This window comes from Protomyctophum bolini (genome assembly GCF_963924005.1).
Source record: "Protomyctophum bolini genome assembly, chromosome: 19".
NCBI classification, from domain to species: Eukaryota; Metazoa; Chordata; class Actinopteri; order Myctophiformes; family Myctophidae; genus Protomyctophum; species Protomyctophum bolini.
In genome coordinates this window covers 10607773-10855272 of record NC_137880.1, presented here as the reverse complement: position 1 = coordinate 10855272, position 247500 = coordinate 10607773, and the positions used below count along the sequence as shown (strand labels likewise).

At 43.3% G+C, this 247500-nt stretch overlaps 1 protein-coding gene across 4 annotated transcripts; it reads right to left on the bottom strand.

Moving 5' to 3' along the window:
• Positions 1-102068: 102068 nt before the first annotated feature.
• stxbp5a (syntaxin binding protein 5a (tomosyn)) lies at positions 102069-238034 on the bottom strand (the record flags this gene model as incomplete). Of its 4 annotated transcripts, none has more annotated exons than XM_080790842.1 (27): positions 102069-102110; positions 102438-102658; positions 105601-105712; positions 106612-106777; positions 107549-107912; positions 108841-109122; positions 110835-110885; positions 111829-111882; positions 114504-114566; positions 117556-117731; positions 120766-120891; positions 121230-121402; positions 125462-125682; positions 126107-126147; positions 128359-128426; positions 129405-129552; positions 129998-130070; positions 132613-132767; positions 133244-133314; positions 136217-136348; positions 144385-144468; positions 146054-146117; positions 162247-162381; positions 183176-183276; positions 183753-183834; positions 235722-235819; positions 237897-238034. In XM_080790842.1, the coding sequence occupies 27 exons, from the start codon at positions 238032-238034 to the stop codon at positions 102069-102071; spliced, it is 3441 nt and encodes a 1146-aa protein (XP_080646968.1). The 4 variants fall into 4 exon arrangements, with proteins under 4 accessions (XP_080646968.1, XP_080646969.1, XP_080646970.1 ...); XM_080790843.1 differs by having other exon boundaries at positions 117580-117731; XM_080790844.1 differs by having other exon boundaries at positions 108841-109080; positions 117580-117731.
• Positions 238035-247500: the final 9466 nt, after the last annotated feature.

Genomic DNA, 247500 nt, shown 5'->3' with positions numbered 1-247500 from the left:
CCGCTCACTCGCTCCCTCTATGTGCCGACTGGGGTACTGAACGGAAAGAGAGCACAGTGGGGCTGATGTAATAGGGTAATTGCAGTGCACGCTAAATTACTCGATAATTACTTGATCCTTTGTTGATTGGCATTTGTTATAATAGTGGGATGTGAGTATTCATTATTTATGTCTCGCCTGTGTTACCAATCAGTTGGGAGAATAAAAACAAATTCTAATGCCATGCCCTAGCTGCAAAGGTATAACCTAAAACCATAGTATGGTTGAATCATATCTTATACAATACGCTTTAATTGAATCAAAATGTAGTATTAATCATGCTCTCAACATATAACAACATGCATTTGTCAGTTTTCTCTTTTTTGTAAGTTCTTTCAGATCAAGCACTGCATGCAGAGACCAAACGGCATTCTCCCAGCCTATAACAGACAGTGGAACCCACAGGACACCATGCTTATGGCTCATGTAGGCTTGGCTGTATAGCTATGGAACACAAACACATAGGATGCGACTGGGACATGTAGTCTCTTGAATGAGACCCGTCCTCTCTGCCCAAACGCCGCGTCAGGCTCGTCAGCGCTGATGCATGCTTCGTAAAATGTGAGCCGACAGCTTGTTAGGGGTCAGTTTGGAACAATCACCGCTGCAGCCCCTGCTGCAAGTGATTTGCCTTGGCCCATTATGACGGTAGGGAACAACAAACACAGCAGTCAGGGGGGAGTGGAGAACAAGCATATCAAAACAGCCCCAAAAAACCACAGACACACATGCAAACATGCACGTCAACATGCAGTTGCCATAGAAGGGATGAAGATCTGTGATTCTTCATTCCCAGAAAAGATCAATATTATCGTAAGCAAAGTGGCATCAAATATTGGCATCAGCATATCCGGTCCACTCTTTGCAATGACAGCAAAAATGCCTTCTCCTTTCATAACGACAAATCAAATTTTATTTCAGTCAGTCAGCAGTCAGTTGCATGGACTCTAAAAGGCAAGTTTATACATACCAATGTATAAACTATCATTCACTGTCATTTACAGGTGATACAGCAGACCAAAAGTAGGCGTGTTTATTATGCAACTTTAGGCGTTTTGTTGGGACAAAATGGCATATGCTCACTTTAGAAGTCACTGTGTGACACTGAATACCAGCTTGTTATACCGACAGTTGTCCTGCTCGCTTATGTGGGATTAAAAAAAACCCTGCACACAGTCAGTCACACCCTCCCTGTGGTTGCAGGGGGACAGATATGTCATCAGCTCTGTTGCAGGAACAGGGGATTATGGGACGAGAGTGACAGATGGAACAGGAGAGCTGGTGCGTGCTACAGTGGGTGGGACTGGAGTGCACGGCAGGCAGTGCCAGGAATGCCATCATGTTTCTCCTATGCTGACGACGCCTCTGTCAGGGGCGGGCCCGGGCCTCACATGGAGGTACGGTCCTGCTGTTGGGTTGTTACAGAACGGCTCACCTGGTAGGCAGCGATCGGAACTGGATTAATCCTAATTCGTGCATTACTACTACTGTAGTAAGTATGTGTCCCTGCACTTGAATGAATAACAATGAGTTTCACTGTAAGGATAACTTTGGATGTCATCAACCCGACTCAAGTCAGCATGCTCAGACCATGCAATGGAGCCAGTATGGACTTTTCCTGCTGGTGCTTTGTGTGAAAATGTAAAGAATGATGCACATGCACCCTCTGTAGAATATATCTTTAGCATTACAGTTTCCTTCAAGATGTGATTGTTTGTTTGTGCAGAATAGATTTGCCTAAGACTTATGTCAGCTGTGTGCACATGCCCCACCACAATGTGTGGCTTAATATAGTGTTTTATTGCAAAAGAGTTAACATTATTACTTTGTTGCCACATAAACCAAGTAGTGTGTGCGACGATGTCATAAAGCAGTCCTGTTCCTCTGTACATTATGTGTATTGGTATTGCCCTGGAGGCAGGAGAGCCATTTGCCACATCAATAACCACCTCCATAACCTCCACTTAATAAAATCAGAAAGAGAGTGAGTATTAGTGCTGGTAAATATGGAGAGTGATGGAGTCTGCAGGCACTAGCGCTGGTGCTGCTGGTAAATATGTATGTACTTGCAATATATTCATGGGGAAGGACAGTGACTGAGGCAGGTTGAGGGAAGAAAATCTCCATTAGACACTGCCAGAAGGCATAGATAGAAAAACACAATGACAGTTCTACTGACAATGCTATGGTATGCTATTAGCTATCCTCACTCCGCTTGGCAGTGGGAGCTTTCTATTTAGTTCGTCTGATGATAAATATATTTAGTTTTCTTGCTCCAGATTTCAAGGTTAAAACCTTCCAAGACCTCAATTTTAAAACCCTTCGAAGCAGAGAATGGCTTTCCGTGCACCTATATGCGGCAGCACGGCGAAGGTCGTGGATGGTCGGTTTCTGGGTCGGGGTTTTCCTGGGTGCTATCTGTCAGCGTGTGAGAGAGCTGTGGGGTCTGGTACCAGCAATATAGCCGAGATGTATGCGTAAAAAAAGCCAAACCACGGATGATGGTTAAAATAGAACGAAGGCTGAGCAGTTTGTATGGTTCTGCTGCATGCAGGCAACCCCTAACCTCCAACCACACAATTTGGCTCTGTTTCTGTTGCTTTCAATTCAATTTATTAACCCATTCTGACCGGGCACCCATTTTGGTGTTGGCATCATGTTATGCTTTACCTATTGAAAAATAGCAGATCTACAAGCTCATATCGCGCCACCGAGTGGCGCGATACGAGCTTGTAGGTCTGCTATTTTTGAAAAATTCGAAGAACGACTGACATTTTTATAATCTGATCTCAGGTCAGAATGGGTTCATCAGACCAGTGTGTGTCCCGTGGAAACCTCGTATGAATCTGATCTCAGGTCAGAATGGGTTAAACACATATACCTATTCTGGGCATGTCAGAACAGGCGAGCATTTGGCAAAAATAGCCGTACTTTCAGTGAAAATAGCAGTGGCTGTTTGTGATTGCTGTTTTTGCTGAAGAGACTTAGTATGTGTGGAGGGGACCAGCTATACGAAACGCATGGGGGGTATACGAAGTATAGGGTTTAACCCATTCTGACCTGAGATCAGATTCATACGAGGTTTCCACTGGACACACACTGGTCTGATGAACCCATTCTGACCTGAGATCAGATTCTAAAAATGTCAGTTGCTCTTCGATTTTTCAAAAATAGCAGACCTACAAGCTCGTAGCGCGCCACTCGGTGGCGCGCTATGAGCTTGTAGATCTGCTATTTTTCAATAGCTAAAGCATAACATGATGCTGACACCAAAATGGGTGCCCGGTCAGAATGGGTTAAGTGGTTAAGATGTATTGACCCACCTGAACATTGTTTTAAATGTTACTCAATGCATGAATGCATTTATCGTTGGCCATACATACTGTTCACCCCTGAAATTGAGCCTAATCATAAAATTTGCCTCTATAATGTAGAGATACATCATTTAATATTAATATTTGGCATTAGCCGAGTTTACATTAGCGGCCTTGCAGACAGTAAATGTTTACAGCCATTATTATCACTTACAATCAATCTATAGTTCATGACACCTCAAATTAAATGTATGCTGCACTGCCATTATCTGTATTGCTCCGGTCCACCGAAAATTGCATCACTTCTCTCCACAATGGTTCACTCTCACTCTCTCTTTGGCTGACTCCCCTAGACTCTCCATCATATGCTGGCAGGCTTAAGAATTCAATTCACAGTGAAATCCTCAGTGTTAATTTTACCCAACTGTACAAACTGGACATTATTCTCACTCTCAGAGTTAAATTATAACAGAGGATTTGTCTGTGTTGGTTGGACAGGCAAAAAAAGGAGGAGCTGGTTGTACTCGCACCAAGATCTACACGTTCACAACGAAGCGCGCTGCAACACGTTGTTAGCTTATGAATCTGCTATTTTCGGTGCAAGAAGACACAATACGCAGCTAAATATAAATCAGGCTTACGGGAACATTTCCCATGAGCCAACCTGTCCTTTCTGCATATAAGGCTGGAAATACGGTTGTTGGTTTTTTCATCTTGGATACCTGATATTAATCTGGCAATGTCCCAGTGCTGCTGGCCTGCATGCGTTTATCATGGTGACAGAAAGGTCTCTAAAATGAATCCCAAATTCTGTATCCTAAAACACAGAGCAAAACACAGGGTAAAAACACATGGGAAATGAGGAAAAGAGGGAATTCAAATAGAGGTCGGTTTAAGAAACTGAGTTACGGAGAGTATAAGCGAAGAGGAATAAATTGAGTACTAAATCCACATATTTTACTGTCCAGGGATGCAATTAATGATAGTAATTCAACGTCTTATTTTTATACACCTGAAGAAAAGGCAGGACCTGTCCTTGGAGTTTGATGGCCTGAAACATGAAATGGATTTTTTCACAGCTTTCAGGCAGAATTGAATAGAGAGAGTGGGAGTGGGAGTAGGGCTTGATTTTCCTTTATGCTCTTTTAATTACACACAGCTGGCTGGGTTCCAGTCCCCTGAGGTAATGTGTGCACGCGCACACACACACACACACACACACACACACACGCGCACACAGACCAGTAGCCCGACCACTGGCAGCTCAATATCACTGAACATAAACACCTCAGAGACCAAGTGGCAGTGTGGGGTAACTGGCAGCGTGGGGTTAATGCAATGAATGGGTGCATGTCTAAGCACATGAGCCACAGGCACTTGTCAGTCACATCAACCGACAGAATCCATTTATAAGCAAGCCAACCTGTGGCAGTCAGTTCAGTTGTTGTTCATTCCCATCTTGTCTTTACGCAGACACAATTACAAAGGCGATGCCGTCGCTCAAACTGCAGGAAGAGACTTTTCCGAAGCTGCATTTAGCAGTGACTTTTTCGAGGCATTCAGTTCCAATCAGAAGCATGGACTATGGTGGACACGTGTCAAATCAGACAGGCGGGGCGAGGCGCAATTACTTTTGAGTGGAACAGACAGGCTGACAGGAGCGCAATTACTTCCAAATCACCATCAACTAGGAGTGCTAGATCGAGACCATAACATATAAAATATTTACACAAATGTAATCAAATGGGCCCAAAACTGAAAATATTACACAGTGTAGGAGCCCTGCAATGCTAGGAATAGTTTAAACAAAAAAAAGAAGAAAATCACCTGCATCCACCTATAGACTACCATACTTATTGACTGCATAGAACAGAGGCAGTGCCTGTTTGATAAATTCACAGTACAGTGCAATATTAGTTGAGTGCCTTTCTAGGATAGGAACAGGATGTTGAAAGAGGTCAAATTAGCAGCAGCAGTATACAATACTGACGGGGCTAATTAAAAATCACTCACACAATACAAATCAGCACTTAAACGTTCATTGTTATGCTTGTGCTGAGACGAATAAACTTGCATGGAAGGTTAATGAGCTGAAAACATTATTAGGTGAAGCGCAGGGAGGGAGTGCTTTCAAAACGTGTTCAACCTTCCAAGTAATACCAATTTTCCTTCAACTGGGTCATGATGTCATTAACCATTAATAACTGACACTGTGTTGTTGTTGTTTTAACCCATTTAGGCATCTGTCATTTTGGATTTCAGCCACTTTAACCATTATTTTATATTTTGGCTATTCAAAAATAGAACATATATAAGCTCATATCACACACTTTTTGCCACGCTATGAGCTTGTAAAAAAAAAAAGACAATTTGTGCAAATCTTTGAATATAGAATTTAAATATTTGAATATTTTTAAGCGAACATTGTCAACTCAAATCTGCGGGTCCCTGGAACCAAATGTTTGACCATCAAAAGAAACCAAGCCTGCACAGTAAAATCCTCGTATTGTTAAATGTAACTCTATACTGAAGAGTGAACAAATCAAAGGAAATGGACCGGTAACTGAGAATGGTGCGGAAATGGAACCAAATGGACCTGTAACGGTCGATTTGGTAATGTAATATGGGGAAAGGGCTGCAGTTGCTGTCACTGGCAGTGTTTTAACCAATTAAATCCTATACTTCGTTGACAGGGGATCCCCCAGGAGTCCGTATGGGTCCTCTAGGAGGTTGTATGGCCCCTCCTATGTCCCTCTAAACCAAACCTTTTCACTAAATTTAACCAATCTGCAAGCCCAACACCCCTACGTACTGTATACGTGATGTGAGCTTGCAGATCTCCAATTTTTGTGCTGAATGTTCACCTACTTTCACTGAATGTTTGCCTATTATAACATGCCTTGAACGGGGTTCATGTGGTTAATAAGACCTATCTAACCTGTGGCCTGTGTTTGCGGTGCAGATGAGTGTTGAAGAGCTTGGGTGACCCCGGGGGCACGGATGTGCCAGAAGAATCTCTCTTTATTCCCGTCTGCTCCGCTGAGTTGCCATCTCAGGGATCTTGCGTGCTGGCAATTAGCATGTGTGGGCGTGCGGCGTGCGCCAACCAACCACATCTGCAAAAGGGGATTATATGTACCGTATATATGCAAATCTACAACACATGGCTGCTGGAAAATGGAGATATGCAACTTTAAGTATTTATATTCGAAAAATGAACGTGCACTGTGCCCCGTTTCTCTTTTGTATTACGGAAAGTGTTGGAGGCATTTGAGCCCAAACAAACAGTAATTACTTTCACGCTGCAGTCGTTTTCCGCAAACAAATCAACCTTGACACTGCCTTCACACATTCTCGCTCTGAATCACTGTTTCATTCTCTCGCTGTCTGTCACGCATACATATGCACACTGTATTACCATTGTCCACTTACAGTTTATACTGTAGGTGTTGATTCAACCACTTTCAACCTGGCATCCCTTCCCTTCCCCATTTTCGCCATGTCATTATTCCGTAGAGTGTAGGTGTAAATAAACGTCAAAAATAGCAGATCAACAAGCTCACAATGTGTTGCTATGTGGCGGGTTGTGAGCTCGTACAGGTCTGCTATTTTGGAAAATGTTTGATTAGGGCTCAGGTGGTTAAAGACTGAGATATTCAGTTGAGTCAAACTGAATAAGTGATATGCAGTTTGCTAATCTGCCAGCTGATGAAATATGGATGCCTGTGCTCCGCTCCTCTCCTCTCCATCCCCTGTTCTCCTCGGCTGCCTTTAATTACAGATGGAGGGATAATCCAGAGGGGTCTAGGTCAGGGCAAGAGGCAGACTTAGGCATCGCTGACAGGAGGTATTGAGTGAAGACAATCCGAGCCAGTCACATCACCTGGTGATCTATGACCAGCTTCAGAGCACAATGGCACCCCGAGGTATTGGGCTTTGCTGCCCAGACCTGCCGACTAACTGACAGATGAGCCTGGAATAGAGCACTTTGGAGATCCATTAGAGACCGTTTCATTGTTAAGGACAGATGAATCGCACCAGGTCTGTAATCAAATCAATAAAGGCAATGTGGGACAGGGTCTTGAACAAAGGTATGACATGTATGTATTAGAAGTGAAATAATAGCCAATAGGGGTGGGCAAAAAAATAGATTCAGGGATATCGATGATCGTGATTTTTAATGCCACAATATTAAAATTGAAATATTTTATTTTGAATTATTAATTAGAATGAATTCGATTTTTTTTAGAACATTCTTTAAAATGTTCTAGTATATGATTTAACTTTTCATGGTATATATTGTTTAGAATTGTTTTAAAATCGGGAAAAAATGAATCATCCCACACCTAATAGCCAACACACAATACCTGTCCTTTTCACCTGGTTTATTTATTTTATTTATGATATGAACAAACAACGGACGTGTTTCGACCTGATAGGCCTTCCTCAGCGTTGTCCCACAACGATAATAATTTCAGTTTTCCAGTCCATTTTGGTGTGTGTGTGTCTGTGCGACTGTGTGAGTGTGCGACTGTGCGTGTGCGACTGTGTGAGTGTGCGACTGTGCGTGTGTACCATCCCCAGACAGTGTACGTTAGCGTATCTGTGTGCTGAAGGGAGGGCTTGATAAATGAACCATCATGTGACTTCGGAGAACATTTTGTAACAATCCTCCCAGCGAGTCAGTGGTGCAGAAAGCCCAATTAATAAAGATTAGCCCTCTTTTTTCACAGACCCCTTTCCTTCTTAATTAAAACAAGGTGATTTGAGAAGAATTAATCATTGTAGGATTCTGAAAGAAGCTGCTATCTTTAGAACCCCACCACCACCCCTGCAAATTTATAAAATAATTTGAAAATGGTCTCGGACTAAATAATGACTATTGTTCTTTTTAAGGGATAGCCATCAATTGTCAGATGATAACACTTTCATTGACTAGATTCTTATTGAGAGAAATTGATTTTCTCTCAATTATTTTCTCTTAAATGTATTATTTTAGGTTTGTGGTCAATGTACTGTAACTGTAGGATTAATTAAATACAAGAGAGGAATAGTGGGCGGAATGTCTCAAAACAGCTTACCGGTGTCTATACAGCTAAGAGGAAACACTAAGCATAAAGAGAAAAATGTGTGACCAAAGCTTACTTATACTCCATTGCACAACAGTGTCACTTGCCGAAAGTCAGTTATTTTGGCCAAATGACATCACACCATCGTACTGCAGAGTATAATTGGCTTAACGCTTATAGGCTGAGTGTCCACCATTCGACAGCATGCTCTTTCTCCCTCCTGCGAACTGCAGACAAAAGATCCATTAGACACAGCCACAGCCACGGAGGCACACAGCAATAAATCTGGACTCAAACGGAAGGAGAAAATGTCTATGATGGCTATAAGCCCAGGTTTGTTATACGTGTTATTTTAATGAACAGGCCCCGGAGCATTTGACCTTGTAGAACACCACGTCTTTGCAATGATAAGACACCTTAGTTGGTGAGAAATCTATTAGAGACATGCACAGATACACGCTCCGCAGCAAGGTGTGTCTTGACCAAAAGATGACTGTTGGATAATTTGTGTACTAGTAGAGACAGCCTGCTGTTGCTACTACTGTCAATCTCATTTTAGAATATTTCAATCTGCACATCACTAAACACTTCCATTACATGAAATGCTATAGTAAAAGTTGTCAGAGGGTATGAATGGATTATCCAACCCAATGGCTGTATTAATTTCAGGCGTGCGGCAAAAATGAAAAGAAATCGAACAGACAACTACATTTTAAGGGTCATTATGGGTGACAATGGGTATGCATGAGGATTCTAAAGACATTTCCGAACATGCCAGGGGAATAATGACAGAATATAGCTTAGGCAAAGACCTAAATGATTTCGACACACTGCCAACATTTAACTTTACAAGTAAAACCAAATGTGCGTGCCGTGCACACACCTCTTATTCAGTAAACATACACGCACACGCGAGCACACACACGCACGGTGAAGCGCGCACGCACACACACGCACACGCATGCACACACACCGTTTTCTCAACTTCTACTCTACAAACTCTACTAGAACTTTTTATTGAAATAAGGCATTTCGATCCACACACGCAATCTTCCTCATGTCTTTGTCAAGCAATTATATAAGACTTAGGAACTTATGAAAATAAAACAAACACGATTGAATACAAAATCAAATATCAGTCACAGATTATACTACCAGAGATAAAAAAATATATATTCAGAGACTCCAGTATATCTGACATTATTAAATACTTTAAAAAGGTGAATCATCTCCCCCCCCCGCCCCCTCTCTCTCTCTCTCTTTCACCATCTCTCCTCATCATGTATGGTGATAGACTTTCTATCACCATAGACTCCATCCAGAACACTAAGATCCGCCACAGCAGGTTTACTTGACACAAAAAGGAAAAAGAAACCACTAGAGAAAATAGGAGAGGCCGCATTCGCCTTCTATGCACCAAAACTATGGAACACAATTCCTCAGAAAATCAGAGAGGCTCCAACTCCATCAACATCTTTAAACAAAAATTAAAAACACAGCTCTTTAGATTGGCCTTCTCAATCCTCCCATAGCACTTCCCCGGTACCGTGCTTATTCTCTCCAATGCCTTAGACTTAAATTAATAAATGTTATTTTCATGATCTTATACTGTATGTATGTCTTTTTTGTAACTCTATGCCTGACCTTTTATTCCCCTATTATGTTGATTATGTGCATACCGGTACTATGTGGATTGTGTCTGATATGTTATGACCTAACTGTAAAGTACCTGATTTCTGTCCTGCCTGTGAAGCACTTTGAACTGCAACTCTGTATGAAAGGTGCTATATAAATAACGTTTATTATTATTATTATTATCATCGTGACGTGCACAGGAGATCGTGGACATTTTATGTGAGGTTCATTAGGAATGCATGAAGAAATTGCAGTTTGCATCAAGGTCAAAAGAAGAAATAGAATATTTAAATTGGCTGCAAACTGCATCCAAGGAGAAGACCACGTGATGAAATAAAATAAGTAATCAACTGAAGTACAGGCGTGCAATGTAAGAGTCAACAGGGGCTGTTATGATTGGATTATTAGGCAATAGGCATCTAGGTCAGATGTAGTATAGGATTCTATAGAACTGTGGTATGTTAGAGCAAAATGTCCACCATGAATACTGGTATGGTATATCACAGCAAGGGGGAACAGGCATAATGTAACGGTCAATAGTAGGCTACTGTATGTGAAACTATATAGTACAGTCCTCCTAACCTCGCCGTCACCAGGCTTTCCACCTCGGAGAAAAGCCTGGCCTGTGTTCCTAAATCGCCTGTGTGATCCGGTCTAGGCTTGCTTTAAACCGGATGGTAAAATCTAGCCGTTGCTTTGTTTTGGTCACTACGAGTTGGAATAAAAGATGGATATACCAAACCAACTATTCCCAAGAAGTACTTGAAGAAACCTGTCGGATCCATACGCCGCATCAAGCCTTTTATTGGGCAGGCCCTAAAATGAAGATGCCCTTGATCACGGGTCATTTTGGGTTTTGGTTGATCCGGCCTGACGACTACAAACCATGCATACCACAACTTCGCAAGTTATCATCCAGTCCCGACAGGATGGTAAACCTGAAAATGGTATGCCTCCCAGGCTAGTGCAGTCCCAGTCTCCTTACAGCCAGGGGGCCACCACTTCCCCTCACAGCAGATAACACAAGTCAGACTTCACGTTTAATATCCAATTTTATACCTAAGTAAGCTCCCTCAAACGTGCCGTATGATATGCTGTAGCTCCAGACAGTGGCGGAAACTCCGTGGGTTCAGAGGCGCGACTGAACCCCCTGGCATTTTGGCAAAGGCGAGACTGAACCCACTGGCATTTTGGCAAAATATATCAGTATGCAGTATATGCACCCACTGTCCACTGAAGTTTCCCTTCCCCAGTGGTCATGTTGTCATGCACGTAGTCACATACCTTTAGGGGGTTGGGGGCGCTTGGGCAAGATAGGTGTTGGGCCGCCGCCCATGGGCAATCAAATGCTAATAAGGTGGCTTTTGTTCTGCTACCAGGTAGAGAGTACAAATGTCGCATACAGTACAGTACAGGATTCATTTCTATTTGACTACGATGATGAAGCCACCTCCAGCCAAGAAGAGATTTGTTCAATCCATACTACAATTTGGCGCCGCCGCTGCCGCCTCCAAGACCATTAGTCATTAACAAACTGTAAATAAAGTACCAACCGAAAAAACAAAACTCGTTTTTTTTCCACCGCTGGGGGGGGGGGGGGGGGGGGGGGAAGGGGGCGTGGCTGCATGAACCCCCTGCCGTTATAAGAACTTTCCGCCTCTGGCTCCAGAAGACTGCACGCACGCACGCGCACACACACACACACACACACACAGTCACAGTCACGGTCTGAACTTCCAAATGCTTTCATGAAGCATGGGAGCCTGTCTTTGGTGTCCAGGCTGAGAGATGCTGTTGGATTGATCCCAGTAGGGCGCTGGTAGGCAGGCATACTGTATACTTGGTTTAAGCACCATCTCTGGACTGACTAGAAGCTGTGTCTGAGATGTTATTTTATTTATTTATCCGTTTTATTTATTTATCTATCTCAGATGGTGTTAATAAAGTTCTGAAAGTTCACAGTGTGTTGAAGTTGATGTGCTGAAGCTTAATAGAGCGTCGCAGTCCCGCCCTCGACGAGAGGCCCGGAAAATAATTCCCCGTTCATTTTCCCCATAGACTTTTCAAAAAGTATTTATATAACGTTTACGTCGCGGACAAAGCCAACTCGGCTCGTGATAAATCATGACAATAAACACAATGTTTTGGGCTGATCAAATAATTAGAAGAAAAAAAGGGCAGGGTACACTTTTTGTTTTGTTTTTCTTCTTACAAATTATGTGATCGGCCCAAAGCGTCTATTGCCATGATTTGTCACGAGCCGAATCGACTTTGTCCGCAGCGTAAATGTCTTTAAATAAATACTTTTTGAAAAGTCTATGGGGAAAATGAATGGGGGATTCTCTTCCGGGGATCTCGTCGCCACTCTATGGCCCAAATCTATTTCAAATGTAAAATGATGCTAAAAGCACTCACTCTCAGGGGTCATCTGGCGGTTGGTGGACATTTTGGTCAAAATATTTTTTTTGCCACGGACACACAAAATGAATGGACAATATTACCAGAAACAAGAATGACCATAAAAGGCTTGTGTTCAAATGGAACCAAATGGTCCATTTGATTCGATTTGTACACTCAGAGTTATACAATTTGCATTTGACTGTCCTAGTGGACTCCTAATAGTACCATAGTCGTAAATCAGTGTCATAGGACTACATATTCTGAAGAAAACCTGGACACTTAATTGTCATTGCAGCAATTGGGTGTGATCAAAATAAGAACATTTATAATGGTGTGCAAAAAAAGAAAATCTAAAATTTGAAACATTTGTCAGTTTAAGGACATTATTGGAGACCCCTGCCTAAATGCAACTCCTATTCCTCCTCTACACATTAACACTGAGGCTTCTTCTGTGTACATCTGTCAGAACTTCCGAGAAACAGCAGTGGGGTCAGCCAATATAACGTGTTGTTTACTAACATACAGTATATACCGGCATGCGACATCTCTCCATCTCTACAGCTGTAATGGTCCATCCGAGACGCCATGTCTCACAGTTGATTGACAGTGGAATTATCCAGAACTTCCACTGACAAAGTAGTGAGGGGTCAAATGTCTGAGCTCCTTTTCTCTGCAGGGCCTCCAACACCCTCAAACCAATTGCAGACTAATATCCAATGACATGCAGAAGAGTTAACAGACTGGCATAATATCCCAATCTATAAGTGGAACATATCCATCATTATAATAATATTCCTATTTAAATGCATGAACAAAATGCTTTGCTGCAGGGGCGCGGCGCCGCACGCATTCACAGAAGCGATTGGAATCGATGTTAACCCATTCTGACCTGAGATCAGATTCACACGAGGTTTCCACTGGACACACACTGGTCTGATGAACCCATTCTGACCTGAGATCAGATTCTAAAAATGTCAGTCGTTCTATGATTTAAAAAAAATAGCAGACCTACAAGCTCGTAGCGCGCCACTCGGTGGCGCGCTATGAGCTTGTAGATCTGCTATTTTTCAATAGCTAAAGCATAACATGATGCTGACACGAAAATGGGTTCCCGTTCAGAATGGGTTAAGATATTCTCCCTTGTTATGGTCAAATGTAAACTATTGTGCAGCCCACGGAGGAGACAAGGTATCTCGCTGCTGAATAAAGCTTAATCTAAAAAGGCATTTTCCTCTCTGTGCGGATAGCGCAAAGTTAAGCGGCGGCTCCAAATGAATTCTCTTCAAATATGTACAGCATACACCCCATATCTAATCCATATAGCCAAGGTCACTTGCTGAAGGCAACACATTTCGCATTGGCAGATAAGAAAACTCATTTTCCTTTTCTAGACTATACGGAAATGCCCCGACAAGAGAGACAGACAAACAAACAATCCCATAGCACAGCTGTGCTCTGGCTTTCCGTTAGCTTTTTCCTCCTCCCTCTTAAAAAGTTACAAAATAAACAATATTGGTCCCAGTCCACATGAAACATTGAACCCTCAGCATTTCACATCCCCGCAAGTCTGTTTCAAGTTTAAGTCCTCCTCCCAACCTGCTGGGATTGCTTCAACTGCTTCTGCAGCTGTGTTTGTGTGAGATGCTTTGGCTTCGTGCTGCGCCCAGTGGACTTTGGGGCTTGTGAGGACTATCAGAAAAGATTGTGTAACTGCACAACAGCGTTAACAAATAAATGTCAATTTGTTTGCAAGATAGAACGATATTAGATGCCTGAATATAGTGGATATGCTGCATGAATTTGCATGAAGTCGTGCTTGTTGAAAGCAGCATTATGTGAACACGGTACTCCTAAAACAGTAGATGTTTTGTTAAGCAGCTATGCCGTGCCATTAGTCCGACTTGTACATTACTAACCCTGTCTGTGAAGTTGCCCGAGGGTCAAGGCTCCAAAAACAGTCGGCGATGCTTTTGGTGGATTTTATTTCTCCAAAACTCCAGCTCCAGTGCAGATATTCACGTAAACATATCAAACTGGCCAAAAGTACCAAATAAAGAACTCAAAAATACTTAACGCACGACTTAGGACAAAGGAAAAATAACCAAACTGCACTAGGCTATGCCCATGACATGGGCCCTAGCAGCTCTCTCACTGGGCTGTCAGCATGATGGCTGCCCGAGCATAACTGAATAGCTCTGCCTGCAGTCTCCCCTTTATAGGGGAGGATCCTACCACCCACAGACAAGCAATTAAACATACCCAGCTTGTCTACAAGCTCACATATATCAGCTGAATCTGAATAAGTAACCCACTACAATGCATAGATGTTCTATTTTAGATTAATCATCATTATGGGGTTACATTCATTTCCCACGATAATAGAAATACTTTGATAATTGGCATTGTGAAACACCCCTACTCCTCAACAGTACTTGGCACCTTCCCCCCCTTCTTAACCTGAATGGCTGAGCCCTGCTCTGGTTCAGCAGCTCAGATTCAGATAGAAGAGTGCCAGCACTGGAGAGGCCATACAAACACTGAGCATTTCATTTGTACATCCTTATGACACCTGAATAAATTGTAAATGCATACATCAACAGTATTGACATTAATGATAGGACCCGTCTACCCCACTACCCACAGTCTGCGTGCGTGCAATGTCCTTAATCAGTGTGTGTGTGTGTGTGTGTGTATACAGTAGGCCACGGGCTGCCCCGTGACACTGTCCATAACCCTAACCGCACACAAAGCCACGTAGTCGGAGTTATGGGCAGTCCCCATTATGGGTTTATAGGCTGTACTTGACTGGGGTACTTAAGGGTCTAGGTGACTTCCTTTTGTCCCGAATGTCGTCACGGAAAACATCCAATCTACAAGCTCACAAACCCTTTTCAGAACAAATGTGATGAGTCATGAGTCATTCCTTAGTCTCACAGCCAGTGTAACGCCAATAGCTTGCTAGAGTCTTGCTGTGCTCCAGCACTAAATAGGAATGATCAATATTCAATCGGGATTCTTCACAGCCCCATTGGTTTGCCTTACCCGTCGTTGAAAAGGTCTACCTCACAATTTACACTGTACAAAAAAGCACAAAACTGGACTGCATGGATTATATCTTCAACCAGACATGCCAAACGGGAACAGGAAGTGGAGACCAAGAACTCAGATCAAGTAAAACGGAAGATCCACCTGCATTATGATGGAGCTCATCATAAACAATCAAATTGAATGCAATGGCCTATGATTCAGCAATAATACAAATATATATATATATATATATATATATATATAATATTAATATATATAACAGAATTGTGTCATTCTGATGGGGTAGGTTGAATCCTACTGTCTCTATTCTTGGCATGTCATAATACTGTATGTAAACATTGGCCAAAAATAGCCAATCTACATTCTACAAGCTCACGACAAGTTGTGACACATTGTGACACGTTATTAGCTTGTAGCTCAGTGAAGATTTTGTAGAACAATTTGGCGTAGGGGGGGGGGGGGGGAGGGGGGATCAAACTTGTGTGAAGTGAGGGGCGCCAACTATATTTAAATGACGTGCCCTAAACACACATTAAAGTCCATAGACTTGGCTGGCAAACAATTTACGTCAAAACTGCTCTAAACAAACATTGTAAATCCTCAAAGGATACACTTGGCTGGAAAACGATTTAAGTGCTCTAAGCAAACATAAATACCATGCCTGCCATGCGTAATCTTTAAAAGCCATGCCATGCATTGGAGGGGCTAGTGCCCCTCAAAAAGGAGAGAGCCAGGTACAGAGCCCTGAGGGACCCCAGTCAACAAAGTATAGGCCTATTAGGGCTTTAAGTAGTGGCGAAGGCAGCTCTTCATGTGTCCTATAATTTCTCTCAGTGATGGACAAAGATTCTACAAGATGGACGTTCAAGAGCAAGATACGGTAGGGATATAAAGCTGGCAAGCCACTATCAGGACTGACACGTGACATGAGCAAACCATTCCCTGAAGACGTGAATCTATACATCTACAGCAAACAGCCAGCTTCATGCCGAGGTGGGTAAAATATGCAGGATCACACTGAAGCAAATCCCTCGTCTCCTGAGGCCAGATTAGAGGAGGGAAAGGATGTACCCTGCATGTTTTTATGCATTCATGTTGGTCTTGTTGTTGGTAAAGCTTCATGAGCTGCATTCTATGTACAAGATGTGCTGTAATAAAGTCTATCATTGTTATGTAGATTCCATGAATGTGCTTGTTATTACCAAGTACAGTAGAGTATGAATTGTTCTAGGAATACACAAATGAATTACAGGCACTTTTATTCTATAGCTATATAGGCCATCTTTCGCTTTTACCTGTTTTTTTATTGTCTCCACCAGGCCGAAGGCATGGGGAGAGAGTATGTTTAGCCCTCCGTCCGTGTGTCCGCAGGATTGGCCCGTTTTGAACAAAAAACCTCAAAGCATGAACGCAGTGCGCAATTTACAGTTTTCACACACTTTCCTACTATAGGCTGAGGAATAAATCCCACCCTGTTATAGCGCCACCAACAGGTGGATTTTTGCAAAAGACATTTATGGAACAAAATGCCTCAAATCATCCAATTGCCATCAAAGGCGTAAGAATAAATGTTTGGAGACGGTGATGCCAGTGGTGAGCGATACCTAGAAAGGGGTGCTGCGTGGAGCACATACTATCTCTGCCAGGCCAGGTGGTCTACCCAGGGCTGTGTAAGTCATGGGTTGCTGCACGGGGGAATAGGCTGTGATATTTCTAACCCTGATCTACTCCAACTTCTCACTTTTTATGAGTTTACAAAAAAAGAGGTGGACTTTAAGAGAGTAAATAGCTGCTGATTATTTAATGAGCATAGGCTTTAAATTGATGGGCCATTCATCTAATGCCCGTCAATACCATAGTCCCTGTTGAATCGCCCAAGTCATAAAATCTTGTTGAAATGCAGACCCACTCCACAAGTCAAGGCCAAGGTTTAAAAAGACAAAAAATAAGCACCATATCAATTGGGCCCACAGAGAAAGAGGCTTATGAAAATATTGAAATACTAAATACTAAATTCAAGGTTGAGTTCAGGTCTAAAGCTGGCCTTGGAAAAGGAAAGAAAAAGTCATTTACATGCAAATGATACTGCTGGAATCCGTTGTAATGGTCTTCTGGACCGCTGGTTGGAATGGAAATGACACACATGCACGCCGTTACACCATGGAAGTGTGCTGCTGAGGAATGGCAGGAGGAAATAGAGATGGAATAAAAATCACACTCGTGTGAAGTGAGGGGGCATGAATGCATGCAGTGTTATTATTGTATAAACACTACATTTATATTGGCCACATGCCGTCTCACATCGTCAATGCTTGTTTAACTGCTGCCCATAGACATAGCCTGCCATTCCATTTTTGTTTAGAGTGCTCTAAACTGCCATAGGACGTTATGTAATTTCAAAAGCCAATAGCGTTGGTGGGGCTAGCGCCTCTCAAAAGCAGAGGATTCAGAGAAGTTTCAGGAACAGCACAGATCGTCCGTTCCTTGCTTATCAACATTTCATATTCAACCATAATGCACTTATAAAGACGGGGTGAAATGGTTAATTTCAGCCCGTCAGTTTTAGTTTCAGCCTCAAACGCCAGTTCTGAACACTGTGAACCAATCAGAGTGTTGGCGCGTCGCATCCCTTCAGGCTATGGGACGTAGCTTCATCTCATGCACACATGCACGGACTTGCAGAGTGTTTGTTTACAAAGTGACAGAGAGACGTGCAGCAAAGCTCATGGCTTAGGTCTAACCTATAATGTTCTCACATATTTTAGCGTGATATAAATAAATAAATAGAATCCCAAACTTTTGAATTACTACACACCCATACTGTACCGATTCAAACCACTGTTGGTTCCAGTAGTGAAGCTAATCATTGCTGATCATACGCAAGCCCCCAAAATACCCAATTTACAAACAAAATTACCATACTTGCAGCTAAATGGATCCATCATAATTCGAAAGGATTTGATGCACCGGTAATTTGGGGATTACCAATAATACTAGGACCTGGTTGTCTTTCGTTTGCCGTGCGAGGTAGAAGCCATAATAAAGAGAAACGAGGAGATCATCATGTCACACTCATTACATTGTCATGTAAATACAGGCTGTATGAAATTAATCACCAGATATTACTCTGTGTGTGTGTGTGTGTGTGTGTGTGTGTGTGTGTGTGTGTGTGTGTGTGTGTGTGTGTGTGTGTGTGTGTGTGTGTGTGTGTGTGTGTGTGTTATTAAAAGAGAAAGAAAATGTATTGAAATAATAATTTACCACAACTCTTACTCTCAATAGGTCTTATGGGGCTTAATAAGATGTAAACTAGTTACAGCTTCATTGATCAACTACAGCGTCTGCTCATCATCGTTTTTTTTTTAAAGTAATCATCGAGAACAAATGGGAAATTCTGGGAATTCAAGCACATGCAAAAGGGGTATCATTTGTCACATCTATGAACCTACTACTTAGATGAAGCAAACAAAATGTGTACCAATGGAAGCAGCTTTTATATGAGCTCACCTGCGCTGCAACAGAGCTCGCGGTGTGTGAGCTATTGATTTCTCAATCGATTTTTGTCGAGGCACTGTTCAACTTTCTCATTATATTCTGAGCCCGGTGCTTCCTGCATGACTTGTATCGGTGTGTGTGTGTGCATCGCTCTCTTCTGCTCTGTCTCTCTGCCTCTCCCTGGTGGGGTGGTTAGTTAAGGGCGTGTGTGTGTGTGTGTGTGTGTGTGTGTGTGTGTGTGTGTGTGTGTGTGTGTGTGTGTGTGTGTGTGTGTGGTTGGTAGGGGTCCTACATGGAGAGTGTGCCAGCACTGGGTTAGGAGTGTAGTAACACCAGTGGGAGTGCAAGGCCATTTCTAATGAGCTGCTATGGGTGTTTGGGATTATCTTCTGGCAAATGGGAAGCTCAACAGAAGGCAGGGACCCAAACATTCTCTCAGAAAAGCATTCACACCACATTAGAATTGCTTTGTGTTCATTTACTATTTTCTGTGGGTGGATCTGTATTGTGTTATATTTTATATTTCAATGCAGTTTTAAATGCACAGTACATTTACGGTGATCATAAATAAGTTGAATGCAACAAAAAAAAAGAGACGCTAACTGTTACCACGGATACGGGAATGTCGCTCTGACGTCACCGCAGTGACGTCAGAGCGATATTGCCGTAACTGCTCAGCCACAAGAGACAGCGACATTCTCAGGTCCAACACCGACCAATCACTCCTCGTCAAGAATCCTGCCACCAGGACGCGGCTCCCCAGAGCATTATGACAAATAAGAATACGCGACCTGTGACACGGCTGACTGGAAATCGAAGGAGATCGAAAGACGTGAACCGCTCCGCAGACCCCGTAGCCACACGGAGTGAACCCAATGGCTTCACTGGGGGGCAGTGTTACCACGAAACCGGGAAGGTTGCTCTGATGTCACTGCACTGACGTCAGAGCGACATTGCCAAGACTATAAACTAACGGGCCTAGAATAGAATAAATCAGATTAAGATTAAGAAGACATTGGTGACGATTACTACTTACTAGTTTACTCCGCCACTATTCATCTATTTCTCAAGGAACTGCCATTCTGACCGTGCTCTTAACCACGAGCAGTTTCTCGGCCCCATACAGTCCATATAGTAACCTCGGTTACACAAACCTTAAAATGCTTCATGGCAATATAATCATAACACATTGTAAAGCATGTTTATGACTTATTAGTCCAAGTATGGATGCGTTCATGCGTCCATGGGTATAGCTCACTCGATAAGAGCAGTTCGTTCACGAGCAAGGCAGCATATAATAGGCCTACCTGTATGATGAGATGACCAGTTTGGGTACTATGGGAGCTGATGGTAGGTGTCGCTCTCCAATCTCCAGCCCGTCTCCCCTCAGCAGTCCATCTCCCCCAGGGTCCTAGTACATTGGAGGATGGAGAGGATAAACACCCTGGTTCTTAACCCATTCTGACCTGAGATCAGATTCATACGAGGTTTCCACTGGACAAACACTGGTCTGATGAACCCATTCTGACCTGAGATCAGATTCTAAAAATGTCAGTCGTTCTTCGATTTTTCAAAAAATAGCAGACCTACAAGCTCGTAGCGCGCCACTCGGTGGCGCGCTATGAGCTTGTAGATCTGCTATTTTTCAATAGCTAAAGCATAACATGATGCCAACACCAAAACGGGTTCCCGGTCAGAATGGGTTAATGGCCGATACCGATAATGATGAACCAGAATATTTTACGCACTTTCTCCCTGGCATCTCTGCCTTTATAGCCAGGCAAAATGTGTCACATTTTTCATAAATAGCAGATCTACAAGCCGACAGTTTTTTTTGTAGAATTGTAAAGTGGGATTTACATGGTTATAATTGACCACAAGAAGAGTGCATCTGTCGGTTTATCTAATAGTGTAACTGGTCCCGTTCATCATCCGTGTCATTCATTATCATCATCATCATCATTACCACCATTTTCACTTCAACACAAAAACAGACACTGCTTCATCCTCTGCTTCCATCACTGTGTTCTTGACCTGGACACAGCTGAAAAGGTTTTAGAAAGTGACCGGCAGCGCAGTGGTGCCTGGTGGCCAGTTAGTGAACTGTAAATAATAGGTACAGTCCACAGGTAGTTTGGAAAACTGACACAACAGGCCATCATTATGAACATTGCCATAATTAAGTCCAGCACACACCAGGTGCGCAGCGACGCGGCAACGCCTGGAAAATAGAACGGTGGCGTATCGGAGCGTCAGGCGAGGCGTGAACGCGCGTCGGACGCCGCCGGTGTGGGATAGGTTCATTGAAAATAACGGAGGCGGCTGTTCGCAGACGGTGTGTAAAGTGTCTTATACTCCTTTTTTCCACTTGTGAAAGGGGGAAAAATATTTAAAATAATTAATAAATATAATGTAACTGGCTATTTTGCTTTATTATATTGCCTCAAACGTGATAGAAAAAAATAACGGGAAAAGGGGAATTCACCGACGACCCGGGAAACAGCACTCTAATGAACACAATTGGTCGTGTTCACAGGTGGGAACCAAATCTACAAGCTTTCAGAGGTAACAATGGATCCCCGCCCCAAGCGCCCCCACAATCACACGTGGTTTGACTCATCACACTTTTCTCTGAAGACAAATAAAACGTGTTCAGAAAAGTGAACTCGATTTGACTTGACTTTAACACCCTTGAGTTTTCTTCAAGTGACAACAGTCGATCTTCAAATTCGAACGAAGCAAAATGGCATATTGACATACGGTAGCACACTGGAGACGGGACCAAAATGTTGAGCGAAAGATAAGTGATGTAACCTAGATTCTGTTATGATAGGACATGAATGGCAAAGGCAGGAAGTACGTTTCCGGCTGAATAATAGTCAGAGGGTACAGTATGTGCATCACAGAAGGTACAGAAGGGTATGCTTCCTCCAGGTATAATTCGCCTTGGCTTTCAACACACCACAGGCTTCATTTCAGCACATCAATAGAGAAGTGCTTCCGAGACGTCAAACCTCCTATTGATAACTGATGCTGGTTAGAAGATTAAATCCTCTGCATACAGTTTGATAACACGATGGATTGAAGGATGTGTTGTATTGCCGTCTACATTCATTTGTGTAAAAGGTACCTTGCACATCCGCCACAGCCTGATATTGAATTTCATGTTCGGAAGGTAAAGGGGAAAGCGGGTAAGATGAAAAATGAAAAGCGTATGGATAAAAAGTGCAAACATGGCGCCGCGGCATTAGTCTGACCTGTTCATTGTTCTGAAGTACCAATTGGTCCGATGGCACGCATTATTACTAAGCCAGGCTTAGTTATCATGGGTGCCATCAGACCAATAAGGTAAGCCTAACCGTAACCTCACAGAAAACTATGCCTTAACCTAACCTCACACTAATCTAACATTTAATAATAATAATATTTATATATCTGAGAATTATATGGTGCTTAAATGGTGCATTTATAATAGCACATTTTATCAAAAGCGCTTTACATACTGTGCATTACATTCACCCAGTCACACACATTCATACACCGATGGTGGAGGAAACCATGCAAGGCACCCACCTGCACAGTCGGAGCAATTGGGGGTTTGAGGGGGCCAGCCCAGGGGAGAGGACGGAAAAAAGAAAAGAAAAAAAAAAACTATTGAGAAGTCAGACCAATGGGCAGCTCCAAGGATTGATATGGTTGGACAGTATGGGTGCGTACCGCGTAGCGTTAGTCTGACATCCCAATATTCCGACATTACTAACCCTATACGCCAAATACAAAAATGTAACCAAATGTACCCTTACAGGTCCATTACATTTGTAGTATAGTCTCAGAGTGAAATCAACACAGAGGATTCGTGTGTACTGGCTACCGCTCACACGGCACGCTCTTTTTTATATTCATGTGATCTCTACCCAGGGGGATTTCTCAGATCATGAGGGAGACATGGGATACATGTACTGTATAGGTGTCTGTGTGTTCAGTGGACTGACCCTTCAACTCTGGGCGTGCGTGTCCATCACTTTGCCACAGACTGGAAATTCACAAATCCCGTTACCATGATACCCTAGTGCAGTGGTTGTGGTTCTCAAACTTTTCAAGTCGAAACCCAAAGAGAGAATAGACGTTTGCCCAGGACCCAAACTAGTGAAAATAGCAGATCAACATGCACACAAGCGAGGTGGTAGATCGGCCATTTTCACCAATCATTTGTTTTTATTTTATGAATTAAAATGATACTGTTAAACCCTATTAAACCACTGATCAACATCACCTCAGGGAGGGAGAAACATTTTACAATGAGTCACTGTATAAGTTCGGCAATATCAAAGGTTGGGAATGGGATATACAAACAGAATTGTTATGACAACTTCTCATGACAGTCTCCTTTTTCCCCTGCGGCTGTCAGTCCGAAACATGAAAAAAAAAAGTAAATTAACTACTGCATTCATCTGTAAATAGCCATGCCAAGCTCACATTGCTTCTTGCACTAATGTGCATATAGATAAGTGAACTTGATATGTGTATATCTTACTTCACCGACCCTGCATTCGATTATAATTTTGCAAATTCCCCATTTTCCACTCCAGTTTATCTTCATTATTATTCTTGTTTAACATGGCACAACATTTCACTGCTTGATACCTCTATTGACAACTATTTTTTACGTGCCCTCTGCTGTTTGCATTACGATTCAAATTGTGATTTAATCGTGATTTGAATTGTCACCAGTTTGAATCGATTTTAACCAATTTACGATATGTCTTTACATGCCTATAGTACCGTACCCTGCTGGGATGATGTTTCCTATTTCGTTTTCTGTTTGTCTGTGTGTGTGTGTGTGTGTGTGTGTGTGTGTGTGTGTGTGTGTGTGTGTGTGTGTGTGTGTGTGTACAGTATACAGTACAGTACATAACTGTGTGTGTCCTGAATCTTTCACAGAGTGATACAAAGGCTAGTACGAGGAAGGCAACCTTCATTAGCAAACAGCGACGACTGGTACATAGAGATATATATACGTACATTCAATCATTAAAGAGGTTCAGTAGAGTGATAATGTGCAACGTTATCTCGCTAAGAGGGTATTACCATCACAACATGTCCTGTAGTTAATTATCGATTAGCTTTGCAGAGATAAGTATCACTCGGAGAGCAAAGCAAGTTAATTCTCACCCAGGATTGGCCATTTTCAACCTGTAATGTCACTCAGAAGAGTTTCAGTTAGACTGTGATGTGTATGATGGTCACTTGTGGTCACATGTGTTGGTTACTTGTTCACATTTGCTTTTGTTTGACCACAAATACTAAGAATGTTATTTAGATGTCACAATTAGGGATGTCCCGATCACGTTTTTTTGCTCCAGATCCGATTCAGATCATTTGATTTTGAGACATACCGATCTTTCCCGATCCTATCTTTATTAACCCATTCTGGGCGGGAACCCCTTTGTGTTTTAAGCATTATGTTCTACTTTAGCTATTGAAAAATAGCAGATCTACAACACAGAGTGCCGCGCTATATACGAGCTTGTAGATCTGCTTTTTTTTTTTTCGTGAAAATGTGGCGCAATCTTTGAATATATATTCTTTCAGAGCGAACGTTTTTAACTCAAACATTGCTTCTGGGTGGGTCACTGGAACAACATATTTTCAGATGGCGGCCAATTACATATATTTTTTGGGGTCCTTGACATGAAGTAGTTTGAGAACCACTGATATAGAAACATGAGTCAGAATTGAACTGTCAGAATTCAGAAAACATTTGTAGAATCGTCGTCAGGTCAGATCAGTGGCCTATTCACATTGGCCTATTATAGCACCACCAGGGGGCATTTTTTCTAGTTCGGCCTGCAATGGAACACTTTCATGATTAAACAAGTTCTGTGGCCCTCGTCTTTTAGACTGTTGGTAGTGTTCAGTAGGGACGCTAGGAGGTGGAGTAAACTGCCTTCTGCAGTGGCTGTCTGTCTGTTCTTGACAGTTTCAGCGAACTACCTGAACTCCTAAATCTCAGTGACAAGCCATCCTTCCAGTGTGTTACTGTGAGAGGAATGAAACATCATATCAGAGTAACATGGTGTGTCAATAGTGGGTCCATGGGGCGTGGGTGTCGGAGCCATAAATAGGCCATAAATTAATGCCCTAGTGTATACTTTGTCCTACAAACATTTACACCTCCACCTAGGTCAGGGGTTCTCAAACTGGGGGTTGCGACCCTTCGGGGGGTCCCGAAATTATTTTGGGGGGGTCCCCAGATTATTAAAAAAAAAAAAAAATACAAAAATACAAATCTTGCAACTGAATAGAAATTGAGAGCATGCATAAACTTTCCATAATGATTATATCTGGCTTCAGTAAATTTATATGATGTATTTTCTCTATTATTAAGGTTATAGCGGTCAATTTGTATTGGTGGTGGGGAGGGGGTCGTGAGACAAAGACATTTCCGTGGTCCCCAGCCAAAAACTTTGAGAACCCCTGACCTACGTAGGTAACCCAAACCCAGAACACAAAAACGGCCTTTCCCCTCCTTGCCTGCCTCCAACCCTCTCTGTCTTTCTCCACTATACTCAGATGTCATTCACGCATTCATTACATCATCCAGGCTTGACTACTGCAGCAGTATCCTTCATGGCATCCACTCTAACACCCTTAATAGCCTCCAAAAGCAGCTGCTTGCTTTCTCACAGCACACACAGCTTCATGGCGGGTATTTTCTGCTACTGCTCCATCTCTGTGGAACACACTCCCTTACCACATCGCCTGAGACCTGCACGCTCCCATCTCTCAAAACTGCCCTCGAGACCACCATTTCAAAATTGACCTGGTACTACCCCCCCCCATGCAGTTTTTACTTTTATATGCTATTTATGTATTTAATTTCATTATTATTTTACCTAATAAAGAACAAGAGCTAAATAAATGTTATATCCACATTTGCTGTTGTTGCTGCTGTTGTTGTAACTCTGACATCATTTCAACGTCTCTGTCGGGAGAAAGAGACAACAGTATAATAAATCTTTAAAGCTGCAAATTATATAGAACAGAGAAAACTCCATATCTCTGTCCGCCCTCGTCAATATTTCTCCTCAGTAGGTTGACAAATCAATCTGAAAATGCACATTACCTCATTAAATCTACTTCAACCTTATGAGGCAGTCTAAATCAGGGCAGAAATATTGTACACAATTTAAGGCTTTTTCTAAAAGAAAATCCGGCATTATAGGAAAGAGAGCTTTTGGTGTGTATAATGCTGGCATCTGTGATGCATGAACAGCATGATTTTGACAAATGAAAATGAAAAAAGGAAAACAAAATGAAAACCAAGCTATGAGGACTAAAACTATAACACTAAATATATTGACAATTTCACCAACAAATAAAAACTATACTAATGACTAGTTAGGGAGGGACTAGTGGAGAGGAGTAATCCAGTAAAAGACATTTTAGACTTGGTTGCATGCTTAACGTAGCAGATCTACAACCTAAAAAATGTCGACTAAATCAACATAGATTTAGTCAACTAAAATCTTATGATATTTATAACATACAAAGGGCATCAAGTCATCATAAGCCAGAGCGTAAACGACGGATTACTCAGTGGCACGCAACTCAGAACAACGTTGTGCACTAGTCTGCCACAGCTCTTTAACCCATTTAGGCCTGACGTCGACATTTTCTGAAATACCTCGTGTTTCTGTATCAGTGGTGCTCAATATTTCATGTCAAGGACCCCAAAAATGATGTGTAATTGGCCTCCGCCCCCATCTGAAAATATGTTGTTCGTTGTGAAAGAATATATATTCAAAGATTTGCGCCACATTTTCACGATCTTTCAAAAATAGCAGACCTAGATGTGCTATTTTTCAATAGCTTAAAACTCCAAAAGGGGTTCCCGCGCCAAAACGGGTTAACTTCCTGGGGCATTCCCTGGTGGATAAATAAGGTAAAAAAAAGAGTAAAGAGTTACAACACATGGTGGAAGGCTGAACTCCCCTGACGTGTGTGAGCTCCGCTGTCACAACAGAAGTAATATGGCATGACTGCAGATGTGAACAAACAGCCACCACAGGGAAAAGGCCTGTATTTCTAAGCACCAAACTAGAGTGAGATTTAGCACTTTTCGAGGTCAAACCAACAAAACAGTGTCTGAATTAGGCATTATCATGATGATGATATAGGAACTCCATTCAAAACGATTAAAACATATAAAACATTGCACAGGTTTCTTTCTGTAGCACAGTAGCCTATACACAAGAGGCGTACCAAACGTTTTCTAACAAGCATGCAGCACAGTGCTCATGTTAACACCCATATCGAGTACACTCATGGCTATACTGCAAACCACATGGGGCATGGTGAATTTCAAGTCACACGGCTGCATACACTACAGTATATCGCACACTACATGGATGTCTCTCAGGCCTTTTTCTCTGCCTCCCCTCAGGAGGACGTACTGTACTCTGGTCTGGATGGACTGCCTTTCAGACAAACCTCTGGGTATACCCTGACTATTGAGTGGACAGTCGTACATCAACAGCTGACACCGAAGTCGAATGTGAACTATTGGAATCCGTGGACTGTTCTCTGGAGAGTTAAGGCCTGTCTGTCTGTCCCACTCCCACACACATCGTTATAGGCAAAACTCAGCCAAGCTTAACAAGTAAGACACTTATACTGTCGAGAAAAAGGAAAGCAATGGAGAAAGGCAAAAATAAATGAGCAGTTGACAGAAAGAGAGACAGAGAGAACATTTGGGAGTGGGATAAAAAAAGAAACTGTATAGAGAAACACGAGCAGGGGGGGAACAACAGGCCAAGATAGAAACAAAAGCAGCCGCTCTAGAGTCGATGGTGCTCCTAAACCAGACTGGTGTGATGTTGCCACAGGGTCACCAAAATTCTGCAGTTCATGCTAAAATCTGATTAGATTTGGACACGTTTTAACACTTCCTCCATGGAGCATGCATGAATGAATAGTAGCGGGAGGCTCACATGAGCACCTGCTTGAAGCATTATGTGAAATGAGATCGCCTAAAAACAGGCCCAGGGTATAACATATATAGTAATGTTGTGCTATATATTCATTTGGATGAACAGCCATGAAAGGCTCTTTGATAACCTCAAATAACTAATTTAGAAATGTAACTGTCTTTTTTATTTTGACTGCTCAAGCCTAGAATAGGTTTAGTCACTCAAGTCACCGCAATCTCTGGATTACCTCAATTGTTCTCATTTAGATATAGCCTCGAGCAGAGTACAGGCTAATTTGCTGGCATGTCGAAATTAATGAAAAAGATAATTTGCTACAATGAATAGCGCGTCGCACGCAACACACACACACACACACACACACACACACACACACACACACACACACACACACACACACACACACACACACACACACACACACACACACACACACACACACACACACACACACACACACACACACACACACACACACACACACACACACACACAGAGAGAAAGTGAAAATAGCTTATCAGTGGTGAATGTAAAACTGGGTTAGATCCATCTACTGTGTCCATCTACTGTCAGATTATTTGGGATCTGAGACAGCTGAGATTCTACCAAGAAGAGCTCTCAATCATTAAAACGTGACATTCATATGATATGATACGAACTGAGACCTACAGTATGTCTGCACATTAAATATTGATACAAACTTTTCAGCATAGAGTGATACTCACACTGCTGTGCAGCTTTAAGACATTCATTTCATGTCATCATTCATTCAACTATTATATCGAGCTTCTAATTTCTCATCCAACAATGACAACATATAATACAACGTACCGTACGTAATATTAATGTATTCGGTTTTGTGGTAGGTGTGCAATATACACACAATGGAATCACGATGTCTGATGGTTTTCCAGACGAAACCTTGGGTTTAGGAGGGCCGTCTTCCAGACATGCTACTAGCCCATTGATTATACCATCCGTTTAACGTTTACCTCCATAATCACTCTCTCTGGTCAAAAGGGATCAGCCGGGCAGAGCGTCCCATCAGTAGCCAACCCAAATCTATCATTCATCAAGGGCCTTCGGGAGATAAACAAACGAATAGACCGGATAATTGAAAGCATTTCTCACTAGTAGACGGGGATGGGCCGGTTCAAATTAGAACCGTTCATTAAAAGGACCACTTCACCCCTTAACGGTGTTTTGGAGACAATAAACACTCTCCTGGGGGGGTTTTATGTGGGTAGTATGAGTTTTTAGACATTTTAGCATTTCAATGTGACTGTGATGTCACAGACACTGGTCTCACTTCCTTCCTGGACTACATGTTAGTACATCTCAGTATAAGACAGCCCTCCCCCTCTCCGCAAGGTGGGGTGTGAGTGCACCAACGCATTATGGTCATTGTGGTAATCCAGCAATCCAGTCAAACCCTATAGTCCAACACACAGACCTTATGTGTCTGGCCATAGAGTGCAAATTTCAAATTGTGCTACTGTAATCTCCAAAAATACTATTAGCATTGAGTGACTGGAGTTTCTTCCAGTGGTGAAATGTCCCTTTAAAATAACTCTCCCAATTCACAACTCGTAACCCATTAAACCCACGTCCCCGTCACTGCTGACCGCTACGGTTTGGTTCTACAGAGGGTGTAGACAACCATGTGTCTCCTCTGATACACGGGACGTCGCCAGCCGCTTCTTTTCACGGCCCATTTGTGCTCATTTCAGAGCCCGACTGAGCCACATGCATACTGTGGAGGATTCATCCTGCGTCACCCTTACAACTTGTATTACTATGGAACACAGTCGCACAATAGATCCCTATTTCCTTGCAGCCATATTTTATTGTGCAACATTGCACGACATTTAAGCAGAAAGTCGAAGTTAAAGATGAAGATAAAAGCAATTACTCGTGAGGGAAATTGATGCAGGAGTCCGCAGACGGCCTCTCCTCCACCCTCTGTGTCGTTGCATCTGTTGCTGTCTGAGAGACAGCTGTTCCTATGGGGAGAGGCAGCATGCTTGCTCATGGCCTCCCCTTCACCCTCCCTCACCCTCCCTGCAACCTACAACCTTCCTCCATTCTTCCTTCAAAACCTCTCTTTAACCATCCATGCACCTCCTTGCCCCTTTTAGTCTCTTCCCTCGAGTCCTAGCATCAGTTCAAACAGTTCGGTTTTGCCCATCCAGTACTTTTATTTGTACCTGGCTCATAATCATTTACCAGTTCCTCACAAGAATGGGTTGTCTTTTGTCAGAGCTAAGTGAGGGTGGCACTGTCTGTTGGTGTCAGCAATACACGACTGCTTGAGTATGTTGACAGGGGGGGGCGCTGGTGACAACTGGGAAAGGGATTCTGGCAATTGGTACAACACAACTGAACAACTGAGTGTTTACAATGTTGTTGTTTTTTGGACATTGAAACATAATCCAGTCAGCTATCAAAAAACAGACGGTGTACATTTCCCAAAAGGAAATGAATGCATTGCATTCAGTCTGACCAAGAATAGAGAAAAGAATATCCCCACCGGTGACATAAAAAAATAACTAGGTGGATATGAAAAGCAGATGGATAGATTGATGATACAGTAGGCTCGTGGTTTACCGTACTATACTGTATGATCCTAGATTACTGAGGCACCTTATGTTTACCTCGCTCTGGATTAAGCTAAATGCCTAAATTGTAAATTGTAGATTTCCACCCCCATACCCCCCAGCAAATCGAATTAATCCTTATTCTGCATGCATATGTCAACAACATTGCAGTGACGAACGATCTGGTAGACAGTTTCGTCCTACAGAATGGCAACATGTCAACTGCTATCCAGCAGACTGGGATGTGCACACAGACAAGACAGTGGAATACATGGCTATCTGTTTTCAAGGTCAGCTGACTCGCTGGTGGTCACTGTGGCTTACATGCATCGTCGAGCAAAGCCCAAGTCAAACAGTGTTTAGAAGCGTGGCCATCTGGAGTTGACCTTTAGTAAATAGGATTGTGCCACATAGAATATATAGGTTTTATTTTTACAATGCACCAGGAGGGCGCCGTTTTCTGAGCTGAATAAAATGGACGTTAGTACGTCAAAGTACGAAAGAAAGAAAGATTCTTGCTAGAACGTTAAAGTTCTAATCTGATATTAACATACTGTAGATCACTGGTTCCCACACAGTGGGTCTGGACCTATTTGTGGGCCACAGAATTTCTTTGGGTCACAAATAGAGAAAAAATCTAATTTTTCTTTTACTACTACTTTCTATTTAAATAATATATATTTCAAAAGATTCTTTTTTAAATATTTCTTTACATAAATAAGTAGTGAAAATAGCTGAACTACAAGCTTGTTGTGTGCTTGTAGAGTGTTTGTTCAGTAACGCGGGTCTCCCCATCTCTCCAAAATACGTACATTTTCAGGCTGGGATCAGGACAGAGAACGCCACAAAGATTTATCAGCTGAAATTGCCTAGTGTTCGAGTTCCAATTTTGTCTGCAAAATGTATTTCGTATTTGTTTCATCACTTCACTTCTAATTTCACTAACCTGTAACTTGAGACTTCTCTCTCCTAGTTGGATTAAAACACAACATAAAAATATCACTTGCACCACCTTCATTTTTAAAACGTTTTCAAATGTTTTTTCTATTTCTTTCTCTTCAAAACAGCCGATCAAAGGAGATATCGGTTTCTCAATTCGTCATATGATGAAGTATACCAGGGGTGGGCAACTGGCGGCCCGGGGGCCACATGCGGCCCCCACCTTCACCTAATGTGGCTCTCAGGTTAATGTCAGAATACTGATATAATATTGGTTTCAGTTGTTTACAATTCCACAACATTGCAAACATGACCCGCTTTAATTACTTCAGTCTAAATTAGTAGCTCAATGCTCAACACATAAAACACATTAAAGGGATTTGAAATTACATTAAAAAGTTAATTTTCAGGATTCCAATTTGAATATAGCAAAAATAGATCTACAAGCTCAAAAAAAAAGCTCTACAAGTTTGTAGATCGGCTATTTTTGCTACGACGGTAATATAAGGCCCTAGGGAGTGAGTGTGGAAATATAGTGGCCCTCTCCATCGTCAAAGTTGCCCACCCCTGAAGTATACTGTAGGGCTTAATATGTTAAAACAAATACAAATGCACATATGAACCTATATCAACCTCTGTTGCCAAATCTCTCTTCACCACTTGCCTCATGTACAGTAAGGGGACTCAGGTACTGTAGCAACACAAAGAGCAGATTTCCTTCAGCCCAAGGATCGGCGGGGTAAGTCGCTCAGGGTGATGCTCAGCCTTTTGTCGTCGGCACACTAGATTCACGTCCTTAATTCTGTCTTTGTTAACAGCCCGGCTCTGCCTCCAAGCCTCAGTTATTCCAGGCAGAGATGTAATCCTAAAATGAACTCTATATCACCTCCACCACTGCTAGAGGGAAGCGCGAAGAGCCAGGGTGAGGTTAACAGCCTCGGGAATCAGGCCTGTCTTCCTATCAGCAAGAACATGCACGCATGCACGCAAGCACACAGTATAACTATAGATCTCTTTGGGACTGTGCTGAAGAGGCCAGATAGAGAGAGAGACAGAGACACACAGATGGAGAGACAGACATAGGCAAGTCAAAAGAGCCGAACTGAGAAGAGGAGAGAGAGATCGTAACAGGAAGAAAAAACAGAGAGAGAGAGAGCGAGAGCATATCAGAGACAGAGGGAGAGAGGGATCTATATATACTTTTATTATGAAGAAGTGCAGAGCCGCCGATTACATCCCAACTACAGAAATAGAGATGTAATGCAAAAATGAACAAGGACAGTCAATTCATAAGCCACCACAACCGTAGATGGAAAATGCGCATGTGGGGAAACGCACGTTGTAAAAGCCTCAAGAGATGAACATAACACACTTGAGAAAGCAGGAATAGGCACTTTCTACATGCTGGCAAACATACTGTACCAGAGAGTATACGGCTGAGATCCGGTACAGGTGAGCAGCTCGCAACACGCAATTTGCATATGTCTGCTCTGATGCGCGGAATAGAACACACGCTGCAGAAATGCAAAAGATATTTTACGAGGGAGCTAGTTAGCGGAGTCGAACGCAAGAGCAGCCCATATGCCTGAGTGGCGGCGGAGGAAGGTATAATAAGACAAGTATTTATGAGGTGCAGCGGTGTCACTGACATCTACATAACCTTATTCATGGGAACCATGATGGAATCTCAGTTATCCTCCGCTCCAATCACACAGGTGAGGAGAGAAAGGTCAGGTGATGTGGAATGATGATGGAAGGAAGGTATAGTTATAAAAAAGAAAGAATGAGAGTGCAGCAACATGGAGAGATTTTAAAAAGGAGAGACATGGTGACGGACAGACATTTGGGAAGAATAGAGGAAGAACGTGCAAACGGGGCAAAGACATGCAAAATGAGAGACGTAACTGTAGAGGGGTAGAGACTATATAGACTATGCGAGAGTGAGAGAGAGAGGGAAAGAAAGAGCCATCACATACAGTAGGAAAGAGGGAGAGCATTTCAATAAACCAGTGCGCGTCGATTCGGCACGGCCACATATGCCACTTGTGCCTCACACTCTGCATACCAATGATCCAGACACGGCATAGCTGGAATACACAATCTATACAGACAGCAGGAGCGAGCGCATTAAATATTCCTCCACAATGCAGTGGAGAGCGAGCGCTGGGAGGACCAAGGAGAGGCCGGCTAAATAAGTCCCTTTCGCCTTCATTTCCTTGGCTTTTTCCATTTAGAATTATCTTGATGCTCTTTTACCCACCGTGGGATGGGGGTTGAGTAAAAAGGAGGAAGAAGAAACTTTTTCTATAACATGCCTCGTAACTCACTCCCTATGCATTCTGTCTTTGTTGTTAATGTTTATACTGTATACTGTACAGTATCTACTGCACTTAAGCCTCATTATACTTTGTTGTACCATGAGTAGTGAAACTAGCAGTTCCATGGCTCACAACGCATCACGTCATATGCTATTTTTACTATTTTATAGCCCATGTTTTTAGAATTTTTGAATTCCTACACACTAGAATTATGTAAGAACAGCGCGCCCTCCCATTTGTTCTCCCTCTCAACCCAAATGCTTCAAGTGCCCTTAAGCTGCTCGGAGGGGTCCATGTTATCCTTCCCTCTCGATGACATAATTCCGTACACCTGTTGATACATGGCTATCTTTATAATCTCTTTACCTGGTTAACAGTGTACAGGACCACAGGAGGTTGTCCTGGGTCCGTGACAACGACAGATGGCGTCCTACTCTGCCTGGGCACAACGTCAGGGCAGGGGACACCGGGTGGGCTGCAACGATGCCAAGGACACCCCACTGTGTGTGACGTAGGCCTTGGAGGCAGGCCATCTTGTGATTTAAGCCCCATTATAGTCTTCAGACAGACAAAATAGATGTTTACTGGGTAACAAGATAGGTGGGCACTAGGGACATCTGAGCCCACCTATCCTGGCTATTTTAAATTGGCTATTTTGTCCAAAATTGTTAAAGTAAAGTAAAGTAAGTAAAGTATAGTATACATGAGTAGAATATGCTTAAACATATTAAGGTCTAATATTTCTACAACTGCTACAAATTGCTAAAAACCATCAAAAAGTCATGTTGGGGTATAAACAGGAAGTTGCAGGATACAATTAAATCTGATAATCATGTACAGTACATGTTCACATCATGAATACTTTACATTACTTATATTGAAGTACCCAGATGTCCCAAATGTGATAACATTTGTAAAAATAGCCAGTAAACACCAAGGAGTGTTTTTCGTTCAAAACAAATGCTTGCAATGGAGTCAGAATCACGAAAACCCCCTAGTTTGACAAGTCGCATGCTATTGAAAGCAGAATGACATTTTGAAACCATTATAATATTATAGTATAAGCCGGTCAAAACAAATTATAGTTTGTTAATGGTACAAATGGGTGCCTTGTCCCAACTCAGTTCCATCTGGAGATCAAAGCAATGCAGCCTTAAAACCAAGATGCTCCTATACAACAACAAGGTCAAGTCTGTTCTGCTGTACGGTTCAGAGACCTGGCGAGTAGTTAAAACAGACGTGAGGAAAATTGAAGTGTTCCACAAACGATGCCTCCGGCGAATATGCCAGATATTTTGGCCAAATAAAATCTCCAATAATGAACTGTATATAAACAAACAGGAAGCCAGAGCATCACCAAGGAGATTACACGCCGACGCCTGAGATGGCTAGGTGCCGAGAATGAAGCAGGACCACGTCACAAAGGTGGCCTTAAGGTGGACACCACCAGGCAAGAGAAAACCTGGGAGGCCCAAAACCACCTGGCGCAGAACTGTGACGCAGGAGCTGGAACAGATGAACCTCTCCTGGGGAGAGGCGCAACATGCTGCCAGGGATCGGCTCATGCCTTATGCCCCATAGGGGACGAAAAAAATGGTACCATCATCACCCATTTTAGCATTTTTCAATATGTTCCACCACTGGAATTTCTTAGGAATGTTGTTACTAACAAAAAAAAAGGTTGAAAGCGTTTCCGTTGCAATTTGTTTGAGGTTAACCCCCAGGCTATAATACTAATCCTGTATCCGTTTACTGTGGTAGTTGTGAGAGTTATAAAAAGACAGTGATAACCTCCCATTGCACGACCTTGCTTTACGGGGTGTGGCAGCCACCCAAACACAGAGGAAACCGCCCATCCCCACACCCCCACCAGGGTTCCATCAGCATGGCAGAAACCCTGCCGCCATGAGACCAAGGTCAGGAGAAGTCAACCGTTGCTCAGAAACCACAACATGGAAATACTGCAATTATCAGAGCGGTGTATAACAACTTTGCATAATGCTTTTAAAAGTATAACCACAAATATACTCTTATGCCATACTTATTTTGTCTCCGCCAGGACAAAGGAGTGGCCGAGACAATGATTTTGCCCCTGTCCGTCCATGTGTGTGTGTCCGTCTGTCCATCTGTGTACAGCTAATCTCTGGGAACGTTGATACAATTAGTCAGGTAAATAAAAGGTTGGACAAAATTTAATTTTGTTTCTCAACTGATTCTGACAGGACATTAGGTCTACTAGCCAGGATAACAAATCTACCCTAATCTGCCTTAATCCAAGATGGCCCTATTGATAACCTATTATAAGGCAATATTTTATAAATTTCATTATGCTTTAAGTAGCATGTGACATGTGACAGGGGTTATTTAAGATTCTGAATCCATTCCAAGCATTAGTTTTGCATGAAAAACACTCCTTGGTCTAAATTTGGCCATAGCCGTCATCATAAATGTGATGAGGTCAGCACATTTGGGTGGCTATGGCCGAATTTATCCCAAGGGACGTCAAGTCTATTATGCTTTTAAATGCCATTTGTCTTTTGATGTCCAATGTAAAGCACTTTGCATTTCACTTTGTGTATGCGTGCATGAGACATACCATATAAATAAACATGCCTTGCCTTTATTAATAATATTAAAAAGACTATCAACTAGGTGCTCACTGTGTGCCAGTAGTACTACTCTTAGGTTTAGTGCTGACATGTTCTGTTCCATCTTGCACAAGTCAAGTCAGCACTGCTTATTCCCCCTTCCATTGTTCACCTCCCCGCTCACCGTTACCTGGCCATTATAGCCCAGGGCCAATAATAAGTGCATTAAAGCTAATAATAGAGTATTGATCACAATGAATCAGCCTGCTCTATGCCAACGTCAGCGACTGTCCTGCTGAGCCAAGAGGTTGAATGGAATTATATGCCCATCATTCTACAGTGCAGCAGCAAGGAAGAGCCCCAGCCATTACTTTGTGTCTAAATGATGAATAGCTCCAAAATGGAGGGGAGTGAGCATCACAGTGGCCGGCGGACGTGGTGGAAACAGGCAGCGGCCAAGCCGGCCACCCTGTCCCTGTGCCCTGCCCTGCCCTGACTGAGGTTTCCTTTGTCAAATGTGGGCCTTTGAGACCATCACAGTGATTAAGAACAGATTTAACAGATATTTTTTATAGAGGGACAGACAGTAGGCTGACAGGAAATGGGGGAGAGAGATGGAGGAGTGACATGCAGTAAAGGCCGTCGGGATCGGGAGTCGAACCCGCGGCACACTGCCAGACTCGGACTAACGGCTAAAGTGCCTGGACCGCTGAGCCACGGCCCAGGCAACACTTAGGCTGGCAGAATCTTAAAAGGGAAACTAGGTAACATTCTGATTCGCCGGAATGAGATTATGCATGATGATGTACAATGATTCAATGTTCACTTCACACGGTGTGATTTAAATTGATTGATTGGGCCATAAACGTTTCTAACTTGTTCTGTGCTCCCTCTAATCGATTAAAGCATCAAAGACATGTTTGATGCCTGTCAGAGAGAGGAGTGGGAGGGGAGGGGGTGTTCACATACACTTGCCTAGTATCCCTTTAAAGATGAGGGAAGTGATGACTGTCATTTAAAATAAACAGCAGAACATTGTGGACAGCTCCTCTAGGTCAGAATGAGTGGAACACAGAAATACTGAAAGGTGGACTAGAAATCACAGAAAGTATAGTCTGATGATGGAGAGAAAAGATGGAGAGAAAAGAATTAAAGTGCCCTGGCTTATTTTCACCCAGGTTCAGGAGCACGCAGTGACAGAACAGGAAATTGACATGCAATATGCAATTCTAACAACATCTTCAGTCCTTGGGAATTGCAGGATCCTTGAATGATACAAAAAGCATTGCATTGAGTCTGACAAGAATAAATGTTGCTTATAGCCAAGCTGGAAAAATGAAAAGCAAGGCTGGAGCCAAAGTATTTCATTTGGGACTCGTGTAGCAAAACCACAACAGAAGAAAGTGTTTCCACCATCATCACACAGACAGGAAAAGCAAATAATGGTTCCAATTATCTGAATTATACACAAAACGAATGTTTCTATAACGTGCATGTTTCCCCACCCATTTCCATGTTCGCAGCATGCCAAGGTGTGGTACAGTTCACAATGGTGTGTTGGCTAGAGGAATGTTTATATACTGTAACAATGTGATGAAGACTCCCCCCCAAAAAGATACTTTCTTTCAACAAAAAAAAGCATGTCCTTGACGAATTCTGTGACTCCTGCATATTAAAATTCCTTATACACAGTACAATCCTCCTGTGTGCATTTATCCATTTGTAACTGCGAGAGAATACAAATGTAGCCGGATTTTGCACACCCTCAGAGTAGTGTGTACAGTATGTGTACAGTAGATCAGCCCTTGACACTCCAGCAAAGTAAACTCACAGGCATTCAGCCCTACAGGAGTGTATACATTATGTATGTACAATATTGTACACAGGCACACGCTGTCGCATGAATATGAGCACCTTCGGTGAGGGGCGGCCTATGACGTTCATGACGTCATATTGAATATAGTTAAGTTGCCTAAACTGAAATAAAAACAAAGTATATATATATATACACATTTGTGTCAGTGTGTATTATCGGACTTCAAAGCATGAACAGCATACAGCACAGTAGAAAAATTCACAAAAGCAGCTTGATTAAACAATTATTTTACTTTGTCTTTAAATGACTGTATGGTATAAATGGGAGGCAGCATAGGCTATACAATGATGCAATCGCAACTCTCAGCGCTCTCAGCGCAAACAACACAGGTCAACGTGACATGACAGGTCAAGTACCTGCAGTGATTATGAGCTGCTGCCAACTAGTGGTAAGTGGACGTACAGGATGAGGCTGAATAATTGACAAGGCTGCGATGCAATGCAATATTACTACTACTACTACTAATAATAAATAAATAAAATCTTAATCGGGAGACCCCTGGAGATTCGAGGCCCTTTTCAATTGAAACGTACATATGGCCGCCACTGCCCTCGGTTCAACATGGGGTGATTTCTATTCTCTTCACTGCAGTCATTTTAGCAGCTGATCCTTCCCCTGCTACACACTGTACACAGTAACATCTTGTGTTAATTTAACTCTGAGAGTGTAATGGAACCAAATAGACCCTGTGTGCTGCTAATTGAAATTCAATTCATGTTGTTTTCTCTATTTTTTTTAGATGATCCCAGGCCAAGCTATGTCCTCCTAGGTCCCTGCATGCTGAGGTCAGCAGCTCATCTATCCTAGAGCAGCAGTATCCAAGTCACACAGCAACAACCCCTGACTGAGCAACTTGTAAATAAACAGCCGCAGTCTTGTTGTCTTGTGTGCCCCTGCTAAAACACACAGACTCCTGAACGCACGAGAGGGAGAATGCAGAGAAGAGGGGCAATTACAAAGAAACTCCGCAGTCAGTTCAGCTAGTGCCAAACCAGCTGTGGAGTGATTTTGCTTGCCTGGGCACATTCCTCGGTTGACCCAACCTATTATTATTAGAAGTGCAAGTGTGTGTGTGTGTGTGTGTGTGTGTGTGTGTGTGTGTGTGTGTGTGTGTGTGTGTGTGTGTGTGTGTGTGTGTGTGTGTGTGTGTGTGTGTGTGTGTGTGTGTGTGTGTGTGTGTGTAGTGTATGCTTGCGTGGTGAATAAAACATTGTAACTATGTGGAGGAACAGGACCTCTTAGCCACGATATAACCCACTGCACAGTACATAACTCCCTCAGCTGCCACGCATGGCTACGTTTTAAATAGAAGATCGATCCTCAGCCTCATGTGGTGATGATTTCTACAGGCGCAATAACTCAATACAATTGTAAAATGATTAGAACATGGCTCTCCAAAATCCTGCCTTGAGCCTCGAGCTCACCAGAGGAATGAAAAACTGAACAGAATGAGACTTCTTAGATGACAGACAGACATGCTGTACAGAATATGGATAGTTTTTACAATACAGTATACTGATATGATCTCCTCCCCCTTGAAAATAACCATGGATTAAACACATTTCCATAAATGCTGACCCCTTCTATACATTGATATCTGCTGCTCTTACATTGTGACTGCGAACCACTTACGCTGAATATACTTTGTTGTACAGCCAATCCCAGAATAGAGGGTATGCGTGTGGCATCATCGTCATACCCGGAAGTTATGCGGGAACGCCTAGTACTGACTGGCAAAAACCTACTTTCTGGCCTTGACAGCCCATACATCCAAACAGAAAAGTCCTGCATTAAACAACGTTAAACTCACTTTGCCACTCACTTTATGCATGCGCATACCCTCTATAGGAAAGCAAGCGTTTGTGTGTGTGTAAACTACGCCGGATGTCGTAGAGTTCACCATAGCAGAGGCCCAGGTTTCAAGCCAATTGTGCCACTAATGTATTCTGCAATAACCGCCATCAGAGTGAAAATTGCCTATTAAAATAATCCTATTATGAGCACTAATGTTGCATCTTTTTAAAATATTGCTGCAAGGTTAATATTAATGGGACCATACAAAGCTTCATATTTGAAAACAAAGTTAACTAAGTAAGGAACAACATGTGTACTTGAATCTGTAGTGACAATTGCATCTGCACTATAGTGACTCCTACCGGTTGCTCATCGGGTGAACCTTGTTACTGTCAGCTGGCAACTTTATGAGTTTGAAAGGAGTCGTCTACACTAGCTCAGGTCAACAGCGGGGGATGGCATGCAGTGAGTCCCAGAGTGTGGCGCACACGGGGGAAAAGGTAAAAGCATAGGCCTACTTTCAAAAACGGAAACTACAGAGTGGCAGAAATTTTCAGTTTTCTCCAGTTTTCTTGAAATGCTATCATCAGGTTGAAAGGATTGAAGTGAAAATATGAAACTCACCAAGCTGGAGTTAAGATTTAGCCACCTCCCTGAAGAATGTGTGTTTCTGTAATTCTAGGTAATGCTGGACACCAAGTATTATAATTTTCGATAAATGGATGCAGTATGACCTTGGATAAAAAAGTAGTATTTCTCAACAGAGAAATGTAGGCATAACATGTCAATGTGCGCGCGCGCGCGCGCACACACACACACACACACACACACACACACACACACACACACACTCACTCCAGGCGGGGAAGTGACGGAGCAGAGACGACCGACTGCTCCCCGATTAGAGCAACGATGGCCGTCAGCTCCAGAGACTTCGCCCCCACCCTGAGTCTTGCCCTAATCATGGGTTCCTCATCCCATTCCACGCATTCATCTAATTTTGTTTCAATAAATTGTCAAACATAAGTAGTGGTGTGGTCTGATACTATAGTGAGAGGTCATACATTTATGGATGAAATCCCAACACACACAGTTTGTGGACAACAGCGATGCCACACACCTATAGCCATGCGTTTCACTCCTCTCTGTATTTACCACTCAGGAGACAAATGGTCTCCTGGCGCCGTGGCACTTTAATAAGCCTTAGGGGCTCCGTAGGAAACGCATTTATCAGCACAGTATTATTTTTTGAATACTCCTCACCCAAGGGCAACAGTGGGGCAGAGAAAGCTTTCTGCATTCCTAATGGAATATTCCATTATTGAGACAGGGCAACCCACGCTGGGAGGTTTCTAAGAAGTGCGCACAAAGAGGTACGCGCAGTGCTCAAATCATCACACTTAAAAAAACACCAATGAGGTTAAATGGAACAGGGCAGCAGCGCCGGCGTTGTTGGCACACAGATAAATTAGGTAGAAATAATACATTCAGGAGGACAGGACAGCCGCATGCACATATAAAAAGAATGTCTTAATACCCTGTGTTGTGGTAAATAATTAAGGACGTTGGAATGCATATTTTTTCTCTTTTTTTTTGCAACTGAATGGCTGGAAAATGGAAATGAAGAATTTACAATAGTACAAAGTTCATGCATAAACTTTCCTTAATGATTATATCTGGTTTCAGTATTCATTTATGATATATCTTCTCTAATATTAAGGTTATTTTTGCAGTCAGTTTGTATTGGGGGTTGGGAGGGAGGGGGGGTCGCAAGACATGGCCAAAGCATTTCCGGGGGTCTCCAGCCAAAAACGTTCAGAACCCCTGTCTTAGAGTATCTTAAAGTCCCAGTAGTATATGAATTCCATCTATTATACACTCTAGGGGGAGAGACATGCAAGACATGACGGGAGTCGGATTCAAAACTTGCGTTCTGGCGACTCACAAGGTTCACGTGGCACCTGCTGAACCACCGGGTACCCTGGGTAATTATGTCTCGTAACAGGAAAAGCTCTGGAGCGTCAAATCTCCTGCTGGATCGGAGTGGAGTTATCCCTGTGGAGTTTAACAAACCCCTTTTATGACTGACTGCCATGATTGATTACCACATGACGCCATTCACATGATGCTTGCAGTGCAATAGTAACACGGACCCCACTATCCATCAGGTTCCTACTATAGTTACAGTAAGTGCACTCCTGGGCAGGGAGAATTCAGAATTCTATTTTTGACAGACATACAAAATGAGCCCACAATATTACTACCAGAAACGCTTAAAGAGCTAGCCCTGAATGACCATAACAGGTCTGAGTCAGACGGGTCCATTTTGTTCCATTAGTACAGAGTTAAGAGGGTCTTTGCAAATGAAACATTTGAGAACCACTAGAACTACAGTAGTTGGACTCATAATAGATAGATAGTGTCATAGTAAATAAGTGTGTACATATTCTGTAGACAACCTGGAGACTGATTGGTATGATGGCCAAAATAGGAATATTATAAAACCTGAAGACTTGACATTGGTATGAGGGTCAAAATAGTTATATTATAATGGTGTGTTAAAAATAAAATCAAACATTTGCCATGGACACAACCTGGTCTTTGCCACGGACACATTATGTCCGTGTATGGACATATTGATGACCACTGCTGCTGATTAACTTAAAGGATCATACCAGCAACCTGGCATGTTTATATTGCCTACGATTGGAAGATGTCACTACATACTGTAACTGTGACTTTATAGTTGACATTGCTACTGACCATTTCCCAACACGTATGCCGTATGGCATGAAAATCAACTTGCAGAAACTTGCTTTAAAGATAGATAATCAAACCCAGTGAACTTTATGGAGCCTTTATTTGTTGTAAAAGTTACATTATTGTTGCATATGAATGCATTTTTATTAATTTGTCGCTATAATAGTCACAGGAGAAAGACAGGCGAAAGTATTTTCTGGTTATCCGGTGAGCGCGAAGGGAACATTGGCGTTTTCTAGAGCAAGGATTGGCCTTATTTTAGGTTGGAAGCATTAACGCTGATTGAAGATGGGAGCCAAAACCGGACGTGAGTCATAGTGGAATAGCCTGAAAACACCCGGCACCCAAGCACCACCACTTTTGTCCACCGGGTAGGCTACGGCATTGTTCTTCACAATGTAATTGTAAAGACTACAAAAGAGCGCAGTCGTCAGAGAGACAACCTGCGGATGATGGATGGATGATTTGGAGAGACGCCGAGCCTCGCGGCTGAAACGTGCCACCACCACCACCACCACATTGGCGCCATGGTTAAAGGTGCTGCCCAGAGTGGACAGATGAGGCCACAGCTGTCCATTTAAGAGCCACTTAAATTCTCCCCCTGATTAATGCATCTCATCAGCCGTGATGCATGCATTTAGATCTACAGGGCTTGTGGCCAGTGACTGAAATGGAGATGTATATGTGCATATGCACCCACGCACACAAATCATCAGATCAATTAATTAGTCCTCCACAGCTCATCTATTTCCCTCCCTGATTCGGTCTACATTTCCTGCTTCCATACAGTGAGTGAGTGAGCAGGCCTGTCATTGCTATGATGTGTGTATATGACCTGAGTCTTTGACAGCCATTTCATCAGTCGGATCAATTAGCCCTATACATTTGTACCCATTTATCTCCACAGGGAAAAGTCCAACGCAATTGGAGAGGAACGTGGGACGGGCGTCTGACATCTTCTGAATGCTATAGCTGACAGCTTCTAGAGGAACAGATGGCACCTTGCTTTCTTTGGGACTTAATGCTGTTAACTGGAATGGAAAAGACTGGCAGACTAACCACAGTCAAAACAATGCCATTGCCTGTGCAGTAATTAAGATCCTGCGGGCCGTGCTTTATCTTCATTCAGATTACCTGTCCTCTGTGATTTCTCACAGTTGGAGCTTTGGCTCAATGGTGGGCTGGCTGCTGCCTCCCCTCCATTATCTAATCACACTAATTGATTTAGCATTGGGATCTCCATGTACTGTGTGCATAGGCACATTTTGGACTTGGTTAATTTCAGCTCTAGCTAATGTAACTGTCATTGACATGCCACGTTAAAAGCCAAACACAGAGTAGCAGCACCTGTTGCGCCTCCTTTGACTTTGGTTATTTCTGAGCAATTTACATGTTCTTTTTACTCTCAAATTGCTTGAATAAGCCACTGATATAAGGGCTGCCAGTGAAATAGAAACAATAAATTGAGTTTAGATTTCATAAGTGTCAATAAATGCTCCAGCCAGGAGAATAGGGTTGTGTAATCGTAATGGCAATACAATTACGTGAGCCAATATTCAAAAGGTGCATTGAGTAATATCCATGTTTCTTTTTGGCATATAATGCTTGATTTAGGAGTGTAGGGAGTAGAGACATAAAACAGAGGACGGAGAGACGGGAGACAATTAAGTGAGATGGGAGTAGGATTTGAACTTGGCCGGTCCTCTCGAGTTGCGACACACGAGGGGCACATGCCTTCTTGGGAGCACTGGGGAGAAAACCCCAAGTAACCCCTGACAGTGTCACAGTTGTTCTTTCTACATGTCATTAAAACACATCTCTGTTGAGAGATTCCAAGAGAAAATATGAAGCTATGCTATAATTGCTGTAAAGAATTTGGAGGTCCTCTTAATCTGCGTTCTGAATGTGCTATAGGTGTGGGAGAAGACTCTGCTTTCTTGGTAGGGTATACTTATTTCTTTGTGAGACACGAAACAATGTGGAAGATCTTCTGAGCTACATTGAGCTCAGAGTATTGACTGACTTCCAGTGGCGTGCACAGACATTTAGAGGGGCAGGTGATCAAGTGAAAAAAGGGGCACCTTGTGCAGCACGTGGATTGTCTTAATAGTGTGATATTCATAGATTTTGGGGCCTAAATAATATATTAGAAGCTTTGTATCAAGAATTGACCAATGTCACCATGGTCCACATACTGTACAGTGTACACTGTAAAAGAAAAGGGCACATTTGTCCAGAGGGAAAAGCGCAGGGGGGTGCTTTAGCACCCCCTAGTGTCTCTGTGCACGCCACTGCTGACTTCTGCAAGACATCAACAATGTCAGCACAGTTGACGAGAATAGAGGACCTCACTATTTTGCTCATCTTCAATTTGCAATGTTACAAACCACAACCCTAGTCCAAAGTCTTGGCGTATCCATGGATCAGAGCTGAATATCAACATTACTTGTCTCAGCAGTATTTGGAAAAAACTTGCATTGGATTATAATTAAGACTCAGACTCCCTAAAAAAAACCATCAGACTAGTATCCATCTAGACGGGTGCATATCTTTGGTCCGACGTATTAACAGTCTGACGTGCAATAGTCCGACACCCGACCCCAAACCCTAACCGCACGCGGAAGCCACGGGCGAGTCTTAACCGGCCATGTATGTTGGACTATTGGCATGTCAGACGAATGTATGCCCGGCATCTAGACAACGCGTGTTTTATTGACCAACTACAGTACGTAACTATGCATTCTCAGCAGCACTCACTGTCCTATAATACAACTCTTCGCCTGGCAGCAGCCCGCTGGCATTGCGGGCTCGGCTCTAGCGGACCAGCCGAGCAGCCTGGGGAGAGTGTAATTGTTGACCGCCAGCTGGATTAAGGGGGTTAAACAATTAGCAGTAAGAGGATGGGTCAGACCGCGGAGTCAATCCAAATCCGTGGCGGTGCCGAGGCTGCTAATCCACTGCCGGGTCACAACCTATACGGATGCACCGGGAGGTCACCGAGGTCTGTGGAGATGGATGGGGCCGGAGGGAGAGAGAGTGGTGTGGGGGGCATAGGAATTGTGACATGGGAATAAATGTTCCAATTTAATAATTTACTAGTACAGACTACACTTATATATATATATAGTATTTCACGTATCTTGGTGTGGTGTTGAGTATTGGTGGTGAGGAAGAAATTACATTTTATGTTATTATAATTGATTATGTAACCTAATTTTCTGTAGGTACTACATTATGTTGTTCATTTTATGATAACAAAAATCCAGCTCTGTGCCCTACGATGTATTTTATATATATTAGGCCTGATACTGCAGCTATTGTTTATGGTACAGCTTGTCCTTGTAACGGCTCCTTGTGCTCTTAGCAGAATGACACAGGCCTGCACGTACAGTACTTAACCCATTCTGAACGGGAACCCATTTTGGTGTCGGCATCATGTTATGCTTTAGCTATTGAAAAATAGCAGATCTACAAGCTCATAGCGCGCCACCGAGTGGCGCGCTACGAGCTTGTAGGTCTGCTATTTTAGAAAAATCGAAGAACGACAGACATTTTTTTAAATCTGATCTCAGGTCAGAATGGGTTCATCAGACCAGTGTGTGTCCAGTGGAAACCTCGTATGAATCTGATCTCAGGTCAGAATGGGTTAAGTATCATAGGGCACAGAGATGGACAATCATGAGATGAACAACATAATGTACTGAAAATAAGGTTATATAATCATATGTAATACATAAATGTCATTTCTTCCTCAGTGGTGGAGGTGTGGTCCACTGCATAATAGTACTGAATATCATCTGTATTCAGGGGTCATCAATATGTCCGTCTGATTTTCTGTTTTACACACCATTGTAATGTTCTTAAATCCTATTACTGAATGTCAACTTTTCTTCAGAATAATGTATGGCAGTGATTTACTATGACACTATGGTACATTAGGAGTCCACTAGGACAGTTGTTCTCTAACATTTTATTTTCAAGGACCCCCATAACTCTGAGAGCGTACAAATGGAACGGCTCCATTTGGTTCCATTTCTACACTCTCAGAGTTACAGACCTGTTCAGGGCTATCTATTCATGTGTTTAATATTATCAATCGCTCATTTTGTATGTCCGAGGCAAAAATATAATTTTAATAAAAAATGTCCACCACAAGCCTGTCTGTATTTGCTTGGAATAGGACAGAGAAAAGCTCGAAATGTAGATGATACTGAATATAGTCTGTATTTGCTTGAAAAGGGGACAGAGAGAAGATCTAGAGACTGAATGGAGATGAATTGCCTACAACAAAGGGGAACACAAAACTAATTTCACAGTGTGCTGGACTGCATTATAGTACGGTCTAAATATGATCAGATACTCAGAAGGTTGTTGTTGAGAGAAGGCTATGTGCATAATTTGTCTCTGAAAGTGTTTGGCAGAGCAAAATGACAAAACAATAAAGCATGCTGAAAAATTAACGACAGGTAGGCCTATATCAATGTCTTGCTTGTTTTCGTCTGCGTTGTTTGTGCCTACAATTATGGCGCTGCTGCCATACTTCAAACAGAGGCGAGTAACACTACACGGTTTATGGGGCCTGGACCGAACATCAAACCGATGAAATACACAAGTAAACATAAGCACACACACAACACTGCACACGCCATTAACATAAAGAGAAGCACGGGTCTTGTTAGTGACAGTGGTGATAATTCAAAGACACGCCGTGTACTTCCCTCAGAAGTCCGGCTGTGCTCCGTTGCCTTCATGATGAAAGGCAGTGGTGGGAAAAGTACTCAAATGTTTTACGCAAGTAAAAGTATCAATAGTTCCATTTAAAAATGTGAAATGTATAACCAATATAAACCTGTATAATCTTTTGAAATTAGCAGATCTAGAAGCTAGATCAGCTATTTTCAAATGGCCGAAATGTATATGGGGCTGAAGTGGCTAATGTATGTTTTATTGTTTTGTAATAATAATCAAAATCTATAAAGTAACTAGTAACGATAAGTTTCTAAATAAATGTAGTGGAGTAAAAGTACAATACAGGATCCACCGGATGTTTTCACCGGCACACGACCGGTCACTAGACCAGAAATCGCACAGGCTGGGCCAGGCTACGAGTCATTTTGTTACACTATATATTTTATAACTGAGACAAGCAGTAGGTTACAGTTAAGTTACAACTATGGAACTACAGTTTGGTATTACTAACTTCATGACAGGAATATAAACCACATCCATTAAAATACAATATATTCAATTATACATTCAAACACACACTGCTGTGCGTCTGTGGCAAGCCCAAACAATAATGTGTGTGTGTGTGTGTGTGTGTGTGTGTGTGTGTGTGTGTGTGTGTGTGTGTGTGTGTGTGTGTGTGTGTGTGAGCGCGCGCTCGCGTGCGTGTGTGTGTTTGTTAGAGAATAGATGGCCACATTTTCAGGATACTATAACCTCAAAGAGATGATTATATTTTGGGTCGAAAAGGTCAAGATTACAATAGAGGTCAAGGTCAAATAACTCAGAACAGATGGTCGGATTTACATGAAGCTTGAGTGGAATGATCAGCGGACTGCCCTGAAGAGGTGCTTATGTTTTGGGTCAAAAGGTCAAATGTTAAGGTCACAATTGAGAGACATGGAAGAAGATATCTCTGCTGTCAGGAAGAAACCAACCCAACTCCAAAATGTTTAATTTTTCAGGAAATGAAATGAAGATGATGTACGATGATAATAGCCACATTAAATTTGGTGTTGTGACTTTATATACAGTATTGTCAATTATTTGTATGAGAGGTGGTGGAGTTGTTTTAGCAGACAGTTTGAGGGATAATGGCTAATCTGCTATTCATTCGACTAGCTTGCATGAAACATTCGAGCAAATTGTGAAATGCATTCCAACTACTTTTGTTTTCGGGTATGCCAGTTTTGGCTTTATGATGACCTTTTGAAGATGCACCACAAATATTTAATGAACCGTTACCCCTTCATGTCTTATCTTTTAATTCCACTCGCCTATCTTGCCTTCCAGCACACAGTACCCTTGAGCCTCAGAGGGGAAGACATGAATTGAGAAGTTATCAGTGAAACGAAGAACAGGGCATCAGAAGGGTTTCACCTTAAATTGTGCATAAAAAATACTTTTCCCTTGAAAGACGGAAGCGACCCATCAAATTATATACCGAGCATATTCACACAGAAAGACTGGCTAAAACTCCACAAATTCACTAGACAGAATGGTACAACTGTTTGTCCCTAAATCAAAACAGGTTTAGGGTGAGCAAAAGATGCCCCAGCGAGATATTACAGTTCCCTGGGCCTGCATAGAACTGGACCACCTCTCTTCGATTCAGAAACATGCTACTGACCGTTCTATAAATCCAGTGTCTACTGTATTTGCAGCCCTAAATGTTCCAGCCAAGTACCTATAAGCCCTTGGCTCAGTGCGAATAGTGGGCAGTCTGCTGTCAGATTAAGGATCATTTACTCCCAACAGGGTATTCAATTACCCATGATTAAAAGCCCTTTTGGTGTTCTGTTGCAAAACGAAGTGGGATCTGTCCTGATTAGCTAGAGCCCTGAGAGCGAAAAACAAATAAAAAAGAAACAAGATATTAGAACATTCATCTGCATTCACAGACAGGCCTGGGTCACTGCCTCAAGGAGTGTTTGCACATTTTGAATTCACTGTGAAATCCATGTTAAGTATAAACATGGCGCTAAATCAATTTTCCACAGTAAAGATGAATGGTCATTTATCTTTTCAGGACAGCACAGGAATTTAATAGCGAGTAGTATACCTTCTAATCTAGACAAACTGAAGTCACTGCAGTGACTGCACGCAGGCTGCCAAACAGAGGACCCAGGAGTAAAGCAGGATACAGCTGCTAGCTACTATTAGAGGACACAGTTTTGATCTGATTTGTCACTCAGAAAAAGCAGAAGCACCAATCATCCCCGGAGTCTGTTTCTGTTTCAGCGTGTTTGTGTTTGTGTGTGTGTGCGTGTGTGTGTGTGTGTGTGAGTGTGTGTGTCAGTGTCCATGTGTGTCTCTCTTCTTCAATGAAGGTTACTCTAATTCTATATTCTATACATAGTACATACACACAAGCATGACGCACGCACGCACGCACGCACAAACAATCGAATGCTCTCTAAAGCCCATTGTAGTGAAAGAAAGAAAAATAGAATAACAAATAATACCCACTATAGTAATTAGGACACAGCATGTTCTTAATTGGAATAGTATCTCCTCCCAATCTTAGTATACATTCTTTTACAGAGGGAAAGATTTACTTTCCCTTTAGGCCCGGTCAGATTTCAATTAGATTTTTTTGCCCCCAATTACATGAATGACTTCTCCAAACAGAGCTCTCAGATCCACTGATTCACAGAGCGACTATGGTCCCATACAGTATTCACTACCCTCACAAAAAACAGGCAGTAATCTTGGTCTCTAAACTACCTCCCCCTGGCCAGCCGGGGTGCCTGATGGAGGGGAAAGGAACTGGTTGGAATAACGTGTTCCTTCCACGCACTACGTCCAACTGGGGAAACTCCCCCCTGTCAGGTGACAAAGAAGCGGTTTGGACTCCGCCCCAGCAGGTTACACTATTGACTATTGTAATGGTCTTCTCTCAGGTCTTCCAAAATAGCTACAGTATCACACTATATTATTATTATGAGCTACAGTACAACTCATTCAGCATCCAGCATCTAGAGTCTGTCATATGATACAGTGATATATGTTGCTTTTATGAAAAGATTGAGGTCAACCTGACCCGGACAGATTTAATAATAGTTCTCAGAGTTACAACAAAACATGGCGAGGCAGCATTTAGTTATTATGCCACAACTAAACTTCAGAGGATCTGAGACTTCTGCCAACTCTGATCTAGTTTTAAATCCAGGCTAAACACTAAAAATATCAGCCTGCCTATACTACTGATTAATAATACAGTATACAGTGCTGTTTCTTTTTATGGATATTAGTGAATGTTAAGGGGTGAATTGTTTATTCCGCACCGTTATAAATAACCACAGTATTACATACAATATAGAGACTAGTACACAGGGACGTGCTGGGCCTCTAATTCAGCCTGGGAAATGGAGTTGGAGAGGCCCCTCGGCCGCTCGCCGAAATAATATTTGCCCTCCTGTGACGCGGACCCAAATACTAACGATGAACGGTGACAGTGATCTTTTGGCCTCTAATTCAGCCTGCGAATGGCGCACCGCCGACTTATACAGGCCTATATGATTTTTTTTAAATATATATCTTAATTTGTTTAGTTTTTTAAACGCCCTTAAACGCCCAGGCTGGTTTGGCATGGACTGGACCGGCCGTTCAGGAGTTGTCCCAGATCTTCCAATGGTCAGCACCATCCCTGCCAGTACATGTATACTTATTCACCTACAGTAGGTTTATACCGTACGTCTGTCCGACCGACCGACTCAAAACAACACCTTGTGAACACTTCTGTTTTTGAAAAAACAAGCCTTACATTTTTATTTCCACAGTAGTGTAATTTTTCTCTTTGGTCTCTTTGTCTGGTGTGTGTGCCATACAGATGGAGTCAGACAGCATGGCATCTGGTACCCCCCCCCTCCCTCCCAGTGGTGGAGGGGATTGTACTTGAGTACAACTTTGAGGTATTTGTACTTTACTTGAATATTTCCAATTTTCTATACTTCTACCTCACTGCATCTCAGATCCAAATATTGTACTTGTACTCCACTACATTTATTTGAAGACATAATTTACTAGCTACTTTTTAGATTTAGCTTATTATTACAAAACATGCATTAACCACTTCAGTCCTATATGTGACCAGATTTGACTGAGAGCCTGCCATTGCGCAAATTCCAGCTTTTCAAAATGAGTTAATAGCACAGGCAGACTCTTCACATACTAGAGCATGTCTGAAATAAATATCAGAGCTGAAAAATGTAAATATGAAATAAATGCTTAAACATGTACGTAGCTAGGTCTAATGTTAGAGACCACAGAAGTGAACCTTTCAAGACTGTTTTCTCAACTCGCTGTTTTCTGTAAGACATTACTCTATAAGCCATATCTCCAAAACTGGTGGGTCAAACTGAACAACCAATATGTCAATTTGAAGCTATGATTCCCTGCTTTCACAAAAAATCCAACAGCAGTCCCTCAGTCACATTTGGTCCTATATACATTTCGGCCATTTGAAAGTGGCCGATATACAAGCTCAAAATGTAGATCGGCTACATTCGGCCACCGAGAGGAAGCATTGCATCTGGCCGATCGTAGGTACCGCAGCTCTTGCTTTTCCAGCTTTTGCTACTTAATTTTGATACCAATGCTTTTGTACTCTTACTCACGTACATTTCGAACAGAGCATTTCTATGTGGCAGTATTGATACTTTTACTTAAGTAAAACATTTGCGTAAATTTTCCACCACTGCTCCTCCCCAGTAAAAGCTGCATGCAGAGACAAGCATGAGGATGCAGAGAGAGAGAGAGAGAGACAGTAGGACTGAGACATGGCTGTAAGCGTGTCGGGAGTCTCTCCACTTGATCTCTCTGTGTGTATGACACCTCTGCTGTCTCTTCCTGCAGCATGGGGGCCCTGTGTACAGGCGCTCCCTAAACGCATTTGCATTTATGCACGCCACTATACTGCTCCTGTCACCCTCAAGGGTGCATGCGTATTTGTTTGTGTCTGTGTGTGTGTGTGTGTGTCTCAGTCCCTTGTGTGGAAACATACATATTTTCATACATCCATCCTTGAAGGCTCTGCTGGGTGGGACCTGGCTTGTCATGTTATGTTTTCCTCGCCAGTAACCCCCGGTCCAGCTTTGGAACTAGGGGGAAAGACAGCCAGTCAGGCGGCACATATGGTCTGCAAGTGACACACACACTCAGACGCACGCACGCACACACACTCAGATGTGCGCACACACACACACACACACACACAGATGTGCTCGCACACACACACACACACACACACACACTCAGATGTGCTCGCACACACACACACTCAGATGTGCTCGCGTACACTCAGATGTGCTCACACACACACACACACACACACACACACACACACACACACACACACACACACACACACACACACACACACACACACACACACACACACACACACACACACACACACACACACACACACACACACACACAAAGAGAAATATTGCTTTAGCTCACTGTTCTGCATCTATGCTTGGCTCTGTGGGGGAGGATTTAAGTGGGCATGAATTAAAATGTCCATACAGGTGCACTGAAGAGAGAAATGGAATGTGCGAGCCGATGCACACGCACGCAAACATGCACCTCTACCGTCCTCACCTAAACCATTCTCTATGAAATGGACCTGCCAAGCTTATGCCAAGCTTGGCTGCATGAGTTAAGCCTCCATTTAGGCTGTGCTGTAGCTCTTATTCGCCTTCCAGATGCCCAGCCACCCCAGAGTTAGAGTGCCCCCTACTGTCGTGGACTTAACGCTTCCCTTGATCATTTCCCACGGTCCCGCGGGAGTGAAGTGGCTGTAATGATAATGTGCAATATGTGGAAGTGTTCTAAGCCTGAGTGGAGCCATATAATACGATGTGTAATTTTACTCGGAAACAAGATGTCTATCCCCTTTAAATTAAGACAAATGTTGAAAGGCAGTAGCGCTAAATCCATGTCGTAAATCAACATTAAAACCTGTATGGTTGTGGGGTTGTGTACCAATATAGCAGCATGCGTGATTGTGCCATGGGTTACATACTCGCCCCAACCCCCACCACCGTGGCATGCAACGTTTTTCTAATTACTCTGAGAAATGATGGCGTGCATCGCCATCGGAGTGTGTTGCTACCCACGCCACTGCCGACTGCCCAAACATACATCACCCTAATTGGCTCAAATGGCTCTAATATATGCCACCGTGTTGCTGCATGGATCAGCAATGTTGTCTTTTGAAAATCAATACGGGAACAACGTGTACACAGACAGGAGGGTGTTACGTTCGATAAGCGGTCCAAGGAATTTGTTATTTATTTTAGTGTTGATCTTTTTTATTATCCAGCAGTGACAAAATAAATAACTGCAATTGAAGTAACGTCAGGGCCTGGCATATAGCCTACAGTAAAGAAGGAGGGCTGAATGACAGAAAGTAGCCTATATGTGTGCATGATTTTGTGTGGGATGAAATATCTTTGTAATTAGAGATAGCCTGACACTAAACTACTAGCCTCCAGGGATGGAAGTATTGAGGGCTATTGATGCTATTAGCTAATGTCGTCTATGAAATGAATACTAGACAAATTTGAACCAATCAGTAAAACATAACATAAATGTATAAAGCAGGGGGGATGGCAGTGGCTCAAGGGGTAGAGTAGCCAATACCCAGCTCCTCCTGGCTTTGTGTTGACGTATCCTCGAGCAAGAAGACACTGAAATAACTGCTTTCCATGATGAGCAGGTTGGCGGCTTGCATGGTTGCCTCTGGCATCGGTGTGTGAATAATATCCACATTCACACATTATGTGAATGTGACTCTTTTGAAGGCATCCAAAAACAAGCGATGTTTGGAAGACAACGATCTTCTTCTTGTACCTGGAGAGCTACAGAGTGAGTGCGGTCGCTGTCGTTTGCCTTTGATCTCTGTGCGTTTTGGGACCAGCACCTGCCTTCAAAAGCTTTTTGGATGTGCGCGACTGCTTTTGATCCCGTTTGTGAATTTGTGAATGTAACACAAATTGAAAAGCGCTTTGGATAAAGACACTATAGAATTGCACGTGATTTACACAGTACATGGACTGATTTCTCCTAGACCTTTTAACCTGTATAGCACATCGGTTTCACCACTATTACCAGTCAACGCCACATCAATTTGTAATGTTCTTTTGGAGGCTTCAATAAAGACAATGTTTGGTGTTCACAGGTAAAACATACAGTACTTTAACACTGGAACTAGAATCAACACGACATACAGAACGTGTCAACATCTTCCCATTGAACAACATACTGTACAGTACAGTACATCGAATAGAATCCCGATTACAGTGAACTACACAGCATGGCCATTTGTTTTTTACAGATTTGCTGAGAAATGGCTGACTGAATGAACCTTCAACCGAATGTCCTTGATAAAGCACTACTAGGGGGCCTCCTCATCATCCCCCAGACGGATGTGTTCTCTATCTCTACAGTATATCTCAGATCTGAGATTAAAGCACACAGGAAGAAAAACCAACCATATTGCCCACCAGGAGACATAGATCACTGTCACTGGGGTGCAAACAGGAGGTGGTATCCCATTGGAGAGCTTTTGCGAATAAATATTCTCTCTTTTTCTTTATAGTCTCGCCCTCACTCTTTCCCCATCGCTCTCTCTCTCTCTCTTTCCCCATCACGCTCTCTCACACACTCTCTCTCTCTCTCTCCCCCTCATCCAGATGTCCTTTGATAAAGCAGCAGTACAGCAAATCTTGACTTGTTTCATTGGTCTTCATTTGGGCATAACATTTTTCAGGGAGCGATAAACATTGCTTCTCAGTGACCATCTCCTCTAATGGTATGAAGTCCCCGCTACATGTGACGATGCTGGAAGAAATAAATAAACAAACCCGTGACACGCATTTTTTCCAGTACGTTATCGGGCCATTACAGCTGTTGACGCTCAAACGGCTCGGCTGCCCCCCTCTCCTCTGTTGGACTGTGTGTGTGTTTGCTATGTTGTGCAACGCACAGAGCATGATGCACTCCATGCCTCCCGATTCCAGAAGAAAAGGGTACAATGGTGAGAGGCAAAATGCAAGAGCAAAGGAGGAAACAAAGAGAAAGTGATTTTTTTTAATACATCTATGTCGCTGCAGAGCATACTTGCTTTGAAATGTCTGTCATTTCAAAGACAAAATCGTGAAATGACAATACCATGTTGACAATATCATTGACATGACATTGTGCTTTTGGGGCAGCAGACGCTTATACACTGTCTTTTAATATATTATTACATCTATATTGCATTGTTTGCTCTTTGTTCTCTTTTAACCTGTGCAGCGCTTGACTTTGTCATGTTAAATGTGCTACAGTAATGTACTGTAAATAAAAGTGAGTCGAGTTGCGTATATCTGTATCCTTCCACATCCTGCATACATGTTTTGTTTATTTTCAGTTAGTGTTTTGGCACCGTCTCTGTATACTGTACGTCACAACGATGGAGGCTGGCCACTGGAGATACGGCTCTATAAATGAACACCATCACACTGGGATGGGAGGAGAGGAGATGTTTAAAGAGCATGGCGGTTCATGGGTTAAGAGAAGCGGTTTGGGGAGTCTGTGACAAACAGTATAGGCCTATACATACATACTATCCTGGTTTCCAGAGTCTGACAAAGTAACACAGTAACAGTACATCAATACATTCTACCATGATTCAATATACATTGATCGGTATATGTACGTACATTGTACGTACATATTTATATACGTACATTCAATACTTATGTACGTACATACAGTATCATACATATCGTGCATATCGGTATCACACATCATACATATGTACGTACATTCAATATACATTGATCGTTATATGTACGCACATTGCCAGTGTGTTGCCTATCAACAATATACCGGCGGTGGATATAGGCACAGTCTATGTACTGTACTGTACTGTACTGTACTGTACTGTACTGTACTGTACTGTACTGTACTGCAAAAAGGGAACTATGACCAAAATACAGTACAGTCTCATTGTTGAACTAACTGAGTATACAAATTGACCCAAATATTCCTATATTGAGCGGGACTTATAAATGAGGGGTGCGCTATCTAGCATGCTACAGTAGTTTCATGAATGAAAGACAGGTTTGATGTGAGTACAATATGAGAGTCATGCCGTGAGCGCAGACCCAGCTGGCAGAGGGGGGTATGCACTCTATTTCAACTCTCTGTCTGTCCGTCTATCCTCAGCCCACAGCCCCTTTCTGTCTGTCTGTCTGTCTGTCTGACTGTCTGGCTGTATCCTCAGCCCACAGCCCCTGTCTGTCTATTCTTGGACGATAGCATAAACACTTCTGTGTGTGGGACAGAGAGCGGGACATCGGCTATAAACAGTGGGGAAGGGAGTGTGCCGAGTGATCCGTGAACTGCTCCAGCCCAGGGACGCGACATTTGGCCCAAATATGAGCCCTCATGAGTTATGACCGTGTTGGGGACTATGGTGCTTATGGGTGTAGTCAAGACTCATCTCATCTCCTGCCTAATGATTTTTGGTTACAATTTCTACAAATGTAAAAGGTGTGTGTGTCTCTTTGCGCACGCTTGCACACGTGCGTGCGTGTGTGTGTGTGTGTGTGTGTGTGTGTGTGTGTGTATGTGTGCATGTGTGCGCCTGCCTGTGCATGTCTGTGAGCACCTGTGTTGCTCTGTTTGTGAAGATCATCATCAGGCACTTCTGTGTATTTATTACCTCGAGATTTTCTCAAGATAAAGTCAATGGCAAAACTGGGCAGCAAATAAATAACTGCCTCTAATAGCCAGCCATAAAAACAGGCCATAAAGTCGCCACCTCCTCTGTGGACTCCATGCATGGGAGTCTGCTCTAGTTACCAGTGCTGTGTGAGCTAAGCTCCATCTTTAATAGCTATAGTCAGTTTCAGTTTCTCCATGCTATAAGGAAGAGAAAAAAACAATCACACCCGTGTGAACTGAGCGGTACAACTATACATACTGTACTGTATTACTCATACTACTCATACTGTAATGTACTGCCTGTGCTGTACTGTACTATACTGTACTGTAAGCCCTCCTCTCTGGCCTGTGTGTGTGTCACTGCTCAACAGTGCCATCCAGTGGTGTTTCAGCAGTCTGTGCATGCATGCATGCATGCATTTTTGCCATTGACATGCATGCATGCATGCATGCATGCAAGGACACACACACATACAGTAGCTGCGTATTGGTGCGGAGGCACCGCTCAAAAACATCTCCAGACATCTCAGCACGCACATGCATTAGTGTGGTAACATATTTGTGCTCATTATTCTTTTTTAGATCATGGTTAATGTCCAAACTATCAGACATTGATGGGGTTCAAAATGTCAGAGGCGAGCCCCACCCGCTTTCTGTGTGGGCGGGGGAGTATGTAGCTCAACCTGGACGCAAAATAGGGCCCTAGTTCGTCCACAGTGCCCTAATATAGCTTTTGCCATTCGTAGTTCTGCCACTGAAAATAAGGTCGACCCACACATCTTAAGGATGTTGCTGTATTTACTGTGCGTAGCTGCCTGATAAGCGAGGAGAGCTTTTTACATATGTACATGGCCACAAGCTGTTTTATTTCCAGACAGACAACCAAGGATTTAAAATAAAATAACAGCTCTGTACAGTCACAAAGCCAAATGTTTAATTGGTTAGAGATCATTTCATAAGTCTGTGTAGACGTCGGTAGAGACTCCTGAATGACATACAACAAAAAAACTCTTTTGTTATTGGGTTTAGATAATATAGCATACAGTATATACTGTATGAGTATGACAGCCAAAATGTTTGCTATAGAGTTCAAATAATGTAAATGCGCCACTAAATATATTACACAACTGAAGATAGACTTGAGTCAAAGTAGACTGGTAGAATGGTTGTGGGGAAATAATGAAGAAACAAAAGAAAATGTATTCGTTTGACTTTGCAAGCTCTGGAATCCAGAGTGTGGATTGAAGCTGCATTTTTTATATCCCTCAATGAATCAAGCTGGAATGTAAACCCAGAGCCTGGCTCACCTCTAAACACAGAGCAGCGAGGGCTGGGAGAGTAACCTACAGTAACAACAATGACATGCCTCGTGGCTTGTGGTCAAGCTCTGCTCACTTTATACACAACACGAGACACAAGGAGCTTAAATACAAACAGCCATTTTATACTGTAAACATGGGATCCCTGCTGCATGTTATCTAGATGCGTTAGCGGTCTTATGTGGTCCTTTGTGCCGGGACAACACCGCCAGCCCATTTTAGGTAATGTCTAGCTCTTCCAAAACAATGTGCGAGCTGCAAGCGTCTTCCCTGGCTATCTTAAATCTTGTCCCCACACTGCACAAGCTTATGCTTTGGGCCACTGGTTCTCAAAAGGGGGTACGTGTGTACCCCTAGGGGTGCGCAGAGGTACTACAGTGGGTACGTGAGAGAAAGTGGGAAATGGAAACACGGTTTAAAGTAAAAAGAGCTCAGGATGGTCAAAAGAAATACTGCTTTTTTTAATATTATTATTATTTGTAATGTTCAATGTTCTTCAATGTGCAAGAATAGGAGGTATATGCAAGTACATCTGCTATTGTTGCCACTGTACTATGGCAAAGTAGGGCATTCATTCACCAAAACAAAATATTATATCAATATTATATCATAACACTATTTATTGTTATGTTTCTGCCCGACAGCAACGATATGCTAGATATAGTTTTCTCTTTTTCTAAGCAACATATATAGTATAGTCGGATAAAGGGGGTATACTTTGATGCCGAAATTAGGAGGTAGTGAAGACAAAAAAGTTTTAGTTTTTAGTTTAGTTTTTAGTTTTTGGGCCATGTCCCCTGACTATATACTGTAGCAGTGTTAGAACCACTGCTTTGGGCCATGTCCCCTGACTACATACTGTAGCAGTGTTAGAACCACTGCTTTGGGCCATGTCCCCTGACTATATATAGCAGTATTGTTGAAACTGCCGTGTCTTTAGATCTATATTTTAGCTGAACCTCTGATCTTTCACATCATAGTCTTGTGTTCAGAGTGAGCCAGAGCCGTGTAGTTTGTGTACTACTAATCTTTAAGAGATATGGGCTTGCGGAGGAGCTAAAAGCTTTGGACAAGGCACAGGCATGGGGAGGTCAGAAGAGGAGGTCAGAAGAGGAGGTCACGCGAGTAATGCTTTTAGGATGCGGGAGGAGAGGATAGACCCAAAAACCTGACCCCGGCCAACCTCGAACCCTTGCGATAGCAAAACGGACGCAAAAAGCAACACGAGGGAAACACAACCCCAAACGCATCAGACTTGAGTTTCTGCAGAGATCTTCAGGGGTCAAAGTCCACCATAACTTTCTCCTGCGGATACATTTATCCCTTAAACAACAAAGCGTGACCAGACAGACATTCAGAAACCAGCAAGAGAGACTAAGCACACAAACGGAAACGCTTGGTCACAACAAGCAAGCTTCAACACAAAATGCTGAATGATTCCGGAAATAAATAAATATATACCGGTATATATAAATAAAACTGAAAACTCCAAAAGCCCATGAAATCACAAATTCAGAGACTTAAATTAGAGGTTTAAAGGGAATTACAGTCATGAAAGGGACAGCCCCCAGGGTGAGCACCCAGTGACCCAGGGCGAAGGGGGTCTGAAATGACCATAAGGAGAGATTGCAACGGGTGAATGGGACAGTGGCAGAACCCCAGACACCGTGGCACCTCTGTCCCAAGCCCAGAACCAGGCCCAGAACCACCCACAAAGACAAAACAAACAACACACTAACCGAGCCACCCTAATATTACTGATCTTATATCTCCCTCTAGGACACATTCGGGCAACACTGACAAGCTGCTGAAAGATATAACTATACTGATCTGAGAGCACAACCATTTTATATACTTCAATAACAGATGTCCATACTTTGCACCCTGCGTTTTTCGCAAAAAATAGCAGATCTACAAGCTCACAACGTGTTGCAACACAGCACACTATATGAGGTTGTAGGTCTGCTATTTCTGCAGAATGTTTGCCTATTACACACTACATACTCAGAATAGGGACAATAGGGTTCATGGGGTTAAGACACCAAGTTAATAATGACGCATGAATCAATAAGCAAATTGACTCCAGTTTGGTTACAGTTACAAAGAAATGGCATATCACATAACCACTGGCCCCGGTTCAGTTCAGCACAAACACTCAGAAGCTGGAGTCAAGTTCACACTGTCAGCTGTCGTGAACTATCTAAACAGTAACACACCCACTCAGTCAGGTCGGGGTAGGAAAGCAAGCTAGTTGCCTAAACTGAACTTTTGGCATCTAGTGGTAATACGACTATTTGGCCAACAAAGTCAAACACATTGCTGGCATTGAGGAAATAATTCATTACTCCAGTTTGCACTTGAGGGGTACTTTGAATGGACATTTGAGAAAATTGCTTGATGTATTGGATCTATGAAGATAATTCAAAAACTAAATTAGGGGGAAAAAAGGCCAATTCTTCAAACTTGCGTTTTTGGTGATACAACGTATTCATGTGACAGCCGTGAAACGGAATATGGTGCAATTAGAAATGATCCACTTTACAAACTCCAGACTCCAGGAAACGTATTCATTCATTTTCCACCAGAACACCCGGTTATGCAAATCAACAAGAAAGAGCCTCTGCCTGTCCACATGTTAGTAGTTGGAGAGGAGAGAGAGAACGACTACAGAGAGAGAGAGAGAGGGGGGGGGGGGGGGGGGGGGGCAGTGGGAGAGCGACAGAGAGAGAGCGACTAATGGTGGTTAACCTCATCCGTGTTCTGTTGTATCCTAATTAAAACCCACAATCCATTCATTTGCTCCCATAAAGACTTGACTGGGAGCAACAGGCGGACGTCTGATTCAAATGAATGGAGGAATTAAACGGCGAAACAAAAGGCAGAGCAGTAGATAATTGCAGAGGAAGTGGAAGAGCTCTATTGGGAGTGACATAAGCAACGTAAACACATGAAGGCGCTTCCTGAATAGGACACAATGGATCCGAGTGGAGGAGTAAGTCAATGTGATTACAGTACAACGGGTCAAGCCAAGGCAACCGTATGGCTCCTTGCTCGTTTCTAGTGGGAGTGAATGGGAGTATACTGGGAGTGCTTGTTGCTAGCTCATGCTACATAAGCAAATAAGAGGAGTACGTTACGCCTGACTTATACTTCATTACACACCGTTGTCGTGCACTGTAATTATCCGATTTACAAGCTCAAAATGCAGTGCAGCGAAATGTGCTGCAAGCTTGTAGATCTGCTATTTTCGGACCTCAGAGCAGTTGCACCAGAGTGTGCTCTGTTTATTTGACCTTAACAGCGGCTGGCAGCTGCACTGTCCTCGGGCAATGTCGGCTGATTCTGAGCGTGTGCTTGTGTGTGCTGGGATAAGTCTGGCGTATACCCTCCGTCTGCTCTCCAGAATGTGAACTAATAGGGTATGTAATGTACTGGTTCCACTGGTGTGTGACCAGTGATGGTTGACCGAGTGGGAGCCTCTTAACATGAAACATGGATACTTACAGATGTTTCACTGAAGATGTTGGGAGTCCACTGGGACTCTATACCTTGTTGCTTCTATACTTCAGATGAGATCATATGACACTGTGATAATGAGATATCGCTTAACGATAGTTGACAGGGGTTGACACTAATGTCTCAGAGGCCCTTGCCCGCCGGGAACGTACAGGTCATGTTCTACTTGCCCAATTAAATGTCATGCCCACTTGCCCAAAAAGTAAATTGAAATACTGTTAAATTTAACACATTTTATACTATTGAATATGGGCTCACACTTGCCATTTTATATTTTTGAGGGCTGCAGTGCTAGCCACTCCTATGTCCAGCTTTGTGTGTTTGTGTGTACCCATTAGCGATGATTTGATTGGCTGAGCAATGGACGTATTGGGGATAAAAGGTGTGGACAGAAAAGGGATTGGCCAGAATGTGGTGATGTATGATGATAAGAGCGCCCCTCACTTCATACGGGTGTGATTCTTAAGTGTAGCAACAGTGAAAACAGCACATTATAGGTAAACAGTGCTCTTATAATACAGTTTACAGTGTTTAGACATTAGATATCTCGTGTTGTTTTTATAGACGGTTGCACCTTGTTACTGTGGAGACATTTGCCTAGCACAAAAGTGTGTGCGCTCACAAAGCCCCAAACAAGCCACCACTTCCAGTCTCATCTCCTACTGTGGAGGGAGGTGTGAGACAGGGCCCTCCTGCTGGGCGGAGGACATAATTTACACCTCCAGCGAGGGCTGAGCGAGGACCAGACCTGGGGTTAGCAAGACACTAACCATCCAAAAATGGCACCTCCTGTCAAGGGTGTTGGGACAACCCCCGAGGCGTCATGTTCCAAGGATACAGAAAAAACAGACAAGCAGAGGGGGTGTCCGAGAGGGACAAAATGAGAGGAACGGAATACCGTCTGAATGAATTGGAGGTGTGTATATATATAAATATTATACATATAGATTTTTTGTTGTTCTCGTCATTGAAGCCTACTTTATTAGTCAGAAATGTAAACAGCACGTGGTACTGACAGACATTAGGGAATAGACATAAGAAAAGAGCGTAATGTCTTGTAAAGAATAAAGCTAGCGGACAGTATATATGAAAAACGGAAGAGAGTAAAAGAGGAGAGACACTGAATTTCAAGCACAGGTCATTGCAGCCTGGGTGTCGTGGCAGCGTGACAGACACACAACACATACAGTAGCTGCATCAATGCTTCACTGGACTCGCCAAATGGCCAGACACAGGGTCACACAGCGCACGCACACTCACTGCAATATCTCCCCTATCCTTCACAGAGATTTGCCGTGTGAGGCACAAAGCATGTATCTCCAAGGCCATAATTATACAGTGGCGGCTGGCTGAGACATCTGGTCCCTCCCCTCTCCATCTTTCCCTCCACCTCAATTAGCCTTTCACCCAAAATACACACACACACACACACACACACACACACACACACACACACCCTTTTCTGACCAGCGCCATAAAGGGGATTTTAAAATGTGCTGTGTCGACACCCCATAATGTGCACCTTCATGTGCATGTGTACCACCTGTACATGTACATTATACAGTATCCTTCCACCTCAAAAGGCAACGCAGTATGTATACATGTACTGTCTGTTGTTGATGCATCAGGCCAGGATATTTGAAATCAAATCATGCAAATAATGTAGCCAGATGCAGATGGGGGGGAAATAATTGGTAAACTAAAGGAGGTGAAGAGGTATTGAAATGAGCTGTAGCAAAAATATACAATCTATAATCTTGCATACGTTCTTGAAATTTGTAAGATCAATATACTTTTCCAAGCTCAAAGCTAGCCTGAAAGATGGTAGATTGTTATAATTCATATCTTTTATATCAAATCCTACAATACATTTTAAAATGGTATGACAAGGACTGTGACACTGACTGAGACAAACTCAAAATTAGTCTCTTGAATCATTTCACAAGCAAAAAAATTATAATAAGAATAGGAAAGAAGAGCAAACTAAGAAGATGAATCAGAGGTTGGATGAAGAGCATGATGATCAAGTGTCAGAAACTCTAGTCTTGACATTCGACTTAATGTGGACTCTCCGTCACAGTTGTTCTACGGCCATATTATCGATATTCGGCGCTTGATTTGAGCTTAGATTGACTTTGTTATGATCTAGAAAGCAATTGAGATGATCCCAGGTCAGTATAATGAAATGGCCGACTTTCACTACCAGCTCAAACTAACCAAAACATCTAGGGTCATTTGGGGGACTTTTTTTTTAATACGTCTGGCATGGGCAACGGCCTCATCTTGTGGATGCCGGCAGTATGGCACTTAAACAGTTTTAACTCGAGAGATGCTTTGCATCACCCAACAAGTGATATGTAAAGCATCAGCGCATGCACTAAAAGGCTACTCTAATCCGGGTTAGTGATACAGTATCGTAAACCTGGTTGCACGTCTGATTGAAAAAACACATGCTACTAAAGAAATGGAATCGGTGTATGAATGTGACCCCAAATACAACCTAGACATGTATACATGTAGTTGCAGGTCCATGTGTATATTTATGTAGCACGTGTTTCTTACACCATGTAATGCAGCCGAGGAATGGCTATGTAACAGAAGAGTTGAGGGTCACTGAATCCCTCAGCGTACATACATATGACATGGTATACCAAGTTTTGTTCATCAATGTTAGTCTACATAACTTTTTTTTTTCTTTTCTTGATGTGGGAGAGCATATAGGCTGTACTCGGTAACGGTCTTGAGTTTCTCAGTTAAAGCCTACAGGCTTGGGTGTTGCTAAACTCATAAATCTTTACTGTGGTGTACGTGGTTTTGTACAGAGCATGCGGACGCCTGCTATAGCTGGCTACTAGCAGTCAGAGCTCAGCAGGTAGTTCACATTAATTCTTTAAGAGCTTCTGTTGGTGTCTTAAGTTGAAAGTTGTACATTGTGGCCTGGAAGGCATCGCAAAGTTATGCTCAATCTCCACTCTATTGTATTCTATCGATATTCCCCTTAGAATTCAACAAAAACAACAGTAATCCAAAATCATATGTAGCAGCAAACAAAACAATGATCACAGACCAGGCAGACACTTCAGGACAGGTACGTCAACTCTTTAAAGTAAACTACAAAGTAAAATATAATACAGATTTGTCGTTTGAGAGCGTCACATGTCCTGCCATTGGTAATTCAGTAGATTGTCAGTGCTTTGTCAGAACATCATCAGTGACAAAAGAGTCCTCTCCCTTTTCCCTTTACAACCTCTTTTGCCTTTTACCTCTCCTCTTCCCTGTCCTCTCTCATCGTGTAATTCTTTCTTGTGTCCTTGAATGCCAACTCTGGAAAATGTGGATGGTGAAGGGGAAAGTGCTGACTGAATGGGGAAACTGTGGGCTACATATCCACTGCCAAATACTAGTAGCTGGATGCAATAAGGAAATAGGGTGACATAGATGTAGAGGTGTGTCTGTATGTTCCAGCTCAGCACTTTAGGGGAAACGCGCGTTAAAGTTTGGGCGATGTATGCGATAGACTTGATAATGATAATGCATGATAATACATTTTGTGAGCACTGCTGGCACACAGTCATTTTATCTATCAATCATATGTGTATCATCCAGCAGGCTTGAGCAATTAGGAAATATCAACTCAAGAGTGTTTCTTTTCTTTCTACAGAATGGATGATACTGGACATACCGTAGGAAAAAAATACTATATATTTATTTTATTTAATAAACCTCTGAAGAAAAAAATAAGACTAGGTCCAAAAGCTAGTACACTACATGGCTGGAAGAGATGCTTTACATGGGGGGCAAGAGGAAGCAACAAAAATACGCAGGGAATCTGGAAAAAAACCACTAAAAGCTATGGAATAAAAACATTAAAAACATTAAAAAGAGTTAGGGAAAGCAATATTCCGGCACTCTGCCAAGGTGAGTGATGAAGTCATCCAGGATATTCCTCTATGTTATCCAGGAACAGCACCATTGCCGTACAATACATTTGGAATGAGCTGACTGTAACCTAGACATCTAAACATCTTCTGAGATTACAGAAACGGGCCCTGACGATACAGGGCCCGGGGGAAACTGCTGTTCTGTTCTATTCACTGCTGTGAATCTACAGTGGCACATTTAGGAAGGTAGATCATATTTCCCTCACATTTTGTCTGGTGCAAACCCTAAACACAATTTGTAGCGGGTGTAAAATTGGATCCAATTAGGGGCTTTCTTCACTTTGCATGCACAAAGTCAAGAAAGAAGAGGTTGTTCTTTCAAAAGGTAAGACTTACGTTGCTGTGTTTGATATTCAGTAGCTAAGTACTACCACAGAGGCTTGGATAGCGAGAGAGAGAGAGAGAGAGAGACAGAGAGAGAGAGAGAGAGAGAGAGAGAGAGAGAGAGACAGAGAGAGAGAGAGAGCGAGCTGTTTCCAGCTGTATTCAGATTTGAGCATTAGTGTAATGTTCTGTTCACACGGGCAACTACAAAGATACAGTCTACCATCCTTTTCAATGTCAGCCAGAGATGTGAAGCCACAAAGCAAATCCAACATTTGTTGCTGGCTGCTACAAAATATACAAAAGATACAAAGCTACAAATAAGCTGAACTCACTTCAATTTACGATACACACCGACAAATATGCTGTGAATCTTTCTATCTTTGCCCATGTGAACGCAATATTTGGGCCAACATGGCATTTATGTCCAGCTATGGTAGGCCTATTATGTGTGTGGGGATTATAGCCATAGTAAATTCCACTTTTGTTTGGTGTATACTGTAGTCTGGGACCAGGAGGAGGAGCTGCGGAGGGGGGAGGGGCACTTCAAGTGAGGTCACGCTGGCACAGAACAGTGCCACCAGCTGATTGTCAGCTGTACAGTCTGCGCAGTGCGTTTGGACTGGAGCAACCTTTAATTTTGAGACACATCACTCAACGTCACTCAATTGGACCTGACGATGCAGTTGCAGTCGGAGGCGGCCAGTTGAAAGTTCAAGTAAGGGCGCCCTGTCCTGGGGCGCCGCAACTGCGTTAAGCCGAGCCTGCCCCGGTATATGGCTAAGATGTCTTTCTTTCTTTCCTCTCACGCCAGCCTGGTGCAGAACAGTGCCATCAGCTTGTGTTTGGAGCAACTTTTAATGTGAGACATCACTCAACGTCACCCAATTGGATGTGACTATAGTTGCAGTTAGTCACGACAAGACAGCTTGGTCTGTAGAGAGGCCTCAAGCCATGGTTGTCTTCCGTCACCGTTTTCCTGGTCGTCTTTGATCTATAGTCGTCATTAACTCAGTCTGACCCGACTGACTTCAAACTTAGTATGTTCTAAATATTGCTGACGACCTGGGGAGTGGGGATGCTTTGTGCCGAGACATCAGCTTGACACAACACCAACACCATGCATCCGGAATCCGAACGTAAAGTACTAAAATGAAGTCAGTTAGTCAGAATTCCATTTTCAGGGCTATGTATATAGCTCTGTGTACTGTAGGCTACCACTGCAAATTAATTTCATTTTCATGTCACAGCCTTGGGGTTTTGTCACTAACTGAATCACTTCCAAAGTTTCCAGTGACATCCTGGGTGTCAGCAGAAACTTTACCAGGACACAGACATCACACCTGTCCTCAGAGCGATACAACACCCACGTTGCAAATGGAGAAAACAGCAGCATTAACACTGGTTACGTAACGGCACAGATCTATTATAGCATCTGATGTGCTAAAACCAATGCATTAAGATGTGTTCCTCTTCACACATCAGCTCAGAACTGACATGCGTGCACATTTGAATGATTTTACCAACTCTAAATTTATCTGAATACAGAGCGCTATCTAAAGTGACAACTACGTATGTCATATGTGCTCCAAAAACAAACAAAAAGTAACTTAAATATTTCACTGAGATCAAATCAGTATTCTAAAACGGCTATAGTCCCAATACTTGATTCTGATTGGCTGGTTACTGTCACATGACCGTTGTAAATTTCACCGATAACCCAAACCTTCAATCACTTTATATCATTCCCAGCTGATTCCGCAGCTCTGTAGCTGTACTGGGGAAGGGGAGCTCTTGATTGCCTTACAAACCCATGACGTGCGGGCGTCTAAGCAGTGAGCACCGCCCGGCTCATATGACTGTGAATGTGTGGCTCCAGGCAGCCCCGTAAAGACATCAAGCGCTATTCTCCCGTCACATAGCCTACTTGCCGAGCGAAGTGATGTGGCTCGCTGGGAGGGTAGAAGACCCTCCGCTGCGCGTCGGGTCTGCCTACGCCTCTCAGTAAAATACCTGGTAAGCTGAGACCTCTCATGGCTTATTGCTTTAACCCTTTTAGACCCAAGTTCGATTCTACAAATGTCTTCTAAATCATGACAGTTTTCTAAAAAAAAACTCATGTTTCTGTCAGTGGTTTACAAAATATTTCATGTCATGGACCCCCAGAATTATATGTAATTGGCCGCCGACCCCCATCTGAAAATATGTTGTTCCAAGGACCCCCCCAGAAGCAAAGATTTGAGTTAAAAACGTTCGCTCTGAAAGAATATATATTCAAAGATTTGCGCCACATTTTAACAATTTTTCAAAAGCTTGTAGATCTGCTATTTTTCGATAGCTAAATTAAAACATGTTTAAAACACCAACAGGGGTTCCTGTCCCGGTTTTAATTAACTGGTGATATGTTTAATCTCCATTTAGTTTTTTGCAAGTAGGACAAAGATTGTGGGAAGTCTCTCATGCAGCCAACAATTTGATTGTTTTTCTTTTTAGTTGAGGGGGTGGTGTGGTAATATCACTTACTGTTGCTGTGGGACAGAAACCTCTTGTCTTCATATTTTAAAGCAGCACAATGTAACTTGTAACTACCCCGGATTTTAACCCTGTTTCCTCCGCAAGGGCTGACATTTTTACCATTGAGCTAATAAAGCCTGCCTACTTGCTCGAGGGATAAATTGGCAAAAACAACATCTGGCAAAAACAACATCCAAAACAATGCATTGAATCAGCATCAGAGTGAAATTTGGGCTATTCTCCAACAAGCCATAATTGTATGTTGTGTGCATTCTAAGCGCAAGACAAAAATTGAATCAACCTGTTGAGAGAACAACAAATTGGAGTGATTAGACTACTTTTGGCATATTCTTTGTTGCATCTTGTTGAAATGTCTTCATTATCCTCATTGTCCAGAAGTAGGGATTATTGTTGCTCTAGCCAATTTGGGAGGGCCAGAAACAAAACACAAACATGTATGCCCACATAATGGAGGCTTAGACCTGTTTGACAGAGCCCTTCAATAGAAAATGTCTTCTCGATTTGAAATTGTGCCGTGTACTGTATACAGCACGTTGTTTTCAGTTATGCAGCTTCAAGTATAGCCTATTAGACTACTAGATAATAAGTATGTACATTAACACTGTTATGACATTGCTAAATGCAGCTGATAAAAAAAATATAACTAGTGCAAGAAAGATACCAAGTATGTTCCGACAAATATAAATGTCACTGTCAACTATTCCATTCAAATTTTGTACAGCTTATCCTTAGGGGTGTTTGTTGTGGCGTGTTCGATACACAGTAGTAATCGGCTTGCTATACACAACTCGAGTGTGTCCCAGTGCAGCCAAAATTCAATCAAAAACAGATTGAGGGAGATTCCTTTCGGGCTGTGGGTTTATTCCAGGACAAATCAATGTCAGAAGCTCCTAAAGAATGAAGTCCCTCTGGTTGAGAGTCATGATGCCAAACCAGGAACATCAACATTCCCCCCAAAAAACTCTCCGCCGTGCTCGAGGGGTGCAATTTGAAAGCGTTCATAGATATCAGACACAAGCTCCTCTCCAAATGCTACTGAAAACAAATGTCTGGGTTTGGCAGCGTGGCACACGCAAAATCTGCTGATGTTGAAAAGATGTTGTTGAATCCTGGCAGATAATGTTGTACCCAAGACTCCAAAGCCCACATCTCAATCTGTTGTTAAGACAGGGTGACCTGAAATGGCCAGAAGATATGTGACCACCCCTCGACCCCAGGGGTCAGTCGAGTTAGAATTGTAACCACTTAAACCCTATAAACGCAGCTGACCTGCAGTGCCCCTCAGGGGTCTGTACTAGGGCCCTGCTCCGTTATACACTAAATGTCTTTGCAGAAAAATAGCTGATCTGCAGGCTCACAATGTCTCATTGTAGGACATCTATTCTCGCCAAATATTCACCCCAGAGATATGGATGTAAGTATTCATGTAGTCAAATCATAATGCCAATCCGAGGAGTAGATAACTTAGTTAAATCATCATTGATCTCATCAATGGGAGTTGACAGGTGAGCAGTATTGATGGAAAGCGTGTGTGTAATTTATCCGAACAACATAATTCAAAGAGTTAGGAAGCAGAAAGGAAATGGCCGTTGAGGATGCCAAAATTGTGGCCACTTGGGAGGAAAGAGTTATATACATCAATGCGTAGCTGCCGTCCCTCTGGCTACCTGGTGGCTGTCTACTTTAAACAAAGCAAGCAGAGGCTTTTACCCAAATCTGAAACAGACGTTTCCGGGGACTGCTAATCCAATTAGAGTGATTTGTTTGGACTCGGATGGTTCCAAAGAAGATGTTTAAACAATGGCAAACGGCTATGGAGGATGTACAGTATATTGAAAAATAAAATTGGACCATTGTGAGGTCTTGCCTTGGACTTTTGACTCAACCCTTAATTATCTTCTCTGGTCAGGATTACTGTCACCATCGAAGACGATTAATATCGCTAACATGATGATTACAATGATGACACCACCGTTATATCTACCTCACGTCCCCCTCCAAAAGTCACTTTTAAAACTAATTAATTAAATTAATTTGCAAGATGACCTCCAGATAACCTTGATATGATCTGATATGATGAATTTAAGGCAGCAACCCTAATGGCCGTGCTTGCGGGTGTACATACAATCTTCACTGCAGGGGAAAAGATACAAACTAATAATACAATTAGACTGAGCCCTACCACACACCTGATCCAAATTGCATACACACTTCTTTCCCTTAATTACTTAAAATCCTCATTGATTCACACTGAGAATCCATCTGCACAAATTATAGCAGGTACAAACAAGCGGTAAGGAAGTCCAACTATCTCTCCCATGTGCCCCTGCATCACTGACAGATTCCATTTCCCCATCTCATAAATGTCTCCTAAATGGTCATGCAAATCAGGTTATGAATTAGCAGGAGGGATGATGATGATGTGCCATCCATCTGTGGAATTCCACATGTCTAATGCCACATCTGTAATTGACGATCACTGTCATTTTGTACATCGTTTCAAAATGGCCCCGCCGGCATAAATTAAGCAGTGCGCTGTTACCTAATTGCCTTGATTAGCATGAGCTCTGTGGCGAAAGCAAAGGCGGCAATCATCGCCAGAAATCTGTGCTTATTATAGTCACCCAGATGAGTATCAGTTTCATCAAAATGGCCCAAAAAATACCCTCCTATAGTCAGGGGAAAGGAGCTGAGAAAGAGACAGTTTGTTGATTTTTGCCAGAGTATGCTTCACCGGAGAAACAGTGTGTGTGTGTGTGTGTGTGTGTGTGTGTGTGTGTGTGTGTGTGCGTGCGTGCGTGCGTGCGTGCGTGCGTGCGTGCTAGCTGATACAGAGTTTGGGACATGTCTTTGCATCCATTCTATTGTCCAATCCCACCTGAAGGACAATTAAAAGAGGTGTTTTGATAGGAGCATTAAGTGCAGTTTATGAATCGGGTCATAAACAGCCGAGTGGGCTTCAGTAGCCCACTACAGCTTTACCCTGAGAAGCTTCTATCATTATTCATGTAGTTATTAAGCTGTACTCTTCACAAAGTGTGCCATGCCTATTATAATCAAGTTGCATACAAATAACTGCAGTTCAGTCAGACAACTCTTGGATTTAAATACATATTTTTTTTAGAGCACAAACCGAATATTTATTGAGCACAAATACGTATAATGGGATCAAAGCTCTCAGCACGAAGTGTACCAGTTTCTAAGAAATGTACTGTATGAGAGGAAGGGAAGGTTTCTCTGATTGAGTTCTTATACCTACGACTGGTAAAAAGCTGCTTAATTTATCCCATTCTTTCTTTTATCACGCCCCCACGTTCTCCCTTTCTGTGACTGTGATATAAAAGCAAAGTTTTCCGTCATGCTGGGGTTTTGTAGTTTCACAGCACAGTAGGCAGAATGCACTACAACAGTGAAAGAAACCAAAAAAATAAATAAATCCCCAACTGAAATCGTTTCAACTCCAGGGATCTAATGAATGTATTCAGAAACCTATTTCAAATTCAATGCCGCAATCAATCTTTTCAACTCTCATGAAATTGATAAAAAAAATATTTTAAATCCCATTCATAGTCTTCTGAGCATGGAAAGTAACTGGAGAGTTATTGTGGGCAATGGAAGGAAAAAAAGAAGGAGCAGTTCGTACTGTAGGTTACCACAGAGGCCTATCGGTAACGTGTGTTGAGGGCCCGGTCTGACCGCCGCTGCCACAGTAAGTCTCGCCATGCCACAGAGGGTGAGGCGTTTGACTGGCAGCATGGTGACTGCTAGCTGTGAGAAACGTGATTCAGCAGAAGAAAAACACATTGGTGTCTGTCTGGACCTCACGTCTGTAAACCAGTCAACCAGCAGACCACCATACACTTCCTTCCAATGCCCTGCTGCAATCCACCACAATGCGCAAAGTCTACAGAGCTCTAGATTGGCTCCCAACGAACAAACATTTTCCCTATACTGTCTCCTATCCATAATCAGGGTCCAGAGCTCTGCAGTGTTGATAGCTATGCTGTCACGCCGCAGTGAGACTACATACATACATAGGCGGTGCCTCTTTCCCCACGCTGCGCCATTGGCTTGGTTCCCACAGTGTCAGTTCACTTGCTACCAGTTCTGGGCGCCTGACACAGTGCCCAGAAAGTGGCTTCGGATGTTATCACATGATTAAATAGTCATCAGCCCTTAACAGCATGCAATGCAGCCAATATTTCCACATACTGACATGGTCAGCCATTGTCCGGTCGCGTTGTCCGACTATTTTCAGTGAAGTAATGCTTAATATGGGGCAGCTGTGGCTCAGGGGGTAGCAGGTCATCTAATGATCCGTGGGTCGGCGGTTCGAATCCCGGCTCCTCCTGTCCACATGTCGAAGTGTCCTTGGGCAAGACCCCCGCCTCCAATGAGCCGCTCGGTGTGAGCTCGCCACCATTGGTGTGTGAATGTAGGAAGTGAGGACGCTGGCGCTGACTGTTCGCCGCTTCACCTCCCAATGTATGAATGAATGGACCATTGTAAAGCGCTTTGAGCACTTGAAAAAGTGCTACAAAAATGCAATCCATTATTATTATTATTATTATTAATGCTTTTCCCTAAGCACATGCATCAAAGCTGGTCGATCTGATGCCATTTGGGGATATGGTGGGACAGATAAGTGATGCACTTTGTCAGTACTATACACAAACAGTGAAGGTTAGTAAATGTGTTTTGTGTGTCTGAAACTCAGGAGGATTCTTCAAATATAGAGAGGAGTGGTTGGGAAGATTAAATAAACAAGTTTCACATTACAGGTACACATTTACACAATACAGTATACTACAGTATATTTAAACAGTGGTTTTAAGGTTACGGGTTACGCATAATGTATTTTAAACTAGTGTATAAAAAAAACTGGCAGAAGTTGTTTATTTACATCAAACAAGGGTTAGGGTTAGGTAAAGGTAAAGAACCTAAAAGAATCCACATAATGTTACTCTGCGTGAGAAATCTAGTTACAAATCATAATTTGTATTTTGTAGCAGTCAATTTTGCTCTATTAAAGCAACAGAATGAGAGGAACGACAGACTATCTTGGCACTTGCTTTTACATCCTGAAGTGTGACCAATATGATGGGCTCTGGTATCTCAGAATAACCTAAACCCCAATTGAACTTGGGGGACTAATAGTCTGTCATACAATATTCATATATTACGTGTATAGCCTAGAGTTGAAGGCAATCTTTCAACACCATCTCTTCAATAAAGATCTACAAGTATGACAGAAATCTATACCCTTCATTGTCTGGGAAGTGACTAACTAGGACTGTGAATAATCGGTTGGGGGGAAAAGAAAAGCAGAGCCAGCAATATTACGGGTGGCCTACATGTCTGGGTCTGTATCTGAGCGTTCATTAATGCATAGATGTCCTGTGGCGGTGCACGCAGTGTGAATGTATGCTCCACCTCCTGTAATTGATTCTTTGTCTTTTCTTCGGAGAGGAATACAGACATCATGAAGTGCTGATAAGACACTAAAAGAAGCGCCCATGTGGATCGGGTAGATATTGCTGAGGAAGGGGGATGGTGCAGGTTGTCGCTTGCTGGGACGCAAGGCCTCTGAAACATTGACGAATTGCCCATTTAACCATTTTGGGTGGACAGGGGGTTGTTGCAGGCGGCCTAGCGTAGCTGGCTAATTAAGTGAAGACGGCAGATTAAGTGGCGTGGCTGGTGAAAGTGCTGATGGCGGGGAAGATGGTCAATGGGAGCGGGGGAAAAGGAAGATGACCGTGACGCCTGTCAAGATCACAGGTACTACACAGGTAAGAATCCATTTGGAACTCAAGAGAGATCAGTACAAATGGATATGTACAAATATACCTACAGTAAGTGGACCCATTCAGGTCCATTTGGTTACATTTGTATACTCTCAGTCATAATGTGGTAACCCATTAAGACCTGGAACGCGCATTTAACCACTTTAATCATTATTTTTAACTTTAGCTATTGAAAAATAACTGATATACAGCCTCATAGCAAGGCGCAGAGTGCTGTGCTAGCGAGCTTGTAGATCTGCTATTTTTGAAAAATGGTGAAAATGTGTAAAAAATCTTTATTCTTTCACAGCTGGGATCCCTGGCACAAAATATTTTGCCAAATATTGTACAGTACATGTAATTTTTGTGGTCCATCTTTGAGCACCACAGACATTAGAATTGAGAAGAAGATGTATGTGTTAAATCATGGGAAGTAAACTGTTAAATAGGAAAGTCACTGAAGTCTCTATGAAAAGCAGTGGAACGGTAGCAGGGAGGACACAACACAGCGAAGCAATTTGGTTCCATCTCTGTGGCCCCTGGCAGCCAATCAACACCACACTCCAATGGATATCCACACATACTGGATGGAAATGCTGACTAATCCTAAACGTCATTAAATGGTTGTGGTTTTAGTGGATTAACCATGATATCCCCGTTTCAGAGGCAGCATCAAGACATACTGTAGCAACTGATATGAAAAGGCTTTGGCCATTAACCATCCTTAGAATACAAGTGGTCTGGAATGGCTATGAATTGGCAACTTTAAACGAACCACAGGAGTATACACATGGCTAAACGGGAACATTAAATAATGTTACAGTATTACGCAGTAATCTGAATATGCCCTGAGCCTCTAGTATTGTAATCGAGCACTCCCCCAGACTACTCCAAATGTAGGACAAACACTGGACCAAATCTGTAAATCACCCTCCTCTATCCGTTACCATGGTAACTCCCCACTGCCTTAGACCCCTGCAGGCATTAACAGTATGATTACCAGAGGTAAATAAAAGCCCTGGTTCTCCTTTTTGGATAACACAGAAATGCACGGCAAGGAGGACACCGGTCTTGGGGAAAGGTCACCGCTACCATACGTACGTTTCACAAAGGGATCATTACGATACACCGCAGTGTGACAATAGCCACACAGCTGGTGAAACTATTTGTGCATCAAATCCAGCATGAATGATTCCATTAAACCGTGCAGTGTTATCACAGAAGAGCACGCCACAGCTCCCTGTCGTGGCGGACAACCATCTTTTGTGCTCAGCTGAAAACATGCGCCGGTCACTGTCCGACCGTAGCCTATTCCCAAAGTGTACATGCCTGTGTGTGTGTGTGTGTGTGTGTGTGTGTGTGTGTTATTCCCTCTTGATTCAATGCACACAGAGCCATGAAAGACTGGCAGGCATCATCCAGTAGCTGCAAACCTCAGCAGCAGGGCCAGAACAACATGTTTTGCTCACTGTGGGAAAGAGCCAACAAAAGACCCAGTGCTGCACGCACAGTCGCACACGCGTGCACACACACACGCAAAAAAAGTAAAGAAAAATGCCAGATGTAGCCACTGCGACCACAAATGCCCCATGCAAACTGCTAGCGTAGCTACTCAGCCGGCTATGCTCTGCGAGTCTCCGTCTCATCAGTACAGGTAATTTTTGAGGGGAACTAGGCCGCTAGCCCTTCCTATATACAGCTTTTTGTCACAACACGGGTCACATTTTCCATTGACAATGAAAGGAGAATTGACGTCATATGCGTCAGCTTTTCTAAACACAGTGCAACTGTTACATCATGAAAAGATTCGTTTTTTTAAACATTGTATGTAAATTCATGAAGAAGTAAATTAATTTTGTATTGGAAGATGTACGACGACCAGAGCGCCCCTCACTTCACACGGGTGTGATTTTTGTATTGGATGATGTCCGATGATAAGAGCAGCCTCTCACTTCACACGGGTGTGATTTTTTATGTTTTAATTAGGTGTACCATTACTACCATCATAATGCTCATTTGAAGCACAGGTAGATGGCTATATCAACCAATCAGATTGCTTTGTCAAAACTAGGGCTTGCAGTAAGTGGACTTTCTGTAGCTACAGTAGTAGCAGCCTAATCTGTCCCTGCTTATTCCCCAGAGAGATCTGACATGCAAGCTGTCAAATGTTCAGTCAGTGTGAAGACTCTAGCTGTTATGTGTGCTGTTCAAGAGTGTGTACTGTGTTGTTCTTTTTTCTGGGGATAGTTTCCAAGTTTTCTGCCATAGACTTACAATATAAAGATGGAGAAATTGTACTGGCAGCAGAAGCAGCCGGACACGGACACTGGCAGCAATATCAGATACAGTATATTCAGAGAGAGGCCTGACTAGATCTCAGTCAAAACCAAACCAATCACTGGAGAAACATCCCACAATTACGTGATTTGAGGAGGCGATTTAGCTAAATGCTTAAAGACTGTAGTTGAAGTTGATGCATTTCACCTTTGTACTATAGTTAACAAGTAGGAAATGCAGCACTTTGGGCAGTGTTATCAGTTTTTTCAGGTTTCGGGTTATTCCATGGGTGAAATAAGCTCTCTCTCTCCACCCCCCTTCCTTTCACTTTCTCCTTTTCTCCCTCTCTCTCTGATCGAGCTCTGGGTCTGACCTCACAACAAGCAACACAGACGGTCGCCTAACAACTTTACAGTTATGTAAATGTTTGTGTCGTCTATTGGTAACACATTCTGTGGTTTCCCATCAGCTGAGCCAGCGGGACCAAGTAGACGTTGAACTTAAGAGGCACCAGAATAGAGGCTTGCGGAACTCCTCCACATGCCATTTTTGTCCGCTAATAATGTGCAAGTACGATTCAAACCAGTTTAGTACTGTGCAGAAAGTCCCACCCAGCGGACGGGGCATACGTTAGTCTGACATACAAATAGTCCGACATACGTGGCCCGTGGTTCCGACATGTGTTGCCGGATAAGACAAATACTGTACATGGCCGGTTAAGACTCACCTGTGCCTTCCACATGCGGTTAGGGTTAGGTTAGGGTTGGGTGTCAGACAATTGCGTGTCGGACTGTTAGTACGTCAGACCAAAGATATGCACCCCCAGTGGACGACGTAGACGACTGAGCATCGCCTCGCATCACCAAGGTGCCACGCCAGGGAAGCCATGATAACCTCAACCTGGTAACGTTCGGTCCAGCATAATGTTGGATCTCTGTCTGGGAATGTCAAAAGCTGTTATATTTGTGATGCAGAATAGGGGTAATTTAAGTTAAGAAGGGAACTTAACTTCAGATGACCCTATAGACATGAGAATGAAATATATAAATAAGAGAACAGTTTGTAAGATGAGTGTCAAAGTTGAGGTGTTATTATTCATATGATTGAAAAATGTTGGTTTGCTTGTGCATCTTTTGGCTCTCCCTTAATGCAGTTCAATATACCGGTAGTAAAGACTGTTCCAGTAGAGAGAGGCCCTAACAGAGAAAACTGTTTGCCCAACCTTGCTACAGTACATGCATGTCTGAGCTGTACAACTCAGTCTACTCTCTACTCTGTTAGCTGTATCCTTTGCATTATGAACTGACTGAGTGGAGGAGGTGCAAGTCCATTTTAAAACCTTCAAACTGAGGCAAGGTGGCTTGAATTGAAATCAAATATGCTCCACCATTGCAGTTAATCTTTTAATTTCATTTAGACTTTTGGAAACATGGATAACTACAAATGTATGACAATGTAAAGTGTATCATATTTTCTTTTAAAATATATTATGCAAGTGTCTCATGAACTTAAGCAGAACAAAAATGTGACAATTTTGCTCATTAGAATCTAAAATGCCTTCCATGACATAAAAGATGAATCCATTAGAACCATTTCCACACAGTCTTTTATCTCACACTAATTAAACTAAGCTTATAAAAGTCAAAGAGACAAGACAAAACCCATCCCTGAAACTAAAAGGAAACCGCAATAGGGACAGAAAAGGAAAAAGCATACCATCAAAAGATACAGAAATATTGCAACATTATTGCAAATTAATGCTAATGCAAATTACTCATGGAAACGTCAACTTTTACAGTGTGGCGCTGTAGTCTACAAATGGATTATCAGTAAAGCCAACAAACAAGATGGATTGTTAGTACAGTCAACAAACTAACAGATGAGTAGAGTTACAAGCAAACTGTATCATCAATCAAATATGCCAGATTATCAGTAGTAAAAAGAAACAGTCAATAGACAAACTGGATTATAAATAGTCAACTAATGGGATAATATCAATAAAGCTAAAGCCAACAAACAAACTGGATTGTCAGTAGCGCTAGAGCCTGGATTATCAGTGCTAAAACAGAGGCTGCAAATGTTCCAGGTATAGGACCACTCAGGAGTCAGGACGACTCACAGTCTACTACTGCTTGACTTGCTTGATGTGTGTCCCGTTGGTATACAGTAAACCCCGGTAGATGACAGTGAGAAATAATGTTGTAAATGGTGTTGCTATAGCAAAATGTATTCTCCACTATCTATCCCCCCAGACAAAAAAGAACAAGATTTTCAAGGACCATACGACCAGTGTTCTGGTACAGTACATTTAGCTCCAAAGAAGCCAATTTATTCAATTCATTTCAGTATAGTATGAAGATCTACTTTCAGAGACTTAAAACGTGATTGAGATTGGAGTAGGGATGCACAATATAAACAGGTAGCATAATCGGAATCGGCCAAATCGAGCCTTAAAAATGCCACATCTAATATTTAATAAATAATCGGAGGTCGTATATCGGTCATAATTTCATAATCGTGCACCCCTAAATTGAACACATACAATTTCACTATGTTGTTATGTTCTGTCAAAGTTTCATTATCGTTGCATTTTAATGTAACTATTTAAACAAGATTTGATTTGAGAAATGTCTAAAACTAGCTGAATATAGTCCCTGGACAAAAGATGAACATTGACATTTTAATAACTTCACATCGTGGTCTTTTAAGAAGTGTAACGTCTGTTGTGCCACCATTTCAAAGTGCCCCAAATGTTTAGACATTTAGACATTTTAGTTTACTAAGATACCTTTTCAATCAGCTAGTTGTGGTTTAGGTGAAGCGCACAGCTGCAGAAGAGCCTTGACATGTCATTTCCAATCAGCTCTAATCACGGAGAGGGATGCTCCACACTAACAGCTGCACGCATGACCCTCAGAACATTGGCAGACTAACAACTCAAATCGATTTACACACCAAACACACTGCACATACACAAACAAGCTAACACTAACAAACATACTGTACACACGCATACACAAACACATTATCCTTCCGCACGTGGCACATGTATAACTCAATTAATCGCCCTAGGCAAGTCCTGTATAGAGAACCATTGTTGTTCTCTCTGTGTGTGTGTGTGTGTGTGTGTGTGTGTGTGTGTGTGTGTGTGTGTGTGTGCGTGTGTGTGTGTGTGTGAGAGAGATCATCTCCGCCAAACTAACAAGAGCAATTATCATCTTACATTTACTGGTTTGAATCGGTTTGAATCAATAGTACAATAAATAGATAATACTAATGAAACTATGAAAACCTGCAAAACCTATCATGTCATGCCACCATAATGGCCGTCAGTCCGTCACACTCCATATATGGCCGTATCCATTATATGAAGATCACGACACTGACCTTATTAAACCCTGGATAGCCGGGAATCGAACTCGGGCCTCCCGCGTGAAAGTCCAACATCTTAACCACTAGACCAAAGGGATATCCCTATGGACTGGGGGAGATATTAGACTTTTGAGGCTCTGAGCCACTCTGCTACACATACTGTACATGGAGAAGACTGGATCATCACCTAGATCTGCATGGAGCCGGCCAGCAACTCTAAATCTGACCTCAAACCCGTAGATCTCCATGACTTGTTCTGACATTCCATATGTTGATCCCTCCCCACCCGCCCTTCCTCTTCGATCAGTCAAAAGGGATCAGGTATACCTGTCCATTCAAACTCTAGACGGGCCTGACCCAAAGTTATTAGTGCAGCCGCGCGGCAATAGAGAGTATGCACATGCATCACTTTTCCACCGGGACACAACCCCCTCATCTAGACTGAGTGGCACAACTCATTTCACCCCTCTAACTATCTAAGTATTCGACAGTATCAAGATGTTGACATTGATTTTGTATTCATCCTTAGCACCCCAAATCACACCTTAGCATTAGTGTCTATAATGCTTATTTATCAGCGCTTATAAATATATACAGTACATGTTCATGAGAAGTTTATATCTTATAAGTGTGTTCATAATGTTATAAAAATGGGATGCATAGCAAGTGTTACACTCTCTATTCAACATTACTATAAGGCCAAGCCATCCCCCTGAGGGATTATATTTGAGTTATTAGAGTGATCAATTTCTGTCAGATCGTATTTGTAGGCTCACTAACCGGCAATAAAGAAACGAGCCATGAGGAGCCTCCACCAAGTGACTGCTGCCACATCAAACACTCCACCACCGGACACCAGATCAGCCCTATTGGTTTCCGTGCTCAAAAGTGGACATAACATATCGTGTGTCAGAATGGAGTGCCATTTTGGACGCAGTTCTAATCGTTTTATGGGGCCGCTTCAATGCTACGTTCTGAGAACTTTTTTTTATCTTTTAACAAATCGGGCCATGCTATCCCGTTCTTGCAATATAGGAAGACATTTAATTCAGGGACATTACAGTGAAGGCTGACTGTGGAGAGACATACGATCCCATTGCATCCCTACATGGAATATACCCCCATGGCAGGCCAGCTACTGTAGCTGAAATCAAAGAGCGAGGCATGCTCCTCCACATTCTAGCCCCGGGTTCCTGGAAATACCTGGTCATGTTAGCGAGTGTATACTAGGACACGGTTTTGATGTACACACTCACATACCAAAGGGGTGTGAGGGTGTGAGAGTGAGTGAGTGTGTGTGTGTGTGTGTGTGTGTGTGTGTGTGTGTGTGTGTGTGTGTGTGTGTGTGTGTGTGTGTGTGCACAACACGCACAACTGGAGTCAGCAATAAAATCTATACTGGGAATCAGTAAATCACTGCTTGGTGCACGCACTCATGCCTCATTGCACAAAAATCAAATTTCCCAGAGTGGCACCCCAAAGGGGACAGTGGTTTTAAAACCATTCTGGCCAATTACACAGATGAAATCCTGCTCTATATCGTGACCCCAGTCACAACTTCACTCCCCATATAACTTCCAGAGTATCCATCCTTCTCTTGTAACTACAGCCATTTCACTTTCAACTACTGTAATTCATCAATCCAACAGAATCAACAGTTTCAGACATCAGGCATTCATGTGTGGCTAAAAATGGAAATGCATAAATAAGCATTTCCAGTGCTACAAATATTGATTGAATTCATAGCTAATGGTAGAGATATGGAGCATAAGTAGCTGATAAAGTATGGATTTAATCTAGGGAGATTATGCGTAAATCTTTTACTTAAAATGCTCATTTTCCTATGCTTGTAAACAAGGGAAAGAGCCTTGTTTGTGACATTTGATTTGAGTTAATTTGATCTGAACATGAATGTATTAACGTGAATATGAATCTGTACCAGGATAACACAAATGTAGCTTTAGTACAGAGAAGGTTCACTATAGTCCACACACAGCTACCCATCTATCTGCCGCCGTTTTGTTTCAGTGGAGTTGAAACACAAAACAAAAGAAAAGTACGGTATATAAAATATAAAGTAGCGAAAACAATACCAACATAAACCAGTGTGTGTTCCAAATTCATACCATGGCATTTCATTTTGGTTCATTATTTGGGCTCTATTAGACTATTTTCTATTGGGTGCTATGGACTTTCTATTTTTAGCAGTTGTACTGCATGGCGTGCCAAGCCCCATGTAAAGTTCATCTTCTTTAGCCCAGCAGTCACTGTTCGCTGCCAAGTTGTTTTGGGCCAACCTTGCTTTCATTTCTCTGCTGGAGTCTATCTTAGTGCAATGTTTGGAATTTAATCCTGAGCCATTTTGAACACACATGCCACAGTATAGCCTCCAATTCGGTAGCATTCGTCATTCTCCGGTGCTTAGGGAAACTTCTCACGCGAGCATCAAGTAATGTACTGGTTACATTCATCTGACAATGAGGCCAATGTGGGAATGACTCTCCACACGGCCATGTACAAAAGGCACAATAGTGACTCTACACACAATCATATGCACACAATCACATACTATACAAAATTTGATTGGACGCTCCTAACATTGTCATTAGTTAGGAATGTACACGTTTTTACACTCTGTAAGTGTACATGTCATGTACTCGGGGCATGTGGGTTCAAATTTACACAACATCAAAACACTTTTATTTTACGCATCTTCGACCACATTAACTTCCCTATTCTGGGCATCTCATAATACACTAGGTGAATGTTCTGCAAAAATAGCCAAACATTTGGCAAACATTCAGAAAGAAATGTAGATCTATTTCGGTATTTGAACAAGTTCGTATTCACAGCTTAAACACAAAGAAATACATTTTCATTTTCTCATTGGAACATTTTGACGGTGGGGTTTTTCATAGAGTATAGGCTGGCTATCTTGTTAGTTTGGGGTCAAGGCTTCTGATAGTGAATAGGGAGCTGAGAGGCTCCATTATGGGAGAAGACAGGGGATGCTATATGGCACTGTTTGGAAGTTTAATGCTCCCGTTTCCATGAATAGCAGCACTTTGGATCCACAGCTCAGTGTGTGTTGTCCCCTATTTCTTCCCAGGTTTGTGCTGAGGTAAGCAGACAGGCTCTTTACTGTGCCATATCCACTGGGGAGGACGATTTAGTCTGCGTGAAGAGATCACACGCACAGGCGGCTGTGCACACATACAGTACACTCCCCTTGAACACAACAACCATTACTCCAGGGATGCTGTTTAGTGTAACAGATAGCTATTCATTACAAAAGGTGTTGGCATATTTGGGATTTGTGCGTGCACGTGGAAAAGCTAGGCTGTGTTCCTTATGGCAGGCAGCTGCATCTGGTCACCATCTCTCTTCTCAGAAGACCGACAGGAAATAACATTTTTGAGACTTTTATTGAGCACAGCCTCTGCTTGACAGACAACGGATTGCCGTGGCAACAAAGCACGGCCTCAGTTACTTTGCCGTATCACACATTCATCTAGTCCATATTTTAGATACTGTACGTCCCTCTGGACGACGACATCGATAACAACAGTTACAGTTTACAACAATAACGGCACAAATCTAAACGAGAGGCAGACGGCCACACCTATACAGTATACGGCTGTGACAGATTATGATTTGGTGTACTGTCCTCCATCTTTATGTATTAGTTGACTTACATGCATTTGATTTTGTAGTTGTGTCTGTCTTCCTGTCTCTCACCGACACTCTATATCAGGGGTTCTCAACCTTTTTGGCTGGGGACCCCCGAAAATGCTTTGGCCATCAGCAATTCAGCATGTCTCGCGAAAAAATAATGCATATAATCATTCATTATATCATGAATAGAGAATTGCATTGTGTAGTGACGTATAGTCATTTCTCATCCCCCTTTTCGTTCTGAATGTGAGCCTCATGATTGAGTTGCTAGGATGTTATATAATGATGGAATAGAGGCAATCAACAGACAAATACATTGTTTCCATGAGCCACTGTACACACTAGCAATCTCCATTTGTTAATTACTTTCGTGCCGACACACATTGCACATGATAAATCTATAGAGTCCATGGGTCTCGGTACGGCACAGAAAAAAGTCCAACAAATATGCAAATTAATAGCCTATGCCTCACTTGGGAGATGGCTTAATAAAAGCTTATGATTGACCTACATTTAACAGAAACTGTCACATGGTAAAATATAACCCTGAGGCAGTGCTCAATTCTCTTCAGTGACAGTCACCATTGAAATCCCCTCTCCCAATCACACAGTTGCCTAGGAAACACCAGCGGTTGCCAACAGTCATTTAAAAATTCCAAAATGAAACGCCTGGATCTCTGGAAATTCCAGAGGTGGAACATCTTCTGCCAAACACATGCACCAAAATACAGGACCACACGCGCACACAAACACACGCACGCGCGCGCACACACACACACACACACACACACACACACACACACACACACGCACACACACATAATCTGTTTTTCCACAACACCTTGCTTTCTGAAACCATACATTAAACAATTATCTTGCCTTATCCAAAATGACACAAAGGAAAATTGAATGAGGAAGCGGAGCTAAGCTGTGTACTTAGTGGTTTGTGTTTTATGGACTGTTCTTGCGTTCCCAACCATCCTCCATGTTTGCTCTCTCCTGTCTACATGAGCACTAGACTGAGCAGCCCAGTTTGTTCGTTTAGTTTTTATCACTGGGTCCACATTGCCGTTGTGGGAAGCCAAGGTAATTTACTGGCCAGACATGTTAATTATGAACTGGGCGCTATTCACCCAGATAAGAGAAGTCATATAAAGTCTTACAAATTCCTTTTTATGACTACTTCATATCAAGGGACAGCTGTCTGGTTGATTGTGGATAAGATATTATGTGACAGCAGCAGCTTTGGGAAAGCTGTCGTCACTTTCTAATATTTCTCACTTATGGCTATTAATTTTAAGAAAAACTGACTTGCAAGTGAAATCCATCCAGCACTCATGTCCAAAACGCATTTAGTACAAAAAGACAGTTGCATGGGGGTCATCATCAGATACAAATGTACATTGTACAAGGCAGGTGGATTGGTGTGAGGCGTGCAGGGAATGTGTTTGGTTTCTTTGGGGGGGATGGCCGGAGGGGTGCAGTAGGAGATGAGTCATTTGCAATTCAACAGCACGCTGTCTGTACTTGCTGTTCTTTTGTATGGTATTATTATTATTATTATCTTGTTGTCTTTTTGTAAAATAGTCAAAGAATATATATGAGAACATTTTTTGAAGAGTTCTTATGTCTGCCTGTAAATATTTTGTAATAATTATACAAATATTTAACAACAGCACACTGCAATTTTGGAGTCAATGAGGACAAGCATTCTCACACCGTCTACTGCCTGCATACTTGGACCAGATCTACTGGTATAAGCCATTTAGACCAGACATGGAAATTTAAAAAAAAGTCATTTTCACGATTTTTCAAAAATAGCAGACCTACAAGCTCATAGCGTGCCACCGAGTGGCGCGCTATGAACTTGTACATCTGCTATTTTTCAATAGCTAAAGTATAACATAATGCTTAGTTAAAACACCAAAAGGGGTTCCCGCCCAGAATGGGATAAAGTGCTATTCTAACACTGTCTACTGCCTGCATATTTGGACCAGGTCTACCAGTGTAAAGTGATGCTATTTCCGATACACCCAGATGGATGTCTCCTAAATCACACAAACCAACTTTGTTATGCTTGTCTGCTTCACTTTGGTATGAATCCCTCAAACATTATGTATTCAAATCCACACGTGAAAACGGGTAAACACTTTTATCCAACAAAGCTGCTGTGCGTCACGATTCACAGTGAATATTGAAGGCATAATATTCATACAGGTTTGTTCTTCATAAAGGTTTTACTGATTAAAAAAATAAAAAATAAAAGGACATTACAGAACAGTATGCAAACACACAGTGGCATCGTTTGCTGGTTTGTATGCCCATTTCGGGGGCCATTTGGTGCACAATGTGTTACTTTGATACGAGGCCGGGGAGATGTGTGGTAGAACACAAACATTACAAGGCAAATGCATGAAAAAAAGTGTTGCAATCCCCCCCCCCCCCCCACCTCTCTCGCTCTCTCTCATTAGCAGCACTATCCCTCTCCGTTTCTGGCATCCCCTACTGGTACTAATAAGTCATATACTCGTGCTCATGGCCACATAGCTAGACACGGACATTGCTGGTTGTAGGAGTGGTTGCGCCACTCAAAAAAGGAGGAAATGTGAGTGGAATTCTACAAATGTTCCCTCCAAACCACCTTGCTACGGAATGACAGGAGCGTCACCACAACAGTGCGAGGGGACAAGTCATGCTGCTGTGAGTCAGTGTTTACAGGGTTCTACCAAAGAAAAGCAACGGCTGCTCTAATTGACATTCTCCACGACCACGAAGACCACAGGTCACCCAAACAGCAAGTTACCGTCCAGATTTGGAACGGCCTGTCCTTCAAAGGACAGACGACGAAGATGAATGGCTTCCTTTTTCCCCCACTGCCATTCGGCTCTATGGCATTTTGGCAAAAGAGCATCTCAGAAAAAATGTTATTTTAACAGTTTTAACATCACAGCCTTCTTACGAAACTGCCTTTTTCCCCCCCCAACATACGAGGACAACCTGTAATTCAGCCATGCTATCAATATAACACACTAATTACAATGACAGTACTTACAGTCACCATGATGAAAATTCCCTTTCGAGTCTGTAATAATAATTGGCCAATTCCAGAGCGTTTGGATTGGATGCTTAGCCAATGAAAAAGTGAGTATAAACAGCCCTGGGCCATGCTCAAGAATTTAATTAGCACTAAAGGTACATATTGCACCATTATTGCAGCTTGCGCAAAGAAAAGGCATTTAAACTCCCCTATTGTTCCCTACTGAGACATAACAAGCATTTACAGTCTGGACCGATGATTGTACGTGTTTACATCTAGGAGAAAATGATAACCTCTCTTTCTCAGACAAGGGGCCTCGGAGGTCTCGCTAAGGATCATGGGTATTACCATTTATCGCTCCCGGCAGAACCCTTTAGGCTGAAGTTTAGGATTATGGGTCTCGCGAGAGCATTCGGCAAATATTTGCGAGGGGACTTGTACACTATACCCACACAAGCATGTTAAGTTCATATGTAGGACACAAAACATCAAACCCCAGTAAGGAAAAGGTTGATCCAATTTCGGACTTGTAAAATTGTGTATGCCGGTATGCTAGGCATTTGTCACTTCAGAGGCTTAAATAATGTGCTGTAGCCAGCCTATTATTATCATTGAGATAATTTTAAGCTTGTTTTTTCCTTGTAGGCTATATACGAGAAAACTAAAGAAAAACAAAACAACAAAAAGATGCTTGATGGATTTGTTATGATAACCAAGGCACAGGGAAGACATAGTCAAGCCATGTCGGAGTGAGATGTTCAAGGACAAACAAGCAAGGCAAATTAAATGCAGTGCAAACGGGGAGACATACCTTTGAAAATGGCTTCTCAACATTTTCCTGGCGTAGTTCATCTTGCATCCAGGGGACGTCAGCTGCCGTCGAATCAGAGCCACTCGTCTTCATGTAACTGCAAATACAAAAAAAGTGGAGTTGACATAATTTAGAAGGCCAAATGGCAAAATGGCCTCCGCTACCTGACGTGGTACAGGCATTGCCTCACCTTCTTTGACACAGCCTCTATGTGCATTCTCCAAGTTAGGTCATCAAGTGACATGAAGGTCAGTATGCAATCCTGCTGAGTTGTAGTGTTTAGGGCGAGGGTGGTATGGCGTAAATGCCCACTCTGACCTCTAGCGGTCTGGCAGTAAGGAATTCTAGTGTCCAGTCACGGACGGGAACCCCTTTTGGTGTTTTACCCCCTTCAGGACGGGAACCCCTTTTGGGGTTCTTGTTGCTACCGTATGTACAGTATTAGCAGCATAAGATTTTTGTAATTTTTGAATTAATATTTGAGAATTTCCAGAAAACTTAGTTCAGGAAGGTGTCAGTCCGTCTGCCTCAGTCCTAAATGGATTAAGGTTCAGCCCCAGGTCTGCCATCTTGCTAGCCAGTCTGGTGGGGTCTATGATGTGAAGCAAGTCAGGTAGAGATTCCCTCTGAAGTCTTTCCTTTAGTCATGGCTCACAGAATCAGACTGATTAATCCCCACTTCAGTGCCCATCCTAATTATACACACAGGACCTCAATTTGTGTTTATTACCGCCGTGGTATTTCAAAACTAGCGATTAGAGCAAATTGAAATCAGCCGCTCAAGCTGAGGCTTTGGAGGTCAGCCATCTTGGGCTCTCGGTCTGCATGTTAAAGAATTAGCCTCTTATGTGAGTGTTCATTCACTATCTATCAAAGGTCTAAAAGCAGTCATACTGTAACTGTAAATCATTAGCACCTCTTTGTTTTTTATGACAGTAATCCATATTCTGTGAAGGAGAGTGAACTGGGCCAAATTGTATGGTCGAAGAGAAACTAATGAAAACAAGGATGTGAATGTCTCTCGTCTCAAAGGCCGCTGCCGCGGCCTCTTTGCCAATTGCTGCATGGGATCCAATAACAAAGAGTCCAGCTTACAGAATCTCAATATCTAGCTTCTATGTGCACTCAGTGCCCAAAATGTATATCAAGGGCGGCTAATGGTGTGGCACATAGGCTACAGATACTACATAGGCAATAGGCATGCATGTAGGCACATGTTGTCACATTTTTGTCCTCAGTCAAAATAGCTAATGCTAATAGCATTACACATTCGAATAGAAGACAACCAACATTCTCATCCGCTGTGACCTCACCCGGCAGTCAGCCATGTCATTAGAGGCTCATCATCTTTCTAGACTACACCCTTCCATTTACAGTCCTATACATTTTAAGCAGTGTTTCTCAGCAGGGGGGTTTGGGGGGGGACACATTGTATTTGATATTTTTGAATGGGGTGGTGGGGTGTTCGTGGTGTGTACAATTCCTGTTGCACTTGACTGAGCTTCAGGCACGTACAGAGGGGGGCTTTTGCCTTAAAGTGCCCCCCCCCCCCCCAGCCTGCCCAACATCCGTGGCCTTTATCAATTTTATGGTAATGAAAATGTATTGCTTATTTTACTGTCCAATGACATGGGCTAAGATTGTGGAACATCTTGCTCCATTATAGCATATAAGACATTCCAAATTTCCAATGTACCATTTGTGTGAAATGGCACGAGGGACGCTCACAAAAAGACCACCCCAAAAATTTACATGTGCCCTTTTCTGGGGTTTGGGCACCTGCCCCCTCAGTGCTCTCTGCACAGCCCTGCTGAGCTTGGGAGGAGCGCTTCTTTAGGTTCCATCAGCGTCCTGCGTAGGCCTGCCTGTACAGTATGTGCAAGGCAACAAGGCATGCAAGCCAATGAGTTTATGTGCCTAGCAGTGCATGGTGGAACAAAATCAGTGCTCCCTCCCTGGATAATCGCTTACATACGTCCTTTCCCGTCTACCTCCAATTCTAAAGGGTGATCCTAATCAAAAGGGTGATTTATGCTTGGCTGCACACCGGTGTCACGCAACGAAAATTTACAAGATCATGAGTCATAATTACAACATAAATAAAAACATTAGGCTGCGTGTCCGATTTAGCCATTCCTGCATAAAAGTCTCTGCAAGAGACTGTACCGTATTTGTCAGTGCAAGCCTGTACTTAATTAATTAGCATACCTTAATTAACAACAAGAGTCTAAAAGCCTGTATCAGCCAAATGAGGTCATGCTGCTCTCAACACCCCCCAGGTACTGTAGTAGATTTGTTGATATCTTCTTGTTTGGGACCAAAGTGTGATATTTTGGGCCCTGCAGGGGATGAATACAAAATGAATATCAACATCATAATACTGTCCAATCTTTAGATAAGGGGGAAGAAATTATGACATGCAGTTGCTGCTGTCAAAATATGACAGTCATAAAACACGTTGTGTTTGAAATAGACACTTGTGCATTCTACGGTGTGATTTGGGGCCCTAAAGCCCAAACCACACCAAAGGGTCGGGTTGGGAGAAAGCCGTTTTTTAAGTAAAACACACCAATGCAACTCATTGAGTTGCAATGAGTTGCATTGGTGTGTTTTACCTTAAAACTGTTTTGTCCCAACCCGACCCTTTGGTGTTGCTTGGGCTTTAGGATCAACATCCTGATACTGTCCAGTCTTTAGATGGGGAGGGGGGTGAAATGATGACAGGCAGTTTCTGGTGTCAAAATATGACGAAAAAATCTGTGCTTTCTAAGGTGTGATTTGGGCCCTTAACATGAATACAAAATCAATTTCAACATCTTGATATAATGTCCAATAATTATAGGGAGGGGGTGAAATTATGACAGGCAGTTTCTGCTGTCAAAATGACTCCCCATGTTTTAAACAGACACTAGTGCTTTGCTTTCTCAGGTATGATTTGGGGCCATAAAGATACTTTCTAATACCGTCTTTAGATAAGGGTGAAATTATGACAGACAGTTTCTGCTGTCAAAATATGACTTAATATCAACATCTTAATACTGTCCAAAATGTTGACTTAACTTGGCACCCTGGCATCCATAAAGGTTGCCTATAGGTGCTCTAGGTCTAGGCTATTTATTTTCTTTGCACTGTGTGCCTAATGTTTGGCAAATGTGGCATTAAAAGTGAGAACACACAAACAATATGACTAGACAAATAATTAATTGTGCATACTGCGTAGTCTGCAGTTGGCCTGTCCAAGCATGACCATAATAAACCATAATATGCTACCAGACCAGAGATGCCTGGCTACTTTGTAGCCATAATAACATGGCTAGTCATTGTGTAGCCATGTAGCTATATCCCTAGTCAAAAAGTCCAATAGGATTCCGATAAGATTTTGGAACAAATCCTATTGGATATTTTCTTATAGGATTATAATCCTATAAAAAAAGTCCAATAGGATTTTTTTCTATGGGATTATTATCCTATAAGAAATTATCCAAGAAAGTATTGCCATTAATATAGTGGTTGCAACTGTATTCATTGATTGCCCGATTGAGTCCCGTTGTGGGAGTTCTGCTCTGGTTTTTGTCAATATTAAGTAGTTCCGGTCATTTTGTGGGGGGGCACTGGAGCCACGCAGTAAAAGTTAATTAATCCACAAAACTAACATCATTTGTATTGTTGACCTTTCTAAAATATTAGTTTGACTTTGACCCCTCTATCACATGGAACTATTTTTTGGGGCGTAGTGATACACAAAAAAACATAGTTCCGTGTGATAGAGGGGTAAACAATTTTGCACTAATATTTTAGAACAATAGAAATTATGTTGTGGATTAATTTACTTTTAATGTGGCCCCAGTGCCCCCCCCACAAAATGACCGGAACTTAATATTTCACAAAAACCAGAGCAGAACTCCCACCACGGGACTCAATCGGGCAATCAATGAATACAGTTGCAACCACTATATTAATGGCAAGTATTTCATACAGTTAAAAAAAATCTGAACTATCCCTTTAAAGTTCTTCTCTGTGAAACAACATTATAATGGTCAACAACACACTTGACTGTTTTTGACACTTTGACAGTCTTTCAGGATTTCTAAAACAAAATGTACACTCCAGAATTAGAAGAGGCCCAGTCCAGGGGCAAAGTCCTTTTTAGCTGACTCTCTTCAAGTGGCCATCCATCCAGACAGAGAGAGAGAACACTGACTCCTACATACATGCTACTCATAGATGGAGTTGTACACTCTTTTTACTGTGACAGGAAGTTTGCCTCCATCCTTCAATTTCAGAACAACACACTCCAAAAAGGTCAGTGTCTTTTTCAGTCCTTTAGGGTACTGGATTGTGAACACAAAATATATGCACAGTTTGGAGTCCCAGTGCCATTGAGATGTTCACATTCTCCTCTGTGATTACCTGGTCATCCATCGACAGCATGATGTGGTGACCCTCCCTGCAGCCTTTCAGCATCATCTTTGGTGTCGACATGTCAGTGCTGGTCTTAGCTTGACCCTGGGGAGAGGGAATACCATTAACCATCAGACAAACACACACCCTCTGGCTAGTCTCCTGCAGAGCCACTGTGTCAAAAACAGAAACAACCATATGATAATATAAAAACTAATGCAATAATACAATGTGCTTCAATTACATAGTGCTTCTCACACTAGTGAACGGTTCATGGCTCACCTCAACTTCAAACAGCAACTCTGGTTTCTCCTTGAATAGTGCAGGCAAGAGCAGAATTGCTGCTTCCGATTGGAGGCCTTAAAAAAAGAAAATACAAAGATTTATTATAATAATGTTATTTTCATAATCCTTTAAAATCACGAGAACAAATGTCAGTCAAGTAGTGAGTGAGTGAGTGATTCAGGGTGCTACTGCCATCCGTCAGTTTTTGTTACTTGAAAATCTGACCAAATTAGATTCTGGCAATTACCTTTTTTCTGCCATCGCAGCGAGCTTATTGAGGATTTGTCGGTCCACATCAATGTTGGCGATATCTCTCAGATCCCAAGCGAGCTTTAGAAGGCAAAGTAGAGGAAACTTGTATAAAATATAGTCATAACTCATGCAATTAAATGAGGAGACAATTGACACATTATTGTACTTACTATTTTGGATAGTCTGAGACATGGGAACTCAGAGAGCGTCTCTTCTGTGCTGTGGTTGGATAAATTTTGATTCGTGTCAACCTTTCTTGGGGAGCTCTAGGTCTGGATGGTCCTATTTCATGACTCTCAAATGTTCTTTAATGCTTTGGTCATCTTCTCCTGTAAAAATGTGTGTAAAAATGCATCCCATTAAACTTTCAGATGCTGTTTTTCTCCCAGTGTGGAAGAAGAAGATTTAGGGTGGATGTTTACCACGATCCCTTGCTCTTGAAATATACCTTGTTTTATGTTGTTAAGTATACAGTAGAGTACATGAATGGACCCCTACAATGACTGGTCAGTTATGATGATGTAACCTTTTCTCTCTCAAATATATAATATAGATACAGTGCAGTGCCGTGACAATTACTCAAGTTAGAATGGCATACGTAGTAGAAACGTATACATTGTTGTCTTACTGAGGTGGTTAAAAAGAGTCTGGATCAAGACTTCGTCGTTTTGTTTTACTTGCACTCAGGATCTCGACTGTCCATCCTCAGCACTGGCCGATATCTCAACTTGGTTGGCTGGCGTGATCACATGATGTTCTTGTAGCGGGCTCTCTGCAGAGGAATAATGAGAGGAAGAAAAGATAACTCAGAGAGATGACCAGCATAAATGGTGAACTACAATGAAATCATCAGTATAGCTAAATTAATTACTATTCTGGTAATCTTTATGTAAACACATTTTCATACCAATACATCACTTATATACAATACAACAAGTTATACATAACATAAAATTAAATAAATACATACTGGTAGATAAGTAGAGCAACTAACTTAACATTATATTACTCATGTTGGCTATTCAACATAATATCTGGTCTCAAGCCCAATTTTGCAGCAGTGATTCCCATAGGAGATTTGTGGTATTAATTCAAAATTAATCAGGACATTTCACAAAGTTTCAAGGAAAATAGCTATAGCCAATCTACAAACTCACAGCCTATTGCAATGCAATTGGCTTGCAATGCAATGTTGTGAGCTTGAGGATTGGCCATTTTGGAATAGCCAAAGTATAACATAGTGGTCTAACAGATTCTTTGCTATTTTACCTCCTGTACCCCGGCCCAGGCCCCACTTTGAGAACCTTTATGCCCTACTATAGTCTACTTGGCAGCCCATGGAGCCCCATTGTGAACCCGGACATGTTGAGTACACCAAGGTTTTATGTTAGAAATGTTGAGTATGGGTCCCCAGCATGGAGAAACTGCCAGATGCTAACTTGCATATGTTGAGCAATTTTCATAATTGGCATAATATATAGAAGGCAAAAAGAAATGTCATCATGCTTTATGTAGCACTTGCCCAAATGTGCTGATGGCTATGGCCGTTCTTAGCCCAAGGTGTGTATTGTGTGCAAACCTAATATGAAAACCCTTAAAGCATGATAAAATTTAGATTTTGTTTCCCTTAAAGGTTAATGGTATGGTCACATATTATGCCAATTATGAAAATTGCTCAACATATGCAAGTTAGCATCTGTCAGTTTCTACATGCTGGGGAGGAGTGGGACCCATACTCAACATTTCTAACATACAACTTTGGTGTACTCAATATGCCTGCAGGTTCATATTCTGGCAAGTGGACTAATAATATATCAAAATAGATTATCTACACCAACCGCCCTAAACAAGTCACTATGCGACCGTTGTGAGCTTGTCAATAGGGTATTTTCAATATTTGAACTTATAATTATACCCTAAAATAGCCGAACTATTAAGGTCACACATGTGTCGCGACGCCAGGGGTGACATGACAGTTGTAAATTAATAATGGGCCTGCCCTGATATCGTTGGGCAACTGCACCCGAAGATAGTTAAAGCCTGTGTTTTTCCCAAATGGAAGGCTTAAACAGCCATTTCCACCGTCTTCAAAGCAACCACACCAAAACACGGTACAAAATAGCCCCTCCGCCGCGGTTCCATGTGTTATGCAAACAAATAGCAAATTACCTAACTAAAGTTTCCCCAGTGACATAAAAAACGGACTTCTTTGCCATTTAATAAACAGTTAAACACTCACCTAAAAAAATGCTGAATAAACTGCTGAAAGTGGGAGTCCATCAGTCCAAGACGTGACGCAGTTTTTATTAATTTATTTCCCCTTCTGGAAAGTTCAAAGCTGGCGCTCAAAAACGAACAGATCTACAAGCTCACTCCGCGTTGCGACGCGACGAGTTGTTAGTTTGTAGATCTTAACATGAAACCGTGACGTAGTGTCAACCAATAACAAACAAAGAGGCAGTTTACGTCTTGCTTGAATCACGACAGTTTTCTGAGAAATTCTAGAACGAGGTGTGTGCGCGCGTGCGCGCGCGCGCGTATCACCCCCGTCTCCCATAAATTCCATAGTAACACCAGCGCCTGTGTGTGTGTGTGTGTGTGTGTGTGTGTGTGTGTGTGTGTGTGTGTGTGTGTGTGTGTGTGTGTGTGTGTGTCACTCCCATTGTAACAATAACCAATATTATATATATATACACACACACACACACACACACAATATAGGTATAATATAATTGAAGGTCACAATTATATTATTATTATATGATTATCGAAGGTTAACTATAGAATCGTACGTCACCCAAAATCCCCATACATGGGGAAAACCCACATTGTGCCCGTTTCGTGACATCATTATGACATAATCAGGGATTATTATAGTAAATGCGACCTGCTATGGAGATCCTGATGTCATCAATATTAGTATATGGATATGTCAGAACCTGTTCAGTACAGCCTCCTTCTGGCGTTGGCCCAATAATGTATTATTAAAATATTGTAAATCCAAGTGTAATTGCAAGGTGAGCTGGTGAGGTGAACTGAGGCGGCCATGCAAGTTCTTAATTAGTTTCTCAGCGGCCTGGCTCGGCAGCTGGGAGCACAGGTTGCAAAGCATGAGCCAATTAGCAGCCTCTTCTCTTCTTCCAATGGAAGTTCTTTGGTTCAATTCCTACGGCAGGGGTCGGAGGTGGAGAGGAGGGGGGGGCATGGATTGTGGAAACTTCATCCATCACATAAATTGCATAGGCCTACTTTTATTTTTATTTAAAAAGAATATTCTGAAGCAAATGCCATTTTGCAGGACCTATACAGGTTGAATTCATGCATCCTGCTGGAATAGGGCTCTAGCTTTACAGCTAGTGGCTCTTAAAGTGGGTTCTGGGGACCCACATGGGTCCTTGAGGGGGGTTCCAGGAGGTCCCCAGCAAAATATATATACCGGTATATCTATATATAGGCTAAGGCTATATACTGTACTGTATAGCATTAATTAATGCCCCATTATAATAGCATTAATGGGGGCCCTTTCAAATACTTTCAGATGGGGTCAGCAGAACCACGATTGTAACCACTGACTGTTCAAATGCTCTATGGAAAAACTAGCATTGTTGACCCAGTTCTGAACTAGTTAAGTGTCCTTTGCAGTGTGATGGTAGTTTGCCCAAATCATCTATCATCATCATGAGATGAGACGAGTCGATTCCTCGGTTGTCGTCTGTCTTTTTTATTTTCAGAATGTTTGCTCAGCCTCATTGTTTTTTCTCACCTTTCGCCACAGTCGCTGTCAGTTCCTGCAGTGCAGATATTGCTTCTTAGGTCATTACTATAGTCACCAAGGCAACAAGTGACTGTGACTCTGAATGTGTCACTTACGTAATTTGCTGAAAGGACAGCTGTTTGGTCTAAGTCACAGTTTCGTAATATAGGCCTATGGTTCGGGGTCCATCAGGGGTCCAAATGGACCATTGTGGGTCTGTAACTCTCTGTGTGTGTGTGTGTGTGTGTGTGTGTGTGTGTGTGTGTGTGTGTGTGTGTGTGTGTGTGTGTGTGTGTGTGTGTGTGTGTGTGTGTGTGTGCGCGCACGTGCGTGCATGTCTGTCTGTACAAATCATCAACAATATCAAATCAATTCACCCCCACACTAACCCAAGCAACCCCTCCAGTATCTCTCTCTCTCCCTTCCTCAATCTCCTTCTCCTCCCTGGCTTCCCCAGCTGATCGTTATCTTTGAGAGAAAACAGACAGTCACCCCAATCAAATTATGACTTCAATTTGGCTGATGGTTTTCTTTCTATAAACAAGGTCTCAACATAGTGTAAGGGCATAGCCTCTATTCATCTCACATAGTAAGATGAAATGTGCTTTAACCACTTAACCCCAGCAGTTTAAAAAACATTGCAGTGTTGCTATTTTCGCTATTTTTTTATCATTTTCTAAAAAACATAGCTTTTCAACATTTAGTTAAGTTTGATCATAACAAAGCGTTTCAATATTACCGGTAAGTTGAAAGTCAAAATACCTCACCACATGAAATAAATGCTGTTCTGTAATATATTCATTTATAGGTTGAATTCCACCCAGGAGACCATGCAGGCATGAGTCACTATGGATGAGGTCAGTGAATACAGGCTGATAAATAACACTCTTTATAAGGGTAGAATGCAAATCTTTCCTTTTTACAGGAAATTGGAGGTCAAATTGGAAGGTCACCCATCCTCCTTCCTTCTGTAATTGATCCGCACTATAAGTCGATACGGAAACATACAAATACAGAGTGAACTCGCTGAACCCAGAGTTAAATTGTATTTGACACCTATAATGAGATAGATACATAGAAAATGTTATATTCCAGTCTGTTTGTCCACTGTGATACAGTGAAAAGGAAGAATATTAAATTACTTCCAGTGGGATTATGGATACTGAAAAGAAATCCTGCAAACAGTATGTTATTTCCTTTTATTTATGCTTCTCAAGCTGTTGTGTTGCCTCTGGTAAAGCAAGTATTTTTGCTTTGCAGCATAGTTCAAGCTTGGTAAGGTAAACCAGAATAGTTCTTAGCTTGGCAAACCAGAAAACAATGAACCACTTGAACCCTAGAATCTGTACTATGGGGTGTAATAACATTTGCCAAAAAATTGCCGATCTACAAGCCCACAGCGCTATTTTCTGCAGAGAGCTGGTGTAGATGGTGGGGGAAATGAGTGGTCCGAGTACAGAGCCCACCTCAGTCAAGTTTAGTAAGTAGGTATATAGGGTTTGAGTGGTTAAGAAAACTTCAGCATCTCCAGACTAAAGGTGACCTTCAAGAACAGAATAACCTCTACTGACCACTCCATCACTGATAAAATGGCCTTAAAGGAACCCGAGAGCGCACTTACAAGACACTTAGTCCTGATCAATACAAGATTGTGTTGCTAAAGACTCTTAAGATGAAGGGTAATAATAGCGTAGACCTATAAACCACAACCTAACATAGCTAAGCCACAGCACCAAATCTCCAAATTTGCACTCAAAACCTGACATTGTTTGGGTACAATCATTTGTTCGTGATCTTGTGTGAGGCATCTATCCAGAAACGCCATTTTGTTCATTATATCAAAGGAAAGTTAGGTGACCCAGTATCATGATTTCTCCAGCAGCAGCCTCTTTGTTTCACCTCTTGGAGTATACTGGTAGTTTCTCATACATAAACAAATCAAAGCATCCATGTGCATTTCCTGCCATCTAGTGGCCAGCTGCCATAGTAGCTAGCTATTGAATAGCAACATTAATTTAATCCTCGTGAAAAATGAGAAATGGCCACCAAAGATATCAAATCACTTAAAATACAAATCCCACGAGAAAGTACATTTTCTACTTTTATTTTTCATTGCACAGTAATTTCTATCTACATAATTTCTAAATTTTTGTGGCAGCAGAGAAAGTCATAAACATCCATGTGAAATTTGCATAAAACTGTACAAGAAAATTGGCTACAATGAGAAAAATACTGCAACCCACTGATGACCGTTAAATCCAGGACAGAAGATGATGTATGATGGTAGACAGGACTCACTTATGTCGTTTACAAGTGTGTGGACCATTAGGTATAACACTGCATACTTAGGTGTATGTCAATGAGAAACATATCACAACACAAAGAAAGAACTGAAAAAACAAAATGAAACTCAAGTAAACAAGACATGGAGCTACAAACGGGTTCTTGGGGATGACCTCTGGCAAAAACAATCTGTAACCGATGTCCACACAACAATGTATACTAGACATAAGAAGACCAGATTTATTGGATTTATTGTAGCAACCAATAGAGCCACTGGAACAGTCAACGAAGGAAGATATATCTTTGACAGGGAGGGAAACAGATAACGACGGATTAGAGAAAAATGAGTGAAAAGGTGTGGAAGCATAATTATATTACAATTCAGAGGTCATCCACCAAAGCTTATGATCCCATTATCGTGATCTTTTCAACGTCACCGATGGGATTTGTTACAGATAATAGTCAACTGATACAAACGACTTTTGATGGGGAAAAAAATCTAGCTTTTGAGACAAACCACATAAAAACGTAAAAAATAAATAACTTAAGTTACTTAAATTAACAGAACAGAACATAAGGGATACCCCCTCCCACACACACACACACACACACACACACACACCCACACACACACTGTACACAGTACACACACAATGAAATACTGTTGTGGTTGAGCTGCAGTAGAATGGTGCAGTTGGTTAGACTGCCTAAGGTTTGTCCAAACGTCACATTATGAATACTACAGTATTGTGGCATACAACACATGACCAAGGCCCATTTCAAAACATGAAATGTCAGTCAAACTAGGATAGCTGAATGCCCCATTTATAATGCTTTGCATGATGGTGACGCTTGCCAACGACAAATTGATTTAAAAGCTAATGTGTCACATCGCCAGTAAACCAGCACTCGTCGGCAAGTGAGTCATGCGACGGACTATAAATTAAGCTCCAGAAGGAAATTATCTTGATATTTCCTACCTTGCCAAGTAATTAATGCACATTTTACAAAATATTGTGGTTGCCATGCCAACCCATAATATCTGATTTGATGCAGTGAAAGGTTTATTGATGACACAATTCAACAAAAAAAACGAAAGTAATTCTTTGGCGTCAGAAAAAATATGGCCACTGTCCTCTTGTGTTGCTCAAGCAACTTCAATGTTTACTTTCCAATTGGTCTTAGATTGTCAAACTATTTACCTATGTACAGAAGAACGGATACAAGCTTGGCAGACGCTGCAAGAGACAACACAGTTTCAGTTCTACTACCGAATCGATATGGGAAACTAAAAGGAGATACTAGTGAACAGCGAACGCTTCAGAAGTTCCTGACACTTAACACACACCACAGTGTCTCTTGTACATCAATAAATAAATTTCAACATCACACACACACACACACACAGTCACACACTCTCACACACGCTCACACACACACACACACACACACACACACACACACACACACACACACACACACACACACACACACACACACACACACACACGTACTCATACAGACAATTGTCAAGGGAAAACAAAAATATGCTCTGAAATGTATGCCTTAAAAGGACTGTACATCCATACAATTTACATAGAATCCTGCATATATGAACACACACAAATAGGTTTTCTACCCATGTGTATATAATCTCCACATCAATGTGCACTCCAGGATTTAAGTCCATTTGGAAACACCTGAAAAAGAAAAAAGCCAAAATATATGGCTGGACAATCAGTGTCAACTGAACACTGAGCTTGTCAGCATTTCGCACGCACACGCACACGCACACGCGCGCACACACACACACACACACACACACACACACACACACACACACACACACACACACACACACACACACACACAAAAGACACACTCTTGATGCTTATGGCATTTAGAGGGTGAGGGAGGCAGGTATAACATCATCTTATAGAAGTTGATAAATTAAAACCTCAGGTATCACAAGGAACTATTTGCGGCTTATCAGATCTTGACTTGAGATATCTGAGAGGTCAGATGTGGCCGTGGTGGTGATAAGTGCTCAATGATATATGCCTTTTAAATCCTTACCCTCCATTATAGATTCCAGCCCTTTTCATAAGGAGAAATGAACGTGAGGTTGTTTGACAAAAGCCACACAACTAAAACACATCTGCAACAAATAAATATATCAGTCACTTTCACAACGATAGAAAAATAAGAGATTTACCATTAATACATAGAGAGAGAGCTAAACCAAACCAGAAACAAATTGAGAAATGGTATTAAAATGGAAATCAAAACATGTATACTGTTGGTAATGATGGTCGTGATGTGAAAGTCTGTACGATACAGCAGACGGGGGAAAGTCTTAAGGTTGAGCGCGAACAGGAGATATCCAATGTACATCAAAATTACTTGCTCCCCCCCCCCCCCCCCCTCCCCCCCCTCGGTGACGCTCTGCATAGAGGAGGCGTCACTGTGACATCACTTCCTGTGGTTCTCCAAATAGTGCTTCCTTTGGCCCGCCAACCCCGAGTCTCCTTTTTTGAGCAGTCCCCTTTCTTTTGTACTTGTCGGTAGGAAGTGGATACAGTGTTGCTCATTTATATAGATTTATGTATGTATATATAGTTATGTATATAGATCTTTTTTTGTTTTTACATTTAAATATTCTTTTTTGTTAGTCGTCGCTTCTGAATCATTTGTTTCACTCTTTTTCTTTCTTTTTTTTTTTCAGCTGTGTTCGTCTGTTTGAATACCGGTGCCCCGATGCGTTCGGAGCAGAGGCAACAGCAAAAGACCGCTATCGGCGAATGAAAATGGACAAGCTTCTTGGTGCTCTGGCCAACCGCCTACGTCAGAGCAGAGGCTGAACAGACAAACCAACAGTCAGACGAGAACATTAAAAAAAACCCAACTAAAAAAACAAGAATAGGACACTGTTTGTTTGCTCCCTCAGAGGTTATCCTTCTGTCCAGGTCCGCTCCTCAGTTCCACCCAGAGACTGAGGTTGAGAACAGAATTCAACATTGTGCTAGTAAAGAGAATCCCAAGTGTCCCAGTGAAAAAGGGCTTTTGCGGGACGGACGATGAGATGGACTGAGAGAAGAAGGGGGAGCACATCAGGTCAGGTCCAAATGAGGTGGTGGTGAAGGCGACCTTTGCGTTCGTGGCACTGCGTCCCCCCACTCCTCCTCTCGGATCAGAACTGGTACCATTTTTTGTCTTTGCACTTCAGCATCATCTGGTGACACAGAGCAAAGTGTCGCAGAGCAACATGTCAATACTAAGCGGCACATTCTGTAATTGTAATAATTGTCAATTTCCTGCAGGGAAACCTCTTTAAATAATAATGATAATAATCATCATAATATATATTTATATAGCACATTTCAAATACAAAGTGCTGTACGGTTACCATACGGTAAGAGAAAACAATCAGGGAATCAATTTCTGTAATTATCTGGTGCACACACACACAGGGCTCAAAACGAGACATGGATATACTTCCCCCTAGTGGCTAAATGTAACAATTGCACATCCCAATCCCAGACGTTGTCCCCTTTCTTACGTCATGGGCGTGTTTGGAGAAGTTGTCTGCACTGTTCATCATGAGAGCCGTCCTCTCCTCCAGCTCGCCCAGCTTCTGGCCTCTCTCGTCCAGTGCTATCCGGGCCCGCGCCAGGTCCCCCATCACGCCAGAGGCTGCCCCCTTCATGCCCTCGAGGCCCTGGGGGCCTGGAATGTGCTGGGCTAGACTCCTGGACGCCTTGCCCGCAGCCGTCTCACCGACTGGGTCGAAGGAACGGAGGTATGCAGAGATCAGGAGAGGTGAACAGACCCCCAGTACAACATGCAGTGGTGGGGGGGGGAAAGTACTCACATTCTTTACTTAAGTAAAAGTATCAATACTGCAATGTAGAAATACCCTGTTACAAGTAAAAGTCCAGAATTCAAAGTTTACCTGAGTAAAAGTACAAAAGTATTTGTATCAAATTGCACTTAAAAAGTACCAAAAGTAGAAATGATTCATTATGGCAGAATGTTCCATTTCACAGCTCTTCAAACGTATCAAAATCATTTGAAAATAGCAACATTTGGCCGAAATGTAGAGTGTCGCAGTCCCGCCCCCCTGCGAGGGCACCAGGAAATAATTCCCCATTCATTTTCCCCATTGACCTTTAAAGCCTCGGACAAGCCAACTCGGCAGGTGACAACTCATGACAATAAACACATACGATGATTAGAAAGACGGAAAAAAGGGCAGGGTATAGAACACTTTTTTTTGTCGTTTTTCTTCTTTCAAAGAATTTCTTCGGCCCAATTTTTTTAAATTATTTCCTGGTGCCCTCGTCGTTGGTACAGGTGGGACTGGGACGCTCTACAGGGCTGAAGTGGTTACTGTATGATGTTCTGTAATAATAATCCAAATCTACAAAATAACTATAGTAACTAAAGCTGTCAAATAAATGTAGTGGAGTAAAAGTACAATATTTGGACCTAGTGATGTAGTGGAGTAGAAGTAAAAGTAGGGTTGTCCCGATCCCGTGATCGGAACTCGGGGGCCGATCACGTCGTTTTCAAATGATCGGAATCGGATCGGGAGCAAAGAAACGTGATCGGGACATCCCTAGTATCAATATCATATCCATATCATGATATTAGAATGGATAATATTCTCTTTAATAATAGTCATTTTTGGATATTGTACTATTGTGATATGGCATAAGTGTTCTATAAAAATCAGTATTGGCAGATACTTAAAATCAAATGATCGGAATCGGATCAGGAGCAAAAAAAACGTGATCAGGACATCAGGACAAGTAAAAGTAAAGGAAATTGGAAAAAACTCAAGTAAAGTACAATTATACAACAGGTCATTTCGAGGAAGCAATCTGATTGGTTGAAACAGCCTTCTAGCCGTGGTTCAAACGAGCGCCACTCGATCCACACCTAATCAAAACAAAGAATTCAGCTGCTCTGTTCTCCCAGACCGCAGCAAACTCGGTGGCTAGGCTAGCTAGTTTCTTGGGACATTTGTGGTCGTAGTGACTACATCTGTCATTAAAAAAAAATCAGCGATTTTCTTAGTTTTAAGGGTAACTGTTGTATAATTGCAATATTACACTCGAGGGGGTGGTTTAACGTCATTAATGCACACCTGCGATGCTGCAGTCCGCAGGGCGAGTTCCGAAAGCGACGCAGAAGTGCATTAATGACGTTAAACCACCCCCTCTCGTGTAATATTGCTTAAATCTATCTTATCGGTATCTATAAAGGCACCAAGTCTCTGTGTGTACGTACGTGTGTACGTACGTCTGTAATCCACGTAACTCGAGAACCGTTCGCCCCACCGACTTCAAATTCGATACACGCGTTCATCACCCACACAGGGAGTGCAGTGCCCGGTGTGTCGAGTCCGTCAGATAGCCGGTTGTCCAGAACCAGCACAAAAGCCTCTTCCCGGCTCTGGCCCTGATCACCCCTATATCTCCATATATGGAGCTGGCCTTTTCTGACATCTTAGTGATTGTTCTGACATCACAATGATGTTCTGACATCTGCAGAGAATCCATAATTGGGGCATGCCTGACAAAGCACTCCATATATGGGCATAAAAGGGACACAGACATAATAACTGGGTGGGGCATGCGTTTCCAACTTGATGGAGTGATTGATGAATGAATGCATAAACATATGGATGAAGGCTGGTGTGTGCTGGTTGCATGTTCCGTCTCCCGAAATCTGAACCAGATCTGCAATTTATTTGAATGATTGTTAAAGCACTTATTTAAATGGGTGAAATGATTAAGCCTCTAACGCCAAATAGGCAAGCTATATGCTTGTCATTGTCACTTGGAAATAAAATAGTTGTGCACGTCCATTTATGCCAAAATCAAAATGTTATATTATCACAGGGATTATTTATAGGCGTCTAATGTCACGCTGCGTGGTCAAAATCATCTCGCACATATATGTTTTAGCAAAGCCCATAAAGCACCGTTTGACTACTAAACTACATTGTAAACATGTTATATTGTTTTTACGCAATCCCCATTTTAATTGCTTGTACAGTTGGAAATATCCTACCAATTTCATATGACACATCGTTGATGTATGCCTTTCCAAAATATTTTTGTATGTATTATTTTGTAGTTTTATACCGGTAGTTATACATTTTTGGAGTGAATACATGTTTAGATGCCTGGAATCACGCTGGAATGATAAAATGCCGGACTTAGTCCTTCGATAAGCCCCACCCACTCCACTTTGCGATGGCAAGCTGTCCTTCTCACCCAATGAGATGCATGTTGGATTTCTCCATATAAATAATCGATCATTTCAGTAGCAAGAGCTTCAAAATATCTTCTAAATCTAGTCAACAAGGCCTGCACTGGACATAGAAATACGAGGAAATGAGGGAGTATTCAACTCAATCAACCGTTCGACAGGAGTTTTCATGTAATGTACAGTAAGACTACGGTGATTTGTATTATTGCCGTCGCCTGGGTGGGTCAGTCGTGTAACTTTCCCTACGTTAAGCTGTGTATGTGTTCAACAACACAGCCATGCAAAATAACATCTATGAGGCGTCGAAAGCTTGCCATCGTTAGCAACACTTTGCTAAACTATTTGGATTGGCACTGGACAATCGCTTTTGGGGTGGGGTTTAGCGAAGGGCTAATTGACCGTGTTTGTGTGATGTGAGTGAATGTCTGGTGTGTTGGACTGACATAGTTCCTCTCTGTCCAGTGACTGCGCTCCTCCTCCAAAGAAACCTTTGAAGAACCCTCTGTTGGGAGCCTCGGGCGTCTCCACAGGCGTGAACAGCTCACCCAGCATCTCCTGAAAGACAGGAACACGTTAAAACATTGCCCCGCCGGGACGTACTGTAACGTGTCATCATAACTGTGTGCGGGCCTTCGCGTTTTCCAGATCATAATTTAAAGATGGTGACTTTTGTACTTTTTCTGTTTTGTATATGTGTCTATGGAGTTAACATTACTCTAATAGACCCCAAGGTGTGGTTAGAATATTCAATTATGTCTTCCTGTGTATTTTTGGTTTCTTCCTAAAAACTGAAGCCTTTGAGTCAAAAGGCCCAATCGGAAATACACCATTTTTGTGACATCATAACCCTAACTGGGATGTCAGTCAATGGTAAGTCAAGCCCTTAAAGGGTTAGTTCAGATTTTTGGACTTGAAGCATAGGAAATACTTACCATTAATGTAATGGTTGCAAATGTATTAAAATTATTCCCTGAGTCCCGTGGTGGAAGCTCTGGTCTGGTTTGGTGAATATTAAGTAGTTCCGATCATGTTGGTGGTTGTCTGGGGGCCACTCATTAAAAGTAAATTAATCCACAAAACTAGCCACCGGAACTACTTAATATTGACCAAAACCAGACCAGAAGTTCCACCACGGGACTCAAGCAATCAATTAAAAGCTTTGCAACAACTACATTAATGGCAGGTATCTCACAGAGCTTTACTGTAAGTCCAAATTTCTGAACTAACCCCTCAATAAGGAGTTGTGCTTATTGTAATATCTATTCTGAATATCTTAAATCCTTGTAAATACTCCATATTAATAATTAACAAAACTAGATTGAAACTAAACATTTTAAACAATGAAAACTAAACTGAAACTCAATTGAAATAAAATGCATGAAATAGCATAAAATAGCATAAAATAAAATAAAATAAAATAGCATAAAATAAAATAAAATAACTATAATTCCAACCTGCAGGTTCTCACACGTCTCCTGGCTATACGTGATCCTCTGGACCTCGGTGGGGGAGGTGAGGTACATGGCCTGGCCCATGTTGGAGAAACAGAACGTCCTGGCTATCCGCATGTCTGTCAGCGGCAGGTAGTTCACATCCAGCAGCGGTCTGAGGCCAGGCAAACTGGACCAACGGACACAGAGAACGCTTCAGATGGTTTGTGTTGTGAAAATATTTCATATTTCTTCTAGATTATCATTATTTGTTTGTTGTTTGCTCCCCAATACTGATATCATTCATATACAGTAGAAAGGCAACATGTAGTTTGTGTTTGATGTCCTATCAAACAAAATGCAACCAAAATGTAGATATAGTTGGGAGAAATAAACTGAACTAAGGTTATACAAGCAGTATATTTGTGCGCACGCACTCACGCACAGACAAGGGTGTCCTTGTCCAACCAGACACCCAGATGGGAGACTGCACTCTGCCCTTGTCTGTCTCTCCTCCAGTTGGAAGAAGAATGAGACTGAAGGGTAGAATAATGCCATCCACCTCTCATGTATCCATCTCTAAACATAATTGATAATCAACCTGGTCGTGGGTGTGTGTGTGTGTGTGCTTTCTTATTTTTGTCTGACTTTGCCAAAAAGCCAGAACAAAAGGAGAGCTCTAATTGATTAAACAGTCTAATAATCCTCTTCCCGTCACAATAGTGGCCCACATTCATCTGTCTTTGCCAAAGTCTCAGACTTGCCACCTGGTGCCTCGTTAATATTGGCTTAATCTGGGAATTATTTTGTGATGGCACGCACGCACGCACGCGCGCACGCACGCACACTAGCGGTAGGCCAAACAGACAACAGCATAATGTGAATGCCACCCAAGACATCCATCTATTTGATCAACGCATTCAACGGTACATCGGCACAGGCGGCACAACCTCCGACTAACCTGAGAGTCATGATGTGGCCGTTGGCGCAGAAACACGCCAGGCAAACGCCGCTGCCCATGGTCACCACGTCGGCCCGCAGGATGAAGGAGCTCTCCGTGATGCTGTGCTTGTAGGCGCAGGTCTGCGAGGGCAGCGTCAGCACCTCGGCCTGCTTCTCCGAGCACACCACGGCGTACACGTGCTCGCTCAGGTCCTGGGACGTGGTGGGCGACACCGAGACGGGGCGCCGCTTGCGGCCGCGCTCCTCGCCGTCGGCCGAGACGTTGGGCTCGTACCAGGGCTCGGAGGCGGCGGGCAGGATGGCCCCCGAGGAGTCCAGGAAGGACATGCGCATGATGCTGCCCTTGAGCCGCACCAACATGCCTGTGTGTCGGGGTGAAAAACACCGAAAAGGGACACTCGTGAACACACGTATGTTCAATTAATCTGTTTCAACAAAGACCATTTTGACAGGTAAATGCAGTTCAGGGGTAATAATGTTAATTGTGGATGTGTTTCGTTTAGGTCAGTAGTTTTCATTTGAGCCAAGGACCACCGTTTGATGAGATTTAGTCGCTCAGACCCAAAACTAAAGAATATTTTGTTGTCGGATAAGACTTTGTCCACATTTCTATGCTGTATTGATGTTGGTACCATAGGACACACAACAGGCAAACGATCAAAATAACAATGATTTTACATTGTCTAATTGTGCTAGTGAAGTTAACTCTACAGGAGCTGACCAAGTCTCTTTGTGCTAGTGAAGTTAACTGAACAGGAGCAGACCAGGTCTCTTTGTGCTAGTGAAGTTAACTGCACAGTAACTGACCAGGTCTCTTTGTGCTAGTGAAGTTAACTGAACAGGAGCTGACCAAGTCTCTTTGTGCTAGTGTGAAGTTGAGCTGACCAGGTCTGCACACAGTAACACCTGTAAATCGCTCTGGATTAAGAGCGTCTGCTAAATGCCTAAATTCTTCACCTTCCCTCCCATTAGGCGAGTCAATCTAAGATAAAAAAGGGGTGTGACCCAAAAGAATAATGCTTGGAATGGGTTCAGAATCATGAAAGTCCCCTAGTTTGACACGTCACATGCTACTTAAAGCATAATATTAATAATATATAGGTTGTTAATGGTACCGCAACTTTCAACCCCTGAATTTACCATGATCCACTAATTATTTCATCGACAATTTTTTTATATGTTATTTGGATGACCCTAAAGGATCATAAAAAACATTGAACGACTACTATTGCAATTTCTTTTGGTTCAAACCTTAGATTGACTGGCCTACATCGGTCCCCCCAAACATACCACTGGGCACGGCGATGACAGGCTGCAGCTGCCTCTGTTCGCCAGCGGGGGGCAGCGTGATGGTCACGGCCAGCACCGTGCCCAGGGAGGTGCCCACGTACAGGCAGGGCGTCAGCGCGCCGTCCCCCTTGCGGGCGTAGGTGTCGCAGAAGTGGAAGGAGGTGATGGCCTCGCGCGACTCCTTGTCGATGCTGGTGACGCTGGAGGAGCGCGAGCGGCTGAACGAGTTGTCCCGGAGGTCTAGAGGGTTAGCGCCCCGCGGAGGACACACGGACAGGAGGACAGCACGGAGAGCACAAAGAGAGGTAAAGCACCTGCACGCAGCCAGAAGCCAGTGGCGCTGGAGAGGGCTGAGGGGCTGCAGCACCCCCTGGTGGTGGGGATGACTTTTTTTTTCTTTTTTTTTTTTCTTTTAAATATTTTCTTAAAAGTAGTAAAATACATATATATACACAAATATATCTATTACAACTAATGTATTTCACTTTGGGGAGTAAAGTAATGATAAATAACTATTTTTTAAACCAAATTAGACCAAACCAAAAGTTTGCGTGTACGTGCAAAGAACGCCCCAGAACATCAGGCCCCTTTGCTATATTCCAGCGCCCCTGCACAGGACAGACGTAGAGGATTTATACGTTTACACAATTGTGGAAAAACAACATTGATTACACAGATGAATGACAAAAATTCAAGACACAAATTCAAATAATATATGAAAAACATATAAAAACAATGAGCAGGTTAAGGGTTAATGGTCAATACACGTATACATACATTTGATGTGCCCTCAAGTGAGCAGCAACAATGAACAGACATTTCCAAAACTTCTACAAAATGGCCTAATGATACCAGCTGTGAAACAGCCATATTGTGTTTATGACCATATGTGGCTTAGTTAATATGGCACTGAAAATGGTGATGCAATGACTTTATCTCCTTACAAACAGAATAATCCCAAATAATGTTAGGTTCCAGTTGTTGGTAAATGTAAATACTTGGCATACTTATTTTTTTAAATCTGTTTGACAGATGGATGTGATGTATTCTGTTATTGTTGTCTGACTGTTAAAGCACTTTGTAACTTTGTTTAAAAAAGTGCTATATAAATAAAGTTTTATTATTATTATAAGCGCATGTGATATTAATTGTTATTTGGCAAATGGACAGGAAGACTTGGCAAACCAAGCACAGACAGGGAAATGTTTGTCACTTTGATTTTACAACCTTCAAGTTGTACTCTTGTGTAGCAGTGCCAACAGTAGGGTTTAAAATGCATTACAACAGCGTACCCAAAAAACCGTTCAATTTGTACAAAGTACAAATTGGAGAAAAAAAGTACAAAGAACTGTGAACCTCTTAATTTCACCCCTCAAAAACCTTCCTTTGAAGTTTCTTGAATCTTCGATACAAAAACAAAGCTAGATGTACTTTCAGTGGATCGAATTTAGAGGTCTTTATGTCTGTCACCTAAATGGAGAGAAATGTATACAGATTCTTTTTTTCTACTTTACACATTTTAAAAGAACCCAGAGCAAAGAGACGGAGGAAGACAGGGGCAGACAGCATGGAAGGCTCTGTGGTGAGATGAAGCGCAGGACAGTTTAGCTAGGCACCTAGAGTAGAACACCCCACTGTCAAAGAACAGACGTCCTTGAGATCAATTCAACGTACACTGGGAAACATTACATTGAATGCAGAGTCCCGATAAGATTCGATATTTCAGGTTGAGATAAGATTTGTTACATTTTGAAATGAAAACATTTTTTGACGTTAAATCGGCAGGGTGTCTTCAGTAGGCTCTACACTGTCGAGCTAAAGTAAGATTTCATTGTGGAACTTTCCAAAATGTCCAACAATTGTAAGGTTCATATCAACCTTTATATCATTAGACTGATGTAATGTGGTGAAGTCCAGTTGGGGTGAATAGAACAATTTCACACAATGTTTTTCTTTCTTTCCTTTTTTTTTGTAAACACGAAGTTAAGGCTTACCCAAGTCTGGCTTTAGCTCAGTAGGCAAACTTAATTTCCGTGACATCCTTGCTGGAAAAAAGAGAACACCCCTCTTTACAAACAGACATCTAATCTAATACAAGATGCCATGCAAAGCTAGCTAACTACCACTCGATAAGGGTTGTGCATGAAGAAGAGAAAAGTACAGAAAACAAACATGAAGCTTTGCAATACAGTAACTGGCTGGGGATCTGCTTCAACGACTACAGAGAAGCGAAAAGGCTTTACACAGACGGAGAGACACTGCGTAAAGACAACCCTGTAAATCACCGAGGCATGCTGTGACAGACAGAACAAAGGAGGTAAAGCACTGGCCGCATACGCACTGCCCTGGAAGAGAGGAGTGTGAGACGCATCAAACAGAATGGTCATTCAGGACTGGAGGACCCTCATGCCAGAGGAGCATGCACCATGAACGAGGAAACAGGGGGAACAGGGAACAGGAAGTAGGAAGCAGGAAGTGAGCAAGGATGGAAGTAGACAGTGGAAAAGACAGTCAAAGGCACTGTCAGGTTATTTCAAGTCGACCTTTAGTTAAAAAAAAATAAAGTTATTCAAATGTAGGCCTATTAATATTGATTTGCTTGTGACTGAAATGGCTAGAGCAACCTAGTTCCTCAACTCCAAGTAGAGGTAGACAAAACACTGGTGCGGTTCGACAAATGACTGAAACTCTCAGATTTGTGACATCATCATACAACGTACAGACTGTAGTGTAGACAGACAGAGCCAATCACGTGACTCACGGTGAAGGCAGGGGAACTCTTGCAGCAGGTCACAACAAATGTCACACTCAGGCACATTTATAATGTGACACTCGTGCTACATACATGTAGCATGCAGTGTGGGCCTAACTTTGTAAAAGTGTGCTTTGTGCTCGTGCATTTATTCTAGTCTATTTCTTCTCCCTACTTTGCTAACCATGAAACGGTGGACAGACAAGGTTCTCTACAACAGTTCTACAACACCTTACCTCCTCTACCACCTCCATTGTAGAACTGCTGTAGATTGCTGTTTGACATCAACACTTTTGAGGGTGGGGAAGTAAAGTAGATGTACCGTTAGAAACATCCTGGGGCTTGTACCACACTAGCAAGATTAATACCACGATTTACCATGACATTATTCAGAGTTAAACTACACACTGTGTTCTCTGGTTTTGTATACAGTAGGTTTAACGATAAATGACTTTTCTCGTAACCGCCGCGCTCTGACTTCTGGTGCGCTATCCTCTTGGATCAACATCACATAAACAAAGGTACTGCGTGTACCTGTAGTGAGTTTAAACTATTTTTATTTTCTATGTCAAAACAGTTGTTTTGTCTTTGCTGAAAATAACCGACAAGCTCACACCTACAAGCGACACGCTTGCAATATTTTGTGAGCTTGTGGTTCTGCTATGTTTGCCATTATGTTCGCCTAACTTTGCAGAATATTCACAGAATAGCGCTGCTAGGGTTCAAGTACAGTATTTGGTGACAATTTGTTAACCACTTTCAACCTGGCTTCAACCTCATTTGGACATGTACGTATAGGCGAAAACATTCTGAACTTTAAAAAATGTAAGTAAGTCGGTAAATAATCAGGTGTAAGTGATTAAAATGTAACCACTTAAACCTGATATACAACATACAGCAGAGTAGAAAAACAAACTAAGCCAAACTCTTTAATTCTGTGCTCTAATCACAGCAGTAACATTTAATTTCACACCCTTATGTTTAACATTAACATTTCTACATGTATGCTATGTTGTTCATCATTTTATTTTCATTTTTAACTTTTTTCTTTGCCTAACCCCCAGATCGGCGGGTGGGAGGGAGAATGGGAGGGTGGGCTGCTGGTCAAATGGATCACTCTTGGGTCACTCTGCCTAACCAAATGGGAGGGGATGTGTTTTTCCTGCCTGTCCTTTGTGATGTGAAAAAAAGTGTCACTGTCACAACTTCGTAACTCTCTTTATAACTCTATAACTTATAAACATATATTTAAAAAAAAATGTCTGGTGCCAATCATGCAGAGACACCAGAAAAGTCACCAGAAAACAAAACATTGTTTTCCTAGGGTACGCCCGCTTGCATGTGCCCCTCTCTTACCGCTTTGAGTTTTGTTTCTAGCAGTTTTAGATGTACTCTCAAACTTTTTTCATTGGGTAGAAGTAGTTTAGATGTCGGTACTGTAGATGTGGTAGAAACGGGAGAGAGGAGTCAAATGCAATTTGACACTTTCTTTGTCCGCTTGATGTTATCTTTTCCCCACCGATTCGTTATTTGATCGTCTGGTTACGCACGCCGGGTTCTGCCCCACAGGTACAACCACGCGGTTTTGCCCGTTCTGACAAGGCGCTTTCGAAAGCGTCTGCGCCTGCAGCGACGTGTCTCAGAGTGATCACCCCCTGGAGCTAGAGAGAGGCACACGCTGAGATCTCATCGGCTGCCTCTCCACTATGAAGAACGCAGACAAAAGTCTGGAGGCACCAGACACGGTCGCCTGGTTTTCTGTCTGAACTTCTCTCAAACGTTATATTTTATTTATATATACTCCCATGTTAATGCCGTTCTCTCAGTACGTGCCCTTTGTTGACACACTAACTTAGAGTCTTGGAATAATAAAGGAGCCAGTGGTCTTATTTAAAGTGCCTCAGTGCTGCAACACTCTGGTATTGGAAGGGTCAGACGTTCTGGTCATCATTTTGATGGCCAGAACTTATTTTGAACATACCCTGGTGATCACGTCGTCTGAGATGAAAGTTCCTTTTCTAGGAAATATACTAGACAATGTGCCACAGTGGAGCACACACAGCTATGAATGTCCAACTGATTAACAAGGTCCGCCGGCTTTTAGTCGAGTAACGCTTACTGTATACGAAAGTATAAGTTTGCCTTCAGGATGAAATACTAGACCACAGCTAATTCACATCTTGGCGAATCACAGAATGATACTTGGGAAATGTGTTACTTTGAATAGTGTGTAAATAATGTGTAAACTTATAGTTTGAAAGCTGGCATCATGACAGTGACTGCCGTTGAGTGAGTTTATGGCTAACATCTCCTATTCAGATAAAATGTATTGCATTCCATTCTATTGAACCACCCTGTAAGTTGGAAAAGGACTATAATGTTGCATTCCAACTGTTCCTACATCTTGAAGAGGAATACTAAAAAGAAATACTGCAAAAAAGTACAAGCCTACTAATAATACATCCTGTTCGAACAAACTCTCCTTTTAAGATCAAAATGTTATTAAATTGAAAAATATAATGCTGGTATAAAAATATATACCGTCTGTCTGTCTTAAATCAAGATAATATATATATTCACTGCGTGAAAAGAGGAGTTAACGGGCATTATGTAATATGTACACCTGTATACAGTAATATACAGGTGTGATGGTACAATGCGGGAGTTTACCAGAGTTTGTTGGAAAGTTTAACGGGAGTTTCCTGTAATATACACATCCGTAATTCCATGCTTTTGTACACAGTACACGTTTAACCACTTTAACCATTATTTTGACGTTTAGCTGTTGAAAAATAGCAGATCTACAAGCTCATAGCGTGGCACCGAGTGCCGCACTATGAGCTTGTAGATCTGCAATGTTTGGAAAATGGTGAAAATGTGTGCACATTTCCATCTCTGAAGGACAGGTTACCTGAGGTGGGGGACTTGCAGTGGTCCTCTGACGTGGCAGAGCCCTCGTTGATGTCACACAGACCTGGAAACACAGAACCAGTGGTGTAAAAAGTACTGAAATGTTTTACTGCAGATCTACAAGCTCACAACGCGTCACATCACACTCGTTGTGAGTTAAAGTACTTGAAACTGGAAATACTAAAGTAAAGTACAAATACCTCAAAATTGTACAGTAAAAAGTTACTTTCCACCAGTGCACAGAACACACAGGAGGGGAAGTCATTCTCAACGATAGAATGTTTGCGAGATTTGCATCTGGGCTTGAAAGCGTTCTTACTACATGTACAGGTAAGTAAGCAAGTGTCTAGCGCTGTCCTAAAACAGCAGCCACTGTATGCCTTTATCTGACTTTATGTGACTTCCGTGTGACATGCTTTAGGGAGGTACAGAATATAAGCTCTGAATCCTTGTTGTTCTTTGAGACAGACTGGGTTTCCGTTGACATGCAGGTGCAGTTGGCTCCTTACTCGAGTGAAATCTTTCATGCTTAGTAGATCAGTAGTTCAAACATTTTAACTTCAAGGATCCCCATCACTCTGAGTGTACGACGATATACACTCTCAGAGGTACAGCCCTGTATAAGAGGGGCCATTTGAAACCCCCTGAAGGAACCCAAAGGATCCCTGGCTGGACCTCACTTTGACAGGCACTGCAGTGGATGAGCGGACAGTATATCATCGTCGACCACATCATTTGACACACTTGGTTGCGCATCTTGCTGCACACCAGCGGCACGTTGCATGCAGATCGTCTATTGTCTGTGTTTAACATTGGCATGACTTGACTTTGACGCTATGCACGCAGCTACAGTAAGTTTATGTGTAAATCAGGCTAATACGCTAATTGAAACATCCATAGATTTCAAGCTGGCTGGAGAGACATGTTTCATATCTTCCTCAGTTTCTTGCTACTAGGCTATCAAAGCATAAACTAAAGCGAGACAGAAAAGACATAATCACTACGATTAACTGCTAATTACTGTACCAAGAATCAGATGCATTTATTTTGAAATGCCAGGTGGTTTGAGGATAGCAACTGGTAATAAGATTTGATGTCTGCTCCCTTTCATAAGCATGCATGCGTGTGTGTGTGTGTGTGTGTGTGTGTGTGTGTGTGTGTGTGTGTGTGTGTGTGTGTGTGTGTGTGTGTGTGCGTGCGTGCGTGCGTGCGTACGTGCGTGCGTGCGTGTGTGTGTGTGTGCGTGCGTGCGTGCATGTGTCTGCATGTGCATGTATGTGTGACATCGTCCTGTGATGCGGAAAGCCTCACAGCGGCCTCCGTCGGCAGAGCGTCACAGCTGGCCCGCTGATTACTGCTTATACCAACGGAACTCTGACAGGTGCCAGCCCACTGCTTACCAGTCAATGACACCAGATGCTGTGTGCGTGTGTGCGTCTGTGTGTGTGTGTGTGTGTGTGTGTGTGTGTGCCTGCCTGAGTGCCTTTTGCACACATGCATGACACATATCAACAAATAAATGCCTCTATCACAAACACACATCATCATCATCCATCAAGCCGCTGCTGAGGGACGAGAGTCACACATTCACGACGACGACACTGCGGCATCGTTGGAAAATTGTCGCCGGGCCCGCAGTGCCCAAATGAAACACAGGGTGGCAGTGTGTCCATACTAAGCACTGTAGCCTCGTGCCATCCGTCACTGTTACAGTGATGCTGCAGAGGCAGGGTGTGTAACAAAAGGGCTGGGTGTGTGTGTGTGTGTGTGTGTGTGTGTGTGTGTGTGTGTGTGTGTGTGTGTGTGTGTGTGTGTGTGTGTGTGTGTGTGTGTGTGTGTGTGTGTTCTGGCTATTCTCCACTACAATAACCACGTATTTCACACACACAGGGTTCTTCCGGTTTTGAAGGCTAATGGCTCGGTTTCAAAGAGTTTGGGGCCCCCTGCTCAGGAGGTGGTCCTAGCACTGTGCTCTCGGAAACCATGAGCTCCCAAATTGTACCTCATTTCAAACGTTAAATGGAGAGATGTAGAGAAAGACAGAGAGACAGAGAGAGAGAGAGAGAGAGAGAGAGAGAGAGAGAGAGAGAGAGAGAGAGAGAGAGAGAGAGACAGAGAGACAGAGAGACAGAGAGACAGAGAGAGAGAGAGAGAGAGACAGAGAGACAGAGAGACAGAGAGACAGAGAGACAGAGAGAGAGACAGACAGACAGACAGACAGACAGACAGACAGACAGACAGACAGACAGACAGACAGACAGACAGACAGACAGACAGACAGACAGACAGACAAATAGATGGAGATTGGGAGATAGAATGTGAGAGAGTAAGCGAGAAAGAGAATGACTAAATCCAGATCCCATGAAGAATTAGTGCGATTGGTGTTGTCAAATCTTCACTGGCAGTCAGGTGACCAACAGTATAAATACACAGCTGAGGCTATATGCAGAGCAATGCAGTTCCACTGTGGGCTGTTATTCTATGGACAAAATTCAAAGGTGGACTCAACACAATTAACCCCAACCATAACTTCACAGGAGACTTTTGGTCATTTCATCGTCTATATTCAGGCTTTTGTGCACCCCACCCAGACAGTTTTTTAAGTTGCTCAATTCAGGATTTAGATATTGAAAATAATAATAATAATAATAATTAATGATAAAAGTAATTAAAAAAACGCACACACGTATTAGTCACCAGACAATATCAGTCACCAGAAACAAGGACGGGTGTTTTCGATGAATGTAACATTGAGGTTGAAGTTACAATGGGTTTGTATAGGAAAGAGGCGGCGCGGCTACAATGAATATCAAAAATCTAATTAGTAGATGACAAAAATTACCAAAAGGTTTTTTGGAACATGAACTATATATCCCTCAAAATGGGCCACGGATTTGGAGTCATTTCTCTTTTGAAGACATAACATTTGGCTCAAAAGAGGTTTGCTAAACTGAGAACGTTCTACTGTGCCGTGTCCCTGCGAATGTGCAGGACAAGAAACGAACAATCCCAACTGTACAGCATACAGAGAAGCATATTATCCCAACATCTACCTCTTATCTGCTCTGCCTTGTTACCTCCAGAGGGCTGTCGTGTCTTGCGCGGCGACCGGGGCTGCCTCTGAAAGGGGTCACCGGAGCCGTACAGCTCCAGCACCCCCAGGTTCAACAGCACTGCCTTCTGGATGTAGTCCACCACCGCTAGGCCGCTGCTGTTGCCAAACACCATGCTGAGAAGACCAAGTAGCAAAGAGGGGTGGAGGTCGGCAACACAACACAAGGACCCCAAACAGAGAAAAGAAACAAGATCAGTTTACAGTTTACAATTTAGGCATTTAGCAGACGCTCTTAAAGGAGAATTCCATACTAGAAGGCTTTCTTACCTTTATTTGTAGTTGTTACGTCGCCACCAAAGAGGTCCAAAGGTGTTATTTTGTGCAAAAGTGCATTATTGGCTACTGTATTTCCCCTACCATGAGCCCTCAATGAATTGCATTGAATTGCATTGAATTGAATGGGGCTATGGGGTGTTGTGCTAATTCGCTTATTTCCATTGTATCCTCTCTTCATAATGTAAATAGTATCCCAAGCGGCACACTTTACTACTTAGTTTGATGGAAATAAGCGAATTAGCACAAAACCCCAACCAATGGTAGGGGAAATAGCCAATAATGCACTTTTGCACAAAATAACACCTGGACCTCCTTGGTGGGGACGTAACAACTACAAAGAAAGCCTTCTAGTATGGAATTCTCCTTTAATCCAGAGCGATTTACAGTAAGCAAGAACAAAAACATGATAATACATCAAAAATAGCCACCATGAATCATACGTAAGCTACTGTACGCCTGGGATACTTTCTGTGACCCAGCACGGTATATATATATATATATATATACTGTAGGAACCTAACAGTGGAATATCTATATAATTAAACTATTGAGTACACACTTGACTATAGAGTGCTATGTCTACATTAATGCTATCTAAGTTACAGGTTCTATGTCACAGTTGGAGCAGCAAGAAGCTAAAGGTTCCAGAGAGGCTGACGGTTCTCTCGGCAGACCGTTGTGTTGAAATGGCCACAGGTGTCGGTCTAGCATTGACCTGGCCTGGAAGAAGGGAATGTACTGTACTGTACTGTACTGTACTGTACATCAAGGCTAAATCCAACCCCTCTGGCTGCTTGAATAAGGAGGACCTTTTGCTGACCGAGCTCGGACTAAAACACTTTTATTATTATTATAATTATACATGCATGTGTCCGCACAGCCGTGAGGGTCCACTGGGGGTCACTATATTCCTTCGTCACCTTGTGTCTGCGCTGACATTATGTGCACCTCCAGGCTTGTGAATGTGTGTGTACTGTACTACTTAGATTATGCGCATACAAGTAAAGCTGTCCGCAAACGTGCTATTATAGACAAGTAAGACGCGTACACGCGGGAAGCGAACGAAGCTGTTGTGGCAGTCTGACACACACACACACACACACACACACACACACACACACACACACACACACAGAGACCTAAGCCTTCTGGTGGCGGGCGGGTGGTGTTAGCGTGACACACACAGAGACAGACAGACAGACAAGCTAGGCCGGCTTCTAGTAATTGCTCACTTCGTTCTCAAAAAGTGGATGCTCTGTTTGAGCAGTGATCTGTCGCTGCCCAGCACCCTGTATAACTATGGGAACATAAAGGACTTGAGCTTGAGGTGACGTTCATTGGCAGGTTTGTTAAATGAAAGCAGAATAGAATATAAACCTGGATAAAGACATTTCCACCACCACATTATGCAGTCTTCAGAGTATATGAGAAGAAGAAAATATAGATGAGCAATATTAAAAAGAACACATAGTGGTAATACACTGGAGCTACAAAAAACAAGTGCAGTCGCTATGTGTTGCATCCTCAAGTAGTGTCTTAAATTACTCTATTGAGACCAGCTTGTGTAGTTTCAGAGAGTCCTGGATTCTCCTAAATCCTAAGTCCTAAATCGCGTTGCTCTTGCTCTTTTGTGTCTGCAGACACAAAAGTAGTAGTAGTAGTAAAGGCTCAGAACCACGACGTCGCGGTATAATTTGGCCACGGTTCAACGCTGGGTTGCATGACGTTTCTTTCAGGTCAGTTGTTTTGTTGCCCAGCTCACTGAACACTGAGTTCACTACTAGGCACCATCACCACATTATTACCTGTTAAGCCAATTGACCAGAGAGTGGCCTTGTGGTTAGAGTGAAACTGGGAGGTCGGGGTTCGATCCCCGGCCGGGCCAGGTCATACCAAAGACTATAAAAATGGGACCCAATGCCTCCCTGCTTGGCACTCAGCATCAATGGGTTGGATCGGGGGGTCAAATCTACTAATCCAATGATTCCCGAGCGCGGCACAGCTGCAGCTCACCGCTCCAAGAGATGGGTCAAATGCGGAGAACTGCGGTAACGTGTGTGACAAATCATACGACTTTGAGCATTTTTGTGTGTTTGCACTCTTTTTAAAAGCTGCGACGCATAAACCTTTGATTGAATAAAGTCTTAATTCGACCAGTCTGTATGATAGATTATATAAATACAACAACTAACACAAATGTGGTGGCTGCCGCTGGTCTACCTGGCCTTCTATTGAGAACTGTATATCTTATACAGGTCAGGTAGGACCTCTATAGGAGGCTCAATAGTAGAAACTTTAGTGTTTGTGCGGTGGAACCGGGGCTCGAACCACGCATTGGAACATTAAAGTTACGGCTTGCAGGTATTTTTATCATTGCACTTTATTGCCATTTAATCTGTTGCACTACTGTTACTTGTTGTTATATTTGTCTTGTTTTTTTTATTGCACCATGGATGAGAGGGAAACACATTTTCATCCCTCTATGTGTCCGACATATATTGGTGTGACAAAAAAAGAAACCTTGAACCCAATGGAAACAGGCGGTACAACCGTTGAAAATGCGCCACTTGGTTACTAGTTCTCGCGTCATGATCATTACATCTCTGCCCACCGATACGTCTGGGGAAATCTGAATACACTGAATCAGAGCCATAGGGTATAGACAGAGTTGCGACATTGAGGGGGCAGAAAACACAAAACGTTCATGTCCATTCGCCAATAGAAGTCAATATAGAAGAGAAAAATTGGACTGGGCCCCATGACGTGAACGGAGTTGTCGTAACTCTGTCTTACTCTATATGGCCTCTGCACTGAATCGGCTTAGAAAGGCGGATGGAAAAACCAACGCTATAAGAATGGCGTCTGTACTCACAGGCCAAAAGAGGAGTTGAGGGCCAGACAGGTGATCTGCTGAGGAGGCTCTCCACTCACCCACACTAACTGGACCACTAGCTCTACCTGGTACCCTGGGGACTGCTTCAGAGGGGTGCTGCGCACTCTGCGGAGGACAGAGAGAGGGGAGGGGAGGAAAGACACCAAAAATAGACTCATCATTTCTGAAAGTGAATGAAAGCGGTACAGCTACACTCTCCAGACGTGTGTGTGTGTGTGTGTGTGCGTGCGTGCTTGCGTGCATGCGTGAGTTTGTTGGGTGACGAGACACTCCAGGCAGGCACTAAGACTGTGTGTGAGTGTGCTTGTGGCAAGACTCTTGACTTCTGGATACGAGTGTTGGGAGTGTACGCTCCCTTGGTGCTTCGCTAGAATGTGTGCGTGCGTGCGTGCGTGCGTGCGTGCGGCTGTGCAGGCATGTGCATATAATGTGCTGGTTCCTACTTGAGGCAGGGCATGTTGCCTCCGTCGGAGTTGTTGCTGCTGGTGGAAGGGTGCAGGGGGGGCACGCCCGTCAGAGGGGAGGCCCCCGGGGTGGCGTACACCGGCGTCTGCTCTCCGCCGCACTCCGGAGACTCCGAGTCGTTCGGGTCGTACTGCAGACGCACCTCCAACAGCTGCGGGGGGGGAGAGACAAGACGAGCACGCATGCATGCACTGATCACGCCAACGTTCAACAAAGGAGGAAGTGTGAGATCTGGCACTTTAACCATGATTTGAAACTTTAGCTGTTGAAAAATGGCAGATCTACAAGCTCATATAGCGAGCTTGGAGATCTGCAAAAATAAATTAACCGTGAAAACGTGTGCAAATATTTCAATATATATTCTTTCCCAGCGAACGTTTTGAACTCATATCATTGCTTCTGGGGGACCTTGGAACAACATATTGTCAGGAGGTTGGTCGGCGGCCAATTACATATTATTTTTGGAGTCCTTGACATGAAATAGTTTGAGAACCAGTAACCACTGATATGGCCGGTTTTACACAAAATTGTCATGATTTAGAGAAGACATTTGTAGAATCTGGTCTCAGGTCTTAATGGCTTAATAAGCAAGTGGGGAGATTATGAAATGGCAAGGATTATAAAGGGATATTTCCCAGGCCAAAACCATTATTTCTCAGAAATTCTACAAAGAATAGAACACTCATAATGAATGATACCCATGAATGTTCACATAATGTAATGTGGATGATGTGGATTGCTTGGACAAAATCTCCATTCTGTGTGTGTGCGTGCGTGCGTGCGTGCACACGTGTGCGTGCGTTGCTTCGACTGAGGGCAACCCAGGCTCTCCAATACAGAGATACTCTACTAACATAATACTGAGATATTCTACACCAGTAATTGCTTCCTCAAGGCTACTTACTGCTGCCCATGTTCACACTCACACACGCACACGCACACGCACACGCACACACGCACACACGCACACACACACACACACACACACACAATAGCCCAAAATATCTAAGTAAATTAGATCACTTGCTGTCCTTAAGTCTACATAACTTATAAGTAACACGTTCTCTCACTCGAGTCTTCCATGCCGTATAAGTTCTCCCAGGTTCTCATTAGGTGGAAACCATCTGCACTCGGCACTGCTGAACCAGAAGCCCGCCGTAGAGAGTTGCCTTTCAAACTTTGTGTTACAAGGCACAACATTGGGGGGGCAATCTGATTGGTTGAAACAGTCTTGTAGCCGTGCTTCAAACGAGCATGATGGAACACCTACTGTAATCAAAACAAAGAAATCAGATGCTCTGTTCTCCCAGAGCGCAGCAGACTGGGTGGCTGGGCCAGCACCCTGGGCAAGACCTAAGCTGAAAAGACTATCAGTGGAAGTTTTTTACTTATACTTTAAGTAAAAGAAAAATATATATATACCGGTATAGTACTTTTCCCACCACTGATGAATGCACGGACTCACTGGGGTGCAGTCTGGGACACAAAGCTCCTGGGGGTCCGGCCACAGAAACACTGTCAGTGCCAATCAACCATGCTTCTTTTCCTCCATCCCAGGCCTACCTCGTGCCTCCTCGGTACTTGACTCACCCGCCGGTCTGCTCTGAAGCTGAATGCGTTAACACAGTGACACTCCAAGTCCTCACCCCCCGGTCTGCTCTGAAGCTGAATGCGTTAACACAGTGACACTCCAAGTCCTCACCCCCCGGTCTGCTCTGAAGCTGAATGCGTTAACACAGTGACACTCCAAGTCCTCACCCCCCGGTCTGCTCTGAAGCTGAATGCGTTAACACAGTGACACTCCAAGTCCTCACCCCCCGGTCTGCTCTGAAGCTGAATGCGTTAACACAGTGACACTCCAAGTCCTCACCCCGCCGGTCTGCTCTGAAGCTGAATGCATTAACACAGTGACACTCCAAGTCCTCACCCCCCGGTCTGCTCTGAAGCTGAATGCGTTAACACAGTGACACTCCAAGTCCTCACCCCGCCGGTCTGCTCTGAAGCTGAATGCGTTAACACAGTGACACTCCAAGTCCTCACCCTCCGGTCTGCTCTGAAGCTGAATGCATTAACACAGTGACACTCCAAGTCCTCACCCCCCGGTCTGCTCTGAAGCTGAATGCGTTAACACAGTGACACTCCAAGTCCTCACCCCCCGGTCTGCTCTGAAGCTGAATGCATTAACACAGTGACACTCCAAGTCCTCACCCTCCGGTCTGCTCTGAAGCTGAATGCGTTAACACAGTGACACTCCAAGTCCTCACCCCCCGGTCTGCTCTGAAGCTGAATGCGTTAACACAGTGACACTCCAAGTCCTCACCCCCCGGTCTGCTCTGAAGCTGAATGCGTTAACACAGTGACACTCCAAGTCCTCACCCACCGGTCTGCTCTGAAGCTGAATGCGTTAACACAGTGACACTCCAAGTCCGGGGCCTAAACTCATTTTTCCGCCAACACCCCCATCTGGAAAAGGGTACTCCAGGACCGTAATACGGCGAAGACTCTTAGTCTGAAAGCCGTTTCACTCGGCAACCGAGACCCAGGAATTGAATTACTGCTATGTAACGGGTGCCGCGGTTGTTATTTAATTCACCCAAAAACATACATTTTGTAACTGGGGATTATATTGTTTAGAGAAATGAGGCGTAAAACAGGCTTGTTTTGAGCCAAAAAGAAGAATCAGAGATATTACGATTCTAAAAACGGCGTTCACATAGACAGCATAAACCAGTGTTATGAGCGCGTACAGAACAACCATAATCAATTGATATTAAAAAGGCTTCAAAAGGCGAACTCGGCGCAGAGTGAGCAGTGCCACCTGACGTCTTTGGACGCATTAATTCAATAAATGATAATTCAGAACTTTTCGTATAGTATACATGTACATGCGTATACAGGTATATTGAAATAATGACGTGAGCTGTCACAAAAGTCTCACCATCACACCAGTGTGTCAGTTTGGGAGCCACCTGAACAGAGCTACAGGGCATGGAAATGGACGGAACACGGACACGTGCACATGCACGTGACTGCATGTGCTTGTTGTGCGAGTTGCCTTGGTCTTGTCATTAAACACATTTCACAGGCTCCCGCCCCTCCCGCTGCGCGCCATCATTGACGAGGCACAAAAACAATGATAGCTTAGTGCGTTTACTGCTTCGTCTGTTGGCATGGCAACCGCACTGCCTTTGACTCGGCAGATTTATGTAACTCTGTGTGCGTGTGTGTGTGTGTGTGTGTGTGTGTGGGTGTGGGTGTGTGTGTGTGTGTGTTTGTGTGTGTGTGTGTGCGCGTGCGTGTGTGTGTGCACTTGCATATCGTCGCTGTCGGGTGGAGACCATGTGTACAATACCGTTACATGTCAGGAAACGGAAAAAGGAACCACATGTTCCAATGGATCCAATGTATGGATCCATTTAGTCACAAGGTCTTGTTCATAATAATTCTCATTGGTCAAATATGCTTATAAACCCCACTTTAGTTTCAACAGGGTGTCCCTAGTTTGGTCTTTTTTCGAATGTTTACGATTTAAAACAAAAAGTGACGCATCGTGAGTGTGTAGATTTTGTAGTATTTTTGCTACTCATGCCGTCGTGCAATGAATATGATATGACAGTTGGATGTTTAGGTCCCATTTCTGACCCTATAAGAAGAGCCATTCACACCAAGTAACTGCATAACTGCAATGAGAACTAACCAACTATATCGTTTAATAAGCAATGGCTTTTGCACTACCTCAAGGTCAAGGTAAACTTTATTGTCCACGAGGGAAATTTGCCTTGGGCTTTCACCCCTGCTGCAGCCACACATAAAACATCAGTGACAAGCAAAAATAGTAAATACATTTTGTACCTTCTCCCAGGGCAGGGCAGAAGTACAAACTCTCCATTTAAAACATGGGTAACATCACTGACATTTTTTTTTAGCCTGATTTAGTGTAGCCTGCTCATAAATAGCCTGCAGAGAGGGGAGTTGTCTTACCCCTATGATCTTCCCTGCAAGTCTGCACCAATCTGAACAATTTGGACCTCAGTTGAACTGAGAGATTACCGAACAAATCTGTAATGCCCAAACCTGACCAGGCTTTCCAAGACCGCTCAATATAACACTAACATAAATGTTTGGTCAACACCATGAACCCTTCGCTGTAGTTTACTACAGAGACTGTCCAACATGTGTATTCCAAGTCAGTGATTTGTCAGTAACTTACCTGCACCACCTCGGTGGTTATCTCCTGCTTGCTGAAGCGGTAGATGATGACGTTGCCAGAGACCCCGGCCACACACAGCATCCTGCTCTCGGGGCAGAAGGCCATGATCTGAATGGCAAACGGGTCCTCGTCCGACGCCTCCGTGCTGCCCCTCTCCTCCTTGGCCCGACTTCGCTCGAACACCTTGGCCGTCTTCAGCTTGTACAGCACCTGGAGCATTACTGGGAAAGAGGGGCCAGGTGGCGCACATTACCAACCCAGGGACACTAATTGTGCTAGCGGTTAGCCTAACTACAATGCACTGGCACACAGGCTAGCCTGTGTCAGCGTATTGCTAACCTGAAAGTGACGGTATTTCATGTTCTTTATGTATGTATGTATGGGGAAAATGATAAATAAAGTGATTCTGAGATGGCCAGAGATAGTCTGCTCCCACAAACACAATTTGTGCAATAATTATAGCATTATTAATACTTCTACAACACTTCCAGGACCCCTTTTGATGTTCTAACCCTTCTGGATGGGAACCCCTCTTGGGGTTAGTGTACAGTATTTACAGTATTCAAAAAAATTAAAACTTAGAATCGGCCTCAGTCCAAAATGGGTTAACTTAATTAATACAACATCCCTGTTTCATAAACTTACTTGCAGACGCATCCCAGAACTTCACAGTTCCATCAGCATGCCTGCATGTTTTGAGAGACATAAAAAGGACAATTAATAAGTGTGGGGAATGATGAAATAATTTAGTCTGTCAAATACCAAGTTGTGCCTAGTCTCTCGTTTCCACGTGAATGGAGATCTCCAACTATTGATGGGTGCGTTCGGAAATGCGCACCGGGAATGTGGTCAGTTTGTTGAGTGTGGTGGGCGGTGACGTCACAGAGTGTGTTCAGTGTGCCTTATTTACGAACGACCACAGCTGTGACACATTCACACGAATCACACCGGACAACCCCAGCTTCAGGGTAGGGTCGCTCAGTGCGGGCACTCGGCACACCCGGTGCGCAGCGCACTGGAAGTTTCGAAGGACAACGCACCGAGTGCACTGAATAAACGAACGACAAGAGAGCACACCAGTGCGTTCAGGGCGCATTTCTGAACGCACCCATAGTGTCTGGGGACTTCTTAAATGCTAAGTAGTTGCTATAACAGTGGAAAGAGCAGCCGCTAAGATGCTGCTTGGAAAAGCTCTCTGAAACCCATGTCACTGCCCACGCAGAACGACCCCAGTTTGGATTGGTTCGGCAATGCAATTCTTTTTAACTCTCTAATTGGTGTATCTCCACCCAGTTCTAATAAATGAAAGTGGGATCATTATCTGCAGTCTCTATTGAGTTGTGAGTCTACATTGTGACAACTGTAAGGGGCCTTGTTGTTTACCCCGAGTGTAGTTTTTAATTATTTACAGCGTTGCATATTTGGAAACTTCAGGAGCCTGACAAGATGCTGTTTGTCGCGAATGTCATTCTTGTGCTTTGAGCGGAACGTGTGGCGTTTATATCTGCTCGCAGAGCGCTGAAATATTTTCAACACACAGCCCAATACATAACCAGGTCCTAAAAGTTTTCTCATATTATATTGCAGACTCACTCCAAATCTTCTGCCGTAATCTGAAGACTCACCTCTTCAGGCACTTGCCCTATAGCCTTGACGACCTTGCAGGCTTATGCAAAGGCTAAAATGTAATTTAGATAACATGTTATGTCGACAGATGCCAGGCCATTTGCAGACCTGGCATGCTATAGTGTGTACAGTTTCAATGTACACGTACATATTTGTGATATTATACTGATTCTTGGTTTGCCTACTGTGTGATCCTATAGATGACTATTTCTATGCATTTGATGCATCTTTGCATGCTCGTGTTTTCCCTGCTTACTGTAGGTTGTTCTAGATCCAGAGCGTTTGTTAAATGCCTGAATTGCTTTCAATGCTCATGTCGAGAAAAAGAGAAAACACTATTTTCCATTGTCATTTATTTTCGCTCCCTCTCTCTTCCTCTGCACCTTCCTTTTTTTTGCCATTTCAGCTGAACAGTGAATCGGCAGACAGAGGGAGAATAACTGAGGTGCCCTCCTTGGAGAGAGAGAGAGAGAGAGAGAGAGAGAGAGAGAGAGAGAGAGAGAGAGAGAGAGAGACATGGACAGAATAGTAATTTGGCGGGGATAGAGGGATGAGTGCCGAGGGAGGAGAAAGAGAGGAAAAACCTAACCCTGCCCCGCCCACCAGTCACCCCCACAGGCAGGTCAGACCCCTCCCTACCTCAATGTCACTTTCTAAAGTGTATGTATACTCTTTAAAACAGTGGTTCTCAGGCTTTTTTACTTTCAAGGACCCCCGCAACTCTGAGAGTGTATGGAACCAAATAGACCCCACATTGAGAGAACCGCTGTTTTAAAAGCATTTCCCCGTGCTACTCTCTTCTCGTTTTCTCAGTGTTGACAGCTTTGTGCCGGCTAAGAGGCATCAAAATGGAGGAAATACGCAGAGGTCTGAAATAGTTTGGCAGTGTTCAGCGTTACGGAACTCGCTCGTTCCTGCAGCAATGCAGGCGTGCCGTTAATGACGGTAACGCACAACCTCGAGTGTAATATTGCGATTATAACAGTTACCCTTAAAAACAAACCCACATCAATTCAACTTAATTGTAAGTAAGATATTCGATAAAAATCTTAATTTTGTAGACAGATGTAGCCACTACGACGCCTAGCTTAGCTAGTAGCCATTCAACCAAATCTCCTGCAGGGACTGCCCAGCGCAGCTGATTTGTGCCATCATGCTCGTTTGAAGCACAAATAGAGAGCTATTTCGACCAATCCAATTGCCTCCTCTGAACTACCTGTTGTATAATTAACAATCAGGATTATGTGGTGCAGGTGTGATTGTTGCCTTACCCAGTGATGATGATCTCTGGGTAGCTTTGTGTGCCTTGACCCCAGTTTCCACCACTAATAGGCCACTCCTGGTTGAACACACACACACACACACACACACACACACACACACACACACACACACACACACACACACACACACACACACACACACACACACACACACACACACACACACACACACACACACACACACACACACACACAAGCAGGACACAGGATAAGACTGAGTGAGAACGAAAGCAAGGGGGAGAGAACAACAGATTCTTAGCAGTACAGCAGAGCATCATCAGGCAAAGTCAAGAGAAGATGACAGTATCCTACATACAGTACATCCTGTGTAGTAGCGTGTGTGTGTGTGTGTGTGTGTGTGTGTGTGTGTGTGTGTGTGCGTGTGCGTTGCGGCAGGGGGCTTTAAGTATGCTGACACATACAAAAGGTCACCGGCATGACTCAGCACAGTGAACTTTATGAGAGCGCGCTCTCCCGGCGGGTGGCTCAGCCAGGCCTTTGCTTCACAAAACAGCGGTCCGGGTCGCAACAAGCTGACATTTCCAACAGAATGGCAGAACAAGACGACAGGAAAAAAAGAACACCGGCATACATAAATGGCTGAGAGAATGGCTCTGGGGGGTGGGGCTGGTGGGGGGGCACCTGTCACAGATGAGACACGAGGTCGGACGGACAGAGGAGAGGGGTGACGATCATGGGATCATGCTGCAAGGTAAGTAGATAATCCGTTTGGCTTCGCGGGAGTGCAGGAATAATAGGTGGATGTGATAGGAGGAATAAGGCCACCCCGGACACCCCAGACAGCGTTTAAGCTGCTCGATTCAGTATTTAGATTATATTTTATATTCCTTCCTATACAAACCCATTGTAACTGCAAACTGCATTTTAACCGTGATAGATTCATCGAAAACACCTGTCTCATGGTTTGATTGACGGGTACAGTTCAAGAAAAGTACAGGTCATCTGCTCAGATGATTAAAAGTGAGGTTTTCCACAATATCTAAAGGCAGTGAAAGGACAAATAAATGTGTCACCTTTTTGCTGTAGCCCTGTCGTTTCTGCCGTGAGCCGACAGAGTAAAGTGCAGGTATGAGGTCCACAGGGCAGTCAGCAACGTACTCACAGCAGGTCACCGGAGACTCGTGAATTGTCAAAGGATAGGGGTTCTCGAATATGGGGTACCTGGGGAACAGGGGAGGACGGCAACATGCATTGGCTCAATCATCGGCACTTCCTTTGTCCCATCGTTAGTGAGTGACTCTGCAGCAGTTCAGGTGTTCTGTTATTTTTGCTAGGCAACCTGTTTGACATCCAAATAAGAAGTGATGGAGTGAGATTTAAGAATGAGCCAGTTATAATGCGAATAATCACGATGATTGGAAGTTAAGACGCAGACCTACAAGCTCATATAGCGTGGCACCGAGTGCCGCGCTATACGAGCATGTAGATCTTCTGTTTTTGAAAAATCGTGAAAATGTGTGCAAATCTTTGAATATATATATTCTTTCACAGTTTTTAACTCAAATCTTTGCTTCTGGGGGGGGGGGGGGGGGGGGTCCCTCGAACAACATTTTATATTCATATATACTCTAAGGTCTAAATGGGTTAACAGCAGAGTCAGACTTACCCATTTTGTGCAAGGTCGATCACCACTAAATCCTTTTCTAGAAGGACCACTACGGCATAAGGTTCCTGAAAATCTGCACACAAAAAAAAAGCAACTTAAGCTATTTATCACAAGAGTTTTGGGGCCCCAGAAAAACCCTGATTAGAAAGCAGACAAAGAACACACAATACCAAAATCTACAAACCCACAGGAGAGAGAGGGGAATTCCTTGTGATATATTATACATGCCATTATCATATCTATGCCCTGAAGATGTGAAGGCAAGAGAGAGCTTGATACTTAAGTCTTCTTAATCCCTGTGATTTGCAGCAATTCAGGATATAGCAGTAGTGAAATATTCATTGCCATGATTTTGGAAAAAAATTAAGATTTAGCATTTAACATTAGAATGAGGCTCAGTCACCACATAATTTAAATAGCCACTTTTTATATTTTATATTCTTGGATGAATGGCTGGATAGATAGATAGATAGATAGATAGATATCCACACACACACACACACACACACACACACACACACACACACACACACACACACACACACACACACACACACACACACACACACACACACACACACACACACACACACACACACACACACACGCACGCACACACACAGGTCGCCAGTGACTTGCTGCCCCTCCATCAGCGCTGTTACATAACTACTGTAGCCACTAATCCCTCTCCTGAAGCTGTGTGTGCACCAGATAACATACATGGCAACCACACTCGCTTCAAGGATTACATTCCATACCATTCAACACTGTGCCCATTCACATTCATAATGTACAGTATTCAAGCTGGCGAGTTAAAGCAACAATGCAACCACTCCGGTTGGATATATAGTGAAGGGAATAAAATGAAAATAAAAACAGACGGACCATTATTATACAACAGGTCGCTTTGATTGTTTGAGACGACATTCTATAGCCGTGCTTAAACGACAGTATAGGAACACCTAATCAAAACAAAGAAATCAGCTGCTCTGTTCTCCCAGAGCGCAGCATACTGGGAGTCTGCAAACCTTTTTTCATAACGAGGCCCATAATTAATTTGGCATTTGATTTTTGTTCCATGCTGTATTGATGTTGGTACCATAGGAGAGACAACAGGCAAGCGTTGGTCAAAATAACAATTCTTCTACATGCTCTACTTTTGTAGATGTTTAACAATAATATAACTCTGGAGAGTGTAAACCGAAACCAAATGGACCCGTTAGGGGGTCCATTTGGTTTCATCATCTCCATCGTTTAGCTGAACCCACTGAGCGAATAGTCTCGCGTCGCCAGACAACTATTCCATAATCTCTGAATGCTAGTATAGATGGAACTAATAAACCTCCCCAAATCCGAGCAAGGAAGCCGCGACTTCCGTTCATGAGAATATTATTTTAAAATATATTTGATTCCTTTATTTCCATTTCTGCTAAGCAACAACTATAATTTACTTTATATTTGTACTCAAGCAAGTACAATTTTGACGTACTTTTACTTTACTGGAGTACTTTTACTTCTACTTTTCAGAGGCAAATATTGTACTTTTACTCCCACTACATTTATGTGAAAACTTTGAGTTACTAGTCACTTTGTGCGACGCATTGTGAGCTTGAAGATTTCAAAACATTTCAAAATATTTGTATACATTTGAAAACTTGAAATGGGACCTTCTGCATAAAATTTGCACTTTTGTAGCCGCTGCTGTAGCCGAGGCGGACCGTATAGACTACTACACTTTTACTCAAGTACATTTTGAATTCTGGACTTTTACTTGTAATGGGAGTGTACTTCTATATCGCAAGTATTGGTACTTTTACTCAAGTAAAAAGTTTGAGTACTCTTTCCACCACTGTGAATGGCCGATGATCACAGACAGGGGGTGACATTACATACCATTAGAGTACAGTGTCTCACAGAGAGTGACATTACATACCATTAGAGTACGGTGTCTCACAAGGGGTGACATTACATACCATTAGAGTACGGTGTCTCACAGGGGGTGACATTACATACCATTAGAGTACGGTGTCTCACAGAGGGTGACATTACATACCATTAGAGTACGGTGTCTCACAAGGGGTGACATTACATACCATTAGAGTACGGTGTCTCACAGAGGGTGACATTACATACCATTAGAGTACGGTGTCTCACAGAGGGTGACATTACATACCATTAGAGTACGGTGTCTCACAGAGGGTGACATTACATACCATTAGAGTACGGGGTCTCACAGGGGGTGACATTACATACCATTAGAGTACGGTGTCTCACAGAGGGTGACATTACATACCATTAGAGTACGGTGTCTCACAGAGAGTGACATTACATACCATTAGAGTACGGTGTCTCACAGGGGGTGACATTACATACCATTAGAGTACGGTGTCTCACAGAGGGTGACATTACATACCATTAGAGTACGGTGTCTCACAGGGGGTGACATTACATACCATTAGAGTACGGTGTCTCACAGAGGGTGACATTACATACCATTAGAGTACGGGGTCTCACACAGACGGTGACATTACATACCATTAGAGTACGGTGTCTCACAGAGGGTGACATTACATACCATTAGAGTACGGTGTCTCACAGGGGGTGACATTACATACCATTAGAGTACGGTGTCTCACAGAGGGTGAGAAAGTCTACTATGGGGTAATCCATCTCCAGCACAGCGGTGCTCTTCCCATGCATCACAGTGAGACAAGGTCGTCTGCCCACTGTGTCGTATGACAGACCTCCAGACAGGATCATAAAGGGGTCCCTAAGGCACACGCACGCACACGCACACACACACACACACACACACACACACACACACACACACACACACACACAGTACACAGTACACACACAGACATGCGAATGCAGGTTTGTACAGTATACTGGGCTTAGGTAGATAATTTGAAAGAAAAGCACACTAAAAGATGGAGTGCCGTGAGTTTAACATTGCTCTAATAGACCCACAGGTGTGGTTGGAATATTCAAATATGCCTTCCCTGTGTATCTTCCCGAAAGCTGAAAGCCTTTGAGTCAAAAGGCCCAATCGAAATACACCACTTTAGTGACTGTGGGCGAGGCTTAAGTTCAGGTGGGTTATGCTAAGGTGAAAACCAGGTGTACTTAATGAACCGGTGGGTGTGGCCACATAAAAACAGCATTTTTACAGTTTCTGTCTGTGTGTGTGTGTGTGTGTGTGCGTGCGTGCGTGCGTGCGTGCGTGCGTGCGTGCAATCCTACCCAGCTCTAGTGGTCTTGTACTCCACTTTGAGAATGGGTTTGCAAGGCTCTGGCTTCTTCCCATCCTTGGGCTGTTTTCCTAAAAATGGAACACATAAACAAGACCCAGGAACGTTCACTTATTTATTTATTTACTTCTCATCATTCTCAGCTCCTTCCTTTCCCTCCAAATCTGCCTCCCTATAGCTTCCTCTCCAGGCGTCATCTTATTTTTATTTATTTGTGGCTCTGAGCGGGAGCAAGATGGAGACCATGATCCATCAGAAAGAGAGAGAGAGAGAGAGAGGGGGGGGGGGGGGGGGGGGAAAGGTATACTGCATGATAGACAGATGATGTATCCGTCTATGAAAAGCTTAACGGATTTAGACCTGACGTCGGAATTTAAGAAAAAGGTCTTCTGAAAGAATATATATTCAAAGATTTTTGCCGCATTTTCACGATTTTTCAAAAAAATAGCAGACCTACAAGCTCATAGCGCGCCACCAGATCTGCTATTTTTCAATAGCTATAAAGTATAACATAATGCTTAGTTAAAACACCAAAAAGGGGTTCCCGTTCAGAATGGGTTAACGGATGCATGGGTACCGCATGTGTGATCCATCAAATATATGCCTGCCGTTGCATATTGGGAAAGCATTATTATCACCTGACGTGAGCTTATCTAAACATTACAGACGAGCCAAATTACAAGTGAGCCTGCCCTAGATATAGCCATGCACTGCATACAGTGGGTACCAAGAGAACTAGTTTGAATAAGGGAATCTAAACAATGCAAGCTTCAAAGACAACAAAAGGAGGAACGCGTCGTGCATATACAACACAGTGAAAGCCACAGTGTTTATCTTATCTCAAAGAGTGTAAAAACTGACCCAAATGGACCCTTACTTAATTGGGAAAACAAGCTGGGTAATTGAAATACATACAATAACAACTCCTAAAGTATACCACCCAATTAAAATCCAACATAAAACCAGAAAATAATGGATGGATACGTTTTCTAAAACGTCTCCCTCTCATTCTGTTCCTTTCCTCTTCGTGTCTGTCTGTCTGTCTGTCTGTCTGTCTGTCTGTCTGTCTGTCTGTCTGTCTGTCTGTCTGTCTGTCTGTCTGTGTGCTTGCGTGCGTGCGTGTATGGGTGTAGAGAAGACAGAGTAACGTGTTTTATGAGCTATCTTCAAAAGGACAGACTCGCTTTTGTGTACGGAGTAAACACTGAAAATAAACACAATAAGAACAATGAACACAGCAACGTATGCACACTTTCGTGCACAATAAGCAAAGCATCAGACAATACAATTGAAGGTCGATAGACAATAATCCCCACCCTGAGTGAAAAGAGCAAACAATGAATGATGAAAGCCACTCCTAATACCGGCAGACAGGAGCAGAGGAGACAATATTAGGATGGTATTTCTTTCCCCCAAATGTGTCTCGAAGGTTTTAAGCACTTAAACCCTAATATACTGTACTTCACTAGCCTCGATACCCAGGCTTTCATTTCGTCTGCGCGCAAAATGAAAGCCTGGATTTACGCATGGGCTGCACTGGCCTAAAAGTGGGAGTCAACCCTTCCGCGTAGGCATCGCTCCAAATGATGTGACGTCAGGGCTCTGAGCGGTGTGCACGCCTCAAAATAACACCGTGAGGAAATCATTACCAGTGGAACTTCAAACAAGGCTATGCGAGGAAAATGAGGAGAATGTCTGAAGAACCCACCACACTGTCTAAGAAAAAAACCAACGTGTGCCGACTCTGTGGAAATAACTATAACAAGAATAGTTACTAGGTATACTCCAGCAACCAGTGGTTTCTGCTTCTGGTCGACACAATAACAGTGCTGCACTGGGGGGGGCACTGAAAGACTTCAGTGCACTGTGCTTACACACGTTGCGACCGAAGGTCGCAACATGTGCAAGCACAATGCAAGGAATGAATGCATTCGCCATGTATCCGAAGGAAGCCTGATCCAGTCACTCTTAGATTTTCTCCAGTTTAATCCTGAGTTTAAGTTTTGTTGTGTTCAAGATCTGATTTTAGGCATGTTTAAGCCTCCAGGAAAATCCGTGTTGAGGTTCTTAATCCACTGTTTTTCATTAAAACGTCTTTGTCCTACTGTCCAGTTGGGATTGTGTTGAAGTCCAGCGCCTTTTAGAGCTTCAATGCCGTGAGCCATGAAATGTTGAACAAACCTTTGCAGTTGCTGGTTCTGTTCTATTTTTGACTAAATGTTTGGGTTTGAAGTATTCTGGTCCCTGGCGTGCTGGTGTGTTGATTCCTTTTAGCTTGCTGTGTACTAGATAGTCTTTAAGTCTTTTTCCTGTAGGCCGATATCATTTTATAATCTTTTAGAAGATCATCTCAAAAGTAAATTTTATTTATATAGCACCTTTCACAGAGAGGACTTTACATGATGACAATAAAATACAAGAAAAGGAAAACAAGGCAGAAACAAATTGCTGTACAATTCAAATAAAATGACAATACAAGCGTAATGAATCGATATGAAACAAGACATTCAGGTTGAACCATCCACAAATGCTTGTGCAAAAAGGAACGTTTCAAGGCTGCTTTTAAAAATGTCCACAGAGGGTGCAAATCTCAGGGCTTATTGGAAGAGCATTCCAGAGTTTGGCTGCTACAGTACGGCCTGAAAAGCTTCGTCACCTTTTGTCTTCAGTTTGGTGGAGGGTGGCTCTAACTAACAGACCCTGTTTTGTCTTCAGTTTGATGGAGGGTGGCTCTAACTAACAGACCCTGTTTTGTCTTCAGTTTGGTGGAGGGTGGCTCTAACTAACAGACCCAATTCTGTCTTCAGTTTGGTGGAGGGTGGCTCTAACTAACAGACCCTATTCTGTCTTCAGTTTGGTGGAGGGTGGCTCTAACTAACAGACCCTGTTCTGCAGACCTATGAGGGCTCCACTGTAGGCCACATCCTGTGCGGGTGTGTGTGTGTGTGCGTGCGTGCGTTGCCACATCCTTACCATGCGGGGTGATTGTCTGAAAGGGCTTTCCCTGACCCCTGACGTTCCAAATGGTCAGGGTTCCGTCCGAGTGACTGCAGATGAACTGCTTGCCCTCGTGGTGCCAGGCTACCGAGTGGATGGCCTGAAGAGACGACAGGAAGGAAGAGGTGGGTTAGGCGTTATGGGACTATAGTCTCGCGTGGCCAGACTGTTTTTCAACCCATTCTGACCTGAGATCAGATTCTAAAAATGTCTTCTACATTCCTGACAGTTTTCTGAAAAAGCCTATGTTTTTATGTCAGTCGTTCTTCGATTTTTCAAAAATAGCAGACCTACAAGCTCGTAGCTCTATGAGCTTGTAGATCTGCTATTTTTCAATAGCTAAAGCATAACCGCCCCAAAATGGGTTAAATGCTTCCGTCATACAGTCTGGACTCTGAAGCAACCGGAAGCTCTGATCATGAGTCAAATATATGGCGCGAGTGAAGCCTCCTCCCAACTTCCGTTTCGTATTTACAGTGGCACAAATTTATCCCAATATAAATCAAAATCATCTAAGCATATATAGCTTGCTGCTTAGCAGAAATGGGAATTAAAAAAAATACGCTCTAAAGATATTTTACACAGCCAATCAAAAGCAAAATATTCATAATTTGCACCAATACCAAATTATTTTACCGGTGTGTACTCCTATACAGTAATCCTGCACCTGTGAATGTGTTATGGCACACACAGAGAATGGGAAAGAGACAAAAAAACTGAAAACACACACACACACACACACACACACACACACACACACACACACACACACACACACACACACACACACACACACACACACACACACACACACACACACACACACACACACACACACACACACACACACACACACACACACCGACACCTTCTTCACCCATTCAGAGTTGACAGTGACTGATTCGGGATATAGAAATCATTTGGTGCATTGTTCTGTGTGACGGTCCCAGCAGGGAACAATGTGGCGGGCTTAATTGGCAATTGAGCGGGGTAATTGAAACACACGGCACTTATCACATCAAACAATACCAATTAAAAATACTAATTTCATGATTTATTACATTAGCCTGCCATCACAGATTGGTCTATAAGACTACACAGTGAGTGAAGACACGTGCACGTGCGCGTGCGCACACACACACACACACACACACACACACACACACACACACACACACACACACACACACACACACACACAAACTTTCTCTCTCTCATGCCATCTCTTTGAGCTGGTTCTCACAATGGTTCAGCATTAGTACCAAAACTCTTCAAATTCAAAGTCACTAGGCTGACGTTAATTAACAGGGGATTTCCTTTATCTATTAGACCCCATTCAAGCTAAAGCAGTGTTTCCGTCACAGAGCCGAGGTTCTTACCGAAGTTATGGATGGAAACATAAAATATGTTAAAACCTGTTTATTCTGGGGTTTTCAAGGCAGGTAATAATTTAATCTCAATTGTAAGCGATATGCACGTGTGTGTGTACGTGTGTGTGTGTGTGTGTGTGTGTGTGTGTGTGTGTGTGTGTGTGTGTGTGTGTGTGTGTGTGTGTGTGTGTGTGTGTGTGTGTGTGTGTGTGTGTGTTAGGTCTGCACGATATGGACAAAGTGTCATATATCGGTATTTATGCCAAATATTGCAGCATTTATGCCATACTTAATACTTTTTTGGGGAGGGTGTTTTACTCATTGCTGGCTGTCTGAATACAGAGACAAAAAAAGGTCATTAAAACTTTGACATAATATTGCTTATAGCTACTTTGAAAACTAAACATTATTAAAAAAATCACACACGTGTGAACTGAGTGGTGCAATTACACCCCCCCCCCCCCCTCTCTCTCTCTCTCATTAGAGACACAGCACTACCCCTCTCTCTGTTTCTGGCGCCCCCTACTGGTATAAATAAGTCACATACTCGTGCTTATTTACACAGGTAGGTACACAGGTACACGGACATTGCTGGTTGTAGGAGTGGTTGCACCACTCAAAAAGTGTGTTAGCGAGTTTGCTAACACACTGGACCAGGGCTAGCAACAACACAATGTAGAACAGTCACCACAAAAATGCTGGGAAGGAGTCTAGTGCAGACACCATCAACCACATGATCTCCCAACACCTGTCGTGTGTGTGAGTGCGTGCGTGTGTGCGTGCATGCGTGTGTGTGTATAAGAGAGAGAGAGAGCATTCCTTAGAACTAAGACATTGTAAGTATTTGAGTATTACACTTGATTCCCTCTGACACACTGCACCTTTTAACCATTCCACTAACCATAACCAATGAAATTGCTCCGACACTAAGCTGTCCTTGAAAAGGAATGCCTGTCATTGGCAAAATGAAGCTTCTATTCACTGCGTGGTAAACAACTCTTTAGTCGTGCCCAGAAGAGACATTTCTCACTTTCCATCCAAGACAAACGCATGTTATTTGCAGCAGTGAATCACAATCAAATCTTTGGGGCCGATTGGATAACTATCATTGCCATGGTCTTTGAAAAAAGCATTGTTTGTCTGATGTACTGTAGAAGAAATGCAAAGTGATCCTGCAAGATGGAACTCTAGGAATCTAGAGTTCTATATGCTATAACAAATTGTTATAGCATCAAACCTGCAAAATGCAGTACAATAAAAAATAAACACGCTGTGCTGTCAACTGATGAAGGGGTAATTAAATGGCCTTACTAATTCAATAAAGCCCTTTTTGTGTTTTCCTCAGTGAAAAATGTGTTGTCGATGCCCTTTCAATCAATGGCTGTATGTGTTGGTGTGGACACAGGCTAGAAATACAACCAGTGTGATGAGGTGCAGATCTGTGTGCAAACAAACTTGTTTTCTTGTTCATTTACAGGTAAAGGGATTGCAGGTTAATCACAGCTGTGATATCTCCAGTCCCAGTTTTGTGTGTGCGTGGGTGTGCATGCGTGTGTGCAAAACAGAGTACGAAAGAAAGCGTGTCCCCCATCACACCTGGATCTGTTGATGCATAAACAGCCAATTAGTTAGGGCAATCTGCAAAAAAAACTGCTTACCACTAGCTTTCTTCAGTCTTCACCACTGTGTTTATAAAGGTGTCTACTACTGTTCCAAGCCAACTCCCTTGGGAAACTCTGTGACAGCTGCTGAAAGTTGGGGTACCATTAACAACCTACCGGTATGAGGGAACATTTTAAAAATGTCAATATACTTTAAGCATAGCATGTGACGTGTAAAACTAGGGGGTTTTCATGATTCTGAATCCACTGCAATAAGTTGTGTACGAAAAACACTCCTTCGGCTAAAAATGGCCATAGCCGTCATCACAAAATGTGATGAGGTCATCACATTCGGGCACATTGTCTGCACTTCCAGGGCTGAGAGGGAGCTGTCACTCGGCTGCTCGACCACCATTCCCGCGCCTCGCTTATCGTGCGAATGTGCATATATCTTTTTCTTATTATGCCACACCAGATCAAGTCATTTCCCCAAATTCAAGGTACCAAAAGTTAACTCTGAACTTGGTAGATCTTGCTTTTAGCTTCTGTACTTGAATGAATGAATTAATTCCTTGGACCCTCTTATCGCTGCTTGCAGCTATATATACATATATATATATATATATATATATATATATAAATATCTGTCACAAAGTGACAGATGTGTTCCGCATGAGTCAAGGTCACATGTGTAAATAAGTTCCACGGATTTTGGCCAAACGAGGCATGAGTTATGCTTGTTCAAAGTGACACACACACACACACACACACACACACACACACACACACACACACACACACACACACACAGAAGAAGAAGAAGAAAAAAACACACCAATACAATAATGGACCAAAGGCCCTCCGGGCCTGGCCCCTCCAACAAGTAGAAGAGTGAAGAAAGCAAAAGGGGAAAGTTAGCCTGAGATACGGACAGAGGGGCGAGGAAGGAAGGCAACGGAAATCAAAGTCTGGCCACAATGCGGGTCATTGATCAAAGCCAGATTTGGGTCCAGGGTGTTGAGTCAGACGGAGCCGTGCAGAGTATATGACGTACTGCTGATCCACCACAGTTAAGAATAGCAGTCCACTGCTGGATAATAACCCCCAGGGGAAGGGATGCTCTCTCAGCTGTTTTGGGGTTATGGCAAAAAACTTCTATGCCTACGTTTGGCTTAGTTACATGATTGAAATCAATCCTGCAAGATAGTATAAAAAAAAGCCAAAATGCAAGTCGGTGTATAAAAACCGACCTTCACTCTTCTCAACTTTCCTCAGTTCAGGCCCACAACCACAACTACCAAACTGCTGTCTCTGAACCACGGTGGACACTGGTCCAAGAAGGACACACAAGAATTAGGGTCTGTGTTCAGAGAAAGCGTTTTATGAGCCGAGGGAGTGCTTTGGATATCATGTCCATAGCGGCTCACACGCATCGTTTAATGAACGACGCGTGCAACCGTCGCTGTGCTGTCATTTGTGTTAGTATAGCGCAAATAGCTTACAGGTAGCTGAAACAACGTAAACGTGCTGTAGACTGGTGACAACGATTAAATGTACGGTCGTAAGTTACCCGGTTGTCAGACACTACTGTAGCGCCAGGAGGATCAAAAGAGCAGCACAAAAGAGCAGCAGGATCTTTGAAACACGATGCTCGGCAGGCGGGAAAGAGGAGCGCAGCAGCGCGTCTTTAGCATAGACTGTCAGCTAAAATAATGCTTTCTGTGTAAAGTACCAAACACCCGCCTGATAGAGATGATTGTCTGTGCTTAGACAAAGAGCTGTCATTTTCTCAGCAGTCCTTGAGGAGGATATACAGTAACTTTGAAAACAAACCAAGTAGCTACTGAAATAAAGCAAAAAAAGAAAGCAATATATATACGTTGCACATGAAAAGATAGCAGTGCGAAAATGATGTACATTTTACAGCACTGTCTTGTTGCTGACATCAGCGGCAAATGGCAATTAATGAGAGTTTATGCTGAATCATTACCACACATCCATGACCTACAGTATATATATAATATGTGAAAATGGGTGGGAGCCAAGAATTGGAGAAAAAAAAAACACCAGCATTTTCATGTGAACCTTGATAGAAGCAGCGATATCAGAAGCTAAGTGGCAATTAATATTTTCTCGTACGGTCGTTTTCAGTAAAAAAAAAAAAAAAAGATAAAAAACTGACAGTAGAACACTCTTCACCCTTACTTTCACAAGCATGCCTTGCTTTCATGAAAATCTGGCATACAGTAATGCATTCCAATTCACATCACAAAAAACACAAGCTCACAATGTGATCTGCTACTTTGTTTTTGCTGCAGCAGATTAGAATTCATATTGACCGAAGATTACAATGCCTTTGTAAGTATGTTTATACAATGCTTTAGAGACGGGGCCTTTGAGGTACAGCATCACCTACAGTACAACCGTACTTCTCTCTCTGGGTCCTCGGGGACCACTTTGATTCCACTTTAGGATCTTTAAATATGAATTAGCCCACATTCAATTCACATTAGTCAACCCCCAGGGCCCACCCTCGATCCAGGTAGTTGTACTTTCAGATCTGACCCTGGAAACGATGTGAACATCGCTTATATAGCCAGAGGTAATAACAAATGAATGAAATATATATATTATCATTGTTTTTCGGCGCGGTCTGCTCTGGCGTGCGTTTGCACTGAGCCAATGAGAAGCGGTGTAATGTGCGCCTCTGGGGAGGTGTAACCACGGGGCCGGGGGAGGAGAGATGAGCCATAAGACATTATTAGAGTCCCTTAGGAGCTTCAGCGGCGGAGATTGGAATGCCTTTAGGAGCAGCGAGGGCATATTAGCTTATCTGAGAAGTGTGTGAGAAGGAGAGAGAGAGAGAGAGAGATGTGCACACATACAGAATTATACAGGGTCCTGGGTGACTATCATAGCACGCATACAAAATGACAGCCCCGCCAATGAGGGCAACACCAGCATGAGTACAGTAGTAATCTCATTATCCTGACACTGTGACTCGGCGTATAAGTGCTACGCAGAGACACCCTCGTGTCGACGCGTGCATGGTCATTTTGCACACAAGCGAGTGTATACTGTTGTGTGTTTGTATGAGTGTCTGTATGTCGGTGAACTGTGTGTTCCCGAAGTCATTCAATCTGCTTACACCACTACTGTGAATTTATGAACCGTTTGACATTAACAAACGGTGTGCGTTCGCTAAGATGCTCTTACACACAATGTGCTTTGCATACAGTACCTGTTATTTGACCTGCTTTTATTCCTGCAAATGCTGCCTCGGGTGTAACAAATAATGACACGCGCTTAACTGCTTTAAGAGGGGTAACCTTTTGTTAAATGAAGTTCTTTCCAGAGAGTAAAATTCAGGAAAAGCTTAACATGTGTGGCCAGCTAAGTGTTCATAAGCTCATTTTGGAGACAATATTATGAAGTAGGTGGATGGATTCTCTTTCAATGTAGGTATTTTATCCTTCAGTAATCCAACAACACCCAAAGGTTATTAGCCACAGATCACTTGCTTGCGAATTGGGGAAGCCAAATAAATAGGTAAAATTGAGAATCAATATGAGGGCAGTCGGGGCCGCTTGGCCTGCTTATCAGCTTTGGGTGTTGGATTAATTGTTTTGGAGAGAAACACTTACTGCAGGAATCACTGTCAACACAACTGCATTTCTCACCAACACCAACAAACTTTGTCTTTAGTGATTTAGCCACATATAACCCCCATTTTATACGTTGTTGTGTGTACGATGGTGTGAAAATAACATGTTGCATGTAGGGGTGGGTCCCGAAGCTCGGGACCAAGTACGTATGTACCGAAACGAACGTGCTTGGGTACCGGGTACCCATTACAATAATTCAATTTCGGTTCTCTCTATCGGTTCCCACACGCGGTCACACGCCATTTATTTATTTTCTACCCTTTTCATAGAAGCGCAAGCGGGAACAGAGATGATCTACAAGCCAACACCGCGTTGCATCAGCGACGTGTCGTGGGCTTGTGGCGTGCAGAGGCGGAGCTATCTCTCTGCATGGAGTTGTCGAGGAGTGTATAGAGACAGAGAGACGCGCGGTACAAAGAAGCATTGAAGCAACATAATTATTAAAGTTTATGGGAGGAAACTTTTAAGAGAGGGGACAGGAATATTGCGCCCTGCTGCCTGATCATGCATGTGCGCTGCACAGCATTGAATCAACGTCAACCCACCTCGAATGCGCGCCCGTGTGTGTGTGTTTGTGTGTGTGTGTGTGAGATATATCACGGCGTAGGGTCCAGAGGCCCAGTCAGTTTAGAGCTTGCAGTCTAACTGAGGTGGCGAAAAAAACAAGAAAAACAACAAAGGATATAGCCTACTCTGGCAGGCTGGCAGCCCATGTGCACGCAAACCACAGCATGCAAGCCGCCTTCGTTTTCAATGATCCCTCCGTTCGCACGTCGGCAAACCCCTTCTCACCTATCGGCCGGAGATGCGCTGCCCCCACCCGAGATTACAGATGCCAGGGTGAAACCATGGTTCAGAATATATTTGACAAGATAATATGACACTGCAGTACGTGCTATATTGTGCTCAACCAACAACAAACAGGCCGGCTTGAGACACCATAATTAATAGAGAGAATTCTGCTCTATTCCAATGGGAGAGACAGGAGGCTTTCCTAATCTCCTTCCTGATAGTCAGCATGCATCTTCTCCCACTGGCATCAGCTTGCTCACGTGTTTGCCCTCATTCACACTGGAGGTGTGTGTGTGGTGTGTGTGTGTGTGTGTGTGCGCGCGCGCACGTGTGTGCGTGCGTGCGCACGATTAAGAAAGTGTATTGGTACGTGTGTGTGATGTACAGTACAGGTATACATATCAAAGTACATGCTTAACACATGTGCCTTGTCAACTCAAGGGAATTATCGCACGCACTCACAAAGAGATTCTCCTTTGTCTCCTCGCCGTCAACTCTCGCAGGTAAACAATACATTGCACACACATCACACACCACGCGCCACACACAAACACGCGCCGTCTGTTCAAAGCTGCTGCTTCATGAATATGGGATGAGATTCCGCTTTTCACTGCTTTCTCCCCCAAGATCAGAGGAGTGCAGAGCTAGCGACGGTGGAGTCATTATGGAGCCGTGAGAGGAGAAGGAGGGTGACGGAGAGTTGCTCACCTCGTCGTAAGTATAACGATAGTCAGCCTTCTTTGATTTCAGGTCCCACAGGACCACGATGCCGGACTCGTATCCCAGTATGAGCTGCAGAGGAAGAGCGACAATGAGAGACAGTGTTGATTTGGACAGCACAATATAGTCATATAGTCTCTTGAGTTGTTTTCATTTAGTTCTTGTCACATTTTTTTGTCACCTGGCATGTTTTAGTGTTAGTTTAGTCGACTAAATATCACAAGATTTTAGTCGACTAGATATATACAGTTGATATAGTCGACTAAAATGTATTTTGGCGGGCCTTGATGCCGTCGTAATGGCTGATTAAAGTGACTTATACTGGATTTCTTGTCCACTAGTCCCTTCCTAACATTTTAGTCTGTAGTTGACTAGTAGAGTCAATTTCTCTGCCATCAACATGTAGCATGAAAGAGAGTCAGGTATGAACAAACTGAAACAACAGCCCTGTTGTTTCAGGATGCTGTAGTCCCTTCTTAATATGTTATTTCCTGGCATGTGTATGCTTTGTTTCAGACACTATAGAGTGGTGCCCGTTGGCCACTGGCCTACTTGGAACGATGCAAGTTGGAAATGAATGCCCCACCCAGTTATTATGTCTGTGTCCCTTTTATGCCCATATATGGAGTTCTTTGTCAGGCATGATGGTCAGTCATGTGTTGATTCTGGACAGACCGGCTATCCAACGGATTCGACACCGGGCACTGCACTCCCTGTGGGTGTGCGGAACGCCTGTGTCGAATTTGAAGTCGGTGGGGCCAATGGTTCTCGAGTTACGTTGATTACATACGTACGTGCACACGTACGTACGTACACATACGCACAGGCATTTATAGATGGATATATATGTAGAGAGGCAAGTAAAACCAAGGGCAGAAAGAGGGGAAAGAAATGTGAGACAAGACGGGGTGAACAAGTGAGACTAATCTTTATTTTTTATTTTTTATTTCACCGTGTCAATCTGAATTGGCTCTTTCTGAGACGCACACAGAAAGAGGAAGATCAAATGACGTTTCAATATGTTCAAAGGTTACTCAGGCGGAACATCAATAGGAAATTGCCCTAGATTATAACAGATATAGACATAAATAGAGGATGATGACTAAAGCTAAAGGACCAAGAAGCATAAGAATAGAACATAGAGGCGAGACACTTGGTGTGTGCTTTCTGCAGTGGTGTAGTACTGTACTACTAAGGTACTTTTACTTTACTAAAGTATTTCCAATTTTCAATACTTTTTACGTCAAATATTGTACATTTATTCCACTACAATTATATGAAAACGTACTAGTTACTTTCTATTATTGCAAGAGTAGTACTTTCTTCAAGTAAAGCTTGAATTCCGGACCTATACAATTGCAGTATTGATACTTTTTACTTATATATTTGAGTAGCCTATACTTTTTCCACCACTGGCTTTCTGAAGCCAAAGTGAGGCCGAGCAAAGATGGGGCTGCCCTGATTAACACGTGTCAAACAGCTGCAGGTTTGATGAGACTGGTATGACTACACTATATATTATATGCATTACAACTGTGAATTGATCCAGCGTCGTGTGTGTGTGTGTGTGTGTGTGTGTGTGTGTGTGTGTGTGTGTGTGTGTGTGTGTGTGTGTGTGTGTGTGTGTGTGAATGTCCAGAGGACAGCCATTACTCACCTTCCCTTCGTCCATGGGGTTATCACTTATATGGACCACAGGTCCAGGGTGGGCCTTGGAGGACCTGATATAGGAGAGAGATAGAGAGAGAGAGAGAGAGAGAGAGAGAGAGAGAGAGAGAGAGAGACACAGAGAGAGAGATTCAATGCAAAATCTCTTTCTGTACAGGCAACAATAATTTACAAACGGAAATCAAATTATGTTAAATCCGCCGTGGCTTTGTCGAGTGTCGACAAAGGAGGGGAAAGGAACTGGTTGGAATAACGTGTCCAACCCAGAGTAATCTAGTGAGAGAGTGGCGACACTATAGCGTTGACTCCCATTGTAACATTGGAATGCGAAAGTGCTCATTCTCTCTCAATGGGATAGTTCCAATGTTTGGAACTATGGCCCATAGGCACCCTGCTTTGCGGCGAGATCAAAGCGTGTCGCTACTCTCCTACTCTACACTCTGGTCCAACCCCCCCGTCAGGTGAAAAGAAGCTGCTTGGACTCCTCGTGCATGAGCATGAGGTCAGTCCGTTATTCTCCCCAGGTTGGCAGAGAGAGTCTAGCACCCTTACATTAGATCATTGACACTGGGAGAAAAAAATCGTAGAGAAAAAAATATATATATATACCGGTATATAAAAAATGAAAATGAAAACGAAAATATTGGTTAATATATGGAAATCACACATGGCTTCATTGGGATCACAGAGACACACATGTGGAGTGTGAGTGGGGTTAAGAGTATACTGCATGTGGAGAAGGTCCTCCGGGGAGGACAGAGGTGCCACGCAACCAACCCACTGAACCCAGACACTAAAAGGCTGTTTAAAGACACGATTCCACTGCCACGCATGATAGATGGCACTGTCAACTACACAGTCGCAAGGGGTGTGTGTGCGTGCGTTCGTGTGTGCGTGCCCATGTGTGTGTACCCTTGTGTCTGCATGCATTTGCATGTCTGAATGGAAAGTCGGAAAAAAACCTTGTCTGCCTTCCGCTTTGCATCACTTGCAGAATACCTCCAGATTACCTTCCAGATGCATCCATCTCCCCCCACCACCACCACCACCACCACACACACACACAGACCCTTCTCCCTGGCAAGCGGCAACAGGATCTTCCTAAGTTCCTACCCTCTAGTTTGACCTACAACGACTAATGTAGCCCACAGACTGACGAGAAGCATCACATCACAGAATGCCTATCAGTCAGGAAAGCTTAGAAGGATTGATGATAAGGATAGACACATCCCAATCATTAAGCCCAGAAGCCCTTAATGATTGGAACAAGATTCCAGCTGCAGCAAAGAACAAACACAATCAGATAATTGTTGTTGGCCATTCACTCTTATTGTATGACAGATAAAAAGGTCTACAAACCACTCTTGGCATGTAAACAAATAGAATTTGTTCTCAACGGACCTCCCCTGGACAAGGTAAAAAATAAATTGCAAACAATGCACATTCTGGAGATGCATTAAAAAAAAAACAAGCCATGACACTTTTTGGGACATTACAGTCTGTTATTACCCTTGACGGAAGTTATCTAGCATAACAAAAATACATATATGTCTCTTAAATATCTTAAATTGTAAAGGAAACAATGCTCCTGGGGTGTATTAGCATTAGAAGCCAAGCCGTTCATGACTGGCCTGGCAGACACCTGTACTCTGAGGTGTTAGCATTATGTTTTGCTTTAGCTATTGAAAAATAGCAGATCTACAAGCTCATAGCGCGCCACCGAGTGGCACGCTACGAGCTTGTAGGTCTGCTATTTTTGAAAAATCGAAGAACGACTGACATAGAAACATAGCTTTTTCAGAGAACTGTCAGGATGTAGAAGACATTTTTAGAATCTGATCTCAGGTCAGAATGATTCAGTTTTCTTTGGGTTGCCAGTTCTGTGGGGTGCTGCTGGAGGTGATTGGCTGGTCAAGGAAAGGTGGACCAGCTGCTTCGGGTCTGCTTATAATGAGAAGCTGATGGGGAAACTGGATGGCACTATGCTCCTTCTGCACTACGAGAAGGCCAGGGGGCAGTAAAGGGGATTATTATTAGTCTGAATGTGATATTTCAGTTGTACTGTATTTTTCCACAAGTTAATATTAGTTCAGTCAGACAACTCACGAATAGATTTAACCAATATGTATTATAGAATGAGAATACAAGTGTGCATATAATATTTTATCTTGGCGTTCGGCTCTGCTACATTTTTCTCCCTGCTCGGCACAATCAAACACCATCATGAAACATTAAGAGCAGGGAGATAGATATACAATAAAACCCCCCCATGGGGAACATAAATAACAGAGCCCACCGGTGGTGCTGGGGTGGCGGTGGGAGCAAACATCACAAAACACCAACCAGGAACCATAAGCAGAAGCAAGGCATGCAGGGAGAGCATGTAGTCTAGTGAGCTTAAGTAGCCCGTCCAATTGGTCAGCTGACCGCCACATCAGCCAATGACATGTGGGCCTTGCACACACTGAATACACCCACACAGTAATGCAGCATATTAACCCCTTGAGTATATGAATGCACGGCATGAACCCCCTCGAGTATATCTGACTGAACTATAACTCCGCAAGCTATACGTATCATTTTGGGTGATATTGACGTCACAGTGGGGCCAGATAATGCTTTTAGCTCCACTCATCTGACCTGTTGACCTTCAACAACGTTGCCCAAGAAATGGGACAGCTTCTAATGTTGCAAGAGCAAAGGTTTGACATTAACCACCGATATTACATTCTACCACCCTTCACTACTACATCTGCCTCCTCCCTGACCTTGCCTCTGTTTATCGTTTATTATTTTGCCGTTCCTGGATATTTTTGGATTACTGACCCCTTGCCCGCTTTTCTGACTACGAGACTGCAAACTATAATTCTTTTTAATAGAATCTGCTTAAACTGTTCAACTGTGTCTGGGTCCGCTATTGAGTCCTACTGAGTCTGAGAAGCTGATTCTAATGAGCTTAGAAGTATTTGGCAGATTGACCTGAATACTATAGGGTTCTTTGACAGGCAAAGGGAATGTATTTTAGACTGTTCACTCCTCCTCTATAATGTGGAATGCTTGGACTTATACAATGTAAAATCCTCCACAGAGAACACCACATGAATGCTAGGTTTGCTCAAATATGAATGATGCATATAGCACTGCAGAGTAATACTTTGGCTACATGCTGTTGTCAGTCCCAAGCGATGAATACTGAGCTCAAATATTGTAATTCTATTAGAAGGCCCTCAATGTATTCACCTGTGTTATTGAATAATAATGACGAATATCTGCCTAATTCCCCTCTACAGTGTTATTAAATTGCCTGATTCTGAATAAATGTTAGTTTGCTGGCAAGAATTTGCAGTCAGTACTCTTATGGCTTCATCAAGCTTATTATGAATGTCTGCTGAGTCAATGGGCAGAAATATAATATATAAAGTCATCTCTTATGGCTTCATCAAGCTTATTATGAATGTCTGCTGAGTCAATGGGCAGAAATATAATATATAAAGTCATCTCTTATGGCTTCATCAAGCTTATTATGAATGTCTGCTGAGTCAATGGGCAGAAATATTATATATAAAGTCATCTGCCAACATCAAAGATGACAGCCAAACAATGTTATCTAATGCTACTGGAATGCAGATGGCCATAGTTGAAGGAATTACCTTAGACCAAATTAATGTATACAAGATTACTATGAAAACCTGCAAAACCTGTTAGTCCGTCTGTCGTTCCGTCCGTCACACCACCATAATGGCCGTCGGTCCCTCGTGACACGTCACGCCATATGGCTGTCTCCATATATGAAGATCATGACACTGACCTTATCAAACCTTAAAGATCTGCATATATGGAGCCGGCCAGCAACTCTACATCTGACCTCAAACCCTTAGATCTCCATATATGGAGCTGACCTGTTCTGACATTCCATATGTTGATTGCGTCCACAGGTCGCATTTACTATGGAATCGTGCATTTCCCGTCAGTGTGTTCTTCGGTTGGTTGGTTTAGTACCCTCACTAAAAACGCCGGGACAACGCTCCACACGTCCAAAACTGTTCTCCCTTCTGGCTCCAAAACTGTGGAATGCACTTCCCATTGCAGTCAGAACTGCAGCATCACTCCGAGTCCCAATCTTCCGCCGTAGTCTGAAAACCCACCTTTTCAGACTCCATCATGGCCCATAGCACTTACCCTATACCCCATTAGATAGCATTTCTGTAGACTTAGATATAGCATTTGATACAGACTTATAGCATGTTATGTAGACAGCACTATAATTGCATTTTATGTAGTCATAGACATAGTATATTATATGTATAGTTTCATTAGATAGATATTCCACTGTTACGTTCTTAGCTTACGCATGTTTCATGATAAATGCTTTTTATGTGATGTATTCCCATGCTTTTTTGTTCTTGCTTAATGTAAATCGCTCTGGATTAAGAGCGTCTGCTAAATGCCTAAATTGTGAATGGGTTACAGTAGCACACTTCTTTGTTTTATTCCCTCACCTCCAGTCACATTTATGGGTGTGAGTGTAGAAGGACAAGGATATAGAGAGGGAAAGGATGAAAGGAATCGTCTATACTCTCCTACAGCAGTTGGGTCTCAACCTTTTCTGCATTGAAAATCTATAAGCATTCGCGGCCACATTTGGCTGCCGTGTATAAGCGGCCAGACGGGTGGGTCACGTGCATTTTCAGAGCATTTTCATTTTCATCAGTCGATTTTGTTCAACGTGCTTTGATTTCCCACTTATATAATTTTAATGAATCAATCGATTGTGTTCCCGGCTTGGATCAATATACTTTAATTTCCTACTCATCACACCGAGAACTATTTTTTTTTTTAAACGTTTTTATTTATTTATTTATTTGATTGTTTATATTATGAATACAACAATACAATTATTTGGGCAGCCCACCAGTGTTGGGTGGGCTGGTGACAGTGGCTCTCAAACGTTTTAGCATGTGACCGAACCAGAAATGAGACATTCGCCCGGGAAGCGCTCATATAGCGCGTCGCTTTGCAAGCTTGTACAAATGAGCTATTGTCACTACTTCTTAATTATGATTGTTTTAATGTATGGAATTTCTTAGGTTTGTTTTATATAAAATGTATAGCCTACAATTATTTTACATTCATTGTAATAAAAAAAAATTATCATCGTACATCATCCTACATCATCTCATTCTGGCCAATCACAATTGTTGTTGTTTGTGTCACACAATGTTTGCGCTCCCACAAAAGCTCAAACATGTCCATTCATTGTCAATGTTTGTGTAGGACAAAGTTTGTGCACATGCACACACCAAAAGCTGGCCATAGGAGGGGCTAGCGACACGCAAAAATGTTATTCATACTCAAGTCGTGACACGGAAAAACCATCTGTGTGTGACCCACACGTGGGTCCCGACCCGCTGTTTGGGGGAAGCAGTGTATTTGAAGGTAGCTCCTATGGGCGGTCAGTCAGTCAGTCAGTCAGTCAGTCAGTCAGTCAGTCAGTTGTCTCTATATATAGCCTGTTAGAGCTGGAGCCTTATTATCTAAGCTCTGCTGCAGCTGGAACTGTTGATTTATCTAATCCCCCTTCACCGGCTGTCTCTCAGTTAACAGGATGCTAGGTGCCTCACACACACACACACACACACACACACACACACACACACACGCAAAAACAGTATCTATTCGGCTATCCATCTATGTATATTGACACAGACATGTACGCGGCCCATTGATCTACAGTATAACTGGAAAGGTGTTCTCCGTAGATGATAAATCACACTTTCTTCTGCTTGTCATTGCGTTAATGACAAAACACTCGCGCACACTTTCCTCATAGCCCGAATAGTGTTGATTGTTTGTCTTGTCTCATTTCGTTCATTGGTATAGCCTGGCTATATTATGCTTTGGTTGCTCGTTAGAAGCACCTTAAAAATAAAACCGTGTTGGAAAAGTACTCACATGTTTCGCTTAAGGAAAAGTATCAATACTGCAATATAGAAATACTCCGTTATAAGTCCAGAATTCAAAATGTACTTGAGGAAAAGTACAAAAGTATTGCCATTAAAAAGTAATTAAAGTACCAAAAGTAAAACTACTCATTATGCAGAATGTCCCGTTTCAAGTTCTCAAATGTATAACAATCTTTTGAAAATAGCAGATCTACAAGCTCACAATGTGTCGCATCGCAACACTTAATGCATATATTTTTTTAAATTACTCAAAATCTACAAAGTAACTATTAACTAAACTTTCAAATAATTGTAGTGGAGTAAAAGTACAATATTAAGTAAAAGCGTACTGGAAATTGGAAATACTCAAGAAAAGTAAAAATACCGCAAAATTGCCGCGCTTAAGTAAATGTACTTGGTTGCTTTCCACCACTGCAAACTCCACACAAACATTCAGAATGGGAAAGAGTCATCTCCATGGCAACTGAGAAGAGGCTGGGCAGAGTGCAGCTATAGGCTCCCAAAATGAGCCTATTATGCTTCCATTCACAAACAAATACACACGCACGGTGCACACACAAAACAACAGCTCCTTAATTCTTTCTCTGCTAAGTACGAATATGTTCGTACCCCCCAGCTATGGGACGTTATCTGCTAAGTATGAACATGTTTGTACCCCCCCTGTTTACGCCATATATGCTAGGCAACGCCACCGTCACCCCAGGCACCAGGATTTATGCACACAGCCCCCATTTACCTCAAGTCAAAGGAGGATTTTCAATGCCTCATAACTCTGCATCTAGGTTCGGATGTCATTTGTGATTTTGTCTCGCCTATCGCTCCCGACAAAAGGTAAACAGCGTGAGCTAATGCTAATGATAGCCGATCCTTACAATGGTGGTCTCCAGGCTGGTAACGCGGAAATAATAGGGAAATAAGCCTGGAAAGGATTACCTACACTCTGCTGCCACCTAGCGTGGCAATAGTAGAGTGTATTTGCTAAATGTGCTCGTGTAAGAATTAACCTATGCCCACTAAAGACTCAGCATTTTGCAGAGACAATCAAAATGGTTATGTGTATAGCCTATGTGGTTGTGTTGAGTTCCCAGTGTTGGAAAACGTACCCACATTTTTGAGGGGCGCTAGCCCGTCCTATGTCCAGCTTTGAGGGTGTGTGTGTAAACACAAACATTGTCCTAACACAAACATTAAATGCCATTGAAATCGAATGGCCATTTGTGAGTGTTTGTGTGAACACAAACATTGAAGACTTGAGGAGAAGTGAGGATGCAAATTGTGATTGGCCGGAATGAGATGATGTACGATGACGTACGATGATGAGAGCACCCCTCTCTTCACACGCGTGTGATTTCTTTTCTACTTAAAAGTATCAATACTGCAACATATAAATAACTCGGTTACAATTAAAGTACACATACGTACCTCAGTACAGTCCTTGAGTACATTACACACTTTACACCACTGTGAGTTCCTCCCTGTATTGTGTATACAGACATACAGTACAGTATGTACACGGATATACCAATAAACACAATCTGTAGCGTATTCATTTCAACAATTATTTTCTCATGAAAACACCTGACCCGCTGTGTGCAGCACAAGAGCGCTTTGTCAAATCTAGTAATGGAGGAAAATCCTTTTGTAGAAGTAATTGATATCCAGACAACAAAGCATAAAGTCAGCGGTTCTCAACCTGTTCTGGAACTCATAAGCGTCCGCGTGCGTTATAATCAATCTATCAATCAATCAATCAATCAATCAATCAATCAATCAATCAATCCATTGAATGTGTTCTGGGTTGGATCGATGGAACCGACTTAGTATAATTTGCTATTTATCGGTTTGCTATATATCAAGGTTTTTAAGAAAAAACATGCCATGTCATTTTTGTTTTAGCCTACATAATCTTTTATTTTAAATCACACTTGTGTGAAGTGAGGGGCACAATATGTATTTATATTGGCCATATGTCGTCATTTACGGCCCTAAACAAAAGTCCATAGACGATTTACATCATTATTTCTCTAAACCCCATTGACTTGGCTGCCATATGACGTCATCTTAAAAAGCCATGCATGGGCCGTGGCTCAGCGGTCCAGGCACCTTGGCTGGTAATCCAGTCTGGCAGTGTGCCGCGGGTTCGACTCCCGATCCCGACGGCCTTTACTGCATGTAATTTCTCCCCCATCTCTCTCCCCATTTCCTGTCAGCCTACTCTCTGTCCCTCCATAAAAAAATATAAAATAAAGGCGAAAGCCACAAAAAAATAACATGTAAAAAGCCATGCATGTCATACTATCTTTAGAATCTCAGACAGTGTTTGGCAATGATTCATTGCCTCACATCGATTACAATATTCTCAAGGCCCACGGCCTGAGAATCACTGGTATATACATACTGTACAGTATATACACAGTTCCATACAGTACAGTACAGTATAGTATATGCACGCACGCACGCTCACACAATGTTCCAGGGTGTACTTGATGGTGTACTTGACAGCATCTTTACAGCACATGGACACACCCCACGGCTAGCCTTCACCTTGCTCAAGGAGACAGACACACACACACAGATATACATACAGTACATCAATATAAACATGTGCACTGTGCCTGCACACGCGTTGTGCGCACACACACACACACACACACACACACACACACACACACACACACACACACACACACAGGGACATGTCCCTAAATAATATTGAATTAAAATATATCAAAAGCTATTTTTGGAATCTGCCACTTGAGTCAAAGGTGACTTGATTGATTGACAAAAGGGGCCTGTAAGTAAGCTCAAACTCACAATGCAATATTTTGTTTTCAACAGTGTGGCTGTGCACAAATGTCTGTATAGCATTACAAATTAAATACAAAAAACCCCCCCTAACTATTAGATTTCTCCCCCTCTATTTCCTATTCCAAGTGCATTTGTCCCATATGTAATGCCAGGGCCGCTATATAAAAGTGTGGGCACCCCTGATCTATATAAACATAGACACACATACATACACATTACAAACGCATACACAGTGACAGCCCAAGCATTAGCTTCCACATTCAGTCAACGCACCGGAACGCACACACACACACACACACACACACACACACGCACACACACGTGCGCGGTGAAGCTCAGCACAGTTGGTGTCACCGCGGGCAACCCAGTCTCAGCTCTGAGGCAGCTGAGTAGCAGTCACCATGACGATGTCACCCAGCAACACAACTTCAACAACACCCCTAGCAACACGCCAATACCACAGGTGTTCTCGTGTCACGCCAAGTGGATTGTGTGTGTGTGTGTGTGTGTGTGTGTGTGTGTTTGTTTTAAGTGTCCACAGTAGCAGTGGTGTGAATGAACGCTTTCGTTTCGCTGAAAAAGTTTCCGATCGACAAGCTCACAACGCGATGTGTCTCGTGCCGCTGTGAGCTTTGTCGATCTGTTATTTTCCCGTCGAAATGAAAGTCTTTGTTTTGGCGTCGCTGCCGGTGTGTCACGCGTGACCCTGACGAGTGTTATGGCTGCTGAAGACTGACTGAGAGTCCCCTTGAGAGTTCAGATTGGACCAAAAAAAAAGCAGGTTCCAGCCAGTTTTAGTCACAGTCTCTTGAATAGTTTTCATTTAGGTTTCAGTCACATTTTAGTCACCTGGAATGTTTTAGTGTTTTAGTCTCGTTTTAGTCGACTAAATGTCACAAGATTTCAGTCGACTAAATCTACAGTTAATTTAGTCGAACAAAATGTGTTTTGGCGGGGCCTTGATGCCGTCGTAATGACTGATTTTTACACCCCCAAAACATCCACTGCAGTGTCAGCCGAAAGCCCTGAGGCCTGTATCTGTGGTATGCAGGACACGTGCATACAGTATATATGTGAACGCACGCACACACACACACACACCTGTCCCATCATGACAATGCACAAATGTGTATTCACGCTGGCCTGGGGATACTGTGTTAAATGGGAGAGGGTGGGGAGAGGCAGGAGAGAGAGAGAGAGAGAGAGAAAGAGAGAGAGAGAGAGAGAGAGAGAGAGAGAGAGAGAGAGAGAGAGAGAGAACAGCAGTGCCTTTTAGGCAAACCCGTTCACATGAACTACACAGTACAGTATGTGTCATAATGTGTGCTAACATTAACATTTCAACATTCCTCCACTTGCCCCACTTCTCACTACTGCTCTGTGGCCAGCAAACATACAGTACATTAGCTCAAAACACACACACACACATGCATGCGCACACACATGCATGCATGCACGACCGCACACACACACACACACACACACACACACACGCACACACACGCGTCTAGTACTCGTGAAGAGACCATCGCCATCTTTCCATAGACTGAAGTGTACATTCAAACCCTAAACGGCAGCAATGCGTCTAACCTCGACGACACTTACGCTACCATAAACCCAAAGCTATTGTGAAGTCATTATAACCTAGCCTTGGACCACCAGCACTGGGTCAGAGATATAGGCTGCTTTCCAGTCCAATCTGCCACTGCAAAAGAAAATGGCCCATCGGCAGTGTGATATTGTATGGCCACGCAAGGCTATATGTCAGAGAATTCCTTTATGGATTTCGGACATTAACTTATGTATCTCGGAGAGCCATGGACACTTGAATTCTGTGTACTTCTCCTTCATGCAAAATGTTAAAGGGTGTAACCCATTCGGGACGGGAACCTCTTTTGGTGTTTTAAGCATTATGTAATACTTTAGCTATTGAAAAATAATTTAATTTTTTTTTTAATATTTTTATATATATTCTCAAATCTTTGCTTCTGGGGGGTCCCTGGAAGAACAGATTTTCCGATGGCGGTCCGCAGCAAAGAAACAAAGAACAAAGAACAAAGAAAAGTTTTTCAGAAAACTGCTAACATAAAACCCACAGATATTACCCGGCCGTATCACACCACATTGTTCAATAAAGAGGCATTTCAATCGCTTCCGTTTCATTGAGCCACGTCTGTGCAAGAAGTTGTGGCGAAGCAGGTGTTGAGCCTCGATGTAAACGAGGAAATACAGCGAAGTTATTTAAGGCACAGACAGTATTAAAGGTTATGAGGACGGTATACGGTCGGGTAACATCTGTGGCACTTTACAGTATACTATTTTAAATATGCTCACATGAATTCGATGCTATCCTGCTGAGTGTCAAGTGAGACATCACAGAAAACACCTTTCTTATGCTTATGGACCGATAAGAACAAATTAAGTACTTTCTAAATATTGCATCGTCCGTTTCGGACCAATATGATATACAGTAATAGGACCACAATTTAACCCATTCTGGGACGGGAACCCCCTTTTGGCGTTTTAACTAAGCATTTCATTTATATATTCTAAAGTATACAGTATGTTATACTTTAGCTATTGAAAAATAGCAGATCTACAAGCTCCTACGAGCTTGTAGGTCGGCTGTTTGGTGGTTCATAACAGCCACGAGAGACATTTTCTCAACATTTATAGCGTTTTTCGTTTCCAATCAATCTGGCCGTGGCCCCCACTTTGAAAAACCCCCACCTTAGACATCGCTGTCGTTCCTCAGGGCCACCATAAGGTGCGTTTCCCCCCCTCATTCGTCACCCTATCTGTGGGTAAACCATCTTCCACTGGCCTTCCATGACACGGCCTTACTGCCCGGAGCACCAGGTAGTACACTGCGCTCCCTTCCATTACAGTAGGCTAGATATTTTTAGTTTGTGTGTGTGAGCGCGTTCATTAATCTTTCCGGTACAGTGGCTCGGGAACTGAGGTGTGTGAGTCACGCGAACGCGCTGTACTGTGCTGTGCTGTGCTGTGCGCTATGCTCCGACCAAGCCCGAGCCAGCGCTGCCCGGAGGCCACTGCTACAGTGCATGGTTTGTCCCTACATAGCAGGGCCCCAGGGACACAGAATGGAATACACAGTAGTTAGTTTAACTCTGGAAGTGTAACAGAAATGAAGAAGTGCCAAGTAGCCAGCACACAAATACATGTCCTTTGAAGGCCTATCCTATCGGGTCGAAACGTCTGTCCATATATGAGAGGTAAATAAACCAGGTGAGGTGAAAAAGGACATGCATTGTGTGCTGGCTATACTTCTTCATTTCTGTTACATTATTGAGCCGTGCTGGCCTTTTTGCTTTTTTGCAGATATTTTCTCTCAGTTTAACTCTGAAAGTGTCCTTTAACCCCTTTTGGTTTACGTTTGCACACTTTCAGATTTATAAATTGGTAAAATAATACTGAGGATTTAACCGTGTAGAATAGACAGGAATGGGGTCATTCATACTGTCGCTTAGTGTTGTAGTTTCTAACTGAAGCGAGTCCAAGTCGAGACCACATTCTTTACATTAATAATCTTACAGTGTTAATGTGAATTGGCTCCTCATAATATGGGTATAATGGGGGCACGGTGGCACAGTCGGTAGTGCTGTCGCCTCACAGCTATAGAACGCCTTTGGTTCGATTCCCGCTGGGGACGCTGTGGGCGCGTTCTCTCCTCCACGTCATCAGTGCCCATATACCCGAGGCGGGGCTGGCGAAAGGGCCTTTCTGTGTGGAGTGTGCATGTTCATGCTCTGTGTGTGTGTGTGTGTGTGTGTGTGTGTGTGTGTGTGTGTGTGTCCGTGTGTGGGGGAAGAGTCCCCCACACACCAAATCAAGTCCAAGTCAAATTAAGACAGAGACCGAGACGAGAGAGACTAGTGTAAATGAAAATGTGGACTGGAGACCGGACTGGAGACGAGTAGGACTGGAGTACTACAGCACTACTGTCGTTTGTTTGTTCCAATGAACGGGGTGGCTTGACTGGGGGCTGTTGACACTAAGCATATTCAGGGAGGTTTAACAGGTGCAGTGGGTTCTTTAAAGAATGAAATACGCTGTAAGTCTATATAGAGCACATTAGCATGCAGCGTATTGTTCTGTGAAGCAAACCCTAGCCGTGACTGCATCAGTATTGTGTAGGTGTGCTTCAAATAATTCGTGCAAATTGCTGTTTCACAGAACTGAATCAACTGTCAATTTACACAGTAGCAATGTTAATAGACACACACACACACACACACACACACACACACACACACACACACACACACACACACACACACTCGTATACTCTCAAGAGTTCAATTGACACAGAGTGTTTGACTGTACAAGCCGGGACGCAGGTGAGGCGTTCCGACTGTGTGTGAGAGAGGAAGTGATTGGGGGAAATAAGTGGAACGGTCTCATGTTGAATTACTCACACTGCTCCTCCAGGCTCCACACTCCACACTCCAGTATGCTGTTCTCCACTGCAATACAACCTTCTGCGGAATCCTGAGTTGGAGCATGTGCGTGCGTGTGTGTGCGCGTGTGTGTGTGTGCGTCCGTACGTAGAATAGCATGCAACTGAAGTGGTGTGTGAAATAATGGGTCCTATTGTTAACCATTGTCTGAGCCCACCCACTTAACCGTCTACTTCTGATGATGACAGCATCAAGAGCAACATGGCAAGATACTAGGGTACACACATCATCCCCTCTGCTGGCCAGCGGGGATGCATGAGACAGCCAGGGAGAAAGGAAAGATGGAGGAAGGGAGAAGGAGATGGAGACCTCGGGACTCCATCAAAGAAAGACACATTTATGTACATGGATTAACAAGAGCTCATGCGTATGTGAGTGCAGTCGGTGCACCCACGCACGCACGCACGCACACACACACACACAACGCTTCTGTAGCTGATGCAAGAATCGATTCCAACTACAACAGCCAGCTGTATAAGAAACAATTTGGTTCAGAGCTAATGTGTGACTGTTTTAGCGCGGGCCTGGACAAATAAGATATGGAAAACCCATTTCCACACATACGCAACCTGCATATCTACAATATGGAGGATGACAGCGGGACCAAAACACTACCGTCGTCTGGGGTGTGGGGGGAGAGAGAGAGGGAGAGAGGGAGAGAGAGAGAGAGAGAGAGAGAGAGAGAGAGGGGTTGAACCGGTGCAGATATTTTCCCCCGACTAATATTGAACCAGTTCAGAGTGTTTCCACTGGAAATGAATTGGTGCCGAAATCAGAACCTTAAAAGTTGATTCGGAACTGGAACCGAAAAATGGCCGCCATGCAGTTCCGTGAAAGTTCTTTTGGTGGAAAGGGAAAGAGAGAGACAGTGACATATAGAGAGAGAGAGAGGAGAGAGAGAGAGAGAGAGAGAGAGAGAGAGAGAGAGAGAGAGAGAGAGAGAGAGAGAGAGAGAGCGAGAGAGAGAGAGAGAGACAGTGAGATAGAGGGGGATAGATGGGCAGGGGGCTTAAAGGGGTGGATAATGACTTGAGCATCTTTGAGACTCGAGTATCTCTGAGACTCGAGAGGAACTAGGAGAGAAGAGCAATATAGGAGATAGGATTTGAGCATGGAGGTAACGAGTGCTATACGACACTCAACGGGGGCCCAGCAGGCTGTTTCGAGCACAAGGCCTCTTCTCCAGACTAAAATAGACCACACTTTATAGTCTGGAGAAGAGCCTTGTGCGCTCCAAGCGCCGCACAGATAAGTCTGGTGCAATAAAAGAAATAAGCATCTGTCACATTGGAGCCCTCAGTGTGCGAGCGTTTCATTTTGTTCTTTCTCTAGTATAGGCAAAGAGCAACCATATATATATATACTCTTTCTGGGACTGCCTCTCCGTTCCCCACTTCTCTCGTGTGCCGCCACTATTTCCCCGCATCCCTTTTCTTGTCCTTCCACTTTAGCTTTAACCCATTCTGACCTGAGATCAGATTCATACGAGGTTTCCACTAGGACACACACTGGTCTAATTAACCCATTCTGACCTGAGATCAGATTCTAAAAATGTCAGTCGCTCTTCGATTTTTCAAAAATAGCAGACCTACAAGCTCGTAGCGCGCCACTCGGTGGCGCGCTATGAGCTTGTAGATCTGCTATTTTTCAATAGCTAAAGCATAACATGATGCTAACACCAAAATGGGTTCCCGGTCAGAATGGATTAAGTGGAAGGCTCTCTCTATGCCTTCCCTGGTATATACCTGCATTTACTTGCTGTCATCACCCTGCATCATTTTTATCACTACTCCTCGGTGCATGCGGGTTTCTCCTCCGGGGCAAAGAAAGAAAAAAGCCTGCTCTCTGTCATTCTGTTCTCTTCAACCCTCTGCTCCTTTCCTCCTTTTTATTCCTCACAGAGACTTTCTCCCTTCCCTGGGCTCCCTTCCTCTCACGCACGCACGCACTCTCTCTCTCTCTCTCTCTCTCTCTCTCTCTCAGTTTTCGATATCCTCCAGCCCTGTCAAGACCAGACGTCTGTGTGTACCGTACACTGATCTCGGCAGACACCTGCGCACACGCACACACACACACACACACACACACACACACACACACACACACACACACACACACACACACAGCCGTGGGATAGAGTGCAGCAAAATGCTCCAGTGAATAATTTAAGTCGCGGCGGTCGGTATAGGGCACCAAAACGGAGGCCGTCAAACTCCTGACACATCCGAAGCCAAACGGCCCGGTGTCTCCAGAGACAGTCTCCCTCGGTATACCTGCAGGAGTCAAGACGCTGTGCGGACGGAGAGAGAAAGTGTTGAACCGACTGATGATTCTTCTCTTAATCTCATTAGCTTTCAACTACAGTACAATGGCCGCCCGTGACACGTATATATAGCGTTATGATTCACCGTCACAAATCGCTCTCGTCCCCTCGCAAATGCTCCGTGAGACGAGTCTACAAGATCTTGTGCTCTGTGCCGCAAAGAGGTGGTCTCAAGAAAAGGACAAATATTGGTGGGGGGGGGGGTTGTCACTCCATGAATCATTTTGAGCCATTTAGCCGACAGCTCTAATCCGAAGCGGCGATGCCTATGCGGGCAGACACACTGTTGTCGGGGATTAAATCTGCGTGACCTTTTCCGTTATTATGTCATATTCAGAGCCCGGGTAATATGATGTAAGACCAAGATGGCTTCAAAGTTCAAACGCATGCTGGGGAATGAAGGATCCATCCACATTGCACGGGAGGGAGGGAATGGACAATTACAGTACGTATATACAACACAGCTGGAATACCCTCACAGCCCTTTTGGAGAACAATAGCCACGAATGCGAAGCACTGTATACTGTACCGCGCGCGGGGGGGGGGGGTTTTAGCGTGGGTGTTGTTGACGGGTGGGCTGCGTTGCGACGGCGAGGCAAACACTCACAGTTCGATGGCTTTGTTCCACATGATGACGTAGCCTGAGAGCGTGAACGACTCCACGTTGACGATGTGGATGTTCCCCCGTTCGGTGCCGATGTACAGCCACTTGCTCTGGAAGGGCACGTGGCAGAACGTTATCCTGGAGAGAGAGAGAGAGAGACAGAGAGAGACACAGAGAGAGACAGAGAGAGAGAGAGAGAGACAGAGAGAGAGCGAGAGAGGATAACTGGGTTAGCCCATTTAGAGTTAAAAACATTCACTTTGAAAGAATACTGATTGAAAGATTTGCGCCACATTTTTACGATTTTTCAAAAATAGCAGACCTACAAGCTCGTAGCACGCCACTCGGTGGCGCGCTATGAGCTTGTAGATCTGCTATTTTTCAATAGCTAAATTATAACATAATAGTTTAAAACACCAAAAGGGGTTCCCACCCAAAATGGGTTCGACTACTATAGAGGCACGGCTGGAGGAAATGGACTCAAAAAGTGTGCGAGAAAAGGAGATATGGGGGGGAATTAACTTCAGTGCACTGTGCACGGAATAAATGCATTCGCCATGTATCCGAAGGAAGTCTGATCCAATCACTTTTAGATTTCTCCAGTTTAATCCTGAGTTTAAGTTTTGTTGTGTTCAAGATCTTATTATAGGCATGTTTAAGCCTCCAGGAAAATCCGTGTTGAGGTTTTTAATCCACTGTTTTTCATTAAAACGTCTTTGTCCTACTGTCCAGTTGGGATTGTGTTGAAGTCCAGCGCATGAAATGTTGCACAAATCTAGTGGTTGTCTTTTTGGCATTGTTAATATTGCATCTGTGTTGTCCCAGCCTAGTACCTATTGTTTTACCCGTTTCTCCGACATATTGTAAACCACATTTTTCACATGTGATTAAGTAAATGCAGTTGCTGGTTCTGGCTGTTATTTGTTGTTAAATCTCTAACACGCGTTTTGTGGTTCTATTTTTTACTAATGGTTTGGGTTTGAAGTATTCTGGTCCCTGGCGTGCTGGTGTGTTGATTTATTTTAGCTTGCTGTAATAGGGCGTGAGTGTCTGTTTCCTTAAAGAATACTTTTAAGTCTAGTTTCCCATTTGTGTTAAAGTTTGGGCCCTTGAAGATTGTTACATCAAGAAAGGCAAACCTTTCTGTGTGTGTCACATATTTTATCGTTATGGATCTATGATGGCTATTTAAAACATCAATAAATTCCTGTAATTTTTCTTTGCTATGTTCCCATATTCCAAATACATCATCCAGAAATCTATAGTAATGTGTCGGTTTAAGTCTGCATTTTTCTAGTGCTGTCTGTTCCCATATGCTCATGTAAATGTTAGCATAAAATGGTGCAAATCTCTTTCCCATGGGGGGGGGGGGGGGCAAGAGTAAATCCAGGTGCAGGCACAACTCACACGTCGCTCTTGACGTTATACATTATTACAGAGTCAAATTAATATGCATGACATTGAGATTTATTCAATCGTTTGAATAAAAGTTTGGGAAAGCAGCCGAAGGCAGTAGTAGTAGTAGTAGGAGTGGGAGTGGGGTCAGAATCTAGTTGGGGTTTCAGTCACTCAAAGACAAGACCTTCTCTCAAAAAGCTGCACCTGAGGGACATGTCTGTGCTGACTGCTCACATCATAACTCCCCTTTCATCACACTTCCGTCCTTTCCTTCCTTTCTTCCCTTCCATCCATCCTGGAGACGGAGGTGTTTAATGAGGGGCCATAAAACTCTCCCTTCCTCAGCTGTGTCGCTAGTCCATTCATCATCTCATCACCCGTCTTATCAGGTGCTCCGTACATCCGTCCGTACAGTACATCCGTCCATATTATACTGTACATCCGTCCATATACGCCCACCCAAGCATCCATCCATCCGTTCCTCTATCCGGGGTGTAATTATCCACCACCTTTGAAATCCGAGTCGTGACTGAACTTCAAGGTCACTTCAAAGTCATCTCTAGAATCAGCACGGCGGGTTCAAGAACAATGGCTGTGGAATTCATTACGAACAGGGAGGGGGGAGGGGTGTCAATGCACGCGCGCACGCACACACACACACGCACGCACGCACGCACACAAGGATATGGAAGGGACATGCACCCACTTATTTACTAATTAAGATTGAAATATAAATGAGAAATAATCGACCTAAGCTAAGTTCCATTGGCCACGAATGTGCCGACTGGTACTACTGGGACTGTGGTGTAGGTGTCAGTTTCAACATGCTATAGGGCTGTACGGTACAGTTTCAACATGCTATAGGGCTGTACGGTACAGGACAAAGTGTAGTCAGCACCTCACTTATTAAAAGAACCATGAACCTTCCAGCAAGGCTGCCTATCAGATTAGGTCTGGTTTCAGCATGTCTTGCAGGGCAGCGAAAAGAAGGTGGTTTGGATTGGAGACATGCACATTTGTGCAGTTGTGCACAAACGCATGCGCACACGCACACACACACACACACACACACACACACACACACACACACACACACACACACACACACACACACACACACACACACACACACACAGGTAGCATGCAGGGCCAAACACATTGGCTTTAACCCATTCTCTGAGATCAGATTCTAAAAACGTCTGTTTGAAAATGACAGTTTTCTGAAAAAGCTATGTTTCTATGTCAGTCGTTCTTCGATTTTTCAAAAAATAGCAGACCTACAAGCTCGTAGCGCGCCACTCAGTGGCGCGCTATGAGCTTGTAGATCTGCTATTTTTAAATAGCTAAAGCATAACATAACATAATAACCCCACCAAAAGGGGGTCCCGCTCAAAATGGTTTAAGATGACAGTCTCCCACACACACACACACACACACACACACACACACACACACACACACACACACACACACACACACACACACACACACACACACACACACACACACACACACACACACACACACACACACACACACACACACACACACACTGCCTCTAAGGCTAGAGACAATGACTCATTCAAAACGAGTGGGAAACAGCACCATGCATATACTGTAGCTCCGATTCTCCATCTCCATTTTCTGCAGGTTTGCACACAGGTTTGCAGCAAAGAAAGACAAAACTAGAAAAGTGTGCTCCTCTCTGAGCACAGGTCTCCGCCAGAGCCTGCAAAACTTCGGAAGGCAAAACGGAACGGGATCTGAGAAATCTCTCATACGTCTCGATCAAATTATTTGAGTTGAGCACAAAGTGGGGCCTCATTTATCAACGTGATTTACACCAAACATGCACACATGCACACACCTGAGCCCAATCAGAGGTGTGGCCAAAATGAACGCAGACGAGGGAAAAAAAACGAATCGTTCGCAGAACCGTTAATGGCAACTGCCAACCTAAAAGTATAACGAGTACTCTTCGGCCGAGAACGTCGCAAAGAGGCCCGCAGTGTGCTTTGAAGAAAACACAAAATGACACATGCATGTATTCTGGCATAAATGGGCGTGGCCTATACGTATGTGACAAGGATAACGGGGAGAAAAAGTATATTCTGATTGCACAACCGACAGAGACCCTCTCACATCACATCACAACCACTGACCAACTGCTTGTAGAAATGGACCTGTATACAGTAAGTATATATAGTATTCTTCACGTTCTGCATCCCGTATAAGCCTGCAGAACTGTGTACAACCAGGAGCTCCAACAGACTGTGGAGTCTGGCTTCTCATGGTGAGTCACACTACACACACACACACACACACACACACACACACACACACACACACACACACACACACACACACACACACACACATGTTGGTTTCCATGAAGTGTGGGAACCAACAGCAGGGCCATCACTCTTGGGGACACCACTTTCCAGTGGTCCCACAGGCCTGAAAAAAATCAGGTAAGTTAAAAAAAAAATCTTTAACACAACTATCACCTCAGATTCTAGATTGGATGAAGTAATTTCACAGACTTGTCCTGACCATGCATCTTGGGGACCTATATTAATCCGTCGATTGTGGGGACTTAATTTGCATAAATCACACACCTGTTTTTTTTACACCAAAATGGGGACTGTCCTGGGGACATCTAATCAGTTTCATACTGAATTTTATGCAGGAAGCTTGGCGTACAGATACAGACTTACAGATTCAGAGTGGACCCTGTAACATAACCCTCAAACTGTCTGAGTCTGTCTCACAGGAGAGGCTAGAGAAGACAGCTGGGCACTGGATGCTTTGAGGAAAGAGCATATAATATGTTCACTAGATTTTACTGGATTGATACTTGACATTATCTTTACAATATAATTGTTTTGAACATTAAATGCACTGAATGATGTATGCATGTAGATCCTTTTGTAATGAATAAAAAAACAGACAAGATGTATTGGCCATAATAACGTAGGGCAATATCAACTGTCTATTTTCAGGAACTCAACAGACATGTATATGACCTGAATGTTTTACTTAAACCATTAAGAACGCGTGACACATCACCTTAGCTTTTCACTGCTACCATTCTTTTTAATGTCAGCTATTGAAAAATAGCTGACCATTTGTCATAGCTGGCTCTTGGCCATGTCAAACATTGGGATGCAGGAGACAGAGCAACAGTGTAAGAAACTGTATTTATTATGCAGGCCTTAACATTACAACTTAAAGAGGACAACTATGAGGTGTGGAGTCAGTGATCAGTGGTGTGGTGGTGATGGATGTGTGGAACATGGTGTGGTGTGTGTGTGGATGGAAAGAATAAGGTAAACATAGTAGGAAAAAAATGCTTTTTTCTTTTTTATAAAGTATATTTATTGTTTTTTTAAAGACAAACAGACATTACACAACAAGAACATAATAACAAACAAAAGAAAACAAAAACAAAAACAGCTCAGGCACAACACTATTATAAATAAAAAGATTGAATATACAAAGACATGACAAGGACAATGAACCATAATGACATAATGACATAAGTGACTTTCAAATTTTTATAGACTCCCTATCAGGGAATACCTCCATACAGTACATTAATACATATATTAAAAAGGCAGACAATAGTTATCATAGGCACCAAATCATTACAACAAGAGCAGACCCATGCATGCTCCACTCAAAGGCGACAACCGCCACCTCTCCAGGCGGCAGGGCCACCGCCCCAAGAAGCGGCCCCGATGCAACGCATCGAGACCCCTGCCCGGGCGACCATTCCCCCATACCCAAAGGGCAGACAAGCCCCCACCCAAAGCAGAGCACCCACTAGGGAAGAATGCTGGCATATAAGATATCTAAGGTTGGTATGGAAAACCTCCAAGTATCGTGGCAGACAGTGTGGTTCCAATATGATTCAAATAAGGGTCCCAAATTTTGTAGAAAGTCTCCAATTTAGAATGCAACATGCATGTAATGTATTCACAAGGAATACAGCCCATTATAATGTTATGCCATGATTTATTTGATAGAGCAACATCCTTGATTCAAAACAAAATAATATTTTTCCAAACGTTAATAAGTTACGCATCATCATCGTCTCCAGTGATTGATCTTTCTTGATGAGCTTTCTTCATTTCTTTAATCCCTAGAATAGAGTCACTACAATCTGAGGCACTGTGCTCACTGTTGTTTGGGACATATTCCTCTCGATGAGCTTTCTTTATTATAGGGATTGAGTCACTACATTCTGAGGCACTGTGCTCACTGGAGTTTGGGACATATTCCTCTCCACTGTCTGGTGTTGAATACAATATTTCAGAGTCATCAAAGCTTTTGGTCCTCAACTGTGATGAAATAACATCATCTTGTTCACTGTCTGGAGTTGAATCAAAGAGTTCATCAGAGCCATGAAAGCTTTTGGTCCTCCTCAACTTTGGTGAAAGAGGATCTTCTTGTTCACTGTCTTCAGATGAACTGAATAGATACCTTAACGTCTTGGTGCTTGGTAAGCACAGTAATTTGTCAGTTGAGTCAGTGAACTCTTTGTGGTGGTTTGCTGGAGCCATGCGTGTCTGTGGGGCAGGCTCCATCCCCTGGTGCACACATACACACACGTCGTAGAACATCTGTGAAGAATAAGATTCATTGAATATTTTAGACAAGAGGTAGGCATGTGAAGGTAGTACCCTTGACTACTGTTGTTGAATTCACTTATTGTACGTTTAATAATATCACTAGTATTTCAACATCCTGATTTAGTCCAATACACCAGTATGTTGGACAGTAGGCATTCAAACACATTTTGTATGTGGTCTATGAAGACTTTTAATACAATTTAGGCTAAAATGCATGACGGGGACAGACGTCTTCTGAAGTTTAATTTATTCAGGGTACAAGCTTGCTTAAATACACACACATATCCACAACTTAAAACATGCCTTTTGGGGACCCCATGTTAATGTGCATGATGGGGACATAAATGTCTACTGAAGTTTGAATTATTAGCTTGCGTAAATACACACACACACCATAAAACATGCGTTTTGGGGACCCCGTGAGGTGTACATGATATTACTAGACATTAGGACAATAAAATAAACTAATTATGTTGGACAGTAGGTATTCAGTACACACTTTTAGTTATGTGATCTACAATATTTAGACTTTTAATGCCCTTTACTTTAGGCCAATGTGCGTCACGGGAACATACATGCTGTTAGAGTTTTTAACGGGCCTGACAATTAAAGCCTGGACCCGAACTGGTCCAGCCCAAGGCTTGGCCTGGCCCAAAACATTACCATAATGTTAAGCCTGATAAGCCCCAGTAAAGGAATGTTGCAGGCATGTCATTCAACATCTGGTTAGAATAAGATTCATTGAATATTTAAAAGACAAGACGTAGGCATGTGAAAGTAGTGCACTTGACTATCAATGTTGAATGCACTTATTGAAAGTTTCTTTGGATAAAAGCGAGTTCGAAATGACTCATGTAAGATAATGTTACTAGTATTACAACATCCTGATGTAGTCCAATATACCATTTTGTTAGATAGTAGGTATTTAGAACACACTTTCAGTTTTGTGATATATATAACACACTTTAAGCTAATGTGCATCATGGGGACATATAAATACACACACATGTATTCTGAAGTTTAAATTATTTTGCCTTCAAGCTTGCATAAATACACACACACACACACATCTTAAAACATGCATATTGGGGACTCTGTGCTAAATGTGCATCATGGGGACATCTCTTCTGAAGTTTAAATTATTTTGCCTTCAAGCTTGCATAAACACACACACACACACACACACAAACATCTTAAAACATGCATATCGGGGACCCCGTGCTAATGTGCATCATGGGGACATATATGTCTTCTGAAGTTTAAATTATTCCGCCTACTATCTTGCATAAATACACACCTCTAAAAACATGCATTTTGGGGACCCCGTGAGGTGTACTTGTTAAACTGATATTACTAGACATTAGGACATTAAAAGAAACAAATGATGTTGGACAGTAGGTATTCAGTACACACTTTCAGTTATGTGATGTACAATATTTAGACTTTTAATGCCCTTTACTTTAGGCCAATGTGCGTCAAGGGAACATGCATGCTGTTAGAGTTCTCAACGGGCCTGACAATTAAAGCCTGGACCCGAACTGGTCCAGCCCAAGGCTTGGCCTGGCCCAAAACATTACCATAATGTTAAGCCTGATAAGCCCCAGTAAAGGAATGTTGCAGGCATGTCATTCAACATCTGGTTAGAATAAGATTCATTGAATATTTAAAAGACAAGACGTAGGCATGTGAAAGTAGTGCACTTGACTATCAATGTTGAATGCACTTTGAAAGTTTATTTGGATAAAAGCGAGTTCGAAATGACTCATGTAAGATAATGTTACTAGTATTACAACATCCTGATGTAGTCCAATATACCATTTTGTTAGATAGTAGGTATTTAGAACACACTTTCAGTTTTGTGATATATATAACACACTTTAAGCTAATGTGCATCATGGGGACATATAAATACACACACACATGTATTCTGAAGTTTAAATTATCTTGCCTTCAAGCTTGCATAAATACACACACACACACACACACACACATCTTAAAACATGCATATTGGGGACTCTGTGCTAAATGTGCATCATGGGGACATCTCTTCTGAAGTTTAAATTATTTTGCCTTCAAGCTTGCATAAACACACACACACACAAACATCTTAAAACATGCATATCGGGGACCCCGTGCTAATGTGCATCATGGGGACATATATGTCTTCTGAAGTTTAAATTATTCCGCCTACTATCTTGCATAAATACACACCTCTAAAAACATGCATTTTGGGGACCCCGTGAGGTGTACTTGTTAAACTGATATTACTAGACATTAGGACATTAAAAGAAACAAATGATGTTGGACAGTAGGTATTCAGTACACACTTTCAGTTATGTGATGTACAATATTTAGACTTTTAATGCCCTTTACTTTAGGCCAATGTGCGTCAAGGGAACATGCATGCTGTTAGAGTTCTCAACGGGCCTGACAATTAAAGCCTGGACCCGAACTGGTCCAGCCCAAGGCTTGGCCTGGCCCAAAACATTACCATAATGTTAAGCCTGATAAGCCCCAGTAAAGGAATGTTGCAGGCATGTCATTCAACATCTGGTTAGAATAAGATTCATTGAATATTTAAAAGACAAGACGTAGGCATGTGAAAGTAGTGCACTTGACTATCAATGTTGAATGCACTTTGAAAGTTTATTTGGATAAAAGCGAGTTCGAAATGACTCATGTAAGATAATGTTACTAGTATTACAACATCCTGATGTAGTCCAATATACCATTTTGTTAGATAGTAGGTATTTAGAACACACTTTCAGTTTTGTGATATATATAACACACTTTAAGCTAATGTGCATCATGGGGACATATAAATACACACACACATGTATTCTGAAGTTTAAATTATCTTGCCTTCAAGCTTGCATAAATACACACACACACACACACACACACATCTTAAAACATGCATATTGGGGACTCTGTGCTAAATGTGCATCATGGGGACATCTCTTCTGAAGTTTAAATTATTTTGCCTTCAAGCTTGCATAAACACACACACACACACACATCTTAAAACATGCATATTGGGGACCCCGTGCTAATGTGCATCATGGGGACATATATGTCTTCTGAAGTTTAAATTATTCCGCCTACTATCTTGCATAAATACACACATCTAAAAACATGCATTTTGGGGACCCCGTGAGGTGCACTTGTTAAACTGATATTACTAGATATTAGGACATTAAAAGAAACAAATGATGTTGGACAGTAGGTATTCAGTACACACTTTCAGTTATGTGATGTACAATATTTAGACTTTTAATGCCCTTTACTTTAGGCCAATGTGCGTCAAGGGAACATACATGCTGTTAGAGTTCTCAACGGGCCTGACAATTAAAGCCTGGACCCGAACTGGTCCAGCCCAAGGCTTGGCCTGGCCCAAAACATTACCATAATGTTAAGCCTGATAAGCCCCAGTAAAGGAATGTTGCAGGTATGCCATTCAACATCTGTTTAGAATAAGATTCATTGAATATTTAAAAGACAAGATGTAGGCATGTGAAAGTAGTGCACTTGACTATCAATGTTGAATGCACTTATTGAAAGTTTCGAAATGACTCATGTAAGATAATGTTACTAGTATTACAACATCCTGATGTAGTCCAATATACCATTTTGTTAGATAGTAGGTATTTATAACACACTTTTTTGTGATATATATAACACACTTTAAGCTAATGTGCATCATGGGGACATATAAATACATGTATTCTGAAGTTTCAATTATTCTGCCTACAAGCTTGCATAAATACACACACATCTTAAAACATGCATATTGGGGACCCCATGCTAATGTGCAACACAGGGACCACGTGAGGCCTACTTATGTTACACTGATTAGGACATTTAAATAAAAGTGGGGTACAAGTGGAAAAGGCATGCTGTGTTGCTGAAAACCTCTCCACAAACCTCTCTAGAGCACAACTACAAAGATTTGGATTACATTTCCTCTACTGCAACAATCTCACTTTGAATATAAATAAGTAAGTCAGGCTTATATGTTTGAGAACATGTCCTCACCTTAGTCCGCCATGGCCAGTCAGTTTCCATGGTTGTAGCTCAAATTTTCACCTGGTAAGATGTCTCACAGCAAAGAGACTTGAGGTGAGGTTTCTCTTCTCCTTGCATAATTATGTTCTTCCTCTGTTTATTACCCTTATACTTTGTCTTATACTTTCCTGAACCTGCTAGTCACCAACCCCACCACAACATGCAGGGAAGCGACTATTTAGGAATATGTATCAACATTGATATCAATATGTATGGCACCTGAATTTCCCAAGGATAATCAATAAAGCTTGCACAGTACAGATGGACAAAAATAATAAGTTAACGCTATTTTGGTACATTCTGATCTATGTCCTTTTGCTAAATCCGGTTGCAATGTAGGCTCATCAATTGCAAATTAAGTAGATGGTTTTTAGTATCAAGTATACAATAGTATTAAATTAATGGTATTATTAAATATGACAATGTTTCGTTTCACTGTCTACATGGGCGACTTTAACGCACTCTGAAAAAGCTGCTTTGAACAGTCCTGACATATCTCTGCACAAGACAGTGGTCGGAATGTGAGGTCGAATGTGCACTCCACTGTACTGTACTGTGCTGCGCTGCACTGCCCTCCACTCCACTGCACTGCACTGTACTGTACTGCACTGCACTGTACTGTTATCCACTGTACTGCTATCCACTGTACTGCACTGTTATATACTGTACTGTAATACGCTGTACTGTACTGTACTGTACTGTACTGTACTGTTATCCACTGTACTGTACTGTACTGTTCTGTTCTGTTATCCACTGTACTGTACTGTACTGTACTGTACTGTACTGTACTGTACTGTACTGTACTGTACTGTACTGTACTGTACTGTTATCCACTGTACTGTACTGTACTGTACTGTACTGTACTACATTCCACTGTACTGCACTCCACTGGTATGTACTGTACTGTACTGTACTGTACTGTACTGTACTGTACCATTACACTTACTATTACACTATTACACATATTAAATTATTACACTATTACACTAGTACACTGTTTACGCTATAACACATATTATGCTATTACACTAGTACACTTTTTACACTATAACACATATTATGCTATTACACTAGTACACTTTTTACACTATAACACATATTATGCTATTACACTAGTACACTTATTACAATTACTATATTACACTTAATACACTATTACACTTATTACACTATTACAATTATTACACTATTACGCTATTCTACTATTACACTTATTAGCCTATTACACTATCCCTCTATTACACTTATTACTCTACTACACGTGATAGACTATTACACTTATTATACTATTACACTATTACTCTTATTCCACTAATACACTTATTACAATTATTTCACTATTGCACTTATTACAATTATTTCACTATTGCACTTATTACACTATTACTCTTATTACATTATTACACTTATAATCACATTGCGCCATATTAATCATTGACAGGGGTGATCTTGTGTTCTTCAATGTGTTTTGGCTGGGGACCCCCAGGCAATGCTTTGACCATGTCTCGTGACCCCCGCCCCGCCCCCCTCCCCAACACCAATACAAATTGACTCTATACATATTTTGGCAATACTGTACTGTACTGTATTCCACTGTACTGTAATGTACTGTACAGTACTGTTATCTACTGTACTGTACTGTACTGTACTGTACTGTACTGTACTGTACTGTACTGTACTGTACTGTACTGTACTACATTCCACTGTACTGTACTGTACTGTACTGTACTGTACTGTACTGTACTGTACTGTACTGTACTGTACTGTACAGAGAGACCCCCCCAGTGAAAACTCCTGTAATGTAGTGCACCATTCAAAATGTGTTCAGTTGATCAAACTTAGCTACGGTCCCCGTAACGCTGGTTTGAGCTTATGTAAACTTATGTAAATCTCTGATCTGTGATTGGCTAGTAGTGTTTTTGTGTTCTCACACACACTCTCACACACACACTGCAGTACCAACTATCGCCTGCTGGGGGATGTCCCCATTATTAACACACTTGTCATGAACTGTGTGTGTGTGTTCATGAACATGAAAACATGTTTTATGGGACTTGCTAAAAAAATTACACCAGACACATCAGCAACCTCTCCCCTACCTCCTGAATGATTTGTGTTATGGGGACCTACACATTTGTCCCCATACTGTTTGAGGTCCTCTGTAGGTGACTGTGTAAACAAGCATGTGTCCCCATTATGACGGAGGAACAAACGCACACACACACACACACACACACACACACACACACACACACACACACACACACACACACACACACACACACACACACACACACACACACACACACACACACACACACACACACACACACACACACACACACACACACACACACACACACACACACCCCACATTTTATTAGCCGATAGCCATCGATGGATAATATCAATTGGGAATGAAGGTCATATCACTGGGGATAACGGGGTGTGTGTGTGACGTGTGTGATGTGATCACGTTGCTGTTGTCGTTATTCGTAACGGCACAATTGTATCTGTCGCTGGCAGGACGTGCAGAAGCACACGGTTTACCTGCTTTAGCCCATTTTGGCCGGGAACCCCTTTTGGTGCTAGCATTCTGTTACGCTTCAGCTATTGAAAAATAGCAGATCTAAAAGCTCGACTGACATAGCTTTTTCAGAAAACTGTCAGGATGTATAGAAGACATTTTTTTTAGAATCTGATCTCGGGGCCAAATGGGTTAGAGACTCTGAGACTCCTTCCACCGTGTCATTCCTTCATCTCCCCCATCAAAAGCTCATTGCTCTCTCAGGAGAAGCTGTTCCCCTGCCGTAAGCCTCCAGCACAGACTGTCAACTTTGTTCAAGACCAACTTTTTGCTACCGACAGCTCCCGCTCATTGTCTGATGTGACTTTACTGTTGAAATGGAAATGTGAGTGTGAATGTTAATGTGCACTTTCTTCAACATAGATAACTCAAAAAGCAGAAGAGAGAAGACACTGGTATGATGTATTGGGATATTTAACGTTTTAGTTTTCTTTTGTGAGGTGGTTGAATCGGTTTAGTTTAAAATCACACCAGGTTTGATTTCATGGTTGTTTGAGTTGTTTCATACGTACAAAAATATCATCCTTTTTTTTTTAAACCAAGAGACTTCTTGGTCTGAGTTTCAAACTCACAATCTCTGCATACATATGGTTCATCCTCAGCTAGTTCTATTGCATGCTCTTCCATTTAAGATTAGAGCCTGCACAAACCTAAATAACAAAGATACTTCTCAGTCTTCTCAGTCTGAGATTTGAACTCACAATGTCTGCTTATGTTGTGGAACACCATATCCCCATCTCCATCAGAACCTCCCCCTCCATTGACGTTTTTAAATCCAGACTTAAAACCCTGTTTTACTCCCAAGCATTGTTTGTGTTCTTAAACAGTATGTTGTTTGATTTTTTTTAATAGTTTGCTTATAATTGTGCTTTCGTTGTCTGTCATTTTCTGTTGCTGTGTTCTCTCTATCTGTAGAGCACTTACGTACAATGGAAATTGTTTTTAAATGTGCTTTATAAATAAAGGTGATTTGATTTGATTTGATTTGAGGTATTCCTTATCCTATCCTTATCTGCTTGTCAAACCTCATCTGTCTCTGTAGCTACAGAAAGGTCATCATCAATGTCCAAATGGGTTTCCGAGAGCTGTAATATATGCAGCTTAATAAAAATAACCTAACTGAGAATGAGCATGTGAATATTAAACCGATATGTCAAGATATCACGTCTCTTAGGCTACGACGATTCTGACCGCAGCAACAGCAACATAACCATATTTGTTATAGTTACAGTGATCAGTGTGAATGGCCCTTTGTGTTGATTTATCCATTTGTACAGTAACTCTGAGAGTGTACTTACAGTAATATGTACATACATAGAACCAAATTGAGATTAATGTAACAGAGTTACATTAACATTTCTATTGTGACCACTAGGCTACGTGTGACCACAACACTGACAGTTTGAATGTCAGTTCCAGCTGGGAAAAGCTTAGCGGTATAACATTGTGGCAGAACTGGCCGGCTCCCTGTTCCCCCGGGCTGTTGTTGTGAATAACAATGTATTTTTAGTCCATTCGCCCAGTTGAATGAGGGTTAATCATTCATCAAATACGATATGCTCGCCTGACGCTAATCAAATAATGTCAATGCGAATCAGGTCGAACTGCAATGCAGACGGCAGATACAGACTGCAGGATTGGTGGGGAATGGTCGAATGGTAGAAAATCAAACAGAGTTTGAGGAACAAAACCACTGAGGGCTATATCTATATTGACAAAATTGCCCACTTACAGTATGTTGCCTTAAGACATGGATAGCATACTGTACTGTAATGAGGGAAGGGGGCGCGAGGAAAACAAAAGAGGATGCTAAAGCAAGGGAGCAAAAAAGGGAAAAGGAGAGAGGAAGGAAGACAGAGCAAGCAAAGGAGACAAGGGTCCTCATCAGGGAAGCCAGACAACCACCATTTCTCTTCTATATCTCTCTCACAGACAGACCAACACAGACACACATCGACCCATGTGTCTCTGCACGAGTCACTACTAAAACACACACAGACACACACCGACCCATGTGTCTCTGCACGAGTCACTACTAAAACACACACAGACACACACCGACCCATGTGTCTCTGCACGAGTCACTACTAAAACAAGGGACAATGAAAGCACCTTCAGCAGCATATATTTGAGATATGGGTTGTTAGGAAGGGACTAGTGGACAAGAGATCCAGTATAAGGGACTAGTGGACAAGAGATCCAGTATAAAGGTTGTTAGGAAGGGACTAGTGGACAAGAGATCCAGTATAAAGGTTGTTAGGAAGGGAAGGGACTAGTGGACAAGAGATCCAGTATAAGGTTGTTAGGAAGGGACTAGTGGACAAGAGAACCAGTATAAGTCCTTTTACAATTAGTTGTATGCTGAAATAGATCGGCTATTTTCAGCAAGTGTAAAAACGGTCATTACAACAGCATCAAAGGCCTGCCAAAATACAATTTAGTCGACTATAAAACTATAATCTAAATGTGCCGCCAAAAAACAACACTGTCTCAGACCAACGTGTTTGACCGGGAGAGGCTAAAGAAAAAGTTGTCTGACCCAAACATAATCAGGACAGGCCCCGGTGGACCAGCAGCGTGAGACCTTCTGGAACCCAATGAGCCAAAGAAGGAGGGAGGCGGTCATTCTGTTTGTTGTGTTAAACAGCGTGACGTGGGTGGGTGGAGGGGGGACTGGACAGTGAGGTGGGTGTAGGTGTGACTGACTGGACACTATAACCGCCACCCCATGCCTCATTATGGCAGTCACATTGCCCTGTGCCTCAGCGGGGTGACATCCATAATAATATCTGCAGTGCCTGTTTCCATGGCTAGGAGGCAACCACACCCCCATGGCAGGCTGTATGACTAGGCAACAATTTATTCTACCTCTCTCTGTGTCCCTTCATCTTCTTTTCCTCTCGGCTCACAGACTGACTCATCGCTCCCTGGCATCGCTCCCAGCCCCCCTCCCCCCCCCCCTCCCCCTCCCCCTCCTACAAACAATTATTTTCTTTTTTCGTGAGACTCCAACCTTCCATTCTCTCCTCTTTCCTCTCTCCAGTGTATACCCGTGATCTGATCCAAGCAGATACTTAAAGGGTTTTGCTTTCTCCCATCAGCTCCCTTTTCTGAGCGGTGGAGTGAGATAGATGGAAGGCGAGGACACGGCGGAGGCATCATTCTCTGCAGACTGTTGGAATGCGGCCCGCATTCTGCAACACGTGCGGCTCAGTAGTACGTTATGCGTGCACGACGACGATGCAGGGTGAGAAGGGAAAACATCAAGGATGATGAATAAGTCCTGGCAGGTCAGAGATAACGATCAAAACAACAAGGTTGCAGACTGTCAGTAAATTGGATGCAAAGGTGTATTTTGTTGCCATGACCGTGATGTTCGACAGTGCAATAGTGTGTCATCTGTCTCCCATCAGTAGTAATAGTAAACATATAAAGATGTAGACTGCTAGCTGATGTAGCTAGCTCTACATGTAGCAGTAATTAAGTGTATTTCTGCAGTATGTAGTATGTACTGTACGATGCTTTCTACTACATGTACTGTGTTTGACCAGAAGACACACCTCAATTTGACAAACTTTGCCTTTAAGACCATTTATCTGCATGATGAATGCGGTTGCAGGTTTCTTTAGGCCTGACCTCGGAAAAAAAATCTTCTAAATCCTCCAGTTTTCTGAAATAAATATTTTCACGATTTTTCAAAAATTGCAGAGCTACAAGCTTGTAGCTTGTAGCTTGTAGATCTGCTATTTTTCAATAGCTAAATTATAATATAATGTTTAAACGCCAAAATGGGTTAAGGGGGTTTCGTTCGGTTTGACAACAACAGTTTTTCTTTCATTCTGTGCCGTTTTGTTAGACTATTGTTGCGACAGCACTCCCAAGGCTGTCCTTCTGTTGACAGAGGAAATGTTTGCCCTGGCCTCGGCACAGCCTGACAAATCTTCTATACACACACTGTTAGTTTAACCACTTGAGCCATTATGGGTGGGAACCCCTTTTGGTGTTAGCATTATGTTATGATTTAGCTATTGAGAAATAGCAGATCTACAAGCTCATAGCTCGCCACTGAGTGGCGCGCTACGAGCTTGTATAGGTCTGCTATTTTTGAAAAATCGAGACATTTTTAGAATCTGATCTCAGGTCAAAATGGGTTAAGCCCTATTCTACCACAGGTCGTTTCGAGGAAGCAATTTGATTGGTTGAAACAGCCTTCTAGCCGGTGGTTAAACCACCACACACCACCACCTAATCAAAACAAAGAATTCAGCCGCTCTGTTCTCCCAGAGCGCAGCAAACTCGGTGGCTATAGGCTAGCTAGTTTATTGGGACATTTGTGGTCGTAGTGACTACATCTGTCATTAAAAAAATATATTCTTTCAGCGATTTTCTTTGTTTTAAGGGTAACTGTGGTAGAATTGCAATATTACACTCGAGGGTGTGGGTTAACGTGATTATTGCCACTTCAGTGATGCTTGCGGAACTCGACTCCGTCTCGTTCCTGACCGCATCGCTGTCGTGGCAATAATCACGTTAACCCACACCCTCTCGTGTAATATTGCTTAAATGTATACTTTGCTGTACGATGTCCAACGGTGAGCTTGTAGATCGGCTTTTCTTTTTAGCTAATTCTCTCTTATAGACTCTTAAAGTCAAAGTAGGTGACATGTTGAAATAAGATACAAGGTTTCTGCCCCAAAAGCAACTACAGTATATCAAATGCCCAGCCATTATAGGTGACCTGCGTGAGGGCAGAGACAAAGGTGGGACAGAGAGGGTGATAAGTCATCCTGGGACTCCTATAGGGCTGGATCAATGCAGGCTAAAATGCCACTGCACACTGAACTGTCACTGTGAGCGACATCGCTGGCGAAGGAACTCAGCGGCATGTGAAGCATGGACCAAACTCGGGCCGCCGCAACACTTGCCATTGCTGTGCAGATGGTGTGGAAAGAAAGCCGAGGAGACACCGGAGTTTATCTGGGTGCAAAAGGAAGCTCAATGTCACTAAAGACTAAGCTCCAAACCTCCCTGAAACAAACTAATTCTAGCCCCCCCCGGGGGCCCAGGAGGACCCATCTTTTTGCAATGTATTCTAGGTTGGCACCGGGTAGAAGACAGAGTTAAACAAACTAATTCTAGCCCCCCCCGGGGGCCCAGGAGGACCCATCTTTTTGCAATGCATTCTATAGGTTGGCACCGGGTAGAAGACAGAGTTTAAAGCAATTGAAATTGGGATTGACATTTAACATTTTTTAAATGCAACTTCGCACGCTATGCCCTCAGTACCCGCATACCTGACTAATTAATTACCTCAAAAAAGTGAGTGACACCCACAGCAACAATACTAGAGGGAGCGAGAACAACGATCTGGCTTACAAAACAAACATGGGCAAATTATCCATCTACAGCACTGCCACGCGAGTGTGGAACGCTCGGACCCCTGCAAATCACTGGCGGCCTGAAAATCCACCTTTCAGTAGGCAAAAAGGGAGAGGAAATGACCGTGCCGTGTTGTGATCTTATCTTCCACTCGCGTGCAACTAAGCATACAATGAGCATAAGACAACCCAGAGTGAAAGAGCTATAGAGGAATGGCTGTGTAACAGTAAGAGAATGGCTGTGTAACAGTAAGAGAGTGAGGACTGCCATGTTCTCGGGCCAACTCCCTCACTGAGAAATCCCAACAGCACTGCCATGGTTTCCTATAGAGGTGCTTTTGATGTTGTATTATGTTATTTGCTATATACTGTAATTTAGTTTGTTTTAACGTTCTTGCAACTTCTTGTGGTATCTCAACAGGATTTACCTGGATAAATAAAGGTCAAATAAAAAATTAAAATAAGTTCCTTATTATTATTATTATTATTAATATACGGCAAGAATCAATACGAAAGTGAGGCTTCAGCTCTGAACGACACAATCGTTATTGCTTTTTATCTTTTTTTTTAAACACCTCGGCAAATAAAGACTTTAATTTGTCACGCGTTTGTCTCATTGTCAAAATGACAAAATCCTTTGCAGTGAGACGGTGTGACTCAAATGCCACATTTACACCTGATATTAAACATGGCGGAGTAAGCAGCACACGGGGCCCCATGTGATTGGATGACAGGATCTGCCAGATGGGGGTACACAACATGGGGGTCTGGCACATATTGTGTTGCGTGCGTGCGACATTTAGGATAAGAAGGATAAGACCTCCCACTTAGAGTACTTCTCAAAGCATCCATCTGTTCCTTCTCCTCTCACTGTTTCCTCCTTGTCATTTCCCCCCCACCCTCTTGTCCGATATAACATGCTTCTTCCTCATTCTAACCCTATTCACTCATGTGCCTCGTTACAGTATATCTATCAGTCTGTCCGTCTCCAATGTCACGTTGAGGTGTCTCTCCTCCTCCTCGTCCTCCCCTGCTACAATACCTCTGGACAGGGAGGTCAGAGGAGGTGCTGTGGCTGAATGTCACTGGCACTCACAGGCTAATAACACACCGCACCCAAAACAACAACAACAACAACAACCAAACGCTGCCGGATACTGGTCTGTCACATCAAGGCCAGGGTGCCTCCAATGGGCTGAGTGATGGTAAAGCTTGTAGTCAGTGTGCAGGCTGCTTCCGCTTGCTACTCTGCTATACTGCCAACCGGCTAGCCCTCCTCGCGGAGGGTGAAAAGAGGAGCCGAGTGCGTAAGTCTCCTCCTGCTGGTGCAAAGCCGCTCCGCCGCCAAGACGTCATACTCTGCAGTGCCTCCTCATGAGGTCCACGCACGGTAACTGGGTATCGTGAGGTCCCAGGCCAAACTGTAGGGGATCAACAGCGGGCCAAATGCCCAGAGGCATGCGCTCATAGCCATGGAAGGCAAACCCATGCATCTTAGGAGAAGGACACTCTTGTCTAAAAACCAGGACTGCGAGGAGTTGCGCCTCGCAGTCCTCCAGTCACAGGTACCACTTCACCACTTTTCAACCCATCTTCATATAATTGGACTCCTCACTAAGGTTCATGATAAAATACCCTCATTTTGTTCCTACTCGGCCTGTGTCTCATAGGAGGTCTGTGGGCAGTTCAGAAACCCTCCTATGAGACACAGACTGAGTAGAAAAGAATGCTGCTAATTTATCATGAACATTAGTGAGGACCAATTAAATTAAGATAGGTTGAAAAGTGGTGGTCCTTTAACACTTTAACTTTCAACACATCCTACCGTGTCGTACGTGACGAGCTGCTGACGTGTGACACGCAACGGTTTCCGGCAGGTTCACGCACCTGCGCCCCCAATCAAAGCAAGACATCATCAGAGAGCGTACGTGCCTCAAATAATGATCTCATTTTGCCTGAGGAGGAGGAGGGCGGGATTGGAGGAAGGAGAGCAAGGAAGGAAGCAAGGAATAACGGAGCATCTGGGGTGTCACTGCCTTTTGCCCCATGCACATGTTCGCTGGCATGCGCAAATATGGTGTACACGTTATGGCCATATGATCCCCATTCTGCTTTCTCACAATATACCACCAGTCAGTGGGAATTCATGACAGCTCATGCAGCCGGCAGACTGCTACCGGCTCTGAGACGCACAGCCTGTGTTGAACATGTATGTAAACCAACACACGTGTGACAGAAACAGAGAGAGAGAGAGAGAGAGAGAGAGAGAGAGAGAGAGAGAGACAGAGGAGAAAGGCCAAGATCAGGAGCATCATTTCACACCAAGTGCTCTAAAACAAACGTTAAAAGTCCATAGACTTGGCTGTCATATGACGTGATATCCCAATATAGCCAGACGTTGGAGAGACTAGTGCCTTTTTTGTTAAATGGTTAAAAGCACAATATGTTGTGTTAGTAATGGGCTATACTGTATGCACACGGATTAACTCTACCTACTCCCTACTTCCTTCGCATGTGTTACTGTTACCGACGATACTAATTAAGGCTCTGTTCCATTTAGTGCGCAGTAACTCTGAGAGTGTACAAATGGACCCTTACGGATCCATTTGGTTCCATTTGACCCTTACGGATCCATTTGGTACACTCTCAGAGTTACACACCTGCGTACGTGAACCCACTCGAGGACACTTTGAGACCCAGTTTTCCAGTGAGCCAGACACGCACAACAGCAGCACCCTGACTCTGTTTGGCCAGAATGGAACAGAGCCTTCATTAGTATCATCGGTAACACCTGTGAGGGAAGTAGGGAAGGGGCCCCCCAAGTTCTTTCCAAAATGGCGCGTGTGCATAACGTTCTGGGAACCACTCACCTCTCTTTGTTGAACTTCAGAGAGTGGAGGATGGCTGGTCTCTTCTGCCGCAGGTTCCACAGGTGAACGCTGTCGTCGGCCAGAGCGCTCACCAGCGCCCCCTGCCACACAGGAGGTCAACGTCATATACCGGTACTTAACATTTAAAGGTTATGGTTGAGATTTTTTTTTTTAAGTATTAAAATGATATGACCTCAGTACAGCTAGCAAATGACCAGAATATAATAAAGGCAGAATATAATAAAGGCTGTATAATATTGTGCTGTGTGTGGCTAAAAATATCTCCCACCGGTGCAAAACTATATTGTGGCTAGTCGCACGCACACACACACACACACACACACACACACACACACACACACACACACACACACACACACACACACACACACACACACACACACACACACACACACACACACCTTCATTTTTTATATCTCTCTTGTATAGTCAGTTCAGGTGTACAATTGCAGCTGTGTGTGTGTGTGTGTGTGTGTGTGTGTGTGTGTGTGTGTGTGTGTGTGTGTGTGTGCGTGCGTGCGTGTTTTTGTCTTGTACGTGCGTGTACCATACGTACCTCGTTGATGAGGAACTGGAGTTGGATAACGGCCGCTCCGCTGTCGTGCTGACAGTAACACTCAACACCTGGACGCCCAAATCTGATTGGTTCTCTGTCAAGGAACATAACAGTACCAAGGCCCTGGAGGCGGTCATTTGTACACTCTCAAGAGCTATGGCGGTCCTTGCAAATACAACGTCTGGGAACCACAAGTGCCAGTGGGCTCATGATGTGCAGACGACGGCGTCATAGTAAATCAGTGTCATACTGTACATATTCTGAAGAAAACCTGGAGACTGACATGCCGTAATATTTGTCACGGCCACATATTGTACATGTCCGTGATGCTGTGGTCTGCTGCTCTCATGATAAGGGGAATGTGTAAACACCCTGGACGACACTATTGCTCATTCTTGTTTTGTGTCGGGTACATGTGTTTGATAGATGTTTTAATTTCTTTAATTCAGTACCTCTTGTCATTTTTTGTGGTAATACTGTGTCAATATAATAAGGCTTGGATTTATACTCGCACGTCACAGCTCCATGGACATAGAACCAGTTTGGACTAGATTGTATGACACCAGAGCCCATTATGGAGCCCTCACAATCAATTATCTGATCTGATGTACTGTCCATCTTGTACTAAAATGACCTCAAGTCCGTCATGACATTAGCTATAAACTGTACTGTTGCTTTGTGAAACATTAAGATGGAGATTTTATTTTTTCCTACATTTTTCCCCACAATTTTGTAACCCATCTTTTAGCACCTGTTGCCAATTGCCTGAGCTGTAATCCAGGGCGCTACTCTCCCTCTGCCAACCTGGGAAGAGCCCCGAGTGTGTGTGTGTATTCACTTCCCCACCTAGATTTTTTCTGCCTAGTCCGGGGAATGGAACCGGGAGCCTTTCGGTTAACCCAGTGGTTTTCAACCAGTGGTCCGGGGACCACCAGTGGTCCTTGAGGGGGTTCCAGGTGGTCCCCAGCTAAACGATGGAGTTGGACGGTAACCAAATGGACCTTTATTAGATATTTAACTCTTGAGAGCTTAAAATGAAACCATTTTACGCCCTCAATAGTCAAATTATTGTTAAACATCTGCATATACACAATCAGAGAATGTAATATAATTGCTATTTTGATCAATGTTTGCCTGTTATCTGTCCTCAATGGTACCAACATCAATACAGCATGGTGTTGTGGACAACATCTTAACCAACGACAACTAAATATTCTTTAGTTTTGAGAGGCTAAATGTCATCGGTGGTCCGTGGCTCAAATGCAGAATAAATAATGGACCTTATATGAAACACACGGGGCCACCGCCGCCCCCCGTGTGTGTGTGTAGGCAGTGGGCAGAGCACCTGTGCATCCCTACTGTATACACGAGGTGTGAGTCAGAGCCTGGAGGTTTTTGTACGGTACAGTACATTTACAGTACCTGGCGCAAAGGTCACGACACACACCACCACGACGTACAGTATACGTCCCCCTGGCAGGCCGTCCCACAGTGACCTTTAATCCCACACTCTGCCATGCTGAGCATGGACCATATTCATCAACCCACCAACAAGAAGGGTCCGTGTATATAAACCCGCCGTCCTCCCAACCCCCGCAGGCCTATAAAGACAACGTGCCCTCCCGCGCGATAGAGCGACCACGTGGAGTCAAGTTCCCGAATAAGCAGGGTTATGTAAATGTAGCGACACTTCATGACAACGGCTGTGAGTATACTTATACATGCATACAACCCGGGGGGTGCTGCATGGTGACATTTTCCCAAGGGTGCTCCGAGAGGCAGGGGGAAAGAAAATTGGGAGCACGCTCTGTTTAAATAATGGCCTCGTTTTTTTTTTTTTCTTTCTTTCTTTCTCTGGCAAGCATATTAACGCAGCACAAATTAATTCGAAGAGCATGTGCTGCTGCTAGCAGAAACACTGTAGCGACGCTGCGTCCACGCCCAACACCGGAGCTCATACGTTAGTGTGAAGAAATAAAATTAACAGGTCCTGTAGTTGTTCCTGGGAACAAGGGCAAAAAAACATTAATGAAAAGGGGGGGGGGGGGGGGGGTGGGGGAGAGAGAGAGGGAGGATTTGAAAGACATTCAAAAGGCAACAGAGGAGATTGGATGGATATTATGAGAGCGGATGAGAAAAACTGACAGGACATAGATGCAGTTCTGTTCTAGGTAGAGATAAACGTTAAAAAAAGAAAAAAGTGTGCAGGGGAGACAGAGAGGGAGGGCCGTGGCGGTTGAAAGATAGGAGAATAACAAAGCTTCCTGATCTTTGGGTCAGGGACAGAAAGAATGAGCGAGCTGTACAGATGACATGTGCTGGTTCATTGGTTGTGGCCTGCAATCATGGCTCTGTAGGCTGGGATGAGGGCTGTGGCTTTCATAACTCAGAGAGGTGAAACACCCTGTGGATGACACCATTGGTCATCATTATTTTGTGCGTGCGACTGTGCGTGCGTGCGTGCGTGCGTGCGCAAAGAGAGTGTGTACAGCTATGACCTGGGGATGGCTTTACGTGAATGATTCATGTACACCTACTGTATGGTCGAGATTAAAAAAGTATTAAAATGTTAGACCTAGTCTGTACAGCAACCGACCAGAATATAAAAAGGCTGTATAATATAATATTGTGGTGTGTGAGAGTGTGTGTGTGTGTGTGGGGCTGAAAAGGACCAAAAGGTTTATTGTGGCTGCCGAGTCAGTCGCGCACTCACACACACACACACACACACACACACACACACACACACACACACACACACACACACACACACACACACACACACACACACACACACACACACACACACACACACACACACACACACACACACACACACACACACACACACACACACACACACACACACACGAGAGTAAAACTGTGTTACAATAAACATGTTTCTATGCACATTTAGCATAAGTAGAGCTACTATACTTGCCAAAATGAAAGGACACATTTAAATGCATTGAATGGTAGATGTAAAAGTCCCAGCCTGCCATGGGGCTGAGTGATTGGGTCAGTCATGGTGGTGGTGGTGCAGTCACCAGGACACAAGGAAGCTGCGGGCAGAGTTTCTTTGTACAACAGATGGTGCAGCTGCCATGTTTGTGGTACCCTCTATGGGCAAAAGTAAAAGTCATGTTTGTGGTACCCTCTATGGGCAAAAGTAAAAGTCATGTTTGTGGTACCCTCTATGGGCAAAAGTAAAAGTCATGTTTGTGGTACCCTCTATCTATGGGCAAAAGTAAAAGTCATGTTTGTGGTACCCTCTATGGGCAAAAGTAAAAGTCATGTTTGTGGTACCCTCTATGGGCAAAAGTAAAAGTCATGTTTGTGGTACCCTCTATGGGCAAAAGTAAAAGTCATGTTTGTGGTACCCTCTATGGGCAAAAGTAAAAGTCATGTTTGTGGTACCCTCTATGGGCAAAAGTAAAAGTCATGTTTGTGGTACCCTCTATGGGCAAAAGTAAATGTCATGTTTGTGGTACCCTCTATGGGCAAAAGTAAATGTCATGTTTGTGGTACCCTCTATGGGCAAAAGTAAAAGTCATGTTTGTGGAACCCTCTATGGGCAAAAGTAAAAGTCATGTTTGTGGTACCCTCTATGGGCAAAAGTAAAAGTCATGTTTGTGGTACCCTCTATGGGCAAAAGTAAAAGTCATGTTTGTGGTACCCTCTATGGGCAAAAGTAAAAGTCATGTTTGTGGTACCCTCTATGGGCAAAAGTAAAAGTCATGTTTGTGGTACCCTCTATGGGCAAAAGTAAAAGTCATGTTTGTGGTACCCTCTATGGGCAAAAGTAAAAGTCATGTTTGTGGTACCCTCTATGGGCAAAAGTAAAAGTCATGTTTGTGGTACCCTCTATGGGGAAAAGTAAATGTCATGTTTGTGGTACCCTCTATGGGCAAAAGTAAATGTCATGTTTGTGGTATCCTCTATGGGCAAAAGTAAAAGTCATGTTTGTGGTACCCTCTATGGGCAAAAGTAAATGTCATGTTTGTGGTATCCTCTATGGGCAAAAGTAAAAGTCATGTTTGTGGTACCCTCTATGGGCAAAAGTAAATGTCATGTTTGTGGTACCCTCTATGGGCAAAAGTAAATGTCATGTTTGTGGTACCCTCTATGGGCAAAAGTAAATGTCATGTTTGTGGTACCCTCTATGGGCAAAAGTAAATGTCATGTTTGTGGTATCCTCTATGGGCAAAAGTAAAAGTCATGTTTGTGGTACCCTCTATGGGCAAAAGTAAATGTCATGTTTGTGGTATCCTCTATGGGCAAAAGTAAAAGTCATGTTTGTGGTACCCTCTATGGGCAAAAGTAAAAGTCATGTTTGTGGTACCCTCTATGGGCAAAAGTAAATGTCATGTTTGTGGTACCCTCTATGGGCAAAAGTAAATGTCATGTTTGTGGTACCCTCTATGGGCAAAAGTAAATGTCATGTTTGTGGTACCCTCTATGGGCAAAAGTAAATGTCATGTTTGTGGTATCCTCTATGGGCAAAAGTAAAAGTCATGTTTGTGGTACCCTCTATGGGCAAAAGTAAAAGTCATGTTTGTGGTGAGTAAAAGTAAAAGCGGTTTCAGAGGTGCACTTTATAGTGGCCCCTCAACATGCCATTCCAATTGGGTTACAATTTGTATTCGAATTACAGGCAAATGGTATCAAAATGTTTGATGGTCATTGTCACATAACTAAAGACCATTTGTGACTAATTTGTGGAAAGAAATCACATTTTGGCTACAGTGACATTTATAGCATTTGTGGTGCCCCCTAGTGAAGGATTTTGGCTCTGCATTGCATAGAGTCCCCTCAATCTGTGATTTAAATGTGCACCGATTTGTGCGAATTTTGTGACAAATCTGCAGAAGTAGTAGCAAAAAGTATGTAGTTGTATTGTAGACCCTACAGTGCAAGAGTTATAGGCCAAAACATGAATAGCACCACCATGAAGCCAATTTGAAAACATTGGGGCGGAGGTTCTTCCTTGATCAATCCAGCGTTGCCCAAGATTAGCTGTTCACAGAGGCAGACTCACGGACAGACTGACTCTGGCCGTTCAAGAGATAATACGGTTAACGTCTAACATTTATAGGGCGGCCATTTTTCTGGTTCCAGACCCCATTCATTAGAGAATATTTATATCAATAATTCTAAGCCTAGAATCAAGCCAAAATGGAAAACCACAAAACAGAGGGTATTTATTAAATATAGCCTAATAATATATCACATAATTGATATAATTGCATTTATTTTATTTTCACAGAATCAAATGTTTTATGGCCATGAATGATTCACCAGGATCCTAGATGGCTCCCAGATGGATTCTAGGCTGAAAATAATTGGTGCAAATATGTTTTGGAAATACGGGAAAAAATGAATGAACGAACGAATGAATGAATGGAAGCTACTGCTTATCTCAATGAACCAACTCCTAATATTCACATAACAATAGTGGGTGGAAACGCATTAACCTTCTTTACGACATTATTTCAAAATGTTTGTTGAAATTGGTCTCGACAATCTATGTAAACACAGCCAGCGGGTGAAAGACAGACAGAGACAGAGAGTTTTGTCGGGATGCTGATTTGGGTTTGGGGACAGCAACTCGGTGTCTCTTAATTAAAGACCCATGCTTAACCCATTATGAACGGGAACCCATTTTGGTGTTAGCATCATGTTATGCTTTAGCTATTGAAAAATAGCAGATCTACAAGCTCATAGCGCGCCACCGAGTGGCGCGCTATGAGCTTGTAGGTCTGCTATTTTTGAAAAATCTAAGGAACGACTGACATTTTTTAGAATCTGATCTCAGGTCAGAATGGGTTCATCAGACCAGTGCGTGTCCAGTGGAAACCTCGTATGAATCTGATCTCAGGTCAGAATGGGTTAAGGTTGCTTGGCAACCAAATCTTACAGGGCCTGAGAGAGGGAGAGAAAGGGAAAGCCAACGATTTATGGTTGTGCTTTTTAAAACCGCTTGATTCTTCAGCTCTCTAAAGAGGCAGTCATTCCCCAAGCATGTTATCAGCAAGAACACACACACACACACACACACGCTGTGACGCGCGCACACACACACACACACACACACACACACACACACACACACACACACACACACACACACACACACACACACACACACACACACACACACACACACACACACATTGTGACACAATTGTTCCCGTTAAATGAATTCAAGTCACCTACAGTATAGGAGTGAAATCCTAGTTATTGCATGCTTCCTTTAAGTGGCTTTTGTTTTGCCTAAACAATTATCATAAGAATGCAGCTGCTGTGCTCAGTGTCTTAACAAAATGGATTCCAATGTAAGAAAGGTCCCAGAAGAATGAAGCTTAAAACGTGTACGTGTGTGTGACTGTGTGTGTGTGTGTGTGTGTGTGTGTGTGTGTGTGTGTGTGTGTGTGTGTGTGTGTGTGTGCGTGCGTGCGTGCGTGCGTGCGTGAACATTGCAATCGTCTTCTCAGGCATTGTAACTCAAAACATGAATATACCTAAGACCCTCACGTTTCAAGGAAAAATAAACAATTTAATTTTGGCTTTTTATCCGATGACAGGCAGCCATACTGTATGTGATTGTGAACAACATACAGCCTAAAAGTGGTTGCACACTGGTGCGTTTTTTCACTGCGTTTTGCGGATGTGAAAATAGTAGGCTATATCAGTCATTTCTGATACAAGAAAAGGTCAATTTCTCGGTGGATTTTTCATCTATGAAGGTTAAATAACTCGCAAAAATGCTAGCACATTCCGTGAGAGCCCCAAATCCATGAGGCAACATTTTCTAAATTTCCATCCTGCTTTAAGTGACGTGTCAAACTAGGGGGGTTTCATGGTTCTGAATCCATTACAAGCATTACGTTTTGCACGAAAAACACTCCTTTGCCTTTGCCTATGGCTGAATGTACTGTAGCCCAAGGAGTGTTTTTCGTGAAAAACTAATGCTTGGATAGGACTTTAAGCAACTAGTCAACTATTCAACTAGTCGACTAGTAAATCCACTAGTTGACATTGTTGGTACTAGTTGACTAGTTGATAAGAAAAAAAAAGGCAGCACGCAACTTTCAAGACAAACAGACTAAAAGCAAGTCAGCGGATGGATATCAGACAACTGTCAAACTATAACACTCCTGGATGAAGCTGGAAACAAGAAGTGGTTAACAGTTAACCATTTAAACCCTACTTTGTTGACTGGAGCTCCCCATCTTTAGCCCACTCACTTTTCCCCCATCTTCCCTGAATATAGCCGAATATAGTCCACAAGCTCACAATGCGCCTTGTTGCACCAGTGTGCTTGTGTTAGAGCTTGCAGATCTGCTATACTTTTGCCACATATTTTGGCCTATTATGAGAGCATGGCCGGAATAGGGACGCTATAGGGTTCAAGTGGTTAATGAAGAGCGGTGACCCCGGGCTTCTGTCAGCGTGATTGATTGAGAGTCCGTGCCTTGAACGTGCTTGCAGAGGTCAATCTGCTCGCTTCATACATGCGGGCAGTGATTGTGCCGTGCGTGTAGTCAAAACAACGCTTTACAAAGACCAACAGACGGAGGGAGGGAGGACAGAGATGGGAGGTGTGAGTGAGGCTCCTTTATACTTTGTCCAACAAACCATGTCGTCATTGTCGCGCGACAACTAAATATATAAACAACTGAAAAAATATATAAATTATAAATAGATGCAGGAGCCCGGGGGGGCTATCGGAGTGAGGAAAATGGCAAATATACAAAAGACAAAATCAAGCGATGGACAAATGTATAGACGCATAATAGAGAGAGCCATATGGGCAATAGAAAGCATAAAATACAAATGGGAAGGAAAAACAAGAGAGAGAGAAATTGAAAAAGAGAGACAAGCATATTATAAGACGTGCAGGACAGAGAGAGAAACGAAGAATAAGGCAGAGGCAGCAAGAGAGAGGCAGCGTGGGGGAGAGACACAGAGAGAGAGAGAGAGAGAGAGAGAGAGAGGGAACTAGAAAAGGAGCAAGCCTGTGAGCATTGAGTTGCTATGACGTTAGGCCTGGGATGACGTCAAAGGCAAGCCAGTCATACATTACGCTGTCAGGGGTGGATGGATGGGTGAGCAGGACCCACAGGCACAGGAGGAAGAGAGAGAGAGAGGGGGCAAAAGGAGCTAAAGGAGAGTGGGGGGGGGGGGGGGGGCAAGCCAAGAGAGACAAGCCAAGGGGTGGAGAGTTCGACCCACAGAGACTACTACGCTATGTGGCATAATGTGTTTTTTCTGCATCCTCATATCGGGGATGGAAGTGGCCGCGCTCCATTCAATTCAATTAATTTGATCAGAGCATGCTTGTTACAACGGTAACCAACATAACCTGCTGGGAATTCACATTATGCTATAGGCTATATAGGGCTGTCAGAACGAATTTCACAATATGAATGAAATTCGAAAATGAAAACATATATATATATATATCCGAATGCTAAAATTGCCATTTGAAAGTAGCTTTTTATCCTGTATTAATTCTATTTTCTATTTTTATTTAGTTTTGTTGTATTTTATTTCACCCGCTCGCTTAATGTGCTGAATAACAAATCTACTGCTGTTGCTGTTGCCTTCCAGCCATAGAGTTATAAAGGAGTGAGCAACTTCCATTGAAATGAATAGCAGGAGGCGTGGCTGTCGCTACCAGTCCTCACTGCGAGCATGGTTCCGTCCTCGGGTTGAGTACAGAGTGACGTAGTAGAGGGTGCGCTGTGACTGGCCAGTCGCTGTGATTGACAGCCTACACCTAAACCTAACCCTAACCTTAACCTCAGTAAAACTATACCTAAACCTAACCCTAACCTTAACCTCAGTAAAACTATACCTAAACCTAACCCTAACCTTAACCTCAGTAAAACGATACCTAAACCTAACCTCAATAAACTATACCTAAACCTAACCCTAACCTTAACCTCAGTAAAACTATACTTAAACCTAACCTCAGTAAACCATACCTAAACCTAACCCTAACCCTAACCTTAACCTCAGTAAAACTATACCTAAATCTAACCTCAGTAAACTATACCTAAACCTAACCTCAGTAAAACCAACGCAGTGGCTGGGGGCGTTTCCAAGAACCCGGAAGAACGACGGAATCCGAGGACGATTCCCTCCTGGCGTCCTCACTCTATCAAGGTGGATAGCTGGGCGTGAGTCAGACTACAAGCAGGAAGCAGCAGCACGTAAACAAAGTAACAAACATGGCGGAGGCTCAAGAAAGCAACAGGGAATTGGCTGCACCAGAGATCAGACAGATCACCACATTTACCGCACCAGAGAGCACTCGCCTATTAGTTTGCATTGCACAGTGCAGTCAGTCAGTGCGCCGTTTCCGAACGCGGTGATGAGTGGAAGCTTTTTGGATTTCCAATCCAAAAACGAGAAAATAACATCAAGAGAAAAAAACGTAATCTGCAGACTGCAGACTATTCATTGCTGGCCTGTTCATCGTGATAGCCAAGCATTCTGTTAAAATGGAGAAACAATTGCTGTATTGCTGGTGGTCTGGAATCTGGAGTTGTCCCGTTCATGATAGACTGACTAGTGACTACTCACTGCTGTTTCATTAAGTCTACTGTCTACAGTCTAAGTACTCTAAGTGCACTAGTGAAGTGCATTATAGATATTAATCTGTGCTGAGTGTGTACTGTGCTCAATAACAGTACACACAGTTAGGAAACGTTGATATTTTTTTTGCCGTGCCAACGTGTTGAAATAATAACATTGGCGTTTTGGATGGGGGGCCCTCTAGTGGACAAAACTTGATATTCTGTGTATAGAGGAGGTATTTCGGTAGGCAATAATGAGCTAAAATGAACGATGTAATTTTTAAAAATATGTTCGAATATTAAAAATAATGAAATCAATGAAATTCGAATGGGATTATAGAGGTGAACTGACAGCCCCAATGCTAGCCCAGTGGTTCAGGGAAGTTCTGTGTTCCTTGAGGAACACCTCACATTAGTCCTTTATCCAACCGATACTGTAGTCACCTCCTGTCCTCAATGGGGCTCCCAAACACTCTCCTCTGTACTGAAGTTGATCTTCCTTCAACCTGCACCCCCTCTCAGTCTCAACCACTTTCTGCGCTTCCTCTACTTATCTGCCTGCGGCTGCGCTCATATTCAATTAAAGTGGAAACTCTGGTGCTGTCACTGCTGGGGCTGCCGTGGGAGCCGAGCTGCACTACCCATATACCTCCAAGGCCCTCGGTCCACTTGCTATAGGCCGCTTGCACTTATTAGCTCTCCGTTGTGAACCGGGTCATCACTGCTGTCCACCTGACCCTGAGCTGCTCTCCTCTATCCTCTTGTTTTGCAGTTCACAGTCACTCATTGTAGCGTGAAAAACCTTATTTGCTGAAGAAGAGCACTTCCTCCCCCTGCGTCGGTATATACTGTTCTCTCCTATAGCGGTTCTTTTAAAGCACAACGTTTTGTAGCAGAGAACTGATATGGCTATAACACTTGAGCTCCTAATTTTTGGGTGCTTAAATAGTGTCGATCATTAGGCTTTCTTAAAACGGTTAGTCCCCCAATACTTCTGATTGGCTGGTTTCTGATTAGACCACTTGATAATCTACACATCACTTTATATTATTCGCAGGTGTGATACATTGATCCCGCAGCTCTGCAGCTGAACGTGATTGCCTTACAAACCCCCATGCGGGGCGTCTAAGCACCGCCCGTGCTCATATGACTGTGTCCCCGTCAGAGACTGGACGAGTATAACAACAAGGAAGTGTGGCTCGCTCTGGCGGGGCGCAAAGCGTAGCTACTCTTGTGAATTAGGAATAGTTTTATGAGGTAAACTGAATTTGTTTGTAACCATTTCAGAAAAGCAATAAACCATGCGAGGTCCTAGTTTACCGTGTATTCTATAATGGCGTCGTGTCTCACCACGCCTCTCAGCCATTATAAAATACACGGTAACCTGAGATCATCCCCTACAACCTCCATGTTGTGAGCTTGTAAATTGTTAATTTTCAAAAATCTGAAATCAAAAAGGGCTAAAAAGCTGTTCCTCATTTTGTTGGGGACAACCTTGATAACCCTATATGGTGGGAAATTGGGAATTGTGTATTTAACAATGTAACAATTTACAACAATTAAGCCACTTAGCAGACGCTCTTAACACTCGTCTCTGTCCATTCATGTGCCAAGGGCATTTTAAAGTGAGGTGAAGGGGCAAAAATCACCCCCGGGCCTTAACTGGAAGTTAGCTCATGGGTAAGCAATTATGAAGACCATTAAATATGGAGTTCTCCGTCCATATGGCAGTCGGAGTAGTCATCAAGGACCATAAGAAAGTAAACACTACACTATGACCTACATAACATGCTATCTAAATGACATATTTTAGCCTTCGCATGCGCCCGCGAGGTCGTCGAGGCTAGGGCAAAGTGCTAAGGCAAGGGCTACGGGGCTAAGGTGGAGTCTGAAGAGGTCGACTTTTCAGACTACAAAATGACACGGGTTGTTTTTGAGCAATATTCTCACTGGACAGAGCGAGCAGACTCAAAAATGCAACGCGCTTTATAGCATGTGTTGCGTTCTTCAAACAGGAAGATCAGTGGTTTGCCGCGCTACACGGCGGGAACAAATGACGAGGACGCCGCCGCCGAGCCGTTACTGCACACAGCCCTCGCTAAAAGTGAAGCGCCGCGCGGACGCGGGTCCTCGCCCCTACTCATGGGGCTTACAGCTTGACAGAAAGTGGCTGTAAGGGGAGGCAATGACTTATTTATGTTAATTTGTTTTCTTCCAAACCCCGCGGCAGAGCATTCAGGCAGCATCAAATATATCTGGGAGGAGGAGGAGGAGGAGGAGGGGTTGGGGGGGTGCTACTGTATGATGCATACATTCCCTCGCGAATAGCACGGCCGTGCAACACACATATATTCATGCAAGGCTACACAAATGTCTGCAAATGCACCGCCCCTCCCTCGCCCATTCCATAAGTGCATCGCGCGCGCACGCGCACACACACACACACACACACACACACACACACACACAATTCAATCACACACACACACACACACACACACACACACACACAAATGCCAAGCTAAGCTAAGCCCAGGTTAGAGCAAACCATTTATTCATTTGTCTAACGTGGCCCTTGTATAAATAATCTCCCTCGACACATTGATTTATTACGCAGGCAAACAATTAAACTGCGATAGAGCCACTGAGGATTGTCGCTGGCTCAGCTTCCACGTTCTCACCTTGAGAGCCATCACACTTGCACGCACATAACGCACGGTCGCACGCACGCACGCAGTGAGAGACCATCTATTATTCCTCCTGTTCCTAAAGATCCATTCTAGGCGACATTCTTGACAATGGTCATTTGCTAAGGTGCACAGTTCAACACTGCGGTAATCAACATGCAGCTAAATAATGAAGTGAGTTGGGGGACTGGAAATGTCTAACATGGGGGGACACTGATCTGCACAGGAATGGAAAGTAGGGCTGTACCTTGTCTTCGCAATGATTACATAGATAACCGTTTTGATGTATCTAATAATAGACACCTTGTTTTCTTCATACCTTTCCTTGCTTTGTTGTATCATCAATGACTCGACAACTAAATCCATTCTGATTTAATCTGATTTAACACCATATTTGATCTCTTTGCCAGAAATAGGTGATCTATGCCTTATGCAAGCAACGTATAAGGCATTGCAAGCTTGTAAGCTTGCAATGCGTTAGGGCTTGCAGATCTGCCATTTCTGGCAATTTTCTCCCCAGAACAGAGCACCGTAGTCTGACGAAATGTACACATCCTACCTTTTCTTATATCGCATCAATTAAGAACTGAAACAATTAAAAAAGATCCCGGCAGTTTCACTCATATGTATATGAAGAATCAACTGACTGCCGAAATAGTCACTTTTTCGCTAGAAACAGACTGCATCAAATTATGACGATACAGAGCAAAACAATGCCCCATTACAGGCCTTATTATAATCCAAAACGTATCATTATGGAAGTGCAGTGTAACAATGAAAGAATGGGCTATAGGCACACAGTGTTACCGATGATACTAATTAAGGCTCTGTTTCATTTAATGTGCAGTGGTTCTCAAACTTAGGGGAAGAGTTACGGGTCCATTTGGTTCCATTTGTACACTCAGAGTCACACACCCGTACGGAGACATTTGGAACCCACTCAAGGACACTTGGAGACCCACTGGTGTAGTAGAGTGTTTCCAGTGAGCCAAACACGCACAACAGCAGCACCCTGACTCTGTTTGACCAGAATGGAACAGAGCCTTCATTAGTATCATCGGTAACACCTGTGAAGGAAGTAGGGAATATAAGGGAATACACGTTCAAAGTGTGTGCGTACTGCGTACTGTGTATAGCCCATTGGTTTGGACCTGAGCAAGGGCATATTATAGGTGCGCAGTACAAGAAAATATATAATAATAAAGTTCCCCCTGTGCTGCAGCGGTAGCACGTGCCTTTGGTTGTTGGTTCCTCTTGGCCAGCTCTGCCCAGTAGTTAATAACCCTGTTCATCGTCTAATTATAGCAAGACTACTCCCCGCTACGCTACCACTCTGAGAGACACCACTCTGGGGCAATACGTTTAGGAAAACTGACAGAGCTGGACTAGAGGAGGAGAGCAGGAATGACGGAGGAGGAGGAGGAGGAGGAGGTGGTTGGAGAGGACTGCAGGGATGGAGTCGGGGCCAGAAGAAAGGAAGGTAAGTAAGAATAGAGCGAGAAGGATGGGAAAGGACAGATGAAAGGAGGGGAGGGAGAGGGATAGGAGTGAGGGAAAGGAGGGGAGGGGACTATGGGGAGAAAATAGACGAATCAGCAGAACTGCTCGTGGCCAAAGCCCTTCAGAAAGATATGCGTGTTGGTGCATGGGAAGAGGATGAGCAGGAAAGGGAGAAAATGAGATGGGGAAAATGATAAAAGAAGTGAAACGCATAAATGGAGTAGATGGAAACAGAGGGTAGGAAGAGAGAGACGGAGAAGGTGGTGATTAAAAGCTCCAGTGAGGCGGAGGTAGAACGCATGGGAAAGAAAACATGCATAATAGTGTGTGGTTTATACATCAGAAGCACAGACAATATATGCCACCTATGTATATATTTAAACACAATGGGAAGGTAACCATTCATTAATATACCGTCAAATACAGTGTGTGTGTGTGTGTGTGTGTGTGTGTGTGTGTGTGTGTGTGTGTGTGTGTGTGTGTGTGTGTGTGTGTGTGTGTGTGCGCGCATGTGTGCGTGCGTGTGTGCGGTGAGCTAATGTTGCTTTGTTGCTAGAGGACAATCTCCTAAAGAGAATGAGATGCTCTTATTGTGCAGATCCTGCGTCAACGCCACACTGCATACCATCAGACCAATGCACTGTAGCCAGAAATGTAAAAGAAAAAGAAAAGAAAAGAAAAACAAGAAACAAAGTTCGAAAGACCATTGCCCATGATATTGTGGTGGTTTTCAATGTATTCTGCATTTGAGCCACGGACCACGATTTGATGAGATTTAGCCTCGCAGACCAAAAACAAATATCGGATAAGCTTTTGTCCACAATTCCATGCTGTGTTGATGTGGTACCATAGGAGAGACGTTGATCAAAATAACAACTCTTCTACATTCTCTAATATTGTGTAGACTTCTTGTAAATTAAAGTAATGCAGATGTTTAACAACACTGCAACTCTTAAGAGCGTAAAATGAAAACATTATTTTTAAGCTCTTGAGAGTCAAAGATGTAAAGGGTCCATTTTGGTCATTCAGCTCAAGGAACACCGGTGGACGCCGCCGAACCACTGGTTGGGGAAAAACCACTGCTCTATTGCATAGCGGCACACAATGAGCTGGACACACAGTTTAGCAATGCATTAAACATGAGCTGGGTCATTGCCCCTAAGCAGGGAGAACACGGGTACTAGCACGGTCCAGCAGCCAAGTACATCTTTGCTCCTATAACCCCACCTGGCCAATTATAGCATGAACTACGTACTGTGAAACCAGTTCACGGGCCTCCTCTGCGGCCCACATTGGAGCTGCCCGTGGCAATGTGCTGCTCACTAGCCTAGATCCACACACTATTCTACTACACACTTCTGTCTGTACACCAGTAGCCAGGGGGTGGAGAAAGTATGTTTTCACTGAAGTAAAAGTTCCAATGCTGCAATGTAGAACTACTCTGTTACAAGTGAAAGTCTGGCTTTCAAAATGAACCCGAGTAAAAAAAATACTAAACGTATTGGCATCAAAATGTACTTAAAGCACCAAAAGTATAGAGTATAGTCATTATGCAGAATATCCCATTTCAAGTTTTCAGATGTTTAAATATCTTTTGAAAATAGACGATTTACAAGCTCCCAATGGGTCATAGCCACCAGTTATTTCATTGAATCACGAGCGTATTGACACTCATTCACCATTGCCGGGCCCTAACTCCACCTCATGGTATACCGTGCAATGCAATCAGGACAGGAGAGTAATGGGTGACGGTGCAGCGCTCACATTTAGCAGTCCCATTACATACAGTACACGGACTTTTGAAGAACGAGAGATTAATTACTGGATTTCTCTCGGATCACTGCAACAGAAAATGTGTTTCGATGGTGAGATCGGCCATCAGTTCTGAGCTTTGGTACCGTCAGTAATCTTTAAAGGTTTTCACAGGAAAACAACAATTCTATGGCCTTTGCGAGATGGAACATAAACTACTACACCAATAGAAACGTGCCCTATTCACAGAGACAGATTATGGAGAATGCATACGTGGCATATGGGATTAAAAATCAACTTCTCCTTCTCCTCAAAAGTTTCTATAACAACTTCACATGCCAAATTGTAAATAGTCAACACAGTTTCGCAGTCAAAACAAGCGTGAGGCCTGCATTACTCAAAAATAGCAGAGCTACAAGCTCGTAGCGCGTCACTCGGTGGCGCGCTATGAGCTTGTAGATCTGCTATTTTTAAATAGCTAAAACATAGCATAATGCTAACACCAAAAGGGCTTCATGGCTGGAAGAAAGTCCAGTCACTAATAATAGTATTTGTAATAGATAACAGTAGCACAATTTGAAATGTGCACTCTACTGTATGGCCAGGCCATGCAGACACTCTATATGGCAGACACAGTAAAACACAAACTTCCTACATAAAAACCCCCAGGAAAGTGTTTCTTGTCTCCCAAACATCATTAAAATAAGGGTGAAGTGGCACTTTATCAACGTCTGGAAGTCGGCCCAGTACCAACACCAAACTTAGACTGTACTATAGAGCCGTGTCCTATAAGGTTCTGAATGTTGGAGAACGACAGAAAATTATCTCCACAAACTGTCAACCTTATAAAGCTTATGGAAAATCCAAGGAATATTATTCTAGCGCAAAACCATCTCCAACCAACACCGTCTTGACCTGTGCAAACAAGGAAAACACTGATCCCCATCATCCTTATGAGAAGACGGTGGAAATGGATTGGGCGTGTACTCCGTAGAGAGCAGGACAACATCACCCAAACTGCCCTTCACTGGACACCACGTAAGAAAGAACACCTGGCGTATAGGACAGTGGAGGGAAGAGGTGAAGACCCTGCATCACACCTGGGGATCTATAAAGACGCTGGCCCAGAACAGACAGGACTGGAGATCCTTTGTTGCTGCCCTACATGCCAGCCGGCATAACGGGCAGTTGGCCTCCTAGCTATACTTCCTCAAACGTATGGTCTATTTAACTCTATTACATGCCGGCTACCGAGGTGGTCGAAAGACGATACCGTTCATTCACATGGATTTGACATATTATATTGAATGTGATCACCTCGAGTAAACGTAACTAAAACAGAAACATAAAAAGCAAGAGATCAATCCATTTAAACAGAGAGGAGAGGCTATCAGATAGTCCAAACAACAGGATATACGATGCCAGGACAGCCAGGCCAGAACACCGTGAACACAACACTTGCTGCCATGAGATCAATTCCACCATGTAAACATGACGTTCTGGATTTCTAGAATGATAGATGCTATAGATATCGGATAGCCTACCGTTGGAAATGGAATGCAGTGTTCGCTACACTTCCTCTGCCAACCTGGGGGGGGCGGACTGACCTCATGCTTCCTTATTATACGCGAGGAGTCCAAGCTGCTTCTTTTCACCTGACGCAGGGGAATTTCCCCGGCCGGACGTAGCGCATGGAAGGAACACGTTATTCCGACCAGTTCCTTTCCCCTCTATCTGGCCAGGGGGAGGTAATTTAGAGACCAGGATTAGTCAAGCAATTTAAATTGGGGTTTAAAATTGTAAATGCAGCTTTGTCATCTATGCCCCTCAGTACCTGCATACCTGACTAACTACCTAAAAAAAAAAGCCACAATAGAGGGAGCGAGAACAACGATCTGGTACTACCCACTTACAAAACAAACATGGGTAAATTCTACTTCTACAGTACTGTCACTCAAATGTGGAATGACCTCACTCCTTCCCTAAAACAATGTCACTTCAAACAAGCCTAAAAATCCACCTTTCCACCTTTGCCAAAGGGCGAGGAAATGATCGCTCCTCCCTTAGTCAAGTGACTACCCCCCACCTCTTTCCTGTTTACCACAAACTGTACTTGTACCTTTTTTGTGATGATTTGAATTTTTGTTGTTATTTTTGATGTCATGATTATGAATTGATTACCCCGGACCTGAATAAGATCGCAAGGACATTTTTTCAGTGATATCCTTTTAGACTGTTTCACTGTACTCTGTACCGGTTACAATTCTGCCTAATAAAGTACTCAATCAATCAATCAATGAATCAATCAGTCTACTGTAGACAGTCTAACACACCATTTAGTTTTATTCCTATTTTAGTCGACAAAATTTAAAGACTACATTTAAAACTTTTTAGTCTTAGTCAACAAAATAAACACTGATGGAATGGAAAGAGATAGAGATACAGAAAGAGAGGAAACATTTTACCGTAACATGTACCGTAACATGTACAGTAACAAAATAAAAATAAAACTCGAGAGGAGAGGAGAGATGAGACGAGGAAGCTTTTAGCGTGCATATGAAGTACAGTAATTCAGTTGACGGGTTTTTATCCACACTATTACCATCCATTTGTGTGTAACACGAACAGGAAATTGAATAATAATAAAAAAGGACTGCTTGTCTGATGAGGAGAGAGGGGGGAAAAAGAGAAAAGATGAATAATGGTTACAAAGAGCCACGCCATTGAAGCCAAGAAGACATTTAAAATGACAGAAAAAGATAATATCATTTTGGGGGATAGACACACGCTGTCCATGCGCAAAAAGAGAGAGATAAAGAGGGGAGAGGGGAGACAATGGCTAAAGAAGATACAAATGACTGCAGGACTAAAGGTCTGTGAAGGGATCTCTTCGTTCCTATGAATAATGGATGCCAGTGAATGGAAGCCAGCGTGTGCATTTAGATGGACTGGCGTGTTACTCTCTCTCTCTCTCTCTCTCTGTGGCTGTTTTAGCAAAAAAGGTTCCAGAGGCAACGGAAGGGAAGGGGATATTTGAATATTCAGTGAGTTTGACTAATAATAGCAGGGCCATGTCTACGGGAAACACGTGCGGGGAAGACTGCTGTACGTTCGGAAGAAAGAACAACACGACACAGTCCAAGCACATGGATTTGATTCTCCACATCGCCGCTGTTGGGCAGACACTATCTCCATATTGCATCCTATAGCGACCTTCCTAGCGACCTAGTCGTGATTGGCTGCCTCCTAAGCCAATGATAGTCCGAACGGCATCACAACGCATACGCTGAGCGCCGCAACGCGGAGCGTGTGGCAACAGAAGCTAACAGAAGCTAAAGTTATGAGCCAAGTGAAGCTATAGCAAACCAACAAAAGGAAATGAACGAAAACGGGCACTACAAGAGCTTGTTGCACCTGGCAGTTGTGATGTTTTGTCACTCGTGCATTTCTTCTTACATTTTTGTTGCTTCTTCCAATGAACGTGATCAATGGATATATTATCAATACTTTTACGACTAGTCCGGAATGTTTAGGTGAAAAAAGAACAGATAACAATGTTATTCATTAAGTAATTAATTAAAAAAATAAATGTAGACGAAAAGCCACGCTGGGCCTTGCAGGGTTAAATGCCCTACTACGGCCCACTTTGTCATACAAGAGTGTCAAGCAGAGGTTAGTCTCACGTAGCCACACAACTATTCTACAATCTCCGAATGCTATATAGAGTCTCGAACTATACACCTCGGTTTGTCATTTCCGTTCACAACAATCTATTTTAAAATATCCTTAGAGCTTATTGTTGTATTACCCTTTCTGCTAAGCAGCAAGCTATATATGCCTTAGTGGGGGAGCGAGGAGGACTCACTTCTTGCTTTATCGCTTACTCATGATGGAGCTTCCGTTGCTCCAGACTGTGTGACGGGAGCGTTTGAAAAGTGCGAGAGAGGCAATTAACAGTCTGGCACCGCGAGACTATATAAGCAAAAAAGTAGAAGCTTTTCCATTCCATTTCCTGAAGAGTAACGGTTTTGCACATACAATGTTTCCAGCCGACAGCGACGGCGTTATGTAAGTCCCTCCACGAGGCCATCTCTGGAGCTCTGCTCAGCCAGAACACATGATGGGACCTCATGTCACGACATACAGCAGTTATACACACACTTCCACACAGTCACAGAGGCTCTGGGAACGTGGCTGATGCATGGCCAGGTCATCGCTGAGTGGTGGTGAACACACACACGTATGCACACATAAACCACCTGACATCACAAACCAAGACGTGTGTGTGCGTTTGTGTGTGTGGCGTGCGTGTGTGCGTGTGTGATGACAGCAGAGCTATGCTCTCAGTGTCATTCCACCCAGTCTTAAGTCTTAACACATGCAACACACACACACACCACACACACACACACACACACACACACACACGGGGGGGGGGGGGGGGGATTCTCACTGGAATAAGTGTGTAGCCCCCAGCTATTCATTGCAATGGAAGTTTGCTCAGTGGCGTTTGAAGGACCCGGAAGAACGCTCTACCTCCACATTTGGACACCAAAACTTTGGTGTCCAAATGCGGAAGTGCTAACTCGCCTGAACCAGCTAGCACTGTTAAACCCCAGCTCCACGACCTGCAGTTCCAACTTTGGCCAGCAGAGTGGGGCAGCTTCTACGTTGGCCACTCTGGGTGCTTGGCATGACCGCACACTGTGCTTCAAATGAGCCGTAACACACACCTAATCAAAATGTAAAATAAATCAGCTGTGCCAGCACTATGCTGAGGGGCTACGCTAGCAGTTTTCAGGGACATAATAGGGACATAGTAGCTAAATCTGGCATTAAAACATTTAGACAATGACATTGAGCTTTTAAGGGCAACTGTAATCACAATATTACACTCGAGGGTGTGCTTGGCACTCACGGAACTCTGTCCTGCCTCGTTCAAAAGCAACGCTGACTTGCCGAATAATAACAGAAGGTAAAGCACACCCTTTAATGTTGCTTAATTACAATTTCCTCATGTGACAATGTTAAAAAGAATATTCATGAACAATCAATTAAATGATAAATTATAATTAAATTAAATGTAATGTTGATAATGGCTCACGGACAATAAAAAAATTAATAAAACATGGCACTTCATTTCAAAAAGGTTGCAGATCGACCCCTGCTCTATACTAGTTAGGACATTTTTTACTTCTTTATTTTGCCTTTTTTACCTCTAAAAGGTCCTTGTGCAAAATGAGCATGATGGATCAAAGCGAATATTTCACATCAAATTAATCTGATGATACGTCATTCACACTTATAGTTAGTGCTCAAATTAATCACGTTGCTTTATATCGCCATGAAATATTTCCAGTGTGTGTGCATATAAGTCATGAAACAAACAGCATTTTATATATAGGGATCGACTGATATGGGTTATTTATTTACAGGTCTATTCAGGATAATAGCGTTTGTGGAAAGTGGACAGATACGTTGATCACAAGACTATGGAGATAGTGTATACCGATTTGCGTGATGTATGGATAAAGTATGTACTGTATTGTACAGTATTATACAGAACAAAATCGGCAAATGGCCAAACTAGGGGGTTTATGGCCAAACTAGGGGGTTTATGGCCAAACTAGGGTTCAAACCAGGGGGTTTTCATGATTCTGAACCCATTCCAAGCATTAGTTTTGCACGGAAAACACTCACGCTAAATTCGGCCATAGCCACTTGTGGCACAAATGTGCCCAAATGTGCTGACCTCATCACATTTATGATGACGGCTATGGCTTTTTCTTTTAGCCCAAGGAGTATTTTTCGTGCAAAACTAATGCTAGGAATGGATTCAGAATCATGAAAACCACCTAGTTTGACACGTCACATGCTACTTAAAGCATAATGAAATGTAGAACACTTTGCCATATTGGTTGTTGATTGTACCCCAACTTTCAGCAGCTGTCAAAAATCCCCCTAGGGTGGTTGAATAGAAACCAATGTGGGATAATGTTAGTAGACAGTAGACACCCTTACAAACACATTGGTGAAGAAAATTCTTAGGAAGAAATGTATTCCCAGATTTTATTAATATCCCCTGATTATAATATACTATGTGGACATTTGGATCTCACAAGTATAGCAAAGTGCACGCTACACGAACACACACACACACACACACACACGCACACACACACACACACACGCGCGCACACACGCACGCACGCACGCTTTCTCTTTCTCTCTCTTTGGCTTTGATATCAAATGGCTCTGTTCAAAGGTGGCACCATGGGAGATTAGTGACTGCCGTCCCACAATCTGTTCCGGCCTGCCAACCAGTGCAGTGCCTGGCCCGGGTCTCAAGGACAGGTTGGCACTTCACTAACACTACGCTAACACCTTGCAAAAACTGGGCCGTATAGCTCTGTGTGCGCAGCTCTGTGTACACATGTCTGCTGCAGCATGCATGCGTGTGCAAATATGCAGATGTGTTGTTTACGTATTACTGTACAGTATATATCATTGAGAAATCCATGCTGTGAATTAGAGTAGTAAAAAAGGGCTTATATTTCTCGCTCTCTTAGGTTCAAGGTTGTACTTTGTTACATCTTGTAGACAGGTATATATACGTAAGAGTATAAAGCTTCTTTTGGTTTGTCTTCCTTCAGACAATGCGGCAGCGTGCCGTAGACAATAACAATAACTAAAGACCTTCAGACTTCAGACGTTCAGACTTCAGACAATGCGGCAGCATGCCATAGACAATAACACTAACACAAGGAGAAGAGTGATACAGAATAAAGAAAAACGTACCAGAAAATATAAGAAAGGGAGAGAATGCTAAAAAAAGGAGGAAAAAAAACAAGATTCAAGAGCATAATCAAATCAAATGTACATGTGCATACAGTCTTGTCATATTGCATCATCTCTCTTGCTCTCTTTGTACCCCCATCCCTGATCTACACACGCGCACGCACGCACACGCACACACACACACACACACACACACACACACACACACACACACACACACAGACCATTTTGTAGAACCAGGAATCTCATTGGAGGAAACATGAAAATATACTTGCGCTGTGTGTGTGTGTGTGTGTGTGTGTGTGTGTGTGTGTGTGTGTGTGTGTGTGTGTGTGTGTGTGCACCTGCTCACGCGTGCATCCGTGTATTCTGAAGAAGCCTGTTTCTTGTACAGTATACATCTGTACAGTGGATGAGAAGGTCAGTGGGTCTCACCACTTTAACACGTAATTATAGCCAATGAAAACAGCAGCTCTACAAACTCACAAGGCGAGCGTTATGTGAGTTTCTTGATCTGCTTTTTTCCCCCACCTCCTCTCTCTTTTTTTGGGTCTGATTTATTTTATCTGTTGTGTTTGAGGTATAGGTAATTACATGGTTAAATGGTTAATGGATCCGCCCAGTGACATACAGCTGGTGGTCGTCAGTAGTAAAGTGTTGTCAGACGGACAGCACCGTGCCAGACGCATACAGAGCACACTGGCGTGTGGATTTAATGGCAGCGATACATTAGAATGGATTAAGTGATTGAGGACTATGGAGGGCAAGGCGTTCGGTCCCGCTTCCGCATGACGGGATTAATAGGGAAATGCAAAATGCACACTTAACTAAACAACCTAACTCAATGAGTCGCACGCCCACGCCGGTGGTATAGCAACACGTGTCTGTCCGTGGCCTGCATTAGTGTGTGTGTGTGTGTGTGTGTGTGTGTGTGTGTGTGTGTGTGTGTGTGTGTGTGTGTGTGTGTGTGTGCGAAGCGGTGTGAACGTGTGTTTAACTTAACTCGCGGTCAACGCGGAATTCTATTACTGTGCGTCGATCTCAGGCAGGCAGGCAGGCAACGGAGAAAATTACAACCCAATGCTCAATAGACATGTCAATATGGAGAGAGAGAGAGAGTGAGTGACAGACAAGAGATAGAGAGAGACAAGAGATAGAGACAGAGAGAGAGAGAGAGAGAGAGACAGACAGACAAGAGATAGAGACACAGAGAGAGAGAGAGAGAGAGAGAGAGAGAGAGAGAAAGAGAGAGAGAGGGAGGGATAGAGAGACTGACAGAGAGAGAGAGAGAGAGGCAGCGCGCAAGAGAGACAGCCAGCCAGACAGACAGACAATTAGACCTCTACGGGCCCATTTCAGTTTTACACTCTCAGAGTTAAATAACCTTGAGGATTTCACTGTGCGCACACACACACACACACACACACACACACACACACACACACACACAACTAACAGGGGCTACAGGGTGCAAGATGTGAGTGCATCAACATTGGTTACATAAGTCAAGAGGATTGCTCCTCCATGTGCGCGCGTGTGCATGTATGTGTGTGTGTGTGTGTGTGTGTGTGTGTGTGTGTGTGTGTGTGTGCGTGCGCGTGTGCATGTGCATGTGCGTGTGCGTGTGTGTGTGTGTGTGTGTGTGTGTGTGTGTGTGCATGTGTGTGTGTGTGTGTGTGTGTGTTTGTGATGTGAAGGCATATAATACAATTCATATTCTATACACGGCAGCTACAAACCAGACCAGTCTTCAAAATAATGCCCAGAGGAGAGATGAAGACAAACAGAGAGAGCCTTGATTTTTGCTGTATTGCCTGTTCACTTAAGCCCCATACTGTAGTGTATATGTTATCGTATACGACAAAGAGAGGAAAATAGCCGATATTGGCAAATCTTCCCCTATACCGACATGCCCACGGATGCCAGGGTGAAAGTGGTTAAAACCTACCCCGGTCTCGTCTCACCCAAACACGGTGAAATAGCACGGAGTTGCAATTATGTAGAAAACCCCAAAATCCGGTACAATTATGACACTGAAACCCCCCCACATATAGACAATGACGGGCGCCGTCTCTACCAAACTTGAGCCACGGGAGACGCCGCCACCAGTTGCCGCGTCGAACGCTGTGAAGTTCGCTAGAGCCGAACCCGTCCGAGTTGTAGCCCAATATGGACAGAATAGTTAATAATGTCAAACCCGAACTCACCCGGCCGGGCCCAGCCACGGTGAAATAGCACTTCCGTACTAGTGAAAGGCACGCCTCTGTCGTGGTCAAAACAGTCGTGTAATATGTACGGATTGTGGGGTTTTCTAGGCGTGTATGTACGGAATTGCAATTCTGTGCTATTTTGCCATATTTATGTGAGTCGGGGCTGTTAAAACTGTTACTATACTTTGTTGACCGGGGTCCCCCAGGGCTCTACACCAAATATCTTCGCCGAAAATAGCCGATTGAGTGTACTGTACAGTACATGCTTGGAGATCTGCTATTTCATCTGATTGTTGGGCCCCACAATAGTCACGCTATAGTTTTAAAGTGGTTCACAGCTAAGAATGTGACTCTCCATTAGGCCTGTCACAATTATTACATATAGTAGCCTCATCGCATTATTTGAGATAATCGCAATTATTTTTTGCATAATTGTCAATCGTTTCCATGCTGAAAGATGTCCATACATATTTCCGCTATTTTGTAAACATTTCGGAAAGAATGTGTCAGTGATTTCTTTGTATATTTAAGTCATGTCGTATCTGCCCTGTGCAATTTGTGATGACGAAGCCTAAAATGCAAACAGAAATACAAATTGTAACGTTCCAATGTTTAACCGTGACAGCCCTACTCTCCATCACGAACCCTGTATCCCTGTTAGCCCATTGATGCCTGAGGCCGAATCTGGGAACGCCTTCTAGGGCCTGACCTAAATCCTTCAAATTCTGATGATTTTTTAAAAAAATAGTTATGTTGCTGTATAGCAATAGCTGATGAGACACAGAGAGCGCGCCGGCGTCAATGGGTTAAGAGTCGGACTAGTGTAGCCTCATTACACTGTTAGCATAGTGTCAGTGTCAGTAAAGTGTCACTGTTTGGCTAGTACTGAAACAGGTATACAACCTTGAAACCACGGCCAGGTGTGACACTGGTTGGCACACTGAAACAGCCACTAAACTCCCATGGTGCACACCATCCTCTCTTTGTTCTCAGTCCTGCACAGTGAAAGTGTTACTTTACACAATGGGTGAATTGTGTCCTTTTTAAAATAAAATAAATAAATAATAATAACAACACTTAGGATTTTTACTGTACTACCGTACTTCTTTGTGCAATGTCCAAATGTTTTAAAGGTTACAATGACAAGACGAAGAGAAACAATCTAAATCCTGTCTCGCCTGGAAGCCCAAAGCCTTCACATCATATCGACATCACATTTGTGTCTGAAATCAACACTGGAAGAAGGAAACAATTGAGGCGATCTCTCTGCGGTTGTTAGTCCAAATCGGGTTTGTTTTTGGCTGAGCTGTTATAGTCTCGCGTGGGCCAGACTGTGGTCTCTCGCAATTTTAAAATGCTTTCCGGTCATTATACAGTCTGGAGAACGGACGCTCTGATCATTCATGAGCAAGCGTCCTCCTCCCCCCTTCCGTTTCATTTTCACAGTCGCGCAAACTTATCTATAATAATAAATTGAAATCATCTAAGCATATTATAGCTTGATGCTTATAGCGTGAATTGATATTAAGCTTCCTTGCTCAGATTTCAGGAGGTGTGGTTCCAGACTCTATATAACATTCAGAGATTGTTGAATAGTTGTCGTCGTGGACGTGAGAGAACTAGGCTTTTGTCTTTTTGTCTTTAAACCTATTCTGGCGGATGAAATGAAGGCTGGCTTTACATTACTTACTGGGGAAATGTAAAAGTGCTCATACATATTAACAGTCTGTCTGATGACTCTTCCCCCGATGCAGGTGCTCCAGTGCGCTTAACCCAGATCTCACAGCGTGTCACTGTGACAAAACCATTGTTTGTTAAACGCAAATCTTCTCTTCTGGGGGTCCCTGGACAGTGGACACCAAACATTTCCAGACGCGGGTCCACGGGCCAAATGTATATTATCAAGTTGGGGGTCCACACGGCTACTGATTTAGAAGGCATTAATAGAATGGGCCTCATGGTCTTAATGGGTTAAGCTTCCACAGCCTGCTTTACAATGGCTTCAGTCATTACGAATGCATGGCACTGCAGCAACACTTTCTAAACATGAGCAGCGCCGCCCAGCTGCTGAGTGCTACGATGGGACTGGAGAGAGAGAGAGAGAGGGAGAGAGAGAGAGAGAGAGAGAGAGAGAGAGAGAGAGAGAGAGAGAGAGATAGAGAACCAGAGAGAGAGAACCAGAGAGAGAACCAGAGAGAGATAACCAGAGCGAGTGAGAGAGAGAGAACCAGAGAGAGACAGAACCAGAGAGAGAGAGAGAGACAGAGAGACAAAGAGAAAGAGAGAGAACCAGAGAGAGAGAACCAGAGAGAGAGAGAGACAGAGAGACAAAGAGAAAGAGAGAGAACCAGAGAAAGAAGTGTGAGTGCAGTGCACAATGGAAAATGATGGTACGGCTGAATATACTGTCCTTCAGAAGAACGCCCACTGTAATGTCACGCTGAGCAGAGGCGACGAGTGAAACGTGAAAATCATATATGCTCCATCATCCGTCTGCCAGCGGGAAAGGAAGGACCACTGTGTGCATTACCTCCCGCAGGGGATAACGCCGTTTCTCAGCCGGCGGGGGTTAATGGATTCAGCGGTGTCGTCGGGGGCGCTGTATGCCGCGTTATCAGCGATCATCACCACCGCCCCGTGTCTAATGCGAGAGCTACAGGGTGTTGCCGAGCGCCGGACAGGAAGAGAAATCGGGGCCGATAGACCCCAATCGAGGCTTAATGGGGGCCTGGCGGCGCGGCTGGGCCGAGACCTCTCACGCGGCCTGTTCATCAGTCACTCCGAAGAGTCAAACAAATTAGCTGCTTCGTCGTCCCCTGATGTAGAGGCAAGGCAAGGCAAGGTCGCTACTTCTACTCCCTGCTTTGCTCTGGGACTCCGAGGAGTCCCTTTGTAAATATTCTGTTTGTGCATTCTACTATTATGGTACTTACGGTTCTGTCACTATGGTACATCCCACTACCCAGCGGGCTTTGCACTATGCGCGGGCTTTAGCAGACAGTCTATTATATGAATCAATGGCAGTGGCCAGGTTGTGGTTTTACGCTATGTTCAACTGATATAAAGTTTCATATTACAAAGAAGAAGGTTGTCGTTTTTGACTTATCAATGGTAGCAGAGGATGGCTAACAACATTAACTACAGAGTCCCACCGGCGTTTGAAGAAAATAAGTCTTATGAGAGCTGGAAAAATGAAGTTGAAATGTGGAAACGTGTCACTGAACTGGATCCGAAGAAACAGGCTTTAGCTGTTGCTCTTTCACTGACGGGACGAGCTAGAGATACAGCGTTGGAAATACCTGCGGACGATTTGAACAAAGATGATGGGATGAAGACACTTGTAGAGGCATTGGATAATGTATTCCTAAAAGAAGAAAAAGACCGGGCTTACGACGCATACACGGACTTTGACAAGACTCGGAGAGAACGTGACGTTTCCATGGCGGATTACATCGTCCATTTCGAGCAGAGGTACAACAAAATGCGAAAATTTGACATGACTCTTCCTGATACTGTTTTAGCATTTAAGTTGTTGGATACAGCCGATCTGGATGTTAAAGATAAGCAGCTTGCTCTTACAGCGTGTTCAACACTTACATTTGCAAGCATGAAGTCAGCTCTAAAAAGGATTTTTGGAGACAAGACTGTGTTATCCACGAGCAGCAGTGGAGGAATTCAAGTGCGACAAGACGAGCATGCTTTGTATGTTGATCAGAGGAAAGACGGTAAATACGGGAGCAAATTCCATCCCCAAACCAACCATGCGAGGGCGCCATTGACTGGCTCAAACCCACTGGACAGGTATGGAAAAAGAACAAAGTGTGCTATTTGTCAGAGTACGTTCCACTGGGCTAAGGACTGCCCACACAAAGCTGAGCATGTGAAAATGACGGAAGAAAATTCAGAGGCAGATCAAATTGAAAAGTGCAACATTACTTTGTTTTCTAAAGAGTCAATATCTGATGCTGAAATATTCATGGTGGAGGCCTTGGGTTCAGCTGTAATTGACACTGCATGCACCAGAACAGTCTGTGGTGAAAAATGGTTGGACAGTTACATTCATACACTGAAGAAGAGTGAGAGGAATAAAATGGAAAGTACACAGAGTAGAAGAGCTTTCAAGTTTGGTGATGGTCAAGTTGTTCATTCTACAAAAAAGGTGAAAGTCCCAGCTAAGATAGGCCAAACTAAGTGCCATATAGAGACTGAGGTGGTCCCAGTGGACATTCCTTTACTACTAAGCAAAGCATCACTTAAGAGGGCAAAAGCTGTGCTTGACATTGAGAATGATAAAGCCACAATGTTTCATGAACCTGTGCCCCTTGAAATCACCTCCTCTGGACACTACTGTGTCAGCATAGTGGACAGAGATTGCACAGCCACTTGTGAGAATGAACCCCAAGCTAATGAGGTTCTGGCCATAACAGATGACATGAGTAAAGATGAAAAACACAAAGCCTTGGTGAAACTTCACAAGCAGTTTGGACATGCTTCAGTTGATAAACTTAAAAAATTACTGACTAGTGCTGGAAGTAATGATGATGAGAGCATTACTATTTTGAATGACATTGTAAGCAGCTGCGAAACATGTCTCAGGTACAACAAACCCAAGCCAAAGCCATCAGTTGGTCTACCAATGGCTTCAACCTACAATGAAACTGTGGCATTAGATCTGCATGAGCTAGAACCTAATGTGTGGTACCTTCACATGATTGATCATTTCACCAGGTTCAGTGCTGGTAGTATTGTGACCACAAAAAAATCCAGTGAAATTGTGAGGCACTTTATTCATTCCTGGGTGAGTGTTCATGGAGCCCCGGCAAAACTTTTTTTTGACAACGGAGGAGAATTCAACAATGAGGAAATGAGAGACATGGCAGAGAACTTTAACATTGAAACCAAAACCACTGCTGCCTACAGTCCATGGAGTAATGGATTGTGTGAAAGGCATAACCAGACCCTTACAGAGATAATGTTAAAGGTGAAGAAAAGCAGTGGATGTGATTGGAAAACAGCCCTAGATTGGGCTCTCATGGCAAAGAATACAATGCACAATGTACATGGATTTAGTCCATATCAGCTAGTATTTGGGCAAAATCCAAACCTACCTTCTGTGCTAGTTGATAAACCGCCTGCCCTGGAGGGCACTACAATAAGTAAATGGGTAGGACAGCACATTTCAGCATTGCATGAAGCAAGGACAGCGTTTACTGAGGCAGAGTGCTCTGAGAGAATCAGGAGAGCTCTACGCACACAGCTTCGCCCCACAGATGAACACTACGAAACTGGAGACAAAGTGTACTACAAAAGAATGGACTGCAATGAATGGAAAGGCCCTGGAGTGGTAATTGGACGGGACGGCGTGGTCATATTTGTTAGACATGGGGGCACCTATGTCCGGGTGCATCACTGTAGACTACGCAAGGCCAAAGATCACTACACTGACAAGTCAGGTGACAGCCAAGAAAGTCAGACAGAATATAATGCAGCAGAATGTGACATGAACAATGTTGTAAATGTACCTGATACTGAATCTAGTGATGTACCTGACACAGAGAATGCTGCAGGGGACTCTAATAATGACACAGACAACATTGAGCAGACCAATGATCCATCCAACCGACAACCTACTATCAGAAGAACAGACTGCAGTGAGAATCTAAAGGCAGGTCAATTCATTAAGTATGTGGAAAGAGACACTGGAATTTCACACACAGCAAAAGTGCTCAGCCGAGCAGGAAAAGCAACAGGAAAAAACAAGAACTGGTACAATCTGGAGTACACTGAGCCAGTTAGCCTCACTGGCACAACCAGGTCAGCTGACCTTTCACAGGTTGACACACTGCAGATTGAACTATTGGACAGGGTGGAACAGCCACCTGACAGACACCACGATGATGTACTGGTTACAAAGGATGTGTCATTTGAATCAGCTAAACTTACTGAAATCAGTAACTGGGAAAAACATGGAGTGTTCAATGAAGTAAAAAATATGGGACAAAAGTGTATTTCCACAAGATGGGTGTGCACACTCAAAGACACAGCAGACGGCATAGTTCCAAAAGCAAGACTAGTGGCGAGAGGTTTTGAAGAGCTAAACACAAAGGACCTCCCAAAGGACTCTCCAACATGTGCCTCAGAGTCTCTTAGACTACTCATGTCAGTGATATGTCAAAACCAATGGACACCCCACTCTATGGACATTAAGTCAGCATTCCTTCAAGGAAATGAGCTATCCCGAGACATTTATCTCCGTCCACCACCTGAAGCAAAGAGTGAAGGAACTCTGTGGAAGCTGAATAAATGTGTTTATGGACTAAATGATGCATCACTGTACTGGTACAATAGAGTTAAAGAAACAATGTTGCAAACTGGAGGAAAGATGTCACAAGTTGACCCTGCCATTTTTTATTGGTTGGATAATGATTGTAATGTGTCTGGAGTGCTTGCTTGTCATGTTGATGATTTTATCTGGGGTGGTTCACACAGTTTCGCAACAACAGTGATCCCTCACCTGCAAACTGCCTTCCAAGTGGGCAGAGAAGAACATGACAGTTTTCGCTATGTAGGCATGGAGTATGTCACTGAAAGTGGAGTAACTTATATGCATCAAGACCATTATATACAGAATCTTCAGCCAATTCACATGGACACCTCCAGAGCAATGAGCCGTGATGCTCCCCTGACTGAGAGTGAAATCGATGACCTTAGATCAAAGATAGGTCAACTTCTGTGGGTTGCCAGACAAAGTCGACCTGATATTATGTTTGATACTTGTGTCCTTGCTGCTAACATAAAACATGCTACTGTACAGAGTTTACATGACACAAACAAGGTGGTGAGAAAGCTAAAATCAGAAAAAGTGACACTGAAATTTCAGAACCTAGGAAAAGACAACTCTCTAAAGCTAGTAGTGTTCTGTGATGCCTCACTGGGAAACCTTCCAGATGGTGGCACTCAAGGGGGACATCTCATTGTGCTGATGGGTGAGGAAGGAAGATTCTCACCTGTTTATTGGCAGTCAAAGAAGATCAGGAGAGTCGTCCGAAGCACACTTGCTGGTGAAACACTCGCTCTCGCAGATGCTGTTGACAGTGCCATTTCTCTTTCTGACCTTCATGCAGAACTAACCACTGGACATCTTACCCAGCATGTCTTACCAATAGTGTGTGTCACTGATAACCACTCTCTTGCTGATGCCATCAAGTCTACTAAGTCAGTGACAGAGAAAAGGCTCCGCATTGAAATAAGTGGTATCAAGGAACTTCTTCAGAGCAAAAGAATCCAACGGATACTGTGGGCACCTACAGGAGAGCAGCTAGCTGATTGCTTGACAAAACGAGGTGCATCCGCACTTCAGCTCCTAAAGGCACTCAGTGTTGGAGTATGGAAACTGGAATAGAGACTCTTTTTCTTTTAACAGTAATTTTTGTTTTTGGTCATTATGTTCTTTCATGCCTATGGACATTAATAATAGACTTTGTTTCTTTGTTATAAAAAAAAAGGGAAAAAGAAAAGAAAAGTGGGAGATTGTAAATATTCTGTTTGTGCATTCTACTATTATGGTACTTACGGTTCTGTCACTATGGTACATCCCACTACCCAGCGGGCTTTGCACTATGCGCGGGCTTTAGCAGACAGTCTATTATATGAATCAATGGCAGTGGCCAGGTTGTGGTTTTACGCTATGTTCAACTGATATAAAGTTTCATATTACAAAGAAGAAGGTTGTCGTTTTTGACTTATCACCTTAATTACAACCGTGTGGAAAAACAAGGAGTTGAAAAAAGAAAACTACTGTACGCAGTATAAGGCTGTAGGCTGTAGGTGAGGGAGGGAGAGAGAGAGAGAGAGGAGATACTGTATGCAGGGGGCCATGGTGGGATTGGCTAGTACATCCCTTTCCCCACTGCATGCGGTGCACTGTGAGTGTGAGCCATGGGAAAATGATGGCAGACCTCTCCTGCCTCCAAGAGAATTCTGACACCCCAATTTGCGCTGACAGAGAGGGCAAAGGGGCAAGACGTGTGAAGGGTTGTGTTTGGACAGCGAGCGGCCTGACTCCAGCTGGGTCAAGAGCCAATGACGATACTTTGCCAACTGCAACAGAAAATGAAGAAAAACACCGACACCCACACACACTGCACACACAACACCATGCAGGACAGTGAGTCAGGAAGCTGATTGGCTGTGACCACTCCATATGCAGACACTCCTCCACTTCATCTCTCTCTCTCTCAGTCATTACTATTCCTCCTTCGCTCTTCTATACTTAGGTGGAACCTCTTCACTCTCCTTCCTGTTGAGAGGCCTGTTCATGGGGGGGGGGGGCGCGGGCGGTGGCATAGTCGGTTCACACTAAATACGTGAACTCTGCTAATTAACAAACCACAATGATTTTACGTTCGCACACCGACGTTATGCGACGTCTACACGATTGCTACACGTTTCATCAGGTCACCAATTTCACCGTAACACCAACACTAGAGTGACCGAGTGCGAGTGAGATTCGGGGTGTTGGAATTTGGCTTTGGGCTCCCGTCTCGACGCCGTAGCCTCCATTTCCGTGGGGCTTTTTACCCCACCAGTAGAACATGAAGTCCACGGCTCTTCCAAGCGGCCTGCGCTATCCCAGCTCTGCCACGCCGATGACATTTCCGACGTCTCTGCCAGACGGACGCAATGCAGACAGACCTCGCAGTGTGTTTGATCTCCAGCTGAGTCCACTATACTACCTCTGACTTGGCTGATACTAAGGCAAACAGACGCAATGCTCCACTAAGAATCACAAGTGCGCACATACGCACGCACGCGCACGCACGCACGCACGCACACACAGGCCCTCAAGTCCTGAGCTGTCCGTCTCGTCCCCTTTGCCCCTCCCCCATTCCCATACTTGACATCAGAGTGTAATCCACATTGTGCTTCAATCAGATGGAAAAGCACAAACAGCCCTGTGGCCAGTGGCGCTCCACGCATGCATGGACACAGTCTCTCTCTCTCTCTCTCTCACACACACACACACACACACACACACACACACACACACACCCCAACACACACACACACACACACACACACACACACACACGCACGCGTATATATTTACACAAATATAGACATATCTCACACAGTAATCCACGACCCAGGGTCAGAGGAGTTAAAAGGGGAGGGAACCGGCGGGGGGCGAGGGAGGAGCCGTTTTACATGACAACCATTTGGCCGGACATCAACGTCTGAGTCATCACACGCGTGCCGACACACACACACGTGCGTTCTTTTTCCTCCGCAGGGCGCCGCTCTGTGTGAGGCCAGGCCACCGAGCGACGCCGCCGCCAGCCCTATATGGAGGATATATAGAAACTAAAGCTATACACGTCGTCCACCAGCCGGCATCGAGCTGTGGAAGGTTTTTGCCTCGAATTGCCAATATTTGACCGACAGGAGGCCGAGCCAAATCCGGGGCAGAACCACACAATTGATCTGTAGGACACTTGACTGCCGCTTGTGCAAAGCCCAACTTAACCCATTCTGAACGGGAACCTGTTTTGGTGTTAGCATCATGTCGTGCTTTAGCTATTGAAAAATAGCAGATCTACAAGATCATAGCGCACCACAGAGTGGCGCGCTACGAGCTTGTAGGTCTGCTATTTTTTGAAAAAACGAAGAGCGACTGACATTTTTAGAATCTGATCTCAGGTCAGAATGGGGTTAATCAGACCAGTGTGTGTGTCCAGTGGAAACCTCGTATGGATCTGATCTCAGGTCAGAATGGGTTAATGTCATCCATTTAGGCTTAGACGACCGGCCTCAGAGCTCCGTGGTCAATACAGCTCTCTCTCTCTCTCTCTCTCTCTCTCTCTTCTTGAGCTGATGTTTCAAACCCAGCAAAATCTGCCTCCTGTGATGCCACGCCATGGCCGGTTCGAGGCGCCATGGCAACTTATAGCCGCCCCATCGGATAGGTTGTCGATTGAGTGAGGCGGCCGCGATTGGCGGATATACCGAGACAGACAGGGCCGTAATCCTGCTGAGTTCAGCTGCATTTGTTGTAAAAAAAAAGGAAAAAAAAGCGATCATTCAAAGCTGGCTAAAAAGGGAAGGGAAGGCTAGATCATTCGATACAGCATATTCTTGGTCCTCAACACACACTGTAGGGTTGTTTTTTTTCTCCACCACTGCAAGACACAGGATTAGGCAGATTGACAGGCTAAATCACCCTTCTATCCACCCCATCTACTGTGACTTTGTGCTGCATATTCTTGAAAATCAACTTACCTATGAGAATACTATACTATTATTTATCCAAACATTACGGTGAAAATAGAAAATCCACATTCAGTCTATTTCTACCATAGGAGGATTTAGCATTTAGCCATTTTGTCAAGCCAGCCTTGTTACAAGCCTTCAGTTGCTGTGGCAGTAGTAATAATTGAGTCATCAGGCTGGTTAAATGCACCTTTGCAACCGTCTACTGTACAGTATAATGCACTTATAAGCCCAATATACTTTGAAGAAATGCTGAAATCTTTATGGAAAATATATATCATGTCCACCTACAACAACAATAGGAACCCCAGCTCACAGCTAGAAGGTTGCGGGTTCGATTCCCGCTGGGGACGCTGTGGGCACTGGGGGGAGTGTTCTCTCCTCCGCATCACCAGCGCCCATACCCTATTTGGGGGTTGGCGAAAGGACCTTTCTGTGTGGAGCTTGCACGTTCTCTCCATGTCCCCTCACAAAAGAAAACACATCTGCTATCTCAGGTGATAAGAAGCGGCCTGCTCACTCCTCATGTATGGGCTCAGTTCTGGGCTCTCCCCAGGTTAGCAGAGGGAGAGTTTAGCGCCCAGGATTACAGCTTAGGCAATATTGGCACAGGGTGAAAAATGGGTTACAAAGATAATGGGATAAAAACGTAAGTATAAACTAAATCTAATAAATAGGAACCCCAGGCTAGGGTTAAAGTGATTAAGAGTAAAGCTAGTCAAATAGATAACCTACTGTATGTACTGTAATACTGTACCATGTGTATAGGACAACTATGTTATGCCTGTAAGTACAATTAGCTGCATAACAAAATAGCATTCTATATTTGTTTATAGGCATTATTGTAGCACAGGAGGCTGACACAGCCATGCTAATGCTCACCAGCTGGCGCTGGTTTGGTTTCACATTTAGAAATGAGCTTTTAGCAATGAAGGTAAAGCAGCATGAAATAGAATGGCCCCGGATTGTGTTAATTCCACATGCGGGACATGAGCACCAACATATTATTTCAGGCAATAAAACAAACACGGAACAATGTTATGTCTGTCTGCTACAGTACAGCAGAGGGGGAACAGAGGTGGAAACATATACTGAATGTGCACATGTACAAGGCCTAGGGATCATCTCACCACACATAAAGACCAGCACACGCACACATAGTAGCTCAGAGCGCACACACACACACACACACACACACACATAATAGCACTACTGTATACTGTAGATCATATCTGTACTGTATGCTTAACCCATTTAGACCTGAGGACGATTCTACAAATGCCTTCTAAATCCTGACAGTTTTCTGAAAAACCCATGTTTCTATGTCAGTCGTTCTCAAACTTTTTCATGTCAAGAAACGCCCAAAAATATATGCAATTGGCCGCCGATCCCCATCTGAAAATATGTTGTTCCAGCAGGGACCCCCCCAGAAGCAAAGATTTGATTTAAAAACGTTTGCTTTGAAAGAATATACCAGTATATATTCAAAGATTTGTGCCACATTTTCACGATTTTTTCAAAAAGTAGCAGATCTACAAGTGCCGCGCTATAAACTTGTAGATCTGCTATTTTTTTAATAGCTAAAGTATAACATAATGCTTAAAACACCAACAGGGGTTTGCGCCCAGAATGGGTTAAAACACAAACAAATCAGAACACTCACACAGGCAATAGATACATAATTTAGTATAGTACTATAGATAAGTGTGATAAAAGGTGATAACTGTACTCAGCTAGTAACCTAGTGCTGCTATATAGCAGTAGGTGACCAATTAGTGCAAGCTTGCTGCACGACGGATTCCAGCATGTCACCCATGGCCACGCCACGGTGGCTGCATTGATCAACTGCCAGCGATGCTATTTGATCATCATCCCTGTGACTAAACAGTCCCGAGGTTCAAGGTCATGGGTACGTGATGAGCCGATTATATCTGAGGGGTTGGGCTGATGACACTGCCCTTGAATGGATGACCTCGGGCAAAACGACAAATGCGAAATGTGAAAGTCTTCTAGGCGATAGACAAAGCATGAGGTAAGGAGTGGAGACAAAAATTACTAGACTAGCGTCTTGCAGGTTCAAGTCCTTTGCTACGTGTGTCGTCCCCGTCCCCCCCCATCTCTCTCTCAACCTACTGTAGAACTATCAATAAAGGCAAAAAGCCCCCGCAAAGAATAAAAATAAAAGATGCAGATCACGGTACAAGATTGGAAAACGATATCGGTTTAGAAATGTTTCATGTAATTCTGCCAACACATGCCACTGTATTGTATGACTGTACTTGCTGTTGCTGCTGCTGCAGTGCAGAGCCTGTGTTTTTATCACATTAAAGGTTTTAGAATGTTCACAAAAAGCACCAAATTAAAGGCACTGGTGTAACCGTGTGTGGAATGTGGACGTGTGAGTAAGAGTGTTCTGTGTCTATGTGTCTACCTTAGGCACTGCAGTGTTCTAGGAACAGCAGTCAAGGTTGGTTTGGCATGGGCAGATCAGCTGGCGTCCAGTGGAGTAAGTAACTATACATTCGCTCTCAAGTACTGTACTTAAGTACAATATAAAAGGTATTGTTTTTACTTTACTCGCGTGTTTCCAATTCCCAACACTTCCACTCCACTACATGTCAGAGGCAATTATTGTACTTTTACTTTTACTCCACTACAATCATTGGAAAACTTGAGTTACTGTAGTTACTTTTTTAGATTTAGAAGAGCCGATCTACAAGCTCACACTACGTCATGCACTGTGAGCTTGTAGATCTGCTCATTTCAAAAGATGTTGAATTTGAAAACTCAGAATGGGACATTCTGCATAATGAGTACTTTTACTTTTGGTACCGTAAGCACATTTTGATGACAATACTTGTGTACTTTTACTCAAGTACATTTTAAATTCTGGACTTTTACTGCTCGATACTTTTACTAAAAAGAATGTGACTACTTTTTCCACCACTGCTGGCATGACAAGTGCAACAATGTCAATAGGTTTTCAATGTAATGGGACCCGGGACCTGAGTCCTACTTCAACAACGTTAGAGTACAGTACTGAGTACAGTATTGCATCCCATGATCCCCGGAGGGTGACATAATGATTACTTGTACTGTACATTGGCAATAAATTGAATCTCAATCTCAATGTAGTGAGTCTAAACTAAAGGATGCAGGATGCAGGCTATTTGCATCACTGCATTGAAGCGAGAGAGGTGTGAGATGGAAGAGGAGGAGCAGCAGCAGCATGTGGGAAACAGAGAGTCCAAACGCCTGATTTATGCTTCGGCGACAAAGTGTGTCGTGGAAAGTGTCGCTCAAACAAGACTCACCAACCAACCAAAGCATAAATTAGGGTCACGGCAGAGAAAATGCCCTGCCGAGACTGCAGTTCTGTCATCGATAGTTCAATAGTTCTCAAAGTAGGGGTCCTTGGGGGCTAAATGTATAGCATCAAAATCAGTTCATCACCCTTTAAACCCATGCATATAGAGGTAAAAAAAAAAGGAGAAATTATCATTTCTAAACATTTCGATAACACAAATCTCGTACGGAGGTCCCCATGGCATAAACAGATGGGGCTCCTTGACATGAAAATGTGTGAGAACCCAAAGGCCAGGGGAGAAGGCCAGGTAGCACATTAGGTGAAGTGACAAAACCTTCACACTGCCTCTCCAACAACCACCACAGGGATAACGTCAAGCTAACAACACAGTAATGCCTCGACACGCTGTCACTCCTAAACACTCGAGTCACGCTGCATCACCGTTGTTACACTGCGTCATTATGGCGGCCACATGAACAATAGGGTGCCGTTATAGTTACCAATCCTACTTAATCAAGGTTACGTTCTATTGATGTCAAGAGTCAGGAGGATGCCGCTATTGTGCATGTCGGCTCGATGGAACGATGATGCCTCATTCACGCAAATTCACAAATTGCGTCGCTATATCGCTGCATTAGCGTTCTCTGTTGATGTGCTCATGACACAAACAAAAGCACTATAAAAAAATCTGTATTATTATTAATATTAAAATGAGAAACCTATTCACAATCAGTGCCTCTTAAGCCCAAACCACACCAAAGGGTCGGGTTGGGTCAAAACAGTTTTTTAAGGTAAAACAATGAGTTGCATTGGTGTGTTCTACCTTAAAAACGGTTTTGTCCCAACGACTCTTTGGTGTGGTTTTGGCTTTAAATGCTGTCAGACAAATATCCCAATTCATCATAGGCGTTTCTCATTCCACAAATGTATCTGATAATCCCCGTTTCAACCAACACACAAAGCATTGGGCTAACCTTTGACCTATGAACTTGACCTTTTTAAACGATTCTAAAGAAAATCATTACCAATTGGAACCCTCACTCATCTGCCAAGCTTGAACAAAATCTGATAATAAAAACTGTCCGGAGTCATCGCTGTGACAAAACGAAACCAAAAGGCACAACAAATATTCTAGGTTCCTTCCTTGTTTTTCACGTGACCACAAAGAAAATTATAATTTGTCCATGACACGTTTTAAATAGAGTAAGTTAAAAAACTAAAGCAGGTATATACAGTATAGTATATAATTAGCAACGATTTCAGAGTTATGTAATCCAATAATATTTCTATACAGGTACTGTAGGTCGATTTCCCCCCCCAAAGTGTTCTTTAATAATCAAATCACATCAAAATCAATGAACCTCAGACACGTATTCAAACTCAATCTCATGAAACTAGCGCTGTGACGCTGCCATTTACAATGCAGTGCGTGACGGCGATACTCGATGGCACGCATCACACAATGACTTTGTGTCATTTTGATAAGCATGACATATCACCAAAGGACACGATCCACTGGGGGCAGTGGCATTCAGCAATCAGCCTGATTAGCAATCAGCCTGCCGTGCACCTCTGTCAGTGGTGTCAGTATACACAATAACATCCTCAATGTTGAAACAGACTCATTGCCCACCGAGATCGTCTGTTGACGCCTTTACCTGCTTGGGCACCTCGACGCCGAGATGGTCTTTGGACGTCTTTTTTAATATATTGATTACGCTTTCACACTAAAGGTCCTAGGCCCTAAAATTACCCCAGGAGGGAGCATTGACCTTTACTCGGTTTGAGTTCATTTGTGCACCTACATTCATTTCTGGGAACCCTAAAATGTGGTCTTTGAGTGGTGGCCTGGGGTCATCCTAGGGGCTGGATAGAAGGTTCAGGGAAAGGACTGCAAGTGAGATGAAAGAAAAAAAGAATAATAGACAGCTGGCTTATGCTGTCTATGGGAACGAGTTTTTAGAATCCTAATATCTCGGGTTCTTCTTCCAGGCTGCGTTTTGGGTCAAAACAAGCTTGATTTGCGTACAAAATGTATGTTTTGGGTGAATTAAATAACATTCGTGGGACTTGTTACTGTACATAGCGATCTTTCACTTTTTCTGTGTTTCTGTGTTTCTGTGTTTTCCGAATGAAACAGCTTTAAAAAAAAAAAAGACGGTTAACGTTGAAGTAAACAGAGGCGTTCTACGAGTATAGATTCAGTCACCAGATGGAGGCGATGACGGCAAAATGAGTTAACTGCGAGTATAAAAAGGAACCTGCATGTTCCGTGTATAATGTCGCATATTATGGCGATCATGTGCTTTCCTGGAAAAGCCTCCCGTTTCAAACTAAAGGAAGGAAGGCTTATATGTGGATATAGTTTGACGAGCAGTACTAGCATCTTCTCGGGAAGACGGGGACACTGATGATGATGATGATATGCATGATAATGAATGCATTGGACTTACAAATGAAGCGCTATTTGAAATCAATAGGAGCCACGGAGGTCCCTCGGGTCCGCACATGTAACCACTCCTGGAATCAGATGGCCGTTCGCTGTGGTCGTAAACAGACCTTGCACAGAGTGTGTGGGCTCATTTAAACCGGCGGGCCCCTTTTTTGGGTTGATGTCATTATAGGCATTACATTATTAGGATTTCTTCAGACATTTTCTAAATGTTCCGTAAGAGTGAAGATGTGCAAGCTCGCAACGTGTTATGCGCTTCTATGTCGGCTATTTTCGCAGCACAACACCATCGTAATGATACAATATAAAATAGGGCTTAAGTGGTTAAAGGACCACTTCACCACTTTTCAACCTATCCTCACTAATGTTCATGATAAAATACCACAATTGTTTTCTCCTCGGTCTGTGTCTCACAGGAGGGCTGCATGGCCAGTTCAGAAACCCAGTGACAGGCAGATATTGTTTTTATATTTATATTTTTATTATCGTAACAACGATGGCTTCCATTTTCGTACTGCAACTTTTCAGGAATAGAAAGCCTGCAGTTTCTATTAGTGTTTATAAAAATGTATTCACATGTGGTGTAAAGTAAGTACTAGTACTTTACTTAAGTAGGTATTTTAGGTATTATTTACTTACTTACTTACGCGTTTCCAATTTCCAACACTTGTGTTTCTACCCCATTACATCTCAGAGGCAAATATTCACATTTTGAGGTGTTTCCATGCAGGAATTTATGCGCAAAAGCCTAAATGCGCTAAATCAGGGCTTGATGGAAACGCACCTACAGACCCGAGTAGAAAGAAATGGTGCTATTGTATCATGATCATTACCAGGCGAGGACCAATTATATGAAGATAGTCTGGAAAGTGGTGAAGTGGTCCTTTAGTGGTAAAAGGGACCTGTGGGTGGCATTCTATCTGTACAGTGGTCATACGGCTGGTCTTCAGAGCCTAGTGACACTACAGAAGCCTATTGACCAGTGACTAATATGAGTGAATCAATAGGTACACGGTGCAGGTGACTGGTCCCAGCAATGCTGAGAAAGCAGTTGTGGCCGACAAACCCTGTCATAAATCACCAAGTCGTCACTTGGTGTCACTTTCTGCTATGTGGCAGAGCAGCAGGCCTGTGTCAACACGTATGGCATCCAACGCAGTAGCTAACGCTATAGATTACGTGACGTTTCGGGGGCAGATTTGTGACAACACGCTGTGGGTTCTATGTCACAGACGTCCTCGTGAATGGCAAATGGTTGCATTTATATTGCGCCTTTATGCAAAGCGCTTTACATTTCACACGCACATTCGCTTTCACTGACTGACGGCAGAGAGGCAACCATGCGAGGCTCACCAACCTGCACGTCGGGAGCAGTTAGGGGTTTAGTGTCTTGCTGAAGGACACTTAGCCAAACGATCTCCGCCTTCCGACACGTCTGGGGAAATCTAAATTCAATGTGTGGAATTGGACGGCGGAGAAAACGAGCGCCAACAAACCTACAGTACGCCCACTGCTTTGAAAACCAATACCCTGATGCCATCGTCCCACTACGAAGGACGGCCCTGAAGTTTTGCGATGCCGTCATTTTATTTTATTTTATTTACGAATCGTTTCCACCCAGTTGTGATTGAATTCAGATATGTCACCAGATGCATTAGGTGGACATCTATGATTATTCCGAACCGGGAACCTTTCCAATTCACCTTTCATCCCGCCCACAGTCCTATACCCCTCTTCCAGCGGCCATTGGTTGCTGTTACAAGTTGGACAAAAACACGTTTTTCCAAGTTGCGTATTGATACAAAAATGTATTCAATTGTTATTTTAACATAGTAAAAATCTCGGGTTCAGTATAGTGTGACTGGACATAACATGTTTTTTTTTCTCCCAAAAACACAATCATGTCTCTATACTAGCAAACTCAGCTTAAAACAACCGCTGTTATGGGAAAGGAGCCTGCTCTGGTTCGGCTGGTCAGGGACCAATCACAATTCCCCAAAGGCCCAAAAGGCTACTCTACTGCTCCTCCTGAGCCACTGCCGCCCCTACAGTATATCATCATTTTCATCACTAGGATTAACACGGCACCGTAAAGACCCTGTGTAAATATTACTGGTGCTCTAAGCCACGGTCAATGTGACGAAAATGCTGATCCAGGGGCCACAGAATTGGTCTCATGTTGCCCATTTGACTCAAGTCACTATAGAGCCATGGTGAGCAGAGTTCAGTGGCCCACCCGATATGTCTCTGTCAGTCACAATCCGCTCTTCTCGACACATGCGCACTGCGCTCTGTAATAGCCACACATTAATTACACCGGGACAGATGCTGAGATATGGGACCACTAAGCAGGCCTCGCTGGGGGGGGGGGGGGGGGGGGCTTCCGTCCACTGCACAAGTCGTGGGGCGTGGTTGGACGTTTGAGGCATTGGGACAGACGCAGATTAAGGCTGAGGCCTGCGATAACTAGGGACAGCTGGACAGACAGACAGACAGACAGACAGACAGACAGACAGACAGACAGACAGACAGACAGACAGACAGACAGACAGTGTGTGTGTGTGTGTGTGTGTGTGTGTGTGTGTGTGTGTGTGTGTGTGTGTGTGTGTGCGTGTGTGTGTGCGTGCCTGCGGGTGTCTGTGTGCCTGCGTGTATACAAATCTGTGCCCTTCTACTCACTCGCTATACTAGCCCACACGACAATATGTAATTTACGATTAGCCAGTCGAGCGTGATTTGCCGTCTGTCGAGAGTAATTAGTGCACAGGTAGGAGACCTCTCCAGCTTCAGGTAGCAGTGCACGGTCACTGCTCTCCATCATGCACATGCACACGTCAAGCACACAACACACACACACGCACGCACGCGCGCGCGTCTGTGGACACACCCTCTACCTGTACCGCGGCAGGGTGTACGGAGCAGAGGAAAAATAATGCGAAATGAAAATCTGCACTGCAGAGAACACAGTAGGCTCCGGTGATGAATTCTCTCCTGCTACAGTACGGTACAGTACAGTAGAGTACAGTCAGTCCTGCCCACTGCCCAGGGTTTACAACACAGCCTGTACATAACAATAACACTCTATCCCATCAGTCTGCCGTTAGCCTCCATCTCCTCAGGTCATCAAGATTTCTTGTCCTCCAATAACACACCGCATTAGAGTTAAAAGAAATCCTGAATGGCCTCCTGCCCGTCTCTGTGTGTGCACGTGTCTGCGCACGTGCGTGCGTATGCTGTATACCATTTTTCTACCTGAGTGTAGAAACGATAGTGAATCTCTCATGGAAACCTTTCCATTAGTGAACTGGTGAGTCACACATGGCCCTCAGTCATATGGCGCACGCACGCACACGCACACACACACGCACACGCACACGCACACGCACACACACAACAGAGAGACACAGGCCAAAGAGCAAATTAAGTAATAGCAGGGGGAAACAGTGCTTCCGCCCAAATATGACATAAGAGCAAAGCGGCCCCAGTTGCGTGATGTACAGTACTGTACAATCCCCACAAAACCCACGGCCAGTTGGTGCTTTTTGTCTTCAGCCCCACACCTACTGAATTCTGCTACTATGAGCTCAATCCAACTCTGTTCATCTTACTCATGGCATTAGATGCCACTGCGGCCATTGGACTGCCATTGGTCAAACGCTTGCTCAGCTTTTTAAGCCCAGGTGCAACTCCTTGCAACAATACAGTTTTGCGGTCAACCACGCAAATGCGTGTTTGGTCCGACAGGCATTAGTTCCGACACCCTAAACCCAAAACCCAGACCCTAACCTAACCTCACAGGAAGCCACGGGTGAGTTTTAACCTGCCACGCATGTCGTGAGCCACGGGTGAGTTTTAACCCGGCCACGGATTAGTTGTAACCCGGCCACACATGTTGGGATGTTGTCCGATGTTGTCGGATTAATGCCTGCCGGACTGTTAGTGTGTCTGACCAACGCATTCACGCCCAATGGCAGTTGCAAGGAGTTGCATTGGTGCCGTTGACCTTAAAACTGAGTTAAACGTGTGACTAGTTGCAAGGGTCATATTACTGGCCCACCAGTGCTACATTTTTCACAATGTTTTGATTTAGTCTTAGTCTTTTGAATAACACACCATTTAGTCTTACTCCTATTCAATCTTCTGAAAAGCCTTAAGTCGACTTTAGTCTTAGTTAACACTGCTGGCCACAGCAGCTGTCGCTCCATCCATGATTCAATTCCCCGTTAAGGACAACTAGTGGGGCTGGTGGCATATCGAGAGGACTCAGCACTTCTCAAGATGGACCAAGTGCAAAAGTGGCTTTTGATTTAGAGTCTTTGACTACGTCACGCGGGTGCAGAATGATACATACTGTAAATCACACTGACAGATGCACTCGCGCACAGAGGCAAGCCAACAAAACCGTAATGGCAGAGGAGTGCAGTTGATCTGCAGCGCGGTGACATCATAGTCACAACTTACTGGCTTCCTAGCGACCTTACCGTTGACCCAGAACGCTCTGTCCAGAAAACTAAAAAGAAACGTAATTTGGCAGGTACAACTTCTACCCCGCCAGAAATCGTTACACCACACAAATGCTCATGCACGCGCGCACACACACACACACACACACACACACGCACACAGGCGCGCGCACACACACACACACACACACACACACACACACACACACACACACAGTACACACACAACGTTCAACAGGGCGAGCTGTTCATTTCTGCCGTCCTCCCCTCCTCCATACTTCCCCAAACCCCTGCAGTGCCAGTTGTGTGACTGAGGAGTGAAATTAGGTCAGCTGTGATAAGATGATAATCCCCCTTAAATTTGTACTTTCTGAATCACGCTTCCTTCCAGACGTGATTTGCCGGCATTCACATTGGCCAATCGACACGAACCGCATTTTTCCCCATTTTTACACAAAACGAGACACTTAATTGCAGAATTCATCCACATGTATAGCCATGCATGTCACTGCAGCAGCCCACTCCAGTCAAGCATGGCCCGAGGCAAAGACATAGCATGGTTTGCATATGTTGTATATTAATTTAATCATGTACACACTTACAGTAGATGTCATACACACGTGCGTGTGAGTGTAACAAACAAACACACATGCACGCACGCACGCACGCACGCACGCACGCACTGGAGGCAGCAGCAGCCAAGCTCCTTTGATGAGTGTTGCTGTCTCATTCAGCCTTGTCTTTGCTGATCCGAGCTCCAGTGCATTATGTAACTAAGGACACGCACGCATATCACACACACACACACACACACACACACACACACACACACACACACACACACACACACACACACACACACACACACACACACACACACACACACACACACACACACACACACACACACACACACACACACAGTACGGAGGAGTGCCATCTAAAATGGTTATCTCTTGAATATAGACAGCAATATGGAGAGGACTATGGAAGGAATGGGGGGGCTAGATAAATAACCCAATCTGTTATCTGGAAGCAGATCGCTCCCTCTTTAACCTCTGCACTACAGCGAGAGTTCAGTGCCCACTGAACATTACCACAGCCAAAGAACATCATTCTCCTCATTATAATCCCAATTAATTATCTTCATTATAAGCATATACTGTATGTACAGTATTATAGAACACTGCTATAGGCACTATAATATTATGCCTTCAGACACAGGCTCACAAAGCACGCAAAAAAATATTCATAGTCATTATAATAGCTTCTGATTTGCCAAAATCACTAAGGGTAAAATTAACCGAGGAGCATGAAATATTAGGAAATACGACGTGAACAAAACAAAAACAAATCTGATCAGTAGCTTATTAGCATGCATGCTCATCTTGAAATGCTTGGCATAGCGTGCGTTAATGTGCCGTTTTCCTGCTCATACCGTCTTGTATTAAAACACAGAAATCCCAGCCTGGGCCGTGGCTCAGCGGTCCAGGCACCTTGGCCGGTAGTCCGAGTCTGGCAGTGTGGCCGCGGGTTCGACTCCCGATCCCGACGGCCTTTAACTGCATGTCACTACTACCCCATCTCTCTCCCCCATTTCCTGTCAGCCTACTGTCTGTCCCTCTATAAACAATATAAAAAACAACACAGAAATCCCAACAATTACTCACACTAACTGAACAAATATCTTTACAATGTACACACGTTTGTGTTAATTAAGTACACCCCTCAGTCCAGTTCCTGGATGTAGTTAAGTTTATCGTCGCAGACAGAACAAGGAGCACACAGTGGCCAACTCAGTAAAGACAGCAGTTAAATAACAGAACGATCCGTGGTCGATATCTACGACTGCACGACCCGTCACAAGGCGTATGTATGTATGTGCACACTAAGACGTGTGTATGTGCACGTATGTCAATGCGAGGGTGCACGTACAGAGCTTGAGTGTATTTGTGAACACACAATAAAAATCCTCGGAGAATTTAGAACAGTGGTTCTCAAAAATAGCACATGTAGCTTGTACGTCTGCTATTTTTGAACATTTTGAGGGGAATATAATTAAAAAAAAAGAATTAAATTTTTATTCTGGAAGGGGGGTCTCTCTGGCTCTAAACCTTTTCAGATGGGGGTCCACCACTGCCAAATGCCACTTTGGGGGTTCTTGGCTCGAAAAAGCCATATAAACACTATTGTACTGAATGTAAACATTCAGGTGAAAAAAGCCGATCCGGAATTTCAAGTGCCTCCCTCTCTAGACTGCAGCGTGTCCAGAACGCTGCAGCTAGACTCCTGACTGGGACCAGAAGGTGGGAGCACATTACTCCCGTCCTGGCCTCCCTCCACTGGCTCCCAGTCAAATTTAGAATACTCTTTAAAATGTTATTTGCTTATAAAGCCCACCATGGGCTGGCACCAACCTACATCTGTGAGCTGCTTCCATGGACAACCATATAGCCGGCCACTGATAGGTCAACTGATCAGAGGCTCCTCAAGGTTCCACGCACCAAGCTGAACCCATTCTGACCCGAGATCAGATTCTAAAAATGTCTTCTACATCCTGACAGTTTTCTGGAAAAGTTTCTATGTCAGTCGTTCTTCGATTTTTCAAAAATAGCAGACCTACAACAAGCTCGTAGATCTGCTATTTTTCAATAGCTAAAGCATAACATGATGCTAACACCAAAAGGGATTAAGTCAAAAGGAGACTTTTCGGTCACCGCTCCAAAGTCGTGGAACAATCTACCCCTATAACTATTAGGTCTGCTCCCTCATTGGACATTTTTAAAAGCAGACTAAAAACACACCTATTCTCCCAGGCCTTTTAAATTCTCAATTGGTTGGACCGTTTTTTACCTTTCTACCCGATCCCTTCGTTTTCGAATGTATTGGTGCCTTCATTTTCTGTACTTTGCTGCCCCTACTATGTGTTTTTCTGATGTTTTTTTTAAATAATCGTTACGTGTTATATAATATGTGAGATTTTTTTGCACAATGAGTTTATATACATATTTTATGTTTTGTTTCTCTTGGTGTACAGCACTTTGGTCAGTTGTCGGCTGTTTTTAAATGTGCTTTATGAATAAAATTGGACTTGACAAGCTTACGGTCTGTCACAACACGGTGAGCTGGTGAAGCTATTTTCGTTAAGAAATTTGGTGTCGAGTGGTGAACAAATGTGTGGTACGGAGCCCTGGGGGACTTCAAGTGGTTATAGGGTTCAAGTGGCTACTGTACCTCTAAGCGTGTAGAAATTTACCACTGATAACACAGTAGCTATACTGAGAATTCTACTGTAAAGGAAAGGAAAGGTACTATGTTTACCCAGGGTAACTGGACTAAGCTCAAGAACTGTGTAGCCACACGTATCTTTATGCGTACAGTATGTGTGTGTGTGTGTGTGTGTGTGTGTGTGTGTGTGTGTGTGTGGCGGCATGTGTATGGATAGTGCCATTAGTGTGAGTCCGTCAGCGCCGTGTGCCTGCCAATGAGATAATGTGGCAGAAAACGGAGCGACGATTTGATCCATTGATCCGCTTCTGGCCAGATCACGGCCCGGGGAGAGCCTCTGAGTTATGGCACTGCCATCTTCCTGGAACACCACCGGTAAAGACCCATCTCTCCTAGGGGTGAACCGTACACCGCCACGGGCCACCCAACACAACGCATGCACAGTGCACACACACACACATGCACACGTGCGCGCGCGCACACACACACACACACACACACACACACACACACACAATCTTGGGAGGAGCTATAGCGTTACTAGATACAGTAAAGTGGAAAGTGAAGGCAATGGCGTAGTCATAGACTGGTCAAGGATGAAAGAACAGGCTCATCAGGAACTCTTATTTCTCCAGGCATTTTCTTACCTTTCAGTCTTGCATTAATGTCGCCAAAGATTATTCGTAGTTTTTCAATGTCACTTTATATTAAAAGCAATAGATGGGGATTTTTTTTTTTTCATTCAGCACTTTATAACCTATATACTCATTCTGCTTATCAGCGAAACCGCATCACTAATCCCGTGGACGGCTAATATGCATGAACTGCTTGCGTAGCAGAACTTCGAATGCTCACAACTTCTTCGGAGAAAGCCTTACTGGAGTGGAGATGTTGTGCAGGGAACAACAGAGAGCAGTGTGTGCGTGTGTGTACGCATATGTGTGTGTCCGTGCGTGTGTGTGTGTGTGTGTGCACATGTGTGTGTGTGTGTGTGTGTGTGTGTGTGTGTGTGTGTGTGTGTGTGCGCGTCCATGCATGCGTGCAGTTAGGTGTATCTGTCTCAGTGCATTACCCCACACAGATCAATAATCCTTCTATTCCTGGCCATTAGGTCCTGAAGTAGGGGATGGCCTCTCTATCTTTCTTTCTGTCTCTCGTTGTATACCTCTCCTCTCATCTGCTCTCCTTCCCCAATGCATCCCTTCCTTCACCTCCACATGTTCCTTCTCTCTCTCCTCCCGCTGCATGTGAACCCTGACCTGGCCTCCGGTCCTTCATCCAGACAACACCCAACCAAAGGGACAGTGGAAGCGCTCTCCAAACTGTCTAGCACAGCCATTCTGGCTCGGATCAAATCCAGGGCGGTTTTGAGGGGATCACAGAGGTGATTGGCTTTACGGCGGCTAGAGGGATCAGCCGTCTGCTCAGAAGACGGGCGCACGTGCACACACACACACACACACACACACACACACACAGACACACACACACACACACACACACACACACACACACACACACACACATGCACGCGCACACACACACGCCACACACTTCACCTAGTCCTGCTGAAAATCTCTCTGCTTTGCCTCGCTGCTATAGGCTAAGGCTCTTGATCTGTTAATTCATGTTATCCTCCCTGGGAAAGGGATGCAGCCAAATGTCTGGACATGCCATGCAGTCTCACAGACACTCACGCGCGCGCTCTCACACACACACACACACACTTGTGCGCTCTCACACACACTCACGCGTGCGCTCTCACACACACACACACTTGTGCGCTCTCACACACACACTTGTGCGCTCTCACACACACACTTGTGCGCTCTCTCACACACACACACACACACACACACACACACACACACACCAAATGTAATGGATGATGAGACACTACAAATGACATTAGAGGACGGAAAACTACTAGTACCAAGGCGTGGATGTGTCAGGAGCCAATGAGGATACAGAATGATGAATGAAGTAAAAACAACCAATAAAACCAATATAGGTGATGTGGTGGGTGGTAAAAGTCCTATTCATTTACACATCCACATGGGCATATTGCAAACAACCACCTTTTGATATGTGTTTAGAGTAGACACTATTGGTGAATTGTCAACACTCATTCATAAAAGATATGATATAGGCCTACTACTGGTACAGTGGATCAAGAAATCAGCCACCTTTTTAAAAGGCACCTTTTTTTCCCACCCCAAATCGACATGCCAATGATGCTTTGATAAAAAATAATACATGACATGCTCAGTAAACTCAGCGTTGAGCTCTGGTACTAGGTCGTATATAATAATAACTCCAACTTGGCCCCCTCGTCTGTACCTAGTTGCCGTCGTTATCAGATAAGGCGAGACGAGGCAGCCCAAAACTGTCAGTCACGCAAAGAAAAAAGAAAGAACCAAACGGACGGACGGATGGATGACTTCCCCATTCACCTTCACCAGGCTCCGATAAGGCCCTATCTGATCCACATCGCTCACACACAACACCGTATACCTAACCGCGGGGCTGGCTTTCAACTTCAAAGCAGAAACCATATCATATCTCGCTGAACCGAGAATAATCTACAAGAGAATGTACAATAATCCCGACTGAGATTCACGCTATAGGACTATATAGCTATATATACTGCTGACTGTGCGGAGTCTTTAAGAACATATGAGACATGTGCCAACCAACCACCATGACAGACAAGTTCAATCCAACAAAGCCGTTTCAATATCCATCTCGTATATATATATATAAGCTTGGATACTCACCATTTTACGGCATTTCTTCTACATGGAATAGTAAGACAATTTAAAAAAAAAGACATGACTGTACAGGAGCACTGCCACAGCTAACTCAGGTGACTTTGATGAAATGTCAGAGAACAATCAAAAGATTACCGCTATTACCCCCACTGTCCCATGCAGGTGAACGTGCGTACGAGCCACTGCCGCAGATGCCAGCAGGGGGGTTTTAGGAGAGAGAGAGAGAGAGAGAGAGAGAGCCAAGCGGACAGCTCTACATCACACCATAATGAGCTGGCAGAGGTTGTAGGAGAGGGACACATGGAGGAACTGTAAAACTAGCCTGACACAGGCAAACAAGCAGGCGTTCTCTGAAGCTATACGACTCCCCGCGGTGCCGTTTCGCTGCAAGCTGGCGTCCCCGCTTGTGTACAGCAACAGCCTGCTATTGCTAGCAAGACGCTACGAGCGACCATAACCACACCTACATCACAGGTGACATGGATACGAGGAGGAGACACAGACAGATTTAGTGGGGGAGTCTAAAATGAGTGTGTGATAGATGGACGATGTGGGCTGTGTTTTCAGAGAGAACAATATGGGGACCAATTGGGATTCATAAGGTACCGGTATGCTTACTTATTCGCGTCCCTTCATTTAATTTCATGAATTATGTCATAACAAACACAAAGTGGCACCATGCTCGACTCTCCTCCGTCCTGGACAGCCTGGTCATTTCTATCCCTTGCAAGATAAGTACATTATTTGACCATAGCTTCAAAACAGCCACAACAACCATTTCCATCTGACCAATAACAGTACACTAGGCATTCACACACCCACCTGCTGCTGCTGTTGCTGCTGCTGAGGAGAGGCTAAAGCCCTGTGAAGGCCAACCCTCTCTGGAACGCGTTAAAGGGGCCACGTTAACAAGTTGCAGATCAATGGGGGAAAAAAATGAAAGGATACAGCCTGAGAGCCCCGCTCTGGGTCCCGATGGCCAGGATCTTCTGCACGGGATCATGGGCCATGGACGACGGTTGATAGGGGAAGCCATGACGAACAGTCTGGTGTAGTCGGTGAGGACAGAAGAATGAAAGTGGAGCCGTTAAGAGAGGACAACGGTATTATTTTGATTCTAAGCAATGTGTCACTTGCCACCCGCAGAGAAGGAAATGTGCCATTTAACACTAACTCTTGGCTCCACAGAATCTAGCCATGAACCCTTCTATAATATTGTGGGTCTCTCTCATCTCTTTCCTCCGAAATCCTACATGCAGACGAGATTACATTTGAGCTCAGAGAATAAAATACACCAATATGGTTTTTTTTCCTTCTTAAAACCACAATACAGGCTTCACGGGCGGAGCGCTTGCTTTATGACAGTCAGCTGGTGGGTTGTTGGATTTGTTTGCTTAAGAGCTAAAGCAGAGGACTAGAGCTGCCCGTTATGTAAGATGAGCTCATAGCCCAGACACCTGCCCTTCTCACGCATTAACACGGACAAAGAGCACGGTGGGTCATACAACCCACCAACCTGTGTGCATGATTGCATCATGACGGTTTCATCTGTAGCCCGTCACACACACACACACACACACACACACACACACACACACAACATAAAACACACACACACACACACACACACACACACAAAATAAATAAAATACACACACACACAAAATAAATAAAATACAAATACACACACACACACACACACACACACACACACACACACACAATAAATAAAATACAAATACACACACACACACACACACACACACACTCTGATCACCGATTCGGTGGAAGTGCGTAAAAAGATTAGTTTAACGTCCTCCTTCCCGAGGGATATGATATGAACCCCTTTCCTTTCTGTGGATACTAGGATAGCAGCAGCTTTGAGCGCCACAGGCTATCACTATCACGTAATGCGCCGCATGGCACGCGCAGGCCAGGCCGATAGCAGGCTATATACAAACAATCACATATAGGGGGAAGAGCAGCTTTAACACGCTTAGTTTAGGAGATGAGTAATCAATCGGAGGGCCAGGACAAAGCTCTAGCGGTGCCTTTGGGGATGTGTTGCGTTATATTGTGGAAGAGAGGCAGTCGCACCTCGCATGCAAATGTAGCCTCTCTCTCTCTCACTCTGCTCTGTTTATTAATACCATCCATTTCTCTTGAAAGGCACATCACTGCATTTCCTTCTTTAAAAAAAAAAAAGAAGCAGGCCATGATCATTCCAGAGTCGCAGTCCCCCTTGTGTAGATCGATGGTGATGGGGCATGGGGGGTAAAGTAAACCGTGTGGATCAGATTGATTCGAGTGCTATACGGGGATGGAAATAGTGTTCTGGCTGCCTTTTAACCAGCAAAGAATGACAATGTTAATCCAGACCCGAGCAGATTATGCAAGAGAAGCGAGGCAGCGAGCTGTATATATGGCCCACCCCGCGCTGCTATATGACAGTTCATGATGCGAAGAGAGCTCTCATGAACGATATGGTCGCAACAAGAGCATGCACCGTCTCGTTGCGTGACACACTATAGGGAACACCGTTTGCAAATCAACGTTTGACATCACTGCAGGGTAATCTTGAGGCAAATATGAGAGACAAATTATCTAAATATCAAGACGATCATTGAATAGCTCGTGCATGCATGGTCATTGTCGTTCGTTCGGTTGGTTCGTTGCTCGCGAAACGCACGCACTAGCCATATGCGCATTGAAGGTTGGATGGATGCTGCTGGCGACCAAGCCTTGGGTATATACTGTATGCAGAGCGCTGTCAATTCATACTGTAGCTATAGACCTAATCAAGGCTATGCACAATGGTCCCCATGGCTATAGGATGCTCGATCACAACACTGGGCGATATAATTACAATATTAGATACGTGGGGGAAATTAGACTAGAGAATAACGTTCAGCAATTAGTGTCGATATAGACTAATTTATTGCAGCTGCGGGAGCGCACTTAATGCACCTGCTGTATCTTGAAATGGGATAAGTGGTGCGGTGAAAACTGTATGCAGGTAACAACACAACACGTACAAGTCTACACGGGGGTAACACAACGGGGCTATAGACGTGTTAAATAAAGGCAGTAAAAAATAATAAATAAAACATCATCTGTCCCCACCTTGCAGAGCTGAAAATGATCGGACTGAAGGGTCTCCTGGACGATATGGTTCTCCTGTGGCCCCACTTGGACAGATGGCGTTGAGGAGGAGACCTCTTTCAAGCCGTCCAGTACCTTCCTGATGTTGAACTTCTTCATTTTAACCCCCCCAAGAAGAAACACGTTGGACAGGACTGTGTGGACCACAAAACTGAGATCACCCGCAGAAGATATAGGGGGGGGGGGGGATACCACTCTCGCTCTCTCTCGCTCGCTCTCTCTCTCTCTCTCGCTCGCTCACTGTCTCTCTATTGCTCTCTATTGCTCTCTCTCTCTCCTGATTTCCTCTGTAAATCTCGCATATTTAGAGCATGTTTTCTAACGCAGTCTCCATGCTGAAAGGCTCTGGCCGCGAACCACCTGGGTCGGGCTCCCTTTGTGGCGGTGTGTCTCTTGTGTGGTAGCTGAATGGCCGTGGTGGTGCGTCGGTGTCCCACTGCGTCTCGGTGGCTCGCTCCCTCTCTCTCTCTCCTCTCCTCTCCTCTCTCCTCCTCTCTCTGGGCGTCCCTCCTCCCCTCCCGTCCGTCCGCTCGACGCTCTCAGCCAACGCGGAAACGCAGCGCCGCGGTGCTCTTGCGCATTTCAGCACCCGGATGTCTGTCTGACAGAGAGAGGCTGCCTCACTCTCACACCGCCACAAGATCCCACTATCTGTCTGTTGTTGGCCACCCGTCTCTAATCCTGGCTTGCATCGACCACCCCAGCAATAGAAACGACTTAAGTCTCTCTCTCTCTCTCTCTCTCTCTCTCTCTCTCTCTCACACTAAGTCAGTCTCCCTCTCTCCCTCTTACTCTCTCTCCCTCTCACTAAGTCACTCCCCCCCCCCCCCCCCCCCTCTCTCTCCCTCCCTCCCTACCCCACAGCAGGTTCTGCTCCACTGCACCTGGCAATGTTGGGATGCAGCAATGGGTGAGGCTCAGGCGAGGCAGACTGACAAAAGTGTGCACGCATGCCAGCCAGCTGCCCAGCCAGCAGCCAGGTGACCTTGTCGGCCCAACCTCACACACACATTATACACGAGTCACATCAGTATTCAGAGGATGCACCTGAACCGAGCGAATTCAAAAAATCACCATGTTGACTGACCTTGTGTGATTACACTACATCTAACCATTTATACCACTGTGTGTATAGGTTACTTGTTTGGCTTTGAATGGGCTCTATGCATGCACACACATGGGTAGAACTTGGGCCCTGATGATACTAATGAAGGCTCTGTTGTCTGTTCCATTCTGCTCAAACAGAGTCAGGGTGCTGCTATTGTACATGTTGGCTTACTGGAAACACTCTGCTACACCTTCTGATGTACTAAGTCTGACAGGCATTAGTCTGACACCCTACCCCTTAGGAATCTGGAGGCCCATTTCAAGACCAAATATGAGGCCGCCATATACCTATGACATAATTATTTTGTTGATACAGCCGTATTGATACGAATAGTTTGACTGTTCAATATCACACACAGCCATTACTCTCGACAATAAAGCAACACAACACCTCTCCTCATCCTGTCGTCCCTTCACAAATTAAAGTGCACATTTTACCAAGGTTATTTACATAAAATAGGTGTAACTTAAAGGTGATATAGGCAAGTTTCCAGTGTTTGTACACAGAATTGATCGAGTGTTTCCAAACAAATTAAAATCTAGCTCCACCCCCCTCCCCCCGTCATTCTATTGGCTGAGCCAGGTCACTTCAGGCTATGGGGTTGTTGTTGCTGCTGGGAGGGACGCTATGGATATTGCGCTCGTATGGCTAAATATGACATTAAAAAATTATGAATTTCTATCGATATCATAGTTACAACAATGACATTGAGTTGACATGTTTTTTTAAGGGTAACTGTAGCGTAATCACAATATCACAAGACTGACACGACGAGTCCCGCAAATGAGGAAGTAGGAAGTAGTGGAGCAGACTCACTGGCTCTCAATTCAATTATCTTTCATTTGTAATCGTGCATATAAAACATATTGCCCCTCAAATGCCCCAGCCACTACAGCATCGTTCATGTGAACTACTTTGTCCACGGTTATTCATCGCTATGATGATCAGCGACGGCTTGTCACCGTTGGCGAGCACGGGTTGAATGCAAGCTTCAAGCCGGCCGGACCACCAAACCATGCGCTATACATAGCGATTCTCATAATTTCAACAGGCTTACATTATACATATTACATCATAAACATACTATTTCACATGAACAATGGTGAAACTAAGATATGGGGATAATATTATACTTGCAAATTGCAAGTATAATATTATCCCCATATCTTAGTTTCACCAATGCGATTTCATTGCAATGAAATCGCATTGCGTTTTCATTATAATACTGCTGGGTCGAACCTTAGAGTAATAACTCTATGGGTCGAACACACAGTCACAGCCTCGCGCTGCAATTGGCTAAGACTCCGCGTCACCCCCCACACAGACCCTCCTCCCAACACGACGCTTCCGTCCCGCGACATAAACAACAGTGGATATAAACAGATACAAACACATAGAGGGAGACAAAGGGAGAGTGTATGTCTACAGGGCAGCAGCTCAGCATCAAAATATAGGGGAAGATAGAGGGAATAAGGCCACAAATATAGATAGATAAATATGTTGATTTTTGGCTGAAAACTTGCCTATATCACCTTTAACATTGTGGGAGAGAGCAAGGCAGTGAGTGAGCAAGATAGAGGGGGCCAAGAGTGGCCCTGACTGACGCCTGACGTTCAGTTGGAGCTTGGAGGCCCCCCTGAGGGTGGAGGCCTGTTTCAATTGAAACTGGTGAAACATAGCTAAGGCCTCCTATGACCATAACCTAACCCTATAACCGCACAGGGAAGCCACGGGTGAGTTTTAACTGGCAACGCATGTCTGGAGCCACAGTTGAGTCGTAACCGGCAACACATGTCGGGAGCTACGGGTGAGTCTTTACCAGCCACGCATGTGTCGGACTGTTGCAAGTCGGACCAACATAAAGCGTCTTTGGGTACTCAGAAAAGAGATATTATAATTGTCCACTGCTACACCGCCAGTGGGTCTCAAAGTGTCCTTGAGTGGGTTCCAAATGGCCCTGTGCGGGTCTGTAACTCTGAGGACTCTCTGTTATTGGGGTCCTTGAAATTAAAATGTTTGAAAGCCCAACCATTTGAGTGTGCACACTGACTAGCAAGTAGGATGCATCCAACAATATCACAGTAGGCTATTGAACTCACTAAACTCAATGTCTTTTTACAACAAAGTCAAACATAACAACTATTTGCTATTACACAGCACTATTGTTGGATCAGACTTTTCAAATTCGTCAAATCTCCCCCGCAGGCCTAAGTGACATCTACCACTACGGAAGATGCTGGACTAAAGTAACAGCTTTGACAAGGTCATCTGCGGTTCCCCCATGCCTGACTGACCGTCAGTTTGTTAACATGTGCATCATGGTTCATGGGCAGGTGCACGCCGGCAGCTACACCCGAGCGCAGCAGTGCAGTGTTCATTTTGACAGCAAGTTCAGATTTAGTCTTAGTATTACCAGCTCAGTGGCCTTGTGCTTGTGGTTAGAGTGTGGTTAGAGTGTAAGCCCCGGGTTCGATCCCTGGCCGGGTCATACCAAAGACTGTAAAAATGGGACCCAATGCCTCCCTGCTCGGCACTCAGCCTCAAGGGTTGTATTGGGGGGTTAGATCAACTACAAATGATTCCCGACCACATACCGCTCCAAGAGATGGGTCAAATGTGGAGAACAAATCTTACATAGAGAAATGTATGTGACAAATAGAAGGACTTTAACCTTTTGAATAACACCATTTTAGTTTTAGTCCCATTTAGTCACCTGAAATGATTTAGTCTTAGTCTCGTCAACAAAATGAACACTGCAGTGTAAGTTATATCTCTGTTTGCTATCTTGCCATGCCACAGGGTAATCTCGTTCCCAGCCTTTGCTCATCTCACAAGGAGAAAAGCCTGGCAAAGAACGACAGGCAGAAAGTGTCTATAGGGCGTGACATCCGTTACATACTTGGGCTTCACTCACACCTTTCGATCTAGCATTGATAACATTGATGCATGCTAGATGTAAACAAAGGGTAAGTGTCAATGTATTTCCAATGAAAGTCACATGGTTTGACACAACATTTTTGTTGTACGGCTTTCGGCTGTGTTTCGACTGCCCCCCCCTCCCCTACATACAACACAAATGTTGTGTCAAACCATGTGACTCCCATTGGAAATGCATTGCAAGCTTGCATCAGTAAATAAATCTCATACAACAAGCATACATCAATCTGTTGCGAAGGTGTGAGTCAGGCCTTACTCTGGAAGCTGTCTTTTTTTCCAACCAATCGCAACACAGTTTTCATGTCCTGGGATTATAAACAGTTCTATACAGCATCAACGTAAGTTACTCTTGGACAGTAGGCTATAGTTCCTCTATATAAGCTTACACCGGCAGCAGTTCTTGTCCGGCATAATATTTACACATGGTACCCAACTCTATCGTATGTATGTCAATTTTAAAATGTTAATGAAATACTAGGGTTGTCCAACTTGTCCCGATCCGATCACGTGATCGGAAATCGGGGCCGATCACGTCATTTTCTAGTGATCGGAATTGGATAAAAAAAACGGGACATCCCTAGTATCACTATTGTACTATTTATATTGTTCTATAAAAATATAAATAACGGATATGGAAAAATCTAATGATCGGAATCGGATTGGGAGCCAAAAAGAACACGTGATCGGGACATCCCTATAAAACAGCTAAAGAAAAACACATCTATAAGCTCACATACAGATGCACGTCTTAATGGGTTCAAATGTTAATGAAATAGCTAATGAAAAACACATCTATAAGCTCACAACGCATCACAAATGTACAGCACAGTAGGCTATATGCTTATATAATATACAGTATACAGGTGCTGGAGTTGATCCAAAATAGGCCATATGTGTGACTCAACCCCATAGTGGAAGCATGCCAAGTAATACACTGTAATATGACCCTCAATAACCAAAGCGTTTTGCTACCAGTCAGTCGAGTGTGGCTGATATACGTACCAGGGAATGGGATAATATGGATACACTGACAAATATAAGAAGATGAAGTTGAATAAACAGGCCCAAAAACAGATGAAGGGGACAAGAAAGCAAATGATCATTTGGGCAATTAAGACAGGGTTGCACGGGAGCAATTGTTGTTGTTCTGATTTACATAATGAACTGAAAATGTACCACGCACAGTCGCACACACACACACACGCACAGACACCTCCCAAGTCGCAACCCATTCTAATGATATCGCTTGATTCAGAATACATTACACAGCCAAACAAAAAGGATCTTATTAGTCAATCGAGTGTATCCGCGCACGCGCTCGCGTGTGTGCGCGATGGCTCTTGGCAACTCTGACATCAGTGATTTAATTTAGTGCCATTGTATTGCAGTAAGGCCATTCATCTGGCTGCATTGTGGATGTGTGTCAGTGTGTGTACATAGTGTGTGTGTGTGTGTGTGTGTGTGTGTGTGTGTGTGTGTGTGTGTGTGTGTGTGCTGTATTTAGAGTGCGACTGCTGTGTTTGTCTTCTTTGATAAGGCTTTCCATTGAGGCAGTGCTGTATTGTATTTTTGAGAGGGCCAAAGTGCAAAGAGAGCTCTGCAGAAAGACAAAGAATGGATAAGCAGAGATGTAAATCCCAAACATAGTCAAGGTGACAGGGTTATATTATATAAACCTTTTAACATTGCAAAATCTCGGATTAGTGTCTCAATTTTTGCAATGTGAACTATTTAAAAAATATGAGTCTCAAAGCAACAAAGAACAGCAGCACTGCATGGCAACTGTAATGAAGTGTTGCACCTTAGAAGACCAATGCCTAATTTAGTGTTCACAAAAAATAACTAATTTAAAATCAGTTATTTTTGTCTCCACCAGGTGGAGAGAGTATGTTATGCCCTCCGTCCATTAACAATGGTACCATTAACCCGCTATGTGCAGAATGGTTATAGCGCCACCATGAGGCAGATTTTCACATTTTAACCTATAACTGCACCGATCTGCATGTAACGTTGAATGCACACTCCCTGAGGCCAAGGAAAAAACCTCCAGATTCTGTCCAAAAATCCCGCACATCGTTACACATTATCATGTGCTCAAGACGGATCTGTCCGATATTTCATATTCCTTCCAGCCTGTTTTGAACAAAAAGCTTCAAATCATGAACGCAGCGTGAAATCTACGTGAAATATTTCACGCACTTTCCAACTAGCTTTTTCTAGTTTTTTATACTTTTCAGCAGGCGAAATGTATTTGCATAAATTATGCGTAACATTGTTTATACTGTATATTATTATTATTTGCATTTTAACCAATGACCTGCTACTCACCTGCTGGCTGTTGTACGGCGCAACGTCGGCGCATGCACACTGTGAGTGCTTGTGCACTCGCAAGTAAAAAAAACAAAAAAACACGCACTTCTCGGTTCCCACTTCTCACACACCAAGTCTCGTCTGCCAGACCGCAGCTGGGTGCATCTCCTTCAAACTGTTCAGACAGAATCTGTAGGAGTAGTAGCACAAAAATGTGTTTAGCAGAATTGGGCCTCCTGTCCTGGTGGCGCTGTAACTGCCCGATGAAAAACGTTTGGGGGCCTAATTGGGCCAGCCTCTCTAGCCTTCCACAGGCTGGCCTGGCGGAGGCAATTAATAATATATTAAAACATAATGGGGAACAAAACATACGTCACAAATTAAGATTTTTATGGCACTAACCAATTACATTTATCATGTTTATAGGATGCCAACATCACGGCGGTGAAGAACCTAGTGGGCTGCTTTTAACCACTTCAATCCCAGCATCCGTTTTCTGGGGGCTCAAAACAAATCGCAACGTGACACGCAGTGAGTTTTAAGATCGGCTATTTTTGGTGAGGACATTTTGTGTAGGACTACAAGCTCACAATTGCAAGCTTGTAGATCTGCTATTTTCAAAAGCTTTATTGTATAGATTTTGAACTTCTCAAATGGGACATTCTACAGTGTAGAACGTCCCATTGCTTAGAATCTACACAATGAGTAGTTTTTGAAGTGCCTTTTGAATTCCGGACTTTTACTAACGGACTAATTCTACAATAAGCACAAAATATGAGTACTTTTCCCACCACTGCCAAATCGACACTTGAAATAGACCTTGAAATAAAAATGTTTGAGAACCACTGAAGCGGCTGTACTGTATGTTGAGCTCTGAGTGATGCTTTGTGCTAATACAAGCAGTGGTTGAAGGTGCTCTTTGGTCTTCTATCGAGGAATTCTAAGGCCTCCCATATACATGAAATGGATTCTTGTATAAAAATATGACTGAAAAGTGTTGAAATTGATATATGTGAAGTTATATGAAGATATATGCTAATCCAGGGCCCTACGAGCATTCCCTCTACGGCCCAACAGGTCCACTTCCATCTTGTGTGAAGTGCATTAAGCCCACCAGGTGTAATATAATGACTTGATATTCTTGGGCACAACACTGCTGATGTTGTAATAATAATAATAATAATAATAAACTTGATTTATATAGCACATTTTCATGCATAAAATGCAACCCAAAGTGCTTCACATAAAAAACAACAAGCAGCGAAATGCCAAAAAAAAGCAGGTCAATACAAGACACAATATATACAAATTAGCAAATAAAAATAGCAATACAAAAATTAAAAATGGTAAGGAAATTTGTACCAGAACAAGATAAATCTAAACAAATGCCAAGTTGAAAAAATAAGTTTTCAGCTCGCTCTTAAAAACATCAAGGGAGGTCGCCCTTTTTGTACTTTGGTCAATTTTTTTAAACTACCGGTATATATGTTTTGGTTATTTGAGTTTCCTCTATTTCTGCAGAGCTCACTCAGGCATAAAGCCTCTTCTTCTACAGTAGGTTACATTTACATTTCAAGGTGTCTCTGTCATGTTGTCCTCCTTGTTTAATTGTGTAAGGCTATTTGCCTATTTGGTGCTAATGACACCTTTTGCCCCTGTTGACTTGGTGTGACATGTGCTGATGACGTGTCCATTATGAGGCTCTATTCTCTAATCAGATTTCAAGTGATTGTTGGCTTTTTTTTTTAGCATCTCTATGGCTGATCAATTAACTGCATGCACAGTTTAATTCTGACACAGGTTGCCATGCAAAGCCACGGATATATCCCCCAATCCAGGAGAAATTAAGGATAAATGACAATTCTGGAGCACCGCAGGAGATGGGGTCGAAATGCAGGAGTCTCCTTCCGGATTCAGGAGTGTTGACCGCCATGCCAGTGGCATGTCAGGGTAAGCCTGTTGAGAAAAAGGAGGTCCCGCACACTGTCTCCACTTCTTCACTTGTATAACAGTAGTTTATTAAGCTACTGAAGGTTACAACGTTTCAGTCTCACTCTCATCAGGTATCAAATACCTTGTAAGGTGCTTACAAGGCTCCAGCACACCTGTTCCTGTAGGTGTGCAAAAGGACTATTTTCAGGGTAAGCCTGTTAAAAAAGCATTATGCAATACACATTCATTAGTATACATGGAGAAAAGCTAAATAAAATATCATGACTGAAAGTGCATTAATTATGTCTAGGTCATTCTTTGTTGCTGCTGTTCCACATACTGTAACAGCCAACCAGTTGAAGAAATCACAGATTTGAGACCATTCATGTCAAAGATGCTACATTCTACAGTTTGATCAGTTCAAATATTCTTAATAATCTAAAAATAACTAAAGCTAATCTTAAAATAACGCAATAAGCTCACAACATGTGGCACGTGTGTGTGTGTGTGTGTGTGTGTGTGTGTGTGACTGTGTGTGTGTGTGTGTGTGTGTGTGTGTCAGTTTTGGAACCGACAAAGACAGGCAGAAGTTATGGGTGTTAAAGATGAGGAGAGCGAATTGGGAGCCTGCAGAGGACGCCCGTCTTTTCAGTGAGCATTTCGAGGATGATCAGTTCTTCACAGACAGTAAGGTACAATCTCCCTGAATTGAGGAGTGGTGAATGGTAAAACACCATTCCATTAGGTCCAATACCATCTGACATTGAGGGTGTCTGTGGCTCAGACTGTTAAGAATTGAAACTATTCAACTGTGTTAAGAATAATGCAATTGTTTAATATTGATCTGGCCAGTAATGTGGTTGAGATACCATTTTCTTGATAATAACAGCATGTGGTTTGGATCATATTACCGCAGAGCGTTTAATGTATGCCATGCTGTTTTAAGATGATTATTGAGGATATGTTCACAGCATGGCAAAGAACATGACATTAATGCCAAAATATATAACATCATTGTCGGATCTAGATTAAAAAATGTCAGTGTTCTATCTCACAAATGCTGCTCTGGGTGTGTCTAGAGAATTAAGATATCTTGGTCTTATCCTCTCAGAGGATCTCGGGGCTTGCAAAATATAATATCATGTGTTAACACTAAGGGTTGCCCACCTGCCTCTGGCAGGCAAATAACACTTTAGGGCAGGTGGGGTTCGCTTTCAGGTTGCCCGACCGACCGTGCACGTGCTTGTTTGAGAGGGGATGCAACTGTCTATAAAGATC